The 246,802-nt window shown below is 41.5% G+C and overlaps 1 protein-coding gene and 1 long non-coding RNA gene across 11 annotated transcripts; both read right to left on the bottom strand.

Annotated features, from left to right (window-relative positions):
• Positions 1-36,682: 36,682 nt before the first annotated feature.
• On the bottom strand, positions 36,683-208,634 carry LOC145713622 (uncharacterized). 10 transcript variants are annotated; one of them, XR_014136653.1, is made up of 7 exons: positions 208,350-208,634; positions 197,541-197,587; positions 45,605-45,716; positions 40,383-40,468; positions 39,799-39,901; positions 38,183-38,309; positions 36,683-36,808 (listed from the first exon to the last, which is right to left on the bottom strand). It is a non-coding gene; the product is annotated as an uncharacterized LOC145713622 (long non-coding RNA). The 10 variants fall into 10 exon arrangements; XR_014136658.1 differs by lacking the exon at positions 197,541-197,587 and having other exon boundaries at positions 208,350-208,532; XR_014136654.1 differs by lacking the exon at positions 45,605-45,716 and having other exon boundaries at positions 208,350-208,529.
• Positions 208,635-224,947: 16,313 nt separating this feature from the next.
• LOC145713997 (X antigen family member 3-like) lies at positions 224,948-237,217 on the bottom strand. Its single transcript, XM_081792963.1, has 4 exons — positions 237,131-237,217; positions 236,354-236,453; positions 228,049-228,174; positions 224,948-225,048 (listed from the first exon to the last, which is right to left on the bottom strand). Exons 1-4 carry the CDS (start codon positions 237,212-237,214, stop codon positions 225,026-225,028), a joined length of 333 nt encoding a protein of 110 aa, XP_081649089.1. The 5' UTR covers positions 237,215-237,217; the 3' UTR covers positions 224,948-225,025.
• Between the last annotated feature and the right edge of the window lie 9,585 nt (positions 237,218-246,802).

Genomic DNA, 246,802 nt, shown 5'->3' on the forward strand with positions numbered 1-246,802 from the left:
GTGGTTGGAATACTTAAGATTTAGTCTCTTAGCAAGTTTGAGGATTCTAATGCACTATTGTTTATATTCACTATACTGTGCATTAGGTCTCTAAGGCTTATTTACTACTAGTTGCAAGTAAATTTCGTTCCTTTTAAAACCACTAAAAGTGGGGCACTTGAGTGGCTCATTTGGTTAAGCATCTGATGTTCAACTTCAGCTCAGGTCATGATCTCACAGTTCATGAGGTCGAGCCCCTCGTTGGGCTCTGTGCTGACAGCTCAGAGCCTGGAGCCTGCTTTGGATCTGTGTCTCCCTCTACCTCTGCTCCTCCCTTGCTCTCTCTCTCTCTCTCTCAAAAATAAATAAAAACTACAAAAAAAAATTTTAAATGTCTTCAGACATTGTCAAATGTCCCATGGAGGACAATTATCTCTGGTTGAAAATCACTAATCTAGGGCAATGATCATGAATGGATGAACAAGATTAGGCAAATGGTGATGGATAATTTTATAATGGGGGGATCAGATTAATACCACCTGAACCCACTGGTCAAATTTAGCATCACTAAGAGTGGGATAGTTAGATATTATATACCTCCTGATGTAATGCAGTAGTAAGCATATAGCACCACCTATAATCCACTGATGTCAAAAATAAAAATTGAAACTAAATCTAATCAAGTGTCTAGCTCTAACTGCCAGTTTATGGTAAATATAGGAGATAGAGAAACAAGTATAGCATCACCACTAAGAAACAATCAGGCAAATCCAGAACGTGGAATATTTTATAGGAAAAATGACCCGTTTTCTTCAATAAGTGGGATTTAAAATGGGATGAGAAAAAGAAAGATGAGAAATGTACAGATCCTTTTTTAGCTTTATTGAGGTATCACTGACAAATAAAAATCATATATTTAAGGTGTACAACATGATGTTTTGATATACATGCACACTGTGAAATAATTACCATAATCAGGTAATTAACATATTCATCACCTCACATAGTTACCTTTTTAATGGTGAGAACAGTTAAGATCTACTTAGCAAATTTCAAGTGTATAGTACAGTATTATTGACTATAGTCACCACGCTGTACCTTAGATCCCCAGAACATATTCATCCTGCATCCTGAAACTTTGTACTCTTTGACCAACATGTCCCCATTTCCCCCACCCTCCAGCCCCTGAAAAACACCATTCTACTCTCTGCATCTATGAGTTGGACTTTTTTAGATTCCACACATAAGTGATGTCATGCAGTATTTGTTTTTCTGTGGCTGGCTTAGGAAATTTATAGATTTTTAAAAGAGACAAGAGAGATAACAACCAAATACAATGTTACATTTGGCTTGGATCCTATTTTGAGAAAACCAATTTTAAAAACACTTCTTGAACCAATCAGGGAAATTTGAATATGGATTAGTCTTTAATTACATTAAGGATTTATCGTGAAATAGTGAAATGTGATCATGTCATTGTGATTATGTTTTAAAAGGTATTTTTCTGTTAGGGATGCACACTTACACTGAGACAATATTATTTCTAGGACTTGAGTTAAAAGACTCCAACAAACCTCATGATGGGGAGAATAAATGAGACAAGGTTGGAAAAACGTTGAAAATTGTTGAGGCTGAGTAAAGGAGATTCACTCGACTAATCTGTCTACTATTGTGTATGTTACCTTTTTCATAATAAAATGAAATTTAAAAACAAAGCAACTATGATGTCTGCTTCTGGAAAGATGTAATTGGTATACTTCTTCCTATCCCTTCTAAGTACAGTTAAAAGCCCTTAACATTGTCTATAAAACAAACATAAGACTCTGAGGGGCACCTGGGTGGCTCAGTCAGTTAAGCATTCGACTTTGGCTCAGGTCATGATCTCACAGTTCATAGGCTCGAGCCCCGTGTCAGGCTCTGTGCTGACAGCTCAGGGCCTGGAGCCTGCTTTGGATTCTGTGTCTCCATCTCTCTCTTTGCCCCTCCGCTGCTCACGCATGTGCGTCCTCTTTCTTTCAAAAATAAACATTAAAAAATTATTAAAAAAAAAAAAGGAGACTCTGAAAAGTAGACAGAAGAAGGCAGACTGGCTATAGACCCCAGAATCCAAGGACACAGCAGTGAACTCCCTGAGGCTTTGTTTTGTTTTTGTTTGTTCTGCCTCCTATATTCTAGACTGAGCTTCTGCAGAAGCTGAAAACCCGGAAATGTCAATGGGCATAGGTTTAAAAAAAAGAAAAAAAAAAACTCCTGAAAAGCCTGCTGTCTCTAAGCACAGGACCAAGAATAGGGCAACCTTGCAAGACAAAAAAAATTTAAATAATTACTCAACTTCAACCAAACACCAAAGAAAAAAAGTGAAGTCCCACCCATGCTAACAAAGGCCAAGTGGGGAAATTAGACTTCTGTCCTTCCAGAGAAAGGCAAGGTGGGAGCCAGAAATTCCATTCCTACCAGGTGGTAACAAGCCCTCTCTGACACAGTGTCACTGGATACTACATGCGAAGCCTGGACTTCATGCCCACCTGGCGATAACAAGAAGTCCCTCCTCTTTTCTCCACTGGGGTGGTGTCAGAGAAGTCCCAGGGGAGAAGCAGTGTTTTCACCACCATCCAGCAGTCACAAGCATCCTTCCACAGAAGTGAAGTTATAAGAAGAACTCTAACAAGGCATCCCTGCTCCTTTCAGCCAGACTGGTATAAACAGAAGCATCACAGAGAGCCTGAACCCCCACCTTTCCAAGCAGTAATGAGAAGACCCTTCCCACAGGTGTCAGTGAAAGCTGACTGAGGAGTCTCAACTTTCATTCCACCTGGCAGCAATGAAATAGTATTCCCCTTCCCATACCAGAGCAGTGTTAGAAGGAGTATGATTAAAACAGAAGATTTAAACAAGATCCGGCGTCTCATAACATAATACCTAAAATGTCCAGGTTTAAATCTAAAAAAATCACTCATATCAAAATCCAGGAAAACATCCACTTGAATGAGAAAAGACAACCAAAAGATACCAACAACAAGATGACATAGATATTCATAAGGATGCTTCCCCCCAAGCAATTACAAACAGAAACAAATAAAAGAAAATAGAAACTCATCAAAGAAATAGAAGACATAAAGAAACTAAATGAAATTTTTTAAACTAAAAAATAGAATAACTGAAATTTAAAAATTTAGTAGATGGCCTCAACAGCAGAATGGAAGAGACAGAGGAAAGAATCAGTGAACTTGAAAACAGAACAAAAGAAATTATCCAGTGTGATCAATAGAAAGAAAATAGACTGAGGGGGAAAAAATGAACAGATCCTAAGAAGCATGTGGAAGTACAACAAAAGATTGAACATCTGTGTCATCAAAGTTAGGAAAGGACAGGAGAAAAAAGGTGGGACTGAAAAAGTATTTTTTAAATATCTATTTATTTATTTTTGAGAGAAAGAGAGAGAGAAAGAGCATGCGTGCACAGGGGAGGGGCAGAAAGAGAATCCCACGCAGGCTCTGCACTGTCAGCACAGAGCCCAATGTGGAGCTCGAACTCACAAACCACAAGATCATGACCTGAGCCGAAATCAAGAGTCAGACACTTAGCCGACTGAGCTACCTAGGCACCCCTGAAAAAGTATTTAAAGAAATAATGGCTTAAATTTTCCTCCAGTACATAAGCCTACAGATTCAAGAAGCTGAACAACCCCAAAACTGTATAAACATAAAGAAATCTGTACCAAGACCCATCATACTCAAACTTCTGAATACAAAGGACAAAATAAAAAGGTAGCAAGAGAGAAATGACACCTTGCCTATAGGGAAAAAGCAATTTGAATCAAAGAGGATTTCTCATCAGAAACCACAGATGCCAGAAAGAACTGGCACAACATTTTTCAAGTGCTGAAGAAAAGAACTGTTGATCCAGAATTCTATGTTCAGCAAAAATTTCCTTCAGGATGAAGGGGAAATTAAGTCATTCTCAGATAGAGGAAAACTAAGGGAATTTGCCACTAACAAACCAACCCTGAAAGAATGGGGAAAAAAAAGTTCTCCAAACAGAAAAGAAATTCTAAAAGAAGGAATCTTGGAACATCAGGCAGGAGAAAAAGCATAACAGAAAGAGTAAAACTATGGGTAAATACAATAGATCTTCCTTGTACTCTTGAGTTTTCTAAATTATGTTTGATGGTTGAAGCAAAAACCTGTAACACTATGTGATGTAATTCTCAATGTATGCAGAGAACATATGTAAGACAATTATATTATAAATGGAGTAAAAGGAAGTAAGGTTTCTACATTTCACCCAAACTGGTAAAATGTTGACACCAGTAGACTGTGATAAGTATGTATGTGTAAACAATGTAATATCTAGAGAAAACATTGGCAGTTCTTTGTCTCTATGTGTGTGTGTCTCTCCATACACACACACACACACATATAACATATATACAATAAAATACATATATACAAACAACAGAAGCAACATATATATAATGTTCTATGTACATATAATGTAACACAAACATTTAAAAAGTGATACAGGGACACCTGAGTGGCTCAGTCGGTTAAGCGTCCGACTTCGGCTCAGGTCATGATCTCACAGTTCGTGAGTTCGAGCCCCAAGTCGGATTCTGTGTATGTGTGTCTCTCTCTGTCTCTCTGTCTCTGTCTCTCTCTTTCTCTATCTCTCTCTCTGTCTCAAAAATAAACATTAAAAATATTTTTAAATTAAAAAAATTAAAAGTGATACAAAGAGCAAAGATTTTAAAAAGCAATACAAAGGGATACACTTCAAAAACACTACAGGTAAATAAAAATTCACTTCTTTTTTTCTTAAAGTTTATTTATTTAATTTGAGAGAGAAAGAGTGAATGAGCATGGGAAGGGCAGAGAGGGAAAGAGAGGATCCCAAGATGTGGGGCTTGAATTCACGAACTGTGAGATCATGACCTGAGCTGAATCCAAGTGTTGGATGCTCAACCAACTGAGCCACCCAGGCACCTGGAAAAATTCTCTTCTTAAAAAAAGTTCAAGTAGCCCACAGGAGGGAAGAAAAAAGAATACAAAACAACAAAAAAAAAGAGATCAAACAAAACAAAAAATAAATTATATGTCAGGCGTAAGCCCTAACATCAATAATTATGTTAAAGTGTAATGTAATGATCAAAATGGTCAATATACCATTAATTGAAAGTAATACAGGATTAAAAAAAATACGTCCCAACTGTATAGTGTCTGTAAGAAACTCACTTCAAATATACCAACATAGGAGTTTGAAAGTAAAAGGATTGTAAAAATATATTCCACGCAAATACTAAATAGGAGAAAGTATAAGTGGCTATACTAATATCAGATAAAGTACACTTTGGAGCAAAGAAAATTACAAGAGACTAAATATCCATAAGGCCATACTGATATAAATAAATGTTTGAATAAATTAATAAATGGGGAAAAGAAATAAAAGTCCCTTGCAGAAGAATTCCAAATAATTTATGTAGATACTCTGCTCTCATGGAGTATAAACTCTCCCTCCTCAACTATGGGTTGCACATAGTAACTTCTTTCCAAAGGGTATAGTTTGGAAAGAGTAAACAAGTAAAGCAGTGGAGAAACCTGACCAACACTACTTTGGCCAGGTGATCAAAGTCAACATTACCTACATGGTTGTAATCTTGATATGATGTCATGAGAATGGCACTTTACCTCTGGGATCTTCCTTGCTAAAACCCATAATCTCAGATTAGTCATAAGAAAAACAGGCAAATTCCAATAGAGAAGTCCTCTACAATATACCTGACCTCCACAAAACTGTTACAAGGTCACCAAAAACAAGGAATGCCTGAGAAGCTGTCACAAAGGAGATTAAGGAGACACAATGACTAAATGTAATTGTTTTTCTGTAACTGACGCTGGGGCATAAAAAGGACATTAGGTAAAAACTAAGGGAATCTGAATAAAGTATGGACTTTAGATAATAGTAATGTATCAATATTGGTACATTGTGACAAATGTACCATGTTAATAATAGGGGAAACTGTACAAGAGATATATGGGGACTCTGTACTATCTGATCAAATTTTTTTGTCAATCTAAACTGTTCTAGAAAATTAAGTCTATTAATAAAAAAATTTCAGATATATTACATAATTATATAAAGGTTAATATACCAGGAAGACATAGCAATCATAAATGTATATAAACCAAACAGTAGAGCCATAAAATTCATGAAGAGAAAACTAATAAAAAATAAATTCATAATGAAAGTTAAAGATTTTAACACATCGGGGCACCTGGGTGGTTCAGTGGGTTAAGCATCCGACTTAGGCTCAGGTCATGATCTCATGGTTCGTGAGTTTGAGCCCCACTTAGGGCTGTGTACTGAAAGCTCAGAGCCTGGAGCCTGCTTTGGATTCTGTGTCTCCCTCTCTCTCTGCCCCACCCCTGCTTGAGCTCTGTCTCTGTCTCTCAAAACTGAATAAATGTTAAAAAAAAAAAAAAAAGATTTCAACACATCACTCTGAACAACTGATAGAAAAACTACACAGAAAATCATCAAGGATATAGGAAGAATTCAAAGACATTATCAAACAACAGGATCCAACTGGCATTTATACAGTACTCCACCCAACAATAGAATTCATATTCCTTGCAAGCATTCACAGAACAGTTACCATGATAGACCATATCCTGAACCATTAAAAAAAAAACTCAAAAATTTAAAAGAATTAATATCATACAGACTGTGTTCTCTGATCACAATAAAATCAAACTAGAAATCAGTAATGGAAAGATGATAGGAAAATTTCCAAACACTTGGAAACTTAAGAACACATTCTGAATAATCCATGGATCAAGGAAGAACAAAAAAATTTTGCAAATGCAGAAAATGAAAGAAAATAAAAAGCACAACATATCAAAATTTGCAGGACACAGCTAAAGCAGTACTGAGAAAGGAATTTATATATTACTAAATGTTTACAGTAGAAAAGAGAAAAAGTCTCAAATCCATAACTAAGCTCCTGCTTCAAAAAAACCAAAGACTATCTGGGGTACCTTGGCTGGCTCAATCAGTTAAGCGTCCAAATCTGGCTTTCAGCTCAGGTCATGGTCTCATGGTTCGTGGGTTCAAGCCCTGCATCAGGCTCCATGCACTGACAGTGCAGAGCCTGCTTGGGATTCTCTCTCTCCCTCTCTCTACCCATTCCCCGTTCACGCTGTCTCTGTCTCTCTCAAAATAAAAAAATAAACTTAAAAACAAAAACAAAAACTATCAAGTGAAGGAAGGAAATACTAAAGAGCAGAAATCAATAAAATTGAAAATGGGGTAACAATAGAGAAAATTAATGAAACAAAAAGCTGATTGATTATTTGAAAAGATCAATAGAATTGACAAGCCTCTGGGGCCTGGGTGGTTCAGTTGGTTAAGCATCCAACTTCAGCTCAGGTCATGATCTCACGGTTCATGGGTTTGAGCCCTGCGTTGGGCTCTGTGCTGACAGCTCAGAACCTGGAGCTTGCTTCAGATTCTGTGTCTCTCTCTCTCTCTCTGCCTCTCCCCTGCTGGCTTGCTCTCTCTCTCTCTCTCTCTCTCTCTCAAAAATAAATAAAAACATTTAAAAATTTTTATTTTTAAACCTCTAGTAAGACTGACAAAGAAAAATAAGACACAAATTACCAGTATCAACATTGAAGCAAACAATATCAACTGTAGACCCTGAAGAAATTTAAAAAATAATAGTAATAAGGGAAAACTAACAACTCTATACATATAAATATGACAATTTAAATAAAATGAACCAATTCCTCAAGAAGTAAAAACTACTACAACTCACCCAATATAAAATAGATAATTTGGACACAAGTATAACTATTAAGGAAACTGCATACGTAGCTATGAAAACTCCCCAATCAGAAATATCCAGGCCCAGATGGTTTCACTGAAGAATTCTACCAAGCATTTAAGGGAGAATTAACACCAATTTTATATAATCTCTTACAGAAAATAGAAGAGGAAGAATACTTTTCAAACCATTCTATGAAGCCACTGTTACATGATAATAAAATCAGCCAGGGCGCCTGGGTGGCGCAGTCGGTTAAGCGTCCGACTTCAGCCAGGTCACGATCTCGCAGTCCGTGAGTTCGAGCCCCGAGTCGGGCTCTGGGCTGATGGCTCAGAGCCTGGAGCCTGCTTCCGATTCTGTGTCTCCCTCTCTCTCTGCCCCTCCCCCGTTCATGCTCTGTCTCTCTCTGTCCCAAAAATAAATAAAAAACGTTGAAAAAAAAAATTTAAAAAAATAAAATAAAATAAAATCAGCCACTGACAGTCCAAAAAGAAAATTACAGACCATATCCCTCATGAATACAGACACAGAAATCCTTAAGAAAATATTAGCAAATGAAATTCACGAAACATACAAAAATTATACACCATGACCAAGTAGGCTTTACTTCAGGAATGCAGGACTGCCTGAAAATTTGAAAATCAATCAATGTAACCCACCATATCAACAGACTAAAGAAGAAAAATCATATGGTCATATCAACTGATTCAGAAAAGTATTTGACAAAATTCAACACCCATTCACAATAAAGATTCTGTAAAAATTTGGAATACAGAGGAACTTCCTAAATTTTGTAAAGGACACCTACAAAATATCTACAGGTAACATGTTTAATGATGACAGACGGAATGTTTTCCCCCTAAGGTTTGGTACAAGACAAGGATGTTCATTCTCACCACTGCTATTCAACATAGTACTGGAAGTTCTAACCAGTGCAGTAATGCAAGAAACAAAAATTAAAAGAAAAGAGATCAGAAAAAAATACATAAAACTGCCTCTATTTTCAGATGACATGATTATCTATGTAGAAAATCCCAAGGAATCTACAAAAACAAAAACTCCTACAAAGTATAAGTGAGCTCAGCAAGTTTGAAGGATGCAAGATCAATGCAAAAATGTCAATCACATTTCTATATATTACCAACAAATATGTGGAAATAAAAATTAAAAGCACAATAATATTTGCAATTGTTCCAAAAAGTGAAATCTCAAGTCATATATCTGACAAAACATACATAGGATGCATAGGATGCATATGGAAAATTTCCAAGTTCTGACAAAAGAAAGCATAGAAGACCTAAATAAATAGAGAAATATACTGTGTTCATGTGTTGGAAGACTCACCATATAAAGATGTCCATTCTTCCCAAATCTATATACAGCTTTAAAGCAGTTCCTATAGGGGCACCTGGGTGGTTCAGTCAGTTAAGTGTCTGACTTCGGCTCAGGTCATGATCTCACCAATTTGTGAGTTCGAGCCCCGCATCAGGCTCTGTGCACACAGATCAGAGCCTGGAGCCTGCTTTGGATTCTCTGTCTCCCTCTCTCTCTTCCCCTCCCCGACTCGTGCTTTGTCTCTGACTCAAAACTAAATAAACATTAAAAAAATTTTTAAATAAAGAAGCTCCTATAAAAACTGCAGCAAGGTTTTTTTTGTTTTTGTTTTTTTTTTTTTTTTTTTTTTTTACAGATGTAGTCAAGGTTATTCTAAAACATAAGGGTGCGTGGGTGGCTCAGTTGGTTAAGCATCTGACTTCGTGATTTCACAGTTCATGGGTTTGAACCCCGCATCAGGCTCTAAGCTGACAGCTTGGAGCCTGGAGCCTGCTTCAGATTCTGTGTCTCCCTCTCTCTCTTTCTCTTCCCCTTCCCTGCTTGCACTCTCTTTCTCTCAAAAATAAATAAATAAACTTAAAAAAAATAAAATGTACATAAAAAGGCAAAAAAATAAAAATAAAAAACCTAGAATAGCTACAATATTGAAACAGAAGAATAATGTTTAAGGAATCACACTGCCTGATTTTAAGATTTCCTTTATACTGTAGTAATTAAGACTATGTGGTGTTTGTGGAGAGATAGACATATTAATGGAAAAAAATAGAGATCAATGACAGAGAATTGATCAATGATCAATGATGAGCAGTGTGAAAGAATTGAGAACCTAGAAATAGACCCACTCACGTGTAGCCAACTGATCTTTGACGAAATGCAAGAGCAATTCTATGGAAGAAGGCTAGTCTTTTCAACAAATGGTGCTGGAGCAGTTGAAAATCCATAGGCAGAAAAAAATGAACCTCTACCTAGGCCTCAAATTTTATACAAAAAGTAACTCAAAATGGATCACAAATTTAAATTGAAAATTATAAAACTCTTTGCGGCACCTGGGTGGCTCAGTTGGTTGAACGACTGACTCTTGGTTTCAGCTCAGATCTTGACCTGACCTGAGCCGAAACCAACAGTCAGAAGCTCAACCGAGTCACCCAGGCACCCCAGGGAGATGTAAATTTAGATCATTATGAGATACTACCACATACCTTTTAGAACAGCTAAAATAAAAAATACAACACCAGTGCTGGTACAGAGAAACTAGATCTCTCATACATTACTGGTAGCAATTTACAGTCACTCTGGAAAATAATTTAGTAGCTTCTTAAACAACTAAACTACCATATGACCCAGTAAATCTCACTCCTAGGCATTCATCCTGGAAACTTATCAAATGAAATGAAAGAAAGTGAAAACTATGTCCACACAAAAATGTGCACTTGAGGGGTATATGGGTGGCTCAATCAGTTAGGAAGCCGCCTCCTGATTTCAGCTCAGGTCAAGATCTCACAGTTCGTGGGATCGAGCCCCACATCAGGCTCTACGCTGGCAACATGGATTTTCACTCTCCCTCTCTTTCTACCCCCCTACCCCCCCCCTCACGCTCTCTCTCTCAGAATAAATAAATTAACATTTTTTAAAATATGCACTTGAATGTTCATAGCAGCTTTATTTGGAAGAGCTAAATTTGGGAACAACCAAAATGTCCTTTAATAGGTGAAATGTTTAAACAAACTTCGGTATATCTATATGGTGGAATCCTATTTAACAGTTAAAAGAAAGACTGTACACACAAGAATTTAGATGGATCTGAAGGTCATTATGCTGAGTGGGGAAAAAAAGCCAGTCTCAAAAGGTCACACACTGAATGATTCCATTTATATAACATTCCTTAAAAAAGTGTTTTTAATGGGGGCGCCTGGGTGGCTCAGTCGGTTGGGCGACTGACTTCGGCTCAGGTCATGACCTTGCGGTTTATGGGTTTGAGCCCCGCGTCCGGCTCTGTGCTGACAGCTCGGAGTCTGGGGCTCTGTGCTGACAGCTCGGAGTCTGGAGCCTGCTTCGGATTCTGTGTCTCCTTCTATCTCTGCCCCTCCCCCACTTGTTCTCTGTCTCTCTCTATCAAACATAAATAAATGTAAATTAAATTTTTTTTTAATTTTTTTAATGTTTATTTATTTTTGAGAGAGAGAGAGAGAGAGAGAGAGAGCCAGAGTGCCAGCAGGGGAAGGGCAGAGAGAGGGAGACACAGAATCTGAAGCAGGCTCCAGGCTCTTAGCTGTCAGCACAGCGCCCCACGTGGGGCTTGAACTCAACGAACTGTGAAATCGTGACCTGAGCCGAAGTCGGACGCTTAACCGACTGAGCCACCCAGGCGCCCCTATAACATACTTGAAGTGACAAAATTAGGAGATAGTGAACACATAAGTGGTTGCCAGGGGTTAGGAATGGTGGGTAGGGAGGGAATAGGCATGACTTATAGGGGGTAGCAGGGAGAGCTTCACGGAGATAGAACAGTCCTGTATCTTGATTGTGGCAGTGGTACACCAATCTACCTGTAATGAAATAATGTGGAGCTATGCACACACAGTGTTCCAATGCCTGTTTTCTTTTACATAAAATATTAAGTATTGGGGGAAACTGGGTATAAGGTTACACAAAACCAAAACAAAACCAAACCAAACCAAAAAAAAAAAAAAAAGGTACATAAAACAATATAATCTCTTGAAAAAGAAATTTAAAATAAAAACAGGAGGAAACTGTATTGTCAGGACTAATTTTCTATTATATCATTTGCAACTAGAATATAAGGATTGTTCTTTTTTTCCCCTTATTGCAGAGCTTCCCAAGTGTCTCCACAAAGTGGTAACCCAAATGCTAAAGCTTTCACCAGCAGTGACCAGGAGAAATGTCTGTTGGAAGAGAATGCCCTTGCACGTACAATGATTCTGGCATTTGAAAGATAGGTCAGTGAAGTTGGCCAGTTATTACTAATTTGTATTGATGCCCTACAAAGGGATAATGGAATTGAGGGCTGTTGGCAAGCAATTAATGGTGAAGTATAAGAGCCGGAGGATCTCGTTGATAGCTTATAAAGATGCCCTTTTCTCCTTCACTAGAAAAGCATATACATCAGAAGAGCAGACTCAAGCCTTGATAGTAAGAGCCTCAAGATGATTAAATGCTCATCCCAGGCAAATCAATCATGCTAAAGTCAGAGCCCTAGCTGAAAAAAACCTGGGTCCTGAAAAATAGGTTGGAGACATCTGGATGGATACTCCTGAGATGGTGGCTATGTAAATTTCCCTGAACTCTGAAATTCCCCAAAATTGGAGAGGTATCCCACCCTTCCCTAGTAAGAGTCTGTACTTCTGTTATGCTGGAAGATGCCAAGGAGGCTTTGCCCCACAAAGAAAGTGGTTTCCTTTTCAGGAGCTACCCCAATCTTTTCTCCTCGCTGCCAGGCTAATAGTTTGGATTAAGTTCTGGTATAACCCAACTGAAGACATGCTGGGCCTAATAAGGAAGGAAAAAGATTATGCACTGAAGCAACTGCAAGAATTAGCTAACATATAGTGGCAGGAGCCAGGTGAACAGCACTGGGATTGGAATTTTGAGGTACTTGACCAAGGCAGCTAGAGCATAACATTAAATAAGCAAGAATTTATCCATTTGAGGGTGCTTTCCCAAGAGGTGGATTTAACACCCTGGCAAGTACCCTAGCAGTGGGGCAAACTTACTGCTAGGGTGGCTCTTAGAAACCTGAATAGGCAAAGGCCCATGCTGAGTGAGATGCAAATGCTTGAGTTGCCTGGAGGATGGTAGAAGGAATACAGAGGCTGAAGGAACTGGACATGTTGAAATGAATATATCACAGGTATAAATATCACCAGAAGATCATGTTCCATGGGGTGGGGCAGAAACTCACTACTCACCAAAGCCATCAGAAATGTACTAGTAAGATGGCACCAGCATCACTAAGAAGTTCAGCAATGGCTCTCACCTGCTGGCTAGGGCTGAGGGTAGGCAAGATGGCCCCAAGGTTGGGCTCATTGATGTCCACGGGAATCAGGGAGACTTGAATGTAAGAGGTACCATTATTTTATGTAATGCTACAATAAAAAGTAAAAAGTCTGCCAATTAAACCTTACCATAATGTTTTCTGTGTGTGTGTGTGTGTGTGTGTGTGTGTGTGTGTGTGTATTACTTATTGAAATAATTATTTTAGGCTTATATAGACATAGTATCTTTTCATATGTCATTCTTATGATACATGAAAAACACAAGCAACATAAATTGCTTCAAGCTTTTCTAAAATTTCTTCACATTTATAACCTGACTATTCTGAATCACTTTTCTGCTCAGAGCTGAAAGCGTCCATGGTCTTCCACACAGTATAGCCCTCTGTGCCATCAAGATTGTCGATGACACAGAATTCCTTAAAAGAGTGACTGACTTACTGCCCAGGGGATTTTCTTCCAAATTGCTTCTGAGCAACAAGTTTTGACGTGGGTTTTCTTGCTTGGCTTGTGCAAATCAATCCTGTGGAACATATCACACTAATAAAACATAACAGAGTTTTAGCTGCTTGGATGTATCTCCCTTGCTTTGGACTCAAAGTATAAGTGTGAAATTTTAAATTGGTTTTAGATGAAATGCTTCTAATCAATAATTAGGATCCTTCAGCAAATTTGAATGACTGTGGGCTTAGTTTCTAATGATCTTATGAGTCAAGTAGATTTGTTTTAGATTCTTGCTGACTTGTTTCCTTATGGCTCTTTTGATATTCTTGTCTATAGTCCAATTTCATTTTAAGGTAAGTAATTTTATTCTGTTTGGTTTTTAACATTTTCATAAACCTTTTAAGTTTGCAAATTGGCTGAAAACGAGCATCTCCCCACAGCAGTTTATGCTTTTGTAACTACAGATTGTGTTCATTTTTCAACTATTTTATGTTACTGCTCTGGCATCGAAGCACTTTTTCGCTTTGTGAATTCTTAAAAATTAATTTAAAATATTTCAATAATTTTTGCATTGTGTATTTTTTTCATATTCAATAAGTTTTCCATTTGCACAATTTTTATCAGTCTCTGATATTATTTTGCTACCGTACGCTCTTCTATCAGGATTGAGGATGTGAATATTCCAGGCTTTTCATTTGAACATTTAGTTTTTAAATCTGGTGTGGCATTTTCTAAACTTTTTAAAAATTATATATTTGCATGTCTTTCTGAGTTTTGAGAGCTATTTGTATTTCTTTTAATTTTGGTATTTAATGTTTATTTTATTTTTTATTGAGATATTACTGACATGTACGACTGGGTAAGTTTAAGGTGTACAACATCTTGATTTGATACATTTACATACTGCAATATGATTACCACCACAGCACATTAGCTAACACCTCTACTATGTCCCATAATTATCATTTCTTTTTCATGGTGGGAATATTTAAGATCTAGTCTCTTAGTAAGTTTGATAATTATAATACACTATTGTTTTCTATAATCACTATACTGTGTATTATAATTCCGAGACTGTTCATCTACTATTTGCTAGTTTATACCCTTAAACAACATCTTTCCTATTCCCCCACCCTCCACCCCCTGATAACCACCAGTCTACTCTGTTTTTACAAGGCTTTTTAAAATTCCACATATAAGTGAGATCATACAGTATTTACCTTTCTATGCCTGACTTACTTCACTTTAGCATAATGTCCTCATGGTCCATCCATGTTGTCACAAACGGCAGGATTTCCTTCTTTCTCATGGCTGAATAATATTCCATCACACACACACACACACACACACACACACACACACACACACCACATCTTCTTTATCCACTCTTCCCCTGATGAATATTTAAGTTGTTTCCATCTCTTGGCTATTGTGAATAATGCTGCAATAAACATGGGACTGAAAATATCTCTTTGGTATCCTGTTTTTCATTTCCTTTGGATAAATACCCAGAAGTAGAATTGCTGGACTATATGGCAGCTCTGTTTTTAATTTTTCAGGAATCCCCATACCATTTTCTGTAGTAGCTACACCAATTTACATTCCCACCAACTGGGCTCAAGGGTTCCCTTTTCTCCACATCCTTGCCAACACTTGCTGTTTCTTGTGTTTTTGATACTAGCCATTGTGACTTGTGTGAAGTGATATGTCACTGTGGGTTTGGTTTGCATTTCCTTGGTGATTAGGTGTTAAGCATCTTTTCATGTACCCATTGGACATTTGGATATCTTTTTTGGAAAAATTCCTATTTAGTTCCTCTGCCCATTTTTTAATCGATTGCTTTTTCTCTTGTTATTGAACTTTCAGTTATCTTTACATATTTTGGATATTAACTCCTTATCTGATATATGGTTTACAAATATTTTTTCCCATTCTACATGTTGCATTTTTTATATTTTAAATCTAATTTATTAAGTCAATTATTCCTGCTCTGTTTGGCAAAGATTTCAGCTGCAAGTTCTTTTAAAATACATGCCTCCTGCCAGTAGTTAACATTTTTGGTAACTTTTATGTATTATTTATCGATGTTACAAAGTCAAAAGTTGAACTATTCATACCTCACGGATTTTGGCACACTTTTATCATCAGTCAGTACAGGTTATTATTCTCTTTTTTAATTTTATTTTTTTCTCCTTTACCTCAAATCCCTACTTTCATTCCCCTTTCTTCCCCACAGACTAGCACTCTAAGTGTATTTAAAATTTATCTTGGGGCGCCTGGGTGGCTCAGTCGGTTAAGCGGCCAACTTCGGCTCAGGTCATGATCTCGCGGTCCGTGAGTTCAAGCCCCGCGTCGGGCTCTGTGCTGACAGCCCAGAGCCTGGAGCCTGTTTCAGATTCTGTGTCTCCCTCTCTCTGACCCTCCCCCATTCATGCTCTGTCTCTCTCTGTCTCAAAAATAAAATAAATGTTAAAAAAAATTTTTTTTTTTAATTTATCTTGACTAAACCTATTGTGGTGATTATTTCAAAATATGTATAGATCAAACCACTATGGTGTATACTTTAATGCTATCCAGTGATGTATGTTAATTATTTCACAATAAAACTGGAGGAAAATAATCTTGGATACATTTGTATCTTTAAATATATAAGCATATATATATATATTTAAAGATACAAATGTATCAATATACAAACGTGTGTGTGTGTGTGTGTGTGTGTGTGTGTGTGTGTATATATATATATATATATATAGTGGTGTTTGATGTCACAGCTTTTTAATGCATTTCTTCTCAAAAATCATTTTTCAAGCTTTAGTTTCTTTTCCAGACAGCAATATTCACTTCAGATATCTAGCTTTGTTATATTTTTGATTATCTATATCACTTACGTCAATGCAGGTCTCACTCAGCATAATGTTCCTCAGCCCAGTGACATTATATTGCTACTATTTTCTTTGCTTTCAGAATTGACGCTTTTATCTAATTGGGCCTGTTTCATATCATGAAAGGCCCATCTCAGAGTGTCAGGGGCAGGGATGAGGGCTCTTTCTGGGCAGAGAATGACTAATGAACTCTGCAGACTGGCTTGCCAGATAGCTCTCCTGACCCCTCTCTAGTGTGCCTTCCTATTAATGACAGAGTCTGGAAAGCAAAAAGCTCTATTTTCCTACTCCTTTGAAACAAGTAAATGAATGTAATTTAGGTTCTGTTAATCTGGTGTACTCAAATAAGAATTAACTTTGAAAATTTAGTCAAGTGGGGAGGAAGGTGGCCTGTCATATGGCCACCTCCGTTATGCTGCTCCGTTATGCTGCTATGAATCTGGAAAAACAGATATGATGGCAGCTTCCTAATCTCAGGAGCACAGCAAAGGTAGCAGAGCCACCAGCTGTGGTGGCGAATTCCTGATCCCAGGATTGTGGCTATGGTGCTGTGATCCTGAATCTAGCTTTTGGGAAAGAAACTTCCTGATTCTCCAAGCTCCTGACTGGGGTGGCAGTCTTCCTGGTGGGACAGTTCATTTTGTTCTAGTAGTCATTCCTGGCAGCTGAGCCTAGAGATTGCTCCTTCAACCCTTCTGAAGATTTTGTAGGCACATTACTCCCTGTGTTATCCATATCCTGTTAAAGGAACCAGAGTGATTTCTGCTATGGACAACCGAAACTTGACTAATACACACACTGATCAAAATAAAGTTCTTCCTATTAGAATGCTCTGTACTAGGGATATTAAGACAAGTGTCCCTTCAGACAATTACTCCCAACAACTTGTTCTTATTATAGGAGTCCTCATTAAGGCACATCAGGTACACAGCCTACCTCCTCACCCACAGATCATAGATTTGTGACCAGATGAAAGGCATCTAGCATGTGTTGGCGGAGGAGCTCATTTCTCTGGGTAATTAGAACCCCTTGTCCTCAATGGAATTTGCTTTTAGGTTCTACATGTTCCCTCTCAGAATAAATTGACTTAATAAGGAAATGTCTCACTCTTTTTTGCCCAGGCCCCTGACACCAGAGGCTTAGGTCCAAACGGGAAAAAATGAAGGGAAAGAGTAGGCTAGAGAGTCATCTTTAGCAGGCCATCAAAATAAAAAAAAAAAACAAGAATTATAAGCTTCAAAGGTTTCCAGATGTGGGAAGCAGGCTCTGCCCATCTCACTGGGACCACCTGGAGTTGCAACAGGCTCCAAAGAGTCAACCTGCTGAGTGCCTTTGGGATGACGGAGGCAGCCTTCTCACCAGCCCTGTGCCCTGTTTTCCTTACATCCCCAACCCCCTCAGTGTCCCATTAATCAGAGAATGAATAAGGCACACTCATATGTAGAATGCTTGTATATGCAATATTTCCAAACACTATCTAAAGGCCCAGTGGATTGCAGGTGGGGTTGGGGTGCTTGGGCAGCCCAAGGGAAAATATATGGAAGGCGATAGGCCAGCAGACAACTACACAAATGGTAGTTCCACCAAACTAGCCCTTCCCCACCTCTGCATTCATATCATTCCCAGCTGTTTTATTACTTATCATTCTTCTTTTGAAGCTTCACTTGTGTGGGCTGCTATCCCTGTTTAACCTACACTCTGAGTTTTCTACCTTTTGGCTGCATGTCCTAGGCTCTTATTAACCACCTTCCTGTTAGCATTGTCTTTTCCAACTGATAAATTCTTAAATACCCCCTTGGGGGCCCAGTCCTCAGTCCTTCTGCCTGCACTCTTTCTTGTAAGGCAACCCTGATAGGATGTGACCCAGCTCAGACTGAGGGTTTACTAAAGAATACCGCTACCATCACCCCAGGCATTTTTTTGGTCTAGTTTTCTGAAATGTATTTCAAAGTTGGAGAGTTTGGAAATGCAGAGTGTATTCCAAGGTCATGTTCCACAAGAATGATGACTAGAGAAGTCCCCAATACCTCTCTCTGTTGGCTAAAGTAATAATGCTCACTATTGTATGAGATAAACCCTGGCTTAACATAATAGAACTTTGTTGTTTTAGGTTTCTTTTTTTAATTTGAATATAGTTGACACACAATGCTACATTAGTTTCAGACATACAACATAGTGATTCAGCAACTCTATATGTGATGCTGTGCTCACCACAAGTGTAGCTACCATCTGTCACCATGCAACACAATTATAGTACCACTGACTATATTCCCTAGGCTGTGCCTTTTATTCCCATGGCTTATTCATTTCATAACTGGAAGCCTGTATCTCCCACTCCCCCTCACCTATCTTGCTCATCCCTCCACCCCTCCCCTCTGGCATCCATCAGTTTGCTCTCTGTATTTGCAGCTCTGATTCTACTTTTTGTTTGCTTATTCATCTTGGTTTGGTGTTTTTGGTTTTTTTTTAGATTCCACATATAAGTTAAATTATATGGTATTTGTCTTTTTCTGGTTTATTTCACTTAGCATACACTCTCTAGGTCCATCCATGTTGTTGCAAATGACAAGATCTCATCCTTTTTATGGCTGCATAATATTCCTGTGTGTGTGTGTGTGTGTGTGTACCACATCTTCTTTATCCATTCATCTAAACTAAGACAAGTTTAATTCTTGCTCCATAAATGCCACAGTGATGATGTTGTTGCCTGGTGGTGACCTATCTTGTGACCTCACTCTTCTCTACGGCCCCAGTGTTCCTTTCCATTTAGCTGGAAAATGGGGAAAGAGGTCATGGAGAAGGCACAGCCCCTTATTTGACCATGTAGTAACCCTCATATTGCACTAGCAAGTACGAGTTACCTGGATGGAGTTGGGGGTAGGATGGGGGCGCTGAGAACTGCAATCTTGAACTGGCCATGATTCCATGGCATGGAAAGAGAATATGAATCTTAGATGGCCACCAAGCCGTCTTGGCCACAGCCTCTGTATTCCTGAGTTAGCTTCTAAATAAATCACATCTGGAGATAAAATCTTTAATTTTATAAAAAGGCAGTGAGGCAAACAAAATTTCCTGAAAATAAATGAGAACTAAATCTTAATATCTGGAAATTGGCCCAAAAAATATAAAAGTGGACTTGAAAAGTTTTAAGATTTTTTCATGGTGCATAAAAATAGCACCCTCACTGTTCACCAACATTTAAATAATTGGACACAAAAGCTGAAGGGTAAAAATGATTAAAAGTCCTCCCCACCAAGTTCCTTTTTGGTATACAAATGTTTCAAATATTTTAAAACATTGGTATGAAGTAATTGTTGACTCCTTTTTTTTCATGGAATGCATACTCATTCCTTCTGAGAAGCTGCTCTTCCAGATCTGGCAAGACTATCCCCAGCAGAGGTCTACTCCTCCTGGGCAGCATCTCTGGGGAACATGAAGTCCAGCCCAGGTGGTCAGTTCCAAGAACAGTTCCAGAAGTTTGCAAGCTCACATTCAAGGGGACTCCATCCTGGTCTTCCCCATGTCACTCTAGCCTATGGTCTTCCAGCCAGGCACAGTAAATACCTTCCATCCCAACCCAACCAGTAAGTGGTAAAAACACTAGCTCTTTTCAAGCAACGATGTCCTTTCATTTACCAAGACTGTATATAAGCCCATGTGTGTTTCCCTGATCCATGGGCTCTGTTCTTTTCTATCTCTGCATCTTGAAAACAGAGTTTGTTCATTCCCATCAAACAGTGAGCATTGCGCAATTAAATGAAGATTTCCTAGGGGAAGATGTGTTAGGAAGTTTGTCCCCACAGAATTTAGCTTGAAAATCCCCATTAGAGGGGCGCCTGGGTGGCGCAGTCGGTTAAGCGTCCGACTTCAGCCAGGTCACGATCTCGCGGTCCGTGAGTTCGAGCCCCGCGTCAGGCTCTGGGCTGATGGCTCGGAGCCTGGAGCCTGTTTCCGATTCTGTGTCTCCCTCTCTCTCTGCCCCTCCCCCGTTCATGCTCTGTCTCTCTCTGTCCCAAAAATAAATAAAAAACGTTGAAAAAAAAAATTTAAAAAAAAAAAAAAAGAAAATCCCCATTAGACATTATTTCTTCTCCCAACTCTTTCTTTTCAGTCTCCAAGAATCAGACCCACCTCTTCCTGGTCACCTTGCACCATCTCCCAAACAGCTTGCCATTTTCCCTGGCTTCCTTCTCTCCCTCATGGATCTTGCCCAGGTCCTCTTGATCACTCCTCTTACTCTTTCAAGGAAGTTTAAGTCTATTCTAGCTTCTCCCTCCAAACTTGCACACTCTACCCCCTACTGAAAACTCCTCTTAGATTTGTGACAAGTCATTATATGGAGGTTAATGACTTTGTACCTAGGTACTCCCCCCCAAAAAATTCTTCTGTTAATGGGGCCTACACTGCTTAGAAAGTTGTGGGGTAGGATACTTTTCTCTGTTGCTATCTGTAAAACATAAACATACTGGTACTTTTCAGCTGATTTGTAGGGGAAACGCTATGTTTTGGGGCACTGTAACTGCAGGAACCATTCAACTGGACACTGTCAGGTATTGAGTGAGTAGGAAATACAAATTAAACACATGTAAAATGTAAAACACATACAACATACTTTTGCCAAAAGCTGGTCAATGTGTCTTACTCTTGTGAATGAAAATCACTGACTGACACTTGAAACCAATCAGTCCATAAGGGAATTCAAACCACTCCCCTGAATATTGGCCCAAATATTGTCCCCAATAACTCCCCCAGTTATTAATCTATTCCAGCTATCAGAATCAGACAACTACACTGAAGTTCTATTAGATGAAGAAGTTGTATAGTAGCACAAATTCATTTAAAAGTGGTTAATTTTAAAACTGGTTGGTAACTAACATAAAAAGACTATGGTCATGTACATTATAGAGCTAAGAATATGAAGGACTATGATGAAGGCAGCATGTTTGAGTTGGGCTGTGTAAAAAAAAAAAAAGATAAAAGAAAATAGCCTTGAAATAAGACACTGCCTCAAATAGGACTTCACCTAGGTGATTTCTAGCTCCTGAGTCTCCTCCGGATCCTGCAAAGTTCATGGAGTCCCAGACCTGGGACAGAAAGGACACAGAAACCAACCCTATAAAGGTGTGGGTTGGGACTGAACAACAGAGATTTCTGCAGTCATTTCCTTCCAGTCTAGGAAAACTGAAGGCCAGAAGAGCAGTCTTGAGAACTGACCTCCTTAAATTGTTCTAAAAACAGACAGGAGCTTGTTGGGAATGTCCTCCAGTAAGAAAAAAAAAAACAATAATAAAGTTGCCCCTGGGAAAGGAATTAGTTCTGTGCTAAAGCAGGCTCCTTTGGGCTCCTGAGAGCATATTGTAGGCATCTGTTTCTAACTCCACATTCCTTTCAAAGACATCATGTTGGTAGCTTGAAATCAGCCATAGTAGGAGTATTTACACCATGGAAATAGCCAAATGCTACAAATCAGGGTTTTTCTCCCCTGAGAGCTTTTTTACCAGCACACCACCACACATGGGTACATGTTTATCTACGAAGGAGACAGGCATTCCCCCATGCAAGCCCCTTTGAATGCATAGCGCCTACCCACCCACTACCTGGAGTGGACATCTTATTTTGATATTTTCTATCTGCTCATCCCTACTTGTCTTCCCTTTGGTAATAACAACCCCTGTTCTTTCCCTTGGCCCTGATTATTTATAAATTCCTGTTTTGCTTCATGGAGTTGCATTGGGCCCACTAAATCTATGTATGAAGGAAAATGGGACATAACTGTACAAATTAAATCCAAACCGACTGCTACATCAGAGCATTTTACTGCAGAACAAGGAAAGTTATGGATTTTCTCCCATAATCCTTGCAGCTACTCTAGGAGCTGGGTATTATCCCCCCACTTTACACATGAAGACACTGAGACAGGCTTCCAAATAAATACCTAAAGGTCACATTGAGCCAGATCCCAAAGCAGAATTTGAATGCAAGTCCGTTTAACTCTAACTCCCATGTTCATAACCACTTCATTGCTCCATTCTTGACACATTTATTAGGCATTGGCACTGTGGGGGAAGATATAAAGTGCTTGGGGACCTCCATCCTCCTTTGCCCAGCCTGTCTCATTATACTTCAGACAGCGTGTGGTGTGAGTGTGGAGGAAAAAGAGCCAGCTGACACGTGGGATTGCCAAGCAACAGCTTATGAAACGAACTCAAACCATGGCAACCAAACACTGCGGACCCAGCAATAGCCTCATTTTATTTACAAGAGTAAGAGGAGGGCTTTGTCAACAACGGATGAGATAAATGAGAAGGTACAGACTACACAAGTACAAGGAATTATCATTATCCCCATCATCATTATTTTCAAAGCACACAATACCAAATAATCTATGAAAATGAGTCCTTGAAAAAATAGAGAGTTAAATGCATCATTATGTCACATACAAACTACGTACATGTACATTTTTGTAAAATGTTTATCTCTGATATCCAAAATCTCAACCGATCACCCTTTATTTACTAGAGTAATTCATTTCAGGGTGGTAAGGAGGACAAACACATGAATACCCCTCATTCAAAAATCAATTTATTTACAAAGCACCTCCTAGTTAATGCCTCACAATAACTGGGTGCTTGGTATTGTTTTTCCCACTCCACAGGCAGGGAAAAACATGACGTGGGGACTGCAAATGAGTGTTCATGGGGTGCACAGTTAATAAAGCACATATCCAGGACACCCTCCTGCAAAAATATCATAAATCTTGGAACCCTCTGAGAATCTGATCACATCTGCAGCCCCTCCCCCTTGAAAAATGCACAAAAATCAACTTGTGCACAACAATTTGCCTGTAATTCAGTGGGACTCACGGTTCCTCCTGATGTACATCCATGGAGCCCAGCTGGAGGAACAATATTCATTTGTTTCTGACCATGATACACAGGGCTCTCAGGGCATCTCTTTTTTTCTCCAGAGATTACATGAAGCTTCCCCAAAATACAGACGGTTGTTAAGGTAGAAACCATGGAATGTTAGTAGTTGCAGGCAGAAGGAATTAGACATCACTGAGTGATTAATAATTTCAATCCAAATTGTGGCACTCAAAATTCTACCTTGATATCATGCCTCACTCACCGCCTTGGTCAGGCACACATCCACCAGAAATGAGGAAAGCTGACATCTCTCAGTGAACGACTGATCCCAGAACAAGTGACTCTGTCTTTGTCTGGGTGTGTTTTGTTCACCTGTTGTGACCTGGACATTGTCACCTTGCTGTCAAGAAACCTCATGGTTATTCTAGTAATGGAAGGAATGGAGTCTTCACTTGATGGTGACTACCAAGCCGGTAGGGCAGTGTCTTTTTTCTCAGAGAACCTAAAGTGGTTTGCTGAGGGCCCATACCAGGTAAACTCTAAGTCTTTCACAATATAGGCCTTTGTCTATACCCCTCCCACCCTAGTAGCTGGTGATGGACCTTTTGTAACACTACAGACTCATTTCCTCTCTCAATCCTAAGGCCCAGACTAAAAGCTAATTGAGTGACCCTCTGGTCCTCCAGGCCATACCACCATGATGTTTGGAGATGAGAGAAAACCTAAATCCAGTGGGGAGAGAGGGAGAGAAACAGAAAGAGAGAGGGAGGGAGGGAGAGAAAAGGAAGAGGAGGGAGGGGGGAGAAGGAAGAAGAGGAAGAGAGAGAGAGAGAGAGAGAGAAAGTGGAGTATTTCTCCTTAAGTCTTCAATGGAGTCTGAAATGGGGCTTGGAGTCCCCTGGGTCTTGAATGTCATCAGTATCTTTCTGCCTCCATCTAAGCCCTCCCTTCAGTCTTTGGGATCTTTATCTAGTCTGGGATGGCTGGTAGTCCTTGGGACAGACTACATATTCTTCTATGCCTGTAGATAAGCCAGGTCCTTATCTCTTGGTATTCAAAAGACCTAAGATCCTACAACTCAAAAAGCCTTTCTTTCAGTCCTATTTTCTCTGTGTAAATTTCCAGAAGTCTCTTCTGAAACTCAAAAGCTGATCTTGGGCTCTTTGATTCTATTTGCATTTCTGCTAAAATAACTCTACCCTGGGGTAGAAGCCTTGGACCTGCTGTGAATGAGGCAGGGCCAGGAGTACAAGGGCAAGCTAGAGCTAGGGGTGAAAAACAAAGGTTAATCATTCACAGTGTCACACTTTCACAAAAAGAAAGAGAAATAAATTTGCTAATAAAGAGAGGTGTTCAAAACCAAGGTAAATCCTAAAAGTGAACCTCTGCCTCTTTTGATTTCTCCCCCAAGAAGAAGCTCTGTGTGGAAATACGAGATTTCAATCTTGTTTTTGCTCCCACTGGACATTCCATCTGCTATACACTAGCCATTATGATCTGGGAGGTATTGTCTTACATGTGCGTCATGTCCATTTGCTCATTTAAATCTATTAGTGGTATTATACCTCTAAGCAGATGAGGAAATGAGAATCAGAGAGAATGAGTAACTTGCTCTTCACACATAGCTAAGAATTTAAACTAGAATTTTTTTTTTTCTGCCAAGCTCCATGCTAATAATCACCACGGCCTAACAGTTTCTTTGACCTTGGTTTCTAACAGGGTTGAAGGGTGGGAAAGTGACAGCCCTGCACAGCCCCGAGGTTACAGTGTGTCTGGAGCATGCAGGCCTCTTTGTGAGCTGGGCCTGGTTCCACTTGTCTATGACATCCAAAACATTACAAGAATGAGAGGGGCCACATACTATTAGAAGGCAGTATCAGCCATCACTAATGATGTCCCTTTGGATATGCACCAGGTGTGCAGAAAGTAATTAATATAGCAGACTATATTAGCAGACTAAGACTATTGTCTTTAGAAAGCCTTGCTTTCAAGGCTGGCTCTTGGCTGGCATCTGAGAACTTGGCACTTAGAAACAGAATGCTGGCTGCCTAAAGATGTCCACATCCTAATCCCTGGAACCTATAAATATGTTACTTTATATGGCAAAAAGGATTTTGCAGATGTGATTAAGGTTAAGGGCTTTGAGATGGGGAGATGATCTTGGACTATCTAGGTGAGCTTAATCTAATCACACAACTCCTTAAAAGTGGAGAACTTTTCCCAGTTGTGTCCAGATGAGATGATAGAGGGGCCAGAAAGACGTGACTTGAGAAGAATTCTACTCATTGTTCTAGCTTTGAAGATGGAGACAGGGCTCACAAGACAAGGAATGTGGTGGCCTCTAGAGTTGGGAACGGCCTTCAGTTTATGGCCCACAACAAAACAGGAGCCTCTGAACTGAATTTTGCCAGCAACCTGAGTGAGCAGGAATCAGACCCTCCCCTGGAGCCTCCAGAAGGAATGCAGCCATGCCCACACCTGGGTTTCAGCCTGGTGAGGCTGTGCTGGACTTCTGACCTCCAGAGCTCCAAGATAATAGTTTATATAGTGTAAGCCTCTAAGTTTGTGATGATTTGTCACAACAGCAATAGAAAATTAATACAGCACTTGACCTGTTCCCCAATTGATAAAGGTGGCATGCTGTGCCTAACCTGTTGGTGTAAATGTCATATATGCCGAACACCTGCTTTCCTTCTGAGAGTCTTGAATTTTGGTACATGCCAGGCAGAGGGTGTCTAGTGACCATTCCCCCAGTTAAAAAAAAAAAACAAAAACAAAAAAACTCTTGGGCACTGAGTGAGCTTCCTTGGACAAAAACATTCCCTACGTGTCGTGCACTTCCACTCCTGGGGGAAAGTGTGCTTGGTATACCCCCTCACAGAAGGGAGAGAGCATAAGGAAGCTTGTGCATGGATTCTTTAAGATCCCACCTGTGTCTTTTTTTTTTCCTTGACCTTATTGTATATCCCGTTGCTGTAATAAACCTTAGCTGTGAGTACAATCATACACTAAGTCCCTTGAGTCCTTCTACTGAATTCAGTGAATGTTTTGGGGCCCCTCGAAATTATGAGGGATGGCAGGCCACATTTTGAGTGGCCAGTGAGTTCCAAAGCGCTACAGTAGGTGTGATCTGAAGGCAGGCCTTTACATGCCATGTCTCACTTTGGGTTGGTGACTGGAGGCACCACTGGCATCCCTGTTGCTGGGCAACAGTGTTTTCCAGAGCAGAGGAGGAGCAGGATCCAGATAGGAGGTGCCATGATCCTCCACAGAAGAGGCACACCTGCTCCCTCTGGTGGTCTGTGCCTTTCAATAGTTGTATCCAGAGATGGGGACTTGCCATTCAGCGATGGGTAGAGCAGATTTCATCGGAAGCTGCTGGCTGAGCCTACTGCTAGATGTAAAAGTTCAATTCCAATGGACCTTCAGACCCAGAGATGTGGAGTGATTTCACTGTCAGAATATTGCATACATTCCTCCTGGAAGTATGTCCTGAGTGCAGATTTTTTTCAAGAAAGCGTTTAGCTGAACAGTAAAATCTGGTGGTTACCTGCTTGATTGTCCGGTCCCTCTGAATAGAGACATGGAATGTGTCTATTCAGGAAGAATCCTCCTGGAGGGTAGTCAGAAACCGTACATGAAGCTGTAGTTTGGAATGAGGGAAGCTACCTCTCTTTTGATCTCTCTTAACAAGACAACCCCAAAACTGTACATCTTAGGCTTCTCCTGAGATTAGGGGCTCTAAGTATCAGTGAAAATTTACAGCTACCTAAGGAAAGCAGCCAGCTTAACTTGTCTCTTCATTCATATATTGAGGCACCAAGCTAGTGGCTGAAGCATACAGTGGTAGACCAGACAGACGTGGTCCCTGCCTGCCCCTAGGTAGTGTCCAGCCTAAAGGAATCTTCCCATCTGGTATTACTGGATAATAAATATGGAACTTAGACAGACCTAGATTTCCAGTGGTGCCTGGACCATATCTACAACCTATTGCTAGACAGGAAGAGACATGGGGAAGCATACATGCTCACTATCCTCTCCCTAGGAACAGAGCATCACCCCACCCCCACCCCTGCCCTATTCAGCCTCTTCTGAGTAGCCTTTCTAAATTTCTGGAATCCCTGCATTAAAAGTCCTGCCTAAGGTGGAAAGCAGAACTCAGTCTAGGGGAGAGGTGTGAGCCCTAGGCTCCACCAAATGCTCCCCATCAAGACTTTGGTCAGAAGTGGGGCACCTGGGAGGCTCAATCGGTTAAGTGTCCGACTTCAGCTCAGGTCATGATCTCGTGGTCAGTGAGTTCGAGCTCCGCGTCAGGCTCTGTGCTGACAACTCAGAGCCTGGAGCCTGTTTAAAAGGATTCTGTGCCTCTCTCTCTCTCTCCCTTCCCCTCATCACACTCTGTCGCTCTCTCAAAAATGAATAAACGTTAAAAAAAAAAGACTTTGGGTAAGAAGAGAGAAACAAGTGAGGAGCCAATTTTCCAGTGGAATCTATTCCCAGTGAAAATTGTACAGCATGGCTAGAGATATCGAGTCCTCACAAGCAGTTGAGGTAGATGTCCTAATGGCACAGTCATGAGGTTCACCTCAGCAGTGCCTGTCCTTAGAGTAGGTAGAATGTCATCAAGTTCTGTCTCACCTGTTGGAGATTTCCTGAGCTCTACCTAGTAGCCATTAACAAAAATACCTTTTCTGCTTAAAGAAGCTAGAATTGGTTCTGTTGCTTGTAACTAGGAAGTCTGATGGATAAAGGGAGGTCCAAAAACAAACAAGAGCCAATGTATTGTTTCTCTTTGACACTGTCAGGGCTGGGGGTCTGGATCTGAGAACAAAAATAAGTAAAGAGTAGAGGACTGTAAGTCTCATCTAGCTACTTATAAAGTCTCATCTGCCTATTTATAAAGTTTCTCATTTATTTAAATTATTTTTCTGTTTTGAAAGTCATAGGTTCACCACCCCACTAAGGCCTGAAGTCATACACTCACCTACAAAGAGGGTACTGGCATTGACATTCCTTCATGGCATACATATACTGACCACAAGATGGCGAAAGAGATTATCACATCAAGCCAGCCCATCTTCACACCATTATTACACTAGAGATAACATTTACTGAGCACTTAATGTGTGTCAGGAACTTTCCGAGGGCTCTAATGTGTTGTCACTTATAATCCTATGAAATAGTTGCTATTTCATATGTGAGGAAACTGAGGCACGGAGATATCGGCCTACCTGTCTCTAGCTCATATTTATGTATCATTTATCCATTATACCATCCAATATATCCATCCAATATACCATTTTCTATCATCTGTACACCTATATACCAATTTATCATCTATATCTTTTTATTTAAAGTTTTCTTTATTATAAAAGTGACACATACTCATGGTAAAAATACTCAAATGGTAATGGTTGGTTTAAAAAAAATATTTATTATTTATTTTTGAGAGAGAAAGAATTTGAGTGGGGAAGGAGAAGACAGAGAGGGAGACACAGGATCTGAAGCAGGCTCCAGGCTTTGAGCTGTTAGCACAGAGCTGAACGCGGGGCTCGAACTCAGGAGAAACATGAGATCATGACGTGAGCCAAAGTCAGATGCTTAACCGAGTCACTCAGGTGTCCCATGATTGCTAAAAGTTTTTAAAGTCCTCTCTTCTCCCTGCCCACGATCCCAGTTCTACTGCCTAGTGATAACTACTGTTAGTTTCTTCTGTACTTGTCCATAAATGTTCATAGAGATGAAAATTGGCTACTCTTTGATATTCATAGAAAATGAATATGCAAGTGTATTTTATACATATATTCTACACACATATACACACAGGACCATATCCCACACACTGTTCTACAGCACACACCTCTGCTTGGCATTTCCTCTTGGCCATCAGATGCAGACTGGGATTACTCTTGCCTGAGGGCCTCATTTATGGGCCTTGGGTGTGACAGTGGCTGCACTCACATGTGCACTAGAGAGCAAGTCAGCTGCACTGGAGCCCCCTGTGACAGTAAGCATTGGACAAGAAGGCTATTGATAAACTTCAGGGAATGGGGAGATGTGACACGGTGCAAGGGAAGTTTGTGTGTGGTTCTCAGGTAGGGCTGGACCTCACCTCTGGTGTATTCTGGCCTCTAGCCCTGGTCCTAGAGAAAATTCAGATTTGCATACAACCAACATTCACAGTGTGCCTTTAAAACAGGCTTAGGTCTTTCCTTTACACACTGCATTTTTTTATCTTAATCTGTGTGGAACCCCTTGTAAGGTAGGAATGATCTCCATTTTACAAGGAACAAGGCTGAAACTCAAGAAGGATCAACTACATGTTAAAGGTAGACACAGGACTTTTAAGGAGAACCAAGAGTCAAGTCAGTTCTTTTATTCTCTTCCAGAGCACTGTCCACTGCACTTCAGCAAAGGCTGCTGGGGAGAGAGTATCTTATACCCCATACAATATTCCTGGAGTACGGTCTTTGCATCCCCTTGTACAGCCCTGATCTTTCTCCCCTGTCCATCCCTTCATCCATGCAGCTTCCCCTAGTGCTGCAGGGCCTGGGACGGAGGAATAGTCAAGTCCAGAAAGGCTTCTGGGGCTGTGAAATTTCCCCTCAGAGGCCAGGTCCTGAGGAGCAATCAGAAATCATGATAGGCCATCATCTCCACAGCTGAGTCTGCCCCCAGCCCTGTCCCAGGCTCCCTCCCCCCCAGATCCTGCCCTCACAGATAAGGATGAAGCCCCAGGTCCATTCTGAGGGTGGGCCTGGACCCCACATCCGGAGAGGCAGAGCTCCCAAGGCTGCTGGGCCTGAAAAGACACATCCCTTTGATATCTTATTGGTACTTTGCAGAATCTATGCCTGCTCCTCACCTCCTTCTCAGGCTCCCAAAGCTGTGGGTAAAATGAGGGTTTGGCAGCTGTCCTTCTGACCCAGAAGACACCGAGCCTGAGCCCCCCAGGGGGCAGCAGGCACAACAAGGCTAGGACTACTGCTGGCACCTCCCCTACAGTTAAGAAAGGGGCCTTAGCTATAGGACACAACCCCAAGATCCTCAGGTCTGGCAGAGTCCCAGGTTGGCAGAGGTGGGAGTCGGGGGAGGGAAGCAGCTTCAGTAGGAGAGCTGCCAACAGGAGATGAGGGGGTGGGGAGGGCTTGAGGGCCTCAGAGAGCTCCTGCACTAAGAGCTGCTGGCAGTGGAAAGTGGCCACAGGTGCTGGTCCCAGGGAGTCAGGAGGATGCTCAGAAGTAGATAGCCAGTGTTTGAAGATCAAGAGAGAGCCTGTTCTAGGAAGAATCCGTTTCCTGAGTCCCGTGATGGCTGGCTTTGGCCCAGTATACACTGCCTGGCTATGGGGCTGTGCTGCCTGAATATACCCTAGCAGTGCTCGCCTTGGTTAGCACTGGACATCTCCCTTCAGCCCAGCCCCTTCCTTCGGGGAGGAGGTAGTGCCTAGGCCTCCTGGGGTTAGCAGCAGGAGTTGGTTAAGGAGTCTTTAAGAAGGACAGGATGCCTGGTTCCCATCAGGTTGCCTCTGTGCTGGCTCTCCCAGGGTACAGGGAGAGTTAACCCCCCTCATGTGAAGTAGACAGACAAGGGGGTGCCATATTGTCCATGCTCTGGGTTTTTTTCCACACACCAGACACGATGGCAAGAGGGGAAAAAACCACTACAGCTGAGGCCCTCAGAGCTGCCCTGGTGCCTAATCTTCCTAAGCCAACTCTTGCTTCAATTCCTTGAAGCACCCCAGCATCCTTCCAATAAATCCCTGCCCTTGTGTCCTGCAATGAAACACTCAAACTGGTTCCCTGCTGTCATGAGGTACTTAGTTTAGGGGGCCCTTCCCATCCAGCTGGCACCTCTCTCTTGCCCCCAGATGACAGGCATGGAAACTGAATATAGTGTCCAAGTTGTACTAGATTTCCTCACATCCACAGCAATCCAGTACCAGGTGATGGACTGGGAGGGATAAACACCTCAAGGAAGGACTGGAATCAGTGCTAGGTTATCCTAAAAGCCAACTAAGCCAGTGCTTACTTAGGTCACCACCAGGGAAGCCCCACCACCCCCACAATGAGAAAGAGATCATTAGAAACATTTTGATATTTGTATTTGATATTCAAAGAAACATTGTATCATGGGAAAATATAAACATTTTACCATCAATTTTTATCACAAAATACATATGGCAAATGGGAAGGAGGACACTCCATAGTCTTTTCAGGGCTCAGACAGACCTTCTAAGGATCTTAATGTGGCCCTGGCAGAATGTCTCCATTATCTGTTCCTCAGGCCCAGTTGCACCTTGGTCAAGGAAGGGAAGCAAATAAGAGCTACTGTTTCTCCTACTAGGGGCTCCTACTGTGTGTACCCCTGAACACAAGATGGTTACAAAGTAAGTAACCACAAGCTTCTCTTTAAAAACAGTTTTTCAGGGGCGCCTGGGTGGCTCAGTTGGTTAATCATCCAACTCTTGATTTCCGTTCAGGTCATGATCTCAAGGGAGCCCCACGTGGAGCTCTGCACTGGGCATGGAGCCTGCTTCAGAGTCTCTCTCTCACTCTCCCTCTCCTCTGATCACATGTGCAAAATCTCTCTCTCTCTCTCTCAAATAAATAAATAAATAAATAAGCTTTTCCAATCTAGTAACAGATCTTTATCATTTTAGAAAAAGATATAGTCATGGTCAAAATTGAAAAATCATAGAAAGGTATAAAGGGAAAAGTGGAAATTCCCTCTCTGCTTTCTTTTTATCATTTTTTTCAATATATGAAGTTTATTGTCAAATTGGTTTCCATACCACACCCAGTGCTCATCCCAAAAGGTGCCCTCCTCAATACCCATCACCCACCCTCCCCTCCCTCCCACCCCCCATCAACCCTCAGTTTGTTCTCAGTTTTTAACAGTCTCCTATGCTTTGGCTCTCTCCCACTCTAACCTCTTTTTTTTTTTTTTCCTTCCGCTCCTCCATGGGTTTCTGTTAAGTTTCTCAGGATCCACATAAGAGTGAAACCATATGGTATCTGTCTTTCTCTGTATGGCTTATTTCACTTAGCATCACACTCTCCAGTTCCATCCACGTTGCTACAAAAGGCCATATTTCATTCTTTCTCATTGTCACGTAGTATTCCATTGTGTATATAAACCACAATTTCTTTATCCATTCATCAGTTGATGGACATTTAGGCTCTTTCCATCATTTGGCTATTGTTGAGAGTGCTGCTATAAACATTGGGGTACAAATGCCCCTATGCATCAGTACTCCTGTATCCCTTGGGTAAATTCTTAGCAGTGCTATTGCTGGGTCATAGGGTAGGTCTATTTTTAATTTTTCGAGGAAACTCCACACTGTTTTCCAGAGTGGCTGCACCAATTTGCATTCCCACCAACAGTGCAAGAGGGTTCCCCCTCTCTGCTTTCTAATCTTACCTCTTCTTCTACTCAGATAGAAATTTCTCCTTGAGCCCTCCAATATTAGCCTTTCCACGTTATTGTGGAAATGTGTCCCTGTACATATCCAAAGCCAACCCTTCCATTTGTGTTCAGATCCCATCCCTATGGCCTTACTAAGGTGTTCCATCCTCTCCTATGCCATTCTCACCAGCACACAAACATGCTTTAATATCAATCAAAAAATAATCCCCCCTTCCTTGACCTCATGCCAGCCTCTTAGCTAAATTTCCATTTCCCTCTTTCGTGCATTGAAACTCCTCAAAAAACATTTTCTATAATCACCACCTCTACTTGCTCACCTCCCATTTCACCTTGATCCTCTTCAATCAGGCTTTTCTCCTCCTGAGCAAGTGGATCTTATCAAGGTCTCTGGTGACACATATCTTGCCAGATTAAGAATTTCTTATAGCCTCTTTGCATGACCCCTCACCATCATTTTAAATTGTTGACTGCTTATTATTTCTTTCAATACTTCATTTCCTTTAGATGTTCTTGATACCACAACTCACCTAGTTTCTTCCTACCTCTCTGGTGGTCCTTTTTCTTAATCCTTTTATAGGCTCTTCCTTATGTGGAAAGCCCCAGGACTCTGCCTGTGGCTCTCTTCTCTGTATATAATCTCTCCCTAGGTGAGTTCCTGTAGGCCCATGGCTTCAAATGCTATCTATATCCTTAATGAATTTCAAATTTATACCTCTCTCTTAAATTCATTATGTCCAAATGCCTACTGACAACAGGACAATAGGCAATAAGTTACCTCACATTTTAAAGAGATGGGAATAATGTATTTCCTCATTCTGCTAGTCTAAGCAGTCTACATAATGACAGGATTAGTAGAAATTTGAAAGTCCCTTAAAGAGTCTATTGGAAATAAAATACCTAAGTTGCAAGATGTCAACCTACTGGGGGCTGGTATGAAATAAATCTTCCCTACTCTGAGTTGGAGGGGAGGTTATGTTACCCACCTCATTTAAAATCAAATGAATTGAGATTTAAGAGAAACACTAAAAGACATTTAGAATATGTTTAAGAAAGGAAGACTGGCATCTCACCAGCTGTATGCTCTGAGCTATAGGAAATCACAGACCCATCCTAGTGCTGCAACCAGAATGGAGTCTGACGACCCAAGTTTTAGAGCCTGAAGTATATCCCCTGGAGACTGATGCTTGGTTTTTGCCTGGAGAAATTTCAAAGAGAAAGTCTTACAGAGCAGCCTAGGAGAGCTGGGAGAAAACAAATCACAGCATAGGGACATGCTCTACTACCACTATATGGCATGGAAAGAATGAATATAGTTTCCTATAGGCCACGTGGATGCTGAGGAAGGCAACAGAACTTGAGCCACTGCCCAAGGGTCCTTGCCTTGTCAGGACAAGGGGACCACAGCACTAAAATAAATGGAGGACAGGAACACAAAGTTAGGCAGTGCACATCACCTACATTCAACAAGTGAATACACATTCTTTTCAAGCACATATGTAATTTTTACAAAAATTGACCATATTCTGGGCTGTAAAACACGACAAATTTCTAAAAATTGAAATATACAGTGTAAAGCCTCTGACTGAATAATTACACTGAAAAGAATATGTATTCCGTTGTTGAGTACAGAGTTCTATATATTTCCATTAGGTAAAATTTGTTAATCACGATGTGCAAATCTTTCATATCACTCCTTACTGATTTTTGTCTGTTTTCTCTTCTACTGATTTCTCCTTGGAGTTCTACCAATTTTTCCATTATGCTCTGAAGAGATGCTATTAGGTTCATATTTAAAATTGTTAAATATTCCTAAAAAAATAAAAAAATTTGTTAAATATTCCTGATGAATTTTTCTACATGAAATATCCCTTATTTTGTAGTAATGCTTATTTATCTGAAAGCTTATTTTAGCTATTTTGTGCAGAATATCTTTTGCCCATACTTTTACTTTCAAATTTTCTGAATTCTTATGTTTTAGCTGTGTCTCTTATAAATAGCTGTATCAGTTACTTGTGCTGCATAACAAAAAGAAAATGTTCAAATGTTTGAAGGTTAAGGAATACACTTAAAAGTAGTCCATAGTTCAAAGAAATCAGAATGAGAATAAGAAAATATGCTAAGTTGAATAACAAAAATACTATATATCAAAACTTGAGATGAAACAAAAGCCCTATTTAGAAAACGTTATAATTTAAAAGTGTATATTAAAAAGGCTAGGGGAGCCTGGGTGGCTCAGTTGGTTAAGTGTCCAACTTCAGCTCAGGTCATGATCTTGTGGTTCATGTGTTCAAGCCCTGCGTTGGGGCTGTGCTGACAGCTGGAAGCTTGGAGCCTGCTTCAGATTCTGTGTCTCCCTCCCCTGCCAGCACTCTGTCTCTCAACAATAAATAAACGTTAAAAAAAATGTTTTTAAAGGCTAAAAATTAGTGAGCTAAACATTTATTTCAAGGAGGTAGAAAAAGAAGAGCAAATTAAACAGAAAAAGAAGAAAAATAATAAAAGTAAGAGATAAAATTAACAAAATATAAAACAAAAATAGAATAGGATCAGCATAGTCAAAAGTTGGTTTATTTTTAAAAAACTAATAATGGTGGTAAACTTCCAGTGAGACTGGTTAATAATGCAAGAGGGAAGGCACAAATTATCAGTACTAAGAATTAAAATGTCAGTATCACAGATCCTGCAGACATTAAGAGAATAATGAGAGAATATTATGGACAACTCTGTAATGAAAATTTAGGTAACATGGCCAAAGCCCTATAAAAATAAAACTTACCCAAACTGACTAGAGAATAGAAAATATTAAATCATTAATTTCAAACTTTCCTAAAAAATGAACTCCAAGCCCAGATGGCTTCACTAACAAATTCTATCAAACATTTAAGAAATAATTCCAAAGTTAGATGAACTCTATCAGAAAACAGAAAAAGAGGATATATACCTCAACTCATTTTTGAAGACAGAATAAGAAAATATCAAAGCCCAAGATAGAGAGTACATAAAAAAATGTATGGGCCAATCTCACTTGTGAACAAAGATACAAACATCCTAAACAAAACATCAGAAAGAGGAATACAACAATACATAAAAAGGAGAATATATCATGACTCAAACTGTGTTTAGTCTAGGAATACCACATTAACAGATTAATGGAAAAACCTCATAAGATCACCTCAGTAGATGTAGAGTAAGTGTGTGATAATAACATTCAACAAACATTCATGGTAAGTACTCTTAGCAAACTAGGAATAAAAAGAAACTTCCTTAATCTAATAGAAGAGATCTAATTTTTAAAAATCTATAGTACTTAAAAAAAAAAATAGGGCACCTGGATGGCTCAGTCAGTTAAGTGTCCAACTCCTGATTTTGGCTCAGGTCACAATCTCACAGTTTGTGAGATCTAGCCCCATGTTGGGCTCTGCACAGTTGTGCAGAGCCTGCTTGGGATTCTCTCTCTCCTTCTCTGCCCGTCTCCTGCTCATGCTCTGTCTCTCTCAAAATAAATAAATAAACTTTAAAAAAATAAAAAAATTAAAAAATTAAAAATCTATAGCATACATCACAGTGAAATGTTGAGAGATCAGGGATACACAAGGATGTCTATTATCATCACTTCTATCCAACTTAAAAGGATGTGGCTAATGTCATAAGGTAAGGACAAGAACTACAAGGTAGAAAGATTCAAAAGAAACAATACCATCATTATTTGCATGTGGTATGACTGTGTATGTAGAAAATCCAAAAGGATGTAGAGATACACTATTAAAATAAGTTTAGCAAAGTTGCCAGACAAAATCATTACACAAGAATAAACAGCACTTCTATAGACCAGCTCTAAATAGGATAAAGAGTTTTTTTAAGATACCACTTATAATAGTATCACATTCTTAGAAACAGATTTAACAAAAGATATGCATGACTTCTTCTGAGCAAACTTTATTAAGGCTTTATTGAGAGAACTTAAGCCAAATTATCAACATAACAAAGCATATGTATGTCTTCAGCTTGTCTTCTTTTGAACATATGACTGTTCATCACCTAAAACATAAACGTAAGAATTGGGTACATCACTTAGGAGAACTTTACTTAGACAAGAATAAAGGTACATAAAGGACACTACAGCTTTGGTTTTATAAGATGAAACTAAAACCAGAACCTTAATCATGGCACAGACCTCTATGCTAATGTACATTTTCAGGCATATAAGCACCAACTTTTTAAATACATCACTCTTTTTGATGGTATGAAGAAACACAGATTTCTCAAACCCAGAACAGATCAAATCCCACTAGTCTATTTAAAGATAATTTTAGGTAGTGAGAAAAAGCTGTCTGATTTCAGTTAAAATAAAATCAACCAAGCAGAAACTCCAAGAAGCAAAGCAAACAAGCAAGTAAACCCAGTATCACTGAAATTCATTCATTTGAAATAGTCTTCTAATTATCTATATTAGCTAAAATAATAATGTCACTGGGACATGTGGGTGGCTCAGTGGGTTAAGCATCCACCTTCAGCTCAGGTCATGATCTCGTGGTTCATGAGTTCGAGCCCAGCATTGGGCTCTCTGCTGTCAACATGCAGCCTGCTTTGGATCCTCTGTCCCCTTCTCTCTCTGCCCCTCCCCCCACTCAAAAAGAAATAAAAACCTTTAAAAATAATTAAAAATTAAAATGATGTCATGCTTGGAACCATTTTAACTAAAGAGAAGGCAAAGAACATTATCCCATTTGGTTTGTCTCTTTTGTGCAAAAATATTTCATTGATTCAGTTCATCTTTTCTATGGTCTATTTATAGTAAAGTGACCATTTCTTCCATTGGCACCTATTGTCCTGGTGTAAGCAGTCAACAGCACTCCCTTAAACTCTCAAGAGTGTCCTGGTTTGGATGAGAAAAATTACACAGTCACACTAGTTATAAGCCACTACCATCATAGATGACATTACAAGATGCAGGCAAATATTACCATTTCTTAGCCTCACTCACTATTTAAAAAACAAATAAGCCAACCTATAAAAGCCAAAACAAACAGATCCATATCATTTTTTGGTGTCTAAAAGATAAAGTGATTGTTGAGAAATAGTTCAGGCAAATTAAACGAAAATCAGTACTACTATGTTGTTTAGATATCCATTTGGTACTGGGGTATGTTAAATAATTTATGTAAGTATATGACCACTTGCATTAGGTTTCAAAGGACTTCTATTCCAAAGTAATAATACTTCCATGTTTTATAATTCAACAACACGCCTTTGAGTTAACTCATTTTTTCCTTCTGATACTGTCTCTGAATCAAGCATTTGGTGTCTAAGCTACTTTTCAAATAATCTTTGTGTTCGTGATTTGTTACAAAGGTATAATAATATTGTAGAAAAGAACAACCCCATGACTGGCATTCTTAATGGAGAACTTACATGCTTCTGGAATTTTAGCAGGTGCTGGATTAGGTGGAGTCTTCCTTTTTCACCTCAGGGCAATCTACATGCTCAGCTCCAGTCTCTTCCAGACCCATTCCCTGGGTTTCACTTTCCAGTTCAGGTTCTTATATAAATAAACAGAATTATTAATGTAAGCAGCAAACCATAAATTAATATTATTAAATAAAGCTCTGTAAGTCAGTAGTGTAAAAAGTGTGATGTATAAGAATGCAGTAAGCATTAAAAAGTTTTTCTGCTAGAAAATGGGAGTTATGTTTCTTATATATTACCTCCTCTATGAAGTGTTTCTTTTTCCAAAACTGTTTAAGATAACTTAGTTATCACCTTTGTAACCTATATATACTTATATTATTGCACTTATTCCACTAGATCAGCCATTTGTTTACCTGAATTTCTGACAAGATTGTGAGTACAAGACAGAAATCATTCTCTCGTTTATATTTTTATCTTCAGCATCGAGTACATGATCTGCCACCAAGCAGGCCCCAATAAATGAGTGAAAAAAAGTCATCACAAATAAAAAGATGAGAGAAACCCAACCTGAAGAATATTTTACAAAACAAATGGCCTGGACTCCAGAAATTGTCAATCAGGAAAGACAAAGAAAGACTGAAGTACACTTCTAGGATAAAGGAGTCCAAAGAGAGGTGACAACTAAATACAATGGGTGGTTTTGGGTTGGGTCCTGGATCAGGAAAAAATAATGGTATAAAGGATATTACTAAGCCAGCTGACAAAACTGGACATTACTAGGCAACAGACCACATATTAGATAATAATTTTTTCTTAACGTTAAAGTTCCTCAATCTGATCATTGTACTGGGGTTATGTAAAACAATATCCTTGTTTCTAGGAAACAGATACTGAATTACTTTGAGAGTACAGAGTTGAAATTTAATCTCAAGTGGTTTAACAATAATAATATGTGTATTATTATCTAAGGAAGGGTGATATGTGGCACAAGGTTAGCATAGCAATGCGTGAATCAAGGTGTCTGAGGCTCCTATCAAAAGTACACTGTACTTTTCTTGTAACTTTTCTGTAAGCTTTAAATCTTTTCTAAGTACAAAAGTTTTTAAAAAAGGAATATATGACAACTAGATTATGGTTCAGGAAGACAAAAATATTGAAGACTTTAACAGCAACTAGGAAAGGCTTTCACATTTTTGTTTCTCTGTATTATGATTTTTAAAAATTACAATCTAAGAGTTAGCCAAAGTGTATCTAGGTCTGCTTAAACATTTGATGCCACAACTTAAGAAGCCCAGAAAACAGCATTCAAAAAAGGCCAACTTTAACTAGTGACATACTGTATAATTCTGTCTAAATTTAATGTTGTTTCCTTGCTTTGCTAATATAGAGCATTGGCAAGAATTGTACTTTCCAAGCATGCCAAACAATTTAAAATATGGGATGGTAAAATGCTGAAAGAAAGAAAACTTATCACAGAGAAGGACTGCAGTCAGCTGCAAACTATACCTTTCCCTTACCAAACAAGTTTCCAGCCAATTTTCAAGGAACCCTTTATCTATTCCTATTACTAATATAACATCATAAATGAAATACAACATGTTTCTTCATCCCCTCTTCACCTTGAGCCACAGGTGCTCCTTCTTTCTCTTGCCCAGTCTCAATATCTGGATTCTCAGTTGGTAGCTCCTTTTGTTGTGATGTTTTTTCACCTGGTTGTTTAGCCTTAGGGGAGGATAGGTGCAAATAAAGAGTATTGATATTAATACTATAATGACAGAAGGCACAAATACACATACTACATGGAGGTAGTCAATCACAAATCTGAAGTTTTTCCTATACTCTTCTCTGTAAGTATTCAATAAAATTACTCTTTATATATAGAAAATACTCCAAGGAGTTATCTGCAAGGACTAATAATTCTGGAAACCTTTTTAATCTTTTCTGAGATGTGTGTTGTTTGTTTATTCATAAGCACAATAGGGAAGTCATAGAGAGGATTCCTGGACTCCTATCAATTTACATATCCAGGCAACACCAGAATGTAAGTCTTTTTCCTCAATGTTTCTTTCCTGGATTCATTTTTCATCCATTTTAAGCAAGAAAGTCCTTTAAACAACATACTATACTGGTTCAACAACTTTTTTTGATAGTTTTTCCTAAAAAATTATTTCTGCCAATAGAAGTAAAACATTAAAGCACTCACAACCACAGGTTCTTCCTGCTTAGAAGACTTTTTTCCATCTCCCTTTCCTCTAGATCTTGATCTTACTCGTGCACTCATATTTCACACTGAAAATAGAAAATCGTTAAATATACACCACATCTTCTTTATCCATTCATCAGCTGATGCACATTTGGGCTCTTTCCATAATTTGGCTATTGTTGATAGCACTGCTATAAACATTGGGGTGCATGTATATACAATGGAATACTACTCAGCGATCAAAAAGAATGAAACTATTTTTTGCAATAACGTGGATTGAACTAGAGTGTATTATGCTAAGCGAAAACAGTTCGAGAAAGACAAATGTCATAGGATTTCACTCATATGTGGAATTTAAGAAACAACAGATGAACACAGGGTAAGAGAAGGAAAAATAAGATAAAAACAGAGAGGGAGAGGGAAGCAAACCATAAGAGACTCTTAAATAGAGAACAAACTAAGGGGTGCTGGAGGGGAGGTGGGGAAGGATGGGTTAAATGGGTGAGGGGCATCAAGGAGGGTACTTTTAGGGATGAGCACTAGGTGTCATATGTAAGAGATGAGTCACTGGGTTCTACTCTTGAAACTAAGACTATGCTGTATGCTAATGAACTTGAATTTAAATTAAAACATAATAATAAATAAAAAAGAAAAAATCATTGACTGAAGAATGTAATAAAATAATAATTATACTGAAATATTTTTATGGCCAACTGCTAATTATAAATTCTTTTTTACATTTGTTGAGATTTCCAAAATAAATCTTGAACTCATAACAACTGCCTATTTTCCAATCACATCAAATGAGGCTATTTGCAAAACCTTTGTTTCACAGCAATTTGGCAGACAACGGACCTTCAAGTACTTGAAAAAACATACAACTTTCCTAAAAAGATTTCATTTCACAACTGGACTCTCCACTATGAAGAGATTTTGTAATATACAGTCTTGTCTAGCTCTCCACGGACCATTCTCAATTCCATGCTCTGTCAGCAGTTTCAAGTGCCCCCAGGACTCAGATGCCTCCAATAGCACCCCTTAGACAACTCCATTTTCATCTGGCACTCTCCCTTTCCCAGCCCCACGACCAGGACATGGGCTATGGTGGGCCATACCTCTGAGGATGACGACTTCATGGACTTACTCCCCGGAGGCCAGGAACCACACTGCCCTTACCCACCTAAAGGCAAATAGCAACCTCTTCACATTCACTCAAACTTAAATTCCTGGGCAGACTAATCTGCAGACCTGCTGATTCTCAGTGAGAAAAAATCTACATGGTAAGCCTCGACATGCTCAGCTCAGCACCCAGAACACGCTGCACATGCTCTCACGCCAACCACCACGGAGAAAGTTCTGGGCAGTGGGCATGTGCACTGCATCCTGCAAGCCACATGGGAAGGGCTTCCCTGCCCCTCACTGGGGCTCCACCAAAAATTCCCCAAATCTGCCCTCCGTCGGCAGTTCCTGGCGCCTCCAAGACCGATACCTCAAATAACATCGTCAAGACTCGCCCCATCTTCATCTGACCCCCTTTCTCACCCGCCCATTGCCCTCCCTTGTCTCAGCCCCCCTCTAACAAAGACAAAAGCCATGGCAGCCACAACACCTGTAAAGAGAAAGGTGACCTTCCTCCTCAGCAACAAGAAACGGCCACCCTGACCTGCCTGAAGCCCGCTGGCTCTTTCCTCACTCACTCACATTTAAGCTCCTGGGAGAACGATCAAGTCTCAGAGAGAAAGACTCCAGGCGGTAGGACGCGACCCCAACAGCTCAGCACTCAGAACACACTGCACACGTTCCATACCAATAACGGCTGGAAAGGCGCACAGCATTGGACATGCGCACTACCTTCGCACGTACCACGTGGTTATGACTTCCGCACCCTTCATTCACGCCCACACCGACAATTCCCAAATCCACCCTTTGTCAGTTCCTGGTGCCTCTAAGACCCAGATACCTCAGAATTTGCCCTAAGCCTTGCCCCCTCTTCATGCGACCCCCTCCCCTCCACAGCTCACCGTCCTCACTAGTTCTGGCCCCGCCACTGTGACATGAGCTATGGTGGCCGCAACGCCTATGAGGGCAAAGACCTCAAGGACCTTCCTCCTCAGAGGCCAGGAACTATATGGCCTGACCCACCCAAAGCCCACTGGCTCTCTCCTCACACTCACACTTAAACTTCTGGGCAGACTCATCTGCCTACCAATTGGTAAAAGACGTACCAAGTGAATCTTAGCGAGAAAGAATCCAGATGATAGGACGCGATCCACACAGTGCTGCGCACGGAACGCTTTGCACACGACCCAAGTCAGTGGCTGATGGGAAAATGCTGGGCACTGGGCATGCGCATGCTGTGTGGGCGGGGCTTTCTCATTCCTTCATCCTTGACCCCACTGAGGATTCCTGAATCTGCACTTTGTCAAAAGTACCTGGTGTCTCTGGCATCCAGATACTTCAAATAACATCCCCAAGACTAACCCCATTTTCATCTGAGCCCTTTGTGGTCCACCATCCTCCCTTGTCCTGCCCCCACCACAACAAGGGCTGTGGCAGCCACAAGCCCTGTGAGGAGAAAGATGTGATGGCCTTAAGGAACTTCCTCCCCAGAGGACACAGATCTCACCGCCTAAACCCATCTGAGTCCTGCTGGCTCCCTCTCACATTCAAGCATTCACACCTATTCACACTTACAGTTGCTGAGAGACAGCAAGGAGCCTGCTGGAGAATCAGAAAGGGAATGAAAATGGTTAGATACCATCTTCTGTTGCCACCCAAACACAACCTCTGTGGGGTCAACTTCACCAGCCAATCCCAAGATTTGGACATATGTGTAGTAACACCTGTGTGTATGCACAGTGATGTATATATCGAATAGGCTGTAGATCCAGCCTTCCCCATCCAAGCAGAGATTCTGCCATGCCTGAAGCAGGACATTGTTTCCTAGTCCTGGAAGACCTGTCCTTCCCTTCTCCACCCCCAAAATCTTTCAGTCCTTCTGTCTAGGACTGTTCCCAGCCCTGCATTTCACCTGCCAATTGGCCCTTCAAGTTTTCTTCTCAGTGCAGCTGCCCCAGTTGCCCTCAAGAGTCTTTAGTCTCCTTAGAGATGTGTGAGAGCTTTTAGGCTCTGAAAGTCTACAAAGCCATTTCAAGAATGAAAGGAATCCAGAAAAATATAAAGAAAAGGACTGATAAATTCAAATATATAAGCTTTGAAACTTGCAGACATCCTGTAACCTAAAACTTCTACTTCTAAAACTTTATGTTAAGGAAACTGTCTTGGAGGAGCCTGTGTTAAACATTTGACTTCATCTCAGGTCATGATCTCATGCTTTGTGAATTAGAGCCCCCCCCCTCCCATCGAGTGAGCTCAAGCCCTGCTCGAAGTGAGCCCCACTTCTCTCTTTCTCTCTATCTCTCTCTCCCTACCCCTTGCTCACTTCCCCCCCTCCCCTCAAAAAAAAGGGAAACTGTCTTGGATGTGAACAAAGATTTAGATACATGGGATTTCCAAAGCAGCTTAATTTATAAAAGAATGGTCACGGACTTACTATATAAGTAAACTGCAACACATTTGAAAATGAAATGTGGCCGTCCATCACAAACCAATGCTGAATAATGTTTGCTGTCATAGTTGTGCTGCTCACACTGAGTTATAAACTTGAAACAGCTGGTTATGTAGCACTGTGTATGTGCAGCATGATCCCAAAAGAAGAGGGAGACTTTAGAAAAGTTCACCTCTTCCTCCTGTCAGACAGTAAATATGCTTTGTTTCTCTGGAAAACAAGCCAGCACATTCCAGGACTACAAAGACACAGGGTTACTCCAAGGGTAACACAGCATATAAAATACAGTCCTCAGGGTTGTAGGTCTCCTGCATCTGGTGAGCCTTCAAAGGCTTCACCATCACCTAGATGGACTGGTCCTCCACTGTCAGGGAAAGAGCGAGAGTAGAGGAGAGAAGGGGGTGGACAGCGGACTATTGTCCCTGATTTTAGCAAACAAAGGTAAGTACCTACAAGACAGAAAGGAATTTGACCTTGCGCCCTACCTCCCCCCAACCAGAAACCCTTGCTGTCTTGCATTCCCAGACCCTGCAGGTTACCTTTAGAGAAGCACAGGTTCTTTGAGAGTTAGAAAGATCCCCTGTGGCAGAAGTAGAATTACCACATCCCTCCCTTTTTCCCTCACTCCCTTTCTCTCACCCTCCCTGTCTCATACAGACAAGATATAGAGGCAATTTAGAGCCAAGTGTAAAGAACATGTAATTCTTCTTTGATCAGGAAGGGAATTAGGGATAACCACTTTTAATATCTAATCAAGAACTGTCCTACAACTCAGATCTTTATGTGTATGAAATAAAGATTTATTGATAAGGACTAAGGTCTCATACTCTTCAGTCAGCATAAACTGTGGGATCTGACCTCAGGCTCATGTTTCTCCTCAGGTGAGCTCTTTTATTGGCTCTTAGTCATTTCCTGTTATCTCTTGGAAAGGTTATCTGCTGCCCAGCTGTCTCCCTGACCTTGGTGCTTTGTCTGTTGGCAGCAGCTGTGTTCTCTGGGTAGGATCAAGTTTCTTCAGGACACTGGGAAGATGGAGTCCTGTCCGTGTGAGAGGTTAGAGTCTAAACTGAAAAAAAAATCCAATTTTCTCAGTGCCACAAGCCTTCTGGGTAACCTCATCCTCAGGCAGCATTAGCACAGAGCAACCACTATGACCACGGACAATCAGGTACTCCCAAACCTTTGTGTCATTGTGAAGACTGTAGATATCATTTCATTTTATTTGTTTTATAGCACAAGTAATATATGCTCCTTAAAAATAATTCAGCCACTAAGAATTGCTCAGTCCCACTGTCATGTCATTATTATTTAAATACCAGCATGAGGTCATCTTAATTCTGGGTAGAATTAACATCTGGAAGTAATAGCATTGTCACTAGGACCACTGAGAGGAGCCACAAGGCATCCCTTTCTGCCCTTCCTGTCCCTCTCCTCCCCTCCCTCACCATAGCAGAGGGAAAAGAGACTTTTTGTCCACCCATTTACCATTGTTGGAGATGATAATCAAGAGTGGGGACTAGCAACTGTGCCCAGTCTGGAGTGGAGCAGGTGTCAAGGTCCAACCCCAGGCCAAGGCTGAGGGGGTGCATGGGCCAAATGTGAGCCCTGTTCAGACGGTCCAGAAACCCAATAGGAGAAATGTGGTATATGCTACCTGGGTCAGCTGTGAGCAGGATGTACAGACACAAAACCATGATGAAGCTGTGATGAGGTGCCACCTATGGCGGTACAGTGAGTGGGATGATGACCCAGCCTGTTTCCAATACCTGGAGGAGGGAACGATTCAGGGTCACACACTGACCACAAGTGTGTACTTCAGAGGGAGATAATGGTGGTGGGGAGTGGTCTGTTCTTCCCTGTCTGGCCTTCTTCTGGCCAGGGTACTGCCCCTGGTGGTCTGAATATGGGCCAGACCTGGGAGTTACTGCCCACAACCACCACCCTAATGTGCAGTTGGGAAAAACCCAAACAGCTAGCCTTGGAGAGAGAGAGAAAGACAGCAATAGAAGGCGTAGCTAGGATGTATGAGGGATGTTTGTGTTGAGCCCCAACAGCTTATGTAACCCATCCCCACCTTCTTAGATGAGGGAAAGGAAGCAGGTTTAAAGATTCATGAGAAACTCCTGATACTCTCAACATATTACAATTAGTAATGCACTTAGCATTCTTTCCCAGAAATCTCCCTTCTGGAATTCATCCTAAAGGTATATTCATTCAAGTAGACTGCTGTATATACACAACAGTTGTAAGAATTCAAAAGTACTTATGTGTCCAGTAATGTACTTGCTCATGTGAACTGCAGTAAAACTAGACAATGGAAGTTTTGCAGTCATTGAAGAATTAGATAAATTAACATATATTGATATATATTGGTGTCCATTAATTAAGGTTAAATAATACCCAAAAAAGCATAGAACACTACAGTATGATTTTGTTTATTAAAAAAAATTAATGTTTATTTATTTTTGAGAGAGACAGAGCACAAGTGGAGGAGGGGCATAGAGAGAGGGAGACACAGAATGAATCTGAAGCAAGCTCCAGGCTCTGAGCTGTCAGCACAGAGCCCAACTCGAGGCTCAAACACATGGACTGTGAGATCATGACCTGATCCGAAGTTGGATGCTTAACTGACTGAGCCACCCAGGTGCCCTTGATTCTATTTATTTTAAACAGACACATGGGTATATTTTATGTTGATTATTCCTCATCTTTGTACTATTATGAGAAAAATTGGAATGAATATCTTATTTTTGCACTGTAGCACATTTTTCTTATATTTTCTTACAATGTATTCCCGAAAACTGAATTGCTGGATGAAAGGAAAGTTGGGCTTTAAAGGTTTTTAATTTGTATTGCTAGATGATTCTAAGATATGAGAAAACATTTTACACTCCAGTCAGTGTGTGTAAACTTACCTAACCTTACACCTAAGGAGCTAGAAAAAGAACAACAAACAAAGCCTAAAGCCAGCAGAAGGAAGGAAGTAATAAGGATTAGAATGGAAATAAGTGATATGTAAACTTAAAAAAAAACGATAGTACAGATTAATGAAACCAGGAGCTGGTTCTTTAAAAAAAAATTTAAAAATTGATAAACCTCTATCCAGCATTATCAACAAGAAAAGAGAACGGACCCAAATAAATAAAATCACAAATGAGACAGGAGAAATAACAACCAACACCACAGAAATACAAATAATTATATGAGAATATTATGAAAAACTATATGTCAACAAATTGGGTAAAAGGGAAGATATGGATAAATTCTTAGGAACATATAAACTACCAAAACTGAAACAGGAAGAAAGAGAAAGCTTTAAAAGACCAATAACCAGCAAAGAAATTGAATCAGAAATAAAAAATTCCTAACAAAAGTCCAGGGCCAGATGGCTTCACAGGTGAATTCTTACCAAATATTTAAAGAGTGAATACCTATTCTTGGAGAGAAGTTAAGATGGCAGGACAACATGGAGACCATGAGCTTGACTTATCCCTGAAATACAGCTAGATCAGCACCAAAACATTTTTTTAATATGAAATTTATTGTCAAATTGGTTTCCATAAAACACCCAGTGCTCATCCCAACAGGTGCCCTCCTCAATGCCCATTACCCACTTTCCCCTCCCTCCCACCCCCATCAACCCTCAGTTTATTGTCAGTTTTTAAGAGTCTCTTATGGTTTGGCTCCCTCCCTCTCTAACTTTTTTTTTCCTCCCCTTCCCCCATGGTCTTCTGTTAATTTTCTCAGTATCCACATAAGAGTGAAAACATATGGTATCTGTCTTTCTCTGTATGACTTATTTCACTTAGCAAAACACTCTCCAGTTCTATCCACATTGCTACAAAAGGCCATATTTCATTCTTTCTCATTGCCAAGTAGTATTCCATTGTGTATATAAACCACAATTTCTTTATCCATTCATCAGTTGATGGACATTTAGGCTCTTTCCATAATTAGGCTATTGTTGTAAGCGCTGCTATAAACCTTGAGGTACAAGTGCCCTTATGCATCAGCACCAAAACATTTTGAACACCTAGGAAATTGATCTGAGGATTAGCACAACAATCTGCATAACTTGAGCCACAGAACTTGGCAGGTACATGGTGCAGAGAGGTGAACTGAGGGAGAGAAAAACCACGGAGGGTAGGGAGCTGTTTTTGTGGAGAGAGAATGGAAAAAGAGAAAGGGAGAGAGTGCAGCGCATCAGGATTGTGGAAGAAAAGCACTCCCCCTGAAAGTAGCTAGAGAGAAAGAGTGAAAACACTCGAAGGGGACTGAACAAGAAATATGTTCCCCAAAACCACTGACAGGAAGAAAGGAGAGGGTTTCAATAACACCAGGATTCTATAAACAGTGGAGTGCAGAGTCTGAAGTTTCAGAGCTCAGTGCCTGGCAGTGCTCTGGTGAGGAAGTAGGGCGAATCCCCAGGAGCAAGCAGTGGGGTCTGAGGGGTCCATGTGCTAATGGGGAAAAGCAGTTCCCCTGCTTGGAGTGCACTTGGTAGAGGCCATATGGCCTCCCCACAGGCAAAGGTCCCAGAGGACCTTGGAGAGCAGCCACGTTTGCTGGTATTGAGACAAAGACACCAGAGTGTGGTGAAACCTGGCACCCGCTGTGTGATGTGATTTGCCATAATCTCTGAACCTCTGCCACTGCACGAGCTTGCACAAACATTTTCTGCAGAAAGGCAGCACCCAGCAATTGCTCAGTGAGATCCTATCCAAGAGAGTCAGCACAGGTCCAAGTCACAGGGATCTCTGAAGTGTGGGGTTTTGAAACACAGCCCCATCTGAGATAAAACTCTGGAGGGAGGTGCTGCCTGGCAGGTGAACAGCTTGGACACAGACAGAGTAGAAGCAGGGAGTGAACAGAGGCCTGAGACAAAGGAGGGGTGCTTGATTGTAGGTCAGTGAGAGCGTGAAGTTCCTGTGCCAGAGACTAGGGAGCTGGAGCTCCCATGCATGCACATGCACAACACACTGATACACCTCAGTAAGATAAGCGGCACCATGTAGTTACACCAAGCCCCGCCCAACTGCACCCTCCAAGCACATCGCCTAGAAGACCAGCACAAGCCACTCCACCTGCTTAGTGCACAGACTATAGAGGGCCTCATAGTTTCAGTTCTAGGGGAAAATGAATGTAACTTCTTTCAGGTTTAAATTTTTGCTGATTAATTTATTTATTCACTTTCTTTGCTTCTATTTCTGCTTAAATTGTTTTCTTTTTCTACCCTCTCTTGGATACAGAAAATTTTATTTTTCTTACTTTACTTTTTATTTTTTTTATTCTACTTAATTTTCTTTATTTTCTTTTATTCTATTTTATTATATAATCTTTTTAATTTTTAATTTTTTCTTACTTTTTTCCCTTTTCTTTCTGTTATTTCTCTATTCTCTCAAGCTTCTCTCAACAAGCAGATCAAAACACACCTAGAATCTAGCTTCATTTATTGGATTTTTTGTTTTAATTTTTTAATTTTTACTTTTTATTTTATTATTTTTTTCTTCCTCCAAAATGACAAAATGAAGGAATTCACCCCAAATAAAGAACAGGAAGAAATGACAGCCAGTGGCTTAATCAACACAGATATAAGTAAGATGTATGAACTAGAATTTAGAATCATGATAATAAGAATACTATCTGGGGTTGAAAAAAGCATAGAATCCCTTTCTGAGGAGATGAAATAAATAAAATCTAGTCAGATGAAATTAAAAATGCTATAACCGAGATGTAATCTTGAATAGATGTCACAATGGCAAGGATGGACAAAGCAGAGCAGTGAATTAGTGATATAGAAGATAAAATTATGGAGAATAATGAAGCAGAAAAAAAGGAGGAAAACAAAGGCAAAAGATCATGATACAAGACTTAGAAAAATTAGTGATTTATTAAAAAGGAATAACATCTGAATCATAGGAGTCCCAGAAGATGAAGAAAGAGAAAAAGGGACAGAGGTTTATGTGAGCAAATTATAGTGGAAAACTTCCCTAATCTTGGGAAAGACACAGACATCAAAATCCAAAAAGCACAGAGAATTCCAATTAGATTCAACAAAAACTGACCATCATCAAGGCATACCATGGTCAAATTCACAAAATACACAGACAAGGAAAGAATTATGAAAGCAGAAAGGGAAAAAAAGTCCTTAACCTATAGGGGAAGACAGATCAGGTTCGCAGCAGACATACCCACAGAAACCTGGCAGGCTAGAAAGGAATGGCAGGATGTATTCAACATTCTGAATCAGAAAAATATGCAGCCAAGAATTCCTTATCCAGAAAGGCTGTCATTCAAAATAGAAAGAGAGATAACGAGTTTCCCAGACAAACAAAAAGTAAAAGAGTTCATGACCACTAAACTAGCCTCGCAAGAAATCTCAAGGGAGACTCTTTGAGTGAAGAAAAGATGAAACAAAACAAAAAAGACCAAAAGCAACAAAGACTATAAAGGACCAGAGAATATCACCAGAAACTCCAACTCTACAGGCAACACAATGGCACTAAATTCATATCTTTTAGTACTCAGTCTAAATGTCAATTGACTAAATTCTCTAATCAAAAGACATAGGGTATCATAATAGATAAGAAAACAAGACCCATCTATATGCTGCTTATAAGAGACTCATTCTAGACCTAAAGACACCTGCAGATTGAAAGTAAGGGTATGGGGAACCATTTATCATGCTAATGGTCATCAAAAGAAAGCTGGAGTAGCCATAATTCTATCAGGTAAACTAAATTTTAAAATCAAGGCTGTAACAAGAGATGAAGAAGGGCATTATAGCATAATTAAGGGGACTATCCATGAAGAAAAATCTAAAAATTATAAATATTTATGCCCCCAATGTGGAACACCAAATACATAAATCAATTAATCACAAACATAAACTCATTGATAATAATACCATACTAGTAGGGGACTTCAACACCCCACTTACAACAATGGACAGATCATCTATGCAGAAAATCGACAAGGAAAAAATGCCTGTGTGTGACACACTGGACCAGATGGACTTAACATATATATTCAGAACATTTCATCCTAAAGCAGCAGAATATACATTCTTCTCAAGTGCACATGGAACATTCTCCAGAATAGATCACATACTGGGTCATAAATGAGCCCTCAACAAGTACAAAAATAGCAAGATCATACCTTGTATATTTTCAGACCACAACACTATGAAACTCGACATCAACCATAAGAAAAAATTTGGAAAGACCATAAATACTTGGAGATTAAAGAATATTCCACTAAAGAATGAATGGGCTAACCAAGAAATCAAAGAGGAAATTAAAACGTACATGGAAGCCAAGGAAAATGAAAACACGACAGCCAAAAACCTCTGGGATGCAACAAAGGCAATCATAAGAGGGAAGTACATAGCTATCCAGACATTCCTAAATAAGGAAGAAAGGTCTCAAATACACAATGTAACCTAACACCGAAAAGAGCTGGAAAAAGAACAGCAAATAAAGCCCAATACCAGCAGAAGAAGGGAAATAATAAAAATTAGGGCAGAAATAAATGATATTGAAATTTAAAAAAACGCAGTAGAACAGATCAATGAAACCAGGAGCTGGTTCCTTGAAGGAATTAACAAAATTGATAAACCTCTACCCATATTGATCAAAAAGAAAAAGGAAAGGACCCAAGTAAATAATATAAAAAATGAAAGAGGAGAGATCACAACCAACACCACAGAAATACAAACAATAATAAGAGAATGTGATGAGCAATTATATGCCAACAAATTAGGCAATCTGAAAGAAATGGACAAATTCATAGAAACATATAAACTACAAAAACTGAAACAGGAAGAAATAGAAAATTTGAACAGACCCATAACCAATAAATAAATTGAACCAGTAATCAAAAATCTCCCAAAAAACAAGAGTCCAGGGTTGGATGGCTTTCAGGGGAATTCTACCAAATATTTCAAAAAGAGTTAACACCTATTCTTTTGAAGCTGTTCCAAAAAATAGAAATGGAAGGAAAACTTCCAAACTCATTCTATGAGGCTAGAATTACCTTGATTCCAAAACCAAAGATCCCTCTAAAAAGGAGAACTACAGACCAATTTCCCTGATGAACAAGGATGCAAAAATTCTCAAAAAGATATTTGCAAATTAGATCCAACAAAACATTAAAAGAATTAATCACCACAATTAAAGGGGATTTATTCCTGGGATATAGGGCTGGTTCAATTTCCACAAATCAATCAATGTGTTACATCACATTAATAGAACAAAGGATAAGAACCACATGATCCTCTCAATAGACACAGAAAAAGCATTTGACAAAATACAGCATCCTTTCTTGACAAAACCCCTCAAGAAAGTTGGGATAGAAGGATCATACCTCAAGATCATAAAGGCCATATACGAAAGATGCACAGCTAATATCATCCTCAATGGGGAAAAACTGAGAATTTTCCCCCTAAGGTCAAGAACAAGACAGGGATGTCCACTCTCACCACTGTTATTCAACATAGTGTTCGAAGTCCTAGCCTCAGCAATCAGAAAACACAAAGAAATAAAAGGTATCCAAATCAGCAGGGAGGCAATCAAACTTTCACTCTTTGCAGACGACATGATACTCTATGTGGAAAACCCAAAAGACTCCACCAAAAAATTGCTAGAACTGATACATGAATTCAGCAAGTTGCAGGATATAAAATCAATGCACAGAAATCAGTTGCATTTCTATACACCAATAATGAAGCAGCAGAAAGAAAAATCAAGGAATCAATCCCATTTACAATTTGCACCAAAACCCATAAAATACCTAGGAATAAACCAAACCAAAGAGGTGGAAAATCTGTATAGTAAAAACTATAGAAAGCTTATGAAAGAAATTGAAAAGGCACAAAAAAAATGGAAAATATTCCATGCTCATGTATTGGAAGAACAAATATTTTTAAATGTCGATACTACCCAAAGCGGTCTACGTATTCAATGCCATCCATATCAAAATAACACCAGCATTCCTCACAGAACTAAAACAAACAATCCTAAAATTTGTATGGAACCAGAAAAGACCCCGAATAGCCAAAGCAATCCTGAAAAAGAAAACCAAAGCTTTCTCGACTTCAAGCTGTATCATAAAGCTGTTATCATCGAGACAGTATGGTACTAGCACAAAAACAGACACATAGATCAATGGAACAGAATTGAGAACCCAGAATTGGACTCAGAAATTTATGGCCAACTAATCTTTGACAAAACAAGAAAGAACATCCAATGGAAAAAAGACAGTCTCTTCAGCAAATGGTGTTGGGAAAACTGGACAGTGACATGCAAAAGAATGAACCTGTACCACTTTCTTACACCATATAGAAAAATAAACTCAAAATGGATGAGTGACCTAAATGTAAGAAAGGAAGCCATCAAAATCCTAGAGGAGAAAATAGGCAACAACCTCTTTCACCACGGCAACAGCAACTTCATACTTGAGATGTCTCCAGAGGCAGGGGAAACAAAAGCAACTATTGGGACCTCTTCAAGATAAAAAGCTTCTACACAGTGAAGGAAACAATCAGCAAAACTAAAAGGCAACTGACAGAATGGGGGAAGATATTTGCAAATGACATATCAGATAAAGGGTTAGTATCCAAAATCTATAAAGAACTTACCAAACTCAACACCCAAAAAACAAATAATCCAGTGAAGAAATGGGCAAAAGTCATGAATAGACACTTCTCCAAAGAAGACATCCAGATGGCTGACACATGAAAAAAATGCTCAACATCACTCATCATCAGGGAAATACAAATCAAAACCACAATGAGATACCACCTTACACCCGTCAGAATGGCTAAAATTAAAACTCAGGCAACAACACATGTAGGTGAGGATGTGGAGAAAGAGGAACCCTTTTGCATTCCTGGTGGGAATGCAAACTAGTGCAGTCACTCTGGAAAACAGTATAGAGGTTCCTCAAAAAATTAAAAATATAACTACCCTACAACCCAGCAATTGCACTACTAGGTATTTATCTGAGGGATACAGGTATGCTGTTTTGAAGGGGCACATGCACCTCAATGTTTATAGCAGCACTATCAACAATAGCCAAAGTATGGAAACAGCCCAAAGGTCCATCGACGGATGAATGGATAAAGAAGACGTGAGATATGTGTGTGTGTATATATATATAAACACACACATACACACACACACACACAGTGGAGTATTACTCGGCAATCAAACAGAATGAAACTTGCCATTTGCAACTACATGGATGGAACTAGAGGGTATTATGCTAAGCAAAATTAGTCCGTCAGAGAAAGACAAATATAATATGACTTCATTCATATGAGGACTTTAAGACACAGAACAGATGAACACAGGGAAGGGAAGCAAAACTAATATAAAAACAGGGAGAGGGACAAAACATAAGAGACTCTTAAATATGGAGAACAAACAGAGGGTTACTGGAGCGGTTGTGGGAAGGGGGATGGGCTAAATGGGTAAGGGGCATTAAGGAATCTACTCCTGAAATCATTGTTGCACTATATGCTAACTAACTTGTATGTAAATTTAAAAAATAAATAAATAATAAAAATTTTAAAAAGAAGTGAGGCTTTGAAATTTTTGAGAGTCTGTTTCCCAGATTTTTACCTGAGGTGTTTGAAAGTCTATGGTCAAGAGTAATGTCTTTGAAATCTTTGAGGGGCTAGGTTCCACATCTACATCTGAGACACTTAGGGAGTCTGTGCTCAGGGTTGAGTTCTCTGAATTCTTTGAAGATCTACCCCAAGGTTTCAGCCTGACATAATTGTGGGACTGCGATCAAAGTCTCAGGTTTCTGAACTTTCTGAGAGTCTGTGGCTCAGGGTCTGAGTCAGAGAGATTTGGGTGTCTGTGTTCACAGTTTGAGATCTCTGAAGACTTTGAGATATGTCCCAAGTGTTTCTTTTTATGTTTTGTCTTATGCGGGGGGGGGGGGTGAGAACGAGTGGGGGAGGGACAGAGAGAGAGGGAGACAGAGGATCCAACGTGGGCTCTGAGCTGACAGCAGAGAGCCAGATGCAGGGCTCGAACCCACAAGCCATGAGATCATGAACTGAGCAGAAGTCAGGCACTTAACCAACTGAGCCACCCAGGTGCCCCAAGGTTTAATCTGATTAATGTAGAGTGAGTGTTCAGGGTTTAAGGTTTGTGAATAGTTTGAGGGTCTGTATTTCAAGGCATGAAGTCTCTGAAACTTTAGAAGGTCTGTGTCCCAAGTTTGGGTCTAAGGTATTCGAGGTCTTAGTTCAAGAAATAAAGTTTTGAAACTTTCTGAGGGGATGTATTCAAAATTTTTGTCTGAGTTGTTTAAACGTCCACATTTAGGTTATAAGGTATATGTTTGAAAGTTTGAACCTGAGGTAGGATTCTGTGCTCAAGTTTGCTGAATTCCTTCAGGGTCTGCTCCAACATTTAAAGTGTATGTATGTATGTATGTATGTATTTGGAGAGAGGGAGGGAGGGGAAAAGAGAGAGATAGAATCCCAAGCAACAACACTGAGCCCGATGTGGGGCTCAAACTCATGAACCATGAGATCATGACCTGAGCCAAAACCAAGATCCAAATGCTTAACTGAGCCAGGCACCCCTGTTCCAACAATTAAATATGAGGTAACTAGGAATTTGTGTGCTAGGTGTGAGGTCCCTCAACTGTTTTTAAGTCTGTGCCTCAAGGTTTAACTCTGAGGTTTTTGGAGGTCTCTGTCGGTGACAGATGTCTCAAAACAATAGAATTGTTTTCAATAGAATTCTGTTTCCAAAGATTTAAGTCTGCGGTGTTCAGGGGTCTGTGTTTGGCATGTGAAGTCTTTGAACTTTTAGAGGATCTGGATTCCAAGTTTTGAATATGAGGTATTTGAGGTCTGTTTTCAGAGTGTGAAGTCTGTGATATTTTAGAGGCTGTGTCCCAAGGACTTAGTTGGAGTTATTTGGGGGTCCGTAGCCAAGGTATGATGTCTCTGAAATTTTGAGAGTCTCTGTCCTAAGGATTGATTCTGAGGGGGTTGGAAGTCTGTTCTGGGTGTGACTTCTCTAAACGCTTTAAGGTCTGTGACTCCAGGTTTTGACTCTAAAGTATTTGGTGCTCTGTGTTCACAGGGTGAGGTCTCTGAAGTCTTTAAAAATTTGTTGTAAGGTTTAAACCTAAAGTCACTGTGGATCTGTGTTCAGAGTGTGAGGCTTCTCATATCTTTTGGTGTCTTCATTTTAATGTTTGAGTCTGAGGTATTTGGGGGTCTCTGTTCAGAGTGAGAGGTCTCTAAAACCTATAGGGGTCTGTTTCCAAAGGCTTAAGTTTCATGTATTTGGAGGTCTGTATTCATGGCATGAGGTCTCTATGCTTTCCAAGGATCTATGTCCCAAAGATTAAGCCTGAGTTATTTATAGGTCTGTATTCAGAGTTTGAAGCCTCTGAGATTTTCAGCTTGTGTTCTGAGGGTTTAGTCTTAGCAATTAGGAGACTTGTTTTCAGGGTGTGTGATTGTTGAACTTTTAGAATGTCTGAGTCCCACATTTCTGTCTGAGGTATTAGGGGGTCTGTATTCAAGAAGTGAGGTCCATGAATTCTTTGCAAGTGTTTCTTCCAAGTTTTTTGCCTGAGGTGTTTGTGAAGTCTGTGTTTAGGGTATGAGGTCTCTGATCTCTCTAAGAGCATATATTCCATGTTTTGAGTCAGGTATTTAGAGGTGTGTGCTCATGTTCTCTGAAAATTTTCAGGGTCAGTCCAAAGGTTTGAGTTTGAAGTAACTGCTGGTTTGTGTTCAGGATATGAGGTCTCTGAAATTTTTCAGGGTCTACAGCATAAGGTTTGAATCTGAGGTAATTGAGGGTCTGTGATAAAGTTGTAAAGTCTTTGAAATTTTAAGCTTGGATCCCAAGTTTCAGAGGTATTTTTGCTCTGTGTTCAAAGAGTAAGGTCCTTGAAGTCTTTTAAGTTCTGAGCTCCAAGTTTTTTGTCTGAGTTGATTAGATGCCTCTGTTCAGGATGTGAGGTCTCTGAACTCTGAGAATCTATGTTCAAAAGTTTAAACCTGGGGGCACCTGGGTGGTTCAGTCGGTTGGGTGTCTGACTCTTGGTTTCAGCTCAGGTCATGATCTCACAGTTTGTGAGTTCAAGCCCCACATCGTGCTCTGCACTGACGATGTAGAACCTGCTTGGAATTCTCTATTCCTCTCTCTCTCTGCCCCTCCCCTTCTCACGTTCTTTCTCACAAAATAAATAAACTTTTAAAAAAGGGTTTAAATCTGAGGTATTTGGAGGTCTGTGTTCATGGGTGTGCCTGAAGTCTTTGAGGGTCTGTGTCAAGGTTTGAAACAGGGGTTCTGGGAGTCTGTGGCCAGGGAATAAGAGGTGTCTGTATTTATTAACTGTCTGTGCTCCAAGGTTTGATCTGAAGTATTTGGGGGTCTGTGATCTGGGTGTGTGGTCTCTCTGTGCTGTAAAGATGTTAGTGTGAAAGTCTGATTTTGTTCTATGGGGCTGTGAGTTCAGAGTTGAAGGTTGTGAACCATTGTGATGATCTGCGTTCATAGGTTTCAGTCTGATGTTACAGGGGATCTGGGTTTGTGCATTAGGGATTTGTGGTTGGAGTATGAGGACTCTGAAATTTCTGGGTGTATTTGATACGAATTTTGAATCTGAGCTTCTGGAGTCTATATTCAGGGTGTGAAAGTCCTGATCTGTGAAGGTCTACATTGCCAGGTCAGGGTCTTAAGTGTTTGGTGGTACATGTTCAGTGAGTGAGGTATCTGACTCTTTGAAGATCCTTTTCTTCATAGGATTGATTCTGAGGTATTCGTGCATCTATATTTTGAGAGTAAGAGTTTGAAGACTTTGAGGGTCTATGATAATGAAATTGATGTATTGGCATGTCTGTGTTTAGAGTTGTAGTTCTATGAAATCTTTAAGGGTCTATGTTCCAAGATCTGAGGTCTTTTTTGTCTGTTTTCTGGGTGTAATACTCATAAATCTTGTAGGGCCTGTATTCTAATGTTTATATGACATATATGTATTTTTTTTAAGGAGTAAGTTTTCTGAACTCGTTGAAGGTCTGTGACCCAAGGTTGGAGTCTCGGGTATTTATAAGATTGTATGCCGGGTATAAGGGTCTATGCATTCATTGAGGGGCTAGGTTCCAAATATTCAATCACCAGTATTCAGAGGTGTGTCCATGTTGTAATGACACAGAATACTCCCATAATATGCATTCCAAGGTTGGAGTCTGAGGTATTCAGTGTCTCTTTTCAAGGTTGTAAGAGTCTGCCCTCTTTGAGGGTTTGTTTCCCAAGTTTGCTTACAATTTTTGTTTTCTGTTTTGTTTTTTTGGCATCTAAACTCAAGAATGTGAGGTCTCTCAACTTTAGAGGGTCAGAGCTCCGAGAGTTGTGTGTGTCATATTTGGTTATTGCTGTTCAGCCTGTGAAGTTTTGGGAGTCTGTGTTCAGGGTATGAGGTCTCTGAATTCTTTGGAACCTGTATTCCAAGATTTGAATCTGAGGTAACTGAATGAAGTACTATTTCTTGAGAGATCCTACATATACATAGCCAAAGGGTGGTGGAAACTTCTTTTTTTTAACATCATAAGCACATGTCCAAAATAGTGTCTGTAAACTAAAATGTCCTAAATAAGCCTTGCTCATAATAGATTTCCATTATGTTTTCTGATGCGAAAAATATCCTGAAGATATTGTAATGGTTGTTTTTAAAATGCAGCACATAATTGGCAGGAACAGCATTTCCAGGAAAAACATATTGTTTATAGTAACCCAGTCTTCCATTAGCAGTTGTTTCAGAAGAAGAACTCTTTGTGTATATTATATTTTTCTAAACCAAACTGTATTCTAACTCTGCATTAAAATATCAGGACTATGTTTAGAGTACACCTCAAATACCACATCCTGTACAAAATTTTCTTGGTCTTATAGATGCTAAAATGTTACCTAAAACCTTTCTAGAAATCCAGCCCACTCACACACACACACACCTCCCACCTGTAGCCAAAGGCAGAGTAAATTGTTCACCGTTCTTCACTCCTGTGGCATTATAATAATACATACTTTATGTGAGATTTCATTTCACCCTGTCTGCTGTGCCTCCTCCCACTGGGAGCAGAGCCAGGGACTATATCTTCTCTAAGTATTTTTGGTTCCTCCCACAGTGCCTGACGCACAGTGGGTGGTAGGTATTAATTCTGTTATTTATTCATCCATTACTCTCATAAGTCATCATACCTTTAATTCTGTTTACCTGAACCCATTCTGTCATGTTACTAATAGTGTTGATCTGATTTTGAAAAGAAGCATTCGTAAAGGGACCTGTGGTGGACACTGGGATGTACTACCCTTCTTCCCCTTCAATGACGGGCTTAGTCCTTCAGGTGCTGGGGGTTCTATTGTCAGACAGTTGTCAGCCCCTTATGGGATTGTCTCAACTGCAGAGAGCTGCCTCACTCAAGGTCACACACCTTCCCTGGGTGGCCTACATTTAATGACTGATCAAAATGGGGATATAAAGGCATATCATCGAGCCTTAACCTGATGGACATTCAAAAGATTCCCAAGGAGTCAGCCATGGCAGTAATTAGGCTTGCATCACAGTTCAAATTCCCCTTCCATGCATCCTGGCTACATTGTCAAATTTGTTGGCTGGGAGTTATTTATTCTGTTTTCTTATTACCCTTTCAATATCTGTAGGGTCTCATTGATAACCTAATGTATGTTCCTGATATCAGTCATGTATTTCCTCTTCCTAGTCTTATTCAGTCTAGCTAGAGGTATGTCACTTTTGTTGATCTTTTCCAAGACCTGACTTTTGGCTCTGTTAATTGTCTCTACTGTTTCCAATAAAGTTTATTTCTGCTCTTTATTATTTCCTTCCTTCTAGTTACCAGGGATTAACTTTGCTCTTCTTCTATCTTCTTAAGAAGAGACCTTAGGTGACTTTTTTTTTTTAAAAGAGAGAGTGCAAGTTGGGGAGAGGGGCAGAGGAAGAGAGAGAATATTAAGCAAGCTCCATACTCAGCACAGAGCCCGATGCGGGGCTTGATCACATGACCCTGGGATCATGACCTGAGCTAAAATCAAGAATCAGACACTCAACTGACTGAGCCACCCAGGTGCCCTTACATAATTCTTCTCTAATATTATCATTTAAAACTATAAATTTTCCTCTAAGCATCCCTTTAGTTCAATCCCATGAATTTTGATCTGTTCCACTTTCACTGTTGTTCAGCTCAAAATATTTTCTAATTTCTCTCATGATTTCATCTTCCACCCATGAATCATTTTTTTTGGACTGAATATTAATATATGAAATTTATTGTCAAATTGGTTTCCATACAACACCCAGTGCTCATCCCAAAAGGTGCCCTCCTCAATACCCATCACCCACCCTCCCCTCTCTCCCACCCCCATCAACCCTCAGTTTGTTCTCAGTTTTTAACAGTCTCTTATGCTTTGGCTCTCTCCCACTCTAACCTCTTTTTTTTTTCCTTCCCCTCCCCCATGGGTTTCTGTTACGTTTCTCAGGATCCACATAAGAGTGAAACCATATGGTATCTGTCTTTCTCTGTATGGCTTATTGCACTTAGCATCACACTCTCCAGTTCCATCCACGTTGCTACAAAAGGCCATATTTCATTCTTTCTCATTGTCACGTAGTATTCCATTGTGTATATAAACCACAATTTCTTTATCCATTCATCAGTTGATGGACATTTAGGCTCTTTCCATCATTTGGCCATTGTTGAGAGTGCTGCTATAAACATTGGGGTACAAGTGCCCCTATGCATCAGTACTCCTGTATCCCTTGGGTAAACTCCTAGCAGTGCTATTGTTGGGTCATAGGGTAAGTCTATTTTTAATTTTCTGAGGAACCTCCACACTGCTTTCCAGAGCGGCTGCACCAATTTGCATTCCCACCAACAGTGCAAGAGGGTTCCCGTTTCTCCACATCCTCTCCAGCATCTATAGTCTCCTGATTTCTTCATTTTGGCCATTCTGACTGGCGTGAGGTGATATCTGAGTGTGGTTTTGATTTGTATTTCCCTGATAAGGAGCGACGTTGAACATCTTTTCATGTGCCTGTTGGCCATCCAGATGTCTTCTTTAGAGAAGTGTCTATTCATGTTTTCTGCCCATTTCTTCACTGGGTTCTTTGATTTTTGGGTGTGGAGTTTGGTGACCTCTTTATAGATTTTGGATACTAGCCCTTTGTCCGATATGTGATTTACAAATATCTTTTCCCATTCCGTTGGTTGCCTTTTCGTTTTGTTGGTTGTTTCCTTTGCTGTGCAGAAGCTTTTTATCTTCATAAGGTCCCAGTAATTCACTTTTGCTTTTAATTCCCTTGCCTTTGGGGATGTGTCGAGTAAGAGATTGCTACGGCTGAGGTCAGAGAGGTCTTTTCCTGCTTTCTCCTCTAAGGTTTTGATGGTTTTCTGTCTCACATTCAGGTCCTTTATCCATTTTGAGTTTATTTTTGTGAATGGTGTGAGAAAGTGGTCTAGTTTCAACCTTCTGCATGTTGCTGTCCAGTTCTCCCAGCACCATTTGTTAAAGAGACTGTCTTTTTTCCATTGGATGTTCTTTCCTGCTTTGTCAAAGATGAGTTGGCCATACGTTTGTGGGTCTAGTTCTGGGGTTTCTATTCTATTCCATTGGTCTAGGTGTCTGTTTTTGTGCCAATACCATGCTGTCTTGATGATGACAGCTTTGTAGTAGAGGCTAAAGTCTGGGATTGTGATGCCTCCTGCTTTGGTCTTCTTCTTCAAAATCACTTTGGCTATTCGGGGCCTTTTGTGGTTCCATATGAATTTTAGGATTGCTTGTTCTAGTTTCGAGAAGAATGCTGGCGCAATTTCGATTGGGATTGCATTGAATGTGTAGATAGCTTTGGGTAGTATTGACATTTTGACAATATTTATTCTTCCAATCCATGAGCAGGGAATGTCTTTCCATTTCTTTATATCTTCTTCAATTACCTGCATAAGCTTTCTATAGTTTTCAGCATACAGATCTTTTACATCTTTGGTTAGATTTATTCCTAGGTATTTTATGCTTCTTGGTGCAATTGTGAATGGGATCAGTTTCTTTATTTGTCTTTCTGTTGCTTCATTGTTAGTGTATAAGAATGCAACTGATTTCTGTACATTGATTTTGTATCCTGCAACTTTGCTGAACTCATGTATCAGTTCTAGCAGACTTTTGGTGGAGTCTATCGGATTTTCCATGTATAGTATCACGTCATCTGCAAAAAGCGAAAGCTTGACTTCATCTTTGCCAATTTTGATGCCTTTGGTTTCCTTTTGTTGTCTGATTGCTGATGCTAGAACTTCCAGCACTATGTTAAACAACAGCGGTGAGAGTGGGCATCCCTGTCGTGTTCCTGATCTCAGGGAGAAAGCTCTCAGTTTTTCCCCGTTGAGGATGATGTTAGCTGTGGGCTTTTCATAAATGGCTTTTATGATCTTTAAGTACGTTCCTTCTATCCCGACTTTCTCAAGGGTTTTTATTAAGAAAGGGTGCTGGATTTTGTCAAAGGCCTTTTCTGCATCGATTGACAGGATCATATGGTTCTTCTCTTTTTTTTTGTTAATGTGATGTATCACGTTGATTGATTTGCGAATGTTGAACCAGCCCTGCATCCCAGGAATGAATCCCACTTGATCATGGTGAATAATTCTTTTTATATGCCGTTGAATTCGATTTGCTAGTATCTTATTGAGAATTTTTGCATCCATATTCATCAGGGATATTGGCCTGTAGTTCTCTTTTTTTACTGGGTCTCTGTCTGGTTTAGGAATCAAAGTAATACTGGCTTCATAGAATGAGTCTGGAAGTTTTCCTTCCCTTTCTATTTCTTGGAATAGCTTGAGAAGGATAGGTATTATCTCTGCTTTAAACGTCTGGTAGAACTCCCCTGGGAAGCCATCTGGTCCTGGACTCTTATTTGTTGGGAGATTTTTGATAACCGATTCAATTTCTTCGCTGGTTATGGGTCTGTTCAAGCTTTCTATTTCCTCCTGATTGAGTTTTGGAAGCGTGTGGGTGTTTAGGAATTTGTCCATTTCTTCCAGGTTGTCCAATTTGTTGGCATATAATTTTTCATAGTATTCCCTGATAATTGTTTGTATCTCTGAGGGATTGGTTGTAATAATTCCATTTTCATTCATGATTTTATCGATTTGGGTCATCTCCCTTTTCTTTTTGAGAAGCCTGGCTAGAGGTTTGTCATTTTGTTTATTTTTTCAAAAAACCAACTCTTGGTTTCGTTGATCTGCTCTACAGTTTTTTTAGATCTATATTGTTTATTTCTGCTCTGATCTTTATGATTTCTCTTCTTCTGCTGGGTTTAGGCTGCCTTTGCTGTTCTGCTTCTATTTCCTTTAGGTGTGCTGTTAGATTTTGTATTTGGGATTTTTCTTGTTTCTTGAGATAGGCCTGGATTGCAATGTATTTTCCTCTCAGGACTGCCTTCGCTGTGTCCCAAAGCGTTTGGATTGTTGTATTTTCATTTTTGTTTGTTTCCATATATTTTTTAATTTCTTCTCTAATTGCCTGGTTGACCCACTCATTCGTTAGTAGGGTGTTCTTTAACCTCCATGCTTTTGGAGGTTTTCCAGACTTTTTCCTGTGGTTGATTTCAAGCTTCATAGCATTGTGGTCTGAAAGTATGCATGGTATAACTTCAATTCTTGTAAACTTATGAAGGGCTGTTTTGTGACCCAGTATATGATCTATCTTGGAGAATGTTCCATGTGCACTCGAGAAGAAAGTATATTCTGTTGCTTTGGGATGCAGAGTTCTAAATATATCTGTCAAGTCCATCTGATCCAATGTATCATTCAGGGCCCTTGTTTCTTTATTGACCGTGTGTCTAGATGATCTATCCATTTCTGTAAGTGGGGTGTTAAAGTCCCCTGCAATTACCACATTCTTATCAATAAGGTTGCTTATGTTTGTGAGTAATTGTTTTATATATTTGGGGGCTCCAGTATTCGGCGCATAGACATTTATAATTGTTAGCTCTTCCTGATGGAGAGACCCTGTAATTATTATATAATGCCGTTCTTCATCTCTTGTTACAGCCTTTAATTTAAAGTCTAGTTTGTCTGATAGAAGTATGGCTACTCCAGCTTTCTTTTGGCTTCCAGGAGCATGATAAATAGTTCTCCATCCCCTCACTCTCAATCTAAAGGTGTCCTCAGATCTAAAATGAGTCTCTTGTAGACAGCAAATAGATGGGTCTTGTTTTTTTATCCATTCTGATACCCTATGTCTTTTGGTTGGCGCATTTAATCCATTTACATTCAGTGATATTATAGAAAGATACGGGTTTAGAGTCATTGTGATGTCTGTATGTTTTATGCTTGTAGCGATGTCTCTGGTACTTTGTCTCACAGGATCCCCCTTAGGATTTCTTGTAGGGCTGGTTTAGTGGTGACAAATTCCTTCAGTTTTTGTTTGTTTGGGAAGACCTTTATCTCTCCTTCTATTCTAAATGACAGACTTGCTGGATAAAGGATTCTCGGCTGCATATTTTTTCTGTTTAGCACACTGAAGATCTCGTGCCAATCCTTTCTGGCCTGCCAAGTTTCAAAAGAGAGATCAGTCACGAGTCTTATAGGTCTCCCTTTATATGTGAGGGCACGTTTATCCCTTGCTGCTTTCAGAATTTTCTCTTTATCCTTGTATTTTGCCAGTTTCACTATGATATGTCGTGCAGAAGATCGATTCAAGTTACGTCTGAAGGGAGTTCTCTGTGCCTCTTGGATTTCAATGCCTTTTTCCTTCCCCAGGTCAGGGAAGTTCTCAGCTATAATTTCTTCAAGTACCCCTTCAGCACCTTTCCCTCTCTCTTCCTCCTCTGGGATACCAATTATGCGTATATTATTTCTTTTTAGTGTATCACTTAGTTCTCTAATTTTCCCCTCATACTCCTGGATTTTTTTTATCTCTCTTTCTCTCAGCTTCCTCTTTTTCCATAACTTTATCTTCTAGTTCACCTATTCTCTCCTCTGCCTCTTCAGTCCGAGCCGTCGTCATTTCCGTTTTGTTTTGCATTTCGTTTAAAGCGCTTTTCAGCTCCTCGTGACTGTTCCTTAGTCCCTTGATCTCTGTAGCAAGAGATTCTCTGCTGTCCTCTATACTGTTTTCAAGCCCAGCGATTAATTTTATGAGTATTATTCTAAATTCACTTTCTGTTATGTTATTTAAATCCTTTTTGATCAGTTCATTAGCTGTTGTTATTTCCTGGAGATTCTTCTGAGGGGAATTCTTCCATTTGGTCATTTTGGATAGTCCCTGGAGTGGTGAGGACCTGCAGGGCACTTCCCCTGTGCTGTGGTGTATAACTGGAGTTGGTGGGCAGGGCCGCAGTCCGACCTGATGTCTGCCCCCAGCCCACCGCTGGGTCCACAGTCAGACTGGTGTGTGCCTTCTCTTCCCCTCTCCTAGGGGCGGGATTCACTGTGGGGTGGCGTGGCCTGTCTGGGCTACTTGCACACTGCTAGGCTTGTGGTGCTGGGGATCTGGCATATTAGCTGGGGTGGGTAGGCAAGGTGCACGGGGGCAGGAGGGGCAGGCTTAGCTCGCTTCTCCTTAGGTGATCCACTTCAGGAGGGGCCCTGTGGCAGCGGGAGGGAGTCAGATCCGCTGCCGGAGGTTTGGCTCCGCAGAAGCACAGAGTTGGGTGTTTGCGCGGAGCGAGCAAGTTCCCTGGCAGGAACTGGTTCCCTTTGGGATTTTGGCTGTGGGATGGGCGGGGGAGATGGCGCTGGCGAGCACCTTTGTTCCCCACCAAACTGAGCTCTGTCGTCCGGGGGCTCAGCAGCTCTCCCTCCCTTTGTCCTCCAGCCTTCCCGCTTTCTGAGCAGAGCTGTTACCTTATGACCTCCCAGACGCTAAGTCGCGCTTGCTGTCGGAACACAGTCCGTCAGGCCCCTCCGCTTTTGCCAGCCAGACTCGGGGGCTCTGCTTGGCCGGCGAGCCGCCCCTCCGCCCCAGCTCCCTCCTGCCAGTCCGCGTGGAGGGCACACCGCCTCGCCGCCCTTCCTACCCTCTTCCGTGGGCCTCTAGTCTGCGCTTGGCCCCAGAGACTTTGTTCTGCTAATCCTCTGGCAGTTCTCTGGGTTATTTAGGCAGGTGTAGGTGGAATTTAAGTGATCAGCAGGAGGTGCTGTGAGCCCAGCGTCCTCCTACGCCGCCATCTTCCCTCTCTCCCCTGAATCATTTTAAAGTAGGTTGTTTAACTTCCAGATTTGGGGAGTTTCCAATATATCATATAATTGATTTGTAATCTAATTCAACTGTGATCATAGAATATGCTCTGTATAATCTTGGTCCTTTAAAATTTATCAAGATATGCTTTAAGGTCTAACCTATGGTCTCTTGTGGTGAAATGATGATATACACTTGAAAAGACTGTATATTTTGCAATTGTTGAATGGAGCATTCTATAGATGGCAGTTAAGTCAAGATGGTTGATAGCAGTGCTCAAACCATTTGTGTCTTTAGTGAATTTGTTTTTGGTCTAGTCATTCCATCAACTATAAAGAGAGTGTTCAAATTTCCTGCTATGTTTCCATCAATTTCTGCTTCATGTATATTGAGGCTCTATTATTAGGTACATACATATGTATAATTGTTATATCTTTCTAAGGAACTATCCGTTTATCATTATGACATTTTACTTTTATTGTCTTCAAATATACTGTATCTGGTTTATAATATCCACTGCATCCTTATGTTTTTCTAAATATGAAATTTATTACCAAATTGGTTTCCATACAACACCCAGTGCTCATCCCAACAGGTGCCCTCTTCAGTGCCAATCACCCACTTTCTCCTCCCTTCCACCCCCCATCAACCCTCAGTTTATTCTGTTTTTAAGAGTCTCTTATGGTTTGGCTCCCTGCCTCTCTAACTTTTTTTCCCTTCCCTTCCCCCATGGACTTCTGTCAAGTTTCTCAGGATGCACATAAGAGGGAAACCATATGGTATCTGTCTTTCTCTGTATGGCTTATTTCACTTAGCATCACACTCTCCAGTTCCATCCATGTTGCTACAAAAGGCCATATTTCATTCTTTCTCGTTGCCAAGTAGTATTCCATTGTGTATATAAACCACAATTTCTTTATCCATTCATCAGTTGATGGACATTTAGGCTCTTTCCACAATTTGGCTATTGTTGAAAGTGCTGCTATAAACATTGGGGTACAAGTGCCCCTCTACATCAGCACTCCTGTATCCCTTGGGTAAATTCCTAGCAGTGCTATTCCTGGGTCATAAGGTAGATCTCTTTTTAATTTCTTGAGGAACCTCCACTGTTTTCCAGAGAGGCTGCACCAGTTTGCATTCCCACCAACAGTGCAAGAGGGTTCCCGTTTCTCCACATCCTCACCAGCATATATAGTCTCCTGATTTATTCATTTTAGCCACTCTGACTGGCATGAGGCAGTATCTCAGTGTGGTTTTCATCTGTATTTCCCTAATGAGGGGTTACGTTGAGCATCTTTTCATGTGCCTGTTGGCCATCTGGATGTCTTCTTTAGAGAAGTGTCTATTCATGTCTTCTGCCCATTTCTTCACTGGATTATTTGGTTTTCTGGTGTGGAGTTTGGTGAGTTCTTTATAGATTTTGGATACTAGCCCTTTCTCTGATATGTCATTTGCAAATATCTTTTCCCATTCCGTTGGTTGCCTTTTAGTTTTGTTGATTGTTTCCTTTGCATTACAGAAGCTTTTTATCTTAATGAGGTCCCAATACTTCATTTTTGCTTTTAATTCCCTTGCCTTTGGAGATGTGTCAAGTAAAAAATTGCTGTGGCTGAGGTCAGAGAGTCTTTTTCCTGCTTTCTCCTCTAGGGTTTTGATGGTTTCCTGTCTCACATTCAGGTCCTTTATCCATTTTGAGTTTATTTTTGTGAATGGTGTAAGAAAGTGGTCTAGTTTCATTCTTCTGCGTGTTGCTGTCCAGTTCTCCCAGCACCATTTGTTAAAGAGACTGTATTTCCTGCTTTTTCAAAGATTAGTTGCCCATACTTTTGTGGGTCCAATTCTGGAGTCCCTATTCTATTCTATTGGTCTATGTGTCTGTTTTGTGCCAATACCATGCTGTCTTGATGATTACAGCTTTGTAGTAGAGGGTAAAGTCTGGAATTGTGAGGCCTCCAGCTTTGGTCTTCTTCTTCAACATTACTTTGGCTATTCAGGGTCTTTTGTGGTTCCATACAAATTTTAGGATTGCTTGTTCTAGTTTCGAGAAGAATGCTGGTGCAATTTCTATTGGGATTGCATTGAATGTGTAGATAGCTTTGGGTAGTATTGACATTTTGACAATATTTATTCTTCCAATCCATGAGCAGGGAATATCTTTCCATTTCTTTAAATCTTCTTCAATTACCTTCATAAGCTTTCTATAGTTTTCAGCATACAGATCTTTTGCATCTTTGGTTAGATTTATTCCTAGGTATTTTATGCTTCTTGGTGCAATTGTGAATGGGATCAGTTTCTTTATTTGTCTTTCTGTTGCTTCATTGTTAGTGTATAAGAATGCAACTGATTTCTGTACATTGATTTTGTATCCTGCAACTTTGCTGAATTCATGTATCAGTTCTAGCAGACTTCTGGTGGAGTTTATCGGATTTTCCATGTATAGTATCATGTCATCTGCAAAAAGCGAAAGCTTGACTTCATCTTTGCCAATTTTGATGCCTTTGGTTTCCTTTTGTTGTCTGCTGATGTTAGAATTTCCAACACTATGATAAACAACAGCGGTGAGAGTGGACATCCCTGTCGTGTTCCTGATCTCAGGGAGAAAGCTCTCAGTTTTTCCCCATTGAGGATGATATTAGCTGTGGGCTTTTCATAAATGGCTTTTTTAATGTTTAAGTATGTTACTTCTATCCCGACTTTCTCGAGGGCTTTTATTAAGAAAGGATGCTTAATTCTGTCAAATGCTTTTTCTGCATCGATTGACAGGATCATATGTTTCTTATCGTTTCTTTTATTAATGTGATGTATCACATTGATTGATTTGTGAATGTTGAACCAGCCCTGTAGCCCAAGAATGAATTCCACTTAATATGGTGAATAATTCTTTTTATATGCTGTTGAATTTGATTTGTTAGTATCTTGTTGAGAATTTTTGCACCTATGTTCATCAGGGATATTGGCCTGTAGTTCTCTTTTTTTACTGGGTCTCTGTCTGGTTTAGGAATCAAAGTAAAGTGAGTCTGGAAGTTTTCCTTCCCTTTCTATTTTTTGGAACAGCTTGAGAAGGATAGGTATTATCTCTGCCTTAGATGTCTGGTAGAATTCCCCAGGGAAGCCATCTGGTCCTGGACTCTTTTTTGTTGGGAGATTTTTGATAACTGATTCAATCTCTTCACTGGTTATGGGTCTGTTCAAGTTTTCTATTTCTTCCTGTTTGAGTTTGGAAGTGTGTGGGTGCTTAGGAATTTGTCCATTTCTTCCAGGTTGTCCAGTTTGTTGGCATATACTTTTTCACACTATTCCTGATAATTGCTTTGTATTTCTGAGGGATTGGTTGTAATAATTCCATTTTCATTCATGAAAATTTGGGTCATATCCCTTTTCTTTTTGAGAAGCCTGACTAGAGGTTTATCAATTTTGTTTATTTTTTTAAAAAACCAATTCTTGGTTTCATTGATCTGCTCTACAGTTGTTTTTAGATTCTGTATTGTTTATTTCTGCTCTGATCTTTATTTCTATTCTTCTGCTGGGTTTGGGATATCTTTCTTTTTCTGCTTCTATTTCCTTTAGGTGTGCTGTTAGATTTTGTAGTTGGGATTTATCTTGTTTCTTGAGATAGGCCTGGATTGCAATGTATTTTCCTCTCAGGTCTGCCTTCGCTGCATCCCAAAGCATTTGGATTGTATTTTCATTTTCATTTGTTTCCACATATTCTTTAATTTCTTCTCTAATTGCCTGGTTGACCCATTCATTCTTTAATAGGATGTTCTTTAACCTCCATGCTTTCGGAGGTTTTCTACCCTTTTTCCTGTGGTTGATTTCAAGTTTCATAGCATTGTGGTCTGAAAATGTGCATGGTATGATCTCAATTCTTTTATACTTATTAAGGGCTGTTTTGTGACCCGGAATGTGATCTGTCTTAGACAATGTTCCATGTGTACTCGAGAAGAAAGTATATTCTGTTACTTTGGGATGCAGAGTTCTAAATATATCTGTCAAGTCCATCTGATCTAATGTATCATTCAGGGCCCTTGTTTCTTTATTGACCGTGTGTCTAGATGATCTATCCATTGTTGTAAGTGGGGTATTAAAGTCCCCTGCAATTACCACATTCTTATCAATAAGGTTGCTTGTTTGTGATTGTTTTATATATTTGGGGGCTCCCGTATTCGGTGCATAGACATTTATAATTGTTAGCTCTTCCTGATGGATAGACCCTGTAATTATTATATAATGCCGTTCTTCATCTCTTGTTACAGCCTTTAATTTAAAGTCTAGTTTGTCTGATATAAGTATGGCTACTCCAGCCTTCTTTTGACTTCCAGTAGCATGAAAGATAGTTCTCCATCCCCTCACTTTCAATCTGAAGGTGTCCTCAGGTCTAAAATGAGTCTCTTGTAGACAGCAAATAGATGGGTCTTGGTTGAAGCATTTGGTTGTCTTTTGGTTGAAGCATTAAGTCCATTTACATTCAGTGTTGTTAATGAGAGGTATGGGTTTAGAGTCATTGTGATGTCTGTAGGTTTCATGCTAGTAGTGATGTCTCTGGTACTTTGTGGTCCTTGCAACATTTCACTCACAGAGTCCCCCTTAGGATCTCTTGTAGGGCTGGTTTAGTGGTGATGAATTCCTTCAGTTTTTGTTTGTTTGGGAAAACCTTTATCTCTCCTTCTATTCTGAATGACAGACTTGCTGGATAAAGAATTCTCGGCTGCATATTTTTTTCTGTTCATCACATTGAAGATTTCCTGCCACTCCTTTCTGGCCTGCCAAGTTTCAGTAGATAGGTCTGCTACTACTCTTTTGTGTCTACCTTTGTATATTAGGGCCTGTTTATCCCTAGCTACTTTCAAATTTTCTCTTTATCCTTGTATTTTGCCAATTTCACTATGGTATGTCGTGCAGAAGATCGATTGAAGTTACGTCTGAAGGGAGTTTTCTGTGCCTCTTGGATTTCAATGCCTTTTTCCTTCCCAGATGAGGGAAGTTCTCAGCTATGATTTGTTCAAGTACACCTTCAGCCCCTTTCTCTCTCTCTTCTTCTTCTGGAATTCCTATGATACGGATATTGTTCCGTTTGATTGCATCACTTAGTTCTCTAGTTCTCCCCTCATACTCCTAGATTTTTTTATCTCTCTTTTTCTCAGCTTCCTCTTTTTCCGTAATTATATCTTCTAATACACTTATTGTCCCCTCTGCCTCTTCAATCCGTGCTATGGCCACCTCCATTTTATTTTGCACCTCATGTATAGCATTTTTTAGCTCCTCATGACTATTTCTTAGTCCCTTGATCTCTGTAGCAATAGATTCTCTGCTGTCCTCTATGCTTTTTTCAAGCCCAGCGATTAATTTTATGACTATTATTCTAAATTCTTGTTCCATTATATTGCTTAAATCGTTGTTGATCAACTTGTTGGCTGTCGCTACTTCCTGGAGTTTCTTTTGAGGAGAATTCTTCCGTTTTGTCATTTTGGGTAGTGCCTGCAGTAGCTCCAAACTGTAGGGCACTTCCCCTGTGCTGTCAGGAGTAACTTGTGTTGGTGGGCAGGGCTGTAGTCAGCCCCCACCACAGGGGCCACAGTCAGACTGGTGTGTACCTTATCTTCCCCTCTCCCAGGGGTAGGACTCACTGTAGAGTGTTGTGGCCCCTATCTGGGCTACTTGCACACTTCCAGGCTTGTGGTGCTGCTTCGATGGGATCTGGTCAATGGTGTATTAGCCAGGGTGGATACTCAAGGTGCACAGGGGCGGGAGGGGCAGGCTTAGCTCGCTTTGCCATTGGTGGTCCCCTGCAGGAGGAGCCCTGCAGCACTAGGAGGGAGGCAGTCCCGTCAGAGGGATGGATCCACAGAAGCACAGTGTTGGGCATTTGCCTCATCCTTATGTTTTTGTGTCTATAATATAACCTTTTCCATTTATTTACTTTCAAACTCTCTGTATTTTTATATTTAAAGTACGTTTCTTGTGTGTTGCATTTAGTAGGGCGTTGCTTTTGTCTATGCATCTCTATGTTTTTATTGAGTTGCTTATACCAGTAACATTTAATGTAATAATTGACAGGATTGTGTTCAGGGCTATAAGGTTATTGGAAAGTGAAGTTGTTCTGTTTGCTCCCTCTGGTTTTTGTTTTATTTTGGATTTTTTAATGCTTGTTTATCTATTTTATTCCCTCTCTCCTGCCTCCTTTTGGATCATTTGAATACTTTTGGTCAGCTGCAAAACCCCAACCAGGAGTGGTATTTAGGATAGCAGTAAACAGGTATTAACTTCCCTACACCAGTGAGAGACAATAGTGTCTCAGCATTGATCAAAAAAATGGTCACTCCATCATAGATATTGTCTGTTTTGTTCACTAATTTTCACTAACTCTTAGAATAAACCCTAGCCACATAGTAGCTGCTTAATAAGGGTTTGCTGAATGACTGAATTCTTTGACCAAGCAATCCTACTTGTAAAAATGTGTAATAAACCCCCTCGCACACAGAGAGAGAGCTATGTGCACAAGAAAGGAGAAAACTGGTATAAAAAAAAAACACATTAAGTGGCTATTAGTAGCCAAAAGTGCACATGGGAAGGTAAAAGAGTGATGTGCATTTATGTTATACCATGGAGCACAAGTGAACTGAAAAACAGACCAATCTGTACTGGCCAGGATTTCTCCATGACATATCATTAACAGGGTACAAGTGGGTAATGGTCATAGTGGGACCTTCTTTGTGTGTTTGCATGCATGTGTGATGTGTGAGAGCAGAGAAAAATGTCTGGAATAAAACACCTTTAACTGCCCCCCCCCCCCCGCCGTCACTTGTGAGGTGGGGAAGAATGGGGTAGGTGATAATAGCCTAATGTAGTCCATACATTTAGATATCATTTGAAACTTCTGCATTAGGCTATATTCATGTATTTTCTATGTACATATTTCTAAAGGAAAGGCATATACTGAAAACAATACTGGAACTATAGAGCCTGTGACATTGAGTATATGAGGAGTATAGAGGATTAGGGTCTCAAACTCATAGGGATATGTAACTATAGGTCATAAGAGAAATCCCTCATCCCAATTTCTATTTAGACCATGAGCCCTTTGAGAAAAATTTCTATCTTGTAATTCTTTACAAAATAGTCCTCTTCTAGTATTATTCATATCAATGAATGGCACCATCACCCATCTTATTTCCCAGCACAGAAACCTGCTCTCAACATTTTACACCTACCTCTCCTTCACCCCAAGACCAAATCCTTGCTGACTACAGTCCATTTTGCTTCCCAAATACCTGTATAATATGCCCAATTCTTTCCATGTTCAATACATCCACTTAGTTCAAAGCATCTATCACGATCTCTCCCTTTGCCAAAATAGTCCAACAGTCTTCTCTCTCATAGTTTTTTTCCCCTAATAATTTTCATTCACTTCCATTTTTATTTTAGGAGTGATCATATTGAATCCCATAATTCATAACTCAGTGCTATAACAACTGGTATTGTTCACTTTCTACTTATGGCTTTACAGATGTTGTTGGGGGAAAAGTTGGGTCTAACCATTTCACTATGTACTGATTTCCTATTTTTTCCTTTGTCAATCTATAGCCTTGCAGAAAGCAAGAAAAGTGATCCAGGTGATCACATCCTCAGAACTGCTCAGAAAGTAAAAAGTGCTGTAGATGAGGCTTGAACCTATGATCTTGGCATTGGTCACAAATCATACTGCCTATGCATACTATGAACTAATCAAATGAGCCACTAGAACCAAAACTGGGGAAAAGTCTATGAAGCCTTAATAAAGTAACTTATGACAATGCACAATCTCTTCTTAGGGACCTGTGTTTTGCCTGTATTGCCTTGGTATTTTCCAGAACACTTGCAGAATTTTGCTGACTTTCTATCCCCTCTGCAATCCTTCCCCATACCAGCAGTGAATACTGCATCTCAAATCTTCCTTTTGCTGTAAATACTGCCCCTGCTCACTCACTGATTTCTTTTTTTTCAATATATGAAATTTATTGTCAAATTGGTTTCCATACAACACCCAGTGCTCATCCCAAAAGGTGCCCTCCTCAATACCCATCACCCACCCTCCCCTCCCTCCCACCCCCCACCAACCCTCAGTTTGTTCTCAGTTTTTAAGAGTCTCTTATGCTTTGGCTTTCTCCCACTCTAACCTCTTTTTTTTTTTTCTTCCCCTCCCCCATGGGTTTCTGTTAAGTTTCTCAGGTCCACATAAGAGTGAACACATACGGTATCTGTCTTTCTCTGTATGGCTTATTTCATTTAGCATCACACTCTCCAGTTCCATCCACGTTGCTACAAAGGGCCGTATTTCATTCTTTCTCATTGCCACGAGGTACTCCATTGTGTATATAAACCACAATTTCTTTATCCATTTATCAGTTGATGGACTCTTTCCATAATTTGGCTATTGTTGAAAGTGCTGCTATAAACATTGGGGTACAAGTGCCCCTATGCATCAGTACTCCTGTATCCCTTGGGTAAATTCCTAGCAGTGCTATTGCTGGGTCATAGGGTAGGTCTATTTTTAATTTTCTGAGGAACCTCCACACTCACTCACTGATTTCAAACTTGACAAAGATATCAAAACACTACACTGAAATAGTTAGACTAAGAAAATGAGCCTTTAGAACAATATTTTTTTTTCATTGTAAACAAAATGGCAGAAGCATATGGGATTAGCCATATGCTTAACTCATTGAAATTACACTGTGTATAAAAAGTCTTTCAAGTAACATCTTCCTTCTTTTAGATAAAAGTGCTCATAAACATTAGTGTGGAAGCATATGTGAATATCCTGTGTTGAAGGTCTTGACGTTACCCTGTGTATAATGTGTCTTTCAAGTAACGTCTTCATTCAGATATATGTGTTTGTAAACTTTTGTGTAGAAGCCTGTGGATATAGACTTATGATAAACTTATTAAAACTATACTGTGTACAAAAAATATAAATAAATAAAAGTATAAACAGCATGAAGACTGATTAATGTAAACTAGGAAAATGCAAGTAAATAATAAAACAAAGAAAAATTATTTATTGGAAAATTACCCAGAGTTCCACACTCAAGAATACCATTTAATGTATGGTACAGTTTCTATAAGAGGAAGAAAAATTTTTTCTCTACCTCTTAGGTTCTTCACCTTGGTTCCTACAAATTAGACTCATAAAAGGCAGATTAACAAGAGAAAAACAGAAATTACTAACACATGCATCCTATATACTTGGGTGCTTTCAGTGGTGAGTAACTCAAAGGGGTGGCTCGAATTTGGAGTCTATATACTTAAGTTAGCAAGAGAAAGGAAGGAGGAGAAAGGGTACTTAGGGAAAAGCAAATGACTTTACATGGGCTCTTAGAATAGATTAGAGATTTAATTGTCAGCCTTAAAAATAAAATAGCCATCTATTTAACCAGCAAAAATTATTTTATTCAGGAATAGCAGAGAAATTGCAATTCAGGACATGCAAACTATGGTGAACCATAGGCAGGTCCAGGAACAAAGGAGAGGGGCTTGCTTTTTTTTATTTTTAAAGTTTATTTATTTTTGAGAGAGAGAAAGCACAAGCTGGGGAGGCACAGAGAGAGAGGGAGACACAGAATCCAAAGCAGGCTCCAGGGTCCAGGCTCTGAGCTGTCAGCACAGAGCCCATTGCAGGATTCTAACCCACAAACTGCAAGATCATGACCTGAGCTGAAGTCAGATGGTTAACTGACTGAGTTACTGAAGCACCCCAGGGCTTGCTTTTTAAAGAATAAAGGAGGGAGTTGGGGAGGGTTGTTGTGAATGAAAGTTCATTGGAGAAGAGTGGGAGTTTGAGGTTGTGGCAGCCTCTCATTGGCTGAGCCGTGGTGGTTTCTCATTAGCTGGACTATGGCTGAGCAAGGAGATAATCTTCCTTCTTCCTGCTGGGGTATGTAAAGTAAGCTGCAACAAGTGGTGCCTGAATGGGAACCCTCCCTTAATTGTTTCCAAACTCCATTTTGAGTTATGTTTCCTTCACTCTTTTTCACATAATAGTCTTTTGACAATGTCCGTTTGGATGTAGTGCCAACTTAAGAGAAGAGATGCTCCAAGGGAGAGTATTTATGATAATTGAGTTCTTTTCAGTCCTTTAGAAAGGGTTTGCTGTTAAGCACATAAGAGATTGCAGGAACTCAAAGTCTGTCAGCTCAAAATAATTCTTTTTTTAAGAAATTTTATTTTATTTTTTATAAAGTTTATTTATTTATTTATTTTGAGAGAGAGAGAGCATAGGCAGGGGAGGGAGAGAATCCCAAGAAGGCTTCATGCTGTCAGTGCAGAGCCCGACACAGGGCTCCATCTCACAAACCGTGAGATCATGACCTGAGCTGAGATCATGACCTGAGCCGAAATCAAGAGTTGGACTCTTAACTGATCCACCAAGACACCACAACAGCTCAAAATAATTCTTATGCCAAAGTGGGATATTTGGAGATGGCTTACCCTGATCCCCTTCATTTCCTTCTAGGCTTTTGCCGTGCATTGCTAAAAACAATGTCTGGCCCATATTAAGCATCAGTAAGTGTGAACTTTTATTCTGGTGTCTCTTGATTTCTCCTTTCTGCTTTTTAAAAGTTTTATTTATTTTGAAAGAGAGAGAGAGCAGGGGAGGCGCAGAGAGAGAGGGAGAGAGAGAGAATCCCAAGCAGGCTTCAAATTGTCAGTGAGGAGCCCAACACAAGGGCTCAAACCCACGAACCACAAGATCATGATCTGAGCTGAAACCAAGAGCAAGACACTTAACTGACTGAGCCACCCAGGCACCCCTTCTCCTTCCTGCTTTTATTGTTTCTTCTTCCCTCTCTCTTCTGCCTCATCCTTCTTGCCCTCTCCCCCATATTCTTACATCCCTCATTTACATCCCACCCAACTGTTGCAAGCTGAGCCCTGTTGGCTCTGTGCCGTGAGATCAGGAATCCTGCACCACATGCTGTGCTTCTCCCACTAAGGAAAAATTCCTCTTTAATGAAGTTACTTCTATGAAGTGCCCCTAAAATCCAAATCCAATTTTTTTTCGGGTAAAGAAGAGAATGGTTGAATGCATGAATGCACTTCAGGGATGACTGACTGGAGGAAGAAGTGCCTGCTGGGCTTGTTACTGAGTTTAGGGGTGAACGGGGGAACATATGACTGCAGAACCTCACACAAGGTCAGCCCAAATCACCAGGGCATGTCTACAGTTGACTGAGTTGGCTGATGCCTCCAGGGGTAAGGGGACAAGGAGAAGTCAGAGATAACTCCAAAATGTATTCACACTCCAGCACCAAAACCCTGCCTCCAAAGTCGTGAAGACCAGCCCAGCTACCAAAATGCCCATGCAGAACAGTAGCCAATGACAGCCCAGAATCTGAGGGAGGGAGGGAGACTTATGTGAACTTCCAGAAAGCTCTGTAACTGGGCAGAGCTGGGGCATGAAAGTTCTCTAGGACCACTCAGTGCTCAGGAACGTCCTTGATTTTTGTTCCCCTCATCACAGAGCCAGTGTCTTCCCTGGACACTCAGTCTTAAGGCCAATTCAAAGTGGACAAAAGGGTGAAGAGGGAGATAAGAACAATGATGGAGGCCACAGAACAGGTCAATGTCAAAGCTGGAAAGTGGGTGTCTGCTTAAAGCCCAGGTAGAAGCCAGGAGGATGGAGCCAGATTCTTGCCTCCACCAGGATTGGTGTTGATTCCCTCTCCATCCTAACTATAGTTTATGGGTCTAATACAGACCCTCCCCACAGCAGACCATTCCCTCCTTGTAACCCGCTATATTATACTAGTGAAATGCTCCATCTGCAACTCCTTTCCCAATCACTCTAAGGAGTACTCTATCCACATAGACCTTTATGCACTCTAGACTGTTTCCCCATCCCAGCAACCAGAAATGGATTACCATAAACCCTGAATATTTTGTAGGAAACAAAGGCCAAGCTTCCAGCTGCTGGCTTCAGAACTTCATCCTGGCATGTGGTTCAGAGCCCCTTCCACGGGACTTAAGCCAGAAGTCCAAAAGAGGAACCTAGTGTTTCTGCCACAAGAGAATCAAGCTTCAGAGCCTTTGCACTGGCTAGCCATGTCTAGTCCACCTTTTACACAACCCTGCACTTGGCGCATTTTTCAAGGCTCTGTTCAAACATCACTTCATTTGAAACTCTCTTCACTATCACCCCAAATAAAATGTACAACACCCCACATCATCCCTTGTCCCCTTAAGCATGTTTTGTTAACCTTTCTCTCTTCTACCCTCAGCCCTAGAGTAAGGAACAGGTGTTTTGGGGCTGGATGAGGAAGGTTGGATTCCTGCAGAATGGCCCACTAAAAGAAGACTTGTCTGACCCTTTTACCAACAAGAACATGAATCATACTGGGGCACCTGGGTGGCTCAGTCAGTTAAATATCCGACTCTCAATTTCATCTCAGGTCATGATCTCACAGTTCATGAGATCGAGCCCCGCATCAGGCTCTGCACTGACAGCATGGAGCCTGCTTGGGATTCTCTCTCTCCCTCTCTCTCTCTCTCTGACCCTCCCCCTTACTCTCTCTCAAAATAAATAAATAAACATTTTTTTTAAAAAAAGAACATGAATCATATTGGAAATTACTTGGGTTTAGGGATTAACCCAGAAGTCCAGGGCCTAGGCCTGAATGGGGAAGGAAGGCAGACATGGGTGAGACACAGAAGTGGCCTGTGCCCATTAGAGATATGGGAGTAATGAGGCCCAGAGGACGTAGGCCCCAAGATCCATAAAAAGTTGTGGGTGGGGAGTGAGACCTAATCCCAGGTCCATTCCCCATTTTGGAACTGTTGCAGAGTAGAGGGCACTATGAAGAGCTGAAGGGGGCCTATGGGGCACCTGTGGAGGACATTGTGGGCAAAGTCAGACCCTCCCAGGTGGAGTATCAGAACATGGAGCACTGTGGATACTCAGCTTTGTTATCAACATTGCGATCTGGGGCCCCTCTCCCTCCCCTAGCAGGCACACAGCCCAATAATCCAACAGCAGGGACTGGGTCTTTTCAAGCCTTTGGGGATGGGGACTGTGAGAAAAGCCTCAGAGTATTATCACTCTGGAACTTAAGACCCAGAGGTTGGTTCAAGCCATGGCAGACAGATAGGGAAGGAGACAGGCCCAGGGGTGTGAACAGATGTGGACACCTACATAAACCCTCTCCAGTCAGCATGTTACCTGTGGCATAGCTTTCCCCACAGAGTTGACCCTCCCCACAGAGCCACCTCCTCAGGGCTGTGTAGCCAGGGCATCCCAGTTTACCTGAGTCCTCATCTGCTCCTCTGAAAATAATAATAACATCTTGTCAGTCAAGGTGGGACAGGTCCCAGGCCCAGGGTTCTCCACATCTGAAGGCCAGGAACAACATCTGCAAGAATGGGGGAGGTCTGCTTTACTATGGTCTTCCCCTTTATCCCACCTTCTGAGGAATCCAACATGAGCCTCTTCACCCTCAGAGACCTCAGAAAGCTTTCTTTCCTTGCCCTGACCAGTCCGGTATTCAGCCAAGTGCAGAGAGCCTCCCTCACCTTTCTGATGTGCTCCCATCATCTTGAGGTCCCCAGGCCCCAGAGTTGATTCAGACCCCCAAACAGTTTCTAGAACTCATACCTTGAGATAAAGACCCTGAAGCAGCTCAGAGATTTTACGCTATGGAAGGAAACCCCCAGAGATGTCATAATGTAGATACAGATCCACAGATAACACATAGACCACACATCTGGGACTGAACACAGGACCCTAAGCAGCTCACAGACTTCATACCCAGAACAGAAAGTCTCAAACAGTAAAGAGTCTTTACACCATGGCACAGACTCTCAAACAGCCAACTAATATCATGCTCTGGGTCACACATACTCAGACGCCTGACATCTGGGACAACATCCCCTTGGAGTTGAGCCATTTGATACTGAGGATATATAGACCCCTAAATATCCAGACCTTACAACCTAAAAAATAGATCCCCAAAGAGTTCAATATAAACATATACTCCATGTACCTCTGAGACTATACAAAGACCTTTAAATAGGGGAGAGGCCTAAAATCCTGGGCACAGACCCCCAAAGACCTCAGAGAACTATCCAACCACCAGTACCTCCAAGCAACTCCAAAAACTCACTCTGGACACAAACACATGAACAGCCCAGAGAGCTCATATCCTGGACACAGAACACCAAAGAACTCAGAGACCTCACACCCTTTAAATGGACCTCCAAAAATTATACAAACCTTATATATCATGACCTCTCATGCTATATAAAAATTCCCAGGCAGTCCAGAGATATCAAACCAGAGAGAGAACTCCACCCTGAACACAAAGCCCTAACTAGCTCATCATCCTTACACCATGGGACAATGACCCCCATTTAGATATCAGAGACATCACACCTTGCATACAGATTCCCAATATTCTGACTCAAATCTTAAGACACTGACCTCAAAGAGTTCAGAGACTTCTAGTTTTGGAACACAAACCCTCAATGAGTTAAGAGACTCTACAACCTGAACACAGACTCTGAAAGGGTTCAGAGAACTCACACCCAGAATGCTGTCCCCAAACACATCAGACTCTGGAAACCACAACTCAGTAAGTTTAGAGAGCTTACACGCTGAATACAAGTCTCAAAATACCTAAAGTGCAAACCTTGGAACACACATGCCAAAGAAATCAGAGACTTCACACACAGAAAACAGACCCTCAGGAAATTCATATTCAAAACTTGGAACACAGACCCCCCAAACAACTCAGAGATTTCACACTTTGAATGTGAACAAGAAAATACTTCAAATTTAGACCTTGGAACACAGACCCTCAAATAGTACAGAGGGCCCACCCCATTAATACAGACACATAAGTACCTCAGATTCAAACCTTTTGACTCATACCTTCAAAGAGTACAGAGAACTACACCCTGAACATAGACCCACAAGTATCTCAACTCAGATACTGGGATACAGACCCTCTAAAATTTCACAGATCTGGAACTCTGACCACAGACTCCAAATACGTCAAACTAATACCTTGGGATATATCCTCAAAGAATTCAGAACCTTCATCAGCTGAACACAGATCTCCAAATACTTCAGGCTCAAACATTAAACACAGATCCCCTAGAATTCAGAGACCTAACACTCTGAAAAAGACCTCCAAACACTATAGATGCATACCATGGGACAGAGAACCTCAAATAACTCGGCAACCTCATACCCTGAATAAAATTCCCAAATATATTGAACTCAAAAATTAAAATATAGACCCTCAAATATTTTAGGACTCTCATAAGCTGAGCATAGACCCCAAAATACCTCAGTTTCAAGCCTTGGGACATAGACCCTCAATGAGTGCAGAGACCTCATATCCTGAACATAAACCACAACTACTTCTGGCTAAAAATTGGAAAAGACCTTCTAAATATCATGGATTTTATACCCTGAATTCAGACATCAAATAATTCATGCTAAAACAGGAACAAAGGTTTTATAATAAAACCTCAGAGACCTCACACCCTGAAACTGACCCCCCACATACCTGAGACTCAAACACTGGAACACAGACCTCAATGAATTCAAGCAAAACACATCCTGAATATGGAACCCCAAATATTTCAGACTCAAAAATTGAATAGAGACCTCAGATACAAACTTTGGGACTCAGACCCTCAAATAGATCAGAGACCTCAAACCCTGAATACAAACCTCTAAAAACCTCAACTTATAACTTAGGGCACATACCGCCAATGAATCCAGAGACCTCTTACCCTGAATACAGACCCACATACTTCAGACTCAAATATTGAGATAAAGACCATCTAAAAGTTCAGGCACCTCAAACTCTAAACACAGATCCCCCAAATACCTCAGACTCAAACTTTGGTACAGACCCTCAAAAAAGCTCAGAAACTTCACACCTTGAACACAAACCTAAAAATATCTCAAATTCAAACATTAAAATACAGACCACCCCCCAAAACCTGAGGGATCTCATACCCTGAGTATTACCCACAAGTACCTCAGATTCAAGCCTTACAATGCAAACTTCACAGACATCAGAGACCTCACACTGTGAACACAGATTCACTCAGACTCAAATTTTGGGACATGCTTAACAAGTTGAGAGATCTCAAGCTCTGGACACAGACCCTTAGTTACCTCACTCTCATACCTTGGAACACAGACACTCACAGATGCAGAAACATCAAACCTTGAAAATAGACCCCTAAATGTTTCTAACTTTTTTAAAATTTTTAAGTTTATTTATTTATTTTGAGAGAGAGCATCGTGCACATGAGTGGGAGAGGGGCAATGAGAAGGAGAGACAGAATCCCAAGCAGGCTCCACACCATCAGCACAGAGCCTGATGTGGGGCTCTAACACACAAGCAGTGACATCATGACCTGAGCTGAGATCAAGAGTCAGAGGCTTAACTTACTGCACCACCCAGGTGCCCCTAAGTATCTCTAACTTAAACAGAGTTGTGACACAGACTTAATATTCAGAGGCATCACACCCGGAACATATACCACATAATACTTAAGGCTCAAAGATTCTCAGTGAGTTCAGCAACCTCACACCCTGTACACAGAACACAAGTACTTTAGACTTAAACTTTGGGACAGAAATCATCAAAGAGTTCAGAGGCCTCACACCTTGAAAACAAATCCCCAAATAACTCAGATTCAAATCTTGGAACACAGAGCCACAAAGAGTATACAGAACTCACATCCTGAATTCAGACCCCAAATACTTCCAACTCAAACTTCTGACATAAACCCTAAAACATCAGTCATTACCCTTTGGAGACCCTAAAATACCTCAGATTCAAAACCTGGAAATAGTCTCAACAATTTCAGAGACCTCATACCCTGAATCCTGGCCCCCAGATATTATAGACTTAAACTTTGAGCCACAGACCCTCTAAAAATTCAGAGATCACAAACCCTGAATACCAACCTCAAACATCTCACACTAAAACCTTGAGGAAAGGAAACTAAAAGTTCAGACACCTCACATGTTTAACAGTGATCCCTAACTACCTGAGATTTAAAAAGTTTAGGACATAGATATTCAAAGAGTCCAAGGACCATAATGCCTTAACATAGATCCCCAAACCTCAGACTCAAGTATCAAAACCCAGATGCCTCAGAGTTCAGAGACCTAATAATACTTTGAAAAAAAACTCCCAAACACTACAGACTCATCCTATGGGACATGGAACCTCAATAGTTCAGAGACCTTGTATCCTGAATACAGATATCCAAATACATGAGATTCAAACGTTAAAATACAGACCATCAAAGATTTGAAAAGCCAAACAACCTGAACACTGACTGTCCCCCAAATACCTCAGACTCAACCCTTGTAACTCATACTCTTAAAAATATCAGAGATCTTGTGCTCTGAATATGAACCCACAAATACCTCAGACTCAAACATTAGGACATAGACACAGTAAAAATCCAGAGAGGGGTGCCTGGGTGGCTCAATCAGTGGAGCATCTGACTCTTGACTTCAGCCCAGGTCATGACCTCATGGTTTGTGAATTTGAGCCCCACATTGGGCTCTGAGCTGATGGTGTGGAGCCTGCTTAGGAGTCTCTGTCTCTCTCCCTCTCTCTCTCTCTGCCTCTCTCTCTCTATCTCTCTCTCTCTCAAAATAAATACATAAACTTAAAAAAAATCCAGAGACTGATACTCTGAATGCTGACTCCAATGCACCTTAGTTTCAAACCTTGGGGAACAGGCCTCAGTGAATACAGAGACCCCACACCCTGAACACAAATTCCTAAATACCTCAGATTCAAACATTAAACCCAAGAGTTCTGAGAACAAACACTCTAAACATAAGCCCCCAGATACTACAAATTCACCCTTTGGGACATGGACCCTCAATAGTTCAGAGGCTATACACCTTGAATACAGATCCTCAAATGCCTCAGACTCAAACATTAAAAGACAGACCCTCATAAATTTGAAAGGCCTCACAACCAGAAGGCAACTTCCTTATACTCAAATCTTGTAAAATAGATCCTCAGTGAATTCAGAGACAACCAACTTAGAGACCTCATACTCTGCGATGAGGACCTTCAAACTGCTCACACCTTGGACACAGACTCCCAAACTTCTCAGAGATCTATAACTCTAAACAAAGATACTCACAAAGCTCATAAACAGAGACTTCCAAATGGCTCAGGGGATTCACTTCATCAAACACAGATACCCAAGTGTTCAGGAACTTCACACTCTGAATACAGACTCCTTAAATACCCCTGAGACCTCACAACCCAAAAATAGATACAGAAATATCTTAGAGACATATAGACAGATATATTTTTGACAGATACCCAAAATTATCTCACAGACCATACACCAAGAATACAATTTCCCAAACAGCCAGAGATCTCACACCCTGGGAAAGAGCCAACCAGTTCAGCCCTCTCAAGAACAAAGATCCCAACCAGCCCATAGATCTCACATATTGACACAGAGAATTCACACTCTGAATTCGGAGACCACAAATCCTGAATCAAAAATCCCCAGAGTCCAGAGACCTCCAATCCTGCACACAGACCACACCAAATAGCTGGGACACCTCAAACCAGTGATACAGGCCCCCAAATAGCCAGATAACTCATAATGTGAATACAGACCTGACAACAGCCCAGATACACCATGATGCAGACTCCCCAGGAATGCAGAGATCTCACACCCTGGGATACAGACACCCAAACAGCTCAGAAACATTAAATCCAGGGACACAGACACACTCAAGGAACTCAGAGACCTCACACACTGAGAAACCAAACCCCAAAACTGTCTAGAAACCTCATACACTGAGAAATTCAAATCAAAACTACAATGAGATATCACCTCACACCTCTTAGAATGACTATCATTAAAAAGACAAGAGACAAGTGTTGGTGAGATGTGGAGAAAAGGGAACTCTTGGGCCCTGCTAGTGAGCATGTAAACTGGTAGAGTCACCACCCCACTATAAGAAATAGTATGGAGTTTCCTCAAAAAAAATCAAAATAGAACTACCATATGATCCAGCAATCCCACTTCTGGGTATATATACAAAGGAAAAGAAAACTGGATCTTGAAGAGACATGTGTACCCCCATGTTCGATGGCAGCATCATTAACAATAGTCAATATATAGAAACAATCTAAGTGTCTGTCAACATATTAATGGATAAAGATGATGTGTTATATATATATAATACAGCCATGAGAAAGAAGGAAACCCTGCCATTTGCCAACAACCTGGATGGACCTTGAGGGCATTATGCTAAGTGAAATAAGTCAGACAGAAAAAGACAAATACTGCACAGTATCACTTATATGTGGAACCTAAAACTAAAAAAGCTGAACTCAGAGAAACAATATAGTAGTAGTTACCAGGGACAGGGAGGTGAAAGAAATGGGGAGATATTGGTCAAAGGGTGCAAGCTTCCAGTTATAAGATGAATAAGTTCTGGAGATCTAATGTACACCATAGTGATTATAGCTAATAGTAAGGTATCATATACTTCAAACTTGCTAAGAGAGTAGATCTTAAATGTTCTCATCACAAAAAAAAAAGGATATGGCAACTATGTGACAGGATGGAGGTGTTAGCTAATGCTATGGTGGTAATCATTTTGAAATATATAAATGTGATCAAATTGATACATTGCAACCCTTAAACTTACACAATGTTATATGCAATTATATCTCAATAAAGTTGGGAGAAGAGAAAGAAACCTCACACCCTTCAGAAGATCCCCCCAACTCTCATAAACCTCATCTGCTGGAAAAAAGATCCCCCAAACAGCTCAGAGGCCTCACCACTGGGACACAGACCCTCACAGCGTTCCAAGATGACATATCCAGGACACAGACCCCATAACAGCCAAGACACTGCAAACTCTGAACAGAGACCCTCAAGAAGCCCAGGGTTCTTACTGTACTCTAGAGAAAAAAATGCAAAGAGATCAGGGACCTCACACCCAAGAGAACATTTGCCCACTGCCTAGAACCACACTCAGTACACAGTATGTGCTCATTAGATGTCTGTTGAATGAAATGACTCCTTTGATGTAGCAATTACCCTTCTAATAATGTGTTCTAAAGAAACACTCATAGGCAGGAGAGGGAAGATGGCAGCATAGGAGGACGCTGGGCTCACCGCGCGTCCTGCTGATCACTTAGATTCCACCTACACCAGCCTAAATAACCCAGAAAACCGCCAGAGGATTAGCAGAATGGAGTCTCCGGAGCCAAGTGCAGACAAGAGGCCCATGGAAAAGGGTAGGAAGGGCGGTGAGGCGCTGCGCGCTCCACGGACTGGCAGGAGGGAGCCGGGGCGGAGGAGCGGCTCATAGGTCAAGCAGAGCCCTCGAGTCTGGCTGGCAAAAGCGGAGGGGCCTGACGGACTGTGTTCCGACAGCAAGCGCGACTTAGCGTCTGGGAGGTCATAAGTTAACAGCTCTGCTCAGAAAGTGGGAAGGCTGGAGGACAAAGGGAGGGAGAGCTGCTGAGCCCCCGGACGACAGAGCTCAGTTTGGTGGGGAACAAAGGTGCTCGCCAGCGCCATCTCCCCCGCCCATCCCACAGCCAAAATCCCAAAGGGAACCAGTTCCTGCCAGGGAACTTGCTCGCTCCGCGCAAACACCCAACTCTGTGCTTCTGCGGAGCCAAACCTCCAGCAGCAGATCTGACTCCCTCCCGCTGCCACAGGGCCCCTCCTGAAGTGGATCACCTAAGGAGAAGCGAGCTAAGCCTGCCCCTCCTGCCCCCGTGCACCTTGCTTACCCACCCCAGCTAATACGCCAGATCCCCAGCACCACAAGCCTGGCAGTGTGCAAGTAGCCCAGACGGGCCACGCCACCCCACAGTGAACCCCGCCCCTAGGAGAGGGGAAGAGAAGGCACACACCAGTCTGACTGTGGACCCAGCGGTGGGCTGGGGGCAGACATCAGGTCGGACTGCGGCCCCGCCCACCAACTCCAGTTATACACCACAGCACAGGGGAAGTGCCCTGCAGGTCCTCACCACTCCAGGGACTATCCAAAATGACCAAACGGAAGAATTCCCCTCAGAAGAATCTCCAGGAAATAACAACAGCTAATGAACTGATCAAAAAGGATTTAAATAACATAACAGAAAGTGAATTTAGAATAATACTCATAAAATTAATCGCTGGGCTTGAAAACAGTATAGAGGACAGCAGAGAATCTCTTGCTACAGAGATCAAGGGACTAAGGAACAGTCACGAGGAGCTGAAAAGCGCTTTAAACGAAATGCAAAACAAAACGGAAATGACGACGGCTCGGATTGAAGAGGCAGAGGAGAGAATAGGTGAACTAGAAGATAAAGTTATGGAAAAAGAGGAAGCTGAGAGAAAGAGAGATAAAAAAATCCAGGAGTATGAGGGGAAAATTAGAGAACTGAGTGATACACTAAAAAGAAATAATATACGCATAATTGGTATCCCAGAGGAGGAAGAGAGAGGGAAAGGTGCTGAAGGGGTACTTGAAGAAATTATAGCTGAGAACTTCCCTGACCTGGGGAAGGAAAAAGGCATTGAAATCCAAGAGGCACAGAGAACTCCCTTCAGACGTAACTTGAATCGATCTTCTGCACGACATAGCATAGTGAAACTGGCAAAATACAAGGATAAAGAGAAAATTCTGAAAGCAGCAAGGGATAAACGTGCCCTCACATATAAAGAGAGACCTATTAGACTCGTGACTGATCTCTCCTTTGAAACTTGGCAGGTCAGAAAGGATTGGCACGAGATCTTCAGTGTGCTAAACAGAAAAAATATGCAGCCGAGAATCCTTTATCCAGCAAGTCTGTCATTTAGAATAGAAGGAGAGATAAAGGTCTTCCCAAACAAACAAAAACTGAAGGAATTTGTCACCACTAAACCAGCCCTACAAGAAATCCTAAGGGGGATCCTGTGAGACAAAGTACTAGAGACATCGCTACAAGCATAAAACATACAGACATCACAATGACTCTAAACCCGTATCTTTCTATAATAACACTGAATGTAAATGGAATAAATGCGCCAACCAAAAGACATAGGGTATCAGAATGGATAAAAAAACAAGACCCATCTATTTGCTGTCTACAAGAGACTCATTTTAGATCTGAGGACACCTTTAGATTGAGAGTGAGGGGATGGAGAACTATTTATCATGCTACTGGAAGCCAAAAGAAAGCTGGAGTAGCCATACTTCTATCAGACAAACTAGACTTTAAATTAAAGGCTGTAACAAGAGATGAAGAAGGGCATTATATAATAATTACAGGGTCTATCCATCAGGAAGAGCTAACAATTATAAATGTCTATGCGCCGAATACCGGAGCCCCCAATTATATAAAACAATTACTCATAAACATAAGCAACCTTATTGATAAGAATGTGGTAATTGCAGGGGACTTTAACACCCCACTTACAGAAATGGATAGATCATCTAGACACACGGTCAATAAAGAAACAAGGGCCCTGAATGATACATTGGATCAGATGGACTTGACAGATATATTTAGAACTCTGCATCCCAAAGCAACAGAATATACTTTCTTCTCGAGTGCACATGGAACATTCTCCAAGATAGATCATATACTGGGTCACAAAACAGCCCTTCATAAGTTTACAAGAATTGAAGTTATACCATGCATACTTTCAGACCACAATGCTATGAAGCTTGAAATCAACCACAGGAAAAAGTCTGGAAAACCTCCAAAAGCATGGAGGTTAAAGAACACCCTACTAACGAATGAGTGGGTCAACCAGGCAATTAGAGAAGAAATTAAAAAATATATGGAAACAAACAAAAATGAAAATACAACAATCCAAACGCTTTGGGATGCAGCGAAGGCAGTCCTGAGAGGAAAATACATTGCAATCCAGGCCTATCTCAAGAAACAAGAAAAATCCCAACTACAAAATCTAACAGCACACCTAAAGGAAATAGAAGCAGAACAGCAAAGGCAGCCTAAACCCAGCAGAAGAAGAGAAATAATAAAGATCAGAGCAGAAATAAACAATATAGAATCTAAAAAAACTGTAGAGCAGATCAACGAAACCAAGAGTTGGTTTTTTGAAAAAATAAACAAAATTGACAAACCTCTAGCCAGGCTTCTCAAAAAGAAAACGGAGATGACCCAAACAGATAAAATCATGAATGAAAATGGAATTATTACAACCAATCCCTCAGAGATATAAACAGTTATCAGGGAATACTATGAAAAATTATATGCCAACAAATTGGACAACCTGGAAGAAATGGACAAATTCCTAAACACCCACACGCTTCCAAAACTCAATCAGGAGGAAATAGAAAGCTTGAACAGACCCATAACCAGCGAAGAAATTGAATCGGTTATCAAAAATCTCCCAACAAATAAGAGTCCAGGACCAGATGGCTTCCCAGGGGAGTTCTACCAGACGTTTAAAGCAGAGATAATACCTATCCTTCTCAAGCTATTCCAAGAAATAGAAAGGGAAGGAAAACTTTCAGACTCATTCTATGAAGCCAGTATTACTTTGATTCCTAAACCAGACAGAGACCCAGTAAAAAAAGAGAACTACAGGCCAATATCCCTGATGAATATGGATGCAAAAATTCTCAATAAGATACTAGCAAATCGAATTCAACGGCATATAAAAAGAATTATTCACCATGATCAAGTGGGATTCATTCCTGGGATGCAGGGCTGGTTCAACATTCGCAAATCAATCAACGTGATACATCACATTAACAAAAAAAAAAGAGAAGAACCATATGATCCTGTCAATCGATGCAGAAAAGGCCTTTGACAAAATCCAGCACCCTTTCTTAATAAAAACCCTTGATAAAGTCGGGATAGAAGGAACATACTTAAAGATCATAAAAGCCATTTATGAAAAGCCCACAGCTAACATCATCCTCAACGGGGAAAAACTGAGAGCTTTTTCCCTGAGATCAGGAACACGACAGGGATGCCCACTCTCACCGCTGGTGTTTAACATAGTGCTGGAAGTTCTAGCATCAGCAATCAGACAACAAAAGGAAACCAAAGGCATCAAAATTGGCAAAGATGAAGTCAAGCTTTCGCTTTTTGCAGATGACGTGATACTATACATGGAAAATCCGATAGACTCCACCAAAAGTCTGCTAGAACTGATACATGAGTTCAGCAAAGTTGCAGGATACAAAATCAATGTACAGAAATCAGTTGCATTCTTATACACTAACAATGAAGCAACAGAAAGACAAATGAAGAAACTGATCCCATTCACAATTGCACCAAGAAGCATAAAATACCTAGGAATAAATCTAACCAAAGATGTAAAAGATCTGTATGCTGAAAACTATAGAAAGCTTATGAAGGTAATTGAAGAAGATATAAAGAAATGGAAAGACATTCTCTGCTCATGGATTGGAAGAATAAATATTGTCAAAATGTCAATACTACCCAAAGCTATCTACACATTCAATGCAATCCCAATCAAAATTGCACCAGCATTCTTCTCGAAACTAGAACAAGCAATCCTAAAATTCATATGGAACCACAAAAGGCCCCGAATAGCCAAAGTGATTTTGAAGAAGAAGACCAAAGCAGGGGGCATCACAATCCCAGACTTTAGCCGCTACTACAAAGCTGTCATCATCAAGACAGCATGGTATTGGCACAAAAACAGACATATAGACCAATGGAATAGAATAGAAACCCCAGAACTAGACCCACAAACATATGGCCAACTCATCTTTGACAAAGCAGGAAAGAACATCCAATGGAAAAAAGACAGTCTCTTTAACAAATGGTGCTGGGACAACTGGACAGCAACATGCAGAAGGTTGAAACTAGACCACTTTCTCACACCATTCACAAAAATAAACTCAAAATGGATAAAGGACCTGAATGTGAAACAGAAAACCATTAAAACCTTAGAGGAGAAAGCAGGAAAAGACCTCTCTGACCTCAGCCGTAGCAATCTCTTACTCGACACATCCCCAAAGGCAAGGGAATTAAAAGCAAAAGTGAATTACTGGGACCTTATGAAGATAAAAAGCTTCTGCACAGCAAAGGAAACAACCAACAAAACGAAAAGGCAACCAACGGAATGGGAAAAGATATTTGTAAATCACATATCGGACAAAGGGCTAGTATCCAAAATCTATAAAGAGGTCACCAAACTCCACACCCGAAAAACAAATAACCCAGTGAAGAAATGGGCAGAAAACATGAATAGACACTTCTCTAAAGAAGACATCCGGATGGCCAACAGGCACATGAAAAGATGTTCAACATTGCTCCTTATCAGGGAAATACAAATCAAAACCACACTCAGATATCACCTCACGCCAGTCAGAGTGGCCAAAATGAAGAAATCAGGAGACTATAGATGCTGGAGAGGATGTGGAGAAACGGGAACCCTCTTGCACTGTTGGTGGGAATGCAAATTGGTGCAGCCGCTCTGGAAAGCAGTGTGGAGGTTCCTCAGAAAATTAAAAATAGACCTACCCTATGACCCAGCAATAGCACTGCTAGGAATTTACCCAAGGGATACAGGAGTACTGATGCATAGGGGCACTTGTACCCCAATGTTTATAGCAGCACTCTCAACAATGGCCAAATGATGGAAAGAGCCTAAATGTCCATCAACTGATGAATGGATAAAGAAATTGTGGTTTATATACACAATGGAATACTACGTGACAATGAGAAAGAATGAAATATGGCCTTTTGTAGCAACGTGGATGGAACTGGAGAGTGTGATGCTAAGTGAAATAAGCCATACAGAGAAAGACAGATACCATATGGTTTCACTCTTATGTGGATCCTGAGAAACGTAACAGAAACCCATGGGGGAGGGGAAGGAAAAAAAAAAGAGGTTAGAGTGGGAGAGAGCCAAAGCATAAGAGACTGTTAAAAACTGAGAACAAACTGAGGGTTGATGGGGGATGGGAGGGAGGGGAGGGTGGCTGATGGGTATTGAGGAGGGCACCTTTTGGGATGAGCACTGGGTGTTGTATGGAAACCAATTTGACAATAAAATTCATATATTAAAATAAATAAATAAATAAATAAATAAATAAATAAAACACTCATATATGTGCCCAGAGCTGTGTGCACAATGGGAAGGTCAAGCTTTTATTAATTTCTAATATTCTGATTATTGTGACTATTATGCATTAATACATTTTTCTCCCCATAGGATAAGGACTTCACTCCTTGTCCACCTCTGTGGCCCCAGTATGAGACCCCAGTATGAGAACAGGGGCATTCACCACAAAGGTCTGGAAAAGAAAGAAGGAAAACATGCACCCTCCTCCTTCCCTGAACCCCATTGCTATTAGAAAAACCCACTCCTGTGGCCCCTACAAAATGGTGCTCCTGGGGTAAGACAGTGGCCTTGTCCCCTCTGCCAACCTCAGAGACAGTGGAGAGGCTGAGGAGGGTGCAGGTCTCCTGGTGAAGATGTGTAAGGACCCAGCACCTCTCAAGGGGGCAGGCTGTGAAAAGGCCTAAGGCCCATGGAGGCCCCCACCCTAAAAGATAGCCAACTGAAAAGTTAAAGGGAATGGTCCAATAAGACCACTATCACTACCAACAGCAACTGCAAGTTCAGGGGGTTCCCAAAACCACCCTCAGTTTCAATAATTTGCTGAAAGGATTCACAGGACTCACCGAAAGCTGTTATATTCATGGTTATAGTTTATTATAGAGATAGAATACAGATTAAAATTAAAATCAGCTATGGGAAGAGATGAATAGGACAGGGTCCAGAAGGATACCAAATGCAGAGCTTCCAGTTGTCCTATCCCCATAGAGTCAGAAGACTGTTAACTCTCCTGGTATTAATTTCTAACAAGAGCATAGTTACTAGGCATAGTTGCCTGACCACATGACTGGTCTCAGTATCTAGCCATCAAGAGGTCAAGATGCATGACCCAAGCCCCCACCCTTCATCACGTTGTTGGTGTGGCTCTGTGTTCCCACTGAACATCACATAGCTACTATCTGGCTATACCAAGTCCCTCACACTAAATCATATTGTTGGTGTGGCTCAAAGCCCCCAATCTAAATCACAAGTTACTATCTGACTGAAATAAGACTCCTAAGCAAACAAAGACACTCCTACCAAGCACGACATTCCAAGGCCTAAAGCTTACCTTTCAGATGAGGACAAAGGCCAGATCTCTGAGTAAAGTTAAATTCTTTACTACACAACATTATACACTGTTATAATAATACATACATGGAGGGTCATCATGGAAAGTTGTCAATAATAATGGAGGGTCACTAATATCAGCTAATATTCATTAAGAATTTCCTGAGTGACAGACACTAATCCAAACATTTTATGTAATTAACTCACTTAAATTTACAAACAAACCAATGATGGTGGGCCTGTTAATATTCCATTTTGAAGATGAGGAACACTGAGGTATAGGGACATGTATTCAATTCTCTAGGCTCCACAGCTAGTCTATGGGAGAAGCAGGGTTCACACCCTGCATTTTGTGACCTTACATGTCCTCCCTTAAACAAACTCTATTTTTCCTAGAGTAATATTACCAGATGTCCATGGTGCCTGCATGACCATACTTTACATAGGATGTCTCTAACATCACGTTGTTATGAATAATAGTGATCTTTATAGTACAAACTGCTGTTTAATCTCTTCACTGAGAGAACCTAGAGAGTTTCCCTCACTCTCTTCCTCATAGGACACCCTCACCATCATCAGAGAACAACAGCCAAACCCTTTAGCATAGCATTCAAGATCCAACTTGAGCCTGGACTACTTTTCTGGTTATTCCAATCACTCTTCTCCTACATTCACTCACTCATTCATTCATTCATTCAGTAAACTAATATTTCTTGAAGGCCTGCTATATGCCAAGCATAGCCAACACTGTTCTGGGACCTGGGAATACAGCTATAAACAAAACAAAGTTCCTGCCTCTACAGGGTTCATATGCTGGAACAAAGGTCAGCAAACTTTTTCCCGTAAAGGGCCAGATAGCAAATAGTTTAAGCTAAGAGCATCATATGGTCTCTTCCATAACTATTCCATTCTTCTGTTGTAGTACAAAAGCAGCCATAAACAATATGTAAAGGGATGAGTGTGACTGTATTCTAAATTTTATCTTCAAAAACAGATAGTGGGTCAGTTTGGGCCCATGGGAAATAGTTTGCCAACCTCTCTTCTAGAGACAGGCATTAAGCCAATACATAATTGTTGCAGGCTATGAGTCTGGAGTTATCTCTTGTCCAGCAAGAGAGCAAAGAATTGAATATAAGAGAGACTAATGTCTGGGAGGAGACAAGAGCCCCAAACAGGGGTTTCATGTCTGTATTTATTGAGCGCTCAAGATCTTACACACGTGGTGAACGTGAAGGAAACAAGATCTTATGCATGTGGTGAACATGAAGAAAACAATCAGATAGTAATCATTAACTTGTGTGTGTAAGAAGCAAAGGGTCTGGGGGGAGTTTGAAGTTGTGATCAAGGTATATTGGAGCCAGAGGGAAAGTAGTTTCCTGCAGGTGATATAACCAGTTACTCGTGATTCCACTATAGTATCTCGCTAACTAACCTTGGGCTCTTTCACCCTGTGGCGGCAGCTTTCTGCCCTAAGCTTTTTTAACCCATTTATGTAAGTGTAAAGGATTCCTGAACTTATTTCCCGACACATAATAAATATATGTCAGGTAGTGATGAATGCTATGAAGAGAAATTAAATAGGGTAAGGAGGTAGAGACTGATGGTGTTGTACAGCTATTTTCCAAAGGAGGTGTCTGAAAAGACCTCACCAGAAAGGACATGAGAAGCAGAGAGACCTGACACATGTCAGAATGGCTAAAATTAACAGCACAGGAAACAACAGATGTTGCTGAGGATTCAGAGAAAGGCGAACCCTCTTACACTATTGGTGGGAATGCAAATTGGTGCAGCCACTCTGGAGGACAGTATGGAGGTTCCTCAAAAAGCTAAAAATAAGGGCGCCTGGGTGCTCAGTCCGTTAAGCTCTGGACTCTTGATTTTGGCTCAGGTCATGATCTCACAGTTCGTGAGTTTGAGCTGCGCTGACACAGCACAGAGCCTGCTTGGAATTTTCTCTCCCTCTTTTTCTGCCCCTATGTCACTCTCACACTTTCCTCTCTCTCAAAATATATGAACTTAAAAGGTTTTTAAGTTAAAAATAGAACTACCCTACAACCCAAAAATTGGGCTACTAGGTATTTACCTAAAGAATACAAAAATACAGATTCAAAAGGGTACATGCCCCCAATATTTATAGCAGCATTACCAACAATAGCCAAACTATGGAAAGAGCCAAAATGTCCATCGACTGTCGAATGGATAAAGATATGGTATACTTACAATGGAATATTACCCAGCTATCAAAAATAATGAAATCTTGCCATTTGCAACAACATGGATGGAGCTAGAGTGTATTATGCTAAGCAAAATAAGTCAGAGAAAGATAAATACCATATGGTTTCACTCATATGTGGAATTTAAGGAACAAAACAGATGAACATAGGGGAAGGGAAGGAAAAATAAGATAAAAACAGAGAGGGAGGCAAACCATAAGAGACTCTTAAACAGAACAAACTGAGAGTTACTAGAGGGGATGTGGGTGGGAGAATGGGCTAAATGGGTGATGGGTATTAAGGAAGGCATTTGTTGGAATGAGCACTGGGTGTTATATGTGAATGATGAATCACTGGGTTCTGCTCCTGAAACCAATATTACACTGTATGTTAACTAACTTGAATTTAAATTAGAAAATTTAGGGGCACCTGGGTAACTCAGTCAGTTGAGCATCCGGCTCAATTTTGGCTCAGGTCTTGGTCCCAAGGTTTTGAGATCAAGCCCCACATCGGGCTCGGTGCTGAGTGTGGAGTCTGCTTGAGATTCTCTCTCTCTCTCTCTCTCTCTCTCTCTCTGTCTCTCTGTCTCTATCTCTCTCTGTCTCCCTGTGCACCTCTCCCCTGCTCGTGCTCTCTCTTGCTCTCTCTAAACTAAAAAAATTCTTAATGTAAAAATTAATTAAAAAACCAAAAACAGATGAGTAACAGCATAAATTTACACATTACAAAACAAATCTTTTGTTTCCTTACATAATGCAATACATATCATTTTAACAAATTTATATCGAAGTAGAACATTTTTTTTCTGGCTCAGTTTTACACAAATTAATTATGTCATGAAAATGTATACTTTTAACTTTATTTTAATTTTATTTTATTTACGTTCTTGTTTTAATTCCAGTTAGTTAACATAAAATTTGAGAAACAACAAATGAGCAAAGGGAAAAAGAGAGAGAGAGAGAAACAAAGAAACAGAATTATAGAGAACAAACGGATGGTTACCAGAGGGGAGGCCGGTGGGGAATGGGTTAAACAGGTGATGGGGATTAAGGACTGCACTTGCCATGGTGAGCACTGGGTGTTGTATGGAAGTGTTGAATCACTAACTGTACACTAATATCTGATATTGCTGAGCATTTCCTCTATGTCATATCTTGTTTAAGAGTGTTATACTTTCCACATAGTAGTGATTCATCCAGTCTTTTCCTAAGGACCCTTACTTACATCTTTCAAGGCTACATTTAAAAAGCACCTTCTCGGGGCATCTGGGTGGCTGAGTCGGCTAATCATCTGACTTTGGCTCCGGTCATGACCTCGCGGTCCATGGGTTCAAGCCCCATGTCAGGTTCTGCTCACAGCTCAGAGCCTGGAGCCTGCTTCAGATTCTATGTCTCCCTGTCTCTCTCCCCATCCCCCCCTCACACTCTGTCTCTCTCTCAAAAATAAATAAACATTAATTTTTTTTTATTTTTTAATATATGAAATTTACTGTCAAATTGGTTTCCATACAACACCCAGTGCTCATCCCAAAAGGTGCCCTCCTCAATACCCATCACCCACCCTGCCCTCCCTCCCACCCCCCATCAACCCTCAGTTTGTTCTCAGTTTTTAACAGTCTCTTATGCTTTGGCTCTCTCCCACTCTAACCTCTTTTATTTTTTTTTTTTTTTTTTTTTTTCCCTTCCCCTCCCCCATGGGTTTCTGTTATGTTTCTCAGGATCCACATAAGAGTGAAACCATATGGTATCTGTCTTTCTCTGTATGGCTTATTTCACTTAGCATCACACTCTCCAGTTCCATCCATGTTGCTACAAAAGGCCATATTTCATTTTTTCTCATTGCCACGTAGTATTCCATTGTGTATATAAACCACAATTTCTTTATCCATTCATCAGTTGATGGACATTTAGGCTCTTTCCATAATTTGGCTATTGTTGAGAGTGCCGCTATAAACATTGGGGTACAGGTGCCCCTATGGATCAGTGCTCCTGTATCCCTTGGATAAATTCCTAGCAGTGCTATTGCTGGGTCATAGGGTAGGTCTATTTTTAATTTTCTGAGGAACCTCCACACTGCTTTCCAGAGCGGCTGCACCAATTTGCATTCCCACCAACAGTGCAAGAGGGTTCCCGTTTCTCCACATCCTCTCCAGCATCTATAGTCTCCTGATTTCTTCATTTTGACCACTCTGACTGGCGTGAGGTGGTATCTGAGTGTGGTTTTGATTTGTATTTCCCTGATAAGGAGCGACGTTGAACATCTTTTCATGTGCCTGTTGGCCATCCGGATGTCTTCTTTAGAGAAGTGTCTATTCATGTTTTCTGCCCATTTCTTCACTGGGTTATTTGTTTTTCGGGTGTGGAGTTTGATGAGCTCTTTATAGATTTTGGATACTAGCCCTTTGTCCGATGTGTCATTTGCAAATATCTTTTCCCATTCCGTTGGTTGCCTTTTCGTTTTGTTGGTTGTTTCCTTTGCTGTGCAGAAGCTTTTTATCTTCATAAGGTCCCAGTAATTCACTTTTGCTTTTAATTCCCTTGCCTTTGGGGATGTGTCGAGTAAGAGATTGCTACGGCTGAGGTCAGAGAGGTCTTTTCCTGCTTTCTCCTCTAAGGTTTTGATGGTTTCCTGTCTCACATTCAGGTCCTTTATCCATTTTGAGTTTATTTTTGTGAATGGTGTGAGAAAGTGGTCTAGTTTCAACCTTCTGCATGTTGCTGTCCAGTTCTCCCAGCACCATTTGTTAAAGAGACTCTCTTTTTTCCATTGGATGTTCTTTCCTGCTTTGTCAAAGATGAGTTGGCCATACGTTTGTGGGTCTAGTTCTGGGGTTTCTATTGTATTCCATTGGTCTATGTGTCTGTTTTTATGCCAATACCATGCTGTCTTGATGATGACAGCTTTGTAGTAGAGGCTAAAGTCTGGGATTGTGATGCCTCCTGCTTTGGTCTTCTTCTTCAAAATTACTTTGGCTATTCGGGGCCTTTTGTGGTTCCATATGAATTTTAGGATTGCTTGTTCTAGTTTCGAGAAGAATGCTGGTGCAATTTTGATTGGGATTGCATTGAATGTGTAGATAGCTTTGGGTAGTATTGACATTTTGACAATATTTATTCTTCCAATCCATGAGCAGGGAATGTCTTTCCATTTCTTTATATCTTCTTCAATTACCTGCATAAGCTTTCTATAGTTTTCAGCATACAGATCTTTTACATCTTTGGTTAGATTTATTCCTAGGTATTTTATGCTTCTTGGTGCAATTGTGAATGGGATCAGTTTCTTCATTTGTCTTTCTGTTGCTTCATTGTTAGTGTATAAGAATGCAACTGATTTCTGCACATTGATTTTGTATCCTGCAACTTTGCTGAATTCATGTATCAGTTCTAGCAGACTTTTGGTGGAGTCTATCGGATTTTCCATGTATAATATCATGTCATCTGCAAAAAGCGAAAGCTTGACTTCATCTTTGCCAATTTTGATGCCTTTGATTTCCTTTTGTTGTCTGATTGCTGATGCTAGAACTTCCAGCACTATATTAAACAACAGCGGTGACAGTGGGCATCCCTGTCGTGTTCCTGATCTCAGGGAAAAAGCTCTCAGTTTTTCCCCGTTGAGGATGATGTTAGCTGTGGGCTTTTCATAAATGGCCTTTATGATCTTTAAGTATGTTCCTTCTATCCCGACTTTCTCAAGGGTTTTTATTAAGAAACGGTGCTGGATTTTGTCAAAGGCCTTATCTGCATCGATTGACAGGATCATATGGTTCTTCTCTTTTTTTTTGTTAATGTGATGTATCACGTTGATCGATTTGCGAATGTTGAACCAGCCCTGCATCCCAGGAATGAATCCCACTTGATCATGGTGAATAATTCTTTTTATATGCTGTTGAATTCGATTTGCTAGTATCTTATTAAGAATTTTTGCATCCATATTCATCAGGGATATTGGCCTGTAGTTCTCTTTTTTTACTGGGTCTCTGTCTGGTTTAGGAATCAAAGTAATACTGGCTTCATAGAATGAGTCTGGAAGTTTTCCTTCCCTTTCTATTTCTTGGAATAGCTTGAGAAGGATAGGTATTATCTCTGCTTTAAACGTCTGGTAGAACTCCCCTGGGAAGCCATCTGGTCCTGGACTCTTATTTGTTGGGAGATTTTTGATAACCGATTCAATTTCTTCGCTGGTTATGGGTCTGTTCAAGCTTTCTATTTCCTCCTGATTGAGTTTTGGAAGCGTGTGGGTGTTTAGAAATTTGTCCATTTCTTCCAGGTTGTCCAGTTTGCTGGCATATAATTTTTCATAGTATTCCCTGATAATTGTTTGTATCTCTGAGGGATTGGTTGTAATCATTCCATTTTCATTCATGATTTTATCTATTTGGGTCATCTCCCTTTTCTTTTTGAGAAGCCTGGCTAGAGGTTTGTCAATTTTGTTTATTTTTTCAAAAAACCAACTCTTGGTTTCGTTGATCTGCTCTACAGTTTTTTTAGATTCTATATTGTTTATTTCTGCTCTGATCTTTATTATTTCTCTTCTTCTGCTGGGTTTAGGCTGCCTTTGTTGTTCTGCTTCTATTTCCTTTAGGTGTGCTGTTAGATTTTGTATTTGGGATTTTTCTTGTTTCTTGAGATAGGCCTGGATTGCAATGTATTTTCCTCTCAGGACTGCCTTCGCTGCATCCCAAAGCGTTTGGCTTGTTGTATTTTCATTTTCGTTTGTTTCCATATATGTTTTAATTTCTTCTCTAATTGCCTGGTTGACCCACTCATTCGTTAGTAGGGTGTTCTTTAACCTCCATGCTTTTGGAGGTTTTCCAGACTTTTTCCTGTGGTTGATTTCAAGCTTCATAGCATTGTGGTCTGAAAGTATGCATGGTATAACTTCAATTCTTGTAAACTTATGAAGGGCTGTTTTGTGACCCAGTATATGATCTATCTTGGAGAATGTTCCATGTGCACTCGAGAAGAAAGTATATTCTGTTGCTTTGGGATGCAGAGTTCTAAATATATCTGTCAAGTCCATCTGATCCAATGTATCATTCAGGGCCCTTGTTTCTTTATTGACCGTGTGTCTAGATGATCTATCCATTTCTGTAAGTGGGGTGTTAAAGTCCCCTGCAATTACCACATTCTTATCAATAAGGTTGCTTATGTTTATGAGTAATTGTTTTATATATCTGGGGGCTCGGGTATTTGGCGCATAGACATTTATAATAGTTAGCTCTTCCTGGTGGATAGACCCTGTGATTATTATATAATGCCCTTCTTCATCTCTTGTTACAGCCTTTAATTTAAAGTCTAGTTTGTCTGATATAAGTATGGCTACTCCAGCTTTCTTTTGGCTTCCAGGAGCATGATAAATAGTTCTCCATCCCCTCACTCTCAATCTAAAGGTGTCCTCAGATCTAAAATGAGTCTCTTGTAGACAGCAAATAGATGGGTCTTGTTTTTTTATCCATTCTGATACCCTATGTCTTTTGGTTGGCGCATTTAATCCATTTACATTCAGTGTTATTATAGAAACATATGGGTTTAGAGTCATTGTGATGTCTGTATGTTTTATGCTTGTAGTGATGTCTCTGGTACTTTGTCTCACAGGATCCCCCTTAGGATCTCTTGTAGGGCTGGTTTCGTGGTGACAAATTCCTTCAGTTTTTGTTTGTTTGGGAAGACCTTTATCTCTCCTTCTATTCTAAATGACAGACTTGCTGGATAAAGGATTCTCAGCTGCATATTTTTTCTGTTTAGCACACTGTAGATATCGTGCCAAGCCTTTCTGGCCTGCCAGGTTTCAAAGGAGAGATCAGTCACGAGTCTTATAGGTCTCCCTTTATATGTGAGGGCACGTTTATCCCTTGCTACTTTCAGAATTTTCTCTTTATCCTTGTATTTTGCCAGTTTCACTATGATATGTCGTGCAGAAGATCGATTCAAGTTACGTCTGAAGGGAGTTCTCTGTGCCTCTTGGATTTCAATGCCTTTTTCCTTCCCCAGTTCAGGGAAGTTCTCAGCTATAATTTGTTCAAGTACCCCTTCAGCACCTTTCCCTCTCTCTTCCTCCTCTGGGATACCAATTATGCGTATATTATTTTTTTTTAGTGTATCACTGAGTTCTCTAATTTTCCCCTCATACTCCTGGATTTTTTTATCTCTCTTTCTTTCAGCTTCCTCTTTCTCCATAACTTTATCTTCTAGTTCACCTATTCTCTCCTCTGCCTCTTCAAGCCGAGCCATCGTGGATTCCATTTTGTTTTGCATTTCGTTTAAAGCGTTTTTCAACTCCTCGTGACTGTTCCTTAGTCCCTCGATCTTTGTGGCAAGAGATTCTCTGCTGTCCTGTATACTGTTTTCAAGCCCAGTGATTAATTTTATGAGTATTATTCTAAATTCACTTTCTGTTATATTATTTAAATCCTTTTTGATCAGTTCATTAGCTGTTGTTATTTCCTGGAGATTCTTCTGAGGGGAATTCTTCCGTTTGGTCATTTTGGAGAGTCCCTTGCGTGGTGAGGACCTGCAGTGCACTTCCCCTGTGCTGTGGTGTATAACTGGAGTTAGTGGGCGGGGCCGCAGTCCTACCCGATGTCTGCCCCCAGCCCACTGCTGGGGCCACAGTCAGACTGGTGTGTGCCTTCTCTTCCCCTCTCCTAGGGGCGGGATTCACTGTGGGGTGGCGTGGCCCGTCTGGGCTACTTGCACACTGCCAGGCTTGTGTTGCTGGGGATCTGGCGTATTAGCTGGGGTGGGTAGGCAAGGTGCACGGGGGGTGGAGGGGCAGGCTTAGCTCGCTTCTCCTTAGGTGATCCACTTCAGGAGGAGCCCTGTGGCAGCAGGAGGGAGTCAGATCCGCTGCCGGAGGTTTGGCTCCGCAGAAGCACAGAGTTGGGTGTTTGCGCGGAGCGAGCAAGTTCCCTGGCAGGAACTGGTTCCCTTTGGGATTTTGGCTGGGGGATGGGCGGGGGAGATGGCGCTGGCGCCTTTGTTCCCCGCCAAGCTGAGCTCTGCCGTCCGGGGGCTCAGCAGCTCTCCCTCCCTTTGTCCTCCAGCCTTCCCGCTTTCCGAGCAGAGCTGTTAACTTATGACCTCCCAGACGCTAAGTCGCGCTTGCTGTCGGAACACAGTCTGTCCGGCCCCTCCGCTTTTGCCAGCCAGACTCGGGAGCTCTGCTTGGCCCGCGAGCCGCCCCTCCGCCCCGGCTCCCTCCCGCCAGTCCGTGGAGCGCGCACCGCCTCGCCGCCCTTCCTACCCTCTTCCGTGGGCCTCTAGTCTGCGCTTGACTCCGGAGACTCCCTTCTGCAAATCCTCTGGCTGTTTTCTGGGTTCTTTAGGCAGGTGTAGGTGGAATCTAAGTGATCGGCAGGACGTGCTGTGAGCCCCGCGTCCTCCTACGCCGCCATCTTCCGGAACCCCCCCTAAATTTTTTTTTTAAAAAGCACCTTCCTCAGAGCCTGGAGCCTGCCTCAGATTCTGTGTCTCGCTCTCTGTCTGCCCCTCTCCTGCTTGTACTCTGTCTCTCTCTGTCTCTGAAAAATAAATAAATGCTGAAAAAAAAGCACCTTCTTCATGAAATCTGCTCTGATGATTGAACTTGAAGGTGACCTCTTCCTTCAAAAGTTTATGACATTCTCTTGTACCCCTTGGAACTTCTAGATACTTCTTCATTTTAGTTATTTGTGGGAATGCTTAAAGATTATAAAAAGTTTTATTCCAAGACCTTGTCTCATACATCATTTTCCTTCACCAAGTTTAGTGCCTGGAATATTTGAGTCTAGGCTTAGCAACTTTCAGAACATTTGGCCCCTGCCTATGTCTTGGCTTTATCTGTCAAATGAAGAGAACAATGGAATCACCCTGGTAGGGTTGTTTTGAAGAATAAGATAATGTATATAAAATGCTTTTCTAAAATATCCTAGGCGACTTCAAACCATGCTCAATGAAATGGGATGATTGGGTTATATTTAGGTAATTTTCTGGCACAGCTGTATACTCTACAAGAATTCCTGAAAATGAGTCCCAGATTCTGATTCAGTACATTTGGAATGGGGCCTGAATATTTGCATCTTTAATAAATTCCTGGGTGATGCTATGACAATACTTTGAGGATCTAGGATAAAGCACTATGCTCAGGAATACTGGGTCATGATTCTGAGGCTGTGCCAGGGGTCAGCTGGAAAGACTGCCATAATAGACTCATCATGTCCTCCAAGGGAACAGCCAGGGAGGCTGCTGGCAAGAATGCCAAGGACTTCCCATTTTGCATCCCTCTGGAAGCATGCCATTTTACCCAGGACATGGGAATCACTTAATCATAATGCATAGTGACAACTTTCCCATGCAAAGATGAAAAACTGATTCCCTTTCCCTAATCAGCAGAAACTGTGTTCTAACGTATATGTAGACTGATGGATATTACTGTGTATAACTACATACACTCCTCTAAGCCAACAGCAAAGAGTAGTGGGAGCAGTTGGTAAAGGTCAGAGGCACCACAGTGGCTGAGAGATAGTGAAACTGTGTGTGACTTGGGCTAGGAATCAGGTGTGCCTAAGAGTTAGGACTGAATCTTTGAAACCATGTGGGGAATTGGACTGGAAGGACAGAAGGGATGCTGTAGAAAAGGAAATGGATTTCAAAAAGTGAAGCAAAACCTTTAATTTTCACCATTTTGTCTGGGACCACTTTTATTTAAAAACATTACACAAGTAATACATATTTATTGTTTAAAAAAAGATACATATCAATAAACAAACTCATCCATAATTCCACAATATATACTGTTATTACTTTAGGATGAAATTCTATGGGTACATCCTCATGCATCTCCATTTCCTTAGAAATGACACTTCCAAGTTAGAGTGCTATGTACTTCAAATAACTGTACCTGGTGAACTGAGTCCTTAGCCCATTTTCCTATTCTTTTTCTTCTCTATTGGTGAAGATGCTTTATATATGTTATATAAAGTATATGGGGCACCTTGGTGGCTCAATTGGTTAAGTGTCCGACTTCGGCTCAGGTCATGATCTCACAGTTCATGAGCTCAAGCCCCATGTCGGGCTCTGTGCTGACAGCTCAGAGCCTGGAGCCTGCTTCAGATTCTGTGTCTCCCTCTCTCTCTGCCCCTCCCCTGCTCACATACACACACACACACTCTCTCTCTCTCTCTCTCTCTCTCTCTCTCTCAAAAATAAACATTTTTTAAAAAGAAAATCTTCTATTAGTATATATGTCATAATTTAAATGGTTATCAGACTCTAGAGTCCCTACTCCTTGGGGACAGTAATGCTGACATTTTTTAAAGTTTTTATTTCTTTATTTTTAGAGAGAGAGAGAGAGAGAGAGAGAGAGCAAGCGCATGTGCACACATGCGAGAGTGAGGGAGGGGCAGAGACAGACAGAGAGAGAGAGAATCCCAAGCAGGCTCTGCACTGATAGTGTGGGGCTGGAATTCACGAACCATGAGATCATGACCTGAGCTGAAATCAAGAGTCGGACACTTAACCGACTGAGCCATGCAGGCACCCCGATGCTGACATTTTATACTGAATGGCTCCTCTTCTCTAACAAGACATTTAAAATCCATCATTTATACCAAAAATGTGTAATAAGGAGGAACAGAATTCTTCATCCTGACCAGTACTTTTTTCCAACTAAAAACTTATAAATCATGATATTCAATGCTACAATATTAAAAAAAAAAAAAAAAAAAAACAGGGGCACCTGGTTGGCTCAGTAAGTTAAGCATCCCACTTTGGCTCAGGTCATAATCTCACAGTTTGTGAGTTCGAGCCCCATGTCAGGCTCTGCACTGACAGCATGGAGCCTGCTTTGGATTTTATCTCCCTCCCTCTCTCTGCCCCTCCCCTGCTTATGCTCTCACACACACACACACTCTCTCTCTCTCTCAAAAATAATAGCTAAACATTAAAAAATTTTAAAACAAAACAAATGCATCTGTGAAAACAGAAGAGGTACAGTTCAAATCTTTTAGAGTCTGCCAAGAATAACTTCCTGATTCATTCCATACTTTCCTTATCCTATTACTCTTTCTTCCTGGGGATTTATTTTTATATTATCTAAAACTTTCCTCCACACTACTGCCCAGGTCTAAACCTTCAATAATTCCCCATGGCAGTAAGGTAATGTCCAAACATCCTCAGGTGTCCTTTGAGGCCATTCACAGTGTAGCCACAACCTGCCTTTCAATCCAATTCTCCACCCTCTCCAGGAACAGGGCTATGCGTGTAGCCTTTACTAAGACACATCTTTGTATATACTTCTGTGTTTAATGCAGTAGAGAGATCAACAGAATTTTAGAGCCAGGGCTTTAAGGCTCATCTAACTTGGACATTTTAAAGAAGAATTTGGTTTAGTTTAGTTTAATGTTTATTTATTTTTGCTAGAGAGAGAGAGAGAGAGAGCACAAGCAGGGCAGGGGCAGAGAGAGAGGGACACACTGAATCCGAAGCAGGCTCCAGGCTCTGAGCGGTCAGCACAGAGCCTGATGCAGGGCTTGAACCCACGAACCATGAGATCACGACCTGAGCCTAAGTCGGACACTTAACTGACTGAGCCACCCAGGTGCCCCTGGACACTTTAAAGAAGAAACAGGTGCCAGACAGTGTAACATGCTCCAGATCAAACAGCACAGTAGAGGTCATCATGTTATCAAACCAGGATATCAACCTTGGGCTCACTAAATAATAGAAATGGACAAAAGGCCAAACAGGAGTTTCAGGCAAGGCTTTACTGGGGCTTATGCTTGAGCACAAGGGAAACAGCACAAAGGAAACAATCCTCAGGATGACTCCCCAGGAAGAGGTCAGGGAGAATTTTTTAAAGAAACATAGGTAGGAAAAGGGTACTCTGAGCATGTAGAAGCACTTATTTATTAGCACCTGTGTACTTAAAGGTCATGTTTCTTCAGGCATCACGTGTCTAATTAACATGTTAAATCTCTACTCCTTGGCATGATTTTTAGTGTTATAATGGGGGGCAAAGTTGGTGAAAGTTCAGTACTTGGGTCCATCTTGGTGCAAACTGGTTTGGTCCTGTCTTCACCAGTCTTTGGAGTCAAGTCCCTCTTTTCAGTACACATCCTATCTCTGCATTCCTACAAGATATACCACTCAAGGACATAGAGTTTTAGCTATCCTGGAGTGCTTGATTTGGTGGTTAGGGCTGAGGGGACCTGAGTCCAGTCCCTGCTCTGTCTCAGTGGTTCAGGCAGCACTTTGTTTTTTCAACTCCTTTTGCAGCCGCTGCCTTCTGAATATGTAATATGTGGCAGGCAAACACTTGTTGAATGTGTTACATAATTTGCAATGTATTTAACTGTGTTGTTGACCTGGCAGGATTGCCATCTTTGTTGTGAATAAGTGAAATGAGCCAAGGCAAGAAGCACATGCACATCAGTTGAGCAATTCCAAAGCAATAAAACATGATAGAAGATTTGCTGAAGAAACCTGGGCACAGTGGCATCAGCTGTTCATTACCATATGAAGCAGCAGGGAGGGAGGGAGCCAGAAGGAGAGTTCGTGCAGGTCAATTCCACAGATCAGGTCCCCTCAGCCCTCACCAGGAATGAATGAGTTGAAGCCCTAGATGGGAGGGTCAGTCAGCAATGGTTTCACACCCTCACTGCCTGGTCCTGGTCATCAGAGGACACTAGAAATACAAATGATTAGAATTCAAAGGGACCTTAGAAATTCTTCACTTTTAGGTGAGGATACTGAAAGCCCGACAGGGTAGGAACTGGTATACAAGGAATCCTTCACACACACACACACACACACACACAAAAACCCACTAAGAAACCTGATAAATTATCTCAGCAGTAGTTTACTGTTTTTAATTTATTTATTTTTGAGACAGAGAGAGAGAGAGAATGAGAGCAAGAGTGTGCAGGGGAGGGGCAGAGAGAGAAGGAGAGAGAGAATCCCAAGCTGACAGCATGGAGCCCAACCTCCCGAACCATGAGATCATGACCTGAGTCAAAATCAAGAGCCAGTTGCTTAACCGACTGAGCCACCCAGGTGCCCCATTGTAGGACACAGTTAAAAACTACTGCTGAGGGGCACCTGGGTGGCTCAGTTGGTTGGGGCACCTGGGTGACTCAGTCGGTTAAGCAACTGGCTCTTGATTTCAGCTCAGGTCATGATCTTATGGTTCAAAAGTTTGAGCCCCACATCGGACTTTGCACTGTCAGTGAGGAACCTGCTTTGGATTCTTTCTCTCTGCCCCTCCCCTGCACATGCTTTCTCTCTCGCAAAAATAAATAAACATAATAAATAAAGTAAATAAACTGTGTCTTACATGAGGCTTCTGGGGCCCCTTCAGGTGCCCCTGAACCAATTGCTCACAGCTAAAGCCAGTGTGAGTGGGGGCTCTACCTCCTCCCACTTCCATTTCCACATAAACCGCAGTAGCAGCTGATAATTATTGGATTTCATTGAACAAAAAGTAAAGGTTAAAAACCTTTGATCTAGGTTCAGGGAAAGGAACTTGAGGAGTAGATGATGGTGGGGGGGGTGTAACTCCACATTTCTCTCCCAGTATCCTGTTGTCCATTACATTGAAGGACCCCCCCCCAAACACACACACCAATTTACACCCCATTCATTTTACAGATATAGAATACCTTGGTTGGGGTAGGAGATGGGGAAGGATTATATCTTATTGTTTTTAGTCACTTCAGTACTTGAACTTTCAGATGGGTTTGCTCATTTGTAAAGTAGTCATCTTAGGATCTCGCTAGTGTTCCAGTACTAAAGCCATTTCTGGAACACCTCTTTTTGAAACCACCTTCAAATCCCAAAGCATAAGTATTCTGAGTATGTACAACATGATGGGAAAATGTATCGTTTGAATATAAACTTTCATCTGGGGAGCTATTCAGGTAATGTTTAGGATCACCTCTGGTCAACAAGATAGGGAATCCAAAGGTGAAATACCACTGGACCCTAAACAGGCTGTGGCTGAAAAGGAGCAGGGCTGATTTCTTGGCGTATTTCTGAAAATCAGCTCTAAAAAAGGAACACTAGGAATACTTTATGGTCTGGCTACAGCTTCTGAAAATAAATGTAGCCTCTTAATTAGGCCAACTTGAAAGGCGAGCACATAGCGAAAATGAGAAATAATCTAGGCATAGAGCAAAGAGCAAGCCATTTGAAGCCCAAGAAACCCTAGTTAGAATCCCATCCCCACTGCTACCTGTCTGCAGAACCTGGAATATTAGCTCAATATATCATAAACTCAGTTTCCTCACCTGGAAACTGTGTTCAGTAATTCTTATCTTGCAGGATTTTCATAGAAAATTAACATACCCTGTGTAAACCATCCAGCTCACTTCTTGGTCATAGCATCATTCAACATATATGGTGCATATTATCATTACTATTATGGTTAAGTTTCTCTAAAACCACCTGTAGTTTACAGTTATATTTTTATTGGGCTTGTGTTCTCCATGGAAACAAAGGTTTTGGGACAACATTTGAGATGCAAAAAAGTAAAGCAGATTTCTGGACAGTTCCCTTCTCCCATCCCTTTTTATCTGCTTCTACTTCCCCACCGCTTTGCATCCCACGTACCTTCTTAGTGATTACCACTTACAATGAACTCCTCCGTTTTCAGGTGAGAGGCTATAGCCAGAGCCTCCCTTCTTCACTCAAGACCACACCCAAGCTAGATCCTAAATGCATCATCAGTGTTGTCGGACTCCAGATTAAGTGATTTTACCACTCTACCACCTGCTGCTTATCCCACCAAGGTATTTCAGGAAGTTAGCATTCATTGAGGGCCTCCCTACATATTTTATTCTCACACCCATAACACTAAAAAGTCAAGAATGTTGACTATATTCACTTTACAAATGAAAATGCTGATGTTCAAAAAGGGTAAGGATTTTGCCCAAGGACACACAGTGGCCATTGTCTAAATAGAAAAGCCTTCAGAGTCATGGGAATCAAAATACAGAGGTGTGATGACATTTATGTCCACCATCCCTACCACTGTCTTCCCAGCCCTGGGTACATGAGCTCTGGCCAGCAAAGCCCTCCTTTTAGCCTCTTCCTTTAGTCACAACTGAAGGGGGAGGAGTCACTGAAGGACATACAGACCCTGATTTTAATCAGCAAAATCTAAAGCCTGAGTTCTGTTAGAGAAGGTTTGTTCCCCCAAGTCACAGAGAATTCAGGATCATACACCCCATCCCCAGCACCAGGGCACCTGGTATCAGAGGCACCAAGATTTTGCAGAATTGCTAATTTATCAGGGATTAGGTACACCACTCTCCCTCTTTAGGGCTTTGGCCAGGTCTTCATCAAGACCAGAGCCTGGACTAGAATTCAAAGGTTCCTCCAGCCCTAACAGAAGAAATACTGCAGCCACGTATTGGGCATCAGGACAGACTGGGACTCTGAAACCAGGCCTATTTGGGAAAGTTTACTTTGCTGTTTTCTGACCCTATGATTTTGAAGAAGTTACTTATTTTCCAAGCCTCAGTTTTCTCCTCTGTAGAACAGAGATTACATGAACTAATGCACATAAAGCAATGGCTAGCACATAACAAGCACTTTTAAAATGGTAACCAATATACTTTTTAAATTAATTGAAGAAACATTCAGGGATACATTTACTCCAGAAAGTCTCTCCCACTTGATCCATATAAGAATTTTCCTTTCCTACCTGATTCTTAGTCTCACCAATGAACCACATTGCTTTGGTGCTGCCTCTGGGAGCCCAAAATAAATATTCTTGCCTGGCGATGAATGACTCTCCAGTCTGTAATAATTCATCCCACTGCACAGCTCAGGCAGATTAAACCTCTGTAAAACTACTTTCCTCCTGTCACTCATGTGCTCCCAATCCTCCAAACTTTTCTGTGGGGCTTCTGGGGTCTTCTAGGATCTGGCTTTTTCTCTCTCCACATTCTATGAATTGTTAAAGATTCAGTTCAGTTTTTACTTACTCTTTAAAGCTTTATTGAGCTTTTATTGGACTTGTCTATGAATTCTCATGACACTCGAAGTCAACACCATAACATAGTGCCTTGTCATTGTCACTTTAAATGCCGTAGTAATCACTCCCATTCTAGATTTTTAAGCTTTTTAAGGATAGGAACCATGTCCTACAAATCTATATGCCCTTATTCTAACCAGTAAAGAACTGAGCACCTAGAAAATGGGTAATTGTGCTTTCATTTGTTGAGTAATTGGTTGTTTTTCCCTCTCTTGCCTCAATGATATAATCTGTAAAATACCAGTAATGTGAACAAATTCTTCTTCTAACTTTGTGTTCAATAACAGCATTTTTTAAAAAGCCCTAAACTTTTACCTGAATGTGAGACCTGAAATCATAAAACTCCTAGAAGTAATCTCTTTGACATCAGCTATAGAAACATTTTTCTAGATATGTCTCTTTTGGCAAGGGAAACAAAAGCAAAATTAAACTACTAGGATTACACCAAAATAAAAAGGTTTTGCACAGTGAAAGAGACCATCAACAAAACGAAAAGACAACCCACTGAATGGGAGAAGACATTTGCAAATGACATATCTGAGAAGGGGTTAATGTCCAAAATAAAGAACTTACACAACTCAACACCCAAAAAACAAATAATCCAATTTAAAAATGGGCAGATGAAATGAACATTTTCCCAAAGATATACATATGGCCAACGTCACTAATCATAAGGGAAATGCAAATAAATCAAAACCATAACGAGATATCACCTCACACCTGTCAGAATGGCTAAAATCAAAAATACAAGACGGGGCGCCTGGGTAGCTCAGTCGGTTAAGCGTCTGACTTCAGCTCACTCAGGTCATGATCTCGCAGTTCGTGAGTTTGAGCCCCACGTTGGGCTCTGTGCTGACAGCTCAGAGCCTGGAGCCTGCTTCGGATTCTGTGTCTCCCTCTCTCTCTGCCCCTCCCCTGCTCACGGTCTGTCTCTCTCTGTCTCTCACTAATAAATAAATGTTAAAAAAAAATTAAAAATACAAGAAATAAGTGTTGGGGAGGATGTGGAGAAAAAGGAACCCTGTGCACTGTTGCTATTGGCGGGAATGCAAACTGGTGCAGCCACCATGGAAAACAGTATGGAGGTTCCTCAAAAACTTAAAAGTATAATTACCATATGATCCAGTAATTCCACTATTGGCTATTTACCCAAAGAAAATGAAAATACCAATTCAAAAAGATATATGCACCCTTATGTTTACTGCAGCATTATTTACCATAGCCAAGATACAGAAGCAACCCATTTGTCCATCAATTGATGAATGAATGGATAAAGAGGACATATCTCTCATATATATATGAGAGAGGAATATTACTGACTCATTAAAAAAATGAACTATTGCCATTTGCAATAACATAGATGGATCTAGAGGGTATAATACTAAGTGAAATAACTCAGAGAAAGACACATACCATATGATTTCATCATACATGGAATTTAAGAAACAAAACAAACAAAGAAAAAAAGAGACAAACAAAAAACAGACTCTTAACTATAGAGAACAAACTGGTGGTTGACAGGGGAAGGGGGATGGGTGAAAGAGGTAAAGGAGATTAAGACTACACTTACCATAATGAGCACTGAATAATGTATAGAATTATTGAATCACTATATTGTACACTTGAAACTAATATAACACTATATGTTAATTATTCTTGAATAAAAAAATAAAAATTAAAAAATGTTTAAGAGCCCTAAGCTTTTATCAGAAAAAGGTAATCTTAGCCATTGGCATAAATTGGAAGATCATGTTCTGAGCTACAATGTTGATGATTTCATAATACTTCTTATCTTTTTAGAAACTCCAGAAAACTAAGACTTAGTGTTTCTCTCTCCACCAAAACTAAGAAATATCATAACCTCTGAGATGAGACATCACATCACCCAGGTGGGGAGGCAACCTCAGGAAGCTCCCCAAGAATTCAGTACAAAAAATTTCAGGTTTAATATTTTGCTAATGGGACATCATTGTTTTTCACACAATAAGCAATGTAATGATGAATTCCATCTGCAGGAGGGACTGCTCCTCTTCTCAAACCATTTTTTTTAATATAATTTATTGTCAAGTTAGTTAACATACAGTGTATACTGTGTGCTCTTGATTTGGGGGGGTAGATTCCCGTGATTCATCGTTTACATACAACACCAGTGCTCATCCCAACAAGTGCCCTCCTCAATGCCCATCACCCATTTTCCCCTCTCCCTTGGACCCCATCAACCCTCAGTTTGTTCTCTGTATTTAATAATTTCTTATGGGTTTGCCTCCCTTTCTGTTTGAAACTATTTTTCCCCTTCCCTTCCCTCATAGTCTTCTGCTAAGTTTCTCAAGTCCCACATATGAGTGAAAACTATGATATCTGTCTTTCTCTGACTGACTTATTTCACTTAGCATAATACCCTCCAGTTCCATCCACATTGTTACAAATGGCAGGATTTCATTCTTTTCTCATTGCCAAGTAGTATTCCATTGTATACATAAACCACATCTTCTTTACCATTCATCAGTTGATGGACATTTGGGCTCTTTTCATGATTTGGTTATTGTTGAAAGCATGGCTACAAACATTGGAGTACATGTGACCCCTATGAATCAGAACTTCTGTATCCTTTGGGTAAATTCCTAGTAGTGCTATTGCTGGGTGGTAGGGTAATTCTATTTTTAATTTTTTGAGGAACCTCCACACTGTTTTCCAAAGTGGCTGCACCAGTTTGCATTCCCACCAACAGTGTAAGAGGGTTCCTGTTTCTCCACATCCTCACCAACATCTGTTGTTTCCTGAGTTGTTAATTTTAGCCACTCTGACTGGTGTGAGATGGTATCTCAATGTGGTTTTGATTTGTATTTCCCTGATAATGAGTGATATTGAGCATCTTTTCATGTGTCTGTTGGCCATCTGGATGTCTTCTTTCAAAAAGTGTCTATTCATGTATTCTGCCCATTTCTTCATTGGATTATTTGTTTTTTGGGTGTTGAGTTTGGTAAGTTCTTTATAGATTTTGGATACTAACCCTTTATCCAATATGTCATCTGTAAATATCTTCTCCCATTCTGTCTCAAACTATTTCAAATGGAGCACTATGCTGCCTCCTTGTAGTCTTGATGTAAGAGATTGGAATTCCTTCCTGGAGTTTGAGGACACTTGTTTAAAAAAGGAAAGAGAGAAAAGAATAAAAAGCACCTTTCTTCCTCAGTGGCCCATGCCTCTATCATTGGGTTGGACACAGAGCAAGTACTTTCAAAGTCTTCACTACTGAGGGTTGAGAGAGGAGGACTGGAGATGGAGACAGAAGACATTGAGGGAAGGTGAAGGAAGCCAGAAGAACATAATTCTCTTCGTTAAATTTAACCCAAAAAGGCCCCACAACCTCAGTCTATTTCTATCTAATCATGAGAAATTTCTATGCTAATCACAAGAAAAACATCAAACAAACCAAAATTGAGGGATGTTCTACAAAATACCTGACCACTAATGTTCAAAATTGTCAAGGTCACGAATGACAAGGAAAGACTGTCACAGACTAGGAGGAAACTGAAGACACATGACATGACTAAGGCAACAAATGCAGTGTGGAATCCTGGAATAGAAAAAGTACTTCAGTGGAAATACTGATGAAATATGAATAAATTTTGTAGTTTAGTTAATAGTATTGTATCAAAGTTAATGCCTTTTGATAAATATCCTATGGTTATATAAGATGTTACCATAAGGGGAAGCTGGGTGAAGGGCATATGAGAACTACTGTGCCATTTTCAAAATCCCTTTGTAAGTCTAAAATTATCTCAAGATAAAAAGTTAAAAAGGGGAGCCTGAGACACACTGTCCCCAGTGTCAAAAAGACAAAGGCTTCCCTCCAGACACCCTCCTTCCTGCCGGCTTCTCACTTCATCTGAGAACTCATCAGTGACTCTTAAAGGCCTCTAGTTTCAGTAACGGCAAACCGGTTTGGCAATCTGAAGAAATGAGCCGTTTAGACCTGCATTTTCCAAATCATTGAAACAAACTCCTTTGGAAGGCAATATTTCTAGAACAGTAGCATCCATATCTGTGTTGTTATACAGAGATCATGGAAAACACCACTTAATTCTTAATTGCCCATAAATATAAGTATAAACATCTGCTTGTGTGCAGTATATACATAAAAGAGCTCTTGGGGCTGGTACATGGGCTTGTGTGCAGTATGTAAATAAAAGAGCTCTTGGGGCTAGTACATGGGGAGAGCTAATTGTAGTGTTGGGTATTTTGGTTCTGCTTGGCTGACCTGAGCTGTCTCCTCACCCCTGTCAGGCTGCCCCAGTGGTCTTTCAGAGGGAGAAATGGTCACATCAGATGAGTGACTTTGAGGAGAGGTGGCAGCTTGCGGGGGGGTGTCTTGTACCCCAAGACATCCTTGCAAACCACTAGAATACAAGTTGCTTCCACCACTCTCTGGGTTTCCTGAGTTGATGTTTTCATTGTCATCATCATGATCATCATAATCAGTGGTCTGGGTAGCGACCAGGGCCCACCCTACAGAGGGCATGTTTTCACAAAAGAGAGACAGTGATATGGCAGCACTGAGAGCCAGAAGAGTCTATGATACAAGTACCACCTGATATGTTTGTGCGTCACTGAAATTCGGGGATCACTGGGGCCAAGTCCTCACTGGGTAAAGGAACCAGAACACCATGATCCCTGTAGGCTATCACATTGGCACCCACATATACCACCTACAATCAGGCCCTGTGCCACATTTCTTTCTGGGACTTCGTAGATTTATTTGTGTCTAAAAAGAAGGGCTGAGGGGCGCCTGGGTGGCTCAGTCGGTTAAGCCTCCGACTTCAGCTCAGGTCACGATCTCGCGGTCCGTGAGTTCGAGCCCCGCGTCGGGCTCTGGGCTGATGGCTCAGAGCCTGGAGCCTGCTTCTGATTCTGTGTCTCCCTCTCTCTCTGCTCCTCCCCATTCATGCTCTGTCTCTCTCTGTCTCAAAAATAAACATTAAAAAAAAAAAAAAGAAAAAGAAGGGCTGAATACTCAGTCTTGAGGGCCACTTCCACCTCTAGCGTCCTAGGAGTCAGCTCTTTGAGATATGATTTTTAATTTTATGTGAAACCCTCCAAAGCCAACAAAGAATAATTTATCACCACCGCATGGAGCAAATCTTAGCTTTATCAACCAGACGTGATCCTTTCTATTCAAAGTGCATTACCCCAGATTGCATGAGGGCACAGCTTGAAGAATTTTACGTTGGGAGAAAACTGTCAGTGTAGATCAACAATATGAATGGCTCTCTGTGCACCAAACCAATGGGCAACTCCAAGACCTCTTCCTGAGGAAGCATATATAAGCTGTCAGCCTTGGGTCCCCATCCAGGGAAGGGTAGCTGGTGTCCATTCAGTGAGCCCCAGAAAGAAATGTACCTGAGCTGGAGACTTTGAGGAATGCTTGAAGGAATTACATTGATTCTTTTTCTCCCCTCCATAGGAGTTTTGACTTGCTTCATCATGATTCCATGTGTAGCCCAAAGCCAGATAAAGAAATACAGAAATTCTACCATAAAAGCTCTTCAACCTACATATCCAAACTGAGTAAAACCAAAGAGTGTCTCTGGGGCCTCAAGGGAGCTCCAGAGAGAAGAGGTCAAGCGGGACCTCAGCAGACAAATTCACTGAGGTCTACAGCACAGGCGTGGGAGGGGGTGCCCCCTACCCCCACCTCATTGACAGGCACCAGACCAAGAGAGCTTGGGGCTATACTTTTCACAACCATCAGGCTAAATGACACCTTTGCCTGGCTTCAAGACCACCATATTACTACCCCACATCTTCATGTGACCTTGAGGCGAGGGATGGAGTGCAAAGGGTGTGGGATTTGGATACAGAGAGACCCGGGATTGCATTTTAACTCTGTCATTTATGAGCTGTTGCACTCTGCAGGTTAGTGAACAGCACTGTGACTCAGTCTCCTCATTAAAATGAAGATAATAGTTTCACTCTGCCACAAGGTTATTGGGAGGATTAGAGATAATGTGCAGAAAGATCCCGATAACAGTGCTTAGGACACGGTAGTCATGGCAACCAATCAATGCTAGCTGTTTTTCTCTATTCCAAATGAAAGAAGCCAGACACAAAAGGCCACATATTCCATTTATATGAAATGTCTGGAATGGGCAAATCCATAGAGACAGAAAGTAGATTAGTGGTTGCCAGGAGCTGGGGAGTGGGGAGGGGGGCATAGAGAGTGACTGCTAATCCATATAGGCTTTCTTTGGGGGGTAATAAAAATGTTCTAGAATTATATAGTGGTGATGGTTGTGCAACATAATGAGTATAATAAAAATCACTAAGTTTTAAACATTTAAAAGGGTAAATTTTATGGTATGTGAATTATATCTTAAGAATTTTTAGAAATAAATTTTCTGTTCCTCAGTTTATGAATATAAATAGAAATGAGTATTTCTAAAATGGGGATAATACTAGTACCTACCTCACAGGGTAAAAACCCCTGTGAAGATTAAATGAGTTAATTTATTTATAATATTTAGACTAATGCTGACACACTATAAAAGCTCAATAAACGTCAGCTACAATAATCATTACTGTTATTGTCATTGCCATGCTCATCATCATTTTTATCACAGGTGTCAGAGTCTGGGAGTCAAAATCAGTGGGGTTTGAGTCAAATAGACCCAGTTTAAAGTCTGACTTCACACTTATGAACATATAAATTAAAGGTTAGTGGTGTAGCCATACAGACTTTCTTGATTAAAATCCCAGCTCCAGGGGCACCTGAGTGGCTCAGTCAGTTAAGCGTCCAACCTCAGCTCAGGTCATGATCTCACAGTTCATGGGTTTGAGCCCTGCATTGGGTTCTGTGCTGAAAGCTCAGAGCCTGGAGGCTGCTTCTGATTCTGTGTCTCCCTCTCTCTTTCCCCCTCCCCCACTTGTACTCTGTCTCTCTCTTTCTCTCTCAAAAATAAATATTAAAAAATTTTTAATAATAAAAAAATAAAAATAAAAATAAATAATAAAATCCCAGCTCCACACATTTATCAGTTGTGTGATTTTAAGCAATTTTTAACCCTTCTGTGCCCAACTTTCTTCATCTATAAAATAGGGGTAATAATAGTTCATACCTAATAAGCTTAAGTGATGTGTCCACTAGGATGCTTTTGGCTTTAAGTTTCAGAAACCTGACTCAATTTACCTTAAACCAGATAGATGGGAACGAAAAAAATGACATAAAAGAGAAAATAATGATGGAGAAAACAATACAAATCAAGAGGGGAAGGAGAAGGAAAAAGAAAGGAGACAGAAAAAAAAGAGAGGGAGACATTTATTCTCCCTAGCCATTAGTTTGGGGATATTTCTCAGAGACCTCTCTGCCCAAATTTTCCTCCTGGGTTTCTAAGATTGTTATTCCAATTTTTTTAGTGTAAACTGCTTCAAACATTTTTGGTAATAGGCAGGAACTAAAAATAATACTACATGCCCTTTATATGCTTGCTATGATGTCTGCTTTCTAGGGGTATAAATCTCATTGAGAATATTCTGCAAAATATTTTAATAATGTAACATTTGCACCCAGTCAGTGGTGTCATTCAGAATGGCATTTTGAATAGACTAATATGATGTCAATACACACCTAAAAGGCAGTTAATACAGCAGAGAACCAGGAGCCAAAGCCTTGAATTGGAGATGAGTTTCCATCACCAACTGCTCTGGGCCTCTCATAACCTTGTCTAGATTGAAATTCCCCATCACCAAAATGAAAAATAAAAGCAGAGTGCACTCTCTGGGTGGTTGCCTAAGAAGGGAAGAGCATCTGACCACCACACTTATGATTATAGAATCAAAAGATTGGATGAGTCTTTAGTAAAGATGAATTCATTTTCTGGATTTGCAGGTGGAGGCCCTGAGACTCAAGGAGAGGAAGCCCTTTCAAGGTCAGACCAGCTGGGCTTCAGTAGGGTTGAACCTATGTTCCAACCTTATGTTCTACCATGACATGACATAGACTGATAAGTTTGTCTCTCTTTCCCTCCTTCTGTCTGTTACAGCAACTGATCAATATAGATAGATACCTTTATAAATAATTAAATCTTTATATATAAATACATAAATACACATGTTGAGAGAAGACAATCACCTGGAGATAATATACCAATTCTGTGTCCCAATGATAAATTCAAAAATATTTGTATAGCCTTTATTTTTTTAAGTTTATTATTTTATTTTTGAGAGAGAGAGCATGCAAACAGGGGAGATCATGACCTGAGCCAAAACCAAGAGTCCAATGCCTAACCAAGTGAGCCACCCAGGTGCCCCTCCCTGTATGACTTTTAATGTAGAGATTGGTACTTATCTAAAATTGGAAGTTCAAGGTTCCAACTGCTTTCTTTTTGGCCTGATTTGGCAAGGATCAGAATAGCAAATCAGAGTGAAAGGGAGGTGGGAATGTGAGTATTCATTGACCTATGAATTTTCGAAGCAAGATCAAGGGCTTCTATCAAGCCTAGAAATTATTTCTTTTAAAATGCCAGAAGGAAGGTGTGCTAGTCCAGGCTCCAGTAAACACCGACACACATACCATTTTGAAGAGCCCATGAAACCTACACAATTATAGTAAGAGAGAAGCATTTCTTTGCATTCCCTTTGGCCACTGCGTGATTCCCATTCAGCCACCAGGGAGATGAAAATCAGTGGCTGACTATGAGCTCACAACATTGGGTGTGGTGGCTTCCACAGAAGTCTTTGCTACTATAATTTTTATATCTCATTTTACCTCATGAAGACTGGTGTGGTAGGGATTTAAATTAGTCTAGCTTTCCTATCTATCACACATTCAAAACTTTGATAAATATTTAATAAAACTTTTATAATTCTCAGTGACATGGTGAATAGCCTTTGGCCTTTAAATCAAATGGCAGAAAAAATTTCTTCTGGCAGAAAAAATAACGATTCCATTTCTATTCCTAGATTGGTTATTATACAGTCACCTGGAGTCATGATATCAGATGTTCTGCTGGCCAGAACAAATTGCCAGTAACTGCTTGAATGATCAAAAGAAAGCACTGTCTCTTATTCCCCATTTTCCCCGCAGTGAATAATAGTTGTAACCCCACAGTTCTACTGGCTCTAATTTCTTCCTTCCTTCCTTCCTTGCTTCCTTCCTTCCTTCCTCCCTTCCTTCCTTAGTACTATCTGTTCAGTAAGAATATACATGAAAAAAAGAATATACATGCATTTCATTATGAGGGAGACAGAGAGCTTACCAAATTAAAACATTTATCAAATCATGTTTCCCAAGCAACCTGAGCTTTTAGTCTGCCCTTCCCCTTTCTCACATCTTGAAATGGCCAGAAATTGGTTCTCCCTACAGCATGCTGTGCAAATGGACCAGCCCAATGAGCTTTTATTTCCCTTGGGAATGGAGTCACCATACCCACAGTTTCTCTGGGAAGTTGTTCCACTGCCTATAGTTTCTCTTCTGCTATGGACTGAATTCTGTCCCCCCACTCAACCCAAACACACATTGAAGCCCTAACCCCCAGTGTGACTATATTTGGAGATATGGCCTTCAAGGAGGTAATTAAGGTTAAATAAGGTCCAATATATCAGCACCCTTCAAAGAAGAGACACCAAAACACAAGAGGGGTGCCTGGGTAGCTCAGTAGGTTGAGCATCCAACTCTTCATCTCGGCTCAGGTCATGATCTCACAGTTTGTGGGATCAAGCCCCACATTAGGCTCTGTGCTGTGTGGTGCCTGCTTGGGACTCTCTCTCCCTCTCTTTCTGCCTGTCTCTCTCTCTTTCTCTCTCTCTCTGTCAATATAAATAAACTTTAGAAAAAAAACACAAGAAACAAGTGTTGGCAAGGATATGGAGGAAAAAGATCCCTCATGCACTGTTGGTGGGAATGCAAACTGGTGCAGCCACTGTGGAAAAAAAGTATGGAGGTTCCTCAAAAAATTAAAAATAGAACCACCATATGATCCAGTAATTTCACTACTGGGTATTTACCCAAAGAATATTAAAACACTAATTAAAAAAGATATATGCACCCCTATGTTTACTGAAGCATTTTTTACAATAGCCACATTATTGAAGCAGCCCCAGTGTCCGTCAATAGATGAATGGACAAATGAATAAAGAAGATGTTATATATACATATATATATAATATTTCTCAGCCATAAAAAAGAATGAAATCTTGCGATTTGGAATGACGTGGATGGATCTAGAGAGTATAATGCTAAGCGAAGTAAGTCAGTCAGAGAAAGACAAATATCATATGATTTCACATACATGTGGAATCTAAGAAACAATACAAACAGGTAAAGGGAAAAAAGACACAAACCAAAAAACAGACTCTTAACTGAGAACAAACTGAGGCTTACCAGAGGGGTGGTAGGTGGGGGAATGGATGAAATAGGTGATGGGGATTAAGGAGTGCACTTACAGTGATGAGCACTGAGTAAAGTATGGAATTGTTGAATCACTATATTGTACATCTGAAACTAATATAACACTGTATGTTAACTATACTGGAATGAAAATCTTAAAAACTAAAATTAGAAACAAAAAAACAAAGAGGGGCGCCTGGGTAGTTCAGTGGGTTAAGTGGCTGACTTCGGCTCAGGTCATGATCTTGCGGTCCATGGGTTCGAGCCCTGGGTTGGGCTCTGTGCTGACAGCTCGGAGCCTGGAGCCTGTTTCAGATTCTGTGTCTCCCTCTCTCTCTGCACTTTCCCCACTCGCTCTCTCTCTCTCTCTCTCAAAAATAAATAAACATTAAAGTAAAATAAATAAATAATAAAAATAGACAATAAATAAATAAATACTTAAAAAAACAAAGAAGAGACACAAGAGATCACACTGTCCCTCTCTTTCTGCCCATCCCCCCACCCACATCCACTCCAGCAACACTCAGTTTGTTCTCTATAGTTCAGAGTATCTTATGGTTTGCCTGTCCCTCTGCTTTTATCTTATTTTTTATCTTATTTTTTCCTTCCCTTCCCCTATGTTCACCTGTTTTGTATTTCTCAAATCCCACATATGAGTGAAATCATATCACGTTTGTCTATGACTGACTTATTTCACTTAGCATAATACACTATAGTTCCATCCACACTGTTGCAAATGCCAATATTTCATTCATTTTGATTGCCGAGTAATATTCTACTGTGTATGTATGTATGTATGTATGTATGTGTTGTGTGTGTACGTGTGTGTGTGTGCACACACACACACATCTTCTTTTTTATTGTTTTAATGTTTATTTATTTTTGAGAGGAAAAACACACAGCATGAGCAAAGGAGGGGCAGAGAGACAGGGAGACACAGAATCCCAAACAGGCTCCAGCCTCTGAGCTGTCAGCACAGAGCCCGACACGGGGCTTAAACTCATGAACCGTGAGATCATGACCTAAGCCAAAGTGGGTCGCTCAACCACTGAGCCACCCAGGCGCCCTTCACATGTTCTTTTTCTTTTTTTTTAATGTTTATTCATTTTTGAGACAATGTGAGAGACAGAGTGCAAGCAGCGGAGGGGCAGACAGAGGGAGACACAGAATCTGAAGTGGGCTCCAGGCTCTGAGTGGTCAGCCCAGAGCCAGACACGGGGCTTGAACTCACGAACCGTGAGATCATCACCTGAGCCGAAGTCAGATGCTTAACCAACTGAGCCACTCAGGCGCCCCCACATGTTCTTTTTCTAAGTTTATTTATTTGCTTTGAGAGAGAGGGGGAGGGAGGGTGAGAGAGTCCCAAGCAAACTCTGCGCTGTCAGCTAGGAGCTTGATGTGGGGCTTCAACTCATGAACCGTGAGATCGTGACCTGAGCTTAAACCAAGAGTCAAACAATCAACCAATTGAGCCACCCAGGTGGCCCCACATCTTCTTTATCCATTCATCAGTCTATGAACATTTGGGCTCTAATTTGGCTATTGTTGCTAGCGCTGCCATAAACATTGGGGTGCATGTGCCCCTTCGAATCAGCATTTTTTGTATCCTTTGGATAAATACCTACTAATGCAATTGCTGGGTCATATGGTAGTTTTATTTTTAATTTTTTGAAGAACTTCCATACTCTTCTCCAGAGTGGCTGCACCAGTTGCATTCCCACCAATAGTACCAAAGGATTTCCCTTTCTCCACATCCACGGCAGCATCTGTTGTTTCCTGAGTCGTTAATTTTAGCCATTCTGATACGTGTGAGGTAGTATCTCGCCGTGGTTTGGATTTGTATTTCCCTAATGATGAGTTTATCCAAACATCTTAATTATATTTTGGAAACTCATCCAGGGATTAAAGATGGCAAAGTGTATAATAGCTGTATTTACTGCTTATTACGAAGCATAAATTTGCTCCATTAAAAGGTACTGAATGGGAGCATGTCCAGGCTGAGTAGTGCTCAGAGTCCTGTGTGAGAAAACAAGCTAGGCATTCTGTTGACCTCTCTTGGACAGAGGCCTGACTGGTAAGTTCCTCTGAGATGGATGGACTGAATCCAGTATTATCCAAATGTCAGATGGGATCATTCTGGGAAGTAGGCCCTTTAGCTCTGCGAGGGAGAAGAGGTTGAACTCACTGTCAAAACTTGCACACATTCCACTCCCTCTTCCTTCAAAGGAAACTTCAGAGGTGAGATAGGAGGTACCAAAATGGCTTCCAGCAAAAGGGAGGGCACAAATATCCCCAGCATCTGTGGCATTGACAATGAGCCTCTGTGACACTGACAGCAGCCCAGCTCTTTTTTTCTTGGTTTTGGCTGTGAGTCCTCATAGGCATAAATCACTGCTACTTGGGTCCACTGTGTATTTTAGCACTTTCAGATGCTATGTATTTCAGATGATTTTCTTCCAGTGATGAGGGGTAGGGTAAGTGACTGTTTATAGGACAGAATCTGTGAAGAGGTTCTCTCTGGCACGTGCACACACACACACACACACACACACACAGCCCTGCAGGCAAAGATACAAAGCTGTCCATGTGAGCCAGCAGGGCTTTGTTCTTATTTGTCCCTTTAAAGTATATAAACTTAGTATTACCACTTTTCCTTTCCATTTGCTTCTAAGTCCTAGGATGGGGAGAGAATCATAAATACATCTATCTTTCTTTCTATCTATCTACCTATCTATCTATCTATGAAAGCTGGTAATAGATTTTTTTTCTTCCATTTCAATTGATAGATACAATGAATAGAAAGGAAAATAATGTTAATTCTATTTCATCAAAAGAAATATAAGACACTTTTGGTCAAAGAAGAAAATTAGGTGCGCCTGGGTGGCTCAGTTGGTTGAGCATCTGACTTCAGCTCAGGTCATGATTTCATGTTTCATGGGTTCGAGCCCCGCGTCAGACTCTGTGCTGACAGCTCAGAGCCTGGAATCTGCTTCGGATTCTCTGCCTCTCTCTCTCTGTCTCTCTCTATGTCTCTCTCTCTCTCTCTCTCTCTCTCTCTCTCTCTCAAAAATGAATAAACTTTTTTAATTTAAAAAAAAGAAGAAGCAAATTATCAGCTACTGCTTAGCACTGTGTGGTAATTGGAAATTTGTGTTCCTGGGGAGATGTAATTACCACTACTGCTATTGTGCTTCAGGCCAGACCTTTCCAAGAGAACATTTAAAGATCTATGTGTTTATTCTGCCCCCACGTGAAGAGGTCTACAGATGCCTCCCATGTAATGCATTACAGTTGGTAACTCCATCATGTGCAATCTGGGCATGGGGTGGAACCATCCATGTGCAGGTGCCCGCTCATCCCAGAGCTGGAGAGAGAGACCAGATGGCTACTGAGAAGCTTCCTGCCTCTATACCCAGATGGAAATGCACTAGCAAACATGCATGCTAGTTTCTCTGGACATATCCATTAATGAATAATTGTCCTTCCTTCAGACAGTGTATTTGTTTCCTGTGGCTGCTGTAACAAATGAACAAATTGTTGTTTGGTGTCGTAAAAGAATAGAAATGTATTCTCTCACAGTTCTGGAGGTCAGAGGTCTGAAATCAAGGTGTCAACAGGGTCATGCTCCCTCTGAAGACTGTAGGGGAGAATCCTTCCTTGCCTCTTCCAGTTTCAAGTGGTCCAAGACATTCCTTGGCTTGTAGCAACATAACTCCAATCTCTACCTCCATGTTCATGAGGCTTTCTCCTCTGTGTCTCTGTGTCTCAAACCCCCTTCTCCTTTATCTCATAAGGGACATCAATCATTGGGTTTAGGGCCCACCCTAAGTGCAAGATGATCTCAACTTAATAACCTCCACAAAGTCCCTGTTAACCTTAAAAATAAAACCACCAGCTGTCTTACCAGCAAAAATGGGTTTATTCAGGAATAGCAGAGAATTACAATCTGCCTCAAGCAAGCAACAGCAGAACCATAGGCAAGTCTGAAGAACAAAGTAGAGGAACAATTTCTTTAATGTTTATTTATTTTTGAGAGAGAAAGAGAGAGAGTACGAGCAGGCCAAGGGCAGGGAGAGATGGAGACACAGAATCTGAAACAGGCTCCAGGCTCTGAGCTGTCAGCACAGAACCCAATGCAGGGCTCAAACTCACAAACTGTAAGATTGTGACCTGAGCTGAAGTTGGATGCCCAACTCACTGAGCCACGCTGGCGCCCAGAGGAACACTTTTTTATATAGACAATGGGGGAGTTGGAAAGGCTGTTATTACCAAAAAGGCCATTGTAACAAACTGGTAGTTCAAAATGTAGTGGCCTTTCATTGGTGAGTTGTGACAGTTTCTCATTGGATGGACTGTTGCCAAGGGAGGAGGAAAGCTTTTCTTCTTCCTGCTGCAGTGGTAAAGTAATATCCACATGCAAGTTTCATCTCTTCCTGTTGAGTCTGCAGTTGATAAATGGTAGGGCACAAGAATTCCCATTGCTGGCCTCCCAGACTCCATTCTAAACAAGATTTCTTTTTATTAACTTTCACAACCCTATGTCCACATAAGTTCACCTGCACAGAAATGGGGGGTTGGAACTTGGACATATCTTTTGCAGGTACACAATTCAACCCACTAGAGGCAGCACATACAAGATTTCTTGTGGCACGTTGACTCATTACAAATTGCAGCCATCCCATGGGGGCACCTGGGTGGCTCAGTTGGTTAAGTGTCCAACTTTGGCTCAGGTCACGATCTCACAGCTTGTGAGTTTGGACCCCACGTTAGGCTCTGTGCTGACACCTCAGAGCCTAGAGCCTGCTTCGGATTCTGGGTCTCCCTCTCTTCCTGCCCTTCCCCTGCTCATGCTCTGTCTCTCTCTCTCTCAAGAATAAACATTTAAAAAAATTTTTTTAAGAACAACACATTGCAGCCATCACAAGGGCACTTTTTTTATTTTTTTAATTTTTTTTGTGCCTCAGGGACTAGGACCAAGACAGGAACTGCAATGAAAACATGGGCCATGCTCAGGGGTTTTGACTTAGAAACAGGTCAAAAAAGAGAATTTATAAGACTCAGCTATCTGAGCACTATGCTGGACTGGAAACTCTACATTTGCTTCCATTCAATCCTATAAAATAGGGATTGCTGGGGCGTATGGGTGGCTCAGTCAATTAAGTGTCTGACTTGGGCTCCGGTCATGATCTTGCAGTTTGTGGGTTCCAGTACCAGATCGGGCTCTCCACTGACAGCTCAGAGCGTGGAGCCTGCTTCAGATTCTGTGTCTCCCTCTCCCTCTGCTCCTCCCCCCACTTGCTTGCTCGCTCTCTCTCCCCCTCTCTCTCTCTAAAAAATAAACATTTAAAAAATCTTTTTTGAAATAAAAACAATAAGGATTGCTGTGGCCAGACTGTAGACAAGGATACTAAGGCTCAAAATAGCCCACCCAAGTTCTGCCAGCAATCTGTGGACAGTCTCAAGTCAGAGACTGGGTCTCTCTGCCCCATACAGCCTCACATACAGTGCAGTCTCAGAGTCAACACATTGAGAGCTGGCGAGAAGAACAGCGTCATTACTCAGATATACAGTTGGCTTTAGGTAGATACAGAATAGATGGAGCGATATGGCAACACTGGAAGAACTCTGGGTAAGACCCAGAACATTTCCTCCCTGAGCTGCCCTACCAATTTGTCAGTGCCTGCTTTTTGCTATAGGGAACAATGCCTTCTGATTACTAAATACAGATTAGGATTTAAAGGAAAATCTCCTAGGGAATGGTAGCACCTGCTTTGAAATACACTGAAAGTAGACTAGATCCTTTCCAGAAGCAAATTTGATCAGAAGGAAAAATAGAAGAGAGCAAGGGCTGGCTGTGGGAACCCCTGAAGAAGGAGGTCAGGGAAAACTTGAAAATCAGTAATTGCCAAGTTCAGTTTGCCTAAAGCCACCAGATTGTGCTGTCTGATGAATTAGGGGCAGGCATCTGGCAGCTAGGTGACTCTGGGTCAATCGGGTCCTCTCTTTGCTTCAGGTTCCTCTCTATAAAGTGGTGCTGAACATTTCTGCACATCAGGGATCTAAAATGGCTTCTCTGAAACTGTTTGATGCTGGCTTGGGAAATGTTTTGGTTTTCTTTGTTTTTTTTTAATTTTTTTTTTAATGTTTATTTATTTTTGAGGAGGGGAGGGGCAAAGAGAGAGGGAGACATAGAATCCGAAGCAGGCTCTAAGCTGTCAGCACAGAGCCCAATGCGGGGCTCGAATTCACAAACCGCGAAATCATGACCTCAGAGGGTTAACCAACTGAGCCACCCAGGCGCCCCTGGGTTGGGCAATGTTTTACATGCAAATACAAGCCATTCAAGTTAAGCCACCAAAAAGACAGAAGAGGAGAACATTTTTTTTTTTTTTACAACAAACCATTTTCTTTTTTATTTTCCTTTACTGAAATATGTCACATAAAATCTGCTATTTTAAAGTGCACGATTCAGGGGCTCCTGGGTGGCTCAGTTGGTTAAGCGTCCGACTTCGGCTCAGGTCATGATCTTACTGCTCGTGGGTTCAAGCCCTGAGTCTGGCTCTGTGCTGACAGCTGGAAGCCTGGAGCCTGCTTCTCAGATTCTGTGTCTCCCTCTCTCTCTGCCCCTCCCCTGCTCATGCTCTGTCTCTCTCTCTCTCTCAAAAATAAATAAAGATTAAGAAAAATAAATAAAGTGCATGATTCAGTGGGTTTTAGTATATGTATTATGTTGTGCAACCATTGATACTATATAATTCCAAAACATTTCCGTCAGAGAAGGGAACATTTTTGAAAAAAGAATTTGTAAATATCTTGTCTACATAGAAAAGTGATGCATTGAGGAGGGCACTTGTTCGGATGAGCACTGGGTTTGTATGTAAGCGATGACTCACAGGAATGTACCCCCAAAACCAAGAGCACACTGTATACACTGTATGTTAGCCAACTTGAAAGTAAATTTAAAAAATGAAAAATTTTTAAATTTTAAAAAAGAAAGAAAAGAAAAGTGATGAGCAAGGTGTACAGAAGAGAAGACAACATCAATTCCAAGAAATAAATCAACATATTCTTAAGGCAGAGTGAAAAAATCAGAGCAATACAGTTAAAGCCCCAGCACAAAAACATGTGAGACAATATTGATAAACCACTCCCTGACAAGACAATAACTATACTTGGAAGAACAGGAAGAAACCTAACAGAACCAGGCAAAAGCAGACAGGCTAAGATAAAGCAAGAGGGATTGCAGTTGGATATGTGGAAGAACTTCCTGACCATCATAGGGATAAAATGTTGCTCCAGGGAGGCATGGAATGCATTGCCCTGAGATATTCAGAAACATGATACATATTTCTACTTGTTTGCCTAATTGCATACTAGAACAGGTTGTTTCCTCCTCAGAATCTTTTAAGAGCAAAAATATCCTTTAATATATATTTGAGCTCCCCAAAATATCTCTATTAACCCATATTTGTTTTTAACTGTTTTACACAATAACTGGTATTATCTTCCCAGTGTTAGAAGAATAATTATAATTATTATTCTATAGAAATGTTCACTAATATTTATAGCCCATTTCTTAGGTACCACATGCTTTCCACATATGAAAGCTCATAACCACCTGTAAGGTCATGAGACTGAGATGCAGTGTGTTCAAGCTGTCTATCTCTGTCATGTGGCTAATCAACGGTATGACAGGGGCTCCAGGCAAGTTTGGCTGATTTCAAGACCAGGCTCCTTCGACTACACTAAACTGCCTGACATGTCAAGGTTTACATTTACAGGTTATGTCCCTCAAGCATTCTGGAAGCTCCTGGAGGGCAGAAGCTCTGCATGTGACTTCTGTCTTTCCAACCTCTGCCCCTCCTTCACATCTAACCATCCAGCCAATCTGGTTGACTCTTCTGCCTCCTAAATACAGCTGACCCTCAAACAACATGGGTTTGAGCTGCACACGTCCACTTATACGTGGACTTTTTAAAATAAATACAGTACTATAAATGTATTTTCTCCTCTTTATGAGTTTCTTAACATCTGCTTTTCTGTAGCTTGCTTCATTATATGAATGTGGTATATAATATATATAACATACAAAATATGTGTTTATGTTGTTAATAAGGCTTCCAGTCAACAGTAGGCTATTAGTAGTTAAGTTTGGGGGGGAGTCAAAAGTTATAAGTAAATTTTCAACTGCATGGGGGGGGCTGGCACCCCTAACCCCTTTGTTGTTTAAGGGTCAACTGTATATATATTTTTTAAGTTTATTTATTTAATTTGAGAGAGAGCAAACAAGCAGTGGAGGGGCAGAGAGAGGGAAAGAGAGAATCCCAAGCAGGATCTGCACTGTCAGCATGGAGCCCGATGCAGGGCTTGAACCCACGAACCATGAGATCATGACCTGAGCCGAAATCAAGAGTTGGACGCTTAATCGACTGAGCCATCAAGGTACCCTGGGTTAACTGTATATATTGAAGATGCTAATTTCTCTCCATCTTTAACTTCACTACCTTCTAGCCAGCCACCACCATCCTTCAAAGGGGAAATAAAGACCACTAACTTCATTTCTCTGTCTCTTAGGCTTGCCTTTCCACAGTCATCTTTCCACATTGCAGCTAGAGACCGCTTTCTAAAAGGCAAATCTGATCAGATTCACTCTTTCCTATAACTCTTCAATGGCTTTGCATTGCCTCTATACTCATAATGCAGTTCCGGGCCTGTGCACTGCTGTTACCTCCAACTGGAATAGCATTGCCCACCTTCTTCACCAGGCTCACCCCTACCTCTTGTGTCTAGTCCTCCTGAGTCCATCTTAGATGCCACCTTCTCACCCTCCTTGATTGCCCAAGGCTACATTTGGGATTCCTTCTCTATACTCTAATAGTACCCTGTGTGGTCACACTGTGTCACACACATGGCTGTTGATTTGTTTTTTCTGTGGCATGACTAAAAGTTGTTCAAAGGCAATGACCACAAAATTTTCATAAATGACTCCTCAGCAGATACTCACAAGTCATATGTTCCCAATAACTCTATGAATAGAAAAGTGTATGGTAAGGGCCTGGACTCAAAATCAGTGCTTAATAAATGCTCACTACCTAAATTAATACATTGGTGAGACTGTGTAGGATATGCTCCATATTAATCGAGGATTTTATTCTCTCTAGGCATTTAAACCTCACTTCAGACAGAACAGAAGTTCTCAGAAATAGAGGACGGGGAGTGTTATTCCTTTACATGCAGGAGAAGAATGTCCCATGGTCACTAGATAATTCTTGTTGTTTGTGTCCAAAGCTGCTTTCCTTGAACAATTCAGGCTTTTGGTTAGTTGCCATTAACAAACATGCTAACCCCATGTGACAATAGATTAATTTGGGTTTAAGGTTATGAATACAAAGCAAGGGGTTTCAGGATACAACATGCACTTTAATGATGTCACAGCACAAAGATGAGGATGATCACTTAATTTGGTTTCTCTGGTCAGTTCTCACAAAGGAAAAAAAAATTCTCCCTTAGGACGTCAATGCCTTTCCAGGCATCTTCTCCTGTTTTGCTTTTCTCTGGCCCCTCTTGATCCATGGGGAGGTGAACATTTATATGTAAAGACACATAGTTGACATTGTTGGCAATGGTGGAGCTAGGCAGAGGACAAGCAGTGCTTTTATATTTTTTTTCTTCTTTTAGCTTTATTGCATGTTGTAAGGGAAAAAGGTTTACTAAGGGTTTACATTCTACTTCTTTTTTCTACACAAGAATAAATCTTTTAAGGCTACATGAATAACAGTTTTAGGAACTTCATGCATATTTTAGAGATTATAGTAAGATGTTGAAGTAGTGCTTTCAAAGGGAAATACAAGTTACGTCTGAAGGGAGTTCTCTGTGCCTCTTGGATTTCAATGCATTTTTCCTTCCCCAGTTCAGGGAAGTTCTCAGCTATAATTTCTTCAAGTACCCCTTCAGCACCTTTCCCTCTCTCTTCCTCCTCTGGGATACCAATTATGCGTATATTATTTCTTTTTAGTGTATCACTTAGTTCTCTAATTTTCCCCTCATACACCTGGATTTTTTTATCTCTCTTTCTTTCAGCTTCCTCTTTCTCCATAACTTTATCTTCTAGTTCACCTATTCTCTGCCTCTTCAATCCAAGCCGTCGTGGTTTCCATTTTGTTTTGCATTTCGTTTAAAGCGCTTTTCAGCTCCTCGTGACTGTTCCTTAGTCCCTTGATCTCTGTGGCAAGAGATTCTCTGCTGTCCTGTATACTGTTTTCAAGCCCAGCGATTAATTTTATGACTATTATTCTAAATTCACTTTCTGTTATATTATTTAAATCCTTTTTGATCAGTTCATTAGCTGTTGTTATTTCCTGGAGATTCTTCTGAGGGGAATTCTTCCGTTTGGTCATTTTGGATAGTCCCTGGAGTGGTGAGGACCTGCAGGGCACTTCCCCTGTGCTGTGGTGTATAACTGGAGTTGGTGGGCAGGGCCGCAGTCCGCCCTGATGTCTGCCCCCAGCCCACCGCTGGGTCCACAGTCAGACTGGTGTGTGCCTTCTCTTCCCCTCTCCTAGGGGCGGGATTCACTGTGGGGTGGCGTGGCCCGTCTGGGCTACTTGCACACTGCCAGGCTTGTGTTGCTGGGGATCTGGCGTATTAGCTGGGGTGGGTAGGCAAGGTGCACGGGGGCAGGAGGGGCAGGCTTAGCTCGCTTCTCCTTAGGTGATCCACTTCAGGAGGGGCCCTGTGGCAGCGGGAGGGAGTCAGATCCGCTGCCGGAGGTTTGGCTCCGCAGAAGCACAGAGTTGGGTGTTTGCGCGGAGCGAGCAAGTTCCCTGGCAGGAACTGGTTCTCTTTGGGATTTTGGCTGGGGGATGGGCGGGGGAGATGGCGCTGGCGAGCGCCTTTGTTCCCCACCAAGCTGAGCTCTGCCGTCAGGGGGCTCAGCAGCTCTCCCTCCCTTTGTCCTCCAGCCTTCCCGCTTTCTGAGCAGAGCTGTTAACTTCTGACCTCCCAGAGGCTAAGTCGCACTTGCTGTCGGAACACAGTCCGTATGGCCCCTCCGCTTTTGCCAGCCAGACTCGGGGGCTCGCTTGGCCGGCGAGCCGCCCCTCCACCCCGGCTCCCTCTCGCCAGTCCGTGGAGCGCGCACCGCCTCGCCGCCCTTCCTACCCTCTTCTGTGGGCCTCTCGTCTGCGCTTGGCCCTGGAGACTCTGTTCTGCTAATCCTCTGGCGGTTTTCTGGGTTCTTTAGGCAGGTGTAGGTGTAATCTAAGTGATCAGCAGGACGCGCGGTGAGCCCAGCGTCCTCCTACGCCGCCATCTTCCGGAACCCTCTACTGCTGAGTTTCTAACACCCGGAAGAGAGTCCGGTCCACAGAAGATACTCCAAAAAGATCTGGAACCTCTTCAACCCTTTCAGTTTCCGCCTTAGTGGAGGATTCATTACACAGATCCCTCAGTTGGCCATGGGTGATGGGTCTCCAGCCTCTCTCCCCAAGAGGAGAGGTGGAGGGATGGGGCTGAAAGCTCCAACCCTCTCAAAGGGAAATACAAAACCAGAAGACGACCAAGAATCCAGCATAGCTGTCCAAATGCCCCCTCTAAGGGACATGCTAATTGGTAGACTAACTTGTCTGACCAATTTGGTATGCTAATTGGTCTTACCCTCAGTGTTCTCCTATGCCCTCCCTGGTCCTGCATTGAAAACTCTGGGCTCTTAGAAATTAGCAAGGTCAGGGGCTCCTGGGTGGCTCAGTCGGTTGAGCATCCAGCTCTTGATTTCAGCTCAGGTCATGATCTCACAGTTTCGTGATTTCAAGCCCCGCATCAGGCTCTGTGCTGACAGCGCAGAGCCTGCTTGGGTTTCTCCTTCTGTCTCTGCCCTTCCCCTGCTCAAACTATCTCTACTTCTCTCAAAATAAATAAATAAACTTTAAAAAAAGAATTAGTGAGGTCATTAGAATGGAAAGAGGAGATCCAATAATAGGGAAAGGGGTGACTTCAAATATAGCAGCAAAAGCATGAGGAAAAGATAGTATTTGTAGGAATCAGTAATGACAAAAAGTTGTTGAAATACACAAACAAAATGCTAGGGGACCAAACTTCTTTACATTCTGAAAGTCTTATTAGTTCTTCAAGCAAAAGAAATCAAGCCAGTTGCCTTTTTTTTTTCCTTTTACAAATTATGTGAGGGGCACCTGGGTGGCTCAGTTGGTTAAGCATCCAACTCTTGATTTCAGCTCAGGTCATGATCTCACAGTTCATGGGTATGAGCCTTGAGTCAGGCTCTGTGCTGTCAGCATGGAGCTTGCTTGGGATTCTCTCTCCCTCTCTCTCTCTCTCTGCCCCTCCCCTGTTCTCTCTCTCTCTGTGTCTCAAAATAAATTTAAAAAACTTAAAAAAAAAAACAAATTATGTGAGAAACTGTTATCCTTTTATGATGCTTTCTCGAGGGAGAAAAATAAAAGCCACCACTTTCATTGGTTTCTGTAGCCCTAATCCAGCTAGAGGAACAATATGGTAAAGCTATGTAGAGAGCACAGAAAATGCAATGGCGATGATTTAAGAAATGGAGATTCTGTAGGCAAGACAAGACTGAAATGATCCGTGAGCAGCTATCTTTCCCCCAACTTTTTAGTGTGAAGGACATTTAACATAGTGAGTATTCAAGATGAAGGAGAAGCCGAGCTTATGGAATACTTTCCACTGAAGGCTTAATTAAGGATCTCTACTGGTAGGTATAAATAAGAAGGAAAAAAATATTGAAAAGCATTTTTCCACATCTGCACTCTGTCTAATCAGTTACATTAGTGCAATTTAATTAATGACACAATGAGTGTCACTGGCCTCCAAATTTGGTAGCATAATACATTCAGCATCATCAACTCTCAGCCACTGTTGGCAATGGGATACAAGAATCATGAAAATGAAACATTCCCATACACCCTAAGTCATATTCATAACTGAAACTTGAAAGACTTGTCCTTTTTACCCTAAGTCAACTCTGTGATTGGAGAATCCTGGAAGGAGGAATGGGCAGCCACTCATAATAATGATTTGGGCCCAACAGTCTCCCACTCAAGCTCATCTCTCACCTGGCTGGAGCCACGGTGTTTGTGTTTCTAAACATCAGGAGTCTGAGTCTTTCCATCCCTCTGTGTCAAAAAGACCACTGATAAAGCAGTTCCACAGGAAAATGATCAGTAACTCCTATCTAAAGCAAATAATTTGTAGCAAACTGCTTTTCACACTCTTCAGACACAGGGGAATCTAAAAATGACCTTAATGACAAGAATCAGATTTTAGCACAGCCTGGTTAAACATAAGTCTAAAAACTTCTGAATAGACTCTTTTAGATCCTTCTCAGGATCAGGGTTTCCACACTGCACAACTCCAAGGAGTATGATTATGCTGCAGTCCATGTGAATAGCACCCCCTAGGGTTGTACAGTTCACAACCTGTAAGGGCCACATCTGACAGCCCCTTCCAGACCTCTCTGGTGAAAGAATGATGCTGACCAACCTGCTATGGTGATTTCAAAAGAGAACAATTTGAACCAGAGTAGATGCCTTCTAGATAAGAGGGCTTGTCAGATAGCCAATGAAGATGATGGGCAGCATTTACAAGCCCTCTGCAACCTTTAGGGATTTTTAACAGCATTTTTCATCATCTTTGAGGTTTTCAAATCAATCTTTCAGAAATGGACCTACACTGCACCTAAGAAGACAAGTTAAAATTTACCACTGCCAAAACTACCCATGATGGTACTATCATGCACATCATTACATTTGTCCAAACCCATAGGTTGTTCAACACCAACAGTGAACCTTAATGTGAACAGTGGACTTCAGGTGATAATGTGTTAATGTAGGTTTCTCAATGTAATAAATGCAGGTTTCTCAATAGAACAAACTCTAGTGGTGGATTTGGATAGTGCAAGGAGAGGCTGTGCATGTGTAGGAGCAGGGGGTATATGGGGAACTCTCTGCGCTAGTCTAGAAAATAAGGTCTAGGGGCTCCTGGCTGGCTCAGTCAGAAGAGCACATGACTCACGATCTTGGGGTTGTGAGTTTGAGCCCCACGTGGGGTGTAGAGATTACTGAAATAAATAAAAACTTTTTAAAAATAAGGTCTAAAATGTTTTTTTTTTTTTAATTTAAATTACCACTGGCCTCAACCAATGTTCTGTATCAGGCACTGTGTGGTGTTTTTCCCCTTCAAAACTTATTGAATGGCGAACCACTTTTTTTAAATTTTTAAAATTTTTTTAAATTTATTTTTGAGAAAAAGAGAAAGAGAGAGAGAGAGAATACAAGCAGGGGAGGGGCAGAAAGAGGGGGAGACACAGAATCTGAAGCAGGCTCCAGGTTCCGAGCTGTCAGCACAGAGCCCTACGCGGGGCTCGAACCTACAAACCCCGTGAGATCATGACCTGAGCTGAAGTCAGACGCTCAACCGACTGAGCCACCCAAGCGCCCCATACAACAAACCACTTTTAATCACAGATATCTCATTTGTGCATTGTGTTAAATTTTTAAGTTGATTTTGCATTTACTGTGTAATTTGATCTTCCCAGCAAGGGTTAGTGTTGCTCACAGGAGGTAGCTTAAGCATTACTAGTCCTGAATGACAGAGGATGATGCTAGAACCAAGCAGGCAAGGGACTTCCCTGTGGCTTCAAAGTCAGTTGGCACAGAGCTCCCATGCTGACCACATTTCCTCCTGCTGATCTAGTGCATTTCCCTCTTCATAATACTACCACCAAACCCGGCCAAACACAGCATCCAAATAAGATTTTAGCTGGGCAGAAAAGAGGCATACACATGTTTTAGAATATCAAGCCACATGCCAAACCAATGCTACTCTCCTGGAAAGAAAAGAACTAACACTCCTATATTTCTGCCATTGTACAGTAAAGGATAACTCAGCAGGTCTGAGTTGTGCACCCCCTGAAAACCCCAAGGAAATGTTTGACCCTTGTTCAGCTCCTTGGAGAGAACCTCTAAGCCTTTGGAATATCCTGCTTGTTAAGAGTATCTTTGATCTGAGGCCTTGGCCACACCAAATAGTTTATGACAACAGTGTGGTTTATGGTGGAGCCCTTAGGCCATATGGTATCAGTTTGACCTCTGGGGGGGGGGGGTGCTGGGGACTGAGCAGCTAAGGTCAATCACATGGGCATCCCATGACTACATGACTGGCCCACACCAAGGCTCCGGTGAGCTTTCCTAGTTGACAATACTAATACTCCACGCATGTTGTCACATGTCATTGCTGAGAGAACTAATCACTGTTCATATGACTCCACTGGGAGAAAAAAACTAGCAGCTCACACCTGGTCTTTTCTGTAGTCTGTCCTATTGTTGTAGACTGTAAGTCTAAAGTTCTCTCTTGGCCAGCAAGAGAGCAGGACACAGGATGAAAAGTGAGAGATGGCTAATGTCTGGGAAAAGACAAGACCCCCGAATAAGGGTCCTTGCCCTGTATTTATTAAGATCAGAAGGCTTACAAACAGGATAGGCATGCACAAAGAGACAATGAGTCGGTGAATATTAACTCACGGGCATGAGAGAAAAGGGGGTTTTGAAGATATATGGTGTTTGGGGTTTGGGTCAATATAAAACAAAATCCTTGTGCCAGGCAGATGAGCAGATGGTTGTTAATAGCAGACAGGAGGCGCCATGTCTGTTTATCTCAGCTAGCCTAGGGGATAAGGCAGATAGGGAGAATAACCTCAGGGTTAACAAGGCACCTTTTCTTTTGCTAATCAGCTCCACTCTGGGCAGCATCACCCACAGTGCAGCATAGCAGTCTACAGCCCTATTTACCTGCTTACCTAATTTGGTCCTTCCTTCCTGTGAAATCAGCTTTCTGCTATAGTACTAAATTGGGGGGTGTTTTTACCCTGAATGCATAATCTTGCTTACCTCATATACCTTTACATTGTGGGCCTTTGCGCCCCCCCCCCCCCGTATTCTGGGTGCCTTTGCACCTCCTGCTCTATTCTGGGGTCCTAATCTTGTTTACCCAAACTTAGGTGTGAGCATTCTATGGCTTTGTACTTCTTTATGCCTTGTTAATCCATTGGTGTAAGCCCAGGGAATTTCTAAGCTTATTCCCCACATCCTATGAGTCTTTTTCCATTGCTGATTTTAATCTGTATCTTTTCACTATAATAATCCACAACCACGAGTATAATAACTTTGCTGAGTTCCGTGATGCCTTCTAATGAATCACTGAACCTAAGAGTGGTCTTATCGATTCCCAAATACAACTGTCATTATGACCAAGGCTACTTATAAATCCAGACTGTCATTTGCTTGTCAAAACTTCAGATATTCACACACTCACTCCTGCCCCCACCATCCATACAAATCCAGTAATCTAGGACATACCCTTTATCCAGCGTTCACACTGCAGAGCTCAGAGTATCTGTCTTCTCACTGTGCCCCATGTGCCCATGTCTCCCTTTCCCTTCCACAACCCCCCTGCAGCCTTCCCAAGAGGCATCTCTGTCTCGCCAGTTAATCATGGACCTGTTTCCTGTGGCAGCCTGGCCAAGACGAGGAGACAATATCACTATTAAGAAGCTAACAAGCGAGAGGGAAGATGGGGGGGTAGGAGGACGCTGGGCTCACCACGCGTCCTGCTGATCACTTAGATTCCACCTACACCTGCCTAAATAACCCAGAAAACGGCCAGAGGATTAGCAGAACAGAGTCTCCGGAGCCAAGCGCAGACGAGAGGCCCACGGAAGAGGGTAGGAAGGGCGGCGAGGCGGTGCACGCTCCACGGACTGGCAGGAGGGAGCTGGGGCGGAGGGGCGGCTCACCGGCCAAGCAAAGCCCCCCCCCCCGAGTCTGGCTGGCAAAAGCGGAGGGGCCTGATGGACTGTGTTCCGACAGCAAGCGCGACTTAGCGTCTGGGAGGTCATAAGTTAACAGCTCTGCTCAGAAAGCGGGAAGGCTGGAGGACAAAGGGAGGGAGAGTTGCTGAGCCCCCGGACGACAGAGCTCAGTTTGGTGGGGAACAAAGGTGCTCGCCAGCACCATCTCCCCCGCCCATCCCACAGCCAAAATCCCAAAGGGAACCAGTTCCTGCCAGGGAACTTGCTCGCTCCACGCAAACACCCAACTCTGTGCTTCTGCGGAGCCAAACCTCCGGCAGCAGATCTGACTCCCTCCCGCTGCCACAGGGCCCCTCCTGAAGTGGATCACCTAAGGAGAAGCGAGCTAAGCCTGCCCCTCCTGCCCCCGTGCACCTTGCTTACCCACCCCAGCTAATACGCCAGATCCCCAGCACCACAAGCCTGGCAGTGTGCAAGTAGCCCAGACGGGCCACGCCATCCCACAGTGAACCCCGCCCCTAGGAGAGGGGAAGAGAAAGCACACACCAGTCTGACTGTGGACCCAGCGGTGGGCTGGGGGCAGACATCAGGTCGGACTGCGGCCCCGCCCACCAACTCCAGTTATACACCACAACACAGGGGAAGTGCCCTGCAGGTCCTCACCACTCCAGGGACTATCCAAAATGACCAAATGGAAGAATTCCCCTCAGAAGAATCTCCAGGAAATAACAACAGCTAATGAACTGATCAAAAAGGATTTAAATAACATAACAGAAAGTGAATTTAGAATAATACTCATAAAATTAATCACTGGGCTTGAAAACAGTATAGAGGACAGCAGAGAATCTCTTGCTACAGAGATCAAGGGACTAAGGAACAGTCATGAGGAGCTGAAAAGCGCTTTAAACGAAATGCAAAACAAAATGGAAACGACGACTGCTCGGATTGAAGAGGCAGAGGAGAGAATAGGTGAACTAGAAGATAAAGTTATGGAAAAAGAGGAAGCTGAGAGAAAGAGAGATAAAAAAATCCAGGAGTATGAGGGGAAAATTAGAGAACTGAGTGATACACTAAAAAGAAATAATATACGCATAATTGGTATCCCAGAGGAGGAAGAGAGAGGGAAAGGTGCTGAAGGGGTACTTGAAGAAATTATAGCTGAGAACTTCCCTGACCTGGGGAAGGAAAAAGGCATTGAAATCCAAGAGGCACAGAGAACTCCCTTCAGACGTAACTTGAATCGATCTTCTGCACGACATATCATAGTGAAACTGGCAAAATACAGGATAAAGAGAAAATTCTGAAAGTAGCAAGGGATAAACGTGCCATCACATATAAAGGGAGACCTATAAGACTGGTGACTGATCTCTCTTTTGAAACTTGGCAGGCCAGAAAGGATTGGCACGAGATCTTCAGTGTGCTAAACAGAAAAAATATGCAGCCGAGAATCCTTTATCCAGCAAGTCTGTCATTTAGAATAGAAGGAGAGATAAAGGTCTTCCCAAACAAACAAAAACTGAAGGAATTTGTCACCACGAAACCAGCCCTACAAGAGATCCTAAGGGGGATCCTGTGAGACAAAGTACCAGAGACATCACTACAAGCATAAAACACACAGACATCACAATGACTCTAAACCCGTATCTTTCTATAATAACACTGAATGTAAATGGATTAAATGCGCCAACCAAAAGACATAGGGTATCAGAATGGATAAAAAAACAAGACCCATCTATTTGCTGTCTACAAGAGACTCATTTTAGATCTGAGGACACCTTTAGATTGAGAGTGAGGGGATGGAGAACTATTTATCATGCTACTGGAAGCCAAAAGAAAGCTGGAGTAGCCATACTTCTATCAGACAAACTAGACTTTAAATTAAAGGCTGTAACAAGAGATGAAGAAGGGCATTATATAATAATTACAGGGTCTATCCATCAGGAAGAGCTAACAATTATAAATGTCTATGCGCCGAATACCGGAGCCCCCAATTATATAAAACAATTACTCATAAACATAAGCAACCTTATTGATAAGAATGTGGTCATTGCAGGGGACTTTAACACCCCACTTACAGAAATGGATAGATCATCTAGACACACGGTCAATAAAGAAACAAGGGCCCTGAATGATACATTGGATCAGATGGACTTGACAGATATATTTAGAACTCTGCATCCCAAAGCAACAGAATATACTTTCTTCTCGAGTGCACATGGAACATTCTCCAAGATAGATCATATACTGGGTCACAAAACAGCCCTTCATAAGTTTACAAGAATTGAAGTTATACCATGCATACTTTCAGACCACAATGCTATGAAGCTTGAAATCAACCACAGGAAAAAGTCTGGAAAACCTCCAAAAGCATGGAGGTTAAAGAACACCCTACTAACGAATGAGTGGGTCAACCAGGCAATTAGAGAAGAAATTTAAAAATATATGGAAACAAACAAAAATGAAAATACAACAAGCCAAACGCTTTGGGACGCAGCGAAGGCAGTCCTGAGAGGAAAATACATTGCAATCCAGGCCTATCTCAAGAAACAAGAAAAATCCCAAATACAAAATCTAACAGCACACCTAAAAGAAACAGAAGCAGAACAGCAAAGGCAGCCTAAACCCAGCAGAAGAAGAGAAATAATAAAGATCAGAGCAGAAATAAACAATATAGAATCTAAAAAAACTGTAGAGCAGATCAACGAAACCAAGAGTTGGTTTTTTGAAAAAATAAACAAAATGACAAACCTCTAGCCAGGCTTCTCAAAAAGAAAAGGGAGATGACCCAAATCGATAAAATCATGAATGAAAATGGAATTATTACAACCAATCCCTCAGAGATACAAACAATTATCAGGGAATACTATGAAAAATTATATGCCAACAAATTGGACAACCTGGAAGAAATGGACAAATTCCTAAACACCCACACGCTTCCAAAACTCAATCAGGAGGAAATAGAAAGCTTGAACAGACCCATAACCAGCGAAGAAATTGAATCGGTTATCAAAAATCTCCCAACAAATAAGAGTCCAGGACCAGATGGCTTCCCAGGGGAGTTCTACCAGACATTTAAAGCAGAGATAATACCTATCCTTCTCAAGCTATTCCAAGAAATAGAAAGGGAAGGAAAACTTCCAGACTCATTCTATGAAGCCAGTATTACTTTGATTCCTAAACCAGACAGAGACCCAGTAAAAAAGGAGAACTACAGGCCAATATCCCTGATGAATATGGATGCAAAAATTCTCAATAAGATACTAGCAAATCGAATTCAACGGCATATAAAAAGAATTATTCACCATGATCAAGTAGGATTCATTCCTGGGATGCAGGGCTGGTTCAACATTCGCAAATCGATCAACGTGATACATCACATTAACAAAAAAAAAAAGAGAAGAACCATATGATCCTGTCAATCGATGCAGAAAAGGCCTTTGACAAAATCCAGCACCCTTTCTTAATAAAAACCCTTGAGAAAGTCGGGATAGAAGGAACATACTTAAAGATCATAAAAGCCATTTATGAAAAGCCCACAGCTAACATCATCCTCAACGGGGAAAAACTGAGAGCTTTTTCCCTGAGATCAGGAACACGACAGGGATGCCCACTCTCACCGCTGGTGTTTAACATAGTGCTGGAAGTTCTAGCATCAGCAATCAGACAACAAAAGGAAACCAAAGGCATCAAAATTGGCAAAGATGAAGTCAAGCTTTCGCTTTTTGCAGATGACGTGATACTATACATGGAAAATCCGATAGACTCCACCAAAAGTCTGCTAGAACTGATACATGAATTCAGCAAAGTTGCAGGATACAAAATCAATGTGCAGAAATCAGTTGCATTCTTATACACTAACAATGAAGCAACAGAAAGACAAATGAAGAAACTGATCCCATTCACAATTGCACCAAGAAGCATAAAATACCTAGGAATAAATCTAACCAAAGATGTAAAAGATCTGTATGCTGAAAACTATAGAAAGCTTATGAAGGTAATTGAAGAAGATATAAAGAAATGGAAAGACATTCCCTGCTCATGGATTGGAAGAATAAATATTGTCAAAATGTCAATACTACCCAAAGCTATCTACACATTCAATGCAATCCCAATCAAAATTGCACCAGCATTCTTCTCGAAACTAGAACAAGCAATCCTAAAATTCATATGGAACCACAAAAGGCCCCGAATAGCCAAAGTGATTTTGAAGAAGAAGACCAAAGCAGGAGGCATCACAATCCCAGACTTTAGCCTCTACTACAAAGCTGTCATCATCAAGACAGCATGGTATTGGCACAAAAACAGACACATAGACCAATGGAATAGAATAGAAACCCCAGAACTAGACCCACAAACATATGGCCAACTCATCTTTGACAAAGCAGGAAAGAACATCCAATGGAAAAAAGACAGTCTCTTTAACAAATGGTGCTGGGACAACTGGACAGCAACATGCAGAAGGTTGAAACTAGACCACTTTCTCACACCATTCACAAAAATAAACTCAAAATGGATAAAGGACCTGAATGTGAGACAGAAAACCATTAAAATCTTAGAGGAGAAAGCAGGAAAAGACCTCTCTGACCTCAGCCGTAGCAATCTCTTACTCGACACATCCCCAAAGGCAAGGGAATTAAAAGCAAAAGTGAATTACTGGGACCTTATGAAGATAAAAAGCTTCTGCACAGCAAAGGAAACAACCAACAAAACGAAAAGGCAACCAACAGAATGGGAAAAGATATTTGTAAATGACATATCGGACAAAAGGCTAGTATCCAAAATCTATAAAGAGCTCACCAAACTCCACACCTGAAAAACAAATAACCCAGTGAAGAAATGGGCAGAAAACATGAATAGACACTTCTCTAAAGAAGACATCTGGATGGCCAACAGGCACATGAAAAGATGTTCAACGTCGCTCCTTATCAGGGAAATACAAATCAAAACCACACTCAGATATCACCTCACACCAGTCAGAGTGGCCAAAATGAAGAAATCAGGAGACTATAGATGCTGGAGAGGATGTGGAGAAACGGGAACCCTCTTGCACTATTGGTGGGAATGCAAATTGGTGCAGCCGCTCTGGAAAGCAGTGTGGAGGTTCCTCAGAAAATTAAAAATAGACCTACCCTATGACCCAGCAATAGCACTGCTAGGAATTTATCCAAGGGATACAGGAGTACTGATGCATAGGGGCACTTGTACCCCAATGATTATAGCAGCACTCTCAACAATAGCCAAATTATGGAAAAAGCCTAAATGTCCATCAACTGATGAATGGATAAAGAAATTGTGGTTTATATACACAATGGAACACTACGTGGCAATGAGAAAGAATGAAATAAGGCCTTTTGTAGCAACGTGGATGGAACTGGAGAGTGTGATGCTAAGTGAAATAAGCCATACAGAGAAAGACAGATACCATATGGTTTCACTCTTATGTGGATCCTGAGAAACGTAACAGAAACCCATGGGGGAGGGGAAGGAAAAAAAAAAAAGAGGTTAGAGTGGGAGAGAGCCAAAGCATAAGAGTGTTAAAAACTGAGAACAAACTGAGGGTTGATGGGGGGTGGGAGGGAGGGGAGGGTGGGTGATGGGTATTGAGGAGGGCACCTTTTGGGATAAGCACTGGGTGTTGTATGGAAACCAATTTGACAATAAATTTCATATATTAAAAAAAAAAGAAGCTAACAAGCAAACACCCCTTCACACCTACAGTTTCAGAAGAATGGTTCTAAGAGGGGCACTGGCCTCCTTGGCTACTGATGACCTATGGACAGATGATCTGCAGTCTCATTAGCCCCCTTCCCAGCTACAGTACATTCTGGTGACCATCTGTTTCATTAACTCCTAGAGCACAGTCTGGGACCTTTAGGGAGCATGCCTCATTCCAGAGTTGGCCTTCTTCCTCAGTAGATTGGCTATTAAACCTTTTCTGTCTCTCTTCCCAGCGCTGGCTTCTTAATATTTATGGTCTTCCCCTCTTCGTAAGCACCCAAATATTATCACTGGTAAATATTAATTCTGATGTGTTTTGTTTACCAACAGGTCATTGAGATGTTACATCTGAGTGTCCTGGCCAGACCCTGGGGCTGATCTTCTTCTGGTTTATTTCATGGTGCTGACATGCCTCCTGAGTTTGGTCTCCTTTCACCTGAGATTGCAAAGCATGTTGGCCTGGTTTCCCACTGCTTGTGTCCTCAAAGAGCCCTCAGTCTGGAGGACCTAAGATGGGAATTGGCATATGTTTACACACTTGTGAAGAGAGAAAAGAACCAAAATGTAAAGGATCTTGAGATCCTGCTTCACAACCATCCCATGAGGCTGGCATGTTTAGCTTAATATTTTAATATTTTTAATTTTTTTAATGTTTTTATTTTTGAGACAGAGAGAGACAGCACATGAGCAGGGGAGGGGCAGAGAGAGAAGGAGACACAGAATCTGAAACAGGCTCCAGGCTCTGAGCTGTCAGCACAGAGCCCAACGCGGGGCTCGAACTCACAGACTATGAAATCATTACCTGAGCTGAAGTCAGACGCTTAACTGACTGAGCCACCAAGGTGCCCCTATCCTAATATTTTTAGAAGGGCAAGCCCCAAGACTCAGGTTAAATAACTTGCACCACGTGACACGTATTGTAAATGACAGAGCTGGGATTCAAACACAGATTCCATGTGCTCCAATGCCAGACTATTTCTGATCTGCACTATTGCCTCTCACCGTGAACTAACTTACATGGGATTCTCCATCTAACCATATGGCCTAGTGAAGGAGGAAAATAGATTCTGGGTCCAGGTGACCCTAGGGTTTTAGACCTCTCCCTCCTACCTCCTACCTTAAGGTGGCCCTTAAGGACTTTCATAGGAAACAGCCAATCAGCATCTCCTTTGCAGCCCCACAGCAATTTGCTCACATTGTACTACTGTCACAAAGATGTATATCAGGCTCACCTGGTATCAGATTTCTCGACAGGTTGGGCCTTGATTTATTCATTTTAGTGTCTTCAGCTCCTGGCATTATGCCCACACACTGTAGACGCTCAAATAATGAATCTAAATAACAATGAACTAACTTGAATTACCCCTAGAATGCTCCAGAAGCAGGTGTAACTGTGATAGATGATTCAAGAATTTTGGGAACTAGTAGAGTTTTAGAGGTTCTCATCCAAAGTTAGCCAGCTGTTTGGGGCACTTTAATTTCTTTGAGCCTTGGTTTTCTCATCTATAAATTCTCATCTCAGAGTGTTGTCATGAGAATTAAAGGGAGGAAGAAGCTATATAAATCACCCAGTGCAATGTCCAGCACACATTGGGTACTCAATCAAGTGAGTACTCCTTTTCTCCCACCTTCACTCTGAATACTAACTTTGGGGGTGCCCTTCGAGGGTAGAAGTCCTTTAGAATCCCAGTAATTCCAGGTATTTAGAGGTTCCTTGAGTCTCTGTTATCCTTTGGCTGTAAGGTCAGTAGCCTGAAGCCATTAATGATTCACTTTTCAGTCTTAATAAACTAATAGATCCCCCACCACTCAAATTCTCTAGTAACACAAACAAAGGAACAATTTCTTCCATGGATTTGAGAGATGCCAACATGCAAACTGGATAGCTCAGGTCCAACTGCACACTTTGTTTTCCTCCTTCATGGCAGGATGGATTTTGGCCTGAATCATCTGAATAACTGCCTTTGCCCCCAAGTTGGAGTTGCCTAAAACACATCTTTCATTTTGTGTATATAGACAGTATACAAAAAGACATTATTTTAACCTCCTGGTGCGGGAGGGGATTAAAAACAGAGAATCTAAGACAATATCACACAGTTCCTCCAGAGTAAATCTGAAAGATGGTCTCCAGGTCTCCAATCTTTCCATCCTCTCAGCACATAATGGAAGTAGTGAGTGCTGCTAAAAGTATCTAGGTTTTAAATAGAAATAAAAAGGTTTGCAGTTGTGCATTTCTTCCCTTTTGCATAAAGAAAACAATGGTGCTGATGTAATAAGTTAATCACATGGTAAGAATTTTTATGGTGCCCATTCCCCAAATGTCAGATATGCTCATGTTTTAAAACCTTAGCATTTTGTACTTAGATAAAACAGAAAAACAAAATGGTCAGAACCGCTGTTTTTCTTTGCCAAGTGAGAGTGATGTGACTGAGAAGTCATAAGTTCATTCATTCATTCATTCATTCAAGTTTCTCAGACTCCTCCTCTCCACAGGGTGCTATGCTGTCCCAGGCTCCAATCAGGCAAGCTTCCTGGAGGAGGTAATGCAGTGAGGCTCCCTGAGGGGACTAGTGCTGATGGGGTAAAGAAGCTGAGGGGAAAGAAATGGAAATTACAATACCTGGCCTGCCTAAGTCACAAGAATTATTTTAAGAATTATGTGAGATAACGTAGAAGGCACTACTTTAAAAACAGTGGACTAGGGGCGCCTGGGTGGCTCAGTCGGTTAAGCGTCCAACTCTTGATTTCAGCTCAGGCCATGATCTCACGGTTCATGAGTTCAAGCCCCATATCGGGCTTTGTGCTCGCAGTGTGGAGCCTGCTTGGGATTCTCTCTCTCTCTCTCTCTCTCTCTCTCTCTCTCTCTCTCTCTCTCTCTCTCTCTCTCCCTCCCTCCCCCCCTCATAAATGAATGAATGAATGAATGAATAAATAAATAAATAAATAAATAAATAAATAAAATAGTGGACTATACAAACATATTAACACAATCCAATAAGGAAGGAGAAACAAGATTGAGATCAGCATAAAGCTGTAAATACTATGCACCAAATTCACAGATGAGACACAGGTCTTCCATGAGGCTGCAGAGCAAAAAGTCACTCCATGCCTTTGTAGCTGGAAAATAAATCTTGTCAGAGCTGGGGCTACAGTGAACACTTCCATTTGTCCTCATCTTTTACCCTTTGGGTCAAATGGCTAGAGAATCCCTATTTGTGCATGTTAGCTACTAATTTTGTATAGGAGGCTACAGGAAGGAAATGGAAGTCTGCAAGTTATCTGCAGAGTTCAGTCGACAGCTGAATGTCTCTCACCCCATCCTGAGTAACTGGAAGAATTCTCAGCACACCAAATTCTGTTCTAACCTAAGGTACTGATTGCTCTTGATGGGAGGGTATTTCCTAATTCTGAAGTCCTGTGGAAAGAACTAAACACCAAGCTAGGAGGTAGGAGACCTCAGATCCATTCTTACTCTGGGACTCTAAATAAGTCCCTAAAATTACCTCTGGTGGGATCAACCCTCCAGTATGTAAAATGGGGGGAAAATACCCATACCTACTTGCCTCAGCAAATAATAGAGTTATAGTGAAAACATCAGGATAACACATGTTAACACAAATGACTAAAGTGCTACACAAATGCAAAGTATTTTCTTAAGGCCCTATAGTAGTTGTTTTAGGGCAGAATAACACATGTGATTATCAGTCAAACAAAATTACAAAACAAAAATCTAACAGGTGCTCTAGAGATGGTAAAGAACCAGGACAGGATCCCTTCACTGCAGGACAGGCATCAAGTTGCAGAGAACAATGAGCAAGCCCAAACAAGCTCACACACAACAGGAGCATCCAGTGATTAAGGCTGAATGCTCAGTCCCCAACTTAGGAAATGCAGAATTTCAGAGGAAAGGGAAATGGTCAGTCAGATCAGGGGTAAATGGCAAGGCAAGAAGTAGAGAAAAAAGCCACTCCCAGTAAGAGACAGCATGTCAGCCCACAATAGGAGAACTAAAGTTCTCCAAGGCCACATTTCATGGATGTACCACAGATGTTTTCTGGGTGACTAAGCAGATAAAAGTGTGGCATGAGTAAGGGGAAGGGGTGAAACAGCATACTGGGTGGTCTTTCTGGCAGGTGCCAGGAGTGTTTAGTCCTTGATAAGTTACTACAGCTTATGATGGCTTTATCTTTAGGCAAGTGAGTGGCTATTGCTATAGAGGCAGGAATGCACTCATGGACAGTGTCAGGACAACTCTTCTTAGGCTGTTCTAGCCTTAAACAAAGGCTCGTGGAACTGGCTGGCTCAGTCAGAAGAACATATGACTCTTGATCTCAGGGTCGTGAGTTCAAGCCCCACAATGGGTGTAGAGATTACTAAAAAAAATAAAGAAAGAAAGAAAATTTTTTTAAAAAGGCTTTCTAGGTGCCTGGTGGCTCAATCAGTTAAGCATCCAAGTTTGGCTCAGGTCATGATTTCACGGCTCATGAGTTCGAGCCCCACGTCGGAGCCTGGAGCCTGCTTCGGATTCTGTGTCTCCCTCTCTCTCTGCCCCTCCCCCACTCATGCTCTGTCTCTCTCAGTCTCTCAAAAATAAATTAACATTTTTTTAAAAAAGGCTCTCAAGCCTCCAAGGACAAAAGAGATCTTAGTCACCAGTGGGACAGAGATCTGCATCAGCAGGTACAGCTGAGGCATGGACACAACTATAGGAAAAAGTCTTTCTGAATGCAAGTCTTTGTTATATTTGCTGTGTTTTGTCTATTAATTTACCTGGATTGTAGTAGGTTCAACAAGAGTAGTAAGATAGGTGGGACTTTGGGACAGTGTGAAGAGCTCAGTGGACTCACACCCCAGTTACAAAGAAAATCGATAAAAATATAAAACACAACCATTTACATTTCTGGAAAGCAGGGCTCCTGGGTGGCTCAGTCAGTTAAGCACATGACTCTTGATTTCGGCTCAGGTCATGATCTCACAGTTCATGAGTTTGAGCCCCATGTTGGGCTCTGCACTGGCAGCTTGGAACCTGGCTGTGATTCTCTGTCTCCCTCTCTCTCTGCCCCTCCCCTGCTCACACTTTTTTTCCTCTCCCTCTCTCTCTCAAAATAAATAAACATTAAAAAAATATTTTAAAGTTCTAGAAAGCAAATGATCTAAGATAACACAGCAAATTGAGAAGCATTTATTCAAGAAAAATCTAATAAATAAAATCTAATAAATTTAGAACATCAGGAGTCTGTGGCATTTGCACTGGAACCCACTTTCCTACCTCCCCTTTAAACTCTCCCTGCCATTGGAGCGCCTGGGTGGCTCAGTCGGTTAAGCATCCGACTTCAGCTTAGGTCATGATCTCACAGTTCGTGGGTTCAAGCCCCACATTGGGCTCTGTGCTGATGGCTCAGAGCCTGAAGCCTGCTTCAGATTCTGTCTCACTTTCTCTCTGCTCCTCCCCTGCTCATGCTCTGTCTCTCTCAAAAAATAAAATAAACATTAAAAAAATTTAAACTCTCCCTGCCAGCTCCATGTTACAGAAGCTCTAACTCCTAGAAAGTGCATCCAAGAAGATGGGGGCTCCCTTTACCCACCACTCCCAGTTTTAGGGCTATAGTTTCACCCCAAAAAGGGTGGGTCACAGGCATCTCTCATCTGCCTCCACCATCCACCCACCAGCTCCGTATTATAGAAGCTCTATTTCATGGCCGAGATCAGGGCTTCCTTCCCCCTCCCACTTCCACTCAGTGATGAGAAATGAGAAGGCAAGCTGACACTCCCCAAACCCCCTAACCACCCTAGGCAGGATATAGATGACACTCCTCAGGCATTCCCAGCTGCCCAAGAACAAAGGAAAGGGAAAAAACAATGGTTAACTGATAGTGATCATAGTCATACAGGACATGAGTCTCCATCAGTTTACAAATGTCTTCATAAATTACAAGAAAACAGCAATCTTATCAATAGCCTAATCTCCAAAAACCTATAGACTCAGTTTCCTGGAGCCCCAACATCACCCTCCCCTCCATAGTGATGTAGAGGACAAAGGTGAGAAGGAAATGGTAGGTAAAATTAAATTTCCTTGGAGCTCCTGGGTGGCTCAGTCTGTTGGGTGACCAACTCTTGATCTCGGTTCAGGTCATGATCCCATGGTTTGTGGGACTGAGCCCCGCAGTGGGCTCTGTGCTGACAGGGAGGAACCTGCTTGGTATTCTGTCTCTCCCTCTCTGCCCCTCCCTCACTCATGCTCATGTTCATGCTCTCCCTCTCTCTCAAAATAAATAAATAAACTTAAAAAAAATAAATTTCTGGGGCGCCTAGAAGGCTCAGTTAAGCATCCGACTTTGGCTCAGGTCATGATCTTGTGGTTCGTGAGTTCAAGCCCCATGTCAGGCTCTGTGCTGACAGCTCAGAGCCTAGAGCCTGCTTCGGATTCTGTGCCTCCCTCTCTCTTTGCCGCTGCCCTGCTCTTGCTCTTTCTCTTTCTCACTCTCTCTCAAAAATAAATAAACATTAGGGGCGCCTGGGTGGCTTAGTCAGTTGGGCCTCCCACTTCAGCTCAGGTCATGAATTCGCAGTTCATGGGTTTGAGCCCCACATCGGGCTCTGTGCTGACAGTTCAGAGCCTGGAGCCTGCTTTGGAGTCTGTGTCTCCCTCTCTCTCTGTTCCTCCCCCACTCACTCAGTCTCAATCTCTCTCTCTCTCTCTCTCTCTCTCTCTCTTTTTCTCTCTCTCTCTAATAAATAAAGATTTTAAAAACTAAAAATAAATAAACATTAAAAAAATAATTAAAAAATTAAATTTCCTTATAACCTGCAGCCCATTGACAAATACCTGAGGCAAATACAGAGTATAACATTTCTCCAGGAACACCCTACTGTCTTTTTTTTTTAATGTTTATTTATATTTGAGAAAGAACCAGCAGGGAAGGGGCAGAGAGAGATGGAGACAGAATCTGAAGCAGGCCCAGTGCAGGGCCCAGTGCTCAGCTAGAACTCACAAACCTTGAGATCATGACCTGAGCTGAAGTCGGATGCTTAACCCACTGAGCCACCCAGGCACTCCACCCCCTACTGTCTTACTGTAAATGCCTTACTAGAGGGAAAACAACCTTAGCTTGACCATAGCAAGGCCTCCAGTATTTTATGAGTCCTCCTTAGCATATGAAAGTCCTTCTGGAGGTCTCCTTTTTGCCTTTACCTCATCCAACTCCATAGAATATAACCACTCTTCCTAACTCCAGTGCAGCTCTTTCTGCCCATGGGTCCTGTCCCCGTGCTTTAATAAAATCACCTTTTTGCACCAAAGACATCTTCAAGAATTCTTTCTTGGCCATCAGCTACAGCCTCCCCCCCCAACACTCCCAAACCCCACCAATGGTGTGGAGGAGGCTGTACCCCAAACGAGGCAATACTGGAGGTCCAATAGCAACCCCCACCCTCAGATCCTACTCATAGTGGTGGGGTTTTGGGGTGATGGTGGGGCTCAAGGAGTTCAGAGCTGACGGCCAAGAAAGCATTCTTCAAGATGTCTTTGGTGCAAAAAGGTGATTTTATCAAAGCACAGGGACAGGACCCATGGGCAGAAAGACCTGCACTAGGTTGTGAGGAGTGGCTAGTTATATATCCTCAGGTTGGGAGGGGTTTAGGGATAGATTAAGTCTCTAAGGAATCTTGGAAGCCAGATTTCCAGGACCTTGAGGGGCTAGCTGTTGTTAGGAAAACAAGTCATTTATTACCATTTAGTAAAACCTCAGTCATGAGACCCTTCAGATATATATCAGGGGGCCATAAGCTTGGAGTATGATTGCCAGCATATGTCTTGGGGGAGTTGAGATAAAGGAAATTTCCAAAGGAATTTTTATATGTTACAGTAGACTTACAGGACCCTGAGAGGTCGGGATAATGTTAAACTAAGATTCCCTTTTGCCCCTAGAAAAGTGTCATCATCAAGGCAGCCAAGCTCCTAGAGGGAGGTCACTTTGCCAGTTTCAAGGACTTGTTAATGGGCTATAGGCAGTAAGGGAATTTAATTTTTTTATTTGCCTTAGCTGCCCACATCACCATGGCAAGCACTTAAACCCCTTTCCTTTGTTCTTGGGTAGCCAGGAGTGTGCGAGGAATACCACATATTCCAGGAGGTGCCCTTAGCCTGTACTTTGCCCTCAGCTTGCTTGTGCTCCCTCATCAATATGGTGGTGGTTCTATGTGGGGAGAGGCAAGCAGAAAAGTTAGGAGCTACAGTCCCATTCAGCTTCTACTTTCAGGACACAGGTGTCACTCCAGGAGAAACAGGCCACCATCCCTGTCCCCAGCCCTATCTTCAGTGTAAGAGCACAGAATTTCTACCCAAGGGGAGAGGCAAGTCTAGAGGACTGATAGCTCCATAGCCCTGCTGAGGGGCTGATTTTAATTAGAACAGAGTGTGGTGTATAGGAAGCTAGAAAATCTACCCTAAAATATGCCTTTTAGTATATTAGGCTTGTATATTTTGAGCTGCCTATTTTGAGAAACAGCAGACACATGGAAGGTCTGGAAACAGAGTAGAAGTTACCCTTTGGTGAGGGACATTTACATTTATAAAGAAAATCTCTATTTGTAAGGGTGTCTCTCTGTATTAGGAAGAGAAGGATGACTCTAAATCACAAGAGACTCATCAGTGGAGAAGGCACTGACTTAAATCTGCATAACAAACCATATCCTTGTTTACCATGATTTTCCTGGCCTCCCTACACCTTTCTTTCATCTTTAATTGACGATGGTATTTAGGCCTAAATTCTAAGCCATCTCTGGGAGTTACTCAATTTTCCCTGGGTATCTCCCAGGTATACCTGAGGTATACATGTTAATAAACTTCTGTTTTTCTCTTGTTTATCTGTCTCTTTCTTAATGTTCATTTATTTTTTTTAATTTTTTTAATGTTTATTATTGACAGAGAGAGAGCATGAGCAGGGGAGGGGCCAAGAGACTGGGAGACACACAATGTGAAGCAGGCTCCAGGCTCCAAGCTGTCAGCACAGAGCCCGAGGGCTCGAACTCACGAACTGTGAGATCATGACCTGAGCCGAAGTTGGACGCCCAACCGACTGAGCCACCCAGGTGCCCCAATGTTCATTTATTTTTGAGAGAGACACACACAGTGCGAGTGGGGGAGAAACAGAGAGAGAAGGAGACACAAAATACAAAGCAAGAACTCCAGGCTCTGAGCTGTCAGCACAGAGCCCAACACGGGGCTCAAATTCACAAACCGTGAGATCATGACCTGAGCCGAAGTTGGACACTCAACAGACTGAACCACCCAGGCGCCCCTAAATGTATTTTATGATGGGGGACTTAACGAAGATTTTAAAGGGTGGAATGAAAATATTTTCCTCCCCAGTAGGAGTAACTCCTATCTTCAGGTGTAGTCAAAAACAGTAACAATCTTACTGTCAGACAATTGAGAGAAGGCTAATAGTTTCATGAAACCAGTACCAAAAGACAAAACAGCAAATCACCCAGAAGTTTAACAGTAAGAACCAGGGAAATGGACAGCTCAAAAGTACCCTGTTAAGACCATACTTCTCCCTGGATGTCAGGAGGCTGTGTACATTTGGCAGACTGCACCCACTAAAAAGCAACTGCAGCATGCACTTGAGAACTACTAGTCTCTACTAGAACACATGGCAAAAAGCATCCCCCACATCACTCACAGATCCATCAGCAAAGAGGAGGAAAAAGTTTTCCTCAATCTTCTTAGAGTCCCTGGTGGGATCTGAAAATTAGACTGACAAAGACAAATTAACAGAAGAAACACAAATGTATTTAATATAAGTTTTACATGACACAGGGCCTTCATAAGGAAATGAAAATCCAAAGAAATTATTAAACCTGAGTACTTTTATGCACAGTACTTGATGAAAAGAGATGAAAAGGGAACAGCCATGGAAGAACATGGTAGGTCAAGGAGTATGGGGTAAGTGTAGTAAACTGGGGGAAAATTAGTGCTGCAGGACTTTTTACCTTCATACCTTGGATTCATTGTCTCACCGCTGCGAAGAATGAAGAGGTGGACACAGAATGAACAGCAGTCAAAGTTTATTAGAGCGTAAGATTACAAAGGAAGAATAGTAGGAAAGCTCTCTTTACAGAGAGGGGGCATTGGAAAGTGAATGCCCTTGGCTATAGGTAAGGGTCCTTGTTTTATAAGGTTCTGGTCAGCCCTCCACCTACCCTTCCCCCTTGTTCCTTCTCAGGTCCCATCCCTATTGGCTTCATAGCTCTAGGTGCTGGGTTGTCCATTCCTGATTGGCTCCTTTCCATTGTATGAGGGGTTGTCTATGGTCATACTATTCCTTGCAGAGCATATGTTTGATGGTCTACTTATTTCTATTCAGGTCTTTTGTTCCTGAAGAGAACCTGAGGCGGAGTAGGTGGTGTCTGTGACATTCTTAAGAGGGACCTTACACTTGAGGGGGTTTGCCATGGTCAGAGGCTCCCAGCATTGTTCCAAAATATGTGTTTTTCCCCACCCAGTTACCTCTGGTCCTAACCTTTCCCTCTCTGCCTATTTTATGCTATCTTTTCCCTATCATATTAGCAAGGCTTGTTCAGATTCTTCTCAACATCCCTTTGTCTTCAGAGATAAGGATGATACTTTCCTCTGAGTATAGGGCAGGCACCTCTCACATGAGAGTCTTATGACCTGCTTCAGGGGAAAAATATACGGGGAAGGTCAGAGTGACCTTCCTGCTTCTTCCATTTTCTCAAATTCCTTCAATTTCAAATATTCTGTTGGGAAAATAAATAAAGTTTTACACCGTAAGATGGCCGATGGGACTAAAACAAGCTCTGGTCTCTAGCTTAGAGACCCCTCTTCGGGTTCTTCTTGCCCTGTTTGCCAAGTGTGCGAAAACCCGCCACAGATATGGAAGCTGACAACTATAAAATACCCTTCCCCCCTTCATTCGGAGCTCAGATCTTTGGAGAAACGGTCTCCTCTGAGCCCACCAGTGTTAAATACATCTCCAATCCACCAAGATCTCCGAGTTCCACTTGGTTTTTCCGCCAGCATTCCAGCCTGGTTCCATAACAATTCAACATGCTAAGGTACCACTTTGGAGTAGCATGTCCTGATCCCCATCACTGGTTCAAGGAACATAAGCACAACCTCTAAATAATCATTGACTGAATATTAAGCCACATTGACCTGGGGTAACTTCTAGGAAGCTAGGCTTAAAAATAAAAACAAGGGGAAAAAAACTGAGCATTGACATGAGAGACTGCACACTGTAAGGAAAATATACTTTATAGAATTAGTCCAGGCAAGACATTAAACAAATAAGCTAAAAGAAAACAACACCACGAAAAAGCCTCAGAGGGAATGTGAAGCTCATTAGAATCCATAGTTGTTATGATATGTTATCTGAAATGCCTACTGCTCAACAGAAAGTTATGAGACATGCAAAGAAACAGGAGAGTGTGATTCTTATACAGTTTTTTTAAAACAGGCAGCAGAAACCAACTTAAGGGGACCCAGATGTGGGAGTCAACAGACAAAGACTGCAAAGTAGCTATTATAAATATGTTCACAGGGGCACCTAGGTGGCTCAGTTGGTTGAGCATCCAATTTCAGCTCAGGTCATGATCTCATGATCCATGAGTTCGAGCCCTGAGTCTTCATCAAATAAAGAACATCAATTAAGAGAGAAATTACTTTTAAAAATTGAAATTCTGGAGTTGAAAAGTAAAAAACTGAAATTTTAAAAAATCACCAGAGGGGCTCAAAGTAGATTTGAGCAGGCAGAAAAAAAAAAGAATTAGTGAACTTGAGGATAGATCATTTTAGATTATTCAATCTGAAGAACAGGAATGATAAAAGGATGAGGAAAAATGAGCATAGCTCACAGACCTATGGGATACAATGAAGTACACCAATATATATATAATGGAGGTATCAGAAGGAGAGGAAAGGGAGAAATGAACAGAAAAATTATTTGGAGAAATAACCACTGGGGGCACCCGGGTGGCTCAGTAAGTCGAATATCTGACTCTTGGTTTCAGCTAGGGTCATGGTCCCTGGGTGACGGGATCGAGCCCTGCATCAGGCTCCATGCTCAGCATGGAGCCTGCTTGAGGTTCTCTCTTTCTCTCTCTCCCTCTGCCCCTCTTCTCAGCTTGTGCACTCTCTCCCTCTCTCTAAAATTAAAAAAAGATTAAAGAAAAAAGAAATAACCACTGAAAATTTCCTAAATAGGTAACAAACCATTAATCTACAAATCCAAAAACCTCAACAGACTACATGTAAAAAATGCAAAGAAATCCCTACCCAGACATAGCATAATAAAAATGTTGACAGCCACGCTCCTTATCAGGGAAATACAAATCAAAACCACACTCAGATATCACCTCACGCCAGTCAGAGTGGCCAAAATGAAGAAATCAGGAGACTATAGATGCTGGAGAGGATGTAGAGAAACGGGAACCCTCTTGCACTGTTGGTGGGAATGCAAATTGGTGCAGCCGCTCTGGAAAGCAGTGTGGAGGTTCCTCAGAAAATTAAAAATAGACCTACCCTATGACCCAGCAATAGCACTGCTAGGAATTTACCCAAGGGATACAGGAGTACTGATGCATAGGGGCACTTGTACCCCAATGTTTATAGCAGCACTCTCAACAATAGCCAAATGATGGAAAGAGCCTAAATGTCCATCAACTGATGAATGGATAAAGAAATTGTGGTTTATATACACAATGGAATACTACGTGGCAATGAGAAAAAATGAAATATGGCCTTTTGTAGCAACGTGGATGGAACTGGAGAGTGTGATGCTAAGTGAAATAAGCCATACAGAGAAAGACAGATACCATATGGTTTCACTCTTATGTGGATCCTGAGAAACGTAACAGAAACCCATGGGGGAGGGGAAGGAAAAAAAAAAAGAGGTTAGAGTGGGAGAGAGCCAAAGCATAAGAGACTGTTAAAAACTGAGAACAAACTGAGGGTTGATGGGGGGTGGGAGGGAGGGTAAGGTGGGTGATGGGTATTGAGGAGGGCACCTTTTGGGATGAGCACTGGGTGTTGTATGGAAACCAATTTGACAGTAAATTTCATATATTAAAAAAAATAAATAAACATTAAAAAAAATGTTGACAGCCAAAGACAAAGAGAAAATCTTGAAAGCAGCAAAAGAAAAATAAATGCACTCCATTCTCTTGAAACTGCATTATTTCTCACTGATCTCAATTCATCAAATCTTGGGTAGCTCTGAAGCTGGGGCTCCACACTAGCTGAAATATATGAATTTACTCCTGGATCGTGTTTTGTAGTCCCTTCTGAGATAGCATCTGCTATGGACATGCTAGAGTTTTGCTGCAGCCCTTCCACCAATTGCTGCCACCCTTCCACCAATTGCTGCCCTTTATGGTAACTTGGCCCTTTATGTAACTTGGAGCAAGTTACTTATTAGCCTCTATGAGCTCACTTTCCAAATCTCTAAATGGACTTCACATCCCCACTTTATTATTATTGTAAGAATTAGAAACAATATATGTGCTGTGTCCTGACTATGAGAGTTACTGCAGAAATGATGCTAGATGATCTTGGAAAAGAGTGGTTAATATGTGGTCAAGTTTTGTGTGATGATCCAGGAGATGAATGCCAACAGAGAAAATGCCAACCTTAGGAAGTGCAGGAGCACAGGAGTACAAACCACTGACTAAGTGAGCACCACACATTCATGGCCTCCAAAGGCATAGCAGCACCTAGAGGCATGGGTTGTGATAATTTATTCATAACAATGGCTTTTGGCACTGCTTTGCTCTGGCCCAGGCACTATACTTAGGTCCTCCATTGGTGTAAATAAGCCATCTCCATACCTTCTCAATAAACCTAGCTGATATAATGATGTTTTACAAGTAAAAATGACACTGAAGTTCAGAAGCATGAATTAACCTACATAAAGTCACATAAGACATAATAGGCAAAGCTAGACCGTAAGTTCAGAGCACTTTATTGGCAAAAAAGAGCTCTTTCCCCATACCCTGCCGCCACTTGGATTCATTCATTTATCCTGTATATATTGAATACCTCCTGGATGCCAAACATTTGGGCTATCAGGACTAGACTTTGCATTTATTTGGACATTTTCATGTAACATTAGGCTTTGGCTTTAGCTAGGTATTATGTGTGTTGATTTTTCTCTTGGTTCAGTTTGGGTTATACCCCTAGGAATCATTAGCACACAATCTTCCAAGGAGCAGAACTCAGATTGCTTCTTGGTTGTCTGGGACCCACTCTTGAGTTAACCTCCTAAGATGGCAGAGCTTCCAGTATTAAATGGTAGGTGAAGTTCTCAGAGCAGCCTTTCACATGGATTGAACCCAAAGACTATACTGTGGGGTAGCATTCAGGGCCTCAGAGGGGTTCTGTGCCCCTCCAATGGGGGAATTCTCCCATTTTGGGTCAGTGTTTTTCATAATTCAGCAAAGAAAAATATGTGAGACACATAGGAAAGCCCTTAGGTAAATACTGGGTCCTATCTAGATTCATTCTTACTTTACTAGATGTAGGCCCTCAAAGAGTTCAGAGACTTCACACATTTATCAAAGACACCCAAATCCCTCAACTTAAACACTAGGACAGACCTTAAGAGTTCAGAGACATCACACCTTGAAAACATAACTCCAAACATATCAGATTCAAACCTTGGGATAAACACTTAAAGAATTCAAAGATCTCATGCCAACAAGACAGACCCCCAACTACCTAAGACTCAAACCTGAGGACATAAACCCTCAATGAATTCACAGACCTCATACCCTGAACACAAGCACCTACATATCTCAGAGTAAAATATTGGGAAACAGAACACTACAGAGGGCAGAGATATCATACCTTGAAAACTGACCCCCAAATAACTCAGACTCAAACCTTGGAACAGGCTATCAAAAGATTTAGAAATCCCATACCTTGAACAAGACCCCAAATATCTCAGACTCAAAGTTTAGGATACACACTTTCAAGGAGTTCAAAGACCTCAGACCTTGAAGACGATCCCAAAAATCTCAGATTAATATTGAAAACAAAAAGGCAGGGCGCCTGGGTGGCTCAGTCAGTTAAGTGTCCGACTTCGGCTCAGGTCATGATCTTGCAGTTCGTGAATTCAGGCCCCGCATCGGGCTCTGTGCTGACAGCTCAGAGCCTGGAGCCTGTTTCAGATTCTGTGTCTCCCTCTCTCTCTGGCCCTTCCCCTCTCAAGCTCTGTCTCTCTCACTCTCTCTCTCTCAAAAATAAATAAACATTTTTTTAAAAAATTAAAAAAAATAAAAATTTAAAAAATTTAAAAAAGAAAGAAAACAAAAAGGCAATGAAAGGGTTCAAAGACCACACATTCTGAACTCAGGCCCCAAATAGTTCAAACCCAACTTGAGACACAGAACCTCTAGAAGTTCAGAGGTCTCACACCTAATACTCAAACACTGAAAAAAAGATCACCAAAGCATTTAGGGAACACAAACCCTGAACTCAGACTTCCAAATATATCACACTCAATCTTGAGGACAAACATGCTCAGAGTTCAGAGATTTTACATACTAAATGAAGAACCTGAAATATTTCAGACTCAAAACAACAGAAAGTTTTAGACCTCACACCAAGAACATGAACTTCCAAACACCTCAGACTCAATATTTGAGACACGGACCCTCAAAGACTTCAGAGACCTCACATCCTCAACAACAAAAAAATACCCAAACACCCTACATCGAAACTTTGTCACAGATCCTCAAGATTGGATATCTCAAACCCAGAACGTAGACTGCAAACACCTCAGACTAAAACCATAGGACACAGACCAACAATGCATTCAGAGACCTTACACCAGTAACAAATAGGACTCCACATACTTCAGACTCAAACACTGAGAAACACACTTACTGATTTCAGAGATCCTACATTAACCCATGTCTTTTGTTTTCTGTATTCTTATGATTTGACATTTGTATTCTTATGATTTGCTGACCTTGGAGGGACTGCCTCTCCCAAGGTTAGTCAAGTCCTAGAAACAGTAAACAACTTGCCTGAGAGAGCACTTTTCAAATATAAATGAACCAATCCACAGCCCATACCCCAGGCTCTCACACTGCAGACCACTATTCCTCTGCCCTAATCACCCAGGGCCAGGTACCAGACAACCAGAGACAGCCCCTATAAACAGAGTCCACTAAAACTATTCAAATTAGCCAAATCCAAAACTAATTACCCTGCCTAGCCTACTCCTTTCAGTGAAAACCACAATAAAAACTCTTGCTCACAATTTCCTCATCTCTCTGCCTCCTGACTAACCCTGGTGCTTCCCCATGTGGCACTGAATAGTTCAGCATTCCATCTTCTCTTGGGATATGTAAGTATAAAAAATTATCTTCTCAATAACAGTCATTTCCTGATTTGTTGGCCTTACCATACCTGAATAATAACAAAACATGTATTAAAACAGAACTCATACCCTGACCAGATTTCACCAAATACATAAACCTCAAAACCTGATACATAGACCTCCAAAGAGTTCAGAGAGTTCTAACTCTAAATATTGAACCTGAAATATCCCTGAATCAAACCATAGGGTGGACCCTGGAAGGCCTCACATTTGAACACAGTTCCCAAATATCTCTGAATTAATTCGTGCAACACAGACCCTAGAAGAGTTCAGAAAATCCCAACCCTGGATGCAGACTCAGAATACCTCAGATTCAAAACTTAGAAAATAGACTCTTAAAAGACTCTTAAATACAGAGAACAAACTGAGGGTTGATGGGGAGAGGTGGGGAAAGGGTAAAATGGGTGATGGGCATTGAGGAGGGCACTCTTTAAGATGAGCACTGGGTGTTGTATATAAGCAATGAATCACAGGAATCTACCCCTGAAACCAAGAGCACACTGTATACACTGTATGTTAGCCAATTTGACAATAAATTACACCTAAAAAAAAAAAAAGAAAATACACTCAAATACTTTAGATAACCCACATCCTCAACCTGGATCGCCAAATACCTCAGATGCAAACCTTGGAACAGATCCTTAAGGAGTTTATTTACCATGTACCATGAATTAAGATCCTCCTGTTAACTAAGTTTCAAGCCTTGGGAAACACACCCTCAAAGAATTTAGGGAACTCAAACCCTGAACACAGACATCTAAATACCTTATAGTTAAACCTTGGAACACAGACCATCAAAGCATTTAGAAACCTTGCAACCTGAAAAAAATAAATAAATACCTCAGATTCAAACCTTGGGAGAAAGCCTCAAAGAGTTCAGAGACTTCAACCCTGAACAAAGACCCCCAGATGCCTCAGACTCAAACCTTGGAACACAGAACCTTGTGCAGCTCAGGGACTTCACATCTAGAACAGAAACCTCAAATATATCAGACTCAAACCTTGGAAGAGAGCCTCCAAGTGTTTAGAGACCTCACTCCCTGAAAGCAGACCCCAAATACCTCAAACTCACACTTGGAACACAGACCTCGAGGCACCTGAGTGGCTCAGTTGGTTGAGCGTCCGACTTTGGCTCAGATCATGATCTCATGGTTCATGAGTTCGAGCCCCAAGTCGGGTTCTGTGCTGACAGCTCAGAGCCTGAAGCCTGCTTTGGATTCTGTGCCTCCCCCCATCTCTCTCTCTCTCTCTGCCCCTCCCCTGTTTGTAGTCTCTCTCTCAAAAAAATAAAAAATAAAATAAAATAAAATAAAATAAAATAAAATAACACAACATAACATAAAATAAAATTTCAGAGACCTCACACCTTGAACACAGACCCACAGATACCTCAGATCCAAACTTGTGACACAAACCCTCAAATATTCAAAGATTTCACACAATGAACACACATGCTCAAGTACCTGAACTCCCACAATGGAACAGAGCCTCAAGAATTTGGAGACAGGAGGCCCTGAACACAGATTCTCAATTGCCTCAGACTCATATCTTGAAACACAGACCTTCAAAGATTTCAGACAGCACACAACCTGAACACAAACCCCACATACCTCAGATTCAAACTTTGGAGCACAGATACTGGGTGAGTTCAAGGACCTCACACTCTGACTTCAGACACCAAATACCTCACAACCAAATTTGGACAGACTCTAAAAGTTCTAAGACTTCAAGGGTGCTTAGGTGGCTCAGTCAGTTAAGCGTCTGACTTTGGCTCAGGTCATGATCTCATGATTTTGGGTTCAAGCTTGGAATTGGGCTCTGTGCTGAAAAAAATTTTAATAAAAAATAAAAGTTCTAAGACTTCAGACCCTGAACCTAGACCTCCCAAATAAATCAGCCATAAATCATGGAACACTGACTAAAGAATTTCAGTGACCGCATACACTGAATCCAAGCCTAATTATCTCAGATTCAAACCTTGGAACACAGACAATGAAAGCACTTTAAAATCTCACATCCTAAAAATAAATAAATAAATAAATAAAATAAAATAAAATAAAATAAAATAAAATAAAATAAAATCTCACATCCTGAAAAGGATTCTGAATACCTCAGAGTTATACCTTGGGACACAAACCCTCAAAGATTTCAGAGACTCCACACCTGAATACAGACCAAAAATACATAATACACAAACCTTGCAATATAGACCCTATGAAAGTGCTGACTAGCAGCATTACTCACAAGAACCAAAAACCAGCGGCTGGGGAAGGGGTAAATCGGGAATTAGTGTTCAATGGGTATAAAGTTTCAGTTTGGGAAGATGGAAAAGTTCTGGACACCTGTTGCTCAACAGTGTGAATATCCTTAGTGAACTGTACACTTAAAAACAGTTGAGGGGCACCTGGGTGGCTCAGTCAGTTAAACATCCGACTTCGGCTCAGGTCATGATCTCATGGCTCATGAGTTCAAGCTGATAGCTCAGAGCCTGGAGTCTTCTTCAGATTCTGTGTCTCCCTCTATCTCTGCCTCTCCCCTGCTCACGCCCTGCCTCTCACTCTTTCAAAAATAAATAAACATTATTTTTTTTCAAATAGTTAAGATGATAAATCCTATGTTATGTGTATTTTACCACAATTTAAAATATAGGGAGTGGGGATGTTAACTGGATTATCTATCTGCATAGTATCTGCTCAATTGTTTACATTGGACCAACCTGTAGCTTCTCCTGAGTACACCTGTCAAATTACTTAGCTACCTTTGTTCTCATTGCCCGTGGAATGAGAGTTAGAAATTGCAAGGACACTAATGCGATTGTGGAAGATCGTCTGTGTTACTGTCCCCTTCCTTAAAGGTAAAGAACAGTAAGTAGTGACAATGCGTAGACAGAGACACAAGGATAAGCATTTGTGGAAAAGAGAGGATCTTAAATGATAGAATCTCTCCAGTTTAACAAAAAGAGCCACGGGGAAATACCATTTCTATCATTTCTTCAGTTGAACTCAACTTCCCTTCTGTATATGATCAAAATATATTAAGTTACATATATAAATACCCAGAAATAATTACAATAATTGTTGTAATTATAATATCAATTACCATTGGAATTCACACATATATAGCATTTTACAATATTCAAAGCATTTTTGTGTGACTTTAGTTCATTTAATTCTTGCAACTCTAACAAGAAGAAAAGACTGAGCCAAACAACTTCTGGCTTAGGATCAGTGCTCATGTGGACATATCTGGCTCCTGGGGTCATCAGCTCTGCCTTGTGACCTCCAAAACATTGACCTCTGGTAACTGCCTGATTTGTCCTAATCTTCCACCTGCTCTTCTTGACACAGACGCCTTACACATTTGATTTACAGTCATGAGTCCTATAATCTATGATCTGTCACAAGGTTTTGCAAAATTTACTTAATAATCCATCTGGAGTCCATCTACTACCCTCAGGCCTTTATCATCTTTCATTGTACCACTATAACATCCCCCCAATAGTCTTTTTATCTCCATTTTAGTCCCTTGAATTAGTCAGCTTAATGGTGATAAAAAAGATGGTTCAAAGTGTTTAAATTGAAAGACTTGAATTAATGGACCATGCAAACCTTTAAACTTTAAGCCCTTAAACTCGGTTGAAGGTTTTAACAGAGTTAAAGGAAGTTAAGGGTGCTGAGACACCTGGGGAGTAGCAACAGGGAGAAGCCATTACCATCCCTTGAGGTGAATGGGGCATGGGGAAGAAGAAGTATTACTGGAATCCGTGAGAATTCAAGCAGAAGAGGTGCCAGTGGACAGGAGCTATGGATACAGGTAGAAAACCAGAGTCATTGACAGATGCACAGCCAGGGAGGGAGAGAGTTAGAGGGGCAGAATGGACAGATAAATACCTACAAACTCTCTCTCTAACTACACTCTGATCTGCTGGTGCCCACTTCTTCCCACCCACACCTACACACATGCATTGTCCAAAATCAAGCAGAAGTTAGAGGATATGGTGCTTGTAAAACATCTTCAAATTCATTTACAATCCCCTCACCAAGGGGTGGAGCCTAATTCTCCTCCACTTAAATATTTTTTGTTTATTTTAATCTATTTCTTTATTAGCTTTGCAATTAACAAAGGAAAAAAAGGTAATGACATAAAGAGCAATAAAAAATCTGTGACCTGTTGGTTTGGGATATGTACTTTAAGACTAGAATTGTTTTTATTCTTCATATAAAATGGTGAATATTATAAAACTGTAGAAATCAAACACAAGCTGTTTTTCTTTCATTAAAGATTGGGTCTTTTCTCCTGAAAACATGTAGGTCCCAAAGATACTGATATCAAGTTTACAAAATATCATACATTGATTCTGTTACCCCATTTATACAAAATTGCAAACAACTCTGTCTACATATATGTAGACTCAGAGTCACATATCTGGGATTGTATTCAGCAAAGTATAAAACAATGGTTTTCTTGGGAATGCAAGCTGGTGCAGCCACTCTGGAAAACAGTATGGAGGTTCCTCAAAAAACTAAAAATAGAACTACCCTACAACCCAGCAATTGCACTACTAGGCATTTATCCAAGGGATACAGGTGTGCTGTTTTGAAGGGACACATGCACCCCAATGTTTATAGCAGCACTATCAACAATAGCCAAAGTATGGAAAGAGCCCAAATGTCCACCGATGGATGAATGGATAAAGAAGATGTGGTGTCTATATACAATGGAGTATTACTCAGCAATCAAAAAGAATGAAATCTTGCCATTTGCAACTACGTGGATGGAACTGGAGGGTATTATGCTAAGTGAAATTAGAGAAAGACAAAAATCATATGACTTCACTCATATGAGGACTTTAAGAGACAAAACAGATGAACATAAGGGAAGGGAAACAAAAATAATATAAAAACAGGGACGGGGACAAAACAGAAGAGACTCATAAATATGGAACACAAACTGAGGGTTACTGGAGGGGTTGTGGGAGGGGGTATGGGCTAAATGGGTAAGGGGCACTAAGGAATCTACTCCTGAAATCATTGTTGTACTATATGCTAACTAATTTGGATGTAAATTTTAAAAAATAATAAATAAATAAATAAATAAATAAATAAATAAATAATTTAAAAAATGGAATCTCCCAAAAAGCCAGCATGGAAATAACCATGCACTTAACTTCTCAATAAATACTACTTGTCTGAAACTTGAAATGTATTCTGAACCATTGTTGTTAACTCAAAAGAGCAAGGAAAATGGGTGAAAAGTGTTCTTTTTCACTTTAGTATCTCCAGTTTGGGAATGGTTAGTAAGAAAAAGGCATCAAAAATAACAGCTTTAAAAATACCAAAATTTAATTCAATAAAATGAGCTTGCCAATGTAGCTGACCTAATACCCTAGGTAGCATAATGCCAGAGAGATGACAATAAGCTTTTATAACATAAGGATATGTTTAAGGAAAAGGAAGAACCTCAGGCAGGAAGTAACTTATAGACTCTTAAAATCCCATCTGTTAAAAAGATTTTGACACTTGTTAACATGCTACAGAAGACTTTAGTCAGAACTATTGCAATAGGTATATCAATCAGGGAGGAAAAACTTACCCTCTACTCTCTTAGCTTCAGTGCTTGGGAGACTGCAAATTAAACTGACAGTGAACAGTAGCAGAATATGCCATCCCAAAATATGCTATGTTGGCATAAGAATTCTTTTAAGCTGAAGACAAGTGAGAAGAAGCAGATACAAAAAAAGCTCTCTGCCCTCCCTCTGTCTACAAGTAGAACATAAATTTGTAAAGATGTTCCCCCTCTCCTCTCTATGAGGAAGGACAGGAGTTAATCACCAGAGACAACTCTAGACTTAACAGCCCAGAGAGAGCACCAGAAAAATCAACATAGCAAACATTTCTAACTAGCCCTTATCTTCCATTAGTTCTTCCATATATTTACCTTCTCATAATTTGCCACCCTTACAGACTCAAAGTCCTTTTCCTTTACCTTGTCACGCCTCTAAAAAATGTGTTGTTCTCTTGTCAAGATGCCATATAAGCCCAAGTTCAAACCACCCCTTTGAGTTAATCATCAATGAGTATTCTCCCATGTGTATTTCAAATGTACACATTAATAAACTTCTATTTGTTTTTCTCTTGTTAGTATGTCTTTTGTCAGTCTAATTTGCAGAGCCCCAGCCAATGAACCCAGGATGAGTAGAAGAAACAGATTTTGTTTTCCTCTCCTACAACAGATTATCAAGAGTAAAACAGATTTTTATTCTTGTGTGTACATCACAGAAAAATATGACTTAAGGAGGCATTTAAAATTTGGGGCTTATACACCATCTTGATAGGGGAAGGGTGCAGGATAAGGGTACTTACAGAAAAACAAGTGACTTTTTGGAAAGATAATAGGCCCTTAGGAGAACAGATAGGAGATATGGTAGTTTTATGACACCTGTTCAGGCATCCTGTGGAGACTTCTCATCTCCATTGATAAGAGCCAATCATCCCTGGTTGCTCCCAAGAAGGGGATTTATGACAGTTGAGTTCTTTTGGGAGGCTCTGCTTTTAGGCAGATAAGAGATTTCAGGAACTCAGATGCCTTCCTCTCAAAACAATTTTTATGCCACAGTAGCTTATTCTGGACCCCTTCAAGTGCGTCAAGACTATCACCATAGAGGAGAGATATTGGGCTCAACTCCAAATATAACAAGGACAAGTGAAGATTTATAACCATTGAGCCAAATGAGGGGTCAGTAGATGGAAAATTACTCAAAGGAAACATCATGGGTAGGGGGATTCTTGCTAAACTAACTCAACAGGATTCTTACTGAAAGAAAGCCAGAATGATTGGATATCAAGAGTGGGGATTCTCAGGGCACTCAGCTGACTCAGTTGGTAGAGCATGCAACTCTTGATCTCAGGGTTGTAAGTTCGAACCCCATGATGGGTATAGAGATTACTTAAAAATAAAATCTTAAAAAAAAGAGGATTCTCTCTAAACTAACTTAGCAGGATTCTTGTTGCACCTGGACTAAGCAAACTGAAGACAGGGCCCAAAGACAAGGCCTAGTTGAAAAGAGGTCTCAGAGGAGCCTGACTAAAGTTTGGTCAAGGACAAACAGAGTCTTTGTCACTTGTGAGCTCAAACTGAAGCTGACCATAGTATTTATTGGGTGTCATCTGAACACCAACGGTACTCTGTGACCATTGCCTAAATAGAGCCAAAGACACAAATGTGGCTTTTGAGCCTTCTGGCTTTATATTTGAGTTTCATGTTGCTTTTCCTGCTCTACTCACAAAAAAAGAAAGGAGAAATGTCATCTAACCAAAAATGACCCAGGTAACCTAAGATATGGGAGAAAATATTTACAAGTCCTATATCTGATAAGAGGTTAATATCCAAAATATATAAAGAACTCCTACAACTTAATAACAAAAACCAAACAACCCAATGTAAAAATGGGCAGAAGAACAGAACAGATGTTTTTTTCAAGGAAGATATCCAAACAGCCAAGAGGTACATGCAAAGATGCTCAATATGAGTCATCAGGGAAATGCAAATCAAAACCAATGACCTATCACTTCATACCTGTTAGAATGGCTATCATCAAGATGAGATAACAAGTGTTTGCAAGGATGTGGCAAAAAGGGAACCCTCATGCACTGTTAGTGGGAATGTAAATTGGTACAGCCACTGTGAAAAATAGAATGGAGGTTCCTCAGAAAATTAAAAATAGAACTACTGTGGGGTGCCTGGGTGGCTCAGTTGGTTAAGTGTCCAACTTTGGCTCTGCAATGGGCTCTGTGCTGACAGCTCAGAGCCTGAAGCCTGCTTCAAATTCTGTGTCTCCCTCTCTCTCTGCCCCTCCCCCACTCACACCCTGTCTCTCTCTCTTTCTCAAAATGAATAAACATTAAAAAAAATAGAACAACTATATGATCCAGCAATCCCACTCCTAGGTGTATATCTGAAGGAAATGAAAACAGGACGTTGAAAAGATATCTGCACCTCCATGTTCATTGCAACATTATTCATAATAACCAATATATGGTTATTGGCCATCAACAGATGAATGGATAAAAAAGATATGTTATATATATATATATATACACACACACACACACACACACACACACACACACACACACAATGGAATATCATTCAGCCATGAGAAAGAAGAAAATCCTGCCATTTGCAACAACATGGATGGACCTTGAGGACATTATGCTAAGTGAGGTAAGTCAGAGAAAAGACAAGTACTCTATGATCTCAGTTATACGTGGAATCTAAAAAAGCCAAACTCATAGGAACAGAGAGTATAATGGTGGTTACCAGGGCTGGGGTTGGGGGGAAGTGGGGAGAAATGGTCAAAGGGTACAAAGCTGCAATTATGTCGGATAAATAAGTTCTGGAGATCTAATGCACTACATAGTGATTATAGTCAACAATACTGCATTATATACTTCAAATTACCAAGAGACTGGATCTCAAATGTTGCCACCACAAAAAAAAAATGATAATTATGTGACATCATAGAGGCATTAGCTAATGTTACAGTAGTAAACACATTGCAATATATAAATGTACCAAATCAACACATTGCACATTTTAAACATATAATTATATGCCAATTATATCTCATTTAAAAAATGACTCAATGAGTATACATAAATATTCCTTCAAATCCCATAAATCATAATATTTCTGTGGGAATTCTATTATAGAAGGAAATATAAAGATAATTTTATAATAAAAAAATTTTTCATAAAAAAAGAGAATAAAGATTCTTGGCTATGATAGGGATCAGGACACAATACCCCAAAATATGGTACCTTGGCATATTGAATACTTCAAGCTGAAGGAGTTTGAAAAAAAAGCAGCAAAAGCACCTTCCCTCATCCTTCTCTCCTAAAGCAGGTCATAAGACTCTCATGTGAGAGGTGCCCTCCTGTACCCAGAGGAAAGGAGCATCCTTATATCTAAAGACAAAGGATGCTGAGAAGAATCTGAAAGAACAGGCCTTGCTAAGTTTCCCTCAGTTTACTACACTTAACTTTATACTCCTTGCCTATCATATTCCTCTACAACAGTCTACTTCTTATCAAACCTAGCATAAAAATACTCAAGTATGTTAGGTCGGGCCTCATTAAGGCTCCCATGCCACATAAAACATACATCAAACAGATGTGTATGCTTTTCTCCTGTTAATCTGTCTTTGTCCATTTAATTTTCAGACCTAGCTAGGGACCCTAAGAGGGTCAAGGAAAACTTTTTCGTCCCTTGTAGCTCCATCCAAAAACTTTTTGAGCAAAATGTTCTAGCAGGAATGGAATTTTGGCTCCCATTTCCTGACTAAACCATTTGTCATGATAAGCCATTCCTAGCTCTCTTGTCTTTTATGTTTCTCCCACATTCCCTGCCCCCTCACCATGCTTACCCATATTCCCATTCCTCCTCTCACCTTACTATCCCCTCTAGGGGCCCCGCCTACATAATTTGGTCCCTCTATTCTGGCAGGTGGTTCATGAAGTTCTGACCATTCCTTTCGACTCACCAGACAAAACTGCAGACATTAAAATGATGAGGAAAAAGGTGTGCAGAGGAAAAACTGTTCGGAGGGAAAACTTTACAAGGAGTACAGAGTTATTTTAAAAATAAAAGCAGGGGCACCTGGGTGGCTCAGTTGGTTAAGCATCTGACTTCGGCTCAGGTCATGATCTCACGGTTCATTGGTTTGAGCCCCGCATCAGGCTCTGTGCTGACAGCTCAGAGCCTGGAGCCTGCTTCAGATTCTGTGTCTCCTTCTCTCTCTGCCCCTCCCCCACTTGTGCTCTGTCTCTCTGTATCAAATATAAATAAATCTAATTTTTTTTTTAAAAAAAAGAGGCAAGACATTAGTCACAGAATCTGAAAAAAAGCAAATTTTAAATCCCCCTCCAAAATTATAAAATGATAAACAAAAGCACCGGATAATGATTTCTGGAGCCTGCTTCAGATTCTGTGCTTCCCTCACTCTCTACCCCTCCCCCACTCACACTCTCCCTCCCTCTTTCTCTCTCTCTCTCAAAAAATAAACATTAAAAATAAAAGCCAACATAGAAATAAACCAAATCTCTCATCATCTTTCTCTCCCCACCCCACCCATACAGCTCAAAGCTGTCCAAAGGTTTTCAAAACCTTTGGACATACAGCTCAAAGCTGTCCAAAGGTTTTCAAAACCCTCATAAAGAACAACTTCAGAGAAGACATGGTTCAGTGAAAAGGTCTGTAACCACAGGAACTGGAAGTAGCTAGAATCAGCTGATAGGAATCCTAAAGCCATTAGGATCAAATATGCAGACATGGGATCTTCACACATTAAGGATTTAGAGAATCTGAAATGAAACCTTTTTCACTCTGAAAAAAAACCACTGCATCTCCTACTGATCATATTGCAAGTCCAACCAAATAGATTAACCTTTAATGGCTTTCGTACTCTTCCTAAATTCCTCCTCTTTTAATTTCTCTGCTCTTAACCCCTCCAATCACCTTGCCAAAGCTCCTTATAGAGAAATATTTGTGTTTCAATGGAAAACTCTGTATCAGGGTTATCAGATTCTAGCCCTAGTCATTGTCTTTGAGCTATTTTGCAATTCTTTGTAAGCTGTAGGTAACTGATATATATGGAAATTCTGTCCTGTTTGGCAGTAATTGAAATTAGCTTCATCCCCTCTGTGGCAAAATGATTTTTGTGGACCTTTGCAACTTGTCTCAATGTTCCTTTACTTCATATAAATCTGTGCAGTTTTGACCTTTCCTTTGAACCAATTATAAAATCTGCCTGGTTCTCTCATATCACAGAAGTGACAAAGACTCTCCTTGGCCAAACTTTGGTCAAGCTTCCCTGAGCCCTCTTCTCAGCTAGGCCTTGACATCCTTGGGGGACCTGCATAGCCCAGTTGTAGCAAAAATTCTAAATCATTTTAGCGAGAATCCCCCAGTCTTGATATCCCATCCTCCTGGCTTCTTTCAGTAAGAATCCCATTAGCTCAATTTAGTAAGATCTCCCTACCTTTGATGTCTCCTCTCAGTAATTCTCCATCCACTGATCCCCTCATTCTGCTCCTAGGCTATAAATCTCCAGCTTCCTTTGTTGTATTTAGAATTGAGCTCACTTCTACATTGAGGTCTCTTTTTCCCTAATGTAATAGTTCCTGAATAAAGTCTGTTTTTACTGCTTTAACTACTGTAAGGTTCTGGTTCTCTTTAATAGGAGTTAAATTATTTCCTTAACATGTGTTGACTTTTACATCTGTATGAGAGTAATGATTTTACCTTTCTCTGAAAATTATATTTCAACAGCCTTCTCCTGCTCTCACCAAAGCACATGAAAGAGAGATTTTGCCAGCCCAAAATATGCCTCTCTGGAATAAGGATTATTTTAACTTAAAGGCAATCAAAACCCAGCAGATTCAGGAAAAGCTCTTTACCTCTTCCTCAACTGCCTAAATTTACATTGGATAGTGGGCCTGTACTAGGAAGAGAGCTATTACAAGAGATACCCTTTACCAAAGAAACTTATCTACATAACAAGACAATGTTCTCCAACCATCTTCTCTCACCTTCCTGTGAATGGCCTTTTTCTCCTTTGCATCCCCAGACACCTACCTCTTTCCTTAACTCAAAATGTTACATAAGCCTAATGACCTGGCTGCCCTTTGGGTCTCATATTTTTATGGGGTTCCTATACTTAAGAAATCTGGGTTTTTTTCCTGTTAATCTGTCTTATGTCAACTTAATTATTAGTCCAGGCAAGAAACCTAGAAAGGAATAAGGAGAAATTTTTCCTCCCCTACACTTATCTGTCACTCTTTCAAAAGAAAATTGATTGCACCTATATCTCTTCCAGAAAATCTTTATAAATGTGTTCTTTCAGTGTCAAACCACTTCATATGTGATGAATGTGTGATGTGTTGCTTTGTTCTTAGGAGGATTCATTATCCCAAATTAGACTGAGTTCCCAAGAATTCAGAGTCATGTGTTCCTTTGAAATTCCCAGACAAGGACCTTGCACAAGACTAGTGGACGTAAGGTTTGCAGTGATGTCCTCCTGAGGTGTCAGTCTGACAGCCACCTCGACCAAAGTGGAAGGCAAGAATCATGCAAGCAAAACAATGGATCTCAGAAATATCCATTAACACAGCCCATCCTCCAAAGCTGAACAATTTCATTGCCCTGGGCCTTCATTCAGATTTGGAGTTCCTCCCCCCACACACCACCTTCTAACAAGCTTGTATGTCTAGTTCCTTCCTATAGCACATTTGAAGCCATGACCTGCAAATGGGATCTTAGAAACACGCATGATGACAGAAGGGTCAGGAACAACTGCAGTGTCACTGAGGGAAGAGATTTGAAAAGGGGTGAATCAAATCAAATGAACCACGATATTGCTGGCCAGTTTTTTTTTTTTAAAGAGAGATGTCTACAGAAAAAAGTTTGGAACTGTGTATAACATTCTCTGCTAAATGTAGGGCAAGGTATAATATATTGTTGGTACATGTAGTTTATGTATGTGAAGTATTGTATATATTGCCTCTCCTCCATTTTTAAGGATGCTAGATAGATTTGGTATTACTGAAAAACAAAGAATACAACCAAATTATTGTTTGGTTAATATTTTCATGATATCAGGGCACTTGGGTGGCTCAGTTGGTTAAGTGTCCGACTTCGGCTCAGGTCATGATCTCGCAGTTCGTGGGTTCAGGCCCCACGTTGGGCTCCATGCTGACAGCTTGGAACCTGGAACCTGCTTTGGATTCTGTGTCTCGCTCTCTTTCTGCCCCTCCCCTGCTTGTGCTCTGTCCCTCTCTCACACTCTCAAAAATAAACATTAAAATAATTAAATATTATCATGATATCATTATCTGCCAATTTACCTGCATTCCATTCTAATGATGGAAGAAACACTGGTCTTCAGAAAAAAACAGGTGCTGAAGACCTATCTTGCATGCAGGTCCTATTGCTAGACTTCAACCACTTGTGATTTGTCTAACCCCAATATGAATATGGGGTTCATATTGTGGTAGAGCCCCTCCCTAAGGAATGTGGTAGAGGCCTTTCCATAACAAAGGAAGGCAACGTTCAACGTGGCCCAATCAACTCCCATACACATATGCATAGCTCTGACTTGACTCTGTAACTTTGACTGTGTCCAATCAGACTATATGTGTCACCATATATAGGAGACAAAGAAGTAGAAATTGCATAAAAGGCTATACCTTGCTGCACTCAGGGCTTAGCCTTTTTGGGCTAAGCCTTAACCCACTGAGCTCATGCCAGCACAAATGAAGACGCTTCCTGGACAAAGAAAGCCTGGGTGTCCCATCTCTCTGTGTGAGAATCCTGCTATAATATGACAGTAGACCTTTTCCTCCTCTGAGCAGGCCTTGTAGCAAGCTCAACTTTGGACATCCCTAACTGGTCTAAGCTCCTCCCATAAAAGCAAACTTGCTCAAAAATCAGGGGTTTATCATAAGCCTGTTGTAAGCAGAAGGAGTTAGAGGTTTCCAGAAAAAGATAATATACAGCTTTTGTGACACAAGAGAAATCATTTTGCATGATCTATACCCTACTTGTCCAAGTACACTTCTTGCAGAACTTCCTAGGAAGTATCAGAATTACAAAGAAATGCAAAACCTCAGTAGTTAAGAATTTTAAGGGAACAAAGAGAATGTAAAAACTTACAAGTCTCTAGCCTAACCATATCAGAAACTAAATCAGTGATAAAAACTCCTAGTGCTGTTTCAAAAGTAAGCAAGACCCTGCATTCCTTACCTGAAATAAGGAGCCCAAGACACCATCCAGTTTATACTGGCTCTCAGAGCATGTAAATGTGGGCATAAAGTTGCACAGGCATAAGTAGAAAACATGCCTACACCTGCATCCTATGTTATGTTAATGAGGCTTATGCTACTCCTAGGGCAAAGACTTTAAATATTATAATGAAGCAAAGGTAACTGTCCAACAGGGGAAAGGGCTTGCTCATTGTGATTTCATGAATCCTGAAAGTCTCATTCAAATATGATAATCTTCCTCCTCAGAAGAAAAGAAATAGTGGCCATCTCAAAACTATCATGTGTACAATTGTTGCAGGATAGTTGAGCATAACGGTTAAGAAAGAATTCTTGAGATGTTTTGCCATGCAACTTAGTAAGTTTATTTAAGTAGGATGGGAACAGAACCAATAGGCAGAAAGAGCTACACTTTTGTTGTATGAAGCCTGTGGTTATATGCTTCATGCTCAAGGGGGAGAGAACATGCAGGGAGTATTAGATCATAAAGGTTTTCTTTGAACTTCTACTCATAAAACTACTTTCACAAGATTTCTCTGGTGCTTATCATTCAGTTTGATGTTAACTATCGGTGAGATTTACAGGCATTCATGAGATCCTTTAGGAATGCAGCAACCAGCATGTATTTGATCCTTATCGGAACTATGCAGACTATAGGTCAGCCTTCCAGGCTAAAAGTGAACATTTTTCTGCTTCTATCCCTCATCACAATGATAGGCATTGATGTTGCCAAGATGGCTGGTTAATGTTTCCAGAGACCATCTCCAGACATTTTTTGTTTTCTCTGTGAAATTATTCACAATAGTAAAGATAAAGTGGTTCAAATTTTACAAAAATATTGGTTAGGAAATTTCACTCCAGAAAGATGGCCAAATCGGATGCCTGGGTGGCTCAGTCGGTTAAGCCTCTGACTTCGGCTCAGGTCATGATCTCACAGTTGGTGGGCTCGAACCCTGTGTCAGGCTCTATGCTGAGAGCTCAGAGCCTGGAGCCTGTCTTTGGATTCTGTGTCTCCCTCTTTCTCCCTCCCCTGCTCACGCTCTCTCTCTCTCTCTCAAAAATAAATAAAACATTAAAAATTTTAAATAAAAGAAAGATGGCCAAATCTTGCCCTGTCATTATCATAACCAAGGAAAAGCTATGAAGAAAAGCAAAACTCAGAACACTTGCCTCAAAAACCATTTGAACATTTGCAAATGGGTTTTACTCACTTGTTCTGTAGGAGAGGAAAAATAATTTTCCCTCTGCTCTTCTAGATTCTTGACTGAGACCTCCTGTAATAAAAGAAAGACTAATAAGAGAAAAACAAACAGAAGTTTAATAATATGTATGCCTCACATATACATGGGAGATACCCAGAAAAACAGTAAAATTTCCCAAAATGGTCCAACCCACCAGCTTAAATTCCATCTTCAGCTAATGACAAAAGAAAGGTGTTGGGAGGGAGCAGTTATGGAAGGTTACCAGGAAAAATACAGTAAGGATTATTATGCAGATTTAAGTCAGGCATAGTCTCTAATGGTGAGTTTCTTAAATTGTAGTCATCATTTTCTTCCTGTAAGGGAGACACCCTTACAAATGGAGATTTCCCTTACAAATCTAAATTTCCCTTACAAAAAAGTAACTTCAACTCTGCTTTCAGAGATTCCTCTGTGTCTTCTTTTTCTTAAAAAAATCAACTCAAAATAATCTTCATGCCAAAGAGACAAATTTTAGGGTGGCATATTCTGCTACCCTTCAGCCCAAAAACAAAATTTTGAAAAACACTGAAGGGGATTAGAATATGCCACCCCAAAATCTGCCACTTTGGCATAAAAATTATTTTGAGCTGAAGGCAATTGAGAATTAACAGATGTAGAAAGAATTTCTCACAGAGTTTCCACTATCTGACTCAAAGCAGCAACTTCTGGGAAATGAGGCTGCCATAAATTCCCTCTTCAGATTTCCTCCCAGGAGAGAGACCAAGAATAAACCTAGCATAAATTCCCTTTCCTAAGAAGTTTCATGGCCATGAAGAAGAGGGAAAGACCACTTGCATCTGCATAAACAAACATCACAAACTTTGTTATATCCCATTTATTCTCCTAACACCCATTTGTCATTCCTAAAGAAACCTATTTGTTCTTCTTATAAGAGCCTTTTTCCCTCTCCCTTTCCCTACTAAGTTAGGTATGTAAGCCTCCCAATTCTAATCACCCTTCTGAGTTACTTATCAATAAGCACTTCTGCATGTATATACACTGCACATGTAAAAAAAAAAAACCCACTGGTTTTTCTCTTGCTAATCTGTCTTTTGTTAGCTTAATTCACAAGCCCCATTCAATGAATATATAAGGGTAGAGGAAAAGTTTTCCATCCCTACAACACTTTAGTAACGGTTTGTTAGTTTTATGCTTGGATGGAAGTCTTCCCCTGATAAAAAGCTAATACTATGTTGCCAAAACAAACAAACAGACAAATACTAATAATAGATAGATTTTGGTTTTCCCGCCTGGATAATATATTCATTACTCGCTAGTGCTAAAGAATCTCACCTTAGGGGCACCTGGGTAGCTCAGTTGGTTGAGCGGCCAACTTCGGCTCAGGTCATGATCTCGCGGCTCACGAGTTCAAGCCCCGTGTCGGCCTCTGTGCTGACAGCTTGGAGCCTGGAGCCTGTTCCAGACTCTGTGTCTCCCTCTCTCTGCCCCTAACCCACTTGCATTCTGTCTCTGTCTCTCTCAAAAATAAATAAACATTAAAAAAAAAAAAAAGAATCTCACTTTATAGGTGAAATACTTAAGAAACTGTGTAAGGTACTTCATTAAAGTAAAAACTTCCTTGTCCATACTGACCTGTAAAACTATGTCAGAATTGAATGAAGTAATGATCTTTTAAAAATCAAAATCATCAAAATTTCTACAAAAGATTAATGTGCCCTGACTTGAAATCTAACCATTAGCTGTAACGATAATGCAATCCTCATCTCAAAATCCTCAGAGGTCCTCATATGAAATGATTCCAGGAGGACCCATAAGCTTATCAAATATTGTCAAAAATGACATCATATGCTCACCGGGTGCAAGCTTCACTCTTAAAGAGAATACCCCAGATACACCTTTACATGATTTGTTTTGGGGAGACTGGGATTACTGAGAAGAGACAGACACCAGTGAAACTCCACCTTAGAACTACATTGGAAAGGACCCTTTCAGGTCCTTTGAACTGTAAGTACTGCATTTAAACTCCCGGGTATGCACTCATAAGTACATGAAAGGCAGTATCAGAGATACCATAAACAATACATTTGTGCCTCTTCAGTGTGCAGCCCTGAGATGTTCTTGGTATAATCAGATGGATTTCCTATGTTTGCCACATTAAAATATGCCCCACACTTTGGGTATAGTCATTCAGTCTTTCCAAGCATTCAAAACTGAACTTCCCTGTGCTCTCATTTTATTAATATTTTGATATTCCCTTACCAGGAAGTATGCAAGACACTTTCACTGATTGGTGCAAGGATTTATACTCTGGCTAGGAGTTCCTGAACTAGATCATGTTATCCATAATTTATACCAGACTCTGGCTCAAACAGCAAAAGAAATAGCTCAAGCATTAGAAATATAATAGATGAGCATAAATTTACCAGACAGAAGTTTTATTTGCTCGCCAGCCTAAGTGGAGTCTGGGCAATAGGTAACACATCTTATTGTACCAAATAAATACCTTAGGAGAAGCGGAACAATCAATTAACTAAAAACCCACTTGTGTAGCTAATGTTGACCTAATTAATCCTTGTAATTGCTCTCCTGGTTGGGTTTAGGCAAACTAAGAAATTGGACATGCAGTGGATTCCAACTTTACTTACTATTGTCCTTAGGCTTTTTGCTCTCCTTCACCATCTAACAGCCAGGTTCTTAAATGCTGCTGCATAGTCATGATCCCAAAGCAATGGTTAACTCATAATCAGCATCAGAAGGAACCTGGCTGGGTGCTGAGTGACTGAGAGGGGTAGTTGAAGAAGACAGTGACAGATGTAGCACAAACACAGCCTATCACACATTGCCCAGAGTTAAATTCCCAAGGTCATCTGGGAATCCATAAACATCTAAACTCGTTTTCCTTAAGGAGCCAGGCTGCTGTCCAAGGCCAATTGACCATTTGCTGGTTGCCAGCTCACCCAACAAGAGGAAAGCAATGTTCACCATTTCCAAATATGGCTATGGTTTTCCTTCTTTCCTCTCTCATCTTTCTTGTAGATAAACCCAAAGTTAGATAAAATCAATCTATTATTAGTGTTTTGCATCCAAGCAAATCAGTGTGATAATAATTAACAATATGTCTCTGGGTTATTATTTTGTTGCCAGATGGATGGGGGAGATCCCTGGGCCCTGAGGCCTTCATCCAGCTCATCCCTGGGATATCATCAAAGGCTCTTGGTCTTATAAGAAAGAATGCAAGACCAGACACAATGGTTGAGTTGTGCAAGTGGGAAAGTCTATTAAAATGAATTAAGGAAAGAGGAGCTAAGGTGGCAGAGCAGTAGGGGGACTTCCTATGCTTGCCCCTCATCCCTTGAACACAGCTAGATAAATATCAAATCATTCTGAACACCCAAGAAATCAATAGGAATGCTGAGAGAACAAACTGCAAAACTAGAGGGAGAAAAGAAGCCACATTGTGGAAGGTAAGAGGTGCTGAGGCATGACTCCGGGGAGAAAAGAACTGTGGGTGCTGCAGAGGGAAGGGAGCTTTGATCTCAGTGAAAGGAGACAGAGAGAGAGAAACAGAGAGAAAACAGTGCACAGGGGATTGCACAAGAGAACATTTCCCCAAAACCACTGACTGGGAAAATTAAAGCGGCTGATTATCATTTTTACAAGCAACAGAGCTCAAAGTGTGAAGATTTAGAAGTCTGCACCACTGCTGGGTGGAGCCTGGGGGGCACAGTGGTGCTCCAGTAGGAAAGGAGGATGGAGTCCCAGGAGCAGAAAGCATGATTTGAGGATCCCCTGGATCGCACTGGGAGAGACAGTTCTCCTTCTTGGAGTGCATTTGGGAGAGGTGACAAAGCCTCTTGGTGTGGGGGTGTAGCGGGGAAGAGCAGGCAGGCACCAATGTGATGCCTCATTTGTTAGCGTAGGAACAGAGACACCCACTGGGAGCAGCAAACCTTGGTGCCAGCTTTTCGATGGTCCTTACCATAAACTCAAGGACCCTGCACAATCGTGCAACTGCTTTTCTGGGGCAAACCAGCAGCATGATGAGACCCTCACCCAGAGGACCAGCGTGGGTCTGTGCTGCACCGGGTCCCTAAAATTTGTAGTTTTGAAACCCAACCATGAACCTGAGATAAAACACAGGAGTAGTGTGCCACCCGGCAGGCACCAGACACAGAAAGGGTGAAGGCAGGGATCTGATGGAAGCTGTAGACACAACAGGGGAGATTGTTTGCTCTTCTCTGAGGGCTTCCTGAATAGCAGCAGGCACGAACTCCACACTCTGGGGACAAGAGAGTGTGGTGAGGCCATTCCCATGCCCGCCCCCTCTGCCCCCCCCCATCAGCACTGACAGACATCAGTGAGCAACACATCACCCCCAGTGGAGGCTGGAGCCACTTACACCAAGTTCCAACCCCCTGTGCCTTTCATGTGCATCTTTACTAGGGCAAGTCCACAGGAGAAGCAGTGCAGCAGGATCCTTGCCCACAAGACCAGCACCAACCCTGTACATGCACCAAGTCCGCTGACCATAGAGCGCTGCAGAGCTTCAGCTCTAGCAGAAATAAGATCAGGCTTCATTTAACAACCAGACCAAAGCACACCTAGTTAAAATGCCACACACAGGACAAGGTCCAAACACTTCCCACTGCAGGCAAGGAGAAACTCTGCAGAGCACTGACCAACCAAAACAAAAGTGCACACTCTGAAGCACTTCCTGAAGCAACAGGCCCTGGACAGTGTAGGACCTCTTCTTACTCTCAGGAGCAGCCATTACTCTCAGGAGCAGGAAATGGAACAGGCTTTCCTAACGCACACATGCGCGCGCGCACGCACACACACACACAGACATACATACACACAAAACAGTGACCTAGACAAAATGACAAGATGGAAGAATTCACCCCAGTAGAACAAGAAGACATCACGGCCAGAGATCTAATCAAAACAGATATAAGTGATGTGCCTGAACCACGATTTCAATTTTTTTAATGTTTTTATTTATATTTGAGAGAGAGAGAGGGAGACACAGAATCTGAAGCAGGCTCCAGGCTCTGAGATTTCAGCACAGAGCCCGACGAGGGGCTGGATCCCATGAACCATCAGGTCATGGCTTGAGCCAACGTCAGATGATTAACCAACTGAGCCACCCAGGAGCCCCGTCTGAACTACAACTTAAAACAACAATCATTTGGGGCACCTGGGTGGTTCAGTTGGTTAACCGTCTGACTTCGGCTCAGGTCATGATCTCACTCTTTATGGGTTCGGGGTCCCCATCGAGCTCTGTGCTAACAGCTCAGAGCCTGGAGCCTGTTTCACATTCTGTGTCTCCCTCCCCATCCCTGGTTCTCACTGCCTCTCTCTCTCAAAAATAAATAAACATTAAAAAATTTTAAATAAAAAAATAAAACAATCATAAGGATACAAGCTGGGCTTAAAGGCATAGAGAATCCCTTTCTGCAGAGATAAAAGAGTATTTATTACTTGGGGATGGGATATCTTAGGCTCACAGTTTCATGCCTCTTCTCCAATATTTGGTCAGGATCTCTGGCTTTCTGTGTGTTGGGCCTGTGTGGTTTGATCCAGTTTCTTGTAGCTTTGTTTTTGCAGCTGCCAGGACAGGCCTCTAACTTTCCCTACAGCTTGCCATGACTCCCCCTTTGTCAGCCTCCAAGCATCCTGTTAAAACCTAACCAACTGCTTACTCTAGCACTTTGACACATTACCTAACCTCTATCAGCCTCAGTTTCCTTATCTTGAAAAATGGGAACATACAACACACACCTAGAGAAAACTGAGTGAGATCACCAAAGTTCCAGTGCCCAGCACTGCATTCTGCACAGGTGCAGAAAAGCTGCCTTCCCAGGTGAAGTTGATGATGAAGGTGTTCAATTAGGCACTCAAGAAGTGTCACAAGTAGAAAGGAACTTATGTGAAATGCTTAGTGGAATCCTAATCAATCAATTAACCATTGTGTGTGTTAAGCTCCCGTGCTGGGGAAGATACGAAAGGACAGACAAGATCCCTTTCTTTAAAGAAACAATATGAGTTGTGGAGATATAATACACATGAACCAATACTTCAAGAATATGGCCATGGTGGAACTTAACAATATGAATAAACTGCGGAAGGGCAAAGGAGGGTGACAATACTTAATGCAAGAAGGCATGAAGGTGTGGAAGAGCAGAGTCAGACTGACCAGATAATCCTTCTGGTGCCCAACAGAGTTACTCAAGATGATGTTACAGGTCAGTACCCTAGGTTGAAATGTTGAGTGATATAAGCACTTTGTGCCTCAGTTTCCTCACCTATAAAATAAGAATTACAATACCCACTTCAGAAAGTTATGTACTTTATATGTGGTAATTGGTGAGAAGCACTTCACAAATCCAAAGCAGGAAATTTATTTATAGTAGTTGTTATTGTGATTTTTCTTCACTGTAGTTGACATTGCCTTTCTATTCTTCATTCTCTCATATCCCCTCTTACAACCATGCTGGAAAACACCCACTTTACTCCCAATTTCATAAACATTTCTTGCTCTTTCTGGCTTGTACTTTTATTTACTCTGAATGTACCCTATCTCCCTCCCCACCCCCACCCCCACCCCCAAACACACGCAGAACTCATCTGCCACTGCCTTTCTCAGTTTCACGGTCTAGATTAAATTAGGAAAGTATTTCCAGAGTCATTCAATGCACATTTTTTTGCCTTTATACAGCACTCTTCACAGACAGCAGTGTGTCATAATTGCTTTTGTAGGCAAAAGTCTCTAATTGGCTTATGAGGCAAGCACACTATTAGCCTTTGAGTTTCCTAAGGCCAGCCAAAACAAGGCACAGAGTAGTCTAGCTAGACCCCCAAAATCAGGAATTCTTGATTCGGTTTCTCGAGGATAAAGGCCAAGTAGCTCCCCCTGCTGTTCCAGAGTCCACTTGGCTTCTGCACTGTGGGTAGGCCATAAGAGGAACCCATCTAGGAATGAGAACCAGTCATCTGACAATCTGTATTAATTGTGAGTCCTTCAGCATTTTGAACAGTAAACATTTTTGGTTACTGAAACACCTGACAATAGTAATTCATAATTCCTGGATTATATGTGTTCTGGTGTGCACGTGCACACATGCATGTGTGTAAGTTTAAATGCCACAAATCTGGGGCACTTGGGTGACTCAGTCGTTAAGCATCTGACTTCAGCTCAGGTCATGGTGTCACAGTTGGTGAGTTCAAGTCCCGCATCGGGTGAGCACGAGCCCGCTTCTGGTGAGCTCCAGCCCAGCTTCAGGTAAAAAAAACACAAGCCCCAGGTAAGCCAGCTTCCCTCCCTCCCTCTCTTTTTTTCTCCCTTCCTCTCTCTCTCTCTCACTTGTTCCCGCTCTCTCTCTCAAAATAAAATAAAATAAAAAATAAAATAAAATAAAATAAAATAAAAGCCACAAATCTTATATTGGGTGGCTTCCTGCATGTTTTTCAAGTTTTCAAAACCTGAACTAACCAGAGCATATTCAGCTTGATCCTGGGCTGATGTAAGAGAGCTTTCATTGTGTGGGAATGTATGGAGATTATTTTTTAATAAAAGCCTAGTGTTCCCTTTGGATGAATTCCTTAATCTCACAGTGAAATATTGCATGTGTCACTTTTGATTTATTGTTTCTTTAAACTTTGCACATGTATTAGTTTCATTAAAGATAGTCTGCTTATCTTTTTCATGTCCACCTCCTTAAAGGTGAAGAAGGGCTCAGTCGAGCCTCTGGTGCCGCCTATAGAGTCCCCTTCCTCTCTGCCGAGCCATGTCAGCTGCTGCCCTTCCACTTTTTCTATGGAGTTTATGAAAACATATTAAATCTAATAACTTTGGTTACAGTGTCTGGGCAGCAGCGATGGTGAATAGCTTATCTTACTGACAAATGAGCTTCTTGAAGATCGACCCTTACTTTGAGCACTGGGAAAGAAAAACAGGATAATCCAAAAGACTCCTGTATGTGCAGTCACAGGAACCTAGAGCCATCTGGTTGGGACAAAAATAAATCAGCGATGAAGGCTGCGTGAACCTCCAGGGACTTGGGCAACCAACTCGACATTAGTCGCACTGAAGAGCAGAGGAGACTGGCAGCAGAGACCGTGGAAACAACTCTAATTAACACACATGGAGCAAAGGACTTTTAGAAGAAAATGCCTTGTATTGCCTGAGGCTGAAAACCAGACAGTAACTTGAAAGTCTCCCAGCTTGATAAAGGCAAATCAAAGCATGTACTGATTGGAGGATAAGCTCTTTTCTGGTACAGAAACACAACAAAACAGAAAATAGAAATGTCATTTAATTGGCATTTAACAAACCAGAGGGCTCCGCTGAGCAAAAATTATTCAGCTGCCTTGTGTTAAGATGCTCCTCTCTGAGAATTCTGTGTGGAGTTACGTTTTTACATATGCTTAGGGTTCTAGATTTAGCAAATCACAGTTATGCAATATTTGGGACACAGTTATGCTAAAAATTGTTTGTTGTTTATCTGAAATTCAAATTTCACAGGGTATCCTATATTTTATCTGGCAACACTACTGTGAAAATAAACGAAAACCACCCAAATGAGAACAAAAACAGGCGATTTATTCAGAGCTTGCTGTAGCAAGACAGTCAGCTGTCATCAGTTATGTTTGGTAGAGATTCAAAGGCAGGCAGGGGAGTGGGAAAGTTTTATAGTTAAAAAAAAAAAAGAAAGACTTCAGGTATGCCCTGTGGAAATAAATGAAGACAGACCAAATGAGAAAAGCAAAGGCCATTTATTCTGAGCTTGTGATAGCAAAGGTGTCAGACACTGTCACTTGCTTTTTGGCAGGGACTCAAAGGCAGACAGAGAGGGAAAGCTTTATAGTAAAGAAAGGAAAGGCTTCAGGTGTGCCCTGATTGGAGGCCACTGGCATGGGGAGGCAGGCTAACTAGAAGCAGGGCATCCTGGATGATTGGTTAGGGGAGCATATTTAGCCTTCTCCCATTGGTGCTAATTTGGAAGCAGGGACAAAAATGAAGGTGGCTTGGGGTGCCTGGGTGGCTCAGTCGGTTAAGTGTCTGACTTCAGCTCAGGTCATAATCTCATGGTTCATGGGTTCAAGCCCCACGTTGGGCTCTGTGCTGACAGCTCAGAGCCTGGAGCCTGTTTCAGATTCTGTGTCTCCCTCTCTCTCTTTCCCTCCCCCCCGCCCCCGCTCATGCTCTGTCTCTCTCAAAAATAAATAAATATTTTAAAAAATGAAGGAGGCTTGCCAGTTATTAATCAAGTCCTGGCCATTTGGGGCTGGTTGTTACAGAAGTTATTGTTTAGTTTCCTGGATTGTCACTAGAGATAGCAACCTGACTTCCTGCAAATCTGATCTATAGCAGACTGGCTTCCTGGGTTATTTATTGTTGATAAGGGGCTGGTTTCCTTCGCAGGTTGCTACAGATTGTGGGGCAAAGTTCTATTTGTATATGTGTCTGGTCATTGCCCATTTGCATATTAAGTCTCTCAGGTCTGATTGGAGGCTGTTGGCAGGAAAAGCTGGAGGTGGGCTAATAAGAAGCAGGGTATCTTGTTAAAGTTTATTTATTTATTTTGAGAGAGAGAGAGTGCGTGAGCAAGGAAGAGCAGAGAGAGAGAAAGAGAGAATCCCAAGCAGGCTCTGCACTGTCGGCACGGAGCCAGACACAGGGCTTGAACTCAACAAACCATGAGATCACGACCTGAGCCGAAATCAAGAGTCGGACACTCAACCTACTGAGCCACCCAGGCACCCCAAGAAGCAGGTCATTTTATGTGATTGGCTTGTGAAGCAGATTTGGCTTTCTCTGGTGAGTGCTGAGTTGAAAGCTGGAGTCAAAAACAGGGAAGCTGGCAGTCGTTGATGAAATCCTGATGGTTTGGGACCAATTGCAGCAGAGGTTGTAGTTTGACCTGCCTAGCAGGTTGCAACAGAGATGGTCATTTGGCAAAGGACCTGCATAGACATTTCTCTAAAGAAGATACACAAATGACCAACAAGCACATGAAGAGGTGCCCAACATCCTTAGTAATCAGGGGAAATGCAAATAAAAACCACGAGATACCACTTCATATCCACTAGGACGGCAGTAATTTAAAACACACATAATAACAAGTGTCAACAAAAGAGGTAGAGAAATGGGAACCCTCATAAATTGCTGGTGGGAATGTAAAATGATGCAGCTGCAGTAGAAAACAGTTGAGCAGAGCAGTTCCTCAAAAATTTGAAAACAGAACTGCCATTTGACCCAGAATCCCACTCTCTGGTATATACCCAGGACAAATGAAAACATATGTCTGCACAAAAGACTTGTACATGAATGTTCACAGCAGCATTATTCACAGTCACCAAAAATGGAAATAGACTAAACGTCCATCAGCCAACGAATGGATAAACAACATGTGGTATATCAATGCAATAAAATATTATTCAGCCATAATGAAGTACTAATATATGGTACAACATGGTTGACCCTTGAAAACGTTATGCAAAGTGAAGGAAGCCAGACACAAAAGGCTACATAGTGTACAATCCTGTTTATATGAAATGGTCAAAAGAAGCAAATCCATAGAGACAGAAAATATGTTAGTGGTTACCAGGGCCTGGGAGGAGGTGGGAATAGGGAATGACTGCTAATGGGTACACAGTTTCTTTGGGAAATGATGAAAATGTTCTAGAATCAGTTAGTAGTGATGGTTGTACAACTCTGTGAATATACTAAAAAACACTGAATTGTACAGTTTTTAAAATGCTATGATTCTAAATTTAGGAGTTATGTTTTCTTCTTTCCCTTCTGCTTTTATTCTCTCTATGCACTTAGAAAATATAAATTGTCATAGCCTCTTGTTAGTTTTAATCACATGAGGTAGACCTAGAAGTTCCTAAACTCTCTTCCTTTAGCTCTCTCTGTTTCACCATCTATAAATATTTAGCCTGTGTTTGATTTCTCTCAAGCAGGGCCTTCCAAAAGTGCCTGATCCACCCATCTCCAATTAGCTGGTTGACTTTAAGATGGTAAGAGCTTCATGTTTTACCTTTCTCACTGCCACAAAAGTCTACTGATAATATATGTTCTAACCAGCCATCCCCAACCCCAGAAACACATTCAAATAACCTGTGAAATAAGTTTTGAATGTTGATGCCTGAAGCCCAGACCCAGCTGGATTGGTATAAGGTGGGCTTGAAAATTGATATTTTAAAAAGTTCTCTAGAAAATTCCAGTGGTCAGAGTTGATGAAAACTGAAATAAAAAATAATTATTTGTAAATTTTAGATTTATTAATTATATTTCTATCAAGCAATATAAAGTTCTAAAAGTCTAGTGATACTTTCTAAGACTTTTAAAAACACAGTTCTTTGTTCTGCCCTTATCCATCCTTCATTCTCATTCCCCAGAGGCAACCACATTCAACCCTTTTAACTATTTCCTTAAATTATTTACCTCTATTTATTGGTGGTGTTATTATACTGATATTTCTTATTTATTTCCTTATTTTTTAATTTTTTAAATGTTTATTTATTTTTGACAGACAGAGCATGAGTAGGGGAGGGGCAGACAGAGATAGAGACAGAATCTGAAGCAGGCTCCAGGCTCTGAGCTGTCAGCACAGAGCCCAACATGGGGCTTGAACTCATGAGCCGTGACATCATGACCTGAACTGATGTCAGATGCTCAAATGACTGAGCCACCCAGGCATCCCCAACTGTTGTTTTTAATGTTTGTTTATTTTTGAGAAAGATAGTACAAGCAGGGTAGGGGTAGAGAGAGAGGGAGACAGAGGATCCAAAGCAGGCTCCATGCCGACAGCAGTGAGCCCTGCATGGGGCTCGAATCCACAAACCGGGAGATCATGACCTGAGCTGAAGTCGGACGCTCAACCAACTGAGCCACCCAGGTGCTCCCACACCCAACTGGTTTTTCACAAAGATGTGAAAAGAATTGAATGGATCCAATGGAGGAAGGATAGCCTTTTCAACAAATGGTGCTGGAGCAGTTGGATAGCCATAAGCAAAAAAAAAAAAAAAAAAAAAAAAAAAAAAAGGAACCTTGACTTAAACCTCAAACTTTGTACAATTAACTGAAAATGGGTAATGGAGTTAATGTAAAATGTGAAACTGGCTTTAGAAACAAAACATAGGGAAAAAAATCTTTAGGATCTAGGACTCAGTAAAGAGTTCTTAGGCTTGACACCAAGAGCACAATCCTTAAAAGGAAAAGTGGATGAACTGGACTTTAGCAAAATTAAAGACATTGGTTCCATTGACCCTGTCAAAAAGATGCAAAGACAAGTTACAAACTGGGGGAAAATATCTGCCAGTCCCGTATCTGACAAAGGCCTTATATCTAGGATATACAAAAAAACTCTAAGAGCACAACAATAAAAAAGCAAATAATCCAACTAGAGACTGGGCAAAAGACAGGAACATACATTTCACCAAGAAGGAGACATGGATGGCAAATAAGTATCTGAAAAGATGGTCAACATGACTGGCCATTACAGAAATGTAAATTAAGACCACGATGTGATATCACTAAGCACCTATTAGTTGAAATAAATAAATAGTGATAAATACCAAATGCTGGTGAGGACACAGAGAAGTGGAATCTCCATACATTGCTGGTGTGAATGTAGGATGGTTTAGCCAGTCTGAAGAAGGGTTCATGGTAAAGTGAATACAAAGATGTAACATGAGGATGTTCTTCGGTGGTAATGGACCAGTTCTGGAGCTTGATTGTGGCAGTGGCATAAAACTACACACACACACACACACACACACACACACACACACACACACACAAATGCAGTTTTTTTAATGGTAAACACTGAATGAGGTATATAGTCTAATTAACAGTAATGCATCAGTGTCAGTTTCCTAGTGTTGATATTATACTACAGCTATGTAAGATGTCACCACTGGGAGAAGATGGGTAAGGATGAAGTTGTACTATTTTTGCAATATCCTGCAAGTCTATAATTATTTCAAAACAAAAAAAATTAAGAAATATATCCCCCAAAAGAAGTCTGCCCCTTCTGACTATTAGGCTGGGCCTCCTGTGACCTAAGCTGGCCAATCCACATCAACCTCCTTCTTAGGCATAGTATTTAGATAAAAAGAAGTCACATTACACAAATCAGCCAACCAGAGTCCTCTTGGAGAACTTTTTTTGTCTACCAAGGAAGATAACATGGGGGAACCCTGATAATGTTATTTGAATCCCTAGATCCAGCTGTGCCTCAAAGCATAGAGCCTGCATTTCCCAATTGTGCAAGCCAATAATTCCTCTAAAAACATCGATGTATGATAGGGAGAATCCAAAAGGACAGTAGTCATAATAATTACTAACTATAGTTTTTACCTTGTTTCTATTTCCTTCTATCTAAGTCACTCTGAGTCTTTGAAAACATAGGATAAAAACTGAGCTACATCCATTGAAGGGCTTAGATGGAAATAATAATGGTGCAGTTAACATCAATGTAATGTTTGGGTATACAAATTTTCTGTGAATGCCTGAAATTATACCATAAAATAATCTACCTTCTCTGTTCAGATAAATGGTCCCTTTGCCAATCAAATTCATTTCTGTTTAAGCTGAATGCAATAAGCATATAACATGAGGAGGCAGATATGGAAGATCATAGTCAGAAGTTAAGTCTACTTTCCTATGTATCAAGGAAGAGAATTTTAGAGAAATATAAACCAGATCTGAATCAAGTAAAAAGTGTCCAACTAGAGAAAAGTATCCATATGGAAAACTGTTATCTCGTGGCAACAAGGCAGCCTCAGTTGCCTAGGTGACTCCCACAGGAAGATGTTAGCCATGTGGCTTTCTTTATAACCTGGCAGGATAGGCTATTATCTCCAGGGTCTGGCATCAGGAGCTCCAGATAAATGGGCCCTTGTTTGCCATCTTCCAGGACATGGCAACATAAGTTCAATTGAGACAAGCCATAACCGAGAAGTACACTCACTGAACCCTTCTCATAAGGGAGCTGGCTCATCTTCAGATGTGCAGACAGGATGGATGTAACACCCAGGAGCTATGGGAACAAATGACAGAGGGCAGTACAGGTCAGTAGTTAGGTGAGTTGAGTGAGGTGGCAGAGGAAGATCCAGTTTAAGTGCCAAAAATTCTGGCTAGCTCTCAGCATATGGTGGCAGAGTATCAAAGAGCAGGCTACATATAAATGGTGATTCTTGGAAGCCTAAGCAAGTTGTCAGTCAGCTCAGGTGCATCTTACAACAGGGGGCAAAACTGTGGGCACTGGACTGGCTATGGAAGCCAAAACTTGATTCCATGGGTAGTCAGTGGGGAAAGGTATTAGGACATACAGGAAAGAGATAAGCACAGAGCTCTAATCCGGGATCATCCAGGGTAGGGTATACATCATTGTGGCAGATACCCAAGCTGAAGAAATAAGACAGAAGCCCAGTTCTGTGAAATGGGCTATAAAGACCCAGAAATCAATTTAGAAGTAAGCAGAGCCCAATGTTGAGCTCCCAGAATGTTAAAACGGAGCTCCTGAAATTTTCACTGAGAACAGACATCATTTGTAGAGAATAAGGCAAGATTTAGCCTCTAGGTGGAAACTGAGGGGCCCATTTAGGAAAAAAAAAAAAAAAAAAAGGATAATAGTAACTGGGAACCCAGCTGGAAATGTCACCGCTACCATTGTGAAACTTCCCTCAGTTCTATGTATGCCACTATTAGAGCTGGATTTTGTTTTTAGCAAAGGGTTATCCCATTCCTTATAAGAAAATTTTCTAGGGGCGCCTGGGTGGCTCAGTCAGTTGAGCATCCAACTTCGGCTCGGGTCATGATCTCACAGTTCATGGGTTCGAGCCCCACGTTGGGCTCTGTGCTGACAGCTCGGAGCCTGGAGCCTGCTTTGGATTGTGTGTTTCCCTCTGTCTCTGCCCTTCTCCTGCTCGTTCTCTCTCTCTCTCCCTCTCTCTCTCTCTCTTTCAAAAATAAACATTTAAAAAAAGAAAATTTTCCATTAGTATATATGTCATAATTTAAATGTTTATCAGCCATTTATACCTTAGTATGAATTTGCTTACATTTTTCCTTCTGGAGAGCAGGTTTTGATAGAAATTGGAAGAAATTATAGCAGTCTTACTGAGAGGCTAAGAGCCAGCCACTGTGCTCTGCACTAGGGACATAAAGATGAGGCAAAGCACATGTGCTTCATCTCTGAATAATTTTATAATCTTCTATACTAAATGTGGGAAGGAAGCCACTAAAGGGAAAAATAGGTGCAAGAGGAAAGTTGGGTTGATTATAAACAAATATTTTCTTATTTTCCAGTGTTTCCAAATAGGGATGTGTCGAGTAAGAGATTGCTACGGCTGAGGTCAGAGAGGTCTTTTCCTGCTTTCTCCTCTAGGGTTTTGATGGTTTCCTGTCTCACATTCAGGTCCTTTATCCATTTTGAGTTTATTTTTGTGAATGGTGTGAGAAAGTGGTCTAGTTTCAACCTTCTGCATGTTGCTGTCCAGTTCTCCCAGCACCATTTGTTAAAGAGACTGTCTTTTTTCCATTGGATGTTCTTTCCTGCTTTGTCAAAGATTAGTTGGCCATACGTTTGTGGGTCTAGTTCTGGGGTTTCTATTCTATTCCATTGGTCTATGTGTCTGTTTTTGTGCCATTCCAGTGTTTCCAAATAGGACTCATTTTTCCATGGAAATCCCACAAATGATCCTTGCCATCTTTCCACAGCCCTTAGCCCAACATCCTAATTCTTCAAATAGCATCAGGGCTTCTTGGTCCCTGCTTAAAATCAGGAGGAGAGATGCTGGAAGATCATTTTGTTCCATACACCTTGATTTATTGACAAGGAAATCCCAGCCCAAAGAGATAAAGCAACTGGAAGAAATCATAAAGAGTTCAAGACAGAAGTTCATGGATTCCCCAAAGCCTTGCATCAAAACCCTTTCAACTGCATCATAGCATCTCTTAACAATAGGTCAAGAAAACTACAAATAGCAGAGAAACCCCACATCACTTGTTTTACAATGTCCACTACATAAACTTCAAACCCTTGGGCCTGGCTTTCAAAGCCTTCCACTCTCTTTGGTCTACATAACTGCTCTACTTGATCTTCCATTACTCATCTACTTCAATTATTTGACTCTTATATCACCTGTGCTTTCCTATTTCCATCCCCTCATTCATGCCATCCTCTCCACCAGATGCCCTACTACTGCCATCTCCATATAAAGAATTCCTACCAGTTCTTCAGTGCTGTCCCATTCGCAAAGTCATCTACAATCTCACCCGCCAGAAAAGATCGCTAACTATTTTTGTGTTTGTGCCATTCCAATGGCTCTTACCACATACTACTGTAACTGCCTTATCTGTCCGAATGAAACACAGGGACTCTGATGTATATCTGGAACCCTTCCAGAATTCCCAGCACAGTAAATTCTGCGCATGATAAATAAACAAATAAATGAATAGAACAGAACAGAATAGAATAGAATAGAATAGAATAGAATAGAATAGAATAGAATAGAACTAACTTGAATTCATGTCATTGACCAAAAGGTGGAGAACAAATCACAGCAATGCTGTTCCAAAGCCTCGCCTCGCTGGGGCAGACTAGATAGGCCAGAGAAGGAAAAACTAGAAGGAGACTGCCGAAGGACCAATTAAGGGACCTGTGATTATTATGGAGTGAGGAAATAAAAGTAGAGATCCAGATGGTAGAACTGGACCTGGACAGGAAACAGCAAACTGGAAACACATTGCAAGCCAAGACATGGGGCCTGGAGGAGATGAAGAATAAAGCTTTAATATGGGAGACTAAACATGGAGGTATCCTAGACACAAACAAGCACACAGCGATTGCCAAATTGTTTTGTGATTTTCTCCTTCTTGTTTTTTTTTCAGTTTTATGGTTTTATTAACACAAATATAATATGCACATAAGCTGTCTATTCATTTTCTTTGCTGTACAGCCTAGCATTGGGCTCGGTGACTCTGATGGCCAACTGGGCTGCTCTTTCCACAATGGCTTTGCCTCTTCTTGAAGGAGACATTGTGAGCAGTCTCAGCACAGTAAGATTTGTTGCATATCAGCAGCACTTCAAGCTCCTTGACATTGTGGACTAGAAACTTCCAGAAGCCACTGGACAACATAGTCTTTGTTTTCTTGTTGGTCCCATAACCAATATTGGGCATCAAGATCTGGCTCTTGAATCTTCTGTGCACCCTATTGTCAATGCCTCTGGTTTCTGCCAGTTGCACATAATTTTCACATATTGGTCTGACTGGTGCTAAATGAAATTCTTGGTCCTCTTTTTAATGCTCTTGGGCTTCACAAGCGTTCTAAGGGTGGCCATGATGCTGAGTAGGAGATAGCTGCCACCTCCACAGGCAGCATGGAGGAAGAGACTGATTTTCTCTTTTTTTTAATGCATTTATTTATTTTGAGAGGGGTGGTAGGAGCAGAGAGAGAGGGAGAGAGATAATCCCAAGCAGGCTCCACACTGCCAGCACAGAGCCCAGCTCAGGGCTCAAACTCACGAACTGTGAGATCGTAACCTGAGCCGAAACCAAGAGTCAGACGTTTAACCAACTGAGCCAACTAGGCACCCCTGCTTTTCTCCTTCTTGATGAAAGTTGTGAGCTTAGTTACTAATCATTCTTTTTTTTTTTTAATTTGTTGGAAGGTTCTGTAAGTCTCTGAAGCACAGAAATGCAGGCTGTGTCCCCGGGAACCCTGCCCTGTACCTTCCCTCTGCCCCCACCCATGCTCTGTGGAGACATCTCAGGGCCACCAGGGTTGTCAAGGGGCATCCTAGGCAGGGTTCTGGAGCTCCAGCTAACCTCCCTTCAAACACTGAATTTCAATTTATCTTGTATTTTGGGTTTGCCTTAAGATATATCTTGAAAAAAAGAATTTGCTGTTTTAAAGGTGTTTTATATGACCCAGTAATTCCATCCCTTTCATTCAAGAGAAATGAAAATAGATGTCCACACAAAAGTCTGTGCACAAATGTGCATAGCAGCCTATTAATAATAGCCAAAAGGTAGACGTAAGCCAAATGTCCATCAACCGATGAATGAATGGATAAACAAAATGTGGTTTACCAGTGCAATGGAATATTATTCATCCTTAAAAAGGAATGAAGTCCTGATACATGCTAAAAAGCCAGTGAATCTTGAAAGCATTATGCTACATGAGAGAAACCAGTCACAAAAATCACATATTGTATAATTTCACTTAAATGAAATGTCCAGAATAGGCAAATCCATAGAGACAGAAAATAGATTAGTGGCTGCCTGGGGTGGTGAGGAATAAGGGCTGACTTTTAATGGGCATGAGGTTTCTTTTAGGGGGGTCAAAACTGTTCTAACATTAGACTGTGGTAGTGGCTGCTTGACCTTGTAAAGACATTTAAAAACCACTTTTACATTTTTTTAATGTTTTATTTATTTTTGAGGGAGAGAGAGCATGAGCAGGGGAGGGGCAGAGAGAGAGGGAGACACAGAATCTGAAGCAGGCTCCAGGCTCTGAATTGTCAGCACAGAGCCTGACATGGGGCTCAAACTAATGGATCATGAGATCATGACCTGAGCCGAAGTCAAACACTTAACCAACTGAGCCACCCAGGCACCCCTAAAAAACACTTTTAAAAGGCTGTGTGGTCTATGCATTACATCTCAATAAAGCTGTCTTTTTTATTTTCAAATTTAAAATTTTAGAATCTTTCACTCTAAGGCAATGGTTCTCAACAGACAGCAAGGGGCCAATCCTGTCCCCCAGGGAATATTCAATATCTAGAGACATTTTTGACTGTCACAACGAGGGAGGTGTTACTGGCACCTAGTGGGTAGAGGTCAGGGAAGCTACTAAACACCCTACAAGGCACAGTACAGGCCCCACAACAAAGAAAAATCTTGCCCAAGATGTCAACAGAGCCTTGGCTAAGATACCCTGATCAAGGGTAAGTGCTTTAAAATAAAAATGAGGGGCACCTGGGTGGCTCAGTTGGTTGAGCATCTGACTCTTGATTTTGGCTCAGGTCATGATCCCAGGGTCATGAGATTGATCCCTGTGTTGGGCTCTGTGCTAAGCATGGAGTCTGTCTGGGACTCTCTCTCTCTCTCTCTCTCTCTCTCTCTCTCTCTCTCTCTCTCTCTCTCCCCCCTCTCTTTCTCTCTCTCAATAAATAAATGAAATGAAATAAAAAATAAAATAAAATAAAATAAAATATAAAATAAAATAAAAATGACTGTTCTAATACTTTCATCGAGGTTTGTTGTTGTTGGTTTTTTATGGTATTTGCTACCCACCCTCACCCCCATATACCCATGGGACTCAGGAGTTGCTTCACATCTTTTGGACCTGGTCTCTCAGGGCTAAAGTGGCCGCTAGAATGCATGAATTCGTGTTTATAGCAGTGATCAGCTCCTCCCTCTCACAACGGTTAGAAACCACTTCAGGATTATAGTCAGAGCTCTTGAAAATATTTATGCAACAATTTTTAATGATAGTTATGGTTCTACAAAATGGACAGGGGCTATCTTAACATTGTAAATAAAGTACCTAATTTAGAAGGTAAAGAAACATCCATATTTTATAGTCTAGAAAATTTAAATCCATGCTTTAAAAAGAGACCTTACATGAAATGCATACACAAGTCAGCAAGTTTATTTGTCAAAATATATTTATACAAAAGATGCATTATAAAGTTAGGGGATCTGGTGAGGCTAGGCAAGTATTCACAGTAACTACATGAGGGCAAGTGCCTATGGAAAAATTTTGTGACAGGCAAGCTGAAGTTAACTGAGTAAAGCCCTGTATGGAGCCAGCTCTCTCTATGGGCGTACCTTGTTTTATTGCACTTCCTTTTATTGTGCTTCGCAGACACATACAATTTTGCAGGGCTGGAAACATTTGTTTTCAGGAGTCAGAGCCTCCCTTGCCTGCTTTGTTGGTTTCCCTCAGGGACATGTCTCTTTTTCTAGGAGACTTATTCTTTTCACCTTACCTCTATCACACCTCTAACAAAACCAATTCTCTGAAAAAGGTTCTGACAAGATCTTCACCTGGATGGTTGATAATGCCTAAATTTTACCTTTCCCAAGGGTGTGTGTATTGTAAAAGTTGTCAGAGCCTTCAGCGGAAGGAAGGAATGAAAGTGTAAAATTGGAAACTTAAGACTTGCTAGATGGGGCTATGCAATTAACACATCAAAGCAACAACATGGATAAATCTAAAAGTAATTATGCTGAGTGAGTGAAGCCAGACGAGAAAAAATATATACAGTATGATTCCATTTATATAAAATTCTAGGAAATACACACAGAAAGCAGACAGTCGTTGCCTGGAAATGGGATGGTTGGTGGAAAGGGTGGGTGGGAGGCAGGGATTCCCAAGGGACAGCAGAAAACTGTTGGGGGTGATGCATATGTTCACTGTCTGGATCATGGGGATGGTTTTGCAGGTGTATGCATATGCCAAAACTCATAAAATCACCTACACTTTAAATATGTGCAATTTATTGAATGTCAATTATAACACAGGTGGTTACAAAATTTAAGGTTACAATATATTTTTTAAGAGCACTGTGCAATTTCCAAAGGGAAGTCAAACTTGCAACTTACAGGAATGGTAAAGCAAGATTACGTCCTAAAAGTACATTGTTCTAAACTTTTATATAACTGAAAAAACAACATTTAATCTGTATTTACATGGCAAGAGTGAACTCTAGTAGACATTGCTGTGGCTTAATAAAACTGAAGTAAACCTTGAGTTGAAGCTTGGGATAATTTCCCCTTTTGCTGGTTCAGTGGGTTCACATTACTCTCTTATGAACCCCAAATCTGTTCCCAAGCCCCTGTACCTCCAGTCTACTCAGTACCCTGCCCCCAGATCCCCAGTAATCAAGGCATTAGAAGAGGCTCATGAAGAGCTGAAGTGGGTAACTGAACAGTAACCACAGTATCCAAGGCATACCTAGAAGGCCATCTCTCACTTGCATCACCTGGATAACAGCCCAGGTGTCTTACTTAAAACTGAGCTTCAGGGGTGCCTGGGTGGCTCAGTCGGTTAAGCATCCGACTTCGGCTCAGGTCATGATCTTGCAATTGTGGTGGTTCCAGCCCCTCATCAGGGTCTGTGCTGACAGCTCAGAGCCTGGAGCCTGCTTCGGATTCCGTGTTTCCCTCTCTCTCTCTCTCTGCCCCTCCCCTGCTCAGGCTCGCTCTCGCTCTCTCTCTCTCTCTCAAGAAATAAACATTTTGAATAAATAACAAACAAACAAACAAATAAATAAATAAATAAATAAAATTGAGGTTCAGATATATTCCATAAATTTTATCTAGGAGGTTGAGAAATAGCAGAAAAATGAACAGTGGTCTCAGATGGTGACACTACTGAAGCAACTGAGGTTCTGGCAAATATATAGTTCTCAACTCTGCTTCAAAGAGTTCCATGGGAAGATGGAGAATTTGAGGGGCCCCACTCCCAGCTGGGGTCTGTATATTTGCATGGGGCTCAGCCAGACATCAGAGTTGGAGCACTGGGGCCCAGGCACAGGGTCTCAAGGGCAGCTCCACCGAGATGAGGTCAGGTGGGATGGTGCCTTTCCCTCTGCATCTGGACATGAATATCTGTAAATGGCATGTTGGTCTGGGGTCCCTCCGTCTAAAGACAGAAACCCTCCTCCCCAAGCAACTCATGAAGTGGAACAAGACCTAGAACACTGCAAAGGCTGATGTCCTAGTGCCGCTGTTGCTAACAAATGCCACTGAAATGCACATCACCTGATCCATATTCACAACAGTATGGGATGTGGGTATGGGCTGCAAACAGCAGCAACTAAAGTCAGAAATCCATTCCGTGTTGTTGCCACTTCTGGTGTTGAGAAAAGCCAGACTTCTGGGCATCCAGAAGAGTGAGCTTTTTGCCTGTGGAGTTTGTGAGACCTCCAGAAGCCAGCACCAACTTGCTACTCCCCTTGCAAAAACCCCAAGCTCAATGAAACCAGAAGCTGGTTCTTTGAAAGAATTAACAAAATTGATAAACCACTAGCCACTTTGATCAAAAAGAAACAGGAAAGGACCCAAATAAGCAAAATCAAGAATGAAAGAGGACAGATCACAACCAACACAGCATAAATAAAAACAATAATAAGAGAATATTACAAGCAATTATATGCCAATAAAATGGGCAATCTGGAATAAATGGACAAATTCCTACAAACATATACACTACCAAAACTGAAACAGGAAGAAATAGAAAATTTGAACAGACCCATAACCGGTAAGGAAATCAAACTAGTAGTCAAAAATCTGCCGAAAAAACAAGAATCCAGGGCCAGATGGCTTTCCAGAGGAATTCTACCAAACATTTAAGGAAGAGTTAACACCTATTCTCTTGAAGCTGTTCCAAAAAATAGAAACGGAAGGAAAAATTCCAAACTCTTTCTATGAGGCCAGCATTACCTTGATCCCAAAACCAGACAGAGACACCACTAAAAAGGAAAACTATAGACCAATTTCCCTGATGAACATGGATGCAAAAATCCGCAAAAAGATATTTGCCAACCGGCTCCAACAATACATTAAAAAAATTATTCACCACGACCAAGTGGGATTTACACCTGGGATGCAGGGCTGGTTCAATATCTGCAAAACAATTAACGTGATTCATCACATCAGTAAAAGAAAGGACAAGAACCATATGATCCTCTCAATAGATGCAGAGAAAGCATTTGACAAAATACAGCATCGTTTCTTGATAAAAACCCTCAAGAAAGTAGGGATAGAAGGAGCATACCTCGAGATCATAAAAGCCATATATGAACGACCCAATGCTAACATCATTCTCAATGGGGAAAAACTGAGAGCTTTCCCCCTAAGGTCAGGAATGAGACAGGGATGTCCACTCTCACCACTGTTATTCAACATAGTATTGGAAGTCTTAGCCTCTGCAATCAGACAACACAAAGAAATAAAAGGCATCCAAATCAGCCAGGAGGAGGTCAAACTTTCACTCTTTGTAGATGACATGATACTCTATATGGAAAACCCAAAAGATTCCACCAAAAAACTGCTAGAACTGATTCATGAATTCAGCAAAGTTGCAGGATATAAAATCAACGCACAGAAATCGGTTGCATTCCTATACACCAACAATGAAACGACAGAAAGAGAAATCAAGGAATCGATCCCATTTCCAGTTGCACAAAAAAAAATAAAATACCTAGGAATAAATCTAACCAGGGGCGCCTGGGTGGCTCAGTTGGCTGGGCGACCGACTTTGGCTCAGGTCATGTTCTCACAGTTCATGAGTTCGAGCCCTGCGTCGGGCTGTGTGCTGACAGCTCAGATCCTGGAGCCTACTTCAGATTCTGTGTCTCCCCTCTCTCTACCCCTCCCCTGCTCATGCTCTGTGTCTCTCTGTCTCTCAGTAATAAATAAACGTTAAAAAAATTTTTTTTAAAAATCTAACCAAAGAGGTGAAAATCTATACACTGAAAACTACAGAATGCTTATGAAAGAAATTGATGAAGACACAAAAAAATGGAAAAAGATTCCACGCTCCTGGATAGGAAGAACAAATATTGTTAAAATGTCGATACTACCCAAAGCAATCTACATATTCAATGCAATCCCTATGAAAATAACACCAGCATTCTTCACAGAGCTAGAACAAATAATCCTAAAATTTGTATGGAACCCCGAATAGCCAAAGTGATCTTGAAAAAGAAAACCAAAGCAGGAGGCATCACAATCCCACACTTTAAGCTATACTACAAAGCTGTAATAATCAAGACAGTATGGTACTGGCACAAGAACAGACACTCAGATCAATGGAACAGAATAGAGAACCCAGAAATGGACCCACACACGTATGGCCAACTAATCTTTGACAAAGCAGGACAGAATATCCAATGAAATAAAGACAGTCTCTTCAACAAGTGGTGCTGAGAAAACTGGACAGCGACATGCAGAAGAATGAACTTGGACCACTTTCTTACACCATACACAAAAATAAACTCAAAATGGATGAAAGACCTCAATGTAAGACAGGAAGCCAACAAAATCCTCGAGGAGAAAACAGGCAAAAACCTCTTTGATCTTGCCCGCAGCAACTTCTTACTCAACTCGTCTCTGGAGGCAAGGGAAACAAAAGCAAAAATGAACTATTGGGACCTCATCAAAATAAAAAGCTTCTGCACAGCAAAGGAAACAATCAGCAAAACTAAAAGGCAACCGACAGAATGGGAGAAGATATTTGCAAATGACATATCAGATAAAGGGTTAGTATCCAAAATCTACAAAGAACTTATCAACCTCAACACCCAAAAAAACAAAGAATCCAGGGAAGAAATGGGCAAAAGACATGAATAGACACGTCTCCAAAGAAGACATCCAGATGGCCAACCGACACATGAAAAAAGGCTCAACATCACTCATCATCAGGGAAATACAAATCAAAACCACAATGAGATACCACCTTACACCTGTCAGAATGGCTAACATTAACAACTCAGGCAACAACAGATGTTGGCGAGGATGCGGAGAAAGGGGATCTCTTTTGCATTGTTGATGGCAATGCAAGCTGGCGCAGCTACTCTGGAAAACAATATGGAGGTTCCTCAAAAAACTGAAAATAGAACTACCCTAGACCCAGCAATTGCACTACTAGGCATTTATCCACGGGATACAGGTGTGCTGTTTTGAAGGGACACATGCACCCCAATGTTTATAGCAGCACTATCAACAATAGCCAAAGTATGGAAACAGCCCAAATGTCCATCGATGGATGAATGGATAAAGAAGATGTGGTATATATATATACAACAGAGTATTACTCAGCAATCAAAAAGAATGAAATCTTGCCATTTGCAACTACGTGGATGGAACTGGAGGGTAATATGCTAAGTGAAATTAGTCAGAGAAAGACAAAATCATATGACTTCACTCATATGAGGGCTTTAAGAGACAAAACAGATGAACATAAGGGAAGGGAAACAAAAATAATATGAAAACAGGGAGGAGGACAAAACAGAAGAGACTCATAAATATGGAGAACAAACTGAGGGTTATTGGAGGGGTTGTGGGAGGGGGTATGGGCTAAATGGGTAAGGGGCACTAAGGAATCTATTCCTGAAATCATTGCTGCACTATATGCTAACTAATTTGGATGTAAATTTTTAAAAATAAAAAATTAAATTAAAAAAAAAAACAAGCCACCAGCTGATGATGCCTGAAATTCCTTCCCATAGGAAGAAGGTGGTTTTATTGTTTCATTCCACAACCGGCTCTTGATGCCATGTGGCACTGATGTTTCTCCACTCCCCAGCTGTTTAGCTGAGTCCTGGGCATGAGGGCTTCCTAAGATCAGGGTCAGGCCATGGGGAGATGATGGAGGAAACAATGAGTATTTGGAGGCCTCTTATCTGTCCTCCTTGAGGGGACCATCTTTCCTCTCTTATCAGATTTCCTCTCCCTTTTCACTATTCCTGCTCAGTTTCCAGTGCCCTACTCACTCCCTCCTGTCTTTCCTTCTAGAACCTCCCCATTACCCTCGTCCCATACAGAATGTCCTGTTCTGTGTCCCATACCCTCAGGGCCAATTCAGCAAGGTGACCACAGTCAACTAGAGAATAAATATGGCACCATATTTCTTCTTCAGTTATTATCTTTAGGGAGACAGGTTTTAATCCAAAGAGTAATCTTTGAGTAATCCAAGAGTATCATTGGAGATAGACGAGAGAGAGGTTTTTGAACAGCTGGGCCTTTCTAGGGCCTTTGTGTTATTCTCTACATGCTATCCCCACCATACCCCATCAGAAAGGCAAGGTTCTAGACCTGTCTCTGCAAATGAACCAGTAATGTGATTTGCAGCAGAACTCATCAGAGTTGGAATCCCATGGTCACTTCGGCAAAGGCATATTTTAACACTCAGGTTATGCTGCAGAGCGGGCAGTTGATGCTAGGCAAACATTTCATGTAATGTGACCCTTGAGAGGCATTACATGAATGGGGCTTAGAACTTGGACTCCATCACTAGACTGCCAAGATTCCAATCCATTTATTAGCTGTGAAACTTTGAGCAAGTTACCTCACCTTTCTTGCCTCAGTTTTTCTTTCTGTAAAATGAGAAAATAATGACACATGCCTGATAGTGTTGTGGTGATGATAAAATGAATTAGGTAATGTAACGGAGCCCAGGTGCTTATTAAGAGCTGATCCTTACTATTAAGGAAGGACAGTGGCTTCAGGACATGGAGAAGGTTTGAGCCTTGGCCCCATCATCTGCTAACAGTGTGACCTGGAAGCAAGTCACATGTCCTCTGTGTGCCTCAGGTTCCTAATGTGTAAAACAGGGGTAATAATGTCCCCTACCTCTTCAAAGGATGTTGTGAGGATTAAGAGCATTCCTGAGAAGCAGTTAGCACAATCCTGCACTGAATACCTGAATAACAGGGAAATTGTTAATGGTGAATTAGCTAGGCTCATGTTATCTGGTACACCCAATATCTCTCCTTGGGGAAGTTACTACTGTCCCACTTGACTGGTTATTTATTTTGAGATGTTGCATGGGAACTCATTTCAGGGACTGGCTCAAAAGCACCAACCAGTTCTGTCCTCCCAAAGCCCTGGTTGTCGAAATGATCAAATGGTTACTCACAGAATGCTTGCCTGGGATGGTTTATCCCTCCTGGAGGGACTAAAGCATGACAGATACATCTTTTCCTCCCCACCACTGTACTGTACCAAGTAGGTGTCTGGCATGTTGCAGGTGGATCTAGCCTTTCAGGATGTCACCGAGAGATCAGCAATGCCTTCCTCTGTGGCTGCCTATTCTGCTATTTGTCCAGTCCCATGCTCTGACCTGCACAAATGCTCTTTTCTTCTGGGTGCTAGCACCTCACCTCCTTTAAGTGTTTTGAGGCTTTGGTAAGAAGCAATTGGAACCAGAAGTTCCTGTTTTACTGTAGGCTCCATAACAGCAGCCCAGCCCCAGCCTGAGGATTCAACAGAGTCCCTGAATGCATCCAGGAACAGATTTCACACAGGTGTCTTCTCATTGTCTTAAAAAGACTCGTTTTCTCAGAAACTGGATATCTATGAAGGTTAGGACACAATCTAATGCCCAGTTCAAATATTCAGGAGTGAGGCTGAATTTTTAACTTCCTCAACTGAACTTACATAAAGCTGCAAAGTCTGGTTCCCTGTACTGTCCCATGCATCCTCCTTCAAAGTGAAATATGTCATCTCTGAAATTCCCTTTAACTTTATGACTGTCACTCAGCAACCATGATGTCTTAAGTTAAATCAACTCACACTTCATAATATTCTTCATGAATCCCATTGCAACTGCTGTGAAACAGGACGCTTTATATTGAAGGAGAAAGCTTCAACTTGGACATTAACGGGGTCATGTAAAAAAAAAAAAAAAAAACAGGGGTGCCTGGGTGGCTCAGTCGGTTGAGTGTCCAACTTCAGCTCAGGTCATGATCTCACAGTTCATGGGTTTGAGCCCTACATCATTGGGCTCTGTGCTGACAGCTCAAAGCCTGGAGCCTGCTTTGGATTCTGTGTCTCCCTCTCTCTCTGCCCCTCCCTTGCTCGTACTGTCTCTGTCAGTCTCTCAAAAAAATGAATAAACGTTAAAAAGAAACCATATGTTTATTATAGGAGGGAGCGATCAATCCTCACTTATGCATCGTGTACTTATTGTGTACCCAGGTCAGCATTACACTGCACCAAGAGAGATGTAACAAAAAAAGGGGGATGTCAACCCTTCTTCTTGCTTTAAGAGAGCCCATACTCTAGCTGGGATGAAAATATGAAGGAGTTTAATTTTAGGAAGCATAAGAAGAGCAGGTTGTTCCATTCACACTCCCAAGTGCGAGGCTCAGAGCGAGACAGAGGACTAGAGGGAGATAATCCACAGGCCAGTTTACAGGGCTGGCTGCGGAGCCCCTCGTTTGGGGCGAGTCAGGCATGAGGCAAGAGTCAGCAATGAATTACCAGAGAGAGCAGCACAAATGACCAATATTGGGAATGGAGGTGATGTCACCACTGATTTGACACATATTAGGAGGATAATTAAGGAAACATTGTTAACAACTTTACACCAATAAATCTGACAACTGAGATGAAATGGACAAATTCATCAAAAGAAAAATTACCCAAGCTTAGTCAAGAAGAAATAGATAATTAGATGGCCTCACTGGTGAATTCTACCAAATACTTAAGGGGGAAAATACCAATTCTACACAAATTCTTCCATAACACTAAAAAGGAAAAAATCCTTCCCAACTCATTCTATGAGGCCAGCTTTATACCCTGATACAAAAATCTGACAAAGTATGCTAACTCACTTAATTTTAAATAAATAAATTTTTTTTTAAATCAGACAAACACATTCAAAAAGAGTGGGCACCTGGGCAGTCCAGTCAGTTAAGCATCCAACTCTTGATTTCAGCTCAGGCCATGATCTCACGGTTTCTGAGTTTTAGCCCCACGTCACGCTCTGGGTTGACAGTGCAGAGCCTGCTTAGGATTCTCTCTCTCTCTCTCTCTCTCTCTGCCCTTGCCCCCCACCCCACTTCAAAATAAATAAACTTTTTTTTAAAAGACATTTGAAAAGAAAATTACAGACCAATGTTTTGTAATCATAGACACAAAATTTTAAAATTTTAGCACACCAAATAAAACAATATATTGGGGTGCCTGGGTGGATCAGTCAGTTAAGCATCTGACTTCAGCTCAGGTCATGATCTCAAGTCCCACATGGTGTGGAACCTGCTTGGCATTCTCTCTCTCTCTCTCTCTCTGCCCCTTCATGTACTCACTCTCTCTCCCAAAATAAACTTTAAAAAAATACAATATCTTAAAAGGATAATACATCATGAGAGCTAGGGTCTATTCCAGGAATGTAGGGCTGGTTTAACATTTGAAAACCAATGTTACTTCACCATGTTAACAAATGAAAAGGAAAAAAATGATATGATCATTTCAGTAGAGTCAGAAAAAAGCATGTTAAAAACGTCAACACTGATTTCTAACAAAAACTCTCAGCAAACAAGGAACAGAATAAAAATTCCTCAACCTGATAATAGGCATCTATGGAAAATCACAGCTAACACCATACTTAATGGTGAAAGACTGAATGCTTTCTCCATGACATCAGAAACAAGACAGGGATTTCTACTCTTACCACTTCTATTAAATACTGCACTGGAGAGGCTCCTGCGTGGCTCAGTCAGTTAAGCATCCAACTTCGGCTCAGGACATGATCTCAGTTTGTGAGTGCAAGCCCTGCATCTGGTTTTGTGTTGACAGCTCAGAGCCTGGAGCCTGCTTCGGATTCTGTGTCTCCCTCTCTCTCTCTGCCGCTCCCCCATGCACACTCTGTCTGTCTCTCTGTCTCTCCAAAACAAAATAAATATTAAAAAAATACTGCACTGGAGGTTCTAGCCTGCAACTCTGAAAATGAAATTAAGAAAACAATTCCACTTACAATAGCATCAAAAATATGAAATATTGAGATAACTCTGACAAAAGGTATGTAACACTTGTACACAGAAAACTACAAAACATTGCTGAGAAAAATTAAAGACATAAATAGACATGTATACTTTGTTTATAGATCAGAAGACTCAATATTGACAAGATATCAATTCTACCCAGAATGGTCTATACATTCAACACAATCCAGTCAAAATCCCAGAAGGATGTGTTAACTTTTGGCTTGTGGGTTTGCTGGTTTTGTCTCATCTTGTTTTTTTATAGAAACTGACAAGCAAAATCTAAAATTCATCTGGAAGTGCTAAGGACTGAAAATAGCCAAAAGAGCTTTGAAAAAGAACTAAGTTGGAGGGCTAACACCACCTGATTTTTTTAAGTTTATTTATTTATTTATTTTGAGAGAGAGAGAGAGAGAGAGAGGTGGGGGGCAGAAACAGAGGGAGAGAGAGAATCCAAAGCAGGCTCCTGACTGTCAGTGCAGAGCCCCATGCAGGGCTTGATCTTATGACCGTGAGATCATGGCATGAATCAAAATAGAGCTGGATGCTTTAGGGACACCTGGATGGCTCAGTCAGTTGAGCATCCAACTTTGGCTCAAGTCATCTTGTGGTTCATGAGTTCGAGCCCTACATCGGGCCTGCTGCAGTCAGCCTGTCAGCACAGAGCCCACTTCCAATCCTCTGTCTCCCTCTCCCTGCCCCTCCTCCGCTTGTGCTCTCCCAAAAATAAATAAATATAAGAAGTAGGGGGCATCTGGGTGGCTCAGTCGGTTGGGCATCCGACTTCAGCTCAGGTCATGATCTCAAGGCTCGTAAGTTGGAGCCCCACATGGCTCTGTGCTGACAGCTCAGAGCCTGGAGCCTGCTTCAGATTCTATATCTCCCTCTCTCTCTGCCCCATCTCTGCTGGTGCGCTCTCTCGCTCTCGCTCTCTCTCTCTTAAAAATAAACATTAAAAAAAAATTTTAAGAGTTGGATGCTTTAACTGACGGAGCCAACCACACCCCCATCACCTGATTTTTTAATTGAAGTATAGGTGACATACAATGTTATATTAGTTTCAGATGTACCACATAGTGAATCAATAATTCTATACATTATACAAGGCTCACCATGATAAGTGTATCTACCATGTGTCACCACGCAAAGTTATTACAATATTGTTGACTACATTCCCTATGTTGTACTTTTTATCCCCTGGCTTATTCATTTTATAACTGTAAGTATGTACCTCTTAGTCCCTCAGAATTCATATATTGAAACCCTAATCCCAATGTGATGGTATTTGGAGGTAGTAGGCCTGTGGGAGGTAAATAGATAACGAGAGTGGAGCCCTCATGAGTGGGATCAGTGCTCTTATAAAAGAGGCCAGACACCTAGCTCGCACTCTTTCTGCCATGTGAGGGTACAAGGAGAAGTCGGCAGTCTACGACCCAGAAGAGAGTTCTCACCAGAATCTGACCATGCTGGCACTCTACTCTGGGACTTCCAGCTTCTGGAACTCTGAGAAATAAATACTGTTGCTTAAGCTACCCAGTCTATGATCACTTGTTATAGCATCCGGAGCTGACCAAGACACTTACTCCAAAGTTTCCACCTGGCCTGGTGGGCCAAGACTTCGTTGGGCTCTCCATTGTGGTTCTACCTCTGCCTCTGCCCAGCTCCATTTCTGTCCCCTTCCTTTCACAGGTGTTGGTCCTTAATAAAGATCTTACTACCAACTGTCTCCAGAGAATGCACCATGGGACACCTGCCTTCATTCTATACTTTTTGAAAACTACTTTAACAGAGATTTCACAGGCAGTATAGGAACGTTACAAGCAAGAGCCCCTGGATAGGACAAATAATCAGCTCTGTAATAAGAGCTGTGTGAGGTCAATTGATATCTTTACTGTTATCTCAAGCAAAACTTATTTTCTTGGTTCCTTTCCTTGGGAACATGGGGAGGCATGTGTAGAGGGAAAACTACTCAGAAGAACGTAAAGGAAAGAGAACAGCTCAGTAACATTGTAAAATACCTTGTGCTCCTTCTGGGTCTTCTCTTCTCCCTTTTGGCACCCACCCCCGTGCACCCTCCACCTCCTCCTCCATTAACCATGTGACCTTTCACTGTGACCTGGGCCCCCAGCAAACCTCCAGGATCTTGTCCCCCATAAAACTCCCCTGCCTACCAAAAGTGACCCATTCTTCATTACCCCTGTGGGTCACGTCCCATTAGACACGTGCAAAGTAAGTGACTCATTAATCCAATAAACCAGGCTATTAACAGCTACTCATAGCAATATAAACAGTCCCATTCTTATGCATTCTACAGAAGAATATAATGTGGGGACTCTAGAGCCAGTAGGGCAGACAATCATAAACAAAGGCAATTACACAAATAATGGCTTTTCAGCAGTCACTATGATACAGAGAGATCAGAGTGGGATTCTAAGAAACAGCAAACACTTATATTCACAAGGGTTCATGACAAGCACCACGCTGAGGTTATGGCCCTCAGCGGCTAGAGTGACCTGGGCTACTCCAGGGGCTGGAATGGTGAGGGGACCTGAGTGGAGAGTAAGTCTGCTCCAGCCTTCTTACCAAGTTCTTTGAGTTCTGACTCTTGTATTCCAAGGCACTTTCTGATAAGTAACTGACTTAAATAGACTGTATTTCCAGTCTGCCCTTGTCCTAGAAAAACCGGCTTCAGGTAAACGACAGCATCCTGATTAAAACAAACAGGAAGCATTCAGAAGTCTTGACAGAAAGTTGAATATTGAACCCCAGGCAGATGGAGCTCTTCCTCTGTGTCATGACCCATATTAACACAGCCAGAGAAAGTTATCAGGAAGAATACTTTCTCCATGGGTTATCAGTTTGATCAAGAGTTAGGTTCATTTGTGTGTGCTTGTGCTCAGTTTTAGGGTTTGCTTTTTCCTCCCATACTTTCACGTTTACTTTTATTTTTTGACTATGTAGCTTCCCCCATTTTACTATGCATCACAAGAGGAAATGTTGGAAATATAATGTTGTGAACACAAGCGTTTCCTGTTGCATTTAGATGAAGATTTATGCTGCATTTTAAAATTAGATTGCAGTATGGTTTCCAGATAATCCTGGCTCTGGGTCCTTAACGTATTTCTGGAATTAACAGCCAGAAAAAAACGCACATGGGAAAGTATTTGATCGCAAAAGCAGAGACTGGGCTTGTAAGGAGCCCTGTTCTGTGGTCCTGGGGTCAGGGGCCATCCACCATGCAGGATTTCTGCTTAATAAAGTGACTTCTGTGAAATGTCCCTAAATCCCAAACCCAAAGATTCAAATTTTAGCAGTGGAGAGAATGAATGAATGGTTGCACTGCAAGAATAAAGGCGAGGAGACAGGGGCATCTGCTGGGCTTGTGACTTGAGTTTAGGATGAAAGGGGCACACACGAGGTGTCAGCCCCCAACGCCGGTGCACTAAGAGGCAGAACATGCCTACGAGCAGCGACCTGTGAATTTTACTACAGGAGTACCATCTTCAGCCCCTCTGACAAGTTAACACTGAGGCACGGAGACCGAATCCAAACCTGTTCACATCACGAAAGCCTCACCACCACATCCCGGAACTCTAGCCAAGCAACCACTGCGCCTGCGCCAAACCAGCGACCAATAGGAGCTCGGCGCGCGATCGGGGGCGGGGCTCACGCCCCTTCTGCGCACAGGAAAAGCCTGGGATTGGTGAGAGCTTGCGTTTACCAATCAGATCCCAAAACAAGCCTTGAGGCCCATTCCCTTCTCCCCGATCCAATCGCTTGGCCCTGCCCCCGCAAGCCACTGATTTAAAGTCAAAGAACCAAAATGGGTGGGGCCGAAGAAGAAGCTGTGACTGAAACCCGGGAAAGGTGGAGTTCTCAGTCCTATAGCGGGTGCTTACCTGGGACTTGGATGGGAACCGGGAGGATGGGCAGGGGCTGCGGACGGTGAAGGTAGTGCCACTCCTGCCTCCATCGGGGGGCTTGGGCAGAAACCCCTTGCACGGGGGTGGTAGCAGCCCTTATGGCCTCCGCAGCCCACACAATGATTTGTTCCAAAATAGACGCCCCCCACCCAGTGGTACCTCCCAGAGCCAACTGTTCCATCTCTACCTCCTGATAAGGGTATATCTTGGGAGGACGGTCCCATCCTGTATTATTTATCCTTATTTCCTGTAAGCCCCCTAGTGGTATGACCAAGGAGGCATCTATGGAAATACCCTGTAAACCATTTCTCTTCCTCCTCCCACTCCCCAGTGGACCCTTCCATCCCCCGTCTCCTCCGCCTCCAACACATACTCCACCCGGACGTCTCCCAAATGGACCGTCCCAGGCCCTAACCCGGAAGATTTTGCAGAGAGCAAAGGCCAAGGGACCGATCCCCTTGCCTCAAAGTTCCCAATCCAGGAGAGGGCTGAAGATGTCGGTAATTGGACAGCATTGAGGCAACGTCTGTGAAGATACAAACTGCAAACCTCCTCCACTGCAATGTCAGTTCCACCAAAGCAGGAACATGGGACTTTTAGTTCCTTGATGTCTCCCCAGTGCCTAGAGCAGCGTCCATCATTTATTAGGCACTCTTTAGGTGTTTGTTCAGTGAGTGACTCTTTTGACTCAGCAATTCCACTTGTAAGATTATGTGCCAAAGAAACACACGTGTGCACAAGGATGGTACGAACAAACTGGGGGGGGGGGGGGGGGGGCGGGGATACTCTAAATGACCGCTTATAGCCAATGATTTGCAGAGTAACATTAATGACTAGGGTTCATGTTATATCACATATCTGGACATGATACAGAATGTATGTACCTGCAAGGGCGAGTGGGAGCGCCTTCTACAGGGAAAAGCAGGTAGAATGTGCACTTGGGCCGAAAAAGGACGCAACTCCAAGAGGCTAGTGCCTGATCCCTGTTGAAGGAATGGGGGCTGGGCTTTGCTTACCTCGCTTCTGACTCCATATCACTCTCAGGGCTGTCCCAGATGAGTGGCCTTAGGAAGGACTGGCTCTGGCCTGGGAGAGAATGAGCCATCACTTTTAGCTTTAGTCATTCATTCACATATGCAATGGGCTGACACTTACTTTCATTATTTGAATGAAGATACAGTGATCGGCTCATCCAGAATGACGTTGAGAAGGTAAGGATCCCCAGATCCAATAGTCTGTGGGGAGTCAGGGCTCATGGGTCCACCTTCATGGGGCCCAGAGTGAGGCCCTGACATTCAGCTGGCCTTTGCATGGCAGGGAAAGGGGGTTCCATGATCGTTTGGGAAGAGCCCCTTGGGAGCCACAAGGAAATCTTGGAGCCTGGGGCCAGATTAACAGGAGTGCCATCTAGAACAGAGGAGGGGAAAGGTTTCCTGCAAAAGGATGGGGTCTTAACCCTAGGACCACACTTTAAGAAAGATGAAAGGAGGGGCGCCTGTGTGGCTCAGTCGGTTGAGCGTCCGACTTCGGCTCAGGTCACGATCTCGCAGTTGGTGAGTTCGAGCCCCGCGTCAGGCTCTGTGCTGACAGCTGGGAGCCTAGAGCCTGCTTTGGAGTCTGTGTCTCCCTCTCTCTGCCCCTCTCCCGCTCATGCTCTGTCTCTGTCTCTCAAAAAATGAATAAACGTTAAAACAAAATTATAAAAAAAAAGAAAGATGAAAGGAAATATATACAATAAACTTTGGAGGGTAGTGCTATTACCATCTTTGCTTTACCATTATGTCTTCTTCCCCTGTGTCCCTTGAACTTCCATGGGCTGTACTTGTAATTCAATGCTTAAGATATTAAGCATTTATTGAATATTTATTACATGTCAGAACCTGTTCTATATTCTTTACAAATAAAGGGGCGCTTGGGTGGCTCAGTCGGTTAAGCATCCGACTTCAGCTCAGTTCATGATCTCACGGCTTGTGGGTTTGAGCCCCGCATTGGGCTCTGTGCTGACAGCCTGGAGCCTCCTTCCGATTCTGTGTCTCCATCTCTGCCCCTCCCCTGTTTATGCTCTGCTTCTCTCTCTCTCTCTCTCTCTCTCTCTCTCTCTCTCTCAAAAATAAATAAACATTAAAAATTTTTAATAAATTCTTTACAAATATTAACTCATGTAATACTCCTTACAACAATCTAATGAGATAGATAAGGTTGTTTTCTCCATTTTACAAATGAGGCACCTGAGAAACAGAGAGGTTTAGTAACCTGACAGAGGTAAGACAGCTGGGAAATCATGAAGCCAGGATTCAAATGAAAGCCATCTGGATCCAGAGTTCCATTCTCATAGCCACATACTGCAGTGCCTTTCCATTTCTTTTTGTTATGCTTGTATGTATGTGTCAGCCTCCTGCACCAGACTGTGTGACACCTGAAGGTTTGTATGATGCCTGTGGGACTGCCAGGTTCCCAGCAATCAGGATGTACCTGACATTGTGTGGGCATCCTTGAGCAAATGTTCAGTTGGTGGTTAACCCCTCCCCCTTCCATCTTGAAGCAAGAATCCAGAGTACCTTCAGTGTGGGCACCAATGGGGAGTGAGCCTCTGTGCACCTGACCCCAGAAAGATCCTTCTGGGCAACTGAGAGAGGCTGAAGGGCCAGGACCCCATTCAGACTAATACAGTCATCTCAAATAAGTTCAAATCACTTTTGTTCTTCAATGAAATATCTTGAAAAGATTCTATCACTACACAACATTAAAAACAATATATTTCCACAAAGATAACTATAAAAATAAACCATGGAAAATACCATATTTTATCAAATTTAAAATGCCCTCTTTTCACATATCAACATACCAAAAATCAGGACTTGATCTTACAGTCACTGAGATGAGAAGGCATTGGGTCATAGTTAATTAGCAGCATTCTTTCTTTCTTCAGTATTACCTAAAATGGAAGTGTGAGACACAATCTATAGTATCTGAGATTTGATGAGATACGGTAAAAAACATCATGAAAATTTTCAATTTTAAATTAAAAAAGTAACTTTCTTTTAGATAATCATAGATCTATTTGATCTATTTGCAGGGTCCTAAGCACTTCTTTTTTTCCCAGCTTTACTGAGATATAGTTAGAATATAACATCATATAAGTTTAAGGTGTACAACATAAAGATTTGATATATGTATATATTGCTAAATGATCACCACAGTAAGTTTTGTTAACATACATCACCTCACATAGTTACAATTTTTTCTTGTCATGAGAATTTTTAAGATCTAATCTCTTTTTATTTTTTTAATGTTTATTTATTTTTGAGAGAGAGAGAGAGAGACAGAGCATGAGCAGGGGAGGAGCAGAGAGAGAGGAAGACACAGAATCTGAAGCAGGCTCCAGGCTTCAAGCTGTCGGCACAGAGCCTGATGCAGGGCTGGAACTCACCAACCAGGAGATCATGACTTGAGCCAATGTCAGATGCCTAACTGAGCCACCCAGGTGCCCCTAAGATCTAATCTCTTAACAACTTTCTTTTTTTAATGTTTATTTATTTGAGAAAGAGAGAGAGAGGGAGAGAGAGAGACAGTATGCAACCTGGGAGGGGCAGAGAGAGACAGAGACAGAGAATCTGTGAAGCAGGACAGAAGATCCGAAGCAGGCTCTGTGCTGACAGCAGAGAACTGAGAGATCATGACCTGGGCTGAAGTTAGACCCTTTACTGACTGAAACACCCAGGTGTTCCTCTTAACTTTCAAATACACAATACAGTAGTGTTAACTATAGTCACTATGCTATACAGTAGACCTCCAGAACTTACGTATCTTATAACTGGACGTTTGTACTTTTAACCCCCTTCACCCATTCTCCAGCCCCCAATTCCCCACCACTGGTAACCACCAATTTGTTCTGTGTTTCTATGAGTTTGCTTTTTTTAGATTCCACATAGAAGTGAGATCATACAGTATGGGTCTTCCTCTGTCTGACTTATTTCACTTAGCATAATGTCCTCTGGAGCCATCCATGTTATTGCAAATGGCAAGATTTCCCTCTTTTTTATGGCTGATCCCAAGCACTTCTTAGGCGCCATCTCACTTAATCCTCACTAGGCTCCCTTAGAAGAAAACCCTGTCACGGATGAGGATACTCGGGTCCAGACAAGACAGATGACAGACTCAAGTTGCCCAGATGCCTTGGGGCACAGCCGGCCAGAGGCCAGAGCCCATGAGGACAGCCACTGGAGCACTCCTGCAATCATGCTCCCTCAGTACCCCCCAGGGTACATTCTCCTTATTCACAGACCCAACCTTGCACAGCATCATCCCACCTCCTGATGGGACAATAATCCCAGTTCCTCGTCTCAGAAAACCTTCCCTTTACCCCAGCCCTGGGGAATTACCCTGGACCCCCCAGTCCAGGGCTGGAGTTACACTTGGATCCTGGAGGATTTTTGGTTCCTCCCTAACAAGGACTTTATGACAGACCCCTGCATGGTGGCAGGAAGATCTTTGTCCTACACAATGTTGTGCACTTGCAGGAAGCAGGAAAGTCCCTGGGTGGGTCCTCTGAGGTAGAGCTGGTGTGCTGGTTGACAGGACAAAAATGGGATATAACTAAGGCCCTGTGACTAGGGCTGAGGGAGGGGGCTAAAGAGGCTCCTGGGAAGGGCGCCTGGGTGGCTTAGTCAGTTAAGTGTATGACTTCGGCTCAGATCATGATCCCACATTTCGTGAGTTCAAGCCCTGCGTTGGGCTCTGTGCTGATAGCCCGGAGCCTGGAGCCTGTTTTGGATTCTGTGTCAGTGTCTCCCTCCTTCTCTGCCCCTCCCTCACTTGCATTCTCTCTCTTTCTTTCAAATAAACATAAATTTAAAAAAAAAATGGCTCCTGTGTAGCAGGATTCTCGCACAGAGGGACGCGACATCCAATTTCTTCTTTCCAGGAAGCATCTTTATTCGTGCCAGCCCAGGCTCAGTGTACTAAGATCCCAAAAAGGCTGAGCCCCAAACGCAGTGGGATATAGCCTTTTATGCAATTTATACTTTTTGGTCTCCCATATATGGTGACACATATAGTCTGATTGGACACAGTGCAAATTATAGAGTCGTGTCAGGGAGTTGATTGGGCCATGCTGCATGTCATCTTCCTTTGTTTTGAGAAGACTTCCACCACATTCCTTAGGGAAGGGTTCTACCACACCTGGGAGGGGAAGGGGACACCTGGTGGCTGGCAAGTATTGATTAAGGAACAGATATGTTGAGGGATCCAGAAGTCCTGGTCTAGACACCTACACCGTTCACACTCTGCTGCTCACCCCCCACCCCAGATGCCCACAGAAGACTGTCGCTCTCCCTGGCTGCCTCCTGCTCACCCTCAAAAACTGAAGCTACTTTAATGGGGGAACAGGGCTATGGGCTTTTCTACACTAGCTGTGGAGCTCTGTGTAAGAGAGGGTCATAATCTCCTGAATTATGTAGACACATAGGTCCTTAGTTGTGTAGGTTAAGCCACAAATATAAGACACTATGGTCTGTGTGTGCACCCACATGTATGGGAGGGAGAGGAAGAGGGAGGAAAGAAAGAGAAAGAGAGTCTGAGACACACAGAGAAAAGTGGAAGGCAAATACCCTCTTTGTAGGTCCAGTAATGATAGTGATTTGGCCACTAGCAGACCCTAAAATCCATCCTACAGTTCTAGATCCATAAAGGATCCACTTTAAGGGGGCCTCCCCTGACCCCTCTAAGGATCACGGTCGTAACTTGAGGCAGTCGCTAAAGGCACAGACTATAGAGAAAGCCTGTCTTCTAACCCTAGCTCCTTCACTACTTCCCATCTGCATGACATTGGGCAAATCATACGACCTTGCTGGGCCTCAGACTCTCACTTGGAAAATGGGGGTGGTGGCACCTATAATCCATGCAAAGTACTGGCACATGGAAAGCCTACAGTAAATGGTAACTGTTATGATCAGCACAGTCATTATTATTATTCCCAGTGGCCATTGACTACTGCTGTACTTTTTCCTTTGTCAGATGGAGACCTTGCTTCTCTCAGAGGTAAGTAAGCCAAATCTGCTTACCTCTGTGGACCAATGTGGGGACAGTAACAGTCATCCCAAGGGCTTAGGAGAGGGGAAAGGAGGTGTGGTACACAGAATAATGACCCCACCCCACCCCCGAGCAAAGATGCTCTCACCCTAATCCCCAGAACCTGTGAAGACATCACCCTACATGACAAAAGGAATTCTGCAAGTGTGATTAAATTAAGCATCAAAATAGTGAGATAAGCCTGGATTACTCAGGTATCTCCTGTGTAATCATGAGAATCTTTATAATTGAAAGAAAAAGACAAGAGAGTCAGTGTTAATATGACCATGTTCTGGGTCATAACAAAATTTTAACAAATTTAAAAGAACTGAAATAATGCACAGTATATTCTCTGGCTGTAATGGAGCTAAACTAGAAATCAATGACAGAAAAATACATGGAATATTCCCCAGATGTTTGAAAACTAAAGACACATATACATAGCCTATGGGCATATCAAAGAGTAAGTCACCAAGCAAGTTAGAAATTATTTTTCAGGGGCACCTGGGTGGCTCAATCAGTTAAGCGTCTGACCCGCTCAGGTCATGATCTCGAAGTCCATGAGTTTGAGCCCCGTGTCGAGCCTTGTGCTGTCATAACAGCTCAGAACCTGGAGCCTGCTTCCAATTTTGTGTCTCCCTCTCTTTCTGCCCTTCCCCCACTCGCACTGTCTCTCTCTCTCTCTCAAAAAATAAATAAACATTTGGGACGCCTGGGTGGCTCAGTCAGTTAAGCATCTGACTTCGGCTCAGATCATGATCTCATGGTTCGTGGGTTTGAGCCCCAAGTTGAACTCTGTGCTGACAGCTCAGAGCCTTGAGCTTGCTTCGGATTCTGTCTTCCTCTCTCTCTGCCCCTCCCTCCCTCATGCTCGGGGTCTCTCTCTCTCTCAAAAATAAATAATAAACATTAAAAAAAATAATAAATAAATAAACATTTTAAAAATTTTTGAAAAAAAGAAAATATTTATCAGGGGTGCCTGGTGACTCAGTCAGTTGAGCATCTGACTCTTGATCTCAGCTCAGGTCTTGATCTCAGGGTCGTGGGTTCAAACCCAGCGTTGGGATCCACACTGAATGTGAAGCCTACTTAAAAAAATTTTTTTTCAATAAATTAAACTGATAACAAAATCTGTGGTATGCAGATAAAGCAGTGCATAGAAGAAAACTTATGATATTAAATGCTTATGTTCAAAATGAAAATTGTAATAGAGGGAAAAGTTTTCTTTGACCCTCTTAGAGACCCTAGCTGGGTCTGAAAATTAAACCGACAAAAAGCAGATGAACAGGAAAAAAAGCATACAAATCTATTTAATATAAGTTTTACATGACATCGAAGCTTTCATAAGGAAATGAAGAGCCAACAGTTGGACCTGAGTACTTTTATCCTAGGTTTGATGAAGAGTGGACAGCCATGGATTCAATTACCTTGAATATGGTAATTCAAGGAGTACCAGGTTAAGTATAGTAAACTGGGGGAAACAGCACAGCCTGATTCTTCTCAAGATCCCTTTGTCTTCAGAGATAAGGATTCTCCTATCCTCTGGGTATAGGGAGGGCACCTCTCACATGACAGTCTTATGACCTGCTTCAAGGGAAAAGGGCAGGGGGAAGGTCAGAGTGAACTTTATGCTTCTGTTTTCTCAAACTCCTTCCACTTAAAATATTCAGTATGCCATGGCGCCTGGGTGGCTTGGTCGGTTAAACGTCCGACTTCTGCTCAGGTCATGATCTCACGGTCCGTGAGTTCGAGCCCCGCGTCGGGCTCTGTGCTGACAGCTCAGAGCCTGGAGCCTGTTTCGGATTCTGTGTCTCCCTCTCTCTCTGCTCCTCCCCTGTTCATGCTCTGTCTCTCTCTGTCTCAAAAAAATAAATACGTTAAGAAAAATATTCAGTATGCCAAGGTGCCACATTTTGGAGTAGCATGTCCTGATCCCCATCAAGGCTTCTTATCAATGATCTAAGCTTCTACATTATGAAATCAGAGAAAGACAAACCTAAAGCAAGCTGAAGGAAGAAAATAATAAAGATAAGAAAATAAATCAAGACAAATTGAAAACAGAATAACAATAGAAAAAAAATCAATGAAACCAAAAGCTAGTTCCTTGGAAAGATAAAATTGACAAAACTAGCCAGACTGGCCAAAAACACAAGCAAAAGACAAAGAGAAGACAAAACTACCAGTATCACAAATGAAAGAGAGACAGAGGGAGAAATAGGGTGTTAGTGTTTACTGGGTACAGTGTTTCAGCTTTGCAAAGTAAAAAGAGTTCTGGAGATGGTGATGATGGTTCACAACAATGTAAATGGACTTAATGCCACAGAACTGTACACCTAAACATTGTGAAAATGGTAAACCTTATGCTATGTATATTTCACCACAATTTTAAAATAAATAATTTTAATAACTACACAGTGTCCAAAGACCATTTCAGTGAAGGAGGAGGCCCTTTACCCACAACTACTGTGAATATTCATCCTGCCAGTCCTGAGCCGGACAACCTGGAGGAGCTGGTGCCTCTTTTTGGAATTTATCATGGGATTCTCAGACTCTTGATGCACAGCAGACACACCTAGCAGTCTCTGGTCCTCCTGAGGTCTTTGTCCCTGTGACACAGAGCAATTTGTGCAATTATTTACCTTGCCTAGGACAATGATCCCAGCAGCCTAGAAAAGTATCTCTTCTCCAGGGTGCCCAGGCTTAGGGGGCTGACCAATCTTCAGTATAACTTCTGACCCAGGCACACAGCTCCTGACAAAGGTCTGTGATCCAAAGCCTGAGCAATAAAAAGAGATTTCCCAACACTTTTAAAGGATAGACTGGTGTCTAAACAGACCAGATATCAGGGATTTATCTTTTTCTGTAAGAAAAAAAAATCTCCCCACCTTTTCTCATTGCCTGCACTTTCTGTTTTCCCTTTAAGTGCCTTGTCACACAAATTGCTGAATCAAAGACTATCATCAGGTGACTTGGGAAACAGCAGACATAAGACAGGTTTTCTCGGCTTTCAGCTTAGGTCAAAGAAAACACTCCAACTAAAGTCAATACAATCTAGGGGTGCCTGGGTGGCTCAGTCAGTTAAGCATCCAAGTTCCGCTCAGGTCATGATCTCACAGTTCATGGGTTCGAGCCCTACATCGTTGGGCTCTGTGCTGACAGCTTGAAGCCTACTTCAGATTCTGTGTCTCCCTCTCTCTCTGCCCCACCCACACTCGTGCTCTATCTCTCTCTGTCTCTCAAAAGTAAATAAATGTTTTAAAAAAATAAAAAATAAAAGTCAATACAACCTAAGAATTCCTGCTCCCAGCCATCTTTTGTCTTTTCAATAACATTTAGGTTATTATCAAAGCTTAGGAATGCCAAGGCAATATACAACTCCAGTGCTCTGTAAACCCTTCCACTGAGAAGAGAAAGATGAGTTTCCAATATTTTGTAGGAAGTTCCCATAATATTGGTATCAGAACCCAACAGGGAGAGCTGAATCAGGTAAGCTGTATGTTTATATTTTAAGCATTCATTAATTGAGAAAAAGTAGAAAAGTAGATTCTTTTTGCTTTTTATTTTTATAAAATTGTTATCCAAGTGAAGAAAAGTAGACTTTTTTAGAGAGAGAGTACAAGTCGGGAAGGGGCAGAGGAAGAAAGATAAAGAGAGAGAGAGAGAGAGAGAGAGAGAGAGAATCTCAAGCAGGCTCCATGTCCAGTGTGGGGACCAGGCTCAATCCCACAACAGTGAGATCATGATCTGAGCTGAAATCAGGAGTTGGACGTTTAACTGACTGAGCCACGCAGGAGCCCCAGAAAAGTAGATTTTTAACTATCTCTTGGAAATCCATAGCTCATAAGAAGCATTCAATGGAAGACCAAAAAAAACATTAGTGAACCTTCCATAAAGTTGAATAAACAGACAAAAGGAGTGAAACAATAAAAAATAAAGTCATAGGGGCACCTGGCTGGCTCACTTGGTACAGTGTACAACTCCTGATTCCAGAGTTGTAAATTCAAGCCCCACATTGGGAGATCACTTTAAAAAAATAAATAAAATCTTCAAAAATGAATAAATAAAGTCTTAGTAAAGGTAATCTATGATTGGATTAAGAAAATTTGGTTAAGCATCCAACTCTATTTCAGCTCAGGTCATGATCTCACGGTTTGTGAGATCAAGCCCTGCATCAGGCTCTGTGTTGACAGTGCAGAGCCTGCTTGGGATTCTCTGTCTCCCTCTCTCTCTCTCTCTCTCTCTGCCCTTCCCTCACTTTCTCTCTCTCAAAAATAAATTAACAAACATTAAAAAAAGAAAATTTCCAGATACTGAGAACATAGGAAAGGGCAGAGAAAATTATCCAAAAAAAAAAAATGCAAGAATACTCCTTAAAAAATGAAAGGCATGAGCATCTAACACAAATGAATAAAGACATAGACTTTAGGCATATCACTATAGATATATCACTGTAAAATGTCAGAATATAAATAAATAAATAAATAAATAAATAAATAAATTCCTTTAAAAAAAAAAATCACAAACCACCCAATAAAACGAGTACAGAAAATTTGAACAGACAAGAATATACATGGATGAAAATTAACACATGAAAATATGCTCGACATGTTGAAACTCCAAGGAGATACCACTACCTTCCCTTTTAAAAGGCAAATTAAAACTCCAAGGTGATACTACTACATGCCTTTTAGAATGGCTACAATTAAAAAGACTGACCACCCCAAGTGTTCATAAGGATGTGGAGCAACTGGAACCTTCACACACTGCTGGTGGGAATGCAATATTGTACAGTCACTTTGAAAAATATTTTGGCAGTTCGCACTAATGCTGTAAAAAAAATCTAAATAAACAAACTACAGATGAATTAAAGAAAAAGAACTTATGGGACAGGAAGAGCAAAGAGGGGCGCCTGGGTGGCTCAGTAGGTTAATCGTCCGACACCATCTCAGGTCATGATCTTGGGGTTCGTGGGTTCGACCCCCACATCCAGCTACTCACTGACAGCACAGAGCCTGCCTGGGAGTCTCTCTCTCATACTCTCTCTCCGCCCCTCCCTCGCTGATGCTCTTAAAATAAACTTTAAAAAAAAACAAGAGCGAGGAAAAGTATTTATGGTGAATATAAATTAAGACAGAAGACAATATTAAAAGCAAAGAAATGATTATAATGAGAAGTACACAGGGGTTCAAAGAGTCCAGGGCTGAAAACTGGCCGCACCAGGAACTAGTGATTTGACCTTGAATAAGATACTTAGCTTCTCTTATCCTCAATTACCTCATCTATGAGGAGAATTGAGCAGTGAGGTTTTTTATGTTTATTTATCTTTGAGAGAGAGAGGGAGGGAGATACAGAGCGCAAGTGGGGGAGGAACAGAGAGAAAGAGGGAGACACAGAATCCAAAGCAGGCTCCAGGCTGCAAGCTGTCAGCAAAGCCCGATTCAGGGCTCGAACTCACAAACCACAAGATCATGACCTGAGCTGAAGTCAACCGAGCCACCCAGGCACCCCTAAATTGTTGTGTTTTTTTTTTTAATGAAAGAAGGATGATAACAGAGATATAAATATATCTATAGTGAAGTGGCACCTAGGGCACACACATCATCCCCTGGGAGAAGCCATTCCTGACTGTATGAATTACAGGGCTCTCTCCTCTGTGTTCTGAGCCCTCTCTGGCTCTCCCCTGCTATGGCTGTCCTCAAATTTGTTCTGTCATCTTCTGGATGGTTCTCTAGTCATTAACTATGAGCTGCTTGAGAACTCATCCTATATGAATCATTCCTATGTCCTCAGAACCTGCCTAGCTCAGAGCAGGAGCCTGGTTCCCAGCAAGTGCTCAAACATTTGTTTGGTTTTGGTTTTGGTTTGGTTTTGGTTTTGGTTTGAGTGATGATGACACATGCTACACTCTTTTTAAAAAAAAATCTTTTTAATGTTTATTCATTTTTGACAGACAGAATGTGAGTGGGGGAAGGGGCAGAGAGAGAGGGAGACACAGAATCCAAAGCAGGCTCCAGGCTCTGAGCTGTCAGCACAGAGCCCAACACAGGGCTCGAACTCTCAAACCTCGAGATCATGACCTGAGCCAAAGTTGGACGCTTAACCAACTGAGCCACCCAGGCGCCCTAGTACATGCTACTCTGTTAATCGAGTATACCGATGATGGTGTCAGGGCCTACTACCCAAAATATTGCACCTTGGCCTATTGAATATTTTAGCTGTAGGAATTTGAGAAACTGAAGGTACAGGCAAGATTTTCGGACCTTTCCCTAAAACAGGTCATAAGCGCCTTATGTGAAAGATGGCCTCTCTAAACCCAGAAGAAAGGAGCATCCTTCTCTTCAGAGACACAAAAACACCGAGAGGAATCTGAATGAACAGGCCTTGCTGTTTCCCCTAGTTTACTACACTTGGTTCATGACCTTTTCTTTTCTTGTCCTTTTACCTTTTTTTTCCATGACTTTGCACTCTTCATCAAATATAGCATAAAAATGCTCAGGTTTAACCATCGCTTTGGGTCACATAGAACTTATTACAATAAGTCAATCTGTATGTTTTTTCTTGTCAGTCTCTTTTGTCACTGCTATTTTATCAGATCAGCCCACATTTAGGAGCTGTATCAGCTAATTCTCTGAAGTCTTCCCATATACAAAACAGCTGGTGAACAGACCAGGGTCTCAGTAACTAATTTTTGGATACACACAACCAGTGCCAATCTGATTATCTTAGTCTTTTTTTTAATGTTTATTTTTGAGAGAGACAGAACGTGAGCAAGGGAGAGGGGCAGAGAGAGGAGACACAGAATCCGAAGCAGGCTCCAGGCTCCAAGCTGTCACCACAAAGCCCGATGCAGGGCTCAAACTCAAGAGCTGTGAGGTCATGACCTGAACTGAAGTCGGATGCTCAACTGACTGAGCCACCCAGGCACCCCAGATTATCTTAGTTTTTAAGTGTGAGATCACTCTGCTTATTTTAGTTTTAAGTGTTGAGGTAGATGGCGCCCAGACTCCTATCAGCAGGGTCACGTATGCAAACCCAGTGAGCAGCAGATGTGGGAATCCAGGCCTCTTTCACTTGGACAATGAGTCCCCTCTCCTGGTTTTCCTCCTGGTCGCCCCACTGGTTTTTTTCTTGGGTCCCTTCCCGGTGTTTCTCCTTTCCACTTCAACTGCTTTTCTGTTTATGTATCTGTCTGTCCCACGAGTGTGATGGCCTCCAAAACAAGCACCGTATGGATCTGTAGGTTACCTCTTATTCATCACAGCCATCATTGTAACTCCTACTGTAGAAATGAGGAAACAGACCTAAAAGGATGTCCAGAGGATATAAATGCCTTTTGCACCATCACACAGTGTGTCAGAGCCAGGACTGAAACCCATGGCTATTTCATGGCTCAGTCTATAAGGAGACACAGTCGGTAGGATCCAAGTCGTTTTGCCTCAGCTAGTCCCCCTGGGTCCTTTTCCTTTTCTTCCACCGAGGCCCTAATTTTTTCAGCCAGCTTCACAAACTGGTGACCTCTCACATATTCTGTGGCAAATTGGGATACTCTACATTTAGAGTATCTTTTTTATTCGAATCTTGAATTTTCAGTCCTTTTGGGCCAGGAAACATTTTTAAGTTTTTTTTAATGTTTTATTTATTTTTGAGAGAGCACAAGGCGGGGAGGGGCAGAGAGAGGGAGACAGAGGATCTGCACTGATAGCAGTGAGCCTGATGCAGGTCTTGAACCACAAGGTCATGACCTCAGCCAAAGTCAGATGCTCTACCGACTGAGATACCCAAGTGCCTCTGGGCCAGGAAACATTTTTAAACCTCTGTGAGAGGGAGAAATAATTACTTTCTGGAATACCCCGCCATTCCTGAATCAGGGTGGATTCTAAGTAGAGTATTCTTGGTTTTCAAAACTGTTTTAGGTTTCTTTCCAGAACTGTTTTATGGGGTATGAAGATATAAATGGGGTCTCAGAGATGTAACTTGCTGTCATTGTGTATAGGAATAGGAATATAAGGTTTACATCTGGCAGTTAACAAGGATTCTGAGTGAGATGTTAGGCAAATGGAAGACTTTGTTGAAAAAAGAGATTTGTGGCTACTCCCTTCCATCTCTGAATAACTTTGCAGGAGATGTAGCATTTTACCATCATGAGGCTTGTGGCAAAGTTGTTTTCTCTGTCTCCCCACAAACAACTGTTCCAAGTGGCTTTAGTATTCTGGTTATATTTTTCTGTAGCACAAGATAATCATATTATTAAGTGTTTTTTTAAACAATGATTTCATCTTGGACACCATGTGAGGTCTGTTTGGAACATAATAGGAAACCCTTCAAGATAAGAACAAAGCCTTTTAAGTCAAATTATATGTATGTATATATTATATAGATATTGTATATGTATATATATTTAAATTTATATATATTCACATAAACATCAGATTACAACTAAAGTCATGACATAGGCCATCAGTTCTTCCTTACTCACTTTCAGAAGCTTTTACTCTGATAAAAGATCAAGGGTTTTGAACTTAAAACCTCAATCCCCAAATCTGCTTCTTACTGAGGTCAGAGATGGTCAGTTTTGTGACAACACTGACTTACCTTCTTTGTAAGGATTTGATGACGTCATAAATGTACAGAAAATCTAGTACATGGAAGTGGCTAACAGATAATATGCACCCTATAAATGTGAGATAGTATTCCTGTTATTACCAAAGAATTTAATTAAATGGAGCTGTTGTAACTTGACACAGCTCTGGGTTAGTCATCCATTCACGACCAGACAGCACAGACCAAAATTATCTAGACAAGAGCCAAGAATATTAACTTTCTGGATATAGAAGATTAGTATCAGCATAGAAACAGGAGCAGAGTGATGGCATCATTACAGGTGATCCTGCAGGGAAGCTGAGCAGCTCACAAAGTATGAAGGGATGGGAACCTAGAGCTGCCCCTTCAGTCATTGCCCCTTATATAGGGTCTGACTTTAAAATGGAGAAGCAATCCAGAACCAGCTGGATAGGAAAGACTAGCCCTACGTTACCCACAGCACTGAAGTTTCATAAACAGAAAAATACATTTATATCCCAATTCATTTTATGAAGGTAGCATAACCTTGATACCAAAGTCCAACAAAAAGTTTAAAAAAAAAGGCTAGGGTCACTCATGAGGACATACATAAAAATCCTAAACAAATCATTAGGACGTAGATTACGCATGATCAAGTTGTTTACCCTAGGAATACAAAGTTGGCTTAAACATAGAAACTTGCAAATGCAATTCACCATATTAACAGATTTAATAGGGGGGAAAAAATCTTACCATCATCTCAATAAATGCCCTGTGTTTGCTGACATTCAACATATTTAAGATGAATACAATCAACAAATTCAGAATAGAACAGAATGACTTTACTCTGATAAAATGTATCTACAAAAAATGTACAGTAAACATTATGGTAAAATGTTGAAAATTTTCTATTTCTAATCATGAAAAAGATAAGAATGTCCCATTCACCAGTCCTATTTCACATTGTACTATTTGGGTCTGCCCAACGCCATAAAATGAGAAAAGGAAATAGAAAATGCAATCTTTAAAATGGCAGAACAAAAAAAAAATAAAATAATAAAATAAAATGGCAGGGACAAAATTATTATTCAAAGATGGTATGATTATGCATTTTGAAAACTGAAAAGGATCTAAAGATAAACTTTTGGTATTAATAAACATATATAGCAAGGTTGCTGGATATAAAAGGCAATATACAAGGGGCGCCTGGGTGACTCAGTCAGTTGAGCGTTCGACTCTTGATTTCGGCTCAGGTCATGATCCCAGGGTGCTGGGATCTAGCCCCATGTCAGGCTCCACACTGAGCATGGAGCCTGCTTGAAATTCTCTCTCTCTCTCTCTCTGACCCTTCTCCTTTCCCCCACTCGCACTCTCTCCCCTCTCTCTCTAAAATAAAAAAGAAAAGAAAAGAAAAGAAAAAGCGATATACAAAAATTAATGTCTCATTTTCTTTGGGCAAATACCCAGTAGAATTCACTGGATCTTAAGGTAATTCTATTTTTTATTTCTTTTTAATTTTTTTTAACGTTTATTTATTTTTGAGACAGAGAGAGACAGAGCATGAACAGGGGAGGGGCAGAGAGAGAGGGAGACACAGAATCTGAAATAGGCTCCAGGCTCTGAGCTGTCAGCACAGAGTCCGACGCGGGGCTCGAACTCACGGACCGTGAGATCATGACCTGAGCCGAAGTTGGACGCCCAACCGACCAAGCCACCCAGGCGCCCCTATTTTTTATTTTTTGAGGAACCTCCATACTGTTCTCCACAGTGTTGAATTACTATATCATACACCTGAAACTAATATAATGCCATATGTTAATTATGCTGAAATTTAAGAAATAAATTTTAAAAATATAAAACTTCCAAAAAAAGCACAATTTTCAATAGCATCACATTCCTAGGAATAAATTTAACAATAGATGTGCAAAACTTCTTTGGACAAGATGGCAAAACTTTATTGAGAGAAGTTTAACAGGCAAACTTCCAACACAAAAGCAGTCTGCATGGTTTCAACTTGTCTTTGTTTAAACCTGTGATTGCCCTTCACCTTTAAGAGAAACAGAACAGTTGAGAACATTACTTAGCAGAACTTTATTTAGACAACACTAAAGGCATGCAAATGACACTTTCTAGTGGTACAAAGAAACAAAGGGACAGTTCAAGTTCAGAATGGATTAAACCCAATGCATTTACTCAGAGGTAGTTTTAAATAGCAAGCAAAAATTTCTTATACTGTTAGTAAGAATCCAACCAATCAATGAAAAACCTAAGAAACAAAAGACACTTTTAAAAAGGTATCATTTAAATGTTTTGACTTGAGAAAATACTCAGAATATAGGATATCTGAAATAGTAATGTCATGCTTGGAATTGCATAAGTGAAATAAATAGAAAGGCTAGCATTGTATTTGTTTTGACTCTTTAGTGGAAAAGTGCAAAACTACTTCAACCTACTTTAGCCCATATGTGGTTGTTTTAAGTAGGGTGACCATCTGTCCCTGTTTTCACCTATGCTCCTGCTGTAATTACGAATAGTGCCTCTTTAGATGCTAAAAGTGTGCCAGTTTGAGCAATAAATTATATGCTCACACCAGTTTTAAGTCATTACCATCAAAGGTAACATCAAATTGTGAAGGAGAAACAGTACCATTTCTCAGTTTGGCCAAAAAGGGAGGGGAAAGGAGAAGGGTGGCGAAGAAAAAGAAACTCGGAAAGCCAAATATGCATTATACATACATACAATATGTATGTACATACATATACATTATACATATATATACATACAAATATACATATACATTATATAATTATAGAATACATTCAGTATCTGTTAGTGTCTTGTTCATATTCTTTATACTTGCCTTTTGTCTATTTTCTTCAAAATTATATAAACTAGTGGATCTTCTATTCGTATTTGTTTTTAAAAATTTTTTAATGTTTACTTTTGAGAGAGAGAGAGAGAGAGAGAGAGAGCAGGGGAGGAGCAGAGAAAGAGAGGGAGACACAGAACCTGAAGCAGGCTCCAGGCACTGAGCTGTCAGCACAGAGCCTGACACGGTGCTCAAACCCACAAACTGTGAGATCATGACCTGAACTGAAGTCAGACGCTCAACCAACAGAGCCACCCAGGTGTCCCTATTCATAAGTATTTTCTAAAAGAGCAATCTATCTGTTAGTTGGATTATTTTTCTTTTGCCTGATGATTCATACCGGCCTTTTATTAAGAATCTCTCCTTTACCCTTAGCTTTATTTTGTTGTCTTTTTAATTATTTTGTTTTATATTACATGCTTATATTATTATCTTTACCCTTTTTTAATAACATGTATTTAGAGCTATTGTACATCCCACAGGTACACATTAGCCATGTTCAGTAAGCTCCCAAGAGCAGTCAAAAACTTGTTTAGTGTACATCATCTAGTGGAATGGACCAGGAATGTAGAGTGAAAATATTTAGAAGACTAATGCAAGTTCATTTCTTCCCTAAATATCCAGCTTTAAATTCAGAAGTTCCTATAATTAAAGGTGCCTAGTTGGCTCAGTCGGTTGAGCGTCCAATGTCGGCTCAGGTCAACATTTTGAAGTTATTATTCAGGAAGGACTTCAGTTATAATCTTTGAACTTCAAATCTTACCAACTGATATCTCAGGGGGGGAATTTTTCATGCCACATTTGACATGGTTAGAGGTGATTAGATCATGGTGTCCACATTTTAGTGGAAACAGTAGTTCATGAAGACTGACAGTGAGGATGAGGATTGTGCTAGGCACAGGTATCTTACATGCGCCTTGGGCATCACTGACTACATACATTCTCTCTACCTGATCAGCCACAGAAACTAGAAACTATATGGTCTCTTGACATTTTATTCAGCCATTTGAGGCTTCATCTGGGGGAAGATTTAAAATACAATTGTCCTTGGGGCGCCTGGGTGGCTCAGTCGGTTAAGCGTCCGACTTCAGCTCAGGTCACGATCTCGCGGTCCGTGAGTTCGAGCCCCGTGTCGGGCTCTGGGCTGATGGCTCAGAGCCTGGAGCCTGCTTCCGATTCTGTGTCTCCCTCTCTCTCTGCCCCTCCCCCGTTCATGCTCTGTCTCTCTCTGTCTCAAAAATAAATAAACGTTAAAAAAAATTTTAAAAAAATAAAAAAAAAAAATAAAATACAATTGTCCTTTAAGAGCCAGAGAATTGCAAATTTGACAGAATCTGAGGATAGGCATTCAGGACTCTGTACAAAAACAAACATCAAACAGTGTTTGTTCATTTCCTTAGTAGCGTTGAACCCTCAGTTCAGATATTGTAATCTGACTCAGGTGAGGGTTTGGTGATTTATGATAAATCACACAAAACAAATTATCTTTGTATTCTAACCTACAAAACCAGGGCACACAAAATCAGAACTGAAAATGATTTTTACATATATGATTTGAATCCACTATTTTCCTAAGAGCAAAGATGGGGTCAGAGGTTAAGGGATTTATCCAGAGTCACACAAATTATGTTATAGCTGGTATTAGAACCTATTTCAGGGCCTCCACATATTTCATACAAATTGATGTGTGTTACAAATGTGTTACATATCTGTTAAAAGTGGATATCTCTAAAATTATCTGAAAATCATTAGCTGTTTGCTAAAGGACTTAAACTCAAAAGTAAGAAACTTTTTCTTTTTTTTATTTGAGAAAGAGGGAGTGGGGTAGAGGGGGAGAGGGGGAGAGAGAATCTCAAACAGGCTCCATGCTCAGCACAGAGCCCGACATGGTGCTGGGATCACGACCTGAACCAAAATCAAGAATTGGACACCCAACCGACTAAGCCACCCAGGCACCCCTGTTTTCCTGTCTTGTAATTTAATATGGCTTTGACCCAATTTGTTTCTATGCCTGATAGTCTGTAAGTCTGCCATTCAAGGTTTGAACTACATTTCAAATCATTTTTGTATGTGAACTCTGTTACTGGAAGTAGCAATAATGTTACGTCTGTGTTATTAAAAATATAACATTGCAGAAAACAGACACCCTATAATTTGCATGCTTAATGTATCACATACCTGCTTCGGGCATTTTAAGGGACCCTAGATTTGCAAGTCTCTTCCCTCTGACATCAGGACCGTCTCCACACTCACGACCAGTCTTTGGAAGAACCAGTTCCTGTTGATCAGGTTCCAGGGAAGGCCCTTGAAAATAAAAGGTGTAAGATTTATACAATCTGAAGAGTATGGGGCCTCTGGAAATAAAAAGGTAATCAATTTAAGAAGTAAAACATGAGATATGAATAAGGAAATAATATTCATTCCCTCAGCGTTATGAAACAAAAGCCTTAGGCTAGTGTGGTAACAAATGTGGTTAAGAATTAGAGCAGGGTGCCTGGGTGGCTCAGTTGGTTAAGCATCTGACTTCAGCTAAGGTCATGATCTCATGGCTTGTGGGTTCAAGCCCTGCGTCAGGCCCTGTGCTAACAGTTCAGAGCCTGGAGCCTGCTTCAGATTCTATGTCTCCCTCTCTCTCTGCCCCTCCTCTGCTCATGCCTGTGTGTGTCTCTCTCTCAAAAAAAAATAAACATAACTTTTTTTAATAAAAATAAAATTAAAATTAAAAAAAGAATTACAAGAGCATTATTTCAGGTGTCTATTACCAGAAACTAGGAAAGCAGGGTTTTATTACCCTCTTCCTTTTTCAAGAGTGCCCTGAGACTACTCAGGTGTCCCCTTTGTACTGATCTGTACTGCACTTGTGATTGTACTTGCCAGTGACTTGAGTCTCTATGACTACAGTGTGAGTTCAAGGCTGAAATAATGCCTCTCAATACTCAGCATGTTACATGGCACAAGTTGAGTGAAAAAAAAGTCTTAAAACAAAGCCCAAAACTGATAAACATTCTGCAAACCAACTGGTCTGTCCTTTTCAGAAATGTGTGGAACTATTCCAGATTAAAAGAAACTAAATGTAAATGCATGATCCTGGACTGGACTCTGGATAAAAAAATATATATATAAAAGAGATTATCAGGACAACTGGGGAAATTGTGTGTGTGTGTGTGTGTGTGTGTGTGTGTGTGTGTGTGTGTAATTATACTGTTCTTGTAACTTTTCTGTAAATTTTGTGGTTTGGAACTATAAAGAATATATGACATCGTCCTATTGTACTCCAGGAAGACACTGGGTTTTTTTTTTTTTTTAAGTAGACTTCAGTCCTAGCACAGAGCCCAATGTGGGGCTTCAACACACAACCCTGAGATCAAGACCTGAGCTGAGATCAAGAGTCAGATGCTTAACTAACTCAGCCACCCTGGCACCCCACTAGCTACTTTATTTTTAATTCTGGTTTTAAAATGCATAACATAAAATACCCCATCTTACAGCTCTATGAAATCTGAAGTTTACACCATGGGTAGAATTTAAATTACAATTAAAATGTAACTTTCTCAAGAATTATCTGAGTGTATTTGCAGAGCTATGACAAATTTTATAGAAGTGACACCCATCCTCTATTGGGGTAACCAAAAACTTACTTGGTTAAAATAAACAAGTTATATTTAGGTCCAAAGGCCCTATGTATAATGTTCCATAAATTAATCCCATGCACAACAAAGGACAAAAAATAAGAGCAAAATTATCTGTGAATGACAATAAGTATACTGTCTTACAGTAAGAATAAAGGAAGTAGGGTGGAAAGAAATGAATGGACGTTGTTATCAGTCATGTTCTAGAACCCTTAAAAATGGCCTGAATTATATAAATGCTTTACTTCAAAATACTATATACTAAGAATACTATATATCTGGGAGCAATCCATATGTCTCATGTTAATCTCAGTATAATTAATCTCTTGGTTTTTCTAACCACAGAAGGATTAAAAACCTCCTTTTAAAAGCCACTTTAAAAAATACAAATTTCCTGGGGCGCCTGGGTTGCTCAGTCGGTTGAGCGTCCGACTTTGGCTCAGGTCATGATCTTGGGGCCTGTGAATTCAGCCCCGCATCGGGCTCTGTGCTGACAGCTAAGAGCCTGGAACCTGCTTCAGATTCTGTGTCTCCCTCTCTCTCTGCCCCTCCCCCACTCATTCTCTCTCTCTCTCTCTCTCTCTCTCTCTGTCAAAAATAAACATTAAAAACTTTTTAAATACAAATTTTGTTTTCAATAGCCAAATGCTCTTTGTTTTGTTTTTTTAATTTATTTATTTTATTAATATATGAAATTTACTGTCAAATTGGTTTCCATACAACACCCAGTGCTCATCCCAAAAGGTGCCCTCCTCAATACCCATCACCCACCCTCCCCTCCCTCCCACCCCCCATCAACCCTGAGTTTGTTCTCAGTTTTTAACAGTCTCTTATGCTTTGGCTCTCTCCCACTCTAACCTCTTTTTTTTTTCCCTTCCCCTCCCCCATGGGTTTCTGTTACGTTTCTCAGGATCCACATAAGAGTGAAAACATATGGTATCTGTCTTTCTCTGTAGGGCTTATTGCACTTAGCATCACACTCTCCAGTTCCATCCACGTTGCTACAAAGGCCATATTTCATTCTTTCTCATTGCCATGTAGTATTCCATTGTGTATATAAACTACAATTTCTTTATCCATTCATCAGTTGATGGACATTTAGGCTCTTTCCATAATTTGGCTATTGTTGAGAGTGCTGCTATAAACATTGGGGTACAAGTGCCCCTATGCATCAGTACTCCTGTATCCCTTGGGTAAATTCCTAGCAGTGCTATTGCTGGGTCATAGGGTAGGTCTATTTTTAATTTTCTGAGGAACCTCCACACTGCTTTCCAGAGCGGCTGCACCAATTTGCATTCCCACCAATAGTGCAAGAGGGTTCCCGTTTCTCCACATCCTCTCCAGCATCTATAGTCTCCTGATTTCTTCATTTTGGCCACTCTGACTGGCATGAGGTGATATCTGAGTGTGGTTTTGATTTGTATTTCCCTGATAAGGAGCGACGTTGAACATCTTTTCATGTGCCTGTTGGCCATCTGGATGTCTTCTTTAGAGAAGTGTCTATTCATGTTTTCTGCCCATTTCTTCACTGGGTTCTTTGTTTTTCAGGTGTGGAGTTTGGTGAGCTCTTTATAGGTTTTGGATACTAGCCCTTTGTCCGATATGTCATTTGCAAATATCTTTTCCCATTCCGTTGGTTGCCTTTTCGTTTTGTTGGTTGTTTCCTTTGCTGTGCAGAAGCTTTTTATCTTCATAAGGTCCCAGTAATTCACTTTTGCTTTTAATTCCCTTGCCTTTGGGGATGTGTCGAGTAAGAGATTGCTACGGCTGAGGTCAGAGAGGTCTTTTCCTGCTTTCTCCTCTAAGGTTTTGATGGTTTTCTGTCTCACATTCAGGTCCTTTATCCATTTTGAGTTTATTTTTGTGAATGGTGTGAGAAAGTGGTCTAGTTTCAACCTTCTGCATGTTGCTGTCCAGTTCTCCCAGCACCATTTGTTAAAGAGACTGTCTTTTTTCCATTGGATGTTCTTTCCTGCTTTGTCAAAGATGAGTTGGCCATACGTTTGTGGGTCTAGTTCTGGGGTTTCTATTCTATTCCATTGGTCTATGTGTCTGTTTTTGTGCCAATACCATGCTGTCTTGATGATGACAGCTTTGTAGTAGAGGCTAAAGTCTGGGATTGTGATGCCTCCTGCTTTGGTCTTCTTCAAAATTACTTTGGCTATTCGGGGCCTTTTGTGGTTCCATATGAATTTTAGGATTGCTTGTTCTAGTTTCGAGAAGAATGCTGGTGCAATTTTGATTGGGATTGCATTGAATGTGTAGATAGCTTTGGGTAGTATTGACATTTTGACAATATTTATTCTTCCAATCCATGAGCAGGGAATGTCTTTCCATTTCTTTATATCTTCTTCAATTACCTGCATAAGCTTTCTATAGTTTTCAGCATACAGATCTTTTACATCTTTGGTTAGATTTATTCCTAGGTATTTTATGCTTCTTGGTGCAATGGTGAATGGGATCAGTTTCTTCATTTGTCTTTCTGTTGCTTCATTGTTAGTGTATAAGAATGCAACTGATTTCTGTACATTGATTTTGTATCCTGCAACTTTGCTGAATTCATGTATCAGTTCTAGCAGACTTTTGGTGGAGTCTATTGGATTTTCCATGTATAGTATCATGTCATCTGCAAAAAGCGAAAGCTTGACTTCATCTTTGCCAATTTTGATGCCTTTGGTTTCCTTTTGTTGTCTGATTGCTGATGCTAGAACTTCCAGCACTATGTTAAACACCAGCGGTGAGAGTGGGCATCCCTGTCGTGTTCCTGATCTCAGGGAAAAAGCTCTCAGTTTTTCCCCGTTGAGGATGATGTTAGCTGTGGGCTTTTCATAAATGGCTTTTATGATCTTTAAGTATGTTCCTTCTATCCCGACTTTCTCAAGGGTTTTTATTAAGAAGTGTTGCTGGATTTTGTCAAAGGCCTTTTCTGCATCGATTGACAGGATCATATGGTTCTTCTCTTTTTTTTTTTGTTAATGTGATGTATCACGTTGATTGATTTGCGAATGTTGAACCAGCCCTGCATCCCAGGAATGAATCCCACTTGATCATGGTGAATAATTCTTTTTATATGCCGTTGAATTCGATTTGCTAGTATCTTATTGAGAATTTTTGCATCCATATTCATCAGGGATATTGGCCTGTAGTTCTCTTTTTTTACTGGGTCTCTGTCTGGTTTAGGAATCAAAGTAATACTGGCTTCATAGAATGAGTCTGGAAGTTTTCCTTCCCTTTCTATTTCTTGGAATAGCTTGAGAAGGATAGGTATTATCTCTGCTTTAAACGTCTGGTAGAACTCCCCTGGGAAGCCATCTGGTCCTGGACTCTTATTTGTTGGGAGATTTTTGATAACCGATTCAATTTCTTCGCTGGTTATGGGTCTGTTCAAGCTTTCTATTTCCTCCTGATTGAGTTTTGGAAGCGTGTGGGAGTTTAGGAATTTGTCCATTTCTTCCAGGTTGTCCAATTTGTTGGCATATAAATTTTCATAGTATTCCCTGATAACTGTTTGTATCTCTGAGGGATTGCTTGTAATAATTCCATTTTCATTCATGATTTTATCGATTTGGGTCATCTCCCTTTTCTTTTTGACAAGCCTGGCTAGAGGTTTGTCAATTTTGTTTATTTTTTCAAAAAACCAACTCTTGGTTTCGTTGATCTGCTCTACCGTTTTTTTAGATTCTATATTGTTTATTTCTGCTCTGATCTTTATTATTTCTCTTCTTCTGCTGGGTTTAGGCTGCCTTTGCTGTTCTGCTTCTATTTCCTTTAGGTGTGCTGTTAGATTTTGTATTTGGGATTTTTCTTGTTTCTTGAGATAGGCCTGGATTGCAATGTATTTTCCTCTCAGGACTGCCTTCGCTGCGTCCCAAAGCGTTTGGATTGTTGTATTTTCATTTTTGTTTGTTTCCATATATTTTTTAATTTCTTCTCTAATTGCCTGATTGACCCACTCATTCGTTAGTAGGGTGTTCTTTAACCTCCATGCTTTTGGAGGTTTTCCAGACTTTTTCCTGTGGTTGATTTCAAGCTTCATAGCATTGTGGTCTGAAAGTATGCATGGTATAACTTCAATTCTTGTAAACTTATGAAGGGCTGTTTTGTGACCCAGTATATGATCTATCTTGGAGAATGTTCCATGTGCACTCGAGAAGAAAGTATATTGTGTTGCTTTGGGATGCAGAGTTCTAAATATATCTGTCAAGTCCATCTGATCCAATGTATCATTCAGGGCCCTTGTTTCTTTATTGACCGTGTGTCTAGATGATCTATCCATTTCTGTAAGTGGGGTGTTAAAGTCCCCTGCAATGACCACATTCTTATCAATAAGGTTGCTTATGTTTATGAGTAATTGTTTTATATAATTGGGGGCTCCGGTATTCGGTGCATAGACATTTATAATTGTTAGCTCTTCCTGATGGATAGACCCTGTAATTATTATATAATGCCCTTCTTCATCTCTTGTTACAGCCTTTAATTTAAAGTCTAGTTTGTCTGATAGAAGTATGGCTACTCCAGCTTTCTTTTGGCTTCCAGTAGCATGATAAATAGTTCTCCATCCCCTCACTCTCAATCTAAAGGTGTCCTCAGATCTAAAATGAGTCTCTTGTAGACAGCAAATAGATGGGTCTTGTTTTTTTATCCATTCTGATACCCTATGTCTTTTGGTTGGCGCATTTAATCCATTTACATTCAGTGTTATTATAGAAAGATACGGGTTTAGAGTCATTGTGATGTCTGTATGTTTTATGCTTGTAGCGATGTCTCTAGTACTTTGTCTCACAGGATCCCCCTTAGGATCTCTTGTAGGGCTGGTTTAGTGGTGACAAATTCCTTCAGTTTTTGTTTGTTTGGGAAGACCTTTATCTCTCCTTCTATTCTAAATGACAGACTTGCTGGATAAAGGATTCTCGGCTGCATATTTTTTCTGTTTAGCACACTGAAGATCTCGTTCCAAGCCTTTCTGGCCTGCCAAGTTTCAAAAGAGAGATCAGTCACGAGTCTTATAGGTCTCCCTTTATATGTGAGGGCACGTTTATCCCTTGCTGCTTTCAGAATTTTCTCTTTATCCTTGTATTTTGCCAGTTTCACTATGATATGTCGTGCAGAAGATCGATTCAAGTTACGTCTGAAGGGAGTTCTCTGTGCCTCTTGGATTTCAATGCCTTTTTCCTTCCCCAGGTCAGGGAAGTTCTCAGCTATAATTTCTTCAAGTACCCCTTCAGCACCTTTCCCTCTCTCTTCCTCCTCTGGGATACCAATTATGCGTATATTATTTCTTTTTAGTGTATCACTTAGTTCTCTAATTTTCCCCTCATACACCTGGATTTTTTTATCTCTCTTTCTCTCAGCTTCCTCTTTTTCCATAACTTTATCTTCTAGTTCACCTATTCTCTCCTCTGCTTCTTCAATCCGAGCTGTCGTCGTTTCCATTTTGTTTTGCATTTCGTTTAAAGCGCTTTTCAGCTCCTCGTGACTGTTCCTTAGTCCCTTGATCTCTGTGGCAAGAGATTCTCTGCTGTCCTGTATACTGTTTTCAAGCCCAGTGATTAATTTTATGACTATTATACTAAATTCACTTTCTGTTATATTATTTAAATCCTTTTTGATCAGTTCATTAGCTGTTGTTATTTCCTGGAGATTCTTCTGAGGGGAATTCTTCCGTTTGGTCATTTTGGATAGTCCCTGGAGTGGTGAGGACCTGCAGGGCACTTCCCCTGTGCTGTGGTGTATAACTGGAGTTGGTGGGCGGGGCCGCAGTCCGCCCTGATGTCTGCCCCCAGCTCACCGCTGGGGCCACAGTCAGACTGGTGTGTGCCTTCTCTTCCCCTCTCCTAGGGGCGGGATTCACTGTGGGGTGGCATGGCCCGTCTGGGCTACTTGCACACCGCCAGGCTTGTGGTGCTGGGGATCTGGCATATTAGCTGGGGTGGGTAGGCAAGGTGCACGGGGGCAGGAGGGGCAGGCTTAGCTCGCTTCTCCTTAGGTGATCCACTTCAGGAGGGGCCCTGTGGCAGCGGGAGGGAGTCAGATCTGCTGCCGGAGGTTTGGCTCCACAGAAGCACAGAGTTGGGTGTTTGCGCGGAGCGAGCAAGTTCCCTGGCAGGAACTGGTTCCCTTTGGGATTTTGGCTGGGGGATGGGTGGGGGAGATGGCGCTGGCGAGCGCCTTTGTTCCCCGCCAAGCTGAGCTCTGCCGTCCAGGGGCTCAGCAGCTCTCCCTCCCTTTGTCCTCCAGCCTTCCCGCTTTCTGAGCAGAGCTGTTAACTTATGACCTCCCAGACGCTAAGTCGCGCTTGCTGTCGGAACACAGTCCGTCAGGCCCCTCCGCTTTTGCCAGCCAGACTCGGGGGCTCTGCTTGGCCTCTGAGCCGCCCCTCCGCCCTGGCTCCCTCCCACCAGTCCGTGGAGTGCGCACCGCCTCGCCGCCCTTCCTACCCTCTTCCGTGGGCCTCTCGTCTGCACTTGGCTCTGGAGACTCCATTCTGCTAATCCTCTGGCAGTTTTCTGGGTTCTTTAGGCAGGTGTAGGTAGAATCTCAGTGATCAGCAGGACGCGCGGTGAGCCCAGCGTCCTCCTACGCCGCCATCTTCCCTCCCTCTAGCCAAATGCTCTTTGATAAACACAACCCTTGAGCCTCAATTTTCTCATTTATAAAATAGGGGAAATTTACTATAGTAAGGAATTGCCCTAAGCTGCAAAGTATATACTCTCTTCACTTTTCCAGCTAATTTCCAAGCAGTGTTTGAGATTCCTTTCTATTTTGGCGCTCCCTTCTGTTACAAGTATATCAAGCTACATGAAGCACATCACACACACACATACACGAGGTATTTTTCTTCCCTTTGCCTTCACCTTGAACCACAGGTGCTACTTTATCTTTTTTCTCTTGATCAGGCATACTATCCTGAAGCTCAGTTGGTGGCTCCTCTTGCTGACGTTGTTCAATACTGGGCTGCTGGGCCGAGGGGTGTGTGTATGGATGCACACAAATAAAAAGTTGTGTTATTAATACATGTCAATAATATAAATATACAGAATACATAGATATATTTGATCATAAGTAAATCTAAAAACACTTCACTTCCAGGGAAGATGGCGAGTAGGAAGATTCTAAGCTCACTTTGTCCCACACAGACACCTAGATAACACCCAGTAAGTATAAATAACCCAGAAAAAGATCCACCAAAGACTGACAGAACAGACTGTCCACAGCTAAATGTAGAGAGGAGGCCACACTAAAAAGGAATTTATAAAATAGTTCAATGACAACAACAACAAAAATCTAAAGACATTTCTCCAATACTATTCAGTATACTTATTCTTAATAAAATTACTCTTCCCACAGAGAGGCTACTCCAAGAAAAGAGTTACCCATAAGGGCTTTGGAAGCTATTTTAATCTATGTTGGGATGGATGTGTGCAATCTGTTGTTAAAATGTGTAAGAAAGTCATCAGATATATTTCCTGGGAACATAACAGCATTCATCCAAGAAATACCAGAATGTGATGCTCCTGGATAAATGCTCCTTATCAGCATGAAAAACCCTTATCAGTGTATCTATATTAGTTCAACACTTTCACAAAAATAAATTTGTACTAATATAAAACATCAAATGTTCAAGTACTTACAACCACAGGCCCAACTAGCTGGAAAGAGTTTTGATCATTTCGTCTTGCTCTAGGCTTGAATGTTGACCTTATTTGCCAACTCATATTTCACACTGAAAACAGAATACTGGGATTTAGAAAATGCACTTGAGAGGATAGTTATGACCACTTCTGTGGCCAAATGGTGACATGTGCTTTTTTTTCAAGATTGAAAATATGTTCAAAGTAAGTCGAAAGGTAATTTAATTGTGCATACTTTTCAATCACACCAAATCTGGCAGCTTGCAAAGGCAATTGTTTATGTCATGGCCAAGCAGACACAGAAATTAAATAAGGCATGTGTTAAAGACAAGAACATATTTCTGAAGGGGTATGGTTTTACAACTTGTTTCACCATCTTGGAGATATTTAAGAAAATACCACTGGAGGGGAACCTGGGCGGCTCAATCGGTTAAGGCTCTGACTCTTGATTTTGCTCAAGCTCAAGTCATGATCTCAAAGTTTGTGGGTTTGAGCCCCACGTTGCACGGAGCCTGCTTGAGATCCTTTCTCTACCTCTCTCTCTGCCCCTCCCATTTGTGCTCGCTCTCTCTCCCAAAATAAATAAACTTAAAAAAGAAAAAAAAGAAAGAAACTACCACAGGAGAATTAAGACTTTGAGTAACTACTACTGCTGGCACACTCTGATTTACTAAGCCCTTTCTTTCCATGCCTCCAATAAAGTTTTATTGGAGCACCTAACTACATTCACTGTTAATATATTGCCTACAGCTAGTTTTGCACTAGAATTGCAGGGTTGAGTGCCTGCAATAAAGACTACATGTGGCACTCTCCTCTCCTGGTACTCCGCCTGGCACACTACAAATCTTAGGGATGCAGTTACAACTCCACAACATTCCCCATTTCTAGGGCCTTTCTTTACTACCAGACTTGCCCCTTACCCAGGGCCCCACTGAGGACTCCATTGTGTGGGTCCTATTGGCAGTTCCTTGTGCCTCCAAGACTCCAATATCTCAAAAAATGCCCCCAAGACTCATGCCATCTTCATTTGACCCCCATCTCTCCCTAGCTTACCCTCCTCCCCTGTCCTGCCACCACATCAAGGGTCATTGATGGGGCCCTTCACAGGGTGGCTGTGAAGCCTGTGAGAAGAAAGATGACTTTCCTCCTCAGGGGCCAGAAACCACACTGCCCTGACCCCTGCCTCAAAACTACTGGCTCCCTCCTCACACTCACTCACACTTAAACTGCTGGAAAAACTTATCTGCAGACCTACCAGTTGAGTCTCAGACAGCAAAAAAAAGAATACATATTGTAAGACAAGACCCACACTGCTCAGCACTCAGAATTCATTGCACATACCCCACACCTGCGGGTGAAGGTGCAGCAGTCCTGGGAATGCACACTGTGTCCCACATGTGCAGCACAGGTAAGGGCTTCCCCACCCCCTTGCCTGGGACCCACTTAAGATTCCCAAATTTGCCCTCTGTCGACAGTTCCTGGTGCCTCCGGGACCCAGATACCTCAAATCATGCCCCCAGGACTAGCCCATCTTAATCTGAACCCCTCCACTCTGCAGCCCACCATTATTCCCTGTACACATCCCACTATATATCAAGGGCCATGACAGCCCCAATACCTGTGAAGAGGAAGAGGATAATCGCTCAAGGACCTTCTTCCTCACAGGCCAGGAACGGTGTCATCCCTACTTGCCCAAAGCCTGCTGCATCCCTCCTCACACTCACTTAAATTCCTGGGAAGACTAATCTGAAAACCTAGCAATTGAGTCTCAGTCAGCAAGAAAGAATGCAGATAGCAGGATGCAACCCACACAGCTCCATACCCGGAACACATTGCACATGCTCCATGCAAATGGCCAGTGGGAAAGAGCATGGCAGTGGGCATGTGCATGGAGTCCTACTGTGCCATGTGGGCGGGGCTTCCAGAAGCCCCACCCAGGATTTCCAAATCTGCCCTCTGTCGGCAGGTCCTGGGGCCTCCAGAGCCCACATACCTCAAATAACGCGCCCAAGATTCACCCCATCTTCATCTGAACGCCTCCCCCCCAGCCCATCACCCTCCCCTATCCGGGTTCCACCCCAGTAACAAGGGCCATGAAGCAAGGACACCTGTGAGGAGAAAGATGGTGACCTTAAGGCCCTTCCTCTTCTGAGGCCAGGAACCACACCAGCCCTATCCACTCAAAGCCTGCTGGCTTCCTCTTCACGCTCAAATTCCTGGGAGGACTGATCTGGGAGCATACCAATTGAGTCTCAGACAGCGAGAAAGAATCCAGACCGTTAGACGCAAACTACGCTGCTCCGCACCCAGAACGCGTGGCACACGCCCCACGCCGATGGCCAATGAGAAAGCTCATGACGCTGGGCAGGCGCACTACATCCCACGAGCGCCGGGTGGGCGGGGACTTACCCCACTCCTTCATCCGGGCCCCACTAAAGTTTCCTCAATCTGCCCCCTCTGCCAGTAATTCTTGGTGCTTCCAGGACCCGGAAACCTCAAAACGTGCCCCCCAAACACCCCATCTTCATCTCATCCTCCTTCCCCACTGTCCTCTCTTGTTCCACACTCACCAAGACAGACAATGGCCATGGCTGAAACACCTTAAGGTAAAGGAAGACCTTGAGGACCTTCTTCCTTGGAGGCCAGAAACCACACCACCCTTACCCACCCACAGCCTGCTGGCTTCCTCTTCAAGCTCAAATTCCTGGGAGGACTGATCTGGGGACCTACCAATTAAGTTACAAACAGCAAGAAAGAATCCAGACCTTAAAACACGAACTGCACTGCTCTGCACCCTGAACCCGTTGCACACACCCAGCGCCAGCGGCTGATGGAAAATTGTGTGGTGCTGGGCAGGCGTACTGCATCCTGCGTGTGCCAGGTGGGTGGGGGCTTCCCATCCCCTCACCTGACTGAGGATTCTTGAATCTGCCCTCTGTCAGCAGTTCCTGGGCCCACCAGAACCCAGATATCTCAAGTCATGCACCAGGACTCACCCCAGCTTCATCTTAACCCCCCTCCCCCATCTGTAAACCATCACCCTCACTTTTCCTAGTCCCAGCATGACATCAAGGGCCATGGCGGCCACCACATCTGTGAAGTGAAGGACAATGACCTCAAGACCCTTCTTATTTGGAGGCCAGGAACCACAGCACCCTTACTCACCCAAGGCCTGCTGGCTCCCTCTTCACACTTAAATTCCTGAGAGGACTGATCCAGCGACCAACCAATTGAGTCTCAAACAGCAAGAAAAAATCCAGACGGTAAAATGCGGCCTGCGTTGCACACACCCCAGGCCAGTGGCTGATGGGAAAGCACATGGTGGGCAGGTGTACTGAGTCCTGTGTCTGCCATGTATGCAGGGGCTTCCCATTCCCTCACCCCACTGAAGATTCTTGAATGAGCCCTCTATCCGCAGTTCTTGCGCCCTCTAGGACCAAGATACCTCAAATCATGACCCCAAGATTTTTCCCGTCTTTCTCTGACGCCCTCCCATCTGAAGACCACTGTTCTCCCTTGTCCTGGCCTGAAATGGTATCAAAGGCAATGGCAGCTGCTGCACCTGTGAAGAGGTTGATGACCTTGAGGATCAATTCGGGGACAATTAACATCTTAACTATATTGAATCTGTCAACCTGCATACATAGTCTGTTCATTATTTAGGTTTTTTATTCTTCTTGTAGTTTACAACATCCACAGATCCTGTACATGTTTGGTTAGATTTTTTTTTGAGGAGCTATTGTAAAATAGTATTGTGTGTGTATGTGTTTTTTAAAATTTCAGGTTTTGTTGATGGGGCAAAGGAAAACAGCACAAGACTCAAAGAGTTGTTTCACAGTGGAGTCACACAATTCATCCTCCCAGCAACGAACTGCAATAACACGTATGCAGTGTTGTCTACCAGGGCAGCTCATGATACTCAATGATTTTTCCCTAAGATTGGAAATGAAAAAGAATGTCCACTCTCACCCTGGTTATTTAACATTGTATTGGAAATCCTAGCCAGTGCGGAAGGGCAAGAAAAAGTCATCAATGGTTTACAGATTGGGAAGGAAGAAATAAAAACGACCCCAATTCTCAGATGACATGATAATCTGCGTAGTAAGGTACTGGAGCTAATATGTGAGGCTAGCAACATTGCAGACTACCAATTCAACACACACAAATCAAGCATATTTCTGTATACTAGCAATGAACAATGAAAACTGAAATTTTATTTATTTATTTATTTAGTTAGTTAATGTTTTATTTATTTTTGACACAGAGAGAGACAGAGCATGAGTGGGGGAGGGGCAGAGAGAGAGGGAGACACAGAATCTGAAACAGGCTCCAGGCTCCGAGCTGTCAGCACAGAGCCCGACGCGGGGCTTGAACTCATGAACCCAGAGATCATGACCTGAGCTGAAGTCAGACGCTCAACCGACTGAGCCACCCAGGTGCCCCTATTTATTATTTTAATGTGTATTTTTGAGAGACAGAGTGTGAATGGGGGAGGGGCAGAGAGAGAATCCTAAGCAGGCTCCAGGCTCTGAGCTATCAGCACAGAACCCAATGAGGGGATTGAACCCATGGACTGTGAGAACATGACCCGAGTCAAAGTCAGATGCTTAACCGACTGAGCCACCCAGGCGCCCCATCAACGAAACCTGAAATTTTAAAAAACACATACACACACAATACTATTTTACAATAGCTCCTCAAAAAAAAATCTAACCAAACATGTACAGGATCTGTGGATGTTGTAAACTACAAGAAGCTGATGAAAGAAATAAAAAACCTAAATAATGAACAGACTATGTATGCAGGTTGACAGATTCAATATAGTTAAGATGTTAATTGTCCCCGAATTGATCTATACATTTAATGCAATTCCAATCAAAATCACAGTAGGATTTTTTGGTGGATACAGATTACTCAATTCTAAAATTTACATGGAGGGGCGCCTAAGCGGCTCAGTCATTAAGCATCTGACTTTGGCTCAGGTCAAGAGCTCACATTTCGTGAGTTTCAGTCCCACACGGGGTGAGCTCATGCCCCGCTTCAGGTGAGCCCCGCTTCTCTCTCTCTCTCTCTCTCTCTCTCTCTCTCTCTCTCTCTGTACCTCACTCCCTTGTGCCCTCTAAATAAATAAATAAAATGTATGTGGAAAAACAAAGAAACTAGAATTGTCAAAGTAATTTTGGAAAGGAAAAACAAAATTGGAGGGCTAACATGGACTTTTTAAAACTTTTTTTTAATTAATTTATTTATTCTTGAGAGAGCAAGCACGTGAGCAAGGGAGGGGAAGAGGGAGAGGAAGAGAGAGAGAATCCCAAGCAGGCTCTACACTGTCAGTGTAGAGTCCTACCTGGGTCTCAAACCCACAAACTGTGAGATCATGACCTGAGCCGAGATCAAGAGTCGAGCGCTTAACCAACCAAGCCACCCAGGTGCCTCACTAACATGGATTTTGACTTACCATAAAGCTACAATAATCCCAAGATGGTGTGGTACTGGCACAAGGATAGACACACCTTCATAAACTGTCAATTGGACATATTTGTGTGTGAAGGTATGAGTATGAAAGGACAGCACAAAGGAGCTCTATAAGGTGATGGAACATCCTGAATGTGGTGGTGGTTACATGAATCTATACATGTGCTAAAAATCACAGAAACTGGGCACATGGGTGGCTCAGTTGGTTAAGCATCCAACTTCAGCTCAGGTCATGATCTCACAGTTTGTGAGTTCGAGCCCTACATTGGGGCTCTCTTCTTTCAGCCCAGAGCCTGCTTTGGATCCTCTGTACCCCCCTCTCTCTCTGCCCCTCCCCTGCTAGTTCTCTTTCTCTCTCTCTCTCTTCTCTCTCTCTCTCTTTCTCTCCTCTCTCTCTCAAAATAAATATACTTTAAAAAAATCACAGAACCGCAGAGTCATTTTTACATTTTTGGTATCTTGATATTTATTTTTTAAAAATTATCGTATAGCGTGTCCTGTTTAGTGTTATGTCTCTGTGGGTTTCGTCCATTCGTTCTCAGAGCTGTGCCATATTGCATGCTGTGAAACTGCCACAATGGGGGCACCTGGGTGGCTCATTCAGTTAAGTGACCGACTTCGAATCAGGTCATGATCTCACGTTTTGTGGGTTCAAGCCCTGCGTGGGGCTCTGCACTGATGGTGCGGAGCCTGCTGGAGATTCGCTCTTTCCCTCCCCCCATCTCAAAATAAATAAACTTAAAAAAAGTAAAAAACAAAGAAACTGCCACAATGTATTTACTTGTTTTCCTGTTAGTGTTATAATTGGGTTGTTTCCAGTGTTTAGCTACTACAAATAGAGTTATTATATGACCACTATTGTATGTCCTGGAATGCTCACCACAAGTAGTATGAGATGGCAAAAACCTAAATCATACACTACCTATCCATTCAGTAGAAGAGTGACTGAGTAAATTCTGGCTGTAATAAATAATGACACATCATCAAAACCATTTCAGAACATGTGAGCCACTGTTTGAACAAGTTACACTAGTGTTAATGGGGGTTGGTTGTGAAGATGACACACGACTCTAATGACTGCTGATGGGTCACAGTTACCAGTGAGGTAGTGAGCTCCCTGAGCTCATCTTGGGATCCCTGCAGGCACAGGTAAGGACAAACAGGAAGCACACAAGCGGCCAGAGAGGACCTCAACTGGACCTTGGCCCACAGTTCTGATTTCAGAGCTTCCCACCTGTCTGACTGCCCTGAACAATTCGAGGTGGGCAGCCCCTGGCTGTGCCTGAGGAGACCCAAGTTAGGTCTCCCCGCAGCAACTCTGACCTGCTCCTCCTTCTCTTGGGCCAAATCTCCTTTCTCATCACTCCAGACCCCGTTCCATTCATGAGCATCCCCTATGTGTGGGGAGACTCCTGCCCATTGTGCAGGTGAGGAGACAGAGACCCATGGAGGGCAGGAGCTGGGTCTGCAGGCCTGTAGCAGGTCTGTGGGCAGATATGGGTGGGTCATTCTTCACCCCATAGCCATACATCCCCTCAAGCTATACAGAGTGTTTCTGCTGCCTCATCCACCAGGCCTGTAACTCCCCCAGGCCACCAGCCCTGGTGCCTCTACTCGCCCCAGCTAGGGGTTGTAGACCCAGCATTCAGGCTCTGGGAGGTGCCTGGATGGAGGCAGAGCTGGCAGCTGGTCAGGATCTGAATGGGACCTAGGGGCCTTTTCCTAAACCCAGGCTCTGCTGGGGATGTGCCAGTGCCTTCAGGACGAGCTATGGCCCAAACTGCCCTGTGGTCAAGGCCACAGAGCCAGTCCACCTTGTGGAAGGAAAAACTAAAATGCAACCTTACAATGAGAAAAATATTACAAATATGAGACCCTCCCTTTAACCACAGAACCGAGCTTCTGGTAGGAGGAAGAGCAGGAGAAAGAGGAAGGCCATTTGCAGTGACTAAGACCAGGGTTCTCCAGGAGGAAGACGCAGAGCCGACCCTAGGCTGCCCTCAGTTGTCCACATGCAGAGAGGGAGGCTCTGAGGGACACCCAAACTTGGGGCTCACACACCCAGAAGCCTGTGACCCTCTGACATAAGAATGTTTAAGCCTCTGTCTTTCCTGTCTTCTTCCCTGAGGCGTCCCTGGTCTTGAAGAGGAGTCGCCCCCTGCTGGTAAAGGTTTTATCATGTACAGTCAGTGGCTGAGCTGTACCTGGTGACACTAACACCTCCACCGTATGAACACGACTTCAGTCACACTTCCCAGAATTAAAAGAAAAGGCCACTGCCTTAGCAGGAAGCTCAGGTTAAAACTTGGACTCCCCTGGACCCCAGACATCCAGAACAGCAAGTGGAGGGGTTGTACAATGTGGTCAGATGACAGCTGAGCTGACGGCTGAGACCCAAGGTCAGAGAGCGGGGGCCACTCTGAGATCAAGATCCTGGGCCTAGTAACAAGGAGGAGGAGACAGAGGAAGATCAGGGAAGCCACATCAAAGGACTGTGCTCAGGACTGATGAGAACACACAAGACACTCAGGGCCTCAGTGTCTTCGTCTGTACACTCATGATAAAAGTAGAATTTACATCGTGGCATTGGTGTGAGAAAAGCATGATTCATGTAAAATGATCATCCCAGTGTCTGGCACAGAGTAACTGGGAAGTAAATGCTGATAGTGTTGTTATTGCTATTATTACAAGAATCACTCAGTCTTAATTATCTGGTGACATGCTCTTGTCCCTTCAGGATGGGCACCTAGCTCCCTTCAAGGGTAAACTCCATCTGCCCACCTCTGTGGCCTCAGTGTGGCAGTGACCACAGGGACCTGGTGAGAGGGGGGGGTCTGTGCTAGGCAGAATATGGCCCCCAAATGATATCAACATCATAAACCGTAGGACCTGGAATATATCACTTTACATGACAAAAGGGACTTCGCATATGTGATTAAGTTAACCATTTTGAGAAGGGGGGGGTGGGTATCCCGAATTACCTGACTGGGTGCAATGTAATCATAAATGTTCTTATAAGTGAAGGAAGGAGGCAGGACAGAGAGAATCAGAGTGATTTTTTTTACATTTTTAAATGTTTATTTTTGAGAGAGAGAGAGAGAGAGCACGAGTGGGTCCCGGGCAGAGAGAGAGGGGGACAAAGGATCTGAAGCAGGCTCCGCGCTGACAGCAGTGAGCCCAATATGGGGCTCGAACCCACAACCATGAGATCATGAACTGAGCTGAAGTCAGACGCTCAACTGACTAAGCCACCCAGTGCCCCAGGAGTCAGAGTGATGTGAGACTCAACTGGCTATTGCTGGCTTTGAAGATGGAGGAAGGAGCCATGAACCAAAGACCACAGGCAGCCTCTAGAAGCTGGAAAAGGCAAGGGGATAGATTCTCCCCTAGAGCCTCCAGAAGGAACACAGCCCCACAGACACCTTGTGAGGCTCCTGATCTCCAGAACTGTTAAGATAATACATTTGTGTTGTTCAGCCACTAAGTTTGTTGTAAATTTGTTACATCATTAATAGGAAACTACTAGGTGAGAAAACACCTCATACCCTTCCTTCCTCCCTCTCAGGTCCCCATTTCTGTCAGAAATGCCCCGTGCTGTGGCCCCTACAAGATGGTGCTCCTGGATGAGGTGGTGGCCCTGTTGCCTTGGTTAACCTCAAATACAGGGGGAGACTGAGGAAAGTGTGGGTCCCCTGGGGAGGATGTCTGGGGATCCAATACCTCTCAAGGTGGCAGGCAGGGAAGAGGCCTGGGGTACAAGGAGGTCTCCACCTTTGACATTATCCACCACTATAATAATAAACACACTTGAGGGTGGGAACAAGGTGTCTTGGGTGACAGTCATTGTAAAAGTTCGAGAGGGGGCTGATAACAGCTGACGTTTTATTTATTCTGAACCAGGCACTGCCCTAGATAACTGACATATTATCTTATGTAACCTTCACCATAACCCTGTGAGGAGGGAAAGTTATTACCCGAGGACAGACAAGCAAAGGAAGGCACAGAGAGCTTGAGTAATTTGCTGATCGTGTGATATGGTGGCAATTTAGTCCTGAACTGTACCACTCTTGAGTCCCTCCTCTTTCCTGCCCTGCTACACTGCCTGAATTACTAGATTAATCCAAAGTGCTAATGAGTGGCATCATTTCACATGTTTTCCCCAAAGCCCAGAGGGCATTAAGCCCCCTTTTAAGAATG

This window comes from Panthera onca, chromosome X (genome assembly GCF_046562875.1).
Source record: "Panthera onca isolate mPanOnc1 chromosome X, mPanOnc1 haplotype 2, whole genome shotgun sequence".
In the NCBI taxonomy this organism is placed as follows: Eukaryota; Metazoa; Chordata; class Mammalia; order Carnivora; family Felidae; genus Panthera; species Panthera onca.

Coding starts and splice junctions, on each gene's coding strand:
- LOC145713997 (XM_081792963.1), bottom strand. CDS start 237,214: ATGAGTTGGCAAATAAGGTCAACATTCAAGCCTAGAGCAAGACGAAAT. Junction 228,175..236,353: donor AGTAGCACCTGTGGTTCAAG/GTGAAGGCAAAG, acceptor TTTATTTTCAAG/GGCCTTCCCTGGAACCTGAT. Junction 225,049..228,048: donor CCTTAAAATGCCCGAAGCAG/GTATGTGATACA, acceptor TTTCTCTTAAAG/GTGAAGGGCAATCACAGGTT.